Consider the following 243,793-nt stretch of genomic DNA (forward strand, 5'->3'; position numbering starts at 1 on the left):
ACCTCTATAGTTGGAAAACATTTCAAAGAGACAGACAACTTATTATGGCCTTTAAGTTAATTCTGCACGGGGTGGGGTGAAGAAAGAAACCACCCGTTTAAATTTTTTGAGGAGGACATACTGTTAACAGGGAAAACCAGACCATTTTAGATCATATTAAAAGAATGAACCAAAGAGTCCACCAGTGACATAGATGTCATCTCTTCTGTGAGCCTTTTCATTACGCTCTACATCAGGATAGAATTCATGCTCCTATGACCTTCTCTTGCATATTTATATTATCACACATATCTCACTCCACTGTGGTTATTTGTTTATGTATCTGTCTCCCCTACAGGATTGTAACCTATTTAAGGACAGAGACACTTTGCACCATTTGTCCTCTCTGTGTCTGCTCAGGCTTGACCCTGATGAACTAACTATACTAAACTTAACTAAAAAAGGACTCTCTGTGTCCTCCCAGAGACGTTACTGGTACAGGAATACTCTAGGCCAAAGCAAAGAATATGCATGTATTTTATTGACTACAACTCTGATGCCTAAGTAGGAGCAATGTCCAAAACAAAGCCAAGTTTCCTAACAGGACTTTAAATCAAGTGTTCTCTGTTTTTGAGAATCTGTCCCAACCTCTTGCTCCGTCTGTCTAACTCTTGATGATTGCTTAATGCTCTGCAGCTGTTTTCACTTCCAAGATTTTAAGTTTTTCTTTCACTGACCAAAAGGCACTGAACAGCTTATAAGGAAATAGTATTTTGAATGGAATTACTTCTCCTATTTCCCTCCCAATTTTGCTCCCCTGCCACCATCTGCCACAAACATAATCTAGCCTTTCACACACGGTCCATCCAATAGCTACCTGTGAATTCCATCACCTTAAATTCCTGTGCAGAATTCCTTACTTGTGCACCAGCTCAGCACATCCATCTATCCCAAGGCTTGTTGGTGATGTAGTTTCTACTCTGCTTTCCTTCATACATGCTGCACATCATCGGACAATCCATAAACTCAAATTGTCTATGAAAATGCCGCTGAGGAAGCACAGTCCGTAAATCTTTACATGGAAAAACTACTAGAGGAGATGGCCTAAGGATGACTTGGGTCAAGTCCCAATAGCCCAATAGAAAGCATTTCTTTTGCAAGATAGATTGTCTAACTGTCCCGTTAAAATGATGTTCTCTTTGCATATTCTTTGCCTGGGATGTTTAGCCAAGTGCCAAAGCCTAAAGAAAAGAGCAGAGGGCTAGAAGTCCTGAATCCAGGGCTCTAGACTCAGCTTGAAACTAGCTCTGTGATCCTGGCCAAGTTGGCTACTTCTTTCAATTGTCATTGTTGAATTCACCAGGCAAGCGCTTGGGCTAAGGAAAAAAAAGTACTGAACCTGTGATAAAGGTGCTTTTAATAGTGTCAAGAACTGTGAAGGGTCTGAGATTGTCGCTTACTTAAAATATAACAAGTTAGTCTGCCATAATTTTGTGGATGCTGGTAAAAAAAAAAAACAAACTATGAGATTCCTGGATCAGAGACCGAGGACTTTATTATCATGACTTAGCAAGCAGCGTGAGCATCTGCACATTTGCATCAGTTGCCCTTGCTCCCAGGTTGCACAGGTATGACGCAGATGGCCCCAGAAGGAAGCCTGTGTACCACTGATTGGATTTCAGGACAGGGGTCCTGAGTTTATGGATCCTGGGAGTAATGCAGTATTCTAAAGGGCAGTTTCTGCCAGAAGGTGAAACTTGGCTTGCTGTGGATACCACGTCATCAGGAACTAAAGTTTTGTATATTTTTCTGGTATGTCTCTGACAGATCTGAATACAAATCACTGGTATATTGTTTTAAATTTTATTGAAGTATAGTTGATTTACAATGTGTTAATTTCTGCTGTACAGCAAAGTGATTCAGTTATACATATATATATTCTTTTTCATATTCTTTTCTATTATGGTTTATCGCAGGATATTGAATCTAGTTCCCTGTGCTATACAGTAGGACCTTGTTGTTTATCCATCCTAAATCATTGATATTTTATTTAATGATTTCATATGTGCTTTATAAATATAATAGGAGATCTAATTCTAGAGAAATGAGACAAGTATTTTATATTAAATGAAGAACATAGGTAGGAAATAAGAAAAAGTAGAAGTTGCAATATATTTCGGGTTGATGTTTAAAGATTATTTATTGTTCCCTGTCTGAAAATTGCAATATATAATCCATGTGCTTTTCCATTTTGCTATTCAAATCCTGTCTCCTAATTATGAGCCAAACAATGCCTTTCATGCCCTCTACTGGATATTGGAAGTTAAACATCGATAACACTGGAAGGTAACCGAAATAATAACACACATAATCATCAAAACCTTCTTTTATAGCGTTTTAAAATTAAAATTCGGCTACACTGGTTCACGAATGTCAGAATTCCTTTTTCTGTGCCTAAAATGCAAATTTCAGCATCAGCTTTTCCTACTGCATAAAAATGATTGGTTGAGGGGAAGGGAGTGAATACATGTAAGGTTTGTATCACTGCCACCTTTGAGGCATCTCTAGAGTGAGTGTACCGCTGTGATATTTAGGAAGCCTCTATTTTATTGCGGTCCTGGTTCAACAATAATATCTAATGACAGTTGAAGCTTGTATTAGAAGGGCAGCATGGTAGAACAAGCCCATGACTGAAGAACTTCTCCATATTAGTTGCTCCATCGCACAATTAGAATCCATCAGAAGGAGGGCACCGCAGTACTTTACTTGATCACCCGGTCGCCTGTGACCGTCCCTACAGAATACCTTGGGGGTGTCTGGGAAGATATCCCCCAACCTCAATTCAGCTCATCCACTCTCTCCCAAGAGCTGAATATTACTCAACAGAGAGAGCCATACTAGTTATTAAATATTGAAGTATTCCATAACAGTTGGTACACAGACACTGTCCTTGGCTACCACACGCCACTCACCGTATTTTACTTTCAGTCAAGTAATTGAAAGGTCTAGACCTTGTCTACACACTCCAGGAAATTGCCTGATCCAGTCCACCCAGCCGTCTGGAGCCTTCAGGCCCTATGCACCCACTTGGGCGCAGTCCTGTCTGACTTAACTGTGACCTCCAAACATCACTCCCATAATAATATTGCACACCTACAATTCAGCAGGGTCAAGGAAGAAAGCAGGGCTATACTTTTCTCTCTACGTAGCAGAAGTAGGTAAGATTTAGGGAGCACTTACGTGCCAGGCACACTATGCATTATTTCATTCACTCTTTACAACAGCCTTATTTTACAGATGAGTAAACCAGAAACATCTACAGATGGCTCCTGACTTATGATGATTCGACATGATATTTTGACTTTATGTTGATGTGAAAGCGATACCCATTCAGTAGAAACCATACTTTGAATTTCCCAGGCTAACGATGGGCAGTATGATCCTCTTTCTTGATGCTAGGCAACAGCAATGCTGAGCCTCAGCTCCCAGACAGCCACACAATCATGAGAGTAAACAACCCATACACTTACAGCCATTCTGCACCCACACAGCCATTCTGTTTTTCACTTTCAGCACAGTATTCAATACATTACATGAGGTATTCAACACTTCGTTATAAAATAGACTTTGTATTAGATGAATTTGCCCAAATGTAGGCTAATGTAAGTGTTCTGAGCACATTCAAGTTAGGCTAGGAGTAGTAAATGCACTCTTGACTTATGATATTTTCAACTTATGATAGGTTTATCAGTACATAACCCCACTGTAAGTATAGGAAGATCTGTAGTAACTTCCACAAGATCCCTCAGATGGTGCATGGGAGAGCTAGACTATGAAGCAGATCTGACCAATACCAAAGCCAGATAACTAGTGAAATTCACCCAATGCTGCAAACCCAAGGACAGTCAAAAGAATATGCAACTGGCTGTGCAAGTACTTCCAGCAGAGGAGCTTCAGAAATGGTTTACACAGAGGCAGAATCACTAGGAAAAGCATGGAGGCACCCAACATGGAGAGCATATCGAGATGGAGACAGTCTCTTACCTTTGTTTTCATATAGTCTCGGTCACTTTCAGTCACACCCTCTACTCCAAGGAGGGCAAGGGAGCTAAACTTTGGATTACCTGTGGCGCACCTCCACAGGTAAGCAGGAAGGGCCCCAGACTACCCCTCCATTTGTTTCTTAATATTGAGTGTTAAAGGAACTTAAAAACAAAAAAGCACAGTCATAACTCTCATACAAATACAAAACAAATATGTCAAAGCTTCATTTGACTCATTAATTAAATGAGGGAACTGGTAAAATGAGGCCTCAACAGGGAATCCCATTAAATAGATAGAGTACAATTGCTTGGTGGTTGACAGAGTACAGCTCCAACAACAACCAGTTCCAAGGAGAAGCCAAAAGGTAGAGACGTTTATAAGTCAGGAATATTGAAAAGAATTTGCAAATGGAAACAAAAACAAACAAAAAAAACAACTGGTGCTTTTTGCTGGGAGAGGGGAAGAAAGTCAGTCAACTCTCTACTGGACAGAATTTATCTGTATGTTTATTGACATATTTGCATTGCTCTCAGTTTTCTGCAAGTTAACTTTAATCTCTGCAGAATTATAAAACAGCCTAGTCAAAGACAAAGGTGCATATATTTCTATAGGCAAATAATCCCCAGTGGTTATAGCATTCCCTTGAAAAGATACTAATCTTGTGTGCTTATTCCAGTGTCTCCAGTGTTTCCTTATGTGGATCAAGTGGAATAAAAATGAATAGGATTGATCCATGAGTACTTTCCTTCCCTTACGAGGTGCCATCGGGCTTGGATTGGAGAATCAGCAAGAGAGATTAGGAAAATTAACTATTTACTCTTCAGCATCAGAACCAGCAGAGTATTTCAGAGATGAATTATAAAAGCAAAGACATTTTCACATTCATTCATTCAGGCAACTAATTCTTGTTGATACCTACTATATGTCCCGCTCTAGGGAAGCTGTGGGTCCAGGTGAGGTTCCAGGGAACTCACCCCTGGAAGTTACAGTCACAGTTACTCCTGTAACTGAAAATATTTAACCCCGAGTAAGGTGAGCTGCAAGTCTAAAAACACGGTGTGGAGAATCTTGTTCACCTGCTCACCACTTAGGCAGACTGTCTGACCACCTTACTCACCCATGTTTTTTCATGTCTCTACAACTTGTCTATGAATTTTTCACCATACTTTCCCTTCATCCACTCTCATCATCCCCAACCCTAGTGCCAGAACATTCTTGGTCATGTTAAAGGTCTATTAGAATACCCTCAGTAAAGTAGTGGGTCTTAAAACTGACATCACAGTGAGCCTGGGGTAAAATTTTCTTTGATATCAAAATCGAATCCCTCTCCAAGTCAAGGGCCTTATTTCCAGGCCTTTAATATTCATCTCTCTTATCTAAGGTATTATTTACACTTGATTTAAAGTTTGCACAACTTCAAAGCAAATTAAATCTTTACTGACATAAACACAAACTATGAACGGGCGGGAGTGCCATCAGTGGGCTGAAAGAAAGATGACACATATCTACCAGAAGGTGGCAGTGTTGACTCTCCTAACATCTCAGATCAGAAAGGCTCTTGAATGGAAGGACAGAAGCTAGGTGTGGCTATTTCTTGACTCACTTTACATTTAATTCATAGGCATCCTTTACAGAACAGAATGCGACTTAGCTCTACTTCAAAGTTAACCATCACCATAATATTCAAAATATACACAGAGACAAAACACAATAAAGGTATTTTTTTAATTAATTAATTTATTATTTTTGGCTGCGTTCGGTCTTCGTTGCTGCACGTGGGCTTTCTCCAGTTGCAGCGAGCGGGGGCTACTCTTCATTGCGGTGCGCGGGCTTCTCATTGCGGTGGCTTCTCTTGTTGTGGAGCATGGGCTCTAGGCGCACGGGCTTCAGTAGTTGTGGCACGTGGGCTCAGTAGTTGTGGCTAGCGGGCTCTAGAGCACAGGTTCAGTAGTTGTGGCGCACGGGCTTAGCTGCTCCGCGGCATGTGGTATCTTCCTGGACCAGGGCTCAAACCCGTGTCCCCTGCATTGGCAGGTGGATTCTTAACCACTGTGCAACCAGGGAAGTCCTAGGATATTTTTTTAAGTAGCGTATGAGTCCACAGACATGTATTGAACCATTACAATGTGGAAGGTTCCCTGCTGAAAGTTCTATGTGGACGACACAGAAAAGCAAAGGACCTCAACCCTTAAGAAGTTTGGAATATACTTTAGAAGAACTTTATTCATAAAATCATCAGAATTTCTCTTTTAAAATTCTAGCCCCAATCTAACTAGATGCTCCTGGATCTTTTCTCCTCAGAGACACTAAACTTAATGATTCCTGTCTAACTGTAGGGTCTTTCTTTATCCTTAGCCTACCATGGCCATGTTTTCTTCACCGCTTTTACTTGTTTGACTTGAAATATCTCAGCCCCTTACATTTTTGGTGCTGAAAGGCAAAGAAAATAAGTCTTGGCGTGGCCCCTTACCAGTGAAAGTAAGGGGAACTTTTCTCAACACTTCCTCCCAGACAGCCAAACAGCTCCAAACTCTAAGATCCTGGATTATGCCCGACTTGAGTCTTGCAATCCTCCCAAGGCCAACATGATATTTCCCACAGAAACCTCAGCAGCCTACCCACACTTAACAAAAGTTTAGTAGCCAAGAATTAAAAAAAAAAAAAAAAAAAAGGACTTACATTGCTTATATTCCCAAATTTAACCATTTCACGGTCTGCATTTCAGGATATTTACTAGCATGTTATGACAAAGAATAATAATTAACCTGAAGCTCCTCAGCTTGCTTAAACAACAACGGCCATAATAGTAATTAATAGCCTGTTCTAGGTCCTTCTGTGTATCATACTAAGGCTCTTATTTGGTTTCAATGAAATGAAAATCACTGTAGGAGCACTGCATCTGTGTTACTAGGCTCGGACTCCGAAAGCCCATTAATCTCAGTGTCTCTGGCAAAACTGCACAGCTCTAGAATTCCCATAGGTGGGGTAGAAGGAGCAATTAGCTGTGTGTTAGTTTATTTACAGGCAAAAGAAATAATATAGTCAACTTCTATACCATCACTGAACATCTACTGCTCCCTCTTCTCTCCACCACCTCTCAGGTTTGCGATTGTTTTGCTAGTTAAAGCTCCTTGCTGAGAATGCAATGGCTGATGCTACAGAGGGGGAAATGCCAGGTCAGCAACTGAACTGCTAAAGGCATATGCGCCAGCTCCATAAATGCCCATTTTTCATCTTTAGTGGGCTTCAGAGTTTAATAGCTAAGACAGACAATGCAAAGAAAACTATGACCACGGCAAAACACAGAAACTGCACTTTGGCTAAAATTAAGTCTTCATACCAATCATGCATTTTTAATGTGAACGTTTATGGAAATCATCTCAACGTTTAGGCAGTATTTTTCTTCATTGGTTATTTATGATGCTTTGAGCTGGAAACGTGAGCTAAATGGGAAAGGCAGAGAATGGGATTTACTTAACAACCACAACTCTGTCCTAACATAAATAAAAAGAAGAAAGCCCATCATCTCTTCAAGTTGCATCATGATAAATAAACCTAAGAAGAAAAAGCTACCAGGATTCATCACATCATTTTTTTCTTCCCGACGTGGAATTCCCTAATTCATAATATCTGATTGGTTTCTTTTCTCTATTAGGGATTCTCTGCCATGTTGTTTAGTTTAATTGTGCCATGTTATTATTCAGAATGTGAACACAGAAAAAAATTTTAATAAAATTGAAGAGCTTAATAATTAAATGCCTTCAGCCAAATGAAAATAGCTGGGGGTGGGGGTGGGGATGAAGGAGAGTAACATAAAATTAGGTCTGAGAGTAGGAAAAAAGGAAGGACTTGAGAACCTCAGGAGTGAAACTGGCCCCCTGGTCTGTTCAATTCTTTAGTGTTGTTGCCGGGCCTCTCAAATGCAGTCTTTACTTTGGAATGTGAGTGTGAGATTCCCTAGGAGATGATTAAAGTTCTGCAGTGGCTGTAGCCCTGAGATTTAGCTTCTGCAAACAAATTTGCTACTGTAAAACTGAGTAACTGAGCCTACGTGCTGAGGCTCAAGGCTGGACCATCATATATATGTATATCTCTCAAATTTAGACATGTTTCCTAAATAGCCATGCACACAATTCTAGCATCTTCAGAGAAGCTGAGACTGACTCTAGGTTCTGTGTCCTGAAAGAATGCATTAATCCCCAGTTCACTCTGAGAATAATCCCTGGAAATATTGTAAACAGACTTAAAATGCCCGGAGTAAATAGGAAATCTGGGACCCACCAGAGGGAACTTGTGAGGTAGCTTATTTCTGTTTCAGGAGGAGATCCCGTGAGTCACCCGTGACCATTCCCACGTCTAAAGGAGCCTTTTCAACTTCTGTTTTTATGAAGCCAAGAGATTTTTGCACTCCATGGTAAATAAAATGTAACAAACAGGACACAATAACTGCCTTAAGTGGTTTCATCAGCCTGTTAACTGTCAGGAATGATGGTTTCCCTCCAGCCAGACTATGACATGGTTCTAAATTTTCACAGCAGGTTTGCTGATAAAGGTGAACTTCACTTAGCCCAGACCTGGCAGACTATATGGGTCACGCTGATCTCTACCTTTTGTTGAGCTCATTCTTAAAATAGTACCTTCCTGCCTGGATGCCCTCTGAGGTGATACCTAGAGCTGGAAGAGAGCCAGGGAAGAGAGGATGAAGTGGTTAATGGAAATTAGAGGAGCTATCATGCCTGCTGAAATGGCTCCACATGTGAGGATTAGCTAGGTTGGCCCAAGAGGCCAGCTAATTGTCAAGACCGAAACATTTGGATCACTGCAGATCCCCTTGCTGTGTAGACAGAATCTAAGGACTCTGATAACAGGCAAATACATTTCTAGGAGGAATCTATAGTTGGGCACATAGCCTTGGTACTAACCACCAGTGGGTCAACCTATGTGAGCCCAATAAGTGTATTTTAAAATAAAGTCACAGGTATTTCTTACTCTGAGTTTTATTGAGTGTGTTCACTATGTGAAAAATCACGAAGCAGTCCACCTAAAATTGTATATATTTCCACATACTTCAATGAAATGTTTGCTTAAAAAAAAGAGGTGGAGGATTGTTCTGGATACGGGGTCAGCAAACTATGGTCCCTGGACCAAATCCTGCCACCTGCTGTTTTTTTACAAGCTATGAGCTATGAATGGCTTGTATATTTTTAAATGGTTGAAAAAGAACAAAAAAATAATATTTTGTTCATATGAGTTTTACATGAATTTCAAATTTCAGTGTCCATAAATAAGGTTTTATGGAAATAGCCACATCCTTTCCTTTACATATTGCCTATGGCTGTTTTGGTGCTACAAACCAGTTGACTAGCTGGGAGTTGACTAGCTGGGTTGACTAGCTGGGAAAGAAACAGTTGACTGTTGACTAGCTGGGAAAGAAACAGTATGACCTGAGTTGACTAGCTGGGAAAGAAACAGTATGACCTGCAAAGCCTAAAATATTTACATTTATATTATTATTATATTATCATATATTATACGTAAACATTCGTATTTATATACAATCTTTTACAGAAAATGCTGACCCTTGTTCTAGATTTAAGGAGACAAAGGACATCAGACAACCAAATATAATACATTATTCTTGATTGGACCTATATCAGAAAAAAATGCTATAAAGGACATTTTGGAAACAATTTGGAAAATGTGAGTATGTTCTGTGTAATCAGATAAAATTTTTATAACTATGTTAAATTTCCTGGTGTGATCATGGTGCTGTGGTTGTTTATGTGGAAGAATGTCCTTGCTCTGAGGAGGTATATAGGGCTGCAACTTACTTGCAAATAGCTGGGGGAGATGTATACAAAGGGTGCACAAATTTATCACAAATGTGGTAAAGTGTTAGCAATTAGTGAATGTAGGTGAATGATAGCCTACTATTCATTTCAACATTATTTGAAGTTTTCAAATAAAAAGTTGGGGAAAATAATAAATACAAACCTAAAAACAATATTAATTTTAAAAGAAGTCGCTAAGCAGGATACAAATGATCGATCGGTAACATATGCTGAGGGCCGATCAGTTAATACAAGTGGTTTGAGTTTTGCACTTAAACCTCTTCAGCAGTTATGCTGGGGGGGTTGTCATCTATCAGCTAACGGCTCTCATCCTCGTGGCTTTTCTGAATTCTCCTGTCTGTTTTTTCTGAGCCAGTTCCAGACTGCAAGGGGTTTACCAAAGATTTACTTGTTATTCAATCTCTACATTCGAACCAAAAATGATAGTCAGTGTTTATCCTGTCTTTTGAGAAACTAAAAAAGTTACCTCCCACATAAATGTACTTTTTAGTTTTTCCTAGTGGGACATAGAAATCCATCATTAACTGTCACTTTGCCTTTTAGAAATTATTTAATTCCTCGAAGATTTATTATCTGTTTAATCAGAGCAAACTCCTAATGCATCAGTAATGATCAGTAACGTACCAGTAATTATACACCATTTTCAACCTATATTTCATCTGTGTATTTTTATGAAAGTTTTTCTCTAAATTATGCTTTTGTCTGTGGGCAGTAATTTTGAGGTTTAGGAACCAGCTGAGGTATAGATTATCTTGAAAGGTTGCATATGGATCTGCAAGGGCTTGGGAATTCCGTGAAGAAGCACTTGCGGGCAGGGGTCACGAAGCATTTTTGGCTCTGCAGTGCAGTGAATGTGATGGTCACTCTTTAGGACCAGTCCCTTAGCTCCGTGTCAGGTTGACTCATTGGAACATAAAATCTATTAGATCACAATTCATTTTGTCTCAGATTGTCGGCAGAGACTATATAGGTTGTGGCTTCTCAAGGCAACAAAAACAGCATTTGTTTTACTAATAGAGCTGATGGTCTCTTCAAAGCAAAAATCTAAATCAGAAACAAATTGTCCTTGACCCACTGGCTGCGATTTAAAACAACTCCCCAACTGTCACAGAAAGGAACGAGACTGAATTCGATGTAAAATGCATGAACCAGTTTCTAAAAATAAAATTGGAAGCACTTTAGTTGATACAACCTTCATTCCAGGAAAATGAGTTATACGAGTGTCTTATATTGTTTTATGGAAGTTGGAGATTAAAATGATTTTTGGTAGACATCGTGTCGGCTTCCTATTCGAATGAGTCCAGAATGAAGCTGAATAGAATTATAGGGGGGAAAAAAATGAATGACCATTACTGGCAGTGAAACAACCAGGCATTGCCAATAACTTTTTAAGCACATATATACACACTTTACACTCCTTTCAAATTTTTTATTGGTTCTGTCCATGTAGAATGAAGGTTCTATACCAGTGATACCTCTCAAAGCTGATCCCTGATGACTCAAGCTATTTTATGGCTGATCCACTCCAGAGTTTGGAGAAAGGGGATAGTGGTCAGCTCTTTGTAACCCCATGTGTCCCATTCAAGGCCAGCAACTGGTAACGTCATCCTCCCTCTTCCAAGAAGATGAGCCCTGCAAAATGCTTTTACAAAGTGAAGTGTAAAAGTTAAAAAATCAGACGTATGTAGTGAGAGTAATGTTTTTTATCTCTTCTTCTTGGTAATTTCTTTTTATTCTCCAGTCCTTATATCATTTATTCTGAACATTAATGCTGAGGTTTATTGCCCCAGTGAAAAGTAGGCACCAAAAATCTCAGGAAGAACAAAAGAATCAAGTCGTAGGCTCAAACACCTGTACTGAATTTCAAAATAGGTTCTTCAACCTAGGACAGAGGCAGATTCAAAGGGCAAAAATAAAAAACAATGTTTTCTTGAGCTCCAGAAGGAAAAGAACATGAAGTGCTCAGAACATGGTGTTTATATGATAAAGTCCTGTGTTGATTTCCTGAAACACAAAGAAAAAAGAAGAACACTTGAGGGAGAGAACTAGAGAGATGTGGGAGAGTGAAAAGACTTAAAGCGAGTGAGTGTTGAAGGCCTTTGTAAAAGGGCCTCTTAACGCTGTTGCCTCTGGGTCCAAATCCCCAGGAGGGAAAGGGTGATGGAAACCCCCGGAAAGATGTGGGAAGACAAGACAGGAGGGGACTTGTGCCCTGTGTCCTGTCTGGAATGGTGGGAGGAAACGGCCTTCCTGGGTACCCCACACCAAAGTGGAGAAGCCACAGTAGAAGGGGAATGACAGGGCAAGTGCAGGAGAAAAAGCATGTGAGGAAGACCCACATCACACATATGACACCTTAAGTCTCCATTTGTACCTGCAGTGCCTGAGGGAGGGACTTGAGTGAGCACAGAGAGAACTAAAGTATAGGATTGCAGAGGAGGGAGAGGGACTCTCACAGCAGAGGCTGGGGGTGGGCAGCCAGAGTCGGAGATGAAATGGAAAATGTTGCTGAGTTTCAGAAGCTCAACGGACCCCAGCCAGAGCTGAGTCTGGAGCCCTGTCAACAGGGTAGAAGGCCGAACCCAGAAGAGCAATTGCCCTGAGGTGAACCTGTTGAGATAACAGTCTTTGAGTTACATCAACAGTGGATGCCAGCAGAAAAGTGATTGCAGCCAAGGTTTCTCTCTCAATGCCAAGATTATACATAAATTCCCCAGAGCCTCTGACTGCTCCTGGGGAGAGCGAAGGAGAAGGGAGAAGAGATGAAATAGAAAATGATTATGTACCCCTAAATGCCATGGTTCTCGACCAGGAGTTAATTTTGTTCCTTGAGAGACATTTGAAAACGTCTGGAGACGTTTTTTGGTTGCTACAGAGGGGGAGGGGATGTACCTACTGGCATCCAGTTGGCCGAGGCCAGGGATGCTGCTAAACATCCTACACTACAAAGAACAGCTCTCCCAGCAAAGCATTATCCTGCCCCAAATGAGTAGTATTGAGGGTGAGAAACCCTGAGCCAAAGTGACCGAGTTACCCCCATCAATAGAAGTAAAAACATGAGAAATGTTTTTGAAAAGCTGTATTTTTGCACACCTGAGTTTCTGTGACTGAACGGACACACACACACTACAATACCAAGATGGAGACTTGAAGAAAATGGTGAGTGGAACACAAAATGGTAAGGTATATCCCTGAGGACCTTCAACATTTAAAATTAGATAGGAGAAACCAGTAAAGACGATTTCAGGAAGAGGCAGCGAGGTACAGAAGAAGCCAAGAGAGTATGTAGTATCACAGAAGCTAAGGGAAAGAGAAGCTCATGAAGGACACTCCAAGAAGTCAAGGTAACTAGGAAAAAATATGTCAATTGAATTCCGCCTCCTGCCTATTTGGGAAGGGATGAGATCCAGAGGACATGGGAAAGGATTAGCTTTGGGTAGGAGAAGAGATTCTTCCTCCTCTGCAACAGGACAGAGAAAATGAGAATGGGTGCAGATACAGGTAGGTTTGTAAATTTTGTTGCAAATAAATTGTGAATTTCCCACATCAGAGGCAAAATAATCTGCTAAAACTGAGAGAAGAAGAGAAGAGAAGCCAAAGAGTGTGGAAGCTTTGAAATAGTAACCATGGAGAGTAGGTGGGTCAGTCAAGGGCAACTTGGCAGGATGCATGGGCAGGGTTGAGCACCCAGTTGAGGCTGGTGATCATGAAGTTGTAGTGATAATGATCAGCACGTTATGTGATATTTCCCTAGCACTTTACAGCTGCCCGATGCAATCACAGAAAAGACAGATAGCTAGATTAGCTAGCATGGGGTTTGGGTAGGAGCAGTGGTTCTTAATCAGAGTTTGTGTCAGAATCACGCTGAAATTTTTTAGAAGCACCCACATACATGCATAGACTATATCTCAGAGCTCTGGCTCTATAATGCCGATGGTTGGTCTGTACATCCCTCTAGTTTATAGGAAGTCTTCAGTGATGTGTATCCCCCAGTTAGCGAACATTCCTCTACTTGGTGCAACTACAGACAGACTGGCCAGGGAGTTAACAAGAGATGGATTAAAATGATGGGCAGTAAAATCTAAACCAGATTAGAGAAAGAAGTAAAGACACAGAGTCTCACAGATAGGGATAATATGGATCTTCCTCGATTACAATGAGGTTATGTCCCAATAAGCCCATAGTAAGTTGAAAATATAGTAAGTCGAAAATGCCTTTATAATATACCTAAACTACTGAGCATCATAGCGCAGACTTGCCCACCTTAAACGTGCTCAGAACGCTTGAATTAGTCTACAGTTGAGCAAAATCATCTGACACAAAGCCTACTATAAAGTGTTGAATACCTTGTGTAATTTACTGAATACTGCACTGAAAGTGAAACACAGAATGGTTGTAGGTATATGGGTTGTTTACCCCCGTGAGTGCGTGGCTGCCTGGGAGTTGCCTCTTGTTAGCATCAGGCGAGAGAATCGTACTGCATATCACTAGCCTGGGAAAAGACCAAATTTGGAGGACAGTTTCTACTGAATGCATATTGCTTTTGCACTATCACAAAACTGAAAAGTCCCAAGTTGAACCATCATAAGTTGAGGACTGTCTGTAGAGAGATCAATATATAGGAGGTCCCAAAAAAGTCAAATAACATGTCCTATGTAGAAGAGTGCTGATAGCAGGTTCGAATTAAGCAAATTTAGAGTACATTTTCATTCCCACCATAACTTTCTGTAGAGGAGAAAAAAATAACTTGTAATCTCCCAGAAAGCTGCGTTTTTTGTAAGTGAAACGCTCAGAAATGTCCAGAAATGCTCATCATTTCTCTGATGCTAATTAAACACTGAAGTTTCCAAAGAAGGATTATGTCACATGACGCTGCCCATAGGGGTTATAAGCATCTCCCCCCATTCCTCACATGTCTTCCCACAGGAGATGGAGAACAAAGAGGCAACACATTTTAAGCATTGAAAGAGGATGATGAGAAGGCTGTCCCTATACTGATGACTGGACCTGCTGAGGCCCTTCAGTCATTTCACCATGAACCTTCATGGTTTCTTGCCTTCCATACTGTAAGACAGGGACACTAAGAGGAAAAGTTGTGACTTTCTTATGCAATTCATATGTTTCCATTTTATAATTTTCTTTAGAGTAGATAAAGTGATTGCTAAAAAGAGAACATTATTTTAGGATGGAGGCAGAAAGAAGATTTTGGATAATAAGGGCCTTAGGAAATGAATTTAGGAGAATTATTATTCCTGATCCATAAATTATTTATACAGATCATCTCTTTAAGACCAATGAATCTTTAAAGTTGTCTGCTTCTAATTTCAAGAATATGATCACTGATATTCTCATCCCCCAGCAACGCTTCTGCCCAGCTCTGTCAACAGGGGAGATTCTTTGTGGGATGGGTTCCATATCTGACTCAACTGCCACAGGGTGGAACTGAGTTGTCACTGGTCTGGGGGCTGAGCAAAGTCTGTGAAGAGCAGAGAACACCTCCAAATACTGGCCTCCTGGCCTGGCCTCGTGTGACTTGGCCTGACACACTTTCTGGGGTTCTCCCACATTGAAGTTGCGGCCCCTCCGTACAACGTTCTCTCAACAAGTTGTTGTAATTTAGCGGCTCCCCAAGTTTTGCATTTTGTTTTTTATTTTTGCAAGACTGGAGTGGCAGAGGATGCTCTTCATGGTCCAGCCCCCATCTCCTATCACTTTCCACCCTCTCTCTCTGAAGCCCGCACTCCAGCCACACCAAGTGATGGCATTTCTTAGTGATATGGCATTTCTTGCACATCTGGAGACACATTTCCCCAAGCCATCGGGTTAAGAAACAGAGACCCAGCTTTGCCATCAGTCATACAGGGGGCCTCAGCTTCTTCCTTTACAAAATAAGGGGGTTAGGGCTTCCCTGGTGGCGCAGTGGTTGAGAGTCCGCCTGCCGATGCAGGAGACACGGGTTCGTGCCCTGGTCCGGGAAGATCCCACATGCCGCGGAGCGGCTGGGCCCGTGAGCCATGGCCGCTGGGCCTGCGCGTCCGGAGCCTGTGCTCCGCAACGGGAGAGGCCACAACAGTGAGAGGCCTGCGTACCGCAAAATATAACTAAATAACTAACTAAATAAATAAATAAAAATAAGGGGGTTAGAGACATAGCAGTTGCAAAGTTGTGGCCCATGGGTCAATTCTGGCCCCAAATATCCTTTGACAGGTACAGTATGTGTGTGGCGGGGGGGGAGGTGGTGGTGTTTATTCCACTCCCCAGTCCGACCTAGTCCCCACCACTCCCTCTCACACATGCCCAGCAGCACACACACTTACCTTAGTACCTGGCCTGTGAGTGCACGTGAATTGGCCACCAAGAAGCCAGATGATCTGTAAGGTTTCTTCCAGGTCTGATAACATGTGAAATAAATTAACTCTAAAAACACAGGCTCAAGCAGATGGTAAATGTGCAAGAAACACATAAAAGACCTCAGCTTCAGGTACCAGAGCCCCTATCAAATAGTCCTGGACTGACACCAAGACCTTTACAAAACAATCAGATTCCCTTGACTGATCCCATATGGCTAACAAATTTGCTTTCTTTTACCATGTGGCTTAACAGGTATAATCACCATTGCTCCCAGGATGGTCTGTTTTTCTACACAGAACCAAACTGATTTCTCCACAGAACACTTGTTCCTTTTGAACTTGTAACCCAATGATCAATAATCTTTATTTTCCTTCCTGTATAAATAATTTATATGAGAGAAAATAAAGGTCCTAATATTTCTCATTTTAGCACTGACTAGCATCTGTAAGTTTCAGCTGCAGTAGAGGAAATCTGGAGCCCATTTCTCTCTACCACTTGATTTTGACAGGATCATGAACCACTGGAATTCCAGTCCACCCTGGGGAAACTTGTTGTTCAGAGTCTGTGATATATGCTCACCTACTCCCAACATCCATTTCCTTTGACATAAAGAGTATGGCCTTTTCTTTGACCAAACCCATCTCATCTTAAACTAGTTTAAACCCTTTTTACACTAAACTCGTGCTGCTCAGGTGTGACAAAAACAAATAAATCATCCAATTTGCCCCAAAGAGAAAAGGCTATGACAACTGCTAAAGGGCAAAGGGCTAGATCTGATGGTCTCTTAAGACCCCTTCTAGCTCTGCTATTTTATGATTCTAATTTAAGTTCATTGAAAGATTACGCCAGAACTGTGCATGCCTCAGAATATCTTATGAATAAAAAGTACTGAAAAAGAAATGCTGTTGGTCTACATTAAGAAATCTCTCTCCAAAAATGAAAACAAGGGATCATTGAGAATGTACATGTGAAGACACCAACTTCTGAACATCAAAGAAGAGGCCAAAGTAATGCAGGGCCGGAATATGCAGAGTGGCACCCGGAGATCTGAGAATTATATTCAGATGATGATCTGCAGCTCTGGAGAGTCCAGGCCTGGGATACTCGAGATGATTTATGACTACAGAACTATGTGCAAGAAATTTTTTTGGAAGTGGAGTAAAGAAAGATGAGCTAGAGTCTCAATAAGTGCTTACAATCCTCTGAGAAATAGCTAAGCCCTTGGAAAGGTTATAACCAAATATGTGAACATCTCTAATCTTGATCAACCTCTTGGAAGTGAGTACCTATTGTGACTGGAAAGACAGAGCGAGTAATCATGAAAGCAGAATTATTGCCTCTTTCAATTAATTGCATTCATTTGGAAATCATCTTTCACCTCTGCAACTCCTTTGGTTAGGTAGTGCCGAAACTAAAGCTTAGAGATATTGCCCAAGGTCACTCAGATAATAAACTCCTGAACCAAACTATGCCTGACTCCTGAATCTGGCCTCTTAATCATTATGCAACATTAACTTTCTGTTAAAGAAATCCATTGTTCATTTATTCAAACACCTCTATTGACCAGAGAGCCAATGGAAGTTTTAAAGCATGAGTGGCCTTGTTTTTTAGGAAGCTCACTCTGGCGGTGGCGTAGGGAGTGAGCTATGTGGAGGAAGAGGCTAGTGGCAGGGATACAGTTTAGGATGCTACTGCAGTAGGCTGAGCAGGACACGAGGAAGCCTGCTTAATGTAGTAGCAGTGGAAATGGAGAAGAGGAATCAAACTTAAAATATAGTTTTATAATAGAATTATTAACGATGGATGAGAAACTGGATAGTAAGAGGTGAGGGAGAAGGAGTGACTGGGGATGGCTTTGTCTTCTAGCTTGGAGCCTGAGTGATGACCTTGATGAAAGATGGAATATAGGAAGATAAAAAGGCCAAGAAGAAGTTGATGAGGACAGTGGAGATAATGCATTCAATTTGGGTGCCTGAGGCTATTCAATTAGATGTGCAGAGCTAAAGATAGTCATAAGAGTCATAAGGTAAGAGTCATGACTGTATGTATGGAGGCTAAAGTGAAGGGAACAGGTGACATCACTCAGGGAGAGTTTAAAGAGAAAAAGACGAATAGCTGGAAGCCTGTGAAACACCAGCATTTATGGGCAGAAAAGGAGGAACAAGCAGAAGACAGAAGCAGAGTGCTGAGTGGTAAGAGAACTGTAGAGAGTCATATTCAGGAAGCACAGGGAAGGGTTTCAAGAAGCAAATAATACAAGGAAGCCACGCAAAAGAGGTCCAAATATAGATCTATGGATTTAGCCATTAAAAAGCCATTAGTACAGTGGAAATTGAGCAGGGAAGTCATTGTCATTTTGAGTCATCAGAGCCGGTTTGGGATTAGGAATAAACTACTTTCCTGATGGAAGTTGTAGGAGTCTTACTATGGCTTTGAAGACTATAGGCCAGCTATTTGGTGTTTCTGCAAATACAGATGGCATGTCTAACTGGATTCAAAATGCTGAGATTATTTGATCTAATCTTTTATCTAAAGTCAAAACCAAAATGAGAGGCATTCAAGGTAATAAATGCTGATATCCCATAATTGTTTTTATGTGAGGAACAGGACCATGTTTTATGAAGGATGCCCAGAGACTCGATTAATTCAGGGCTCACAATTATTTCAAGACCTGTGTTACTCAGGATGAGTCCTGTTGAGAGAAAGCATGTATTTCTGTTTCCCTAAATGGTTAAAATGAAGTTCTCACGTTCCAGGCAACAGTATCAATAATCCACTGGGCTCACCAGTTTTGAAGTCACGTGATTTGTGATACATTTTTAATTTGGGGACTCTCATCTCAAGTTCTGTGCATTAAAGAAAACTTTATTTTTGTATTTATATTGTGCTATTTAAATGCAGATAATTCAAATTCACACAAAATACACTCACAATGTTTGTATTAAATAATGTTACTTTATACATTAAATACCTAAAAAGGCCTTTTAGAAGTTAATATGTGACACATTTAACTGAGAATATATTTTTACTTTACCATATTACTTCATTAAAAAGTTCTATACAAGTGTAAGGTATATTAGTATTACCTTTAATCAAGTATTAAAGTAGTTTAATAATATCTTACTATTTGAAATACTTCTTTAAGAAGCTGATGGAACTTGTAAGGTATTTGTATCACTTTGAACTAATCTCCACTTTGAGTGGGCCGCCTCCCCCAACCCTGTGTTTTATGTGACGGGCATAAATTATTCTGTTTTACAGCTGAGACGCTGGGTCTCTGAGAAAGTGAAAAAAACAGTTTGAGTTATGAGCAAGTTGGAGATTAAGTCAGACAAAGAATGGACAGATTTCTGTGCTTCTAGGCCTATTCTTTCCTTCTTTGTTACATCACAAATAGGCTGCTTCTATACCCTTACCCAGTTCTACCAATCTGATGGAATCAATTGTGTTGTGTGGATTAAAAAAAAAAAAAATTCCTGGTTTTGTCATTTTCATTTGTAGTAACTGGTGAGGTAACAATCTTACAATATCTAGAAGTATCTGTTACCTCAAAATTACAAATTCCAATAATATATACTAGGTCAATATTAACATGTGAATAAAGTTAACATTGATGTTGCCTGGGAAAGAATGGCTACATAAAATACCTCCAGCTGCAAACACGCTATAGTCACAAAAATAGGAAGGGCTCTTTGAGATCGGAAAGCCATTTAGTCTCAAGGCCCCAGAGAAGACTTCAACAGCAGTTGAGACAAAAGAAAAAAAAAACTTTTTATTCATAATCCAATTCAGCAAAGACTGAATTCTAACTGATTAGCAGGCACGTGACAGGCAAATGGGTCTGAACAATGGGACAGAGTGTGGTGGAGGGATTTAAGTGTGGGTCTAGGAAACGAGTCTAATTTTCTTTAAGGTCTTGCCAATGACTTGCAGCCTGACTTTACCCTAATTATTTATGTCCCCTCTTTCACTCCAATGTTTTCGATCTCTTTGCTTATAGAAAGTGTCATTTGTAGCATGCTTCGTACGATGCATGCCAAAGTAACAAACTATGATAGAGAATTCTGTTCAGTTCTAGCTGGAGATGAGTAGATTGGCTAGACCACGACCCTCCAGAGGCAACTTAGAGCATGGGTAAATTTTTAACAAGCAATTATCTTCTTTCTCTGTTTTACATTTCAGTGTGAAAAATATTGGAAAGTGCAGAAAAATAAAAATAATTGAAATTCACCCATAAATCCAGAAATCATCACTGTTGACATTTGGTGTATTACCTTTTAGTCTTGTGTATGTGTGCTTATGACACACTATTAATACAATTAGTACACACTATTAAAAAGGAAAAATGTTTTCAGTAAATTACAATCATACTACATATAGTGCTTTGTAGCCTGCATTTTTCACTGAATAGATCATTTATTTTTAGTAATCTGTGAGGATTTTGGGTGGCTCCCATATTATTCTATTTAATGCACTTAACATTATTTATTTAATCAACCCCATCTTGTTAGATATTTAGGTTATTTTTAACTTTTTGCTGTTTAAAAACATGCTGCATTAAATATCTTTAAACTGAACCTTGTAGCTAATTGATGATATGATTAAGATAAATTTGGGGCATTAAAATCACTGAGTAAAGGAATATGAACATTTGGGCTCTTGATTATATATTCTCTAATGACTTTCCAGAAAGGTTACAACAAATTGCACTCTGTTCAGTGTTATATGAGAGTGTACAATTTCCTGAATTTTCTTTTTTCTTTCATCTTTACTATTTAATAGGTTTTTTAAAGAGTATTTTACTTGTTTTAATTTCTTTGATTATTAATGAGCCATCTTATTGAAGTAGGTTGAGTATCTGTGCATTTTTAATTGAATCTCTTATTTTTCAACCTAGAAGACAAAATCTACCATCTCATTAAAAGAATGTCTAGAAGTGCAAACTTCCAGCTTACGGTTAGGAAGGAAGTTGAAACTGAAAGCCCCCGGGGATACTCAGTTATCTGCCAATGACCTATTGATAGAACACGGATGGAAAATTTATGCAAATATATGATGCCTTTGTTCTCTCCCCCAACCCCGTTAATTGGCAGACACCCCTAACTGATCATGGCACTCTTCTCATTGAATCTAGATACTCTCAGAATTCTTCTCAACCCCAGCCACTCTCATTCTGAGCTATTATCCCTCTTGGTTTGTGCTTGAAATGAAAGCAGTTTGCCTTTTTGGCTCGGAGTGTAGCCTACAATTACATTAGAAAAGATGAAGGTGGGGAACCTACAATGTTACATGGCTGCTGGATTCTTCCTCTGCTCTAGTCCTCTTGCAAATATATATCATAGAAATGCAGTGTTAGCTACACACAAACGTTCTACTGTACATACTCCATTAATGCATACAACGCACTTGTGGAAGTTATGGCCCCTTTTCTATGTCCTCTTTAGTTCTAGAACAGTACTCCTTGAAGGTACTCAGTAAATAGCTGTTGGCTGTCTAACAATGTGATTGTCAGGATTCTTCCATGGTCTCTTCAACCTCAGTATATATTCTTCCTCCAAAGTTTGCCCTCACTGCATGTGAAGTTTTTAAGACATTTTGAGTTTATTTTTGTGTATGGTGTGAGAAAGTGTTCAAACTTCATTGATTTACATGTGGCTGTCCAGCTTTCTCAACACCACTTGCTGAAGAGACTGTCTTTTCTCCATTGTATATTCTTGCTTCCTTTGTCGAAGATTAATTGGTCATAGATGTGTGGGTTTATTTCTGGGCTCTCTATTCTGTTCCACTGAGCCATATGTCTGTTCCATGATGTTTTGATTACTGTAGCTTTGTAATATTGTTTGAAGTCTGGGAGGGTTATGCCTCCTGCTTTGCTCTTTTTCTCAGTATTGCTTTGGCAATTCTGGGTCTTTTATGGTTCCACATAAATTTTAAGATTATTTGTTCTAGTTCTGTGAAAAATGGCATGGGTAATTTGATAGTGACCACATTAAATCTGTAGATTCCTCTGGGTAGTATTGCCTTTTTAACAATATTTATTCCTCCAATTCAAGAGCATGGGATATCTTTCCATTTCTTTGAAATCATCTTCCACTTCCTTTATTAATGTTTTATTGTTCTCAGCATATAAGTCTTTCACCTCCTTGGTCATGTTTATTCCTAAGTATTTTTTTGATGTAATTTTTAAAAGGATTGTTTTTTTACATTCCTTTTCTGATATTTCACTGTTAGTGTAAAGAAATGCAACTAATTTCTATATGTTAATCTTGTAGCCTACCTTGCTGAATTTGTTTATCAATTACAGTAGTTTTTGTGTTATCACTTTCTATTTTAATGTCCCTTTTTAATGCAACTCTTACCATTCCCTAAATTGACATAATGTTATGGGATCCTGAATGGTCATGTCCATTCAATAAAAATATAAGAGGGTGGCTGCTTTGTGGTGTCTTTAGAGGGTCAGTAAAATCATTCTTATGTAGACCATCCATCTTGGAGAAATGGTACCCTTTTATTTTGCTGCAAAAGAAGGAAGCAGCTGGTGAGGAGCTGATAATGAGAGCTTTACTTTTGATGAGCAGCAGGAAGGACCAGTCCAGAGGAAGTGAGGATGGGATGACTAGTCAGCCTTTCCCAGAATGGAGCTTAGCCTGGTTCCCAGTCTCTGCATCTCTCCTCTTCCAACAGCTTGAGCCACTGACAACCAATCCTGACCTTAGGCAGGAAGGATTTTAAGATGTTCTAGTTCCATTTGAGATTTGATACATCTGGCTCTGACCTTGAGCACAAGAAATAATCATGGATCTTCCCACATATTCAGTCATTTATTCACTTAGTCAACATGTTTGAGTACCTGTTATGTGCCAGGCACAGTACTGAACAAGGTAAGCATGATGCCTGCCAAAGGCAATACAACAAATAGTTTGGGGAGACTTTAGATACCCCATATTCTCTGTTAGCCCCCCACCCCACCCCAAATAAATTCCTAACCCTTCTTATAACCAGATTGCCACTCAAATCCTTTCATCATGGAAGTTCTGAAGCCACCACTGGTCTGGTCCCTGCCCTCATGGAACTTACATTTAGCGGGTCAAACACCAACAAGTAAGAAGTCAGTGACATCCAAGTATCATAAGTGCTCTGATGGGGGCACTAATTGGTGCTGTGGATACCAAGAAGGACATCAAACCCAAGTGTCACAGGGATGACATCCAAGATATGACTTCAAGCATGGTTGTGACTTAGCAAAAGAGTCAGTGGAAAGAGTCCTAAACAGAGCATTCAGTATCTACAATGCCTAAAAGGAAAGAAAATACGACATATTCTCAGAACTAAGTGTTAGTTTTGAGGGTAGAGTGGGCAAAGTGTAAGAGAAACAGAGTAAATAACAAGATATGAGGATGGGGAAGTGGGCAGGGCCAGATGGAAGAAGGCTCTAAGCCATGACGTGAGGTTAGCACTCTATCCTAAAAGAAATGAGAAGCCAATGCATTTGAAGCAAGCAAATGAACTGATAGGTTTGTGTTTAGAAACATTGCTCTGGCCAAGAGTTGAGAATGGAGGGGAGAGAAGCAAATTTGGAGAGGAGGGCTGCATCAGGAAGCTGCTGGAGGCATACAGGCAACAGATGGTCATGTGTCTGGAGCCAGGGGAGGGGTGACGGGGATGGGAAGAAGTGTAGGTTGTATTAACTTTCCAGGGCTGCTGTAACAAAGTACCATAGTACTGGCTGGCTTAAAACAACAGATATTTATTCTCTCACAGTTTGGCGGGGGGCGCTAGCAGTTTGAAATCTGGGTGTTGGCAGGGCCATGCCTCTTCTGACACCTCTAGCAGAGAATCCTCTCTGACTCTTGTAGCTTCTGGCATTTGCCAGCAATCCCGGCTTGCAGACGCACCGTCCCAGTCACATCATCACACCTTCCTCCCTCTGTGAGTTTCTGTCTCTCTGTCCAAATTTTCCCTTTTTATAATACCAGTTATATTGGATTAAAGACCTCATTTTAACATGATTACTTCTGTAAAGACCCTATTTCCAAGAAAGGTCACATTCTGAGGTACTGGGGATTTGGACTTCAACATATCTTTTTTGAGGGGGCCCACTTCAACTCATTACAGAGTTTTTCCCTAAGCCCCAGTCTCCTCCTGATGCCCTGGGTCAGATGGGTGCCTTCTTCCCTTGGTCTGAGCCCCTGTCCTCCAGGATAGAGCACTGCCTTATTCTTAATAGTCCTCCTTCCAAAGGCTAGAGACTGGTCTCAGTTGGGAAATGGAATCTTTGGGACTTTCCTACTACCACTGCTTGCCAGTTCAGCCCTCAGAATATTTTCTGCATCTGAATTCCTCAGCCAAGGCTCTATTCATCTTCCATGACAGCCCACTCCCAGGATGCAATATTCCTGTTGCCAATTACTATCCCTGACTCTCACCTGTTACCCATTTTGCAACCCCCTAGAGCAGTGTTTCTCAAAGTGTGGTCCACAGATCACCTGTAGCAGAATCACTCAGGAGTATTGTTTTAAAATATTATTTATTTTGAGCCACCCTACCCCACTGAATCAGAAGCTCTAGCTCTGAGGTTCAAAATTCCATGTTTATAACAAGCTGTCCTAGTGGTTTTCACAAACACTCATGTTTGAAGACCACTAGACTATGCATTGTGCTTACCTGGATTTCCTGCCAGCCCCTGCTGCAAGGTTTACCTCTCAGTGTTGGCACTATTTCTGGAGGTAGATCTCCTTCTAGGCCCTCCTCCCTTTCCAGTTGGCCCCATGCTATCATGGTTAAACAAGCATTCCAAGCCACCAATTTTTATCTCACAACCAGAGGGAGACGAACATACTGAAATAAACTATTCTTATGAAGAAAAGACCCAAGTGTCAGGATTTCACTTAGCCTAGTGAAGATGTGTAGTTACATACTACTGATGAAAATAATGAGAATAAAACTATTTTTTGAAGGACTCTAAGGATGCCCCCCAAATTAAAATCCTGATAGATAATGTAACTACAGCAGAATAATCTGAATGTTAAATATATTGTATATATTTATGTATGTATGAAATGTACAAATATATATATATTTATAATTGAAAGTAGAGATGGGCTATTCAGAGCACTGATTGCTTCCCTTAAGCCCAAATACTCATCCCCACTCTACTCAAAAAACAAAACAAAACAAGTCATAATCTGAAAGCTCTCAATCAACTGATATTTAGTTTAAAAGAGCAAGTCTACCTTCTTCTTGGTGCTTTTAAGGATTTAGACTTTTGGGATTTGGCTCCAGTGTAAGTGAGTTATACAGTAGATGTAAGTATATAAAAATACTAATTTTTAGAGCTCAGTTCACAAGTGAATTCTTAGAATTTTCTTTGAGGGGTTGAAGTTTCAACTCTATTTAACCACCAGAAGAGAGCAGGCATGGAGCCCAGTGCAGAAACAGCACTCCTGCGTGTACCAAAGAAATATTTGGTGCTTCCCTGGTGGCGCAGTGGTTGAGAGTCAGCCTGCCTATGCAGGGGACACGGGTTCGTGCCCCGGTCCGGGAAGATCCCATGTGACGCGGAGCGGCTGGGCCCGTGAGCCACGGCCGCTGAGCCTGCACATCCGGAGCCTGTGCTCCGCAACAGGAGAGGCCACAACAGTGAGAGGCCCACATACCGCAAAAAAAAAAAAAAAGAAAAGAAATATTTGATGATGTTGATCACATTCTTGCCCAAGGCTGAGAGATTGTCACCAAGAGAGGAATAGATGATCATCCCTCAAGTGGTTCGGTCTTATTTGTACGTAGAACTCATATCAGATTTTTACCTGTTAATAATGTTGTATGCTATAATGATAGAGGAGTTTTCTAAGTACAGATGCCTACCAGGTATTTGTAAGTAAAACCTTCATATGTAGAAGAGGGTTAAGAAACTCCAAAATAATGCATGGGACTGATCTAACAATTAAAGTAGAGGAAGAATTAAAGTAATTATTTAAATAGATTAAGTCTAAATAAACTGATTTAGACCTCAATTATATTTCCTGGATATTTCAGTCAACTTAGGATGTTATTCACTCCGTTTGCTCATTTTATAAAAATGAACCCACCATATTTACACTCAATATTTACATATTTACACTTAAAGGAAAAAATACTTCCATTTAATTTTTTTAAATGCAGTAACCTTGTATTTCTAACATCAACAACAGCCAACCTGTATGTAACCAACATCTGCTATGTCTTGTTCATCTGTCTTTTTTTTAAATTAATTAATTAATTTAATTTATTTATTTTTGGCTGCATTGGGTCTTCGTTGCTGTGCGCAGGCTTTCTCTAGTTGCGGTGTGCGGGGGCTACTCTTCCTTGTGGTGCACGGGCCTCTCAGTACGGTGGCTTCTCTGGTTGTGGAGCACGGGCTCTAGGCATGCAGGCTTCAGTAGTTGTGGCATGCAGGCTCAGTAGTTGTGGCTCACAGGCTCTAGAGCACAGGATCAGTAGTTGTGGTGTATAGGCTTAGTTGCTCCGTGGCATGTGGGATCTTCCCGGACCAGGGCTCAAACCTGTGTCCCCTGCATTGGCAGGCGGATTTTTAACCACTGCGCCACCAGGGAAGCCCTGTTCATCTGTCTTTAATCTTGCTTTCATAATTCAAAAAACAAACACTTTTCATGATTATTTCTCCCCACCTTTTTACAGGTATGTTCTGTAAAGAGCTGATGCTAAGGGTGAAGGTGTTTTATAGTAACAGACAAAGCAGGGGACCTACAATACTAGAGACCTAGAAATCTTACCTGAGTAAGAGGAAGCTTGTCTTTGCTGCCTTTTCTCCTCCTTTTCAACCCTGGGCCTGCCATCTTCACAACACCCTCAATGCTGAGCCTCCCCGAGTTGTCCTCTGTTGTCCTCTGCAAACTCTTATTAAAATCCCTCTTAGGTTTCACAACCCAGCACCATCACCAAGTACCCTGTAAAATAAAAGATATAAAATACTGCCACTCTTATTTTCTTCACTCCATTTCAAAATTCTTCCTTAGCTAGGAATTAAGAAAATGTAGCTACATTAAATTGTAAAAGAGGAACATGTTAGATTAAATGTGGAAAGACAGAGAATGAAATAGGGTTCTCAGTGGCCTTCTCCATGGCTGTCTACTTTTCTGTGATAGGTGACCAGGAGGAACACCTGGGTCCTCCATCTTTGAAAGGATGCCTCTCCATCTTCCTGTTTACTCTATACCTTCCAATCCACTTTTCTCTGAGTGGTTAGTCTTAGCTTTTCAAATATAAATATGACTATGCTTTGATGAGCTTATGTAGACCTCAGAAAGAATTACTCTTTCCCCTACCACCCTCAGAAACCCAAACAGAGTATAAGAAGAAAGCTTTGATTTTTACTTCATTTTGTCTTCTCTTTACAGAAAATAATTTTTCTGTTTTTAGATATTGTTGGTAATTTGGGAATCCCAATCTATGTAAATAACCACACCCTTCTCTAAGTTTCAATTATACATAAATTAAACTACTTCCTTAAAAGACTTTTTGGAGAGCAGAGGCCAGCTTTGAAAATGTGTGTCAGCTTTTTGTTGAACACGATTCAAAACCAGCCCCAGAGTGTGTTGTTAGCATTTGTTTTTAATGTGTATCTATAAAGGAACTTGTTGGGACAAACATAAAGTTGAGTTTTAAAAGGCCAAGGTAGTGGGATTTTTTTTTTTAGTAGTTGCAGATTTTATAAATTTTGAAATTGTGAACTGGTGTTCTTTACACACACAAGATATTTCTTTTCCAATGGGACACATTAGGTTAAGTTCTATTTTTCAGTATATCTGAGCCTATACAGAAGAGATCTAAGCAAATGTCCAGGACACTGGTTCCAGTGAGACTGTAACCTCCAAGACCACACCCATCGAACTGACTGAGCTTTACAGCAAAAAGGACAAAGATCTGGGTGAGATGTGGTAAAGACTTTTTAAATACATCAGTGTGGTAGAAAAAACATGTGATTTGCAGTTTGGCAGAACTATGTTCAAATTTAGTCTTTGCCACTAGCCAACTGTATGATTGGGAGTACATTTTTTAATCTCTCTGAACCTCAGTTTCCCTCTCATATAAAGTGGAAAAATAATGAGTCACTATTGAGGCTGTTGGGAGGAAGCAATGAGATGATGCACGTACTTACCGTAGCACCCGGCTCATAGAAGCGACTGAGTACATGTTGGTTCCCATCCCATTTCCCTTTGTGCGCAAGGTGGGAGGGAAATCTTTCCATTCGCTGACTATTTAAAAAACCCAGTGCAGAAAGCTTTCTAGGATCGGATTACCAGTTATTCTTTTCCTGAAAGGCGAGTCTTAGGTTATACAGTTTTACTTGTAAACATCTCCAAAACACTGCAGGCAGAAAGATCAAGGAGATTTGCAGTTCCTAGAAGGATTCATGATATCCCATGAAAGTTCATATTTCAAGGCTGGCCTGCTGGTTGATGGAATTCTGTCATCAGGAGTTTTCTTTCTCCATGTGGCTTCTTAGAAAATAATCTGCCCTTCACAGTTTATTCCCCACAATTTGTCCCTTTGCACGGATAGTATTTTCTATCCCTTTGGCGTTCAGAGAATATTTCTATTCAGAATTTGCCATATGGGATGGCACTGAACTCTTTCACTAACGAAAATCTCTTTATTTAATCAGAACTTTCAACTCTTCATCATCTCTCCTCTTCCCCCAGTGCTAAAATCCTGCCTGCCTATATTGCCAGGGTAGCAATGACTGTAAAGTTCAAGGTCACTTTCAACAGATAACTATTGGTGTGGTACCCTAGGGAGGTAGGATATGGATCCTTCAGAAGGAATATGCTTTTATGGTGCACATGATCTATAAGTTGCTGGACTTAAAAACATCATTAGACTAATACTAATCAACGAATAATTATGTATTTGTAATTAAGGATGTGTACAAATATTAATTATAAAAATGTTCACCCCCATATTTTTCAGTGTTTCTACTTAATAAAACTTTTCATTAAAAAATTCATTTAAAAGTGGGAAAAAAAACTAAATGCCCAACCCATAAAGTTCACAATTATGGAATTCTATATAATAGAACATTATTTAGCCATTAAAAATGAAGTGGTAGAAGAATATTTCTTAACATATTTATATATTAGCAACCTCCATGTGTAACAAAATTATAAAATTATGTATTATACAATCCTATTTTGCTGAAAATAAGGCTAGATATTTATTATATGTATTATGTGTACACTATGAATATGCCTAGGAAAATGTCTAAAAGGGTAATACGCAAGTGTCTAAAATGCAAGTGATAGAATTACAGTTGATTTTATTTCCTTCTTTTCTCTTGACTATAGTTTCAGTATTTCCATAATGAATGAACATGCATCACTGGCATACATTTTTAAAGTTATCGTTAAGGTAATTATTTTCTGATCACCACACTAGGCTCCACGAGATGTAAGGAAAGTGTAAGGCTTCGTGGTGAAAAGAGAGCTTAGGTGCTAGAAAAGGCAATGAATTAGAAGACCAAGCCTCAGCTGAACAGTAGGGTACTTGAGTCCATAATAAGCTCACCTCTGTGCAACATAGCCTTAGGCGAGCCACATCCCTTTTCTGTACATCACTTTTTCCACATGGAAAAGCACAATGACATTCCACACCTCGATATGATATCACTTAGGTTGGGTGCATACCCCTTACATGCTCTGGGTCACAGGAAAAACCCGCATACTGTTAGCACTCTGGATTTCCATTAGTGATGTGAGCCGTGGGTTTGTTGGTCCATTTATTTAGTATTTCTATTTATTTTGCTATTATTAGATTATGTTCTGGAAACTTTTCCATGCATCATGGAGAGAGGCTTCTCTGTGGGCAATCTTGAATTGATAATCACTTCCATCAGGGGCAGAGAAGCGGTTTTACTTTTTGCTTTTCTGTTAAGTTCGAGGAGATCTTTTATAAGTCTCTGTATTGTTTGGGTTTGCAGTGCAGGCTTTACCAAAGCAGAATTTCGCCTCTGACTGTAAAGCTGGTAATTAGGTGCAAGGGAAAGTAAGAATTTGTAATGACTGTTTAGACAACATGCAGCCCACTGAAGAGAAAATAGATTATAAGACAGAGAAATGCCATAAAGTTGTGCAGGTTGGTCTTCAGCTTTTATAGCGTCTTTATTACTTCTGCGCGAGACTCTGTGGATCATATGCTTGAATCTTTGCAATGTCTAATGATATGGGGAAATGCTCATCTAATCATTTAAGAAGAGCAGAGAGAAGGGGAATTGCTATCAATTGTTTCTACAATTTAAACTTAACAGGATAAATCTGACATTGAGAATTTAAATCAGAATAAAGAACGATATTAATAAGCCTTAAAGTGGGTTTCTGAGACTCTTTTCCTGATTAGCTCTATAACATGCATACTTCTACAGCTGGAAGAAACCTGGAATACTGAAAATCTTACTCTGAGGTTTCAGATGAACAGTGTCAGGTGGCTAATTACAATTCATTTTCTATTCCAATTTAACCATGAGGTAGGTATCCTTGACTTAACAGTCAGTGCAAGTAAAGCTCAAAAAAAAATGTGATACACACTCCTCCTGAAAAGCCACTGACTGTTTCCATTATCTCCTTCCTATCTGTTGCTCGTGGTCGCTATAGTAACTAGCATTTAAGAGGCAAACACACAAAATCAAAGTGCTAGGCTGATGCGACCGTTCTCAAATGGCTTTGTTCCATGTCTAAGATTTCCCTGTCTGCTCTTGCATCATATTTCACCTCCAAAGCCTCAACTGACTAACTTACTGCTTGTGGATGGGCAAGCTAGGGGGGAAAGGGTAGGCTAGAGACAGGCTACATTAGGGCCACCTTCTCTTTCAGAGAAAAAAAAAGTAGATGTCCAGTGCAGTTAGTGAGACTCAGCCCCCTGCTTGCTTTGCTGGGAAAAAAAGAGGCTGGTCTGCGACAGCTGTTGCATTGTTGTGAGCAGTGTTTGCCCAGCCCCTCCAGGGGCACAGATGGGGTCAGGCCATGCGTTGCCCGTCCACAAACTCACCGTAATCTTGCTTGGGCAGGGGGTGGGGTGGGAGCGTGGCTTCCAATTCTACACCAAAAATGAACAGATGATTTTTCAAGTGTTGAGTTCAAAGCAAAGAGGAAAGGAGCAATATAGAAGAAGGAAGCTAAGCTAGAATTAATACTCTGATCATTTATGGTAAACAAATTGGGCCAATGATTTTTATTTGGATTTAAATAAACATTTTGGTTTATTTCATCTATTTTTGTAGCAGACATGGGCAACATGTTTAAACAGAAAAGTGGTAAATAGAAACTCTTCCATTTGGGCATTTATAATTTCAACATAAAGGGACACTGACAATTATATCCAGGACTGGCCTATACGCTAAAACTCACTTTTCTGGCATTCCAGTAATTAAGAAAAATTAGATCACAACCCAAACAGGAGAAATTGCAGACCCCAAAATATCCCTTTTGGAAGACTACACATGACATTACATTACCAGGCACATTAAGCTTGGTTGGAATATTTTTAGACACATAAACCTTTAACTGAGTGATAAACTAATAATTCTCAAACATTTCTTTAAAGGGAGCTTAATATTTTGGTTGGCAAATGTGCCCAGGGGAAGTAATACATTAATAATACTTGCTTTTTACACAGTTCCTTTCTTTATGTAGTCAGAATGCTTTATGGTGGCTCAGATCCACAAATTGAGAAGAGAATGAATACATTTTAGCTTTTATGACTTACTCTGTTGAAAGAATACTCTTAAAAAGCACAAAAATAAGGCCTGGTTGCATGCCTGAGGGAAATAGTAAATGATTAATGGCTTGAAAAACATATTGAAAGTTACAGTATATATAAGGAGATAATCCATTAATCAAATGTGGGAAAAAATACACAATATTGCTTTGCTAATGAAGATTATCACTGTGTCATCTGGCCTTGGACCTACCCAAATTAGGTTGGACCTAAATCCAATGATCTGGAAATAAAAAAATATAAAAAAATGATGACCCATAATACAAATGCCCCATTTCCTCAGCACGCTGGGCTCAGTCACATCTGTTGGGTGAGTTCTCTGACACTACTCAGTGGAGAAATGGCTTGTGGAAAAGAGTTCTAGAACTTTCCTGTGTGTCTTAAGTGCTGCATATGACAGTTAGGCCTGAAAAGCTCATTTATTAGTTTAGTTTCATGGTCAGTGCCCATGTAAGGGGTGGGCAAGGCGAGGAAACTACGAGTCCCATTCTGTTCATCTCATCTGCCTTTTTAGTGCCAAGCCCAAAAGAAAAGCAGCAGCAGTTAAAAAGGTACAGCTGTTGGAAATGCTCTTTTCGTTTCAGTCAATTGGCAGACCAGGGTAATGTGATTTCTTAATGCAAAGGGAGAGATACCATTTAATGCAGCCATTAGCAAAAGAAGGGTATGTCTTATTGATTGCTATAACTAAGAACTATGCTGATAAATACAAAGTTGACATATATAAGGCTTTTTGCCCTGAGCAGTTCAGACATTCACTAGGCTGGACACAGGAAACCAAGGGTTTCAGTTACAAGTGACTTAGTAAGGCTGCTTACCTGACTCTTTTGAAAGCCTCAGTCCAAAAGCACAGCATCCTTCTAAATAAAGAGTATACAGGGGCACTAAGGACAGGCACAGGGAATTGAGTGGGCTGGGACAGGGCTCATCCAATCAATGTACCAAAAGTCCCACCAAAGCCAACACCCTACCTGTCTGGATTCCCCTAGAGACACCCTGGAGCTAGGCTTAGAGGGACCGGAGGGACATGATTTTAAATAATGGATGTGTGATCTTGGGCAAATTATTTAGTCTCTCTGAGCCTCAACTTCTTGTCTATAAATCAATGAATTGTTTTGAGAAATAATTTAAAGTATACAAATGCTTACTTAGCACAGTGCCAGGTACACATTAGGCCTTCCCTCTTCCTTGTCAATCTCATTCCCTCACCGTTTACTTCTCTGCTTTAAACCTACATGGCAATATGAAGGCTGTTCTTTTGCTTGCAGATATGTTCATTTGCTCAACATCTTACCTGTTGTCAGTCTTCTGATTTTTCCACAGTTGAAAAGAACCACGAAAAAAGCAGAATGACACAAAGTTATCACGAGGATAAAAAGAAGTAACGCATATAAAGTGCATGTTGGAGGTGGGATTCGTATGTTCATTCTTTTCACCAGGGCTTGCCGTGTGTGACTGCACCAGGCGCGGAGCCAGATTGTCCCCAATCTGGGTGGGATGGTCTAGGGGTATGGGAAAGTATTGGGGCAGAATGGGGCACAAAACCACTTCCAAAAGAAGGTAGTGCTTGAATCGAATCTTGAAAGAGGGAGGCAGCCAGTCTGGGAACAGGGGAGAGTAGAGAGGGTGTGTTAGAAAGCGGGGAATGCAGAGGGAAGAAGTGCCAGGTAAATACAACACACCTAGAGCTTCCAGGGCATTTTTCAGGTTCCTACCCTCAGACCTGAGCAGCCAGGGAATGCCACTGTCTGGTGAGAGTTCCTAACATGCAAATGAAAGAGTGCACCCCGAAATAAAAAAAAAAAAAAGGTCAATGCTTTGAGGATATAAAAATAAGGCAAGGAGAACTCTTTTTTAAAAAAATTAGTATTAATATCATCATCGAGATTAGGGAAGATATTGGACCCATAAAACAAGAACAAAATACTATAAAAAATTAAAGGGCCAAAAAAATAAAGCTCTTGGAAATGAAAATCTTGAAAGCAGATCAAGGTAATTGAGATGTAGAGAAAAATCTAAAAAGAGAAAAAATAAAATAACCTGACTTTTAAGATGGATGAAGCAGAAGCCTGTTACTATGTCACAGATTTTCATTTCCTCCATGAAAGTCTATACTAGAATTGTTTCTAATACCCAAAACAGCTGACTGTGAGATAGCTGATGACAGGCTAAGGGTGAGGGGGCCACCGAGAAGAATGAAAAGATTTAATTCCTATTCTTCAGTCTAGAGAGGAAGATTGCTGTCTCCCATCCTGTGAGAGCTGTTGGTCACACAATCACCTGGCAAAAAGTGGTGAGACTCTGTTCCTAGTGTCTCATCTGTTAAAGAATTATGTTTACAAGAGAATAAAATAACGACTCTCATACAAATATAAAATAAACACATATGAAAAACTTTATTTAACTCACTAATAGTGAGGGAACCAGTAAGATATTATAATTGGTTCAGAAGAGAACTCAAAGTACCACACATTTATAGCGAGAAAATGAATGCTGGAATGAATTTGAAGGACAAAACTTAGAAACTGTATTTTATTTGCCTTAGTTTTTAATACTTGAGTCTAAAAAAAGCTATGAAGTGTGTTAAAAATCTTAGTAATAATTGCTCAGTTTTGATGGCCTTGCTGTCGTTTTTTTTTAAACTGATTAATGCCTTTGCCTACAACATGAAGGGTCATTCTTTAAGTGTAATCTGCCTAGATAATAAAAATCCTGGGCCTTACCAGAAAAATTTTTGTGCTTCATGTTGACTTTATTATATCCTTTATTATTCAAGGCCAAAAAAAAGGTTCCTTATTTATGATAGAGATATCGTTCTTTTTGTGTTATTTTCTACGTTTATTTTTTAATTTATTTTATTGAAGTATAGCTGATTTACAATACTATGGTAGTTTCAGGTGTATAGCATAGCGATTCAGTATTTTTGCAGATTATACTCCTTATAGGTTATTACAAGATAGTGGGTATAATTCCCTGTGCCATACAGTATATCTGCACTGCTTATATATTTCATATATAGTAGTCTGTATCTGTTAATTCCATACCCCTAATTTGTTCCTCCCCGTTTCCCTCTCCCCTTTGGTAACCACCCAAGATCACTTATTGTATTATTCCATTTACGTGAAATGTCCAGAATAGGAAAAACCATAGAGAAAGAAAGTAGATTAGTGGGCTGAGAGGAATGGGGAGTGACTGCTAATGGGCAGGCACATGGTTTCTTTCAGGGGTGTTGAAATGTTCTAAAATCAGGTTGTGGCAATGGTTGCATAACTCTGGGAAAATCCTAACAGCCACTGAACTCTACACTTTAAATGAGTGAATTTTATGGTATGTAAAGTTTATCTCTCAATATACCTGTGTATATTTTTTAAAGTCTCAGAAACATGGAGTAAGTTTGAATGAGAAGGGAAAAGCTTTATGGAGATTTATGGATTAAAGGATGAAGAGTAGTTTTCCACATAAAGAAAGGTAAAAGGACTTTTCAGGCAGAGGGACAAGCAAGGAATTGTGAACTACATGGTATTTGGTAAATGAGTGGTCAGCGCACGCCTAGAAAGAGGTTAGTGGGAAAGGAGACTGGAAAGTAAAATGAGGGTCTGAATTAGCCAGAGTCTGAGCAGGAAAGAGAAGGAACGATCAAAAGGGGGTAGTTAAGGAGAATGTGACGAAGAGATTGTCCCCAGAAGTGTGTGCAAAGTTAAAGGAACCCAGAAGGGAAGGTGAAACTTCCCTGGGGCCAACTATAGCAGGAGGTCATTAGGATCCCTGGGCCTAACGGTCCAATGGAGGAAAAAATAACCAGAACTCAGCGAGAGCCGCAGCTGTAGGAAAGAACGCAGTCGGTTTGGACTTTAAGTAGAGGAATGCAGCCACTGCCAAACCTTGGAGGAAAGAAGCCCAGGGGGAAAATATTGTGACTTTCTCTTCCCACCCTCCAGTCTCCTGTCCGCTGACACAGAAGGTAGAGAGCACAAAACCTATTGGTGTAGTCCACACAGGTCAGCTCCCTGCGGCAGAGAGCTGGGCCAAGGGTGAAGAGTGAGTCTGGAGAAGCAGCAGCTCAGGGCCAGATCATAAAAGACTCGTGTGCCTTGGGACTTCCCTGGTGGTGCAGTGGTTAAGAATCCGCCTGCCAATGCAGGGGACACGGGTTCGAGCCCTGGTCCCAGAAGATCCCACATGCTGTGGAGCAACGAAGCCCAGGTGCCACAACTACTGTGCCTGTGCTCTAGAGCCCGCGAGCCACAACTACTGAGCCCACGTGCCACAACTGCTGAAGCCCGCATGCCTAGAGCCCGTGCTCCACAACAGGAGAAGCCACCGCAATGAGAAGCCCGCGCACCACAATGAAGAGTAGCCCCCGCTCGTCACAGCTAGAGGAAGCCCACGCGCAGCAACAAAGACCCAACGCAGCCAAAAATAAATTACTTAATTAAAGAAAACAAAACAAAACACAAATTAAAAAAAAAAAAAAAGACATGTGCCTTGCTAAGCGGTCTGAACTTTGTCCTGCAGACAGAAGGAAACCATAAAAGGGGTTTAAGTAGGGAAGTGACGGCAATGTGATGGTTTGGAGAGAGAGAGAGACTAATACTGCTTCTCAAAGTGTGGTCTCCAGAACAGCAGCATCCACATCACCTGGGAACTTGTCGGAAATGCAAATTCTCAGGTCTCCTCACAGACCTACTGAATCAGAAATTGTGCGAGTAGGGTCCAGCCGCCTGTATTTTTTTTTTACAGTTTTTTATTTTTTTTTTTGTGGTACGCGGGCCTCTCACTGTCGTGGCCTCTCCCGTTGGTGAGCACAGGCTCCGGACGCGCAGGCCCAGCGGCCATGGCCCACGGGCCCAGCCGCTCCGCAGCATGTGGGATCTTCCCGGACCGGGGCACGAACCAGTGTCCAGTGTCCCCTGCATCGGCAGGCGGACTCTCAACCACTGCGCCACCAGGGAAGCCTCAGCCGCCTGTATTTTAACAAGCGCCTTAAGGCGATTCTGATGCGTGCTGAAGTTGGAGAACCAGGGGCCTAGAACATTATCCCTGAATCACATGCTCAGCAGGTTTACCGGAAATGTGCAAATCCCACCTGTTTTGATCCCTGGGCCTAATGGTACAATGGCCAAGCCACACCTAAGCAAGGCTACCACTTATGACGGTGCAGGTTGGTTGGCAGTGCACATTTCTAGAGCCACCATTCAGGTAGATGGCTGGGACCCTGCTGAGGAGTTGGAGATGTGGAGGAAGTAAGACATCCCACACATTTACCTTACTGATTAGGATTTCCAGAAGTAAGCCTGAACCTACATTTGCTCAAACCGACTGAGTTCTTTCCTACAGCTTCAGCTCTCGCTGAGTTCTGGTTATTTTTTCCTCCATTGGACCATTAGGGAAGGAAGTGTAATAATCCTATGTAACAGGATAATGTAAATCTTCATTCCTAGAATAAACTGATGCTTGTGGAAAGAGTGTGATTTCTCCCCTTGGAAGGAGACTGTATGAAAGATTGCTTATCCTATGAAGGAATCAGACAGATTCTCTTTTGAAAGTAATCATATTTGGAAACAATCTAAATATTTAAAAATAGAAGATTGGCTAAATAAATGAGTGTATATCCTCAAATGTAATACTTTATACCATTATAATTTATAATTCTTAAGAACATTTAATGTCATTTAAATTTTTTAATTACAATGCTATGTTCTAAATGATTTTTTAAAATTATGTGAACATTTTATAAGCATAGAAATAACTTGGAAGGATATACTTCAAAGTATTAGTAATTCTTATCTCTAGGTGGTAAAATTACATGGGTTTTACTTTCTTCCTTTAATGTACTTGCACTTTAACAATTTCTCATAATGAACATGCATTTTGAGATAAGAAATTAAAGCTATTACTTAAAAGGGAAAGCAGAAAATATAGTGAAAATATGTTAACGTTCAAATACTTAAAATTTTAAAAATATGCGCATGTAACTAAATTACTATAAACAAAGTTAAAAGAGTTGTCTAACTGGGAAGATATTTGCAAAGTATATGACAGTGGGTTAATAAAAAAAAAGAATGCCCAACATAAAAGTTGGCTAAAGTCATAAAGTGTGGTCTATAAAAGAAATATGGATGTACTTTTTAAAAAGAAAAAATATTTAACATTGCCAGTAATCAAAGAAATGAAAAATTAAAACAAGGTACACTTTTTGTTTATCTGATTGGCAAAGATTCAAATGAATAATCAAGTTTTGTGGGAGTGTGGAAAATAGATATTTTATCATGGTTTTGACAGGAATATAAATATTTACAAAAATTTTAGATGGAAATTTCTAAATATGTTTTGAAAGCCTTAAAATACAGTTTTAGACCAGACACAAATTTTTCCTGGGACTATAATAAAATCGTTGTACATAAGTATATGTTTAGCTAATAAACATTGAAAAGATGCTTAACCTTACTACTTATCTGAGAAACTCAAAACAATATGCTATTTTTCATCCATGATACTGAAAAATTTTTAATTTTTCTAGTGTTAAGCATTGTCAAGTTTCTGAAAATACAGATACGTACTGCTGATAGGAAACTAACTTGGCATACCCACTTTGGAAGACAAATTTGACACTATTTTAAAAAATACTACTGTGTGTTTACTCCGTGACCCAATGATTCTAATTTTTGGTGTCTAATCTAGAGAAAAAGATACACATCCACAAAGAGAAACACATAAGGACATGTTCAAAAACTCTTCATAATAGACAGAAAAAAAGAAAGAGGGGGGAAGAGCCTAAATTTCCATACATAGGGAAAAGATAAATAAGAGATGGTGAAGTCATAATATGAAGGACTGAATTAGATTTATGTATAACTACATGGGAACAGATGTCAAAAACATATTGCTGCATGAGAAAAGCCAACTGCAGAACGATATATGTGGAACAATGTTATTTAAGCAAAAAAGCACAACAAGATGTTACTAGATGCTTTTAGATATATGTTATGCATAAAAATGGATTACAATATGCACCAAACTCATCACTGTTATTTCATCTGCAGAGGGTGAAGGGGACCAGATTAGAAGATTACAGCCAAAGGGAATTTTCATTTTACTTGGAACTGTCTCATCTTTTTTTAAAAGAAGAATATTTGCATACTTTTCAGATATTTATACACGTGGAAAGGCTGAGAAATAATGTATTGAAACATTAATAGTGGTTAATTCTGAGAGGTGGAAGATGGGTGTTAGTTACTGCTTTGTATGTTTTCATTTATTAAAAATTAAGCCTTTCTCCCAAAAAGAAGTATATAAAGAATCTTTACCTTAGCTTTGTTAAAAGAAAAAAGGGGAAGAAAAAGAAGAAGAAGAAGTAGAAGAAGAAAAGAAAAAAGAAATCTGAAAGGCTACATAGTGTATGATTCCAATTATATGACATTCTGTAAAAATCAAAACTCTGGAGGCAGTAAAAAAAAATCAGTGATTGCTAAGGACTGGGGGAGGGAGGGATGAATACGAGAGCATAGAGGATTTTTAGGGCAGTGAAACCACTCCGTATGAAACTGTAATAGTATTATACATTTGCTCAAACCTATAGAATATACAACTGCAAGTGTGAACCTGCTGTAAACTATGGACTTTGGGTGATTATTATGTGTCAATGTAGGTTCATCAGTTGTAGCAAATGTACCACTGGGAGGAATGTTGCTAATCCGGCAGGCTTTGCGTGTGTGAGGGCAGGGGGCATATGGGAAGTCTCTGTTCCTTCCTCTGAATTTAGCTGTGAACCTAAAACTGTTCTTAAAAAAATAAGGTCTATTAAAAAAAAAAAAAAGTAAAAGTTCCAACATAGAGGGTTGATGAAATTATGGTATACTGGAGAAGAAACTAACATTAAAAACAATAGTAATATGGATGAAGACATTTTTAAACATAAAATGAATTATAAGGTTAAAATGGAGGGGAAAAAGGCAGATACAACAGAATTTATGTTTTTTTAGGAATCCATTTTGTAAAAAAGAAGCAAACAGTTTTGAATGATGGATCTGTAGGTAACTTTCTTTTCATTTTATCTGTATATTGACACTTATCTAAAGAGAGCCTTACTAATTAAATAATTAAATTGATAAAAGAAGAAACAAAAAAGCCTAACAAGGATAGGGAAGAAAAATAAGTCAGTGTCAAACCTAGTATCACCCTAAGTGATGTTCGATTTTTATTTAGCTTCTATACATCCCTTTTATTTTCTGGAAAAAAAACAACAACAACAGCTGTCCGGCAGCTCCTTTTCCCAAAAGGACACAAAATTTTATGATGCCAGGGAAACCTTCTGATGAGCAAAAAGGATTTGCAACATAATTTCATATGAAAATGCAAGTGATTTACTGTGTTACCACCTGATATGGAACAGCTGAGGACACAAAGCAATGACTTCCATGTATAGGAACCTGGGTTCAAATACCCACTAGTATTTCTAAACTGTAGAGCACCAAGCCACATGACTCAGAATTACTTGCAGTGCTTCTTAAAAATGGAGCTCTGCACAGACCTGACCCTCAGGTCAAAGAGCCCTGGTATCAACAGTAACAAACGTCCTCAAAGCTTCCTATGCACACTAAAATTTGAAAGCCTTTGCCTGAGATTAATCATAAAGTCACTGATTTTTTTCAGAAATGTGGGTTCTTTATCAAAGTGCCAATCCTAAGAAAGGTACATGAGGATAAAACACCATAGCACTCTTGAGATTGCTTTGAAAGATCCAAACACCAGAGAGGTGGGAGCTACTGATATCAGTTACACTCCCTTGGAGACAGAGCCTTGGCATTTTAAAGAGGACCAGAGACAGAAAGAAATGCTTCCAGGGTGAATTATCTTTGGGTAGTCCCAGATAGGAAAGATACTATGGATCAGGGAATTCCTCTCAACCCAAACCACAGAGGAGACTGCGCAAAAAGCCAGCGCCGGGCCTATGGGTGGTGAGCGTGCAGGGACATAAATCAGACTCCCGAGAATGCAGGGAATTCTTCTGATTCATCACAAGGAAAATCTGCTTTTGCCCAAGGACGCTTTTCAGTCCCAAAGTACCTCGGGATGATAACAAGCATTGCTAAACTGCTCCTTGGAAAACTTTAAAAATGATTTGCCCTATTCCTTTCCTCCCTCCAACCAATTTCTGACTGTAGGAAATGGAGACAGAATGAGAAAGTGAAGTGTCCCTTCCTCACTAAATATGAGCTTTAGTTCACATGGAGCACTCTCTGGAGTGGAATGTTCTAGCCCTGCGCTGGCCGGTAGGTAGCCACTGGTCACGTGTGGCTATTGAGCCCTTGAAATGTGGCTAGTCTGAATTGGGGTGTGCTGTCCGTGTAAAATACACACTGATTTTGAAGACTTAGTGTGGAAAACAAGGATGTAAACTATCCAATTAATAATTTTTATTTGATTACATGTTGAAAAGATATTTTCAATGTATTTGGTTAAATATATATTATTAAAATTCAATATTTCTTTGTACTTTTTTTTTTTTTTTTTTTTTTTGCGGTACGCGGGCCTCCCACTGTTGTGGCCTCTCGCGTTGCGGGGCACAGGCTCCGGACGCGCAGGCTCAGCGGCCATGGCTCACGGGCCCAGCCGCTCCGCGGCATGTGGGATCTTCCCGCACCACGGCACGAACCCGTGTCCCCCGCATCAGCAGGCGGACTCTCAACCACCGCGCCACCAGGGAAGCCCCTCTTTGTACTTTTTTAATGTGGGTACTAGAACATCTTGAAGTACATATGTGGCTCATGTAATATTTCTATCAGACAGTCGTGCTCTAGGACAAAAAAGTAAGCAGGTGCGTCCTAGCTGAAAATGTAAGTGACAAGTAGTTACTCTCTTGCCTTTCTACTCAGTCCAAAGAGAAGCACAATTTCCATTTCAAAAACACTTCTGACTGGCTCAAATTGCTGAGGTTTTCCCCCTTTCTCTGGTGAAGTTCCCTGTGGTGAAATGAGAGATGCACTCACTCTTATTTTTTTTATTTCTCAGTTGCTCAAGGCCAGAGGCAATGTTGCTTTGTGTTTTGCATGGCTCCTCACCCACTATAAATGCAAGACAAAGATTTGACCCACAATGATCACCATCTGTGCAAGCTCCCTTCTATCGTTTACACCTGGTAATTGTTTATCAACATTTGCAGTTGTTCATTAGTGTTTAGGTTTATAGATGAATAACTATAGCTAATTGATAAGCATTTATTGTTAATGAGTAATGGCTGAGTGAGAGATGAGAATGGAGAGTTCTGGTTAACTCTGAACAATAGATCAAAAGGCAGTTTAAGCACCAGAGGACACCTGTTTTTTGCAAAGCATAGGGGAGTAAGTATACTTTTAACGAGGAAAAAAGCAGCAATGAGATTATAATTTAAATAGAATATGCACAGTAACCACAGCAGGAGGACCTTGGTCTGAGAAAGGAATAGCTGGACAGAAGGAATTATAGATGTGAGTTTGGATTTTAGAGCTGATTAAGACGTCTCCTAAATTGGGCAAGGCTAGAGTCTGTTGCGTGTTTAATTATATATTGAGCTCTTCTTGCAAAATGATAAATAGCTTGTGTATGCATCCATACATCTGCAACCTACTCCAGCACTCATGTGAGTGCGTGTGTACACACACTCACACTCACACCGTCCCCCTTCTATGGCTGGAAACGTCACAGTTCCATTAAAAAAAAAAACCCTTGTGAGAAATGTGTGAGTTTTTCAAGTATGAAGGTGAAAAAATGTAGAGAATTGTAATGTTTAATCTTGAAACATTTGTTATTCTGCTTGTACCAGTGGGTAATTACCAAAACAAGGATTAGTTCAAATCCAAGTTTGGCCAGTTCAGGAAAATCTGTAGGTCAAAGGGAAGAGTTTGTGAAAATCACAGATTTTAAAGGATTAAGCAACTAGTTTGTAGGGTGCTCTGTGCCCTGTTCCTTCCTGTTCCAACACTCTTCCCCGACTCCTACTCTCTTGGTTTTTTGTAATTTTTGTTTGTTTTTTATATTTCACAATACACTGCCAATTAGAAATAACTTATGTTTGCAAAATCTGTTCCTAAAAATTCAAATGGCTCTGGAAAATTAGGGACTATCAGACATTCACACATATGTGTAAACTTGTCCAATGACACTTGAGAGCAGCTGTGCTAGAAAAATGGATGGATGGGCTATGACTGAGGGTAGGAGAGAGCAAGTACGTTTTGGAACTTGGAGCACTTTAGCAATTCAGACAGACCTTTGAAGGTGCTGTGGTGGAGAATACAGAGTATCGTGAGGGAATGGGAGCCTGGTGAGAAGGATTATCAGATACTAGGAGAGTAAGGCATAAAGTGAGGTGAGGGGGTAGATGAGAACAAACTTTGCTGGTTCAGATTTTCCTATTTCACCATCCATTGGCTCAGGAAAAGGAAAAGCTATGCTTTTTTCTTCTCTTCTGCCCTTCTTGTGCGAAGAGAAGACTACCTCTTATTGCTGCGAAGACTACCTCTTTCCCTACCATTCAGATTTCAGGCTAACAAGATGAATGGTATGACAACTCCCAGAATACTGGGACGTATTTGCTTTTTTTGGTCTAGACCTGGAAACCTGATCACCATTTATAACATTAAATTTTCTTAAGAAAAAGCAAGTATTCTCTAGTGCGAGCAGGGAAAATGGGTACAAAATGGACTTTGGGGACAAAATAATTCATAAGATATAAACTACCTATGTATATATTTTGGATAATAGTTTCATGCTTCTAATAAAATTGTCTTTATTACTCTTGAGATGTTAACCTATGATCCCTGAATAAGGAACAGTCCTCGTATGAAAAAAATTTCATTTCATAAAAACTCTACACATTGTCTTTTTAAGACTATTTTTATCAATATTTTGTAGACTCGTGAAAATGTTTCCAAAGACAGCATGTGGGACTCTGTTCTAAGCTGCTGTGTAGTCATGCAGCCTCAGTGCTGGTGCCGTTATTCTAGAATTCTCTCTGCATTCTCTCTGATACCTACAATAGCCCCAGGCTGACTTCCTTCTCTTCTGGGTTCAAGACAACTACCCCCGCTACTAAACCTATCACCAAGTTCCTCTTTCCTGTTGGAGCAAAAATGCTCAGCTCCCTGAACCCAGTCAGGAACTGGGCTCTTCTCAGCGCAGGATCTGATGCCACACTTCTGCCCAAGTTGACTGTGATGACACATGTACTCCACTTCTAGGACCCAACAGCAGAATGAAGTCAGGAGAGGAGAATACAGGACATTGCATAGCAGTTAGAGAAGGGTTCTTCTCTTCTGCAACAAATGCAGGGGGAGGAAGATGCCAGTAACCCTTCAACAACTGGATCGGTGGGGGAAGCCCTACTTTGTAGCATTTGCAGGTTTCCATGATGTAACTACTCCACCATGACTGATTTCAAGCTACCAATGTGATGTCACTGAATGTGGATTTGGGAAGAGAAGTGCAGCAGTAAACCATGATGTAGTATTTCTGCCATTCAGATTCAGGTGGAACCTCAAGATCGGATAATAGTAAAATGTAGCAATTACTAAGTGATGAGTTCTGAGTATTTGTCACCTTTGTTTTTAATATAATTTATTTGTAATTTATATACTTTAATTTTTAATATTAACTGTGTTTAACAACTGGCTAACAAAATTCCTGAAATTTCACAATGGGTTTTTGTGAGGCAATGTCATGGGCTCCAATGTAGAGCCGCCTTGAGCAGGGGACGCTTCACCTGCACATTTTAAGAAGGGATATGCATAGTGAAAAGGCTTCCTGAAATGATGATTGTGGAGATCTGCATCTAATATTACGGATACAATGAAACTTACTTTAAATCCTGTATTCATCTCTGAGACATCTGGGTTTTCTTTAGAAGTTCCCATCCTAGCATTGACCTTACTCAAAGCTACTCAACTTGCAAAATCTAGTGGGTTTGTAGTCAGAGGTGAATTTCCAATATAGTTAACTTAACATGCATATGAGGAAGATTATACTGTTATTCAGAATTACTGTTACATGACTGAAAAGTAACAGGGTCATATTTTACTTTCTTTAACTATGTTTAGATTTAAATGAATATAATTTTCTAAAACAATAACATAAACCCCAGAGAAGAAAACCTGTCGCTTTCAGGAAAGCAAAGCCAGAATAAAGCATTCCAATATCTCCTTTTCCCCTTTAACTGGGTGGCTAGTCTTCTGACAACCCAAAATATTATCTTAGGAGCTTGAGACACAGGGAGAGGGCATAGACAACCCAAGAGAAAAGGTTACAATCACAGTTTGGTGAAGAGAAAATATTCTCACAAAGATAATGTGCCATGACATATTGTACTGAAGTGTGGCTTTCCATGAGAAATTCCACATCACAAGGTTCTCATGTAATACAGGACTAAAGTCATCCCTAATCTCTAAATCCAGTGCCTAAGTGCTAGCACAACCTGCTGTGATACAAGGCTCTTACATAAATCCTACAAGCTGTAATATTTCAGCTACAAAGGAGAATATATCTGCCAGGATAATTCCCAACGAGGAAAGTTACAAAACCGAAAAAAGTAAACAGAATTCTTTCTCTCCGAGGAACACCCAGGCCATCTTTTACTTATAGACAAGGTTTTGCCACACATGAACTGCCCATTTGAGTGTTTAAGAGCCCATGCAGAGATTTGATGTTTAAAGAGAAAAAGAAAATGAAAATTGTATGACACACTCAGTAGGGGATATTTTGAAAGCTAACTTGGGATGGTTTGTCTAAAATGTATGTATGGCCAGAGAATTTTTACCAGTGGAAAGTCTGTGGAGTCTTCATTTGAGAATTCTTGATCGAGAGTGACAGGACTGGACTTCCCTGGTGGCGCAGTGGTTGAGAGTCCGCCTGCCGATGCAGGGGACATGGGTTCGTGTCCCAGTCCGGGAAGATCCCACATGCGGGGGAGCGGCTGGGCCTGTGAGCCATGGCCGCTGAGCCTGCACGTCCGGAGCCTGTGCTCTGCAACGGGAGAGGCCACAACAGTGAGAGGCCCACGTACTGAAAAAAAAAAAAAAAAAAAAAAAAAGAGTGACAGGACTGTGTACCTGGAGGCAAGACGTCAGCCTTCAAAACTAGAGTCAGAATCAAGGCTTCCGCATATAATGCAGGAAGCACTCTGTATTTCTGTTTCTGTTATTCTTGAGAAGTTTCAATTTGCTGTCTTCGGATTTTTGATCCTGTCTATATCTTCTAATCAGATGTTCAACTGCTTTAAAATTTATGTGAATATAGCATGCTGGTGTATAACACTGGTGCTGAGAACAAGAAAGAGTTTTCTCTTATTTGGTTTTACCTAGTGTTAAGGGTTGAATTGTGTTCTCCCCTCCCCAACAACAAAAAATTCTTGCGTTGAGATCCTAACGCCCAGTACCTTAGAATGTAGTCTTATTTGGAAATAGGGTCTTTACAGAGGTAATCAAACTAAAGAGATGTCATTAGAGTGACCTCATAATCCAGTATGACTGGTGTCTTTATAAAAAGGGGAAATTTGGACACAGGGACAGACACACATAGAGGGAGGATGAAATGAAACATGGGGAGAAGATAGCCATCTACAAGCCAAGGAGAGAGGCCTGAAATGGATCCTTCCCTCACAACTCTCTGAAGGAACCAAATCTGCCCACACCTTGATTTTTAACTTCCAGCCTTTAGAGCTGTGAGATAATAAATTTTTGTTGTTAAAGCCACCCAGTCTGTGGTACCCTATTAGGTATCCCTTACAAATGAATACACCTAGCATATCCTAGAGGCCAGATAACTAGGGACAGCAGGAGTACTTCCCTTTCCCTTGAACATTCATTCTTATGGTAGTTTCCTCAACCAGCCCATTAGCATGATTAGACTTTGTCTCAAACAGTTTAAGTTGCTTTCAGGACATGATTCAGTTCTCTCAGAGAGGTTACCAGACCTACGTGGACTCACAGGAAACATCAACCATAATATCAACAAATAATAAAAACAAGTACCTGGTCAGTTTGGCAATCTGTATCAAAAGCATTAAAAGCCTTTATGTTCTCCTATGCTATATTTGTACTCCTAAAGATACAATCATGAATGGGCACAACTGAACTAGGATGTACATCAGTTATTGATAATATCAAAAAATTGGAAATGACTTATTCTATAATAGATGATTGATTAAAAAATGATTACCTTCACACGATAAAACATCATGCAGCCATTAAATGTAAAAAAATGTAAAAAAAATCAATGACATAGAAAATTCCCAAGGTATATATATATATATATTTTTTTTTTTTTTTTTTTTTTTTATGCGTTACGCGGGCCTCTCACTGTTGTGGCCTCTCCCGTTGCGGAGGACAGGCTCCGGACGCGCAGGCTCAGCGGCCATGGCTCACGGGCCCAGCCGCTCCGCGGCATGTGGGATCCTCCCAGACCGGGGCACGAACCCGTGTCCCCTGCATCGGCAGGCGGACTCTCAACCACTGCGCCACCAGGGAAGCCCCCCAAGGTATATTTTTAAATAAAATAATCCATAAACTGATCCTGAGTGTGAAAGAGAAGGAGGGCAGGAGAAAGAAATGTTAATCTTTCTCACTTGTTTGTAGACTTAAGCAAGATTTTATCACGTTAAGTAGCAAGATTTTCTAAATTCTCTACAAAGAACATGAATTCCTGTTATAATTAGGAAAAAGCAAAAAACCTGGGTACCAGAATTCGTAAAATAATTTCTTATGGGCATGATGTTGAGATAATTTGACCTAGTTTTTAATTGATATAAATATTTTATTTTCATATAATGCACATACATAAAATCACACAAATCACTGTGTACAGCATGATGAATTTTCACAAAGTGAAATACCTGTATAACTCAGATAAAAAATTTGAACAATACCAGCACCCCAGAGACTTTCTTCATGCTCTTTCCTATTACTATCCCCTGAAGGTACTACTATTTTGTCTCTAACACCACCATTAGTTGCACCTGTTTCTGATTTTATGTAATCACACCATAAACACTTTTTCACTCAATGTTATTTTGTGAGGTTCATTCATATTCTTACATGTAGACACGACTCATACATTATCATTGCTGGATAGCCTGTAAAACTATTTCCTACAGGCCAGCTGACTGTTTTTGTAAAGAGAGTTTTATTGAAACGTAGTCCTGCTCATTCATTTACATCTAGGGCTGCTTTCATGCTACAGTGGCAGAGTTGAGTAGTTGTAACAGAGACCATATGGCCCACAAAGCCTAAAGTATTTACTATGTAGCCCTTTACAGAAAAAGTTTGCTGACTCTGGTTATATAGTATTAATTATGTGTCTATTCCACAATCGATTTATGCATTCTACTTTTGATGAACAATTGTGTTGTTTCTAGTTTGAGAGTATAATAGGGTTGCCAGATTTAGCAAATAAAAATACAGAACTCTCCGTTAAATTTGAATTTCAGACAAACAACAAAGAATATTTTTAATATAAGTATATCCCAAATATTGCATGGCAACCATGGGCTGAATAGCATAGCTGCGAACATTCAAATATTTTTCTTTCGGTGAATGTATGTATATACACAATTCTGTTGGATATATTTCTAGGAGTGGATTGCTGGGCTATATAAAGTATGTGAATGTTCGCTCTTAGTGGATACTAACAAAGAGTTTTCCAAAGCAGTTACACAAACTTATACTTTCACTGGCAGTGTAGGATTTAAGTTGCTTCTCATCTTTGCCAATCCTTAATATAGCGAGTCCTTTTAATTTTAACCAATCTGATGAGTGTGTAGTAGCATCCCACTGTGACCTTTATTTATATTTCCCTGAGGGCTAATTCATTTGAGTATCTTTTCATATGTTCATTGACCATTTGGATGTTGGGGGTGGCACAGTTGTGTGTGGTGCCTATTCAAGACTTTTGGCCATTTTTCGGTTTGGCTATATGTTTTTTTTCACGGTGGCTGGTGATTTATAGTATGAATTGCCTTAAAATGGTGAACTGGAACAAACAGATTTTTTTCCCCTCTCTCTCTTTCTCTCTTTCATTCTTTCTTTCTCCCTGGAATTTGACCTGGAAAAGATGGGGGGGGAAAGGGTAGGTTTCAGCATGGTGGGATGAAAGTTCATGAGGTAAAAGTCTAGGGCAGTGGTGTCCAACAAAACTTTCTGAAATGATGAGAATACTCTATTTCTGAGATGTCCAATACGATATCCATTAGCCTTGTGTGGCTTCATTGCTTGAAATGTGGCTGTTGTAACTGAGGAACTGTGCGTTTACATTTTATTTAATTTTAATTAATTTAAACTTAAATAGCCACATGGGGCCATTGGTACAGGATTGAAAAGTGCAGGTCTCGGGACTTCCCTGGTGGCGCAGTGGTTAAGAATCTGCCTGCCAGTGCAGGGGACATGGGTTCGAGCCCTGGTCCGGGAAGATCCCACATGCTGCAGAGCAACTAAGCCCGTGCACCACAACTACTGAGCCTGTGCTCTAGAGCCCGTGAGCCACAACTACTGAGCCTGCGTGCCACAACTACTGAAGCCCGCACGCCTACAGCCCATGCTCCGCAACAAGAGAAGCCCGCACGCGGCAACGAAGACCCAATGCAGCCAAAAATAAATAAATAAATTTATTAAAAGAAATAAAAAGTGTAGGTCTCATAGGCTAAGGGTAAGCCAGTTATACATAAGCTGATACAGGGATTGTAGCTAAGATAATCAAAGAAGAATTTCTGTTTCTAAATTCCCAGAAGCTGTTCAGATGAGACTGGTCTGGAGAGAGTTTTGAGTGGGTGGAGCTATTTTCACAACCCCTGTTACTGTGGCCTGACGGTATTGTTACTGTTCTTAGATTTCTATAAGATTCCATCTCCCTTGTCCTGCCCCAATGCTGGTTTTTCAGCTTTTCTGTGTTCTCAATTAAATACAGTGAAATGAATCTTTTCCAGATGCCTTTGCAGTGACTAAATTGATTTAGTTGGTTCAGAATGCTACAAAGTCTTCTCCCTCAGGAAGAACCAAATTTTACCATTAAGATCCTGACAGATTTACCAGCTTTACCTGACACCTCTTAGGGGTGGCTGCCAAGTTCACAGCACTTCTTCCTCTCTGGGAAGACTCCCAGACACACGGGGATAGGTCCTGAGTGATCATATCTGAGCCACACGATATTGTAATCTCTGCTATAGACAAGTGGTTCAAAAACGTTCATGAGTGTCAGAATAAGCTTGAGGACTTGTCAAAACAAGATTGTGGGACCCAGCCCTAAAGTTTCTTTTCCAGTAGGTCTGTGGGTGGGGCCCCAGCATTTGCATTTCTAATAAGTGCTCAGGTGACATTAATGCTGCTGATCTCGGGCCCATACTTTAAGAATCGCTCCTGTAGGGCTTCCCTGGCAGCGCAGTGGTTAAGAATCCACCTGCCAATGCAGGGGACACGGGTTTGAGCCCTGGTCCAGGAAAATCCCACATGCCGCGGAGCAACTAAGCCTGTGCGCCACAACTACTGAGCCCACGTGCCACAACTACTGAAGCCTGTGCACCTAGAGCCCCTGCTCCGCAACAAGAGAAGCCACCGCAGTGAGAAGCCTGCGCACCGCAACTAAGACCCAACACAGCCAAAAATAAAATATAGATAAATTAATTTTAAAAAGAAGCACTGCTGTAGGTAAATGTTACAGATAGGCCCTCTGAGATGGGGTAATCAGTTTCTCTCAGGAATTTGAAATTTGGAACAAAGAGACACAGAAACTGAAGGCTATTAGAGCAATGCTCTGGAGAGAAGGTCCAAAACCTACCACTGTTTGGGTTCCCAGGGCTGGTCTGGTTCCTGCTCTTAGGTAGAGCCTTGGTTGTTCAGTCCTTTGAATAAATCTTAATACTTTCATTATTTTGCATATACTGGCCATAGAAAGTTTCTGCTGCTTGCCCCTAAAAGAACTTGAACTAAGACATGAGTATATTAGTTAAGTGTTCCACCACAAAAACAAAAACCATTCTAAGTATTTAAAACAGATATAATATAGGACAGGGAATTGGTCACACAGGTGATAGAAGGTCTGAGAAAACAAACATGCGACAAAAGGTTAGCAACAGCAGGAAGCTACCTCCACCTGTAGGCTGGAGGGACAGTCGGAGAAGATGGCATTGACAGAGGCCAGGGTGACCTGGAAGAAGCTGGAACCACGAAGAACCAGTTCAACGGGGAAAATGCTGCTGCTGCCGGAAACATCTCCCAGTGCAATTCTGTGGAGGTAAAGCAACACCCTGGCTTCTCCCTTCCTCCTACCTCCAATCTCCCGGCAGTGCCTTGCCAGGCTGTGAAGCTTGGGGAAGATGACCTGGGATACTGAGGACAGCTTGGGGCTGTAGAAGAGCAAGCCATGGATCAGAAAACAAGCCGAGGACCAGCACTGTTTAATTTGGATTTCTCATTTCTTTTCCTCGAAGAACATTTTGCCAACTTACAAATTATTGAGATAATATGTGCACTGGATAATTTCTAATAATTTCTTAAGAATAAGATTTTTTATTTAACTAGGTTTTTATTAACTTGTTCCATAATTAGGGCTGACATTTCTGAGATAATCTTCAGGGGGAAATTGCAAATAATAACAAGAACTAGCACTTGTACAGTTCTTTTCAATTTGAAAAGGGTTTTTATATGTCTCACCTAATTTAATCCTAAGAAACCTTATGAAGTAGGTTTATTGTTAGCTCCATTTGAAAAATAAGGAAACTGAAGCTCAGAGAAAATAAGCAACATGAAATAAGCAAAGTCATATTGCTTGGAAGTGGGAAAATGTCATGATCCCAAACCTGGGCTCAGCACACAACCTTAATTGTTGCGAAAGACCAAGCAATAGTGTGAAAACACATGCAGGGCTACAAACTTAAAATTCTTTCTCTGTTGATATCTCACTTCCTTCCATATCTAAAACCCAACATCTAGAGTGAAACCTTGTAACCAGAACTGAGAGAGATTATTTTGAAAGATCGGCAAAATATCCCATAGTGCCTTCCCCCCTCCTCCACCTGTAGATGATCAGTTAAATCTATCTTCAGTGGTTCCGTGGGTTCCTAATTAATAGGCAATGATTATGGGAAAAAACAAGGCCTTTCTTCAGATCATTCTAGAACAGCAGCAGTCCTTTAAAAAGAAAAGAAAAAAAGTAACAAAATCCTTTGACTGAGAACATAAATTAAGCTAGACAGAATGGGTGTTTTTGTGGCACATGAGACTACTTAGTCACCTAGAGAGAAATACAAACACACACAATGAGTGTACGTGAGTGTGTGTGTGTGTGTGTGTGAGAGAGAGAGAGAGAGAGAGAGAGAGAGAGAGAGAGAGAGAGAGAGAGTTTCTTTCTGTCTCCATAGAAGTTGTTAAGTTTCCTCTGATCCCAGGTCCATGGACTGCATTTCTGATGCTTGAAGAGCCATCTTTGTTTCCCTTGGTTACCAATGAAATAGTGTGCAGGGATCAGTTCAGATCCATCACGCATAACAAAATGCTTCCAAACACAATGCCTTGCTTTCAATATTTATTATCTAAATTTATATCTATTTAATAGGAAGGGCAGCTCACATGCATACATCCACACATTTCTGTGCTTATAATCTAGTGTGTATGATGTCCTTTACATATAAAAATGAGTATGTAACATGGCACATCCCTATAATATTAATTGCTATAGAGAATGGAATTTCTTCTTCAGGCAGGTTTCATCCTCTCCTTCATTACAGAAGACCCAAGAGAACTTGCTGTAGGGTGATTTATCCTATAGGGTTACTCCTCAGAGTGTACCTCAATATTGTCATATAATTTTATCTGTAGGGCTAAGTCCTGCCTTATAAAGAATCTCCACATCCAATTTGACTCAATAAATTTCGAGCTCACTGATTATATTTCCATCTAAAAGCTTTACACAGTTACAAAACTGGGAGAGCTTTTAGAATCATCCCAGGTCAAGTTTCTTTCTGAATATTTTCTCACAGTGAACTGCAATACATTAAGACTACCCATTAGCTAGAATATCACTGATTGTACTCTTGATCTGTTGGCCAGTGGAACATTTGTATTGTCTAGGTTCCATTTAAGACAATATTTGGAATGGACAGAATGGCTCAGAACAGGAGAGCAACATTCAAAGTTATCTTCAGTAGAGAAAAATATGTTTGGGCTATACAGAATTGGTTTGACAAAAGAAAAGCAGAATTCAGTACTACAATCCCTCTCTCAGCAAAACAAAGCATTTCCCTCTCCCCTGAGATCCTCTAGTTCCATGAATATTTTTCTCTTGAACCCAAGTTATTGTTGCACAAACACGTGAGAAAATAAGAGTGATAAGAAGACTGTCACCAACAATTAGGTGGAGAGTTGTTTGAAATTTTAATTGTGAACTTTCTTTTCACAAGATGTAGTCTTCTAAGATTTTGCTAGTGGAAACGGGGGTGTGAACTGATCCTTATATGTGATTAAAACCTCGAATGCCATTATAATTTACTCTACCTTTACAACTGAAATAACTAGATGTATTGATTTTTTTTTTCGTTTAAAAAGACACCTAGAGATTTGCTCTCAATGTTAATTTTTCATAATATTTGGTACTCATTGACTAATGAAAAGTGCCACGCAAAATTTTTACATATTAAAAATAAAATTTTCCTGAAGGTTCAGAATTCTGCTACACACCTTTTGCTTACCTTTAAACATTTAGGTGTATTACTATCACAGCCCTTCTTGAACAGCACAGTGTTTTTTGGTTTAGGTCATTTAAAAAACTTGAGTGAGAGTGAAGTATGTAAATTGAGAGGAGAGTGTTGTGGATTGAAAAGTACATGTATACATATACGTCATTTATTAAAACTTTAGGCAAGGATGTTGTCTTCCTGGGAGTTGAGAGCCATGAGAGCGGGAAGTCTGCTGCAGGGAAGAACAAAAGCATGGCTGCGCGATAGTATTATCTCTGCAGCAGCAGCTGGATCCCGGACGGAGGGTTGAGGCAACTATCTAGTCTGTTACACTGCATTTTTATTAGTGACACCCTCCGTTATTCGGTCAGCTCAGCCGACTAAGCTATTCTCCGAGTTCTGGTTGGTCACCCTGACTCCATTAAATGGGAGAAGGAAAGAGAAGACAGAAGGGTAATTTGGACCAAGTGGGGCAAAGGGGGATTCCTCTCCTTCGGAGTCGGTGTCCCTCATCCTCCGGGACGTGGGGGAATTCCAGGACCGTATTTAACCCATAAAACCAATGCATCCTATTAATTAGTTGCTACGTGTAGGGAAGCCAGTGAAAGGCTTCATCTTCTCTTTCCAGCTGGGGCCAGCAGAGCCCGGTTGGTCAGAGCTGCCTGGCTGGTGCACACTAGCCCCGGACCCCTCTGGTCCCTCAGAGCCCGCATGGGACCGAGTGGAGGTCAAGTCAAAGGGCATGACCGAAGGGTGCTTGCCCCCACGCCCGCCCGCTGAGTCCGCAGCTCGGTTTTTGAAAGACCAACACTAACACTGCAAGGCTGGAGGGCGGGGAGGGGGCGGGTCGCGGTGGGGGCGGGGCTGGGGCGGGGACGAAGAGGCCCAGGAATGCGTCGGGAAGTGTAGTTTCAATACCCTCAGTAGCGTAGCTACCCAGGCTCTGCTTGTGGAATGTGAACTACAACTCCCAGGAGTATGCGGGTCCTGCCCGGGAGTACATGCGCAGTGAGCGCCGCATTGTATCCTATCAGGCGAGGAGAGGGTGATGTCACCTGCGAGTTGGTAACCTACGAGCGGCTGTGAAGGAAACTGTTTAACCGGATCCCATTGTACCCGGAGCGCAGAGCCGCCTTTTCAGCATGCGGGGGCTGCTCAGGTAAGGGGGACGTTCCGCGTCGCCCGCCGCACTCCTTCATTAAGTGGCACCAGGAGGTGGCGCGGGGGTGGGCGTGCTTCTTCGGGCCCGGTGCTGGGTTAGCGGCGCGCCCTCCCACTGCCTCCCCGGAGCTCCGGGGCCAGTAGGTAAATATTAAACCCGTCCTTCAGGTTGAGTCTGGGTGGGAACAAGACCTAGACAGTTCCCGGCTGCCAAGCAGGGTTTGGGAAAATGGCTGCAAGCGCGGTGCAAAGCAAGGCGAGACCGGGGAAAGGCGCCCCCGGGGACGGGGGTGCCTCCCTTTCTTTCTGAGGTGCTCGGATGCCAAGAGAGCCGGCAGGGTACCACTCGCCGCCTTGCTGCTGACACCCCGGGGCTGGGGCGCTGTGGGTCGTGGCCTTGGCTGAGTGCTGAGGGCACTGCTGCTGTCGGGAGCTGCTGGTCCGGGAGGCTCCGGGAGGGACAATCCCGAGGCAGGCTTGGTAGACTCGGAGGTGTAGACCGAAGAGGAGGGACTCGTTTACTCGTTCGCGTCCCAGCAGAACCCCCACCATCCCGGGCACCCTCACCTCAAGACTCATTCGAAAGGGATGGGGTGACTGTAATTTAGGCAAAGTTGGAAGCTAAAGGTCTCAAACCAGAAAGAGGAGGGAAAGCCGCCTTGCGGAAGGAGTGAGGGGTGTTGGCGGACAGCAGCGAGGGGCGGCTAAGCAGCCTGCGGACCGGGTTCGAGGCGCCAAAGAGCGCTCCCGCCTCCCGTCCCTCTGGGTAGGGCGCATCTTGGTGCCCATTGCACTGATGGCTCCCTCGACGAAGAACACCTGAGCTGGGACAAAGCGTCTGCTCGGAGCGCTGGGCTGGGACGTGGTAAAGCGGTGGGGAGTGTCGAATTATCTAGCGATACGACTCGCAGCGGGGCAGGAGAGCTGGGTAATCGCTTTTCTCAGCTGGTGGTGAAAATCCAACTGCTTGTGATCCGCTTGGAGACGTGCGCGGCGCCCGAGAACCCTATAAAGTCCTCTGGATTTCCTTTCCCTAGCACTCTTATCCTTTCTCTTACTTGTTCATCAAACCCTTGCTAAAGGCTCTGTTCTCAAGTTAATCGCAGCCTGCGATTGGAGTGTTCTGTCTCTTGCGCCCATAAAATATTTTAGGGGACCCAGGAATAGAATACACTTCAACCCCCGTTCCCCACCCCGCCTCCCATCTTCACCCGCAGGAGAGCATCAAGAGTAAATGCCACCCGTGACCGTTTTGCTCCTCTTGAGTTGGTAGTTTCTTGAGACTCGAGAAGGACCTAGTGAATTGAAGTGGGGTTTGCCTGCGAGATGAATCCCGTTGCCATGGCGACTCCTGCCGTCGGAATCTTAACTGCTCCCACTGCTGTTTCAATTCAGTGTGGCTCTGCGGGCAGCTGGGAGGGCGTGGCCAGTAGGTGTGGTTAGATGCTCTCCCTGGGCCCAGCTGTGCTCTCCTAGTCACCGGTTTCACAGCACCGGGCTCTCTCCATTCTCTTGTAAATAGCTTGGACACAATTTTTGGACCCCCTTCCCTGTTGCGTCCCCATACCTGGTCTCTCCACCTCCCTCCCCAGAAAAAGCTGTTAAGAGCCTTTGCACTGAGGCAAACTCTGAAAATTACAATCAAAAGATCTTTCTCCTTTCAGGCTGATCTCTCATTTCAAGAAAATGAAAACATACGTTTTCCTAATAACGTATATTATAGTGCTGTAGGCCGCTTTCTCCAGGAGGGAGTTCTCCTCTTTTATGTGTGAAGAGAGCTTCCTGGCCACCAGTAAAGGTCCTCAATTTGCCCTAGGTGCAATTCACTGGAAGTTTTTAGGGACAAGTAATAACTGAAATTGAATTCTGGAGGTCACGGCTATCCCTTGTGGTTCTCATGAAATCTAAAGACCCGTCTAGAGGATGCAGATCCTTGAGAGGGTTGGGATCTAGGAAGCCTGGGTCCTGCTCTCGCTCTGTCATTACTGGGTTCCCCATTCTGCGGTGAACCCTCTGCCTCTGGGGACCTCAGTCGTTGGTGATGTGGGAAGAGGGGCACAGCAGTTTTCCTAAAGTTGATTTTCGGTATAAAATCTTGTGACTCTAAGAAGGAGTTGTTCATTGTCTTTTATTTTTCTCAAAGAAATCTGAAGATGAGAGTTTAAGCCCAGCTTCTGACACTGTGACATCGGGCTAATATCTCTGAGCCTTACTTGTATGGCAAAATAGCCCGACTTTTCATGGTAATCCCTCAAAGTGGGCAAGGCAGCTGTATTAGTATTTATAATATTAGTTCTACTACTACTATTATCCCAGTATCTGGACTTCTTTTTATCCTTTTATTGTAGAATTGTTTAGATTTTGACTTTTTATAGATTCTTGTTGAATGCAGTTATTTGTAATTTAATTGCATTAAGAGTAATTGAATTATGCAGACATTTTGCCTACCTTCTGCTTTCATTTCATACCAAAGTGGATTATCACAGACATTGCAGTTAAGGGGGGAAGGTATATATCTGCTAGCATCTATGCGTGTACATTCATGTGCAGGTAAATGCTTGGGGTTGCTGTGTGCCAGGTGGTTGACATTCATCATCTTGTTTTAAGTAGGTGGTTACATCCCCACGAGGAAACAGGATCAGAAATTTCACTCACAATTTTTGTCATAGAAGTTAGCACTGACTGAAATCTCCTTCAGTTATCTCCTTACTTCTGACTCCCTTTAATTCTGATAATGATTCCAATGTGTGTGGGTTTTTCCCACTCCGTGAAGGTCTTTGAGAGCAGCCTTTGTCTTGTCTATCCCTGTCTATCCAGCATTTAAAGCAGTGTTTGGCCATTGGTAGGTATTTTATAAATATTTGTTGAATCACTACTGACTAGTAGAACCATGATTGGAGATCCAGGATCTATATTCTTTCCACTGATAGTTTTGTCATCAGTTGTAATGTTCCTCTTAGTTTTCTGTCAAGCAGTTTCATCTCAGCATAAATCAAAACTCCTGTGTAGCATGTGACGTGGTATAAACGGCCTTCCATGTGTTTGAAATAGTCAAACTGTAACTATTTGCTTTTGGAATGTATTCACTCACAGAGACTTTTTCCCCCTATAATTAATTCTTTATACAATTCTTATTACCCCAAACCAGACATTTCTAGATTTCTCTCTGTTGTACTGTCCTTGGCCCAGATAACTTTCCCAGGAGGTAAATGACAGGGGAACAGGGAGAGAGACCAAGGCAAAGATACCTAGAGACTTTTGCCAGGCTGCCAGTGGCCCCAGAGGCACCATGTGGGTAGAAGAGTGGGCAATAGCTCTCTCATTTGGGGTGGGGTTGTTCTATAAACAGGGGTAAGTTGTTCAGGCTGGCTGATGTGAGAGGGGAACAGGGTAAAAGACATTTCTCCAATATTTGTAGCATTCAGTTATCATCCAGTAAGTTGCATTCTGTGGGTTTTCCGAAGTGTAAATTAGTGAGGAGGTGTGATAGTAAAGAGGGTGCAGTGGGTCATGTCCTTGGGTGGTGCTTACAGGAGCTCAGTGAAAAGGTGCCAAGGAATTTGAACCCTGGCTTTCTTGCTTTGTGGACATGCCTCTGGGTGTTAAGAATTTGTGTGTCTGCGTGTGGTTTTATTTGAGCTACTTTGTTTAAAAGGCTGCTTTTAGTGTTGATACTGTGGTCATCAGAACAAATAAGGTGTTTACAAACAAAACATAGTTAAGACTGAAAGTGTTTCACTTTGTAAATATTTGGGGGATAGTATAAAGAGTGGCTTTGGCTTGAGAATCTTGAGGTCTTCTGTTAAATTACTTAAAAACTTACAGCTGTTGGATCAGGAGAAACAAGCTTTTCCAACAAAGTTTGGTACCACTGAGGGCCTTAGGTGTTTGGCTCAGGAAATAATCCCAGAGCCTGTGACTTCTGTGGGGCCCTCCCTGGCTTCGTGTCATGCTCCTGGTATTTCCAAGTGTTAAGTCTATCCTTACATTTCAGGAAACAAAGCAACTTTGCCAACTTAGGTTAGCAAACTAGTTGAATCTTTAGAGGGGGCACCAGTCAAAATGAAAATTCTTCTGTTTTGTGATTTTTCTTCTTTGGACAAGGAATGTGGACTACTGTCACTTCTTTTGGCACCATAATTTCTAACTTGGTAATGGAAGGAATCTTTTAAGTGAATGTATATCTTAAACACTTACCGCATCAGATGATAGTGGTTTCCCTGAGAGCTTGGTTTAGAGGCAACTGCTAGCACAGGTAATATTTCAGAACTTGGTAAGTAGGGCTTTTTCTGTAGATTGGCAGGGCTGGGTCGGGGGGGGCAGGCTGGGGCTGTCCTAGGATACCTCTGTTGAGGATTGTGCTTGGAGTGGCTGAGTGGCTGATAGAGATTGGAATTGAAGGATGGCTCTGAAGTGCCGCTCCTCCCCCTTCCTTCAGGCTACCACTTATTGCCTCCACTGAAAGAGGGACAGATGACGATGAGATGCAAGTTGATTTTGGTGACCTACATTCCACTTGAGCAGACTATTTCCACAGCAAAAAAAAACCATTTACCATTGTATTTTCTGGCATCCTTTCCACTGTTCCAAAAACAGAGAAATGAGCATTTCAGAGTGAGTTTGCATTCATAGTACACATATCTAAAAGTGATTTAAATGTTAAGTCCTAGGAGCATAGCAACAAGCACACAGAGCCTGAGCACCCCCCCTCCCCTGCCCATTAATCCATTAATCTGAGGTTACCAAATATACCCTCAGCCTTGGTGAGCTTATTTTCCCTGCTGATGTTTAAGCACACCTGGTTTTTACCCCTATCTGTGACTTTCTGCAGTAATGGCTCCCCTCATCTGGAATGAACACTCTTCTGAGCATCTGAATTCTCCTTGTGCTCTCAGATCCAGCTTGAGTGCCATAGCTTCTGGGAAGCCTTCCCTGCCTGTCCCTCCGCTTTCGCCACCACGCCCAGCTCCTTGCTCCTTAGCGCCCTCAGCCTGACCACGCAAACAAACACTCATACCTAATGTGATACGAACCGTCAAGGGATGTGAGGTGCTAAACTTGGGTCAGGCCTTTCCTAATACTTTACATGAGCTTAACTATAGACTCCTCCACAGCTGCATGAGGTAGGTACTGTTATCACTATGTTACAGCTGAGGAAACTGAGGCATGAAGAACTTAAGGAACTCACCGAGCTCAGGTCACACAGCTGGTAACTGGCAGACCCTGTTAGGGACCCAGGCTTCCAGTTCTTTACACCCCCCCCACTATTGCCTTGCCTCTGGTTTTCCTATATGTTATTCTTTTCTCTCCATTGAGTTGGGGGAATCACAACTTCCTTTGTGTCTCTTGATTCTGAAACAATGCTAGGTCAACAAGTGCTGGGTTGATTAAGAGTAAAACTGCTTTTTCACTTAATGGTTTCTTAGGGTCTGATTTTCTGGAACAGAAAATGTTGTATGAGATTTAAAATGTTGCATTTGTTTATTTGAATGTTAAGAATTTTTGAACTCCCTCCCTTTTGCTTTGTGAATGATGGGCAAATTATTCGAAAAAGGAAATGCTCTTAAATGCCATCTCTGAATCTATGTGGAGTTTGTCCAGCATTAGACCCTCTTGTTAACTGAGATAACTTTTCAGTAGGTTGAATCCCTTATCTGAAGAAAGCCCTTCTCACCCAGAACAGGGCCACAGAAGCCTGTCTTGAGAGTTAAGACTCCCGTAACTTCTTAGCTTCCCAACTCCCTGTTGTCTTTTAACATAAATTGTGAAAGCTCTTTTGAAAAGAAAATGAAAACTTGAGTAGTAGTCAAACACGTAATCTAATACTGGGTATCCTTACACATTAAAATAAGCTTTTTCCCCCCTCACCTTAGAAGAGAGACTTACTTTTACAGTGGAGCAAATCTACAATTGCAGTTCTTTTAAACCATAGCCACTATTGTGAATTAAATGTGGAAAACTAGGCAAGCAAGTTCAATTTCCAGTGTAGTTGGTGTGATTTCCTGACTCACAATAGATCTTTTACTTTTGGCTTAACACTGGATATTGTGCCACTTTGACAATATTTAATGAAGACAATTGAATAAAACACAAACTGTGTCATTTAGAGAAATAATAGGAAAGTTATGCCCTAACAGCATATTGCCAGGAAAGGAAAATGAAAACAAAAGACTTGTTAGCCCTTAGGCTGCTCAAACGTAATATTCATTTAACAGACATTAGTTTCAGAAGCTTTTTAAAATTCGTCTTGTTACATTTCCTAAGTATGTCATTCACCTTTAGTAATAACCTGAGCTCATTCTGTTCTATAAATTGCACCAGGATCGGAGTTGAAGGTTCCTTGTACTTCTGCCAGGCACACAATTAGGGACACGCATTAAACTGGTCTTTGTCCTCTTCATTTCTGAAAAAAATACCTTCTGTACGATTGGCAAACATTGCCCATCTGATGGACTGTCTGAATTTAGACTTCCAAGTGTAGATAGCCTAGATCTGATCTTTGGGCATTGTCTGGGCAATACAGATGCCCATCTTTTGTTTTTTGAGATGAGTTCTTATATTCTGGCTTATTGGCTAAGCTCAGTTTGTTAGTGACGTACAAACCAGGTCAAGGGCATGGGTTAGCTTTGCCTTGTCTTGGAGGCACCAACTGCACCTGTAATTCTAGTAACTCTTTTTTTTTTTTTTTTTTAACTCATCATGCTCTTGGTCACAAAGGACACTAGACAGTGGAGGATAGACCCTGTGGATATATCAGTGCATAGCCATCATCACTAAGGGCAAAAGATGGTGCCATATTATAAAATGAACTGATGAGGGTCTTAGTTTTTTCAGACCCCATAAGTTAGAGGTAGGGCTTCACCAGCAGTTTGCCTAGGAACTATGTTTATGCTTCTGACAGGTGTCCTCCTGTGAAGAGTGTGGGTCAGGACTAGGGGCAGCTTCCTAAAACATAGCCTTGGTCTTTTCCTTCCCTTTCTTGGGGGTGTGACCACAGTCATTAGTGTGTGTTTTGGTGCCCATTCTGGGCTTCACTCTTCTCCCATAAAATTCTGCAGATTTGCACCCTGGAAGAAGAGTGAAGGATCGTGCCCAACATCATTCACATGTGTCTAGGCTTAAATTTGTATTTCATTCATAGAGATTTGGTAAAACTGAGCAGTGAAATGTCTAGACACGAATTAATTTAGAAACTACAGTTCTGTGACAAGAGGGTTAGGCTAGGGACCCTTCTAAATCCTGAGAATTTACTACAAAACTTATTGTAAAACGTTAAAGGAAATGAAATGGACAAATCAAACCATTTAAAGGTCCTTGCTGCATTCTCTACTCTTGAAAGTTGGTGAAATTTTGAATATAGAAAATGTCATGGTTTTGGCCAAGGTAAATGATTTAGGAATTAAAAAAAAAATGCTGCCACAGTTACCCCATGTTAGCGGTGGCTATTTGAGTTAGGATGATGGTGGCAAAAGAAACAACAATAACATTTCTGTTTGTTTCCCATTCTGTTTGTGTGTGGCAATCTAGTTTGCATTAGAGGTTCTCCTCCCCACACACCGCTCCCTGCTCAGCACTCAATGGTCATTCAGAGTAAAAGTCAGAGAGGGTGTGGAATGAATCTTGCTGGAACTGAAGCTGATAGCTAAGACTTCATTATGTCCTCAGAAGGTTAAATGAAAGGCATGTTATTATATTTTTGTATTTTTAAAATCAAGAATAGAGATTAGATTGGACTAGAAAACTTCTGTGACCCATTTAGGGCTTGACACTCAATGAGTAGGTGACACTTCCAACTACAGTTCCAGGAACCACGGCAAGAGACTGCCTTGTTTCATATTTTATGCTAAGGAAGTGAGTAAAAAAACAATTTTTTTTAAGTATATAAAATTTTTAGTTTGACCCAATTTCTTTTCTTTTCCTGTGACGGAAGGTACCTTTCTTCCATACCCCACCTTTTCCTACTATACTCCTTGGATTGCAATTTGAGTCTGAAGGACCAGTGACCTACTTCCTTGCTAGGAACCTGTCTGTGGGCAAAGGGAGACCGTGGTACCCTGTGGCCAGGTTCCATACCAGGGGAGCCACACTCACCGACCTTACAAATGGTCTTCCCCCTTAACCTCCGACTTAGAATAGGGAGCTTGTGTGGCAGCAGAGAGGGGATGGCTTACATTTTAATTCTCCCAAGCTCAGATTGTTTTTCTGATGGAACAAGTTGGGGGAAGTAGGTGGAAGGGAGGACAGAGGGAGTTATTGGGTTTCACTTATCTTATCATTTGTTTCCCTCTGGATTGCCTTTGTTTATACAGGTCAGGAATTCCTCCAACAGAAAGTATGCATCCACACGGGGATGTTCAGATTGGGGCTTCCTTCTCCTTGTGCTCCAGTTGCTGACTTGGCTTTCCCCTCTCCAGCTTAATCTGAAAGGAGGGCTGGAAATATTTAACCTGCTTTAAATTTTTCTGTTATATGAAAAAGAGATCCTAAAACAATGACTTGGGGCAAATGGATTAATGATTTTTCTGTCAGGGAAAGGGGATGATGCTGAGTAAGTTTAACATCTACGTATAACTTACTTATGTTGGTTGAGAGTTTAGACACGAATGTTTGACACCCTGAATAAAATCCCTTCGCCTTTTGGTTGCTGCTTGGCAATTGTACAGAGGAAAAAGAAACACCATTTGATTTTAGGTTTAGATTTGGGTAATCTTGGCCATTCCTTTAAACTTTCCTGGGCCTCTGTTTCCTCATCTGTGAAACAATGTGAAAATTCTAAAATTTTATGAGAATGGTTTCATCTTAACATAATGACCTCACTTATATGGCGCTGTGTAACGTTGATGTAATGTCCACTGAGTTTCCCTATAATGGAGATCAGTGTGGGGGAACTCTACTTTTTCTCCTTCAGAATTTCCAACATTGGTCTCTGCTCTTAGCGCAAGGTTTCTGAGACCCTGTTCTTGGCTGGAGCTAAACCCTCAAGATCTGATCTCTAATCTGCTTAACTAAACAGCTTCTAGTCACGTTCTCCAGTCCTGGGGCTTAGGAAATTCCGTAGGATATAAGTAAGGGATGAGGCTAGATGGTGTCTTTGCGTGACCATCCAGTTCTCTTTAAATTGATCATCTCCTTTAAACCAGAATTTGATTACCACCATTGCCACACAGGATGGATGTAGCCAACAGTCATGTTTTATTTGACCAACACAGTGTTATTTTTAAAAAGGGAATGGTTTTATCGAGCATTTACACTCTAATTTGTCACTGACCTCACAGCACCCTAGTGCCTCATACACAGCCACTTTGTTTATGTGATATTTCTTTACCTCCTTGGCCCTTGAAGGCATTTGAGTTTTCAATCCCCGTTTTAAACTAAATTAAATTGCAATAAGAGTCTCTTCAAACGTTTATCCAGCACTGGGCTGGCAAATGACCCAATCCAGGGTTTCTCAATCTCAGCATTTTAGGCATTTTAGGTGGGATGGTTCTTTGTTGTTGGGGATTGTGCTGTGCATGTATGATATTCATTAGCATCCTGGGCCTGTACCCTCTAGATGCTAGTAGCAAAGTTTCCCCCAGCTGTGACAACCAAAATGTCTCCAGACATTGCCAAATGTCCCCTGGGGAGCAAAATTGGGCCCATTTGAAAGCCAGGTGACAGATTTTGGATGGCCTGGGAATTTTAAACATTGGACCAGGCTTGGATATTTAGGGGTAAATTGGAATTCATCTGGGAGACCAAGCTATCCTGCTGTTTTTATTTATTTGGGTAGTTGGTTAGAGCAAAGTGAAGGTCAGTGGATTAGACTCTTCAGGGTCACTTCTCCATTTTTCCATGACCACTGCCTGGGAGGCCAGGCATAGTTTAAGGACATGTCCTTGGTCATAACAAGGGACTCTGTGAGACACTGACGCTGGGTCAGGACAAGCCCACCAGCGCTAGCGGGAAAACAACTTTGAAGCCCATAGGCTGTGTTGGTAGGTCAGTAAAGTTATCTGTGGATAAAGAAGATGAGGCTTTGGGGAAAGAAAAGATCATCTCTGTTGTTATTATCAAACACCAAAATGCTTAAAAAAAAAGAAAAAGGCATTTGCCTTTAAAAATGACAGTTTAGGGCTTCCCTGGTGGCGCAGTGGTTGAGAGTCCGCCTGCCAATGCAGGGGACACGGGTTTGTGTCCCGGTCCGGGAAGATCCCACATGCCGCGAAGCGGCTGGGCCCGTGAGCCACGGCTGCTGAGCCTGCGCGTCCGGAGCCTGTGCTCCGCAGCGGAAGAGGCCACAGCAGTGAGAGGCCCGCGTACCGCAAAAAAAAAAACAAAAAAACTGTCATTTTTTTTTTTTTTTTTTTTTATCTCAAATCAGCAGTGAGGGAAGAACTCTGAAAAGGATTAGCAGCAGACTGATGTCCCCCTTTTTTTCTCTCCCTCAAAAAAGAATGTCTGTAAAACTTGACTCAAAAACTTGGGCTTTGGCAGCACTCAAACTTGCCTTGTCACTCAGAGTAAGTTTCCGATCAGACTCATCTCTGGCTTCATAAACATGAGGCAGATTTGTTTGTTGCAAATTTCCTAACTTGGCCTATGCCATGGGCCATCGTGGAGGATTTCAAAGTCTCGTTATAACTACCAAAGGTGGGAAACACAATAAAATGGCTCCGTTTACTTGGATTTTACTTAGAATAATCAGATTAGATCCAAATTTCTATCAAGCATATCAGAGGCAAGTGAATAACTAAGTTAAGGGGAAAATATTACATTGAGCATTTTATGGACTATCTCATAAGCTATGGAAGTGACGCCTTAAAGCATCATTTGTTTATTCACTTGGCAGGTGAAGAATGTTTTGATACTGGGTGTGAGCATATCAGAATGCTGTTTTAAATTCCAGATTTTTCCCTTTGGAATATAGAACTCTTGTTTTACTAAATAAAGCTCAGATTATCCTCTGTTTTCAGCTTCTGAAATAAACAAATTACATTGTGCAATAGGTGAAGACTCTCCCCAGTGAAAGATTCTTTGCTTTTCACTGCAAGTAATTTCATGTTTTGCTTATTTGGATCATGTCCACGTTTTCAAAGGAATGTTCCCAGCATCACTTATAGGAAGCAATGCTCTACAATCCCAAATCAATTGTTCCAATATCTGTTATTCCTGCAGATCAAATCTTTTACCCTCAGCTCTTTTCTCCCCTAAATGCTGATTTTGAGTCTCAGATGGCCAGTGTTTTCTAGTACTAGAGAAAAATTTGTTAGCATGACATGTTGTTAAAGAAAGAATGACAGCTAAAAACAAAAAAAAGCAGAATACGGGTTGTTTTTTTTTTTTAAGGATGATGAAAATGTTCTAAAATTACTTATAATGGTTACCAGTTTGTAAGTACACTAAAACCCCCTAAACTATGCATTTTAAATGAATGAATTTTATGGTGTATGAATTATGTTGAAACAAAGCTGTTATTCCCCCCCAAAAAAAGAAGGCTGAAAAGAATCAGACTAAGTAAAACCTTGGAAACAGAATTTTAGACCTTGGGGATAATATCTTTGACTTACTTTTCTATTTCTTTTCTTCATGTACGTCTCAATGTTTTCTTTAAATAAATAGATGTATAACATGGACAAAGTGTAGTTGTGATAATTCCTCAGGACCACCTGAGCCATGGGAAACTTTGTTATAATGGAATTTTGTTGTAATGGAATCTGGCTCATATTCTTCTCATACCTCCTAATTGTGAGCTAGGGCATTAAAGGATAGAAAGCTTTGCACTGTTTTATACCTGATGTGATGATAAGCTAAGGTTTTGGTGATATGTTTGGCTTAGTCACAATTTGCTTTAAACTTGCTCCATTTGATTATTTTGCAGGATTTTTCTCCTGTAGAAGACTTCACACTGTAAAAAGCACTCAGGTATATAATCTTGCCTGTAAAGCTAACCGTGTGTGTTGGACAAAGAATATTTCATTTATAAGGGATTATGTAGCTCAAGGTTTCTCAAATTTGGATTCATGATCCTTTGAGAAATACTGCATTAAATGTTAAGTTGCTGAATGTTTAGCTACTCACTTGGTGCCACTGGGGTCATAAACTTGTGTAGAGGTAGACTTTGAGGTACTATTTGGGTATAAGGTGCTTTTCCAGACATATTAGTTTTATTGCTGCATAATGAATTACCACAAATTTAGCGGCTTAAAACACCACCAGGTCAGAAGTCTGGGCAGGCTGTGGCTAGGCTCTCTGCTCAGGGTGTCTCCTGGGTAAAACTCACGGGTCAGCCAAGGCTGCAGTTCTCATCTGGGGTTCAGAGGATTCCTCCAAGCTCTCTGGTTGTTGGCAGAATTTATTTCCTTGTGACTATAGGACTGAATACTCCTAGCTGTTGGTCAGAGACTGCTTTTAGCTCCTAGGGGCAACCTACATTTTATGCCACATGGGCCTACACTGGAAGTTCACACGAGGATGTTTGGTTTCTTCTAGGATGTTTGATTTCTTCTAGGTGTCTTCTTCAATCAGCCAGAGAAGTGGGTGATTTTAAGGTCTCACCAGATTTGGTCAGGCCCACCCTTTGACCATATAATATAACATAATCACAAGAGTGATAGCTCATCATATTCATAGGTTCCACTCACCCTTAAAAGGTTATGGGGCATCATTTAAAGTTCTGCCTTTCATACCAGATAACAGAAATTATGCTAATATACTATTGATGATTATTAAGGTGCAAAATCCAAAATCCCAAAATGGATGACACTTCACAAGTATGCTTCAGGACCCCCTCTGTCTTTTTAAGATACCTCCCCCTCAGATTTATTGCTTTCCATTCCTGCTTTTCTTTTTTCAAGTAGAGTGAAAATGAAGATTAAAAAAAAAATTTGTTATTAAAAGTTCCTACACACAAACACAGAATGACTAATATAGCTAATATGAGAATCCTCCATATACCCACAGTTTCACCGGTTATCAGTTCATGACTAATCTTTCATTTCTACTGCCAACTACTTTCCATCAGCTCTGGGCTTATTTTGAAGTAAATTCGAGACATTTTATAATCTCATCTGTAAATATTTTAGTATTTAGTTTATGTCCAAAAAAATCAGGACTCTCTTTAAAAACATAACTGAAATGCTATTATCATACCTAAAATAATTTGTATTATTTCTTTTTTTTACAAGTAATACATTTTATTAGAAGTTGAGTATCTGTTAATTAGCATGCAGCTATATAACTTACTATAAAGCCACTACAATTCAAACATTGTAGCATTACTACATGAATGAACACATACAAATTAAACAGAAAAGAATATCCACAAATAGTTCTAAGTATGTCTGAGAAGTTTGATTGTGATAAAGTGAAGTTATAATCTTTAAAATTGATGCCTAGAAAAATGCACAGCCATTTAAAAATATGGAACGCTTCACGAACTTGCGTGTCATTCTTGCACAGGGGCCATGCTAATCTTCTCTGTATCGTTCCAATTTTAGTATATGTGCTGCCAAAGTGAGCACTGAATTATTTCTTTAAAATTACCAAACATTTCATCAATTTTCAAATTTACTGTTGATTTTTTAAAAAGTGTTCAACTGAGAATTCCAATAAGGTTCATACACTGAATTTTTTTTTTACTGTCCGTTAAGCCTCTTTAAATCCCATGTAGTATTTTTCCTTGCAACTTACTTGTGAAAAGAACTGGATTATTTGTCCTATAACATTTCCTTCACAGTCTGGCCCTCATGGTACAATATCTCTGTTTCCCCTTTTCCCTTTAAATTAGGTAAAATGAAAGTAACTGATGCCGTGGACCAATCTGGTCACTAGAGGTAGAAAAGCTTATTTGGTAAACAGAATGTGTAGCTATAGTTTACTAGATACATGTGTGTATAGATATTTAGAGATATATTTGGGAGTAGAGCAAGTATGTTAGGTTTTTCAGATTCCTGTTACTGAGAGCAGTCTAAGTGTTATATACTTAAAGTGAGTGAATTAGTGCAGTTTAAATTCTTACAAAAAATATACCATATACAGATTCATTAGGTGATACTTGGATTTGTTTAGTCCTTCAGCCTAAGTGTTTTTGTTAAGTAGAGTTTTAGCTTCCATAAAAGGAAAAAAAAATATTTTTTGAGGAGGAAGGTATTTCAGTGTTAGTTTTGGAAAATAACCAGATTTTTATTTTTTTATTATTTTATTTTTTTTACATCTTTATTGGAGTATAATTGCTTTACAATGGTGTGTTAGTTTCTGCTTTATAACAAAGTGAAACAGTTATACATATACATATGTTCCCATATCTCTTCCCTCTTGCATCTCCCTCCCTCACACCCTCCCTATCCCACCCCTCCAGGCTGTCACAAAGCACCGAGCTGATCTCCCTGTGCTATGCGGCTGCTTCCCACTAGCTATCTACCTTACATTTGGTAGTGTATATATGTCCATGCATCTCTCTCACTTTGTCACAGCTTACTTTTCCCCTCCCCATATCCTCAAGTCTTTATTCCTGTCTAACCCCTAGGTTCTTCATGACATTTTTTCCCCTTAAATTCCATATATATGTGTTAGCATATGGTATTTGTCTTTCTGACTTGCTTCACTCTGTATGACAGACTCTAGGTCTATCCACCTCATTACAAATAGCTCAATTTCACTTCTTTTTATGGCTGAGTAATATTCCATTGTATATATGTGCCAAATCTTCTTTATCCATTCATCCAATGATGGACACTTAGGTTGTTTCCATCTCTGGGCTATTGTAAATAGAGCTGCAATGAACATTTTGGTGCATGACTCTTTTTGAATTATGGTTTTCTCAGGATATATGCCCAGTAGTGGGATTGCTGGGTCATATGGTAGTTCTATTTGTAGTTTTTTAAGGAAACTCCATACTGTTCCCCACAGTGGCTGTATCAATTTACATTCCCACCAACAGTGCAAGAGGGTTCCCTTTTCTCCACACCCTCTCCAGCATTTATTGTTTCTAGATTTTTTGATGATGGCCGTTCTGACTGGTGTGAGATGATATCTCATTGTAGTTTTGATTTGCATTTCTCTAATGATTAATGATGTTGAGCATTCTTTCATGTGTTTGTTGACAGTCTGTATATCTTCTTTGGAGAAATGTCTATTGAGGTCTTCTGCCCATTTTTGGATTGGGTTGTTTGTTTTTTTGTTATTGAGCTGCATGAGCTGCTTATAAATTTTGGAGATTAATCCTTTGTCAGTTGCTTCATTTGCAAATATTTTCTCCCATTCTGAGGGTTGTCTTTTGGTCTTGTTTATGGTTTCCTTTGCTGTGCAAAAGCTTTGAAGTTTCATTAGGTCCCATTTGTTTATTTTTGCTTTTATTTCCATTTCTCTTGGAGGTGGGTCAAAAAGGATCATGCTGTGATGTATGTCATAGAGTGTTCTGCCTATGTTTTCCTCTGAGAGTTTGATAGTTTCTGGCCTTACATTTAGGTCTTTAATCCATTTTGAGCTTTTTTTTTTTTTTTTTTTTTTTTCTGTACATGGGCCTCTCACTGTTGTGGCCTCTCCCATTGTGGAGCACAGGCTCCGGACGCACAGGCTCAGCGGCCATGGCTCACGGGCCCAGCCGCTCCGTGGCATGTGGGATCTTCCCGGACCGGGGCACGAACCCGTGTCCCCTGCGTCGGCAGGCGGACTCTCAACCACTGAGCCACCAGGGAAGCCCTGAGCTTATTTTTGTGTATGGTGTTAGAGAGTGATCTAATCTCATACTTTTACATGTACCTGTCCCGTTTTCCCAGCACCACTTATTGAAAAGGCTGTCTTTTCTCCACTGTACATTCCTGCCTCCTTTATCAAAGATAAGGTGACCATATGTGCATGGGTTTATCTCTGGGCTTTCTATCCTGTTCCATTGATCTATCTTTCTGTTTTTGTGCCAGTACCATACTGTCTTCATTACTGTAGCTTTGTAGTATAGTCTGAAGTCAGGGAGCCTGATTCCTCCAGCTCCGTTTTTCATTCTCAAGATTTCTTTGGCTTTTTGGGGTCTTTTGTGTTTCCATACAAATTGTGAAATTTTTTGTTCTAGTTCTGTGAAAAATGCCCGTGGTAGTTTGATAGGGATTGCATTGAATCTGTAGATTTCTTTGGGTAGTAGAGTCATTTTCACAATGTTGATTCTTCCAATCCAAGAACATGGTATATCTCTCCATCTGTTTATATCATCTTTAATTTCTTTCATCAGTATCTTATAATTTTCTGCATACAGGTCTTTTGTCTCCTTAGGTAGGTTTATTCCTAGATATTTTATTCTTCTTGTTGCAGTGGTAAATGGGAGTGTTTTCTTGATTTCACTTTCAGATTTTTCATCATTAGTGTATAGGAATGCCAGAAATTTCTGTGCATTAATTTTGTATCCTGCTACTTTACCAAATTCATTGTTTAGCTCTAGTAGTTTTCTGGTAGCATCTTTAGGATTCTCTATGTATAGTATCATGTCATCTGCAAACAGTGACAGCTTTACTTCTTTTCCAATTTGGATTCCTTTTATTTCCTTTTCTTCTCTGGTTGCTGTGGCTAAAACTTCCAAAACTATGCTGAATAAGAGTGGTGAGAGTGGGCAACCTTGTCTGGTTCCTGATCCTAGTGGAAATGCTTTCAGTTTTTCACCATTGAGGACGACGTTGGCTGTGGGTTTGTCATATATGGCCTTTATTATGTTGAGGAAAGTTCCCTCTATGCCTACTTTCTGCAGGGTTTTTATCATAAATGGGTGTTGAATTTTGTCAAAAGCTTTCTCTGCATCTATTGAGATGATCATATGGTTTTTCTCCTTCAATTTGTTAATATGGTGTATCACGTTGATTGATTTGTGTATATTGAAGAATCCTTGCAATCCTGGAATAAACCCCACTTGATCATGGTGTATAATCCGTTTAATGTGCTGTTGGATTCTGTTTGCTAGTATTTTGTTGAGGATTTTTGCATCTATGTTCATCAGTGATATTGGCCCGTAGTTTTCTTTCTTTGTGACATCCTTGTCTGGTTTTGGTATCAGGGTGATGGTGGCCTTGTAGAATGAGTTTGGGAGTGTTCTCCCTCTGCTATATTTTGGAAGAGTTTGAGAAGGATAGGTGTTAGCGCTTCTCTAAATGTTTGATAGAATTCGCTTGTGAAGCCATGTGGTCCTGGGCTTTTGTTTGTTGGAAGATTTTTAATCACAGTTTCAATTTCAGTGCTTGTGATTGGTTTGTTCATATTTTCTGTTTCTTCCTGATTCAGTCTTGGCAGGTTGTGCATTTCTAAGAATTTGTCCATTTCTTCCAGGTTGTCCATTTTATTGGCATAGAGTTGCTTGTAGTAATCTCTCATGATCTTTTGTATTTCTGCAGTGTCAGTTGTTACTTCTCCTTTTTCAGTTCTAATTCTATTGATTTGAGTCTTCTCCCTTTTTATCTTGATGAGTCTGACTAATGGTTTATCATTTTGTTTATCTTCTCAAAGACCCAGCTTTTAGTTTTATTGATCTTTGCTATCGTTTCCTTCATTTCTTTTTCATTTATTTCTGATCTGATTTTTATGATTTCTTTCCTTCTGCTAACCTTGGGCTTTTTTTGGTCTTCTTCCTGTAATTGCTTGAGGTTCAAGGTTAGGTTGTTTATTCGAGATGTTTCCTGTTTCTTAAGGTAGGACTGTATTGCTATAAACTTCCCTGTTAGAACTGCTTTTGCTGCATCCCATAGATTTTGGGTCGTCGTGTCTCCGTTGTCATCTGTTTCTAGGTATTTTTTTATTTCCTCTGATTTCTTCAGTGATCACTTCGTTATTAAGTAGTGTATTGTTTAGCCTCCATGTGTCTGTATTTTTTACAGATATTTTCCTGTAATTGATATCTGGTCTCATAGCGTTGTGGTCAGAAAAGATACTTGATACAATTTCAATTTTCTTAAATTTACCAAGGCTTGATTTGTGACCCAAGATATGATCTATCCTGGAGAATATTCCATGAGCACTTGAGAAAAATGTGTATTCTGTTATTTTTGGATGGAATGTCCTTTAAATGTATCATTTAAAGCTTGTGTTTCCTTATTTATTTTCATTTTGGATGATCTGTCCATTTGTGCAAGTGGGGTGTTAAAGTCCCCTACTGTGAATCTGTTACTGTCGATTTCCCCTTTTATGGCTGTTAGTATTTGCCTTATGTATTGAGGTGTTCCTATGTTGGGTGCATAGATATTTACAATTGTTATATCTTCTCCTTGGATTGATCCCTTGATCATTATGTAGTGTCCTTCTTTGTCTCTTCTAATAGTCTTTATTTTAAAGTCTATTTTGTCTGATATGAGAATTGCTACTCCAGCTTTCTTTTGATTTCCATTTGCATGAAATATCTTTTTCCATCCCCTTACTTTCAGTCTGTATGTGTCTCTAGGTCTGAAGTGGGTCTCTTGTAGACAGCAAATATATGGGTCTTGTTTTCGTATCCATTCAGCCAATCTGTGTCTTTTGGTGGGAGCATTTAGTCCATTTACATTTAAGGTAATTATCCATATGTATGTTCGTATTCTCATTTTCTCAATTGAATAACCAGATTTTTAAATTGTGAAGATCATGAAATAACTGCTTTTCTTTAATAGGACTTTGCTAGTTATTTCATATCTGTAGGCTCTCAAAAGACAAGTCCTTTGGTCTCAAAGAAGGTGATGTATATTTTAAATCCTAACCATTGGAATATTCTATTTAAAAAAATGTAACAATATTGTTTTAAAGAGAACAATTTTATAAGACTGCCATTGAAGGAAAGTAGAAGAGGCTGTCTAGTTTAAATTTTATATTGGAGGAAATATAGTATTTGGTTGAGAAAAGTAAAAGCTTAATTAAGAGCATAACTTAGAATGGGGCATACAAAATTTTTCTGTAAAGGGCCAGATAGTAAATACTTTAGGCTTTGTAGGCATGCTGACCCTGTCAACTATTCAGCTCTATCATTGTAGGAAAAGCAGCCACAGACAATATGTAAACAAATGGGTGTGGCAAGTTGGGAAGAACTGACATCTTGACAATATTGAGTCTTATCCATGAACATGGAGTATCTCTCCATTTATTTAATTCTTCTCTCATTTCATTCACTACAGTTTTGTAGTTTCCCTATATAGATCTTGTACATTTTTTGTACATGAATACCTCAGTATTTCATTTTTGGGATGCTAATGTAAATAGTGTTGTTTTTAATTTCACTTTCCACTCATTCATTTTTGGTATACAGGAAAGCAATTTACTTTTATTATTAACCTTATATCTTGCAAACTGTTTTTTTGTAGATAGTTTTTACCAAGTTGAGAAAGTTCTCCTATCCCTCGTTCACTGCAAGTTTTTATCATGCATGAGTGTTGAATTTTGTCAAATACTTTTCCTGCATCTGTTAATATTATCCTGTGATTTGCTTACCTGGGGTAAATACCACTTCCTTTTGGTGTATAATTCTTTATACATGTTGTATTCAGTCTGCTAATATTTTGTTGAGGATTTTTGCATTTATGTTCATGAGCAATATTGGTCTGTAGTTATCTTTTTTAAAATATCTTTGGTTTTGCTATTAGTGTAATGCTGGTCTCATAAAAAGAGTTAGGAAGTATTCACTCTGCTTATATCCTCTGAAAGAGATTGTAGAGAATTGGTATAATTTTTGCCTTAAATATTTGGTAGAATTTACCAGTGAACCCATCTGGGCCTGGTGCTTTCTGTTTTAGAAGGTTATTAATTATTAAACTCTCTGGTTTGGTTAGTCTTATGGCCTGTAATGCAGAAACTGTTTGTAGATAGTTAATGTTAAAAGAATAATTTTCAAAGAGTTTAAAAAGTAAGATTCTCACAATTATAAAATGAACATGTCAACAATTTTTTTTTTTTTTTTTTTTTTTGTGGCACGCGGGCCTCTCACTGTTGTGGCCTCTCCCGTTGTGGAGCACAGGCTCCGGACACGCAGGCTCAGCGGACATGGCTCACGGGCCCAGCTGCTCCGCGGCATGTGGGATCTTCCCAGACCGGGGCTCGAACCTGTGTCCCCTGCATTGGCAGGCAGACTCTCAACCACTGCGCCACCAGGGAAGCCCAACAATTTTTATTTAAATTTTTAATTAGTGAAGGAATCAGTAAGCTGTCAAGACCAGTTCAAAGGAGAATTTGAAGAGCATATATATGTCTGTCTGTCTATCTATCAGTCCATCCAAACAGCCACTATCAGAAATGCTGGAATAAATTTGCTAGTGGATACAAAACTGATTAATATCCTAAAGGGCTATACAATGTAATATTTTCTTTTATACATTTACATAAATCAATTTTATCTTTGCCAGACAAAATCCATTTGCTTCCTTATAGATAAAAGCCATTACATTACTGTGTGTTTTTTACAAGTTAATTCCTACCCCTACAGAGTTGTGAAATAGTCTGGCCCAGCACATTCTCAAACTTTTCCATTTCAGGACATTTTGACCCTATTAATAATAATATTGAAGACTCCAGTGAAATTTGTTTAATATACAAATCATATTGGAAATCAGAATTGAAACACTATTTATTTATTACTTCCAACTTTTGGCTATTGTTAATAATGCTGCTATGAACATGGGTGTGAAAATATCACTTTGAGACCATGTTTCAATTTTTTTGGATATATACCCAGAGGTGGGATATACCCAGGGCCTGAATCATATGTTAGTTCTAACTCTCTTCCCTAGCAGCTCTACCATTTTACATTCAAACCAACAAAAGTACACATCCTTGCAATATTTATTTTCTGTTGTTTTTTTTTTGAATCGCCATCCTAATGGGTATGAGTTTATTAAAACTTTCAATAAACTTCTTAGATGACAGCATTTATTTCCATTTTATGTACAGTATAGGGTAATCATTTTCCTAATGTCTTCCCATTAAAAACTATTATGAACATTTTTTTTTCTTTTTTAGATTATTTTCTTAGGATATATTTCTTAGAAATGAAATAAATGGGTCAAAAGATATAATTTTAAAGTTTTTTATTAAGTCCCACCAAATTGTCCTCAAGAAAGGTTTTGCAGGTTGATGCTGAATCAGGATATTAAAGTGTCTTTAATTTCATGTCTATGCTGTGAATATCATTATCTTACAATTATCTGTGATTCAACAACTGACAAATGCTATCATATTGTATTTTAATTTGTAGTTAAAAATTTTGTTAAACAGAACTTCTCTAGGCCATTTGTGTTTTTCCTTTCTCAAATGGTCTATTTGCCCATTTATCTATTTAAATCCCAGTGTTTTGAAGAGATCATAAGAGATTAATTAGCAATGCAAATATGAAGCCACAAGGACTTTACACACATGTATAAATAATCTTGGAACCCCTTAGCAGAAAACTTAAGAGATCTCAAGGCGCATTTTAAAGTGACCTGAAGTATTTCTCTGTGATTAACTGTCTCTGGCTACAGATTTGCATAATTAATTATGTTAACAAGCCCTTTCCTCATTATCTGAAGGGAAACCTTAGGTCAGCTCCTGCCATTTTGTGGCCAATTTGCAGTTCCTGGAGTTTGGCTCAGTGGTTTCTTACTGTAAGTGGTTTTTCTGCTGGTAGTGAGACTAATATAGAAGGCTTTTCTGAAGGCAGAGAGAACAAGGGAGATGATATGTAGTTTTTCCATTGGACTGAAGATGTTTGGAAGAATAGGAGGTAGAACAATGAAATAATCCAAATATTATGAGGAGGGAGGCAGAAGTTTACATTAGAATGGTTTATGCGATTAAAGAAATGTTATACCCAGTTCTTTTTGTTTATATATGGTGTCGCAAAACAGATACTCAGCTGCTTAGCTAAAATATTTAAGGCATTGCCTGTACAGCACCTAATGTTACAATAATGCTGTACTCATCACAGTCTGATTGTCTTCATGTCGATATATCATAAATCAGTATGGTGGGAATGTGGCTTTTCTCCTACATTTAAGCACTTTAGGTTTGTTTTAATTTAAACAGAAAAAAAAAATTCTCTTCCAGGCATTGAGAGAGAGGTTCGTGTTTTGAAACTAATTTTAGATAGTTATGGTAACCCGTGATAGAATATAACGCTGTGTTTCCTAGTACATCCCAGCACATTTTAGAGAAGACCACCTATTCAGAATTATTATGGTTCTGTTGACATATTTTTTCTGGAACTCTGCTTTGAGGCACTGTGGCTGTCCATCTTTGTTCAAGAAGTAACAAACGAACAAAATGCACAACACATTCTATGGAGCTTTCTGGTAAGGCAAGTGTTGGCAGGTAGTCCCTATGTGTTTGTTTGGGAAACATGGTTTGACCCAGTGGTGTAGAGGTTATTATGAAAGGATTCTCTGGAGTAAGGACCAAGATCTAGGGGAGAAGGTCACTTTTGCATTCTCCTCCTTGAAACATCAATTCATGACGTCCTAGCCTAGAAAAGGATATTTCTCCCCAGCTCATTAGTTAGTTCCTAGGCACCATTCAGATCACAAATTGACCGATGGAACAGAATTTCCGAGAGTACCAAAGCCTTTCTAAGTAAAGAATCAGACACTTCACTTGGACGTTCTGTGGACAAATGACACCTCTAATGTAAAATGGACTATGAAATGTTTTGTCTTAATTTTCTATCATGTTTTATTGATTTGCAATGGCAAAATCTTGTGAAATATCTTTAATATGAAACAGAATAGAGTTTATAAAATCTTTTATTCTGTGGCTGATAAAATCCTAGGCTAAAATTATTCAAACATACTTTTCTATCAATAGTTAATGTTTAATAATGTAGGGCTTCCGTGGTGGTGCAGTGGTTAAGAATCCACCTACCAATGCAGGGGACACGGGTTCAAGCCCTGCTCCAGGAAGATCCCACATGCTGCGGAGCAACTAAGCCTGTGCGCCACAACTACTGGCCTGCGCTCTAGAGCCCACGAGCCACAACTACTGAGCCCAAGTGCTACAACTACTGAAACTTGTGCGACTAGAGCCCATGCGCCTAGAGCCCATGCTCTGCAACAAGAGAAGCCACCCAATAAGAGGCCCGTGCACGTCCACGAAGAGTAGCCCCCACTCGCTGCAACTAGAGAAAGCCCATGTGCAGCAACAAAGACCCAACGCAGCCAAAAATAAAAATAAATAAGTAAATAAATTTAGTTTAAAATATATATAAAAGACTGCTCTGTCATTTTCTGATTCAGCCATTCCCTGTTAATTCTTCTTATAAAAGTTTTGGGTGGGGGCTTCCCTGGGGGCGCAGTGGTTGAGAATCTGCCTGCCAATGCAGGGGACACGGGTTCGAACCCTGGTCTGGGAAGATCCCACATGCCGCGGAGCAATTAGGCCCGTGAGCCACGACTACTGAGGCTGTGCGTCTGGAGCCTGTGCTCCGCAACAATAGAGGCCGCGATAGTGAGAGGCCCACGCATCGCGATGAAGAGTGGCCCCCGCTTGCCGCAACTAGAGAAAGCCCTCGCACAGAAACGAAGACCCAACACAGCCAAAAATAAATAATAATTAAAAAAAAAAAGTTTTGGGTGGATTATATGATTGATGGACTCACATTTTGTAACTTTCTTTATGTAGGTTTTATTTTTTAAAGGGACTTGTCCTAAGTGGGTAAAACGTTGACGGTTTGTAAGATATAACATCATTAATTCTCAACTGTTATTTGGTTTGTGTTTATTGAGATTTTCAAATGTATGATTTATCTTGTTCTTTTGAAGAAACAGTTTTAATACCTAGGCTTAAAAGTGACAAAGTATATGTCCATATTATAGCAATAATGCTATAATTTATTTAGTACAATCATCTAGTTGAGAGGCGTGAACTTTTTTGAAGTGAGAATTTTTAAAAGTAATATCAGACAGAAAGCCTTTAAATTATCAATTGTCCCAAGGAGAACTAATACAAGTAATTAAGTCAAAGTTTCAAACCGTATATTATGGCTCTCATTGTAGAAAACTCTCCAGCGGGGAAATGTGGATTCTTTAGCCTGCTATCTACTGTGTCATTTTGGCCCACAGTTTCTTGGGTTTCAATTTCCTCACGTGTGAAATGTGAGGTTTGGATTAGTTCTGTGACAGTTTTGTCTCTAGTGGCTTTTAAAGGGGTGTAACATTCACTGTCTGAGTTGACCCTAAGAGTTCTGCATCAGAAGTCAGGATGACTCCTTTTTAGATCTGGCAAAATTACTGGAACGAGTAATTTGCCTAGTAATAGGTTTAGTGTAATGACAGAATCAGAGTTATAACTCAGGTCTCCACTACCATCACATCCTAGATGATTATCTGACACAGCCCTGGATGTCAGATACACATGTCCCTTCCCCTACCTCCTATCCCTCCACAGTCATGGCAGACAGTGTTTATCTAATGCTTACCTAATGTGACATTTCTTTTCCTACCCAGCCTGGACATGGCTTCAGAATCCATCTCAAAGCAACATTCTAGTAGCCACAGCTAACAGACAAGGAATTCTAACTAGTTTGACATTGTGGATAGTAGAGTCATTAAAATATAAAAGGCCACTCTAAGTTTCTTTTAAGGAAGTTTACTTATATTGTTTAATTCAAATGGAATATTGTTGCCTCCTTTTTAGCAGTGGTTCCCAACGTGATGGTTCCTTTTTAATTAAAAAAAATTATAGATTCCGTATTATAGATGACTGTGAATTCAGTAACACTTTCAATGAATTTCAGTTTTACTAGTCACAGTATATAAATTCATTTGGAGAAGTGGGCATACATACATATGAAACATTTATATGCTTCTGAATGAAAGACTCTTGTAATACTTCCAGCCCCCTCCCCCCTCCCCCACCCCATCCCCAATCCCCAATCCCCAGCCACCGAGTCAAGTATTAGAAATCATTATTCTATATTACTTTGTTTTTTTTTTTCTTGGTTTTAGTTTACGTAGGATTGAATTTTTGTTTTAAGGGACCTCATCAGTGGTTTCCATTCTGTGTGCTGTGGAGTCCCAATTCCAGGAGGTGCCTCAAGGGGAGCCCCCCTTGTCCCACAGCCCTTCCAGCTTTAACCAGCCAGTCTACTTCAAACTCTTCTATATATTGCGGTTCTCCATGAGGTTTCATTTAGATAAAGGGTTTCACAGATTTTTAAAATTGAAAACCACCGATAATCCTACCTGCCCATTTTATACACAGTGTTTTGAGGTTACCCTATTAGTTAACACTGGAGCCAAGATAGGACCACTATTGTGCAAACTTGCAGGCCACTCTTCATGCCCTTACCCGAGCTGCTATTCATGGGACAGTGGAGGACGTAAGCTGATACCACCACCAGCTCTGAGTTCAGCAGATACTTATTTGGAAAGAAAAATTGTTCACATTGTAATACCAGGGAACTCAAATCTATTTCTACCCTTGAATAAAAGGTTATATGGTGTACATATTTGTAAATATTTGTCTTGTTTGGGTGTGGGCTTCTTTTACTGTTTGGGGTGGGTGGAGGGATGGTGAGGTTTTTCTTTTTAACTTAATTTTATTTTAAAACAGTAACAAGTGATGCTTGGGCAGAAGACAGTTTCCTTTCTCTTCTTCCTGTGCAGTGCAGTGCCTTCTCCCCACGCTGTGTTTGTGGCATGCTTTACCTTGTCCTGATTTTAACCATTGTCTAAGCAGAATCTCTGGTCTCTTTCCTAGATTTTGCTGTCTATCAGAGGACAACCTTGGGGCTCATTTCTCTGCATTGGTCACCTATTATCATTATTAAATCAACATGCCTTCAAGATACCAGCCAAATATGATACTTAACATACCTGGTCTGGGCTACCTTTTTTTTTTTTTCGCCTGGGATGTTAGTCTGAAGCCAAATGTCCCTCTAAAGCTCAGTGTGATTTTAGGACTTGCTTACTTGCTTACCTCAGTTTACCTTACACATTTGAGGCTGTAGGTGATCCAGAATAGCTGGAATAAGTGTCTGGTGACAGTTTGCAGAGGGTGCTGTGTTGATCCCAGCACGATGCCTGGGTGTGGGCTGTTAAGTGTTTCCGTTCAGATTCATCTGGGTTGGCTGCTCCCACAGACCCTTGACAGACTGCTTTTGCTTCCTTGCCTTCCTTGGGAAGGTCATCTCCTGAGCAGAGGTGCTTCTCTGGTAACTGTGGCAAAGCCAGCCGTTTCACTTCAGTCAACAGTTTCAACCTGCTCCTTTCCCATATGTTTTAACAGGCCTGATGCTGAGAAACTGAAGTGACTTTCTCTGGACCAGTTCACTTTTTACTTAAAGTAGAAGTGTCCAGAATTAGGAAATAAAAGGAGGAAAGAAAAAAAAACTGTCAGACAGTCTTACTTTGGAAAACTGAAAATATCTGTTGTCTTCTTGTTTTTTAATTTTGGTTTCCGCTCTGATTTTTTAAAATTAATTAATTAATTAATTTTTGGCTGCATTGGGTCTTCATTGCTGCATGTGGGCTTTTCTCTAGTTGCGGTGAGCAGGGGCTACTCTTCATTGCAGTGCGTGGGCTCCTCATTATGGTGGCTTCTCTTGTTGCAGAGCACTGGCTCTAGGCACACGGGCTTCAGTAGTTGTGGCACGCGGGCTGTAGAGTGCAGGCTCAGTAGTTGTGGCTCACGGGCTTGGTTGCTCCGCGGCATGTGGGGTCTTCCCTGACCAGGGCTTGAACCCGTGTCTCCTGCATTGGCAGGCGGATTCTTAACCACTGCACCACCAGGGAAGCCCTATCTGTTGTTTTTAACAGGAGATATTTCCCTTTCATCCGTCAGCCCTTTAACAAGTCTGATTTCTTTCAGAATAAGTTAGGATGGCTTACTGCAAGTTCATTGCCCACCTAAGGGAAGACTGTATGAGAGCTTTAGTTACCATAGCTCATCACCAATGCACTAGAGGCTCACCAGATTCCCTTGTGGGGGGTCGGGGAGAGCGTGGTGAGTAACATGATGAGTTTGAAGGGCCCTCAAAGTATATACAAAGTTAATGTGCTTTGGTGGAAATGGTTCATTAATCGTAACTTCATTTTCTTCTCAAGGCAAATTCGGATCTCGGAGGTGTTAAAATGTCCACCAAGCATATCTGTGTCACTGGAATTATTGATTAATTTGCTGTAATCACATCTAGAGTGACTGCTGTTTCAGGTAAAAAGAGTAGGAATGTAACCTGAAGGATTATTATCCAGAAACTGTTTCTTAAAGGCATCCCTAGAAATCTGAGTAAATCTGTAGTCTAGTTAACTGTAATGTGTCAGTATCAATTTCCTGGGTTTGATAATGTATCATAGTTATGTAAGGTATTACCAATGGGGGAAGCAGGGGACTTTTCTCTCTTTCTTCTTTTTTTGTTTCCAATTTCTTATGCGTCTAAGGTTATGGCAAGATTGAAAAGTTAAAAGAAAAATACCCTGAGAAGAATTACCATTCTGGGTGAGACACTTCACTTCAGATCTGTATCTTTCATTCCTTCCTTCTTCCCTCCCTTCCTCCCTCCCTCCTTCCTTCCTTCCTTCCTTCCTTCCTTCCTTCCTTCCTTCCTTCCTTCCTTCCTTCTTTCCTTCCTTCCTTCCTTCTTTCCTTCCTTCCCTCCTTCCCTTCCTCCCTCCTTCTTTCCTCAGCTTTACTGGGATATATTTCACATATATAAATCACCTATTTTAGAGTACAGTTAATTGTTTTTTTTCACAGTTCATTGTTTATCCACAGAGTTGTGTAACAACCACCACAATCTAATCCTAGGACATTTTCAACTCTCCAGAAAGGAACTCCATAGGCATTAGCAGTCATCTGTGTACCTTTCCTTCCCCCATCCCCATCTTCATCCCAGGCAACCATTAATCTGCTTTCTGTCTCTATGGATTGGCCTCTTCTGGACGTTTAATATAAATGGGGTCATAAAATATGTGGTCTTGTGTGACTGGCTTCTTTCATTTAGTATAATGTTTTCAAGACTTCATCCATGTCGTAGCATATATCAGGCCTTAATTCTTTTTTATTGCCAAATAATATTCCATTTTATGGCTACACCACATTTGTATATTCATGGACATTTAGGCTATTTCCATTCTGTGGTTATTATGAACAATGCTTCTGTCAGCATTCATGTATAAGTTTTTGTGTGAACATGTGTTTTCAGTTCTCTTGGGTAAATACCTAAATATGAAATTGCTAGGTCATACGGAGACTCTATGCTTATTTAACATTTTGAGGAACTGCCAGAATGTTTTCCAAAGGGGCTGTGCCATTTTATAGTCCTACCAGCAGTGAATGAAGGTTCCAGTTTTCCACAGCTCAGGTGTTTCTTAAACACTTTGTTTTTGTTGTGTTTACTAAATGTTTCCTCTTGTCTTGGTGGGTGTAAGAGTAGGGAGCTGAATGGTAACTTTGGAGAAAATGAAACAAATGAAAATGAAATAAATTATTTTCAGATAGGCTGAATGTAGTTCTGGAAGCCTTTCAGCCCCTAGCCTATAAACCTTCCTGTTTGACTGGATATGACATTACCAGGAATTTTACTGTCCTGCTTTTATTCTCCCTGAAGAGAGAAAAGAAATACGTCTTTTCCTCAGCTAGACATGGACGGTTCAAACAAACATAAAGGACCCCTGAGTTATTAACAATTCCATGGGAACATGTACTTGGTCTATGCCCAGACTGGTTTCTCTAAAATCATTCTCTTGGTGCTTCCTCTGTGCTGTTCTCCACCGCGTGTAACACAAGGACTGAATCAAGGTTTCTTGAGTTGGTATTTGGAAAAGAAGCGATGACTGGATGCTGGTCAGCTGGCTCGGGCTGTTGGCAGGCCTACCCCGAACCGGGATTTCTGCAGGCCGCAGCCTCTCAGTTGTTACAGGCCTGCACCAGGCAGTGGTGTTTGCATTTGCCCTGTCCGAGCTAAGGGTAACGAGGCCTTTCATACTCCACCAGGTCAGTGAGCAGGCAAGTCCAGAGATCTTGAAAATGGCCCAGGACACCAGCCAAAGACAAGATCCCAGCTCCTTTGCCCTGTCTGGCCGACTTCGGGAGTAGGCAGGGAAGGGAACAACAAGAAATGTCGTTTCTTAGTTCTGGTATGTAGATCTGCGAACTCCCACTATCTTGGTTACTTTTGGTCGTATATTGGCAGTAAGCAATTTTGGCTGCTGAAACCAAACTGTAACAAAGACTCGCCTCCTATGACCACCTTTCTCAGGTTCCCCCTTTTTTTTTTTTTTTTCCAGAGAAGGTTATATTATTTTTAATTCAAGTAACTGCAAAGCTAGAAGCTAGAGGGGGGCCCCAGGCTGGGACAAATAATGGCTACCCCCTCCCCTGCCGTTTATCTTCTTGCAGAGCAGAACTTTATGAATGATAGTTGCAAAGGGTAGATTCCCTACAGATTTTCATGAACACACTCATTGTGCGCCTCTGTCACTCTCCTTTTGGGTGGGGCTCACGACACACAGGTAGTGTCTAGAAGGTGAGTGTTTGTCCCTAGGGCCTCTCCAGGCCTGTCTCCTCCTTGAGCACTCTCGAGCCATACCTCCTTTGACTTCCCAGAGTCCTTCCCTGAAATGCCTTGCCCAAATCAGGAGAGGACCCCATGTTCCTTTCTCCTCTCCATTAAAAACTGTCCATCTCAGGCACATTCTCCCAACATCCTATATTACCTCTGTCAAATCAATATCTTGCTTCCATTAAAATGATGTTGGGGGTGTGAATGTATATGTGTAAGTGTGGATATGTGGTTTTTGGACAGCTGTCTATCTACTACAACCATGCAAATGTCTACCCATTTTATTAAGCCTATATGTCATAGATTAGGCAAAAAAATTTTTTTAAGTACATCCATTTCAGGGGTCAATTTCACATCTCCATGAAGCATTAGAACACTTTAATGTTAGAGTAACAGTCGATGTATTTTCTGTTGGCTAGCCCATTGTGTAATTTCTGTAGTAATTAATGTATCTGGCTTAATGACTTCAATTGGAGCTATTAAAAATTGAGTTTATATACAATACATATATATTGTTTTGACTTGTTTTTGGCCCAGCCAATGCTTTGACTGGATTCAGAGTTTCTAATGCCTTCCCAAACTCCCCCAGATAGGAGTTTCCAGCAGTTAAAATTTTTTTAAAACAGATCTTTGATATACATTAGTTCATCTGACATTGTGTTTGACTTGGTCTTGGGAGAAAGAGAAGTGTCTAAAAAAAGGCTGCCTCATGCAGGTAGGGGGTGGAAAACTGGCTCTTCCTAATCTGTATATGTGCCTTTTTTGTTACTGACCACAATGGACCCAGAGAGGCAGCCCGTGTGACATGCCAGGCCTCAGGACCAGCTCCCTGGGAATGTGTTTGACCGATTTCTAAGGCAGTAGGGATTGATCAACCATCAGTCACCATAGCTCTTCATACAGCTACCTTCATCTTCAGTAGTGCGAGTGGATTTATCTGCATTACAGCTTATCCACAGAACATCGTCCTTTCATCTCTTTGTGACGTTTTCACCTTTGATGGCCTCCTGACTGTATCAGTGTGGCTTATAACTGTAGTTATGACTGGAAGTCTGAGATCCGATTCTTCTAAATAAACATGTCCTGTGCTGTCCAGTAAAGTAGTGACCAGCTGTATGTGGCTATTGATAAGCAGGTGTGAAACATAACAAAAGAACAGAGAATGAGTGATCCTTCACGAAGGAGAAAATGTAAAGCCACTTCTGTAAGAAGAACTGAAAGAACTTGTCCCAGAAGACAGCATAGAACAAGGACCAGGATGCTCCCACAGCATGCCGGCGGTCTCCCCAGGGGCTTATGCCACGAGCTGGCTAAGTGCTATGGAGTAAGTTTTTCCAGCCTGCAGAAAAGATCATTTAAAAGCAAAAACAACCGAAAACAAAACAAAACAAAACACCAAACGCCCACAACCTCACCTACAAAGTTTCTGAAGATAGGCTGGTGATAGGGGTGGTAGTGGAGTGTGTTAAGTTCCTCTTCAGCATTACACACTTGGCCTAAGTTTGGAGAGGAATTTAGTTATAATTTTGATTTGGGCACCATTGCTACCAAATGCCAACATTAAAAAGAACACAGTTACAGTAGCCACATTTCAGACCCTCGTTAGCCACATGTGGCTAGTGACTACTCTGTTGGACATTGCAGAGATAGAACATATCCATTGTCGCAGAAGGTTGGCTGTTGGCTTCTTTTCAGTCCACAGTAAGTTTGTATGCAGACTATTATATAGTACTCTTTCCTCCAAGAGTAAAACTCAGACTAAAGTCTAGGAAATTGGAATTTCTGCTTGCCAGAACTGGATCTTAGATCTACCTAAGACTTAGTGCCAACGTCTTTTATGTGTTTGTGAACATATAAACATATAAGGTTTGGTTTGACCATGAACTTGGCTGTAATGCATTCTGATTCATCCTGTCCTTACTCGGGCTTCTTGTTCTCAGGATCCTGCCTTTCTAGTATTCCTTTGGTGCCCACTCCTTTGCCTCAGGGACTGTGGTACTGCATTTAGCCATGCCTTTATTCATTCTTAACTATGGTCTAACATCTTGCTCCAAATGTGTACACTTACCTTGTCTGGGTGTTAGCCATAGATTGTGTTTGGACCCAAGAGTGGTTCCTGCTATGGATTTTCCAGAATGGCTTCCATTGTCAATCACTGAACCACAAGGAAAAGTATTGTCTTCACGTAATTTCTTGATTTTAAGCATTTGACCAAAGTTTCAAGGCCTCTCCTCCTGAGATTTTGTTTTACCAGAAGCTTCTGGCAGGAGATAGAATGATCTGAGGAAGAGATTCATGGAAGTCAGAGAATCGGTGTCTCTCTCCTTTGAATGTTATGGAACGTAACTAAATCATAAGCTCTTGAAAGGCAAAAACAATATATTTTACTTTATCACCTATATTTAACCTGAAGTACTTAACCTGTAGTACTTAAACTATAATTGGCTGATTGATTAACTCTAGAGCAGACGTGCTCAATGTGGTTTTTTCTTTGTTTTAATTTTTGTTAACATTTAAAGGTGCTAAAATTGAATGTTCTCTATTGAAAATAAGCTTGCCTAGTTTTGAACGATGAACTAGTTTATTACATGGTTTCCTCTTGAACCACACTCATTCTTGCTTCCAACAATACTTACTATGACTCTGTTAGTGATAATTAATAGCTCTCTTGATGAAGCCAAAAAATGAATGTGGTTAGTGAGGCAACAGTGATGAAACAATGGTTTTTCCTCTAACACAAAATAGGACTCGGGCTCCGTTCTTTGCCTTTGCTTCCTCCCTGCACCTTATTCCACAGATTTGTATAGCCCCATTTATTCCATTAGGCAGTGAGGACCCCTGGAACTAAATAGAATACAGCTCTAGGATTCTGGATGCAGTAGAATGCTGGGTGTGTTGAGCAGACATCTTGATCTGAGCCTATCCTTGGGTCGGCTTTGCCACTACTAGCTCTGAGTCTGGGGAGTTTTGCTCTAATTTCCCTTTTGATAAAATGAGTATTATGATGCCTGGCTTCCCTGTCTACTTAGAGGGGGCTTGTGAAGATCAAAGGAGAAAGAGTACATGGAATCATTTTGCACAGTACTATAAAATGTAAGACCTTGTTACTAAAAGAGTAATACATTACTCATGTGTATCTGTGCATTGATATTTATACTCATTGAACCGTCTTATTTATGTGTCAAGAAACTCAAGCCTTATGACATTGGGGCAGCTAAGAACAGCTGCAAGGAATCTAATGGAATATATGCCAAAATATATTTTTGTTGCCTGAGGATGATTTTTTTTTTTTTTTGCGTTTGAAAGATCAACTTGGTACCTCTTATTATTTTCAAGTAGTTTGAGAATGGAGTGCAGGACATTTTTATTTGGTGGTAGACTATTCCCTGGAACATTCAACTAAGTAGAGGGGGGATTGAACTGATGTCTACTTTCTTGTGTGCTGTTCTCTGGGCTGACTTGGTTTGCACCTCTGTAAGATCATAGAGGAGGCACCAAGTAGCACCAAAGTGGCTATTTCTTTGTTCTTTTTCTTCTAGTTGATGCATCAGAATTATTTTGATTACAAGCAAAAGAAATGAAACTTAAGCCAAAAAAAAAAAAAAAAAGAATTTGCCAGAAGAATATGGGGTAGCCCTAATGAAAGCTGGAAAGCACAGGTGGCTCTGGAGATTTAGAATTCCAGGGAGAAAGTCTACTTGTCCTATTTTAGGTCTTTGCTCAGCACTGGCACATTTTTGGCAGGATTGGAGGGGTGGGGACGAGACACCAAGAGTGTTAAGGAGCAAGGGTGGGTCATTCCCTGTCAAATCGGTGTGCTAGACAGGCAAAAGTAACAGTAGATTTCAGCAGGTTCTCAGTTCTCTGAAATTAGGGTCCAACTTAACATGTTCACTCCATGTATCTGCCAGCCTGGGTTAAACCTCCGTTCCCCTTTTCTTAACAAGAGAAGTAGAAGTTGAGAAAGATTAAAGAGGGAAGGATCTTCACTGCTGGGCACCGCAGTGCACACCCAGGACTATGGAATGGGTGGTCCTTACCTCTCCAAAGGCAGGCACTCTTATATAGTGCAGTGGGATCCTTTGGTACTCCCTAATTTTTTTTTTTCTTTTTTGCTTTACCATTGTAGTTATATAATTTTATATAGTGGGGAGAAAAGAAGTAAGGCTGTTACCTCAACTGGGGGCAGCACGGAGCATAGAACCTGGTTCTAGTAGATACCCTTTAAATATTTTTTGAAGAAGTGCTGGAATTACAGCATATTTTGGCCTTTCTTACCATATTCTTCTTTCTTTTTTTAATCTTAAGGGACGGAAAACACCCTACCAGTGATACTGAAATCTTTAAAATTTGTGGCATGATAGGAAAATGTAATTACAGTGTCGACATTCTGTCATCCTCTATTCATCATTCTTTATGGAAAAAAAAATAATTACAGTGGTTCTCACTGACACAATTCCAAGGAGCTAATGGTTTCCCATGACATAAGTTGGATATTAAGATATTTTACCTAGAGATAATATCAGCCTCTCATAGAATTTAGAAATGACATTCTTGCCCAGCATCGTTCTTTGTCCCCCTCCCTTTCCCCCAACTTGGAAGAGAAAACTAAAGGAAGGAGAAATTGCATTTTTACTGTTGGTTGAAAATGGTTTAGAGCATCACTTGATTTGATGATATCTGGAAATTCACTTAACTCAAACTGTTTTGTTTTCCCACACATTTTGAACGGATGCTAAAAGGGAAATAACGCTGTAGAAGCAGAAGGGTTATTTTTAGATTGCACTCCTATATTTGGGCTTCATTACTCAAATTTTTTTCCCCAGGGCCGGGGTCATATTTATGTGTACTGTGCCTGATGGCTTTTCCTTATTCTTCTGTTTGCCCAGAACCACCTGGAAGCCAGCACGCACTGTACACGTCAGTCTGTAATCTGAATAAGCTGTGTGTCTTCCTTGCCTACCTCTTCCTTCCACGCTTCCCCCAAGTGTTGCAGATCAAAAGGTTACTTGTTTCAGATTTGCCTCTGGTTTCAAGTAATTTATTTCTCCAGTGACCCTCCCTTGGTAGAACAAATGCTCTCCATTTTTTTCCTCCCTGAGTTCTCAAACACCTTAATTTTCAATTGATTTTTTTTTAAGTTATATATTTAGAAAATGTTAGAGAAGCAGTCTAGTGAATTCCTTTTTTATGAGGATTTGACTGAATATATATTTGTAGCTCTGATTAGCCAGCAAGTATTGAAACTAATAAGCTTAGTTTAGTGGGCTGATTTGGAAGATGTCCTCTGTGGGTGTTTCCTCTGTGTGTGTCATTTTGCACAACGTTACACATCAGTGGAAGGTATTGATTTAGCATGTTTGCCAAAGACACTCCTGGTTTTCACTGAGCAGGGGATGCTTTTTGTAGTTTGGTTTCCATTACGTTTGGAGGAGATCTTCCTGACACCAGTATATCACTTAGTGTTTGTTTTTTTGGTTGAGTTTGATTTAGAAATCCACTTCACATGGTTCTTAAAGAGGGATAAAACCAAGATTTAAAATATACAAATAAGATTAAAAGGAAGACCCAGATTTACTTGTAATTTGTCCTGGCCCTTTGTATATTCATTCTGCTCCCAATTTTGAAGTAAATACAATTGAAATATTTCTCCGTTCATGTACTGTGTAACAGGTGGTCAACAGTGTAGTCCTAAGTTCTAACGACTTGGTAAAAGTAAATAGGTTGTATAAAACCTGCTTGATATACTTCTTAGTTGAAATTCAAAGGAATGAGGCTTCCCCCACCCTGTGGGTCGGCTTCTGTTCTTAGCAAGCTGTCAGAGGCTCTTCAGGGAAGCCATGGCTCTAGATGGTGTTTCCATCCTGATGGGTGGCCAGGGCTATTTTCCTGCCTATAAATAGTTCACTGGGTTGCAATGAATGCCAAATAAATTTCTCCCCACAAAACCCGTTTTAAGAGTAGAATGTTTGAAATAATGGAACAGTGATAGCGCTGTCAACTTGCCGGTGTAAACCTTAGTTGATTTTAAATTCAAGGCCTGTCATTAGCTCTCTTTCCCTTCCAACTGGAATTTCAGCTGTGATGCAGATGAAGCAAACCACATGACAAGTCCATTGTTTCTCTATGAAACAGTGGGTATCTGGGTGAGCCTTTTGCAGTTTCCTTACAAATAGGTCCCCACAGGTGGCCATAGTGGAGCTTGACTCACGGAGCCTTTGCCAACTGGAAGTATGACTAGGGTAGCACAGAGACTGGTGTAACTGGAAGCAAACATTGCAGCTGAGCAAGCAGGGCAATGTTGATGGTGGTGGTGTGGTGGACAGGGACACTTAGAGGCGTTTTCTTAAAAACAGGGGTCCCCTTACCCAGGGAGGCAGTAGTGTTCCACAGGATACCATCGGGCCTCTTCCTCGGCCTGGGTTTCTTGCTATCCAAGCAAATTAAACACTTAAAAAACAAAAAAGATATTAATTAAATTGACCATTTGAATTTAAGAAACATTGTTCCATGGCACGTGGGACTCCTCTCGTCATCCTGTTGTCAGAATTAAAAGTTTTCTCTGTTGAACAGCTGTATACTTGCTGTCAGCATGTCTTCTGCTGCTTACAGAGATGTAGAGGTTAAAACGGATTAAATTCAAATGTTTGAGTAGGTGGGTAATGTAACTCAGCATGGGAAGGAAAGCAGTTATTCATTTTGCATATTAAACACACAAGAATATTCATTTCCACTCGTCTCCCATTTTTCTTCAGACATGTGGCACACTGTCGTCTGTTTTCCCATTTTTGATAGAAATGCAAGTGCAGGAATTATTTTACCATCCTCCCAATTAAGTGCAAGTGATAATGATGAAAAACGGCAACTGACTCCTGGCCTTGGTGTTGGAGAAAGAGTAGGGAGTGGTGGGACCTTGGCAAACTTGTGCCTCAAATTGCTGCTGCTTGGGAATGAAAGCCCTGTGTTAATAGAATGCCCAACTCTTTGACAATTAATAAAACCACAGTTTTTAAAATAAATTTATTTAATTTTTGGCTTCATTGGGTCTTCGTTGCTGGGCGCGAGCTTTTCTCTGGTGGTGGCGAGTGGGGGCTACTCTTCGTTGTGGTGCGCGGGCTTCTCATTGCGGTGGCTTCTCTTGTTGCAGAGCACGGGCTCTAGGCGTGCAGGCTTCAGTAGTTGTGGCTCTCGGGCTCTAGAGCGCAAGCTCAGTAGTTGTGGCGCACGAGCTTAGTTGCTCCACAGCATGTGGGATTTTCCCTGACCAGGGCTCGAACCCGTGTCCCCAGCATTGGCAGGCGGATTCTTAACACCTGCGCCACGAGGGAAGCCCCAAACTACATTTAAAAACTTTTTTTTTTTTTTTTTGCGGTACGTGGGCCTCTCACTGTTGCGGCCTCTCCCGTTGAGGAGCACAGGCTCCAGATGCGCAGGCTCAGCGGCCATGGCTCACGGGCCCAGCCGCTCCGTGGCACGTGGGATCTTCCCAGACTGGGGCACGAACCCGTGTCCCCTGCATCGGCAGGCGGACTCTCAACCACTGCGCCACCAGGGAAGCCCCCTGAAAACATTATTTTTTAAGGAGGCTGTTTGGTCTAATGATTAAGAGTGTGGCTCTGGAGCCAGATAGCCAGGGTTCAAATCTCAGCTGTGCCATTTATTAGCTGTGTGACCTTGGACAGTTATACTTAATCCTTGAGCCCCAGATCCTCACTGAAAAACAATGCCAATAATAAAAACCTCGTTATAGGCTTATGGTTAGAACTTGATGAGAAAGTCCATTAGAAGAACTCAGTGCCTGACCTGTATATGGTAGTTAAGTGCTTAACAAACACTAGCTGCTACTATATGATTAGTCAACACTGAGTGGGTCTACGAAAGTGTTTGAATGAACCACCAATATGCAACTTGTGTTTAAGAGCACCGACTTTGGAGCCAGCCAGCTTTGAATCGAGGCGCTCCCATGTACTGGCTGAGTATCTTTGGGCAACTTATGTGACCCTTCTGAGCCTTTGTTTTTAATCAGTTGTAAGTGTGGCACAGTAGTACCAACGTCCGGGCTTAATGAGGGTTCATTGAGGTAAGGCATGGGAAGTAATTGGCTCATTTGATAAATATACTATTTATTGAGCACTTGGTAAAGTCTCCCCCAGCCTGAGGGTTAGTATTGTTTTATCCCCACTTTACAGGGGAGGAAACTGTTTGCAAGTTAATTCCTTTGGGAAGTCGTGCACTGGCTTTTCTCCAGCAGTGCTTCTGGAAGGTTCACGCTCCTGCATACTTTTTCCCATTGTTCTTCCGTAGCCTGTTCAGCTGTGCTCATGAACATCCATACCTGTCACCTCACAGCGTTCAGCATGAAGGAAGCTTGTTCTGCAGATCTGTGCATTGTCACGTCTTAGGAAAGCCAGTTGAATGTCATATCGCTAGAATATTTCATAACTACTCATTCTTCATAAATTTACATTGTTCACTCAGAGTCATGGTTTTATCAGAGCACCTCTGACTTGGCCTTTCTTCTGAATGCTCTTGATTTCTTTTATTCTTGGATCTAAAAGTAGAAAGTTGTCTTTTCAGATTTGTAAATTGTCTGAAAAATTGGAGGGAAAAGGGCATTGACAAAGGAGACTGATTTGGTAGCTGTTCACCAACATATTGAAGCTCTGTCCCCTTGAAACAGCCCTCCATTTAGTTTGGAGGTGGTAGACCAAGCCATATGGTACATCTTTACAGGCTTTCGAGGAATACTGCATTTTGTCCAAACCAGCTAACTGCTTTGAAAGATTTCTCTTGGGACATGTGCACAGCTGGTATGCAGAGGTGATGAGGAAGCAGAACTCACTTCTTCCAATGAACAGCCTGGTAGACTTAGGAAAATAGGCTTAATTATGCTTAATAGTGGGAAATTCCCTTTCTTAAAAAAAAAGTCCCATTTGAAATGACATAAAATGGTCTTTACAAGGAGGAAGGCAGTCAGTTTTTTTGCAGGGAGTGGGTAATCATTTCCTTAGCAGAAACTCTCTAACAAAGTGTTCTTTCTTGAGCTTCTAGGCATTTGAAGCTTCAGGTAATTTTCAGCAGATCGAAAGAAAGAAGTTGCGGCAAAACGGAATTGCCAAAGCAATGCTTTCACTATGATTAGTTTTCTATCTAGTCGTGTTTTTTAGTAGCTAAGGACCTGAAGATGGAAATTTCTTATAATCATGACTGCTCATTACTCATCACACAAAGTCTGGTCCCTGCTGAGCCCTTTGTCCTCGCCTTGTGCCTCTTCCTCTTGTCCATCGTGCTGCAGGCACATCAGCCACCTTTCTGTTTGTCAAGTGGCTTCGCATTTCCTCCCCTCCAGCCTTTGCTGTTCTCCCTGCCTGGGACAGTCTATCTTTAGATTTTGCATGGCTGGCTTCTTCTCATCATTCAAATATCAGTTCCAAAGGCATATTCTCAGCTGTCATCTTCATGACTTTGCATCTTCTAAAGAATCACTGCCTCTTCAGAATCCTTGGCCACTCTCTAAATATCCTGTTTTATCTATATCTGAAATTAGAGTACTTATGTTTGTCTCCTCTCAATAGAATATGATCTCCATGAAGATGAGGGCCACATCTTTCTGGTTCATTGATGGGTCTCGAGCACCTAGAACGGTCTCCAAAGGTGCTCAGTATATGCTTATTAAATGAATGAAGTTATTTTTAATACAAGTGTTTTTGAAAACCTCCCCCAAGTTCTTTTGTTTCATGTGATTAGTATATACCAGAGGTCAGCAAACTTTTTCTGTAAGGTGTTAGTAAATGTTCTAGGTTTGGGGGCCCAAAATGCCTCCCTGGCAACTACTCAGGAAGCAGCCACAGCCAGTCTGTAGACATGGGTGTCGCTGTGATCCAATAAAACTTTACAAAAACTGTTGGGGAGGGGAGGGGTGCCACATTTGACCTCTGGGTCCATCCCTCATGTAGGGTCCATCAGTTTTAATCTACACATTCTGGAATGTATGTGAAAGAGTGTGGGATTTGAAGAATAGCTGTCTTAATCAGAGGTTCAGTTCAGCTGGTTTATAACTAGGAAAGTGTGAATATCTATTCCTGTTACGTTAGAAGGGAACGTGTAGTGAAAATTATCTGTAGCATGATAGGAACATTCCAAAAGAGAGATATCCCATATACATGTGGTGGAATGCACATTAGAGAGTGTTGTGACAGAAAAGTTAACTACTGATCCAGCATTGCGGTGGAAATACCACGAGAAATATTTATAAGAATTAGAAGTTGAAAAAGTTTATTTTGACCACCTCTGGCTCACTTAAGCCAATATAGGATTTAGTTGAGGCCAATGCAGCAAATTTAGGAAATGATTGATCGGAAATTAAGGAGCACTTGATGTACTTTTCTTCTGAAGGTGGAATAAACTCAAGGATACCTAAATGCCATCAAGCATACTTTAGAAAACTTGACTCTATAAAACGTTTTGTACGAGGATTGACACAGGCCCTGTTGTCTCTAATAAGACACTACCACATGGCTGAGCGCTCCTAGAAGCTGAGGAGACTGTTAGTCCCTGGACTTTCTCCCTCCTTCCCACACTGCTCCCCAAGGCAGGAACCAGCTGGTCAGTGGGAAGTGCCTCTGAACTGGCTCATTCAGTTATATGAAGGCTCACAGATTCACAAGTGATATGCCACATAATTTGCCCATGGAGCTGGTTTCTAGTTTTCTTTGACTGAAAGTGTTTAAAAGAATGTAATCAAAGTTGACTTATTCTGCTAAGTAGAGTGTACAAATCTTGATAAAATTTCAAACAATGTTTAAAACATTATCATTATAAACCAGAAACATTCATACAAGTTTTTTGTTTGTTTGTTAGTTTGTTTTTAATTTTGGTAAAAAACACAGTCATACAGGATTTTGAGATTCATTTGCTAGGTCAGGCTGTCTGGTAATCAAGAATCCATTTAGAATCACTCCTTGAGTCTTACTTAATTGCTGTGTCTTAAATTAGTGTGTGGCCTTGAGGAAGTCTTTTAATCTCCCAGAGCCTCAGTATCTGTAAAATGAAGATGATCTCTCAAGCTTCTTTTATAATCTGGGGTGATTTTTAGTTGAGCACATATGCTAGCTCCAGTTTTGCTGGAACTGGGAAAATTAGTGAAGCCCATATATCCCTTTGAAGCTATTAGCATGCTTTTAGGTGATACATTCACAACTTGCTTCTCCTTTAAAACGAAATGGATCTGTTTGGAATGATTTGTGAGGATATAACTGACAATTTTGCAGTAGGATATTCTTTACGTTGTGATCTTTCCATCCGTGGACACGAAGGCTATTTAGAGAGAAATATTGGAAGTACAAATAATTCATATTTTTAACATAATGGCTCAGGTCCTAGTAAGGTGAGTGTCTTGGTTGTCTTTTATCAGTTTTGTCTGTCTGTTTTATGAGATGCCTTTATGACCTTGTGACTGAGAGAAAGCTCAGAGGGGTCCAGCAGGACCCCTGTCCTCAGCTAGATGGCTGTGACAGACCCATATGGAACCCAGAGTTTCTCAGGATGTCTCTCTACAGGGAGCAGGCAGCTGGTGTTTGTAGCCCCTTCCTTCTGTTCTGCTAAGATGTAACAGTTTTCTGAAGGCCCATTCATATTTCATCTGTTTCAAACATTTCTGAGGTCATCATAATTTAGAAGTGCAGTTTATGTCCTCTGAATCCCTATAGTACTTAATACCTCTTTTGTGGCATTTATATCTAGTGCTGTGTGTTTTGCTGTGTTCATCAGTCTCTGTTAGACTGTAAGCTCCTGAATGACTGGAACCAAATGTGATTTCTCTCACTGTCTCCCACCCTATCGAGACAGTCATGGGTATAGTTTTTCCTTCCCCTGTGTTCTCATCGCACATCTGCAGGGCAGCCTCTCCCTTTTATCTACTTGACTTCTAAAAGGCACAGAGGATGGCGTGGTCAATTTTGTATTCCTAATCCTTCACGTATAACCCCTGACAAATAGCTGCTTAATGGAAGAGGGAGTAAAGCTGCAGTTAACCCAATAAAACACTGGAATATCTACATTTGTATAATTTTTGCTGATCTAGACACCTCCTGGAAGTATAATGTATTAGCCTCTAAAACATCGAATGTGTTGGTGACACATAGTAATCATCTATTTCACACATAATTTATATGATGTTTCTTCCATCCGAGCCTTTTCGTGAAAGAGCCTCAGGCTACTTTATGAGATGATTCTAGGATGGGCAGGATGGCAGTGCAGAATACTGGGAAAAGGAGGCCTGAATTCAAGTCCCTGCTTTGTTGCTTTGGAGTATTTTGACCTTGTGGAGGTCACGTTAGTGCTCAAAGAAGTTTCTCATCTGTGAAGTAGAAATAAAGACAATATCTTCCTCTCTCAGGAAAAATTTGTTGGGAAAATCAAATGATACAGCACATACACAAGTACTTAGAAAACCATAAATTAATTTACGAAGGGACTATACTCTTACATATTATAAAGGAGGGTTACACCCTATGGTTTTAACACTTAGATTTTTTGTGATTCTATGAAATAAGTAATCAAACCTATAATTAAATCAGTTGGCTATAGGGTCCTCAAATTCTACCTGTTACACCCAAGTCCTGCAAAAAGGATGGTAATACCCAATTAGTTAAACACAGTCTCCTTATTGCCTTGCTAATTCTTTTTCTAGGTAGAAAAATGAGAGAGATAACTAATGAATTATATGCCCAGTGCAGAACACTAAATTTTACTCACCACCTCTTGCCTTTTCCAGTTTCTCCAGTCTCTTTCTCATCGCCCCCAACGGGTTTGATACCTTTCCCTGTGACACTTTCTTTTGCAGGCTCAATGGTAGACTTTTCAGATTCTTGACACTTTTCTTCAATTTTGCCTTGTTGTATGCTTTTTTTCCCTCCCTGCCCTTGTTATATTCCTTCTCTGCCACACAGCTTCTCTCTCAAACTCTACTGCTGGGAACAGAGTTAGAGATGAATGTCTAAAATCTTGGATTGTGGCCTGTCTTTGAGAAAGAGGAAGACTGGTGGTGATTTCTGAATGCTCCCTGTCTAGCAATGATGATGACTTTTACATTCTAGTAACTCTGTCTTTTTAGCACTGTATATACCAAAACTTCTGTTACTTCCCAGCTTCAAGGAGCAAGTCCCCCATGGGCTTATTTAAGATTCCTGGAAAGTCAGCCTTGTAAAATTTGTTTCCAAAATAGAAATCCTTTGAGAAAAGAGGTGTTAACATTAGTCATACTGATTTGTGAGCAGCAAAATCTTTAGAGCCTTCTCTAAAATGAGACATTTGTGTTTGGATTTGTGGCTTGATTGTTAGATTGGCTATTAGGTTGATTCTTGGAAAATAATAATAGTAGCTTGAAAGAGTTTATGGTTTGAGGGGTGTGGTATGTAGAAAGAGAATGGGCTTTGACGTGAGACAGGCAGGGTTTAAACCCTGGCTGACATCTCCTAGTTCTATGGATGCTGTTCGTATCTTTCTTTATTATAAAACTGTGATACCTGCTTCCCAACATGACTATAAAAATGAGCTGAAATGATACACATTGATGTCCCACATGATCTCTGACACTTGGGAGGCACTCAGTAAGTGGCTGTTTCCATCTCATTTAGTCAAGTGGAGCATGAATCAGTGTTCTTTGCATTGTTTAGGGACAGAAATCCCAGTTACAATGGCCTAAGGGCGGGGGGAACCTTCATTGAATCATGCAATGTGAAGTTCAAAGGATATTTGAGTTGAAGCTCAGCTGGATCTAGTAGTTAAATGATGTCATGAAAGCCTCCCTGTCTCCCTAGCCGCCTTGTCCCATCTCTCATTTCTGCTTTTGTCTATGCTGGCTTCATTCTTGGACAGTTTCCAACACATGGTGGAAAAAGCAGCTATTGTAAATTCCAGGGGTAAATGGTCCTTATATCTCGTGATTCCAGGAAAAAGAGAGCAACCCCCTCATCTGCAGCATCCATCCACATAAAAACCTCTGGTCTTCTTTGTGTTATGTGCCCATCCTAGATCAGTCACTCAGTCCAGGGGGTGGAGTGCCTTGACTGACCAAGATAGTGCCATGTGCCCACCTCTACAGATGGAGAGGCAGGCCCACTTGGTGGATTACTCCATTAGAATCATATGAGAAGGAGATGCAGCAGTTCCCAAAGATGTGCGGGGTAGACAGCTAGGTTAGAGACATGCCCATTAGGGGTAGTGATCGAGTAGATGTCCCAAAGACAGACAAAATGTACTCAAATTTTACTCTGTACCTGTGTGTGCACGCACGCGCATGTGCTTTAAGGACTCCTTCAGTGTGTTTTGGTTGTGTGTTACTTTAAACTAGAGTTCTTGGGCTGAGGCCCATGTGGTGAGCTACAGGGGATCTGGTTCCTGCCTGAAATCATGTACAGCATTTTGTGTATATGAACAAAGAAAATTTTTTACTGTTGCACAACATGTTCTCTCCAGTAAAGTTAATAGGGGTGTTTTACTTTAAAGACTCTGCAAAATCTCTGGCTTGTCGTCTGCAAAATGTTGGGAAAACTTTAAGGAAGGTCCTTTCACAACTGTTCTTGGAAGATCAGCCATAGATTCGTTCTCTTAGGGTTCTGTCATTTCCTATTGCTTCCAGTGGAACCTTTATCTTGTATGACATTTACCAAAAAGGATGACATTGATTTCTGAGACTTTGCTAAAATTATCTGTGCTTTGTAAGGTTTAGAACCAGTTAATTTTGTAGGAGCTTTTATGTTTGTAGTTGATAGCTTACCAATTGTGGTGCATGCTGGTATAAACAGTGGGTAGAAGAAGCTAGCTGTTTACGGATTTCTTCTTGTTTCTCAGGCATAAGGAACTTCTACAGTGTACGACCATGTTTCTTCTCAGTTATAGAATCATAGACAGAAGAGAGACTTCTCTGTTTTATTGGAGACAATTCAAAAATTGGAACCAGAAGGAAGAGTTCCCTACTTCCTCTAATTATAAGATCAAAACAACGGCTCACCCAGCAATGGGTGGAAACAGTGGGGCTATTGCACGTCTTCCCATTTTTAGAGGGATAAATCAGGTAGTCTTGGTTCTTGATTTGGGTTCTTTATGTGTAGACGTTTATATTAATCCTAGATCTAGAGCTTATTTCTTCCAGCTTTCTTAAATCATAAACTTCCCTTCCTCAAAATTAATTGTTTTCTATGTGGGGATTTGACACCCTGAGGATTAAATTGCTCAGAAGACAGGAAAAACATGCGTCTAAAATGGATCCTCTGGTTCACTTCATCGGATGTTAGAACTGGAAGTGATCTTCAAGATTCTCATCCTACCTCTTTAAGGATGAACTAAGCCTCCAACAGGCTAAATAACCAGGGTCACAGAGCAACTTAAGGGGCAGAGCTGGGATTAAGGCTAGGTCTCCCCTCAGACTAGTATCCTTTTTCTCCCTCGGGTATCCTCACAGTTTTCTCAGGCAAAATTTTAACAAATTATCTCCAGAGCATTGTTTTCCTTATGACACAGCTCAAATGTGAACTTGGAGGGCAAGAACCAAATTGGTCCTTTTTATCATCGTATGCCTGGTAGTAGCATTAATTAGTAGCAGTAGTAGTAGTATAATAGTAATAATAATGATACTAAAAAATACATCTATAAGAGCTTACTATGGCCAGACATTATTCTTTGTACTTTACATATAGTTACTTACTTAATCCGAACATCAACCCTGCGGGCTGGCTACTGTTATTATTTTTATTTTTCAGATGAGCAAACTGAGGCCCAGACGTATAGGGCTTAGAAACATGCATAGAAAGCACTCAGTAAATATTTGCTGAATCCTCAAAATTTCCAAAGCACTTTTGTAGTCATTATATAATGTGATGACAGTTCAAGGGAGAGTATCATTCTGAGGGAATAGTAGCCCGGACAGCGTGAGGAGCCTGACTGAGGTTAGGGGGATAGTTAGTAGTAGACTTGGGAACTGCTTTGATCCTGACCTTCTGACCCTGTTGTTGTCATCGGTGGATTTCTACAAAAGCACATCGTACAGGTCAGTGGCTCGGGAAACTCTGAGGTAGCGTCTGGTTTTCTGTTTACCCCCAGGTTGGCTATTTCCAGCATTCTGCATTGCTCTGTGTGGATCCACATTTCTATCTGGTATCAATTTCTTTCTGCCTGAAGGACTTCCTTTAAAGAACGTTGGCCTTTGTTCTGGCCCACAGTTAAGTTCCTTGGGATCATTGAGATCCTTTTGAGGTTGCTTTTAAGCTTTTTCCAGAGCAGCCTGAGTCTAGGACCCTTTTGGAGACTCTCCCTGATGTTTTATGTAGTCTGATCTCTTTCTCATCAGGCTGGTGGGAATGCATGTCATTCCCAGCCCTGTGTGGATCCTAGGTCCATGTGCAAAGCAGTACTCAGCTAAAGATTTGAGGGGACCCCTCTGCAGATTTCCTCAGCCTCCCTGAACTTTATCTCTGACTCTGCAGCTCAGCAAGACCCCTGAACTTGGCTTGGGTTTCCTCTTCTTGCACTACTGCCTGGAGTAAGGTGGGGAGACAGTAGGGCTCACCTCACCTGGAATTTCCTTCTCTCAGTTTCATGTATTTTGTCCATCTTTGTAGTTACCTGTAGTGCAATTCCCATAGCAGTTAATCCTTCATGGACAGAAATGGGAGTCCAGTGTCTTGTTTGAAGTTCCGAATGTTAGCCTCTCAGGGGTAACTCTACATCCCCTGTTTCTCCAGAACACATACATCACCCTCTGCTTCCTTTTCCTTCCTCTCCTGGGTGCTCCATATTCCAGGGGACATGGAAGTTACTAGTAAAAACGAATTGCTATTTGAAGCAGGCAAGATATTTGTTCTTGCCTCTCGAAGATGGGCTGACAAATTGGCCACTCCCTCCACTCACTCACCATCTGTCTTCTCTGAGCCAGGGTCTGGAATGTTGCAATGGCTTGAGCAGCCAGGGCTCAGGTGTGCCTGTGAACCAGCTCTGCAAGGGCAAGGTGCACATCTGCTTTGTTCATGCTTGTATCCCAATGCAGAACAGGGGAGTGGGCACACCCTAGGTCCATGAATGAATGAATAAAAATGATCACACACGCAGAATTGTGAATTGGGGATTGGTGTGTACCTGTGTGGGGAGGGGTGGTCCTTGACTACCTGTGAATTGCCTATGTGGAAAAACCAGTTTGACGTGTGTGTGGGTGTGTGTGTGTGTGTGTGTGTGTGTGTGTGTAGGTTGATTATCTGTGGGCATCTCTGTGCTGGTGGCTTTTCCAGTATGAGCAAGTATGGTTGTTAGCCAGCATGTTTTTCCACAAAGGAGCTGCCTGTTACCTTACACTTGCCATTACCCAGTGAGGTGGGACGGTGGAGGGGGAGTAACCACGGAGGAGCCAGTAGCCAGCTTAGCAAGAACGCTGACCACGGCTCTGGTTACTGCTGATGAATAGGAGGGAGATCTAACAAAAACAGGCAGTCTTGGTTGATTACTTTCATGGAATGGAGAGTGATACCTGTAAGGTAAACGCTGATTTTAGGAGAAAAAAAAGAGACGTGGGGTGCAGGGGAAAGGTGATGGTTTGTGTGTAGCCATCATGAATAAGTAAGGGTTAAGCATTTTTCTGTCATGTCTTCAAGTGGATTGAATGATCCTTTGAAATGCAAAGCCTAACTTTCTGGACTAATTTGAGGTCTCTTTTAATGTTATATTAAATGCCTCTTGTTTTGGCATTAATTTTCTCATCCTTCTTTAAAAAATAGTTACCAATGTTTGCCTTCATCTTTTAGGGATCGGCTGTTATGCTTCCATGGGTGCCCTTTTGTAATTTATTCTTTCCATTACTGTATTCGCCTGCTTATTTAAGGTTGGTTAGAAGCCATGAATGTAACAGGATACACTGTACTGCTCTTTCAATAGCTTTAGAACTGAGCTTTAGGAGGTAGGGTTTTGGATTACTAAGCAAATTCTTTCCTTTTGGATCAAATTTGCCAATAAATACCTAACAAAAAATTCCTTAATTAGACACTTCTAGTTTCTTATGTAATGTTCCTGGACCTGACTTCTGGAGAGTATATGTTCTAAAGATAAAGGTAGCAATATTTACTTCTGTAGCAAAAAATATAGTGGGTTTAAGAAGATTCTGAATTGTACAATTTTGGTGAAAGTGAACGGCTATGCATTCTGTTGCTATGGTGATTAGATGCAACTGCAGTGATATACAGCCTTGTCTTTGGTAGTTTCCCCTTCACTCCCCCCACCATTCTAAATTAATTATAAGTTTAAAGGAAAAAAGTCATTGCTCATATTGGTGTTTTACAGTTGAACAGATTGTTTTCATTTTGAGAACTAACAATTGTAGGGGTGGGTGTGGTGAAATGGAAAAGTGCAGAAATGAAAGCATTCTGTGAACCAGAGCCAGAGCATAGATATTCATTGACAGTGGGCTGCAGTCCCAAAAGGACGAAAAGAGACACTTAAGGACTCATGGCTTATCTCTTTGATTAACCAAGATAATGAATGGATGTAAAGGGAATTGAAAGCGCCTGGCATGTTAAAGAAGATTGATAACAGAGAGTTATTTAATTTTTAAAAAGACGAGTTTACAAACAAATATTGCTAAAACTTTCAGAAACGGCTTGATAGTTAAGGCAAAAAAATGTAGTCCAAGCCCATACTTAAAAAAAAAATACAATAGAGGGAACTAAATGCAAGCAAGATCCCTTCCTTCTCCAATCTCCGTTTTATTCTCCAGAAGGAGCCACTCTTCCTGGGCTTTTGTATCTGCTATTTTGTCACAAGCTCAACGATTTCTCTGCGTATTTAAATAAGTATATCCTTCTTACGTTTATGGTGTACCATGGCTACTATGCAAATTGGACTTTTTATTTAATATACTTTAGACCTCTGAACATCAGAAAAGATGGCTCATTCTTTTTTTTTTTTGCGGTACGCGGGCCTCTCACTGTTGCGGCCTTTCCCGTTGCAGAGCGCAGGCTCCGGACGCGTGGGCTCAGCGGCCACGGCTCACGGGCCCAGCTGCTCCGCGGCATGTGGGATCCTCCCGGATCGGGGCACAAACCCGTGTCCCCTGCATCGGCAGGCGGACTCTCAACCACTGCGCCACCAGGGGAGCCCCGCTGGCTCATTCTTTTTAATGGCTGTATGGTATTTCATTACACAGAAGTACCCTGAATCATTTAACCAGTCTTGTATTGATAGCTTCCCATATTTAGCCACATGATATCTTTTGGCTGTTTAGCAATATTCCTCAGGATATGGAGTCCAAATATTAACCCTAGTCCAACTACTCCATGTGTGGTAAGTAAGTCAAAGTAACAATTTAAAACAGAGCTTTTCTTATCTCATTTAGAACAGATTTTGCAAGACAGGCAGTCTCTTTAGTCTTCTTGAATTACCCAATAAGGCAATTACTGCTCTCACCCAATTATATAGAAAATTACAGAGTTGGGTGGAGTGGGCATATTGGATAGTATCAGCTTTCTTCACACTTTCATTTTGATGATGGTGAAAGGACATTTTTTTTGGCCTGGCTTTAATCAAGAGTATGGTAATCCATGTATAGTAATTAATGATGAAAATTTAGTAAGTATCCTCCCTCACTATTTGTTTGGCTCCTGCAGTTTCAGAAATGTTTATAAGGCTATGTGAATAACTTCCCAAGGATACTTGTCACATGGAGAGAAATCACCAGTGAGAAAACACACTCTTTATTTTGTAGCTGCTGGTAGTTTCTATTTGGGTTGACTGTTAGCTTTGTTTAATGAAAAGAGGTGACATATGTTTATCAATTCACCCACTCAACACATGTGCTCTTTCGTCCTTGGTGTGTGCCCACTTAGCTCTCACAACTTTACCTTTTCCCCCATCCTCAAGGTCTCTTCATTGCTTTGATCGTGTACAGGTTAGGCAGTTTTGAAGTGCGTAGTAAAAGAAAAACACTCTGTTTTCTTGAGAGCACGTGCTTCATCTTTGTACTTCTTCAAGGCTCTACTTTTGTATGAGTTCTGAGCGCCCAGAAATGGCGTCATTATCCAGTTCTCCGCAGGCCAGCTGGGATTTCTGGAAGTGACTTGGAACTCAATTTCCAGAGGAGCTTATTAACAGATAAGTTTCTGGTGTCTTCCATATTTTCCCAAAGCTTGATAGGCATGTCCCATTGATGCTGATTTGTTCAGACCCTGTCATCATTGTCTGTGAGCCGTGCATGCTTATGTTCTAGTGTCTCCTAACAATCTCAGAAAAATCCATTTTACTCTTCCATTTACAATAGGCATTGGCTTCCAAAGTAATGGTAACTTTGTTTCGTTGGGACTGATACCAGTATACTGGTGATCATTTTGCCGTTCTTAGAATCATTGATTTTCTTCCCAGCTGTTTGCAATGAATATTTAGTGATATTTGAAGGAATCAGGTTTCAATGGCATAAATTTTGGGGACGTATGGCCAGGAAATAATTAGCATCTTGTCACATAGGACTGTTGTCAGCATTCAGACCTCAATTTCATAAAATTCCTTGATAAAATCTTAATGTGGTCCTGGAAAGACCGTCTCTTGCCTCATAAATTCATACAATCACCATGTTTTCATTTGGTTTCTACAAGCAGTGTGATTACATTTTTATTGATTGATAAGGAGGACCCCAAACATTTCACCTTTTAAAGATGAAACCTCAGGAACATGTACTTGAGAGAAAATTGCTGGAAAACAACTTTAAAGTTGTTGTAGCCAAACATTCGGCATCCAAGTAAATATGGATTATGCATACCTTTTTTCAAAGTACCTAAAGGTAGAGAAGAATTTTGAAAATTGGACTGAATTTACCTTTATAAAAACACAATTTTAGGGCTTCCCTGGTGGCGCAGTGGTTGAGAGTCCACCTGCCGATGCAGGGGACACGGGTTCGTGCCCCGGTCCGGGAAGATCCCACATGCCGCAGAGCGGCTGGGCCTGTGAGCCATGGCCGCTGAGTCTGCGCGTCCGGAGCCTGTGTCCCGCAACGGGAGGGGTTGCAACAGTGAGAGGCCCGCATACCGCAAAAAAAAAAAAAAAAAAAAAAAACAACAACAAGAAAACCCCACAATTTTAAAGTATATTTGATTGCATCTTAAACACATACCAAGTACTAAATTTTCTTCATGTAAGAGCATCCTGAAATCTCCTGTTCTGGTTATATTTGTGATGCCCTTATGATTTCTGATCCACAATAGAAGTATAATTGAAACAGAGCCAAATAAAAGGAAAAAATAATAGAACTGCCCAGCGTCTCATCTAAGCAGCCCTGTGGCCATCTGAAGAACTTCCAACATAATGGCTTTAGTGAACCAGAAATTCTCCAATAATTGCCTCTTGCAACATGCAGAATTTGTAACAACAAAACGTTCTTTTAAAGTTTGTCATGTTATCCCTATAGCTGGTACCTGCAGCCTTGGGAATATTCTTCCTCTATATGTTCATTAAGGTTGTGTCTAGCATTACAATTGAAGTTTTTAGATTTGTTGGCTGACGTACAACAACTTTGAAATGGGTCATTTTGGTGGGGCGTGGGATTCAAGTATGAAGAAAGCAAGCTGTAATTTTAAATAAAAGAATCAGTATGATTAACGAGTTATTCAGGTATATACTTAGAGTTTTGATGGAGTTTACAGTTTTATTGAGAAGTCTTGCAAAATTTCTAGTTTCAGTAGAAAACTTGCATCTGCGTCACGCACTTATGAGAGTTCATCATCTACGTGAAACTATTCCAATAGGCTCCCCCAAACTTGGGACACACATGGAAGTAATAGCCACCATTTATTGAGAATCTTCCATGTGCCAAGCATTTGGCTAAATACTTTAGCGACTTTACAGTTAATACTTCCAATTCTGGAAGCATTTCTATGCATTCACACATATAGGGGTGTAAGCGTGTGTGCGTGTGTGTGTACTTGTGTGTAGCTACAAATACGGTTTTGTTTGAGTTTTAACATAAATGGTGATAGATATGTATTATGCAACTTGATTTCTTTTTTTCTTTTCTTTTTCCACTCTGAATGTGTTAGATCTTTCCCTATCAGTATCCATGGACCTAGCACATTCTTTGAAACCAGGCATAGGATTCTATAGCACTAGTTCTCAAACTTGCCTGCACATTGGAATCACCTGTGGAATCTGGAAAATTACCCAAGCCTGGGCCCTCAGTACTAGTGAGTCTTATATGATTGGTGTGATGTAAAGCCTGGTTATCAGAGTATGAGAACCAGTGTTTTACACTATGGGTGCCCCAACAGTTTTTAAAAGATTCCCGTTTTGAAGAACACTTAGATATTCTCTATTACAAATAATAAATCCTGTTTTCTTTCTATTACAACGTTGTAGTGCACATTCTTGTTAATATATCTCTGTGCTCATGTGTAAGTATGTTGGTAGGTTAATTCCTAGATATGGAATCTAGGAATTCTTAGATGTGGGTCAATGGGCCAGTGCATTGTAAGCAACAATAGATACTGCCAGGTTGCGATACAATTGATTCCCATCCACTGGTTATTAGATGGCCCATTGTGGGGCAGAGGGTTTTTTGCTGCCTTTTTTTTTTTTTTTAAACTGGTCTTCTGCCTCGCCTGCCTTGTTCCCACCCCGGTTATAAAAAACTTTGTTCAGATTTTGGAGGGTTGTACATCTGAGTGCTTATGGAGGTTTCCAGCATGAAGGGAGATTGGGGAAATCTCACGTCAAAGCTTTATTTCTCTAGGTGTTTTTAGTACTGTGTCTTTGGAAATTAGTTTCATAGGCTGACAGGACAGTCCTGGCTTCACTTCTAATTATTAGAGGAATGTGCATCTCTTGCAGGGCTGGGTGGTTCTGATTTAAAAGCAGCAGCTCGGGCTTCCCTGGTGGCGCAGTGGTTGGGGGTCCGCCTGCCGATGCAGGGGACGCGGGTTCGTGCCCCGGCCTGGGAGGGTCCCACGTGCCGCGGAGCGGCTGGGCCTGTGAGCCATGGCCGCTGGGCCTGCACGTCCGGAGCCTGTGCTCCGCAACGGGAGAGGCCGCGGCGGTGAGAGGCCTGCGTACCGCAAAAAATAAAAAAAAATAAAAAAAAAATAAAAGCAGCAGCTCCCAGAGCCACATGAGTCCTGAACAGGTGGAGGCCAGAGTGCCTCTTTACTGCCTTCTTTCTACAGCTGAACTTGCCTTCAACGGAAGCTTTTACTATCATCTTTCCATAAGCCTCTCTTGAAAAATTATTATGTAAAATTTATAGGTAGAATTTTTATGAAGGGTAGGGTGCCTCTTCCGAAGGGAGTTTCAGCTTTCATAATGTGACTCCATCGTCTGGTCCTAGTTGTTTCTGGGTGGCTGCTCTCTCCGCCTCTTGAGCAGGACTCATTAGGAACAGCCTGAGCATAGGTGTGGTGCTGGCCTTGCCCCAGATGAGCCCCTCAGAGCAGCAGGGGTGTAGAGAGACTAGGCATCTATCTAGCAAACAGCTCACCACTCTGTAATTTGGAACCCAGGATCACCATGTACTTAGCTTTCCATAAACATTTTTCACATCTCCAATGGCAAACCATGGCTGTGTTCACACTTGTTCAGACTGCTCTTTCTGAGGCAAAACTGGGAAAGCCAGTTGGTAAAACCTTGCAGTAGGTTTTCTACCTTGGTGACCAATTCACAATTACTTTCCTGGGCAGACAAGATGCCTTCAGATGTCGAAAGGAGAATAATAAATAGATGAGATCACTGAGGAAAATGTGAAGGGGAATCAGGTCAGTGTTGCAAATGTCAGTGTCGTTGCAGTGGGTGTGCTCTGGTAGTTTTCGTGTAAGTGGTTGGATCGAAATATTAAACCTGTTGAATGCTTCAAAATATACAGGAAGGCTAAGTTTCTTTTTTAATGCCTTTTCCACACTGCCCCAAAACCCTCAGAGAATTTCCCACAATTTGCAGATAAGCTGACTAACCTGCAGAGCCCTTGATTTAGTGGTGACAACTGCCCTATAGAGATTAAACCAGCCTCGTTCCAGGAATTTGTTCTGCTGATACACACAGGAATGTCAGGGAAAGGAATCTGGTTAACATATTTCCACCAAACAGTAGCTAACAAATATAAATCCCCCTTCCAACTTTTTTATGTAGTTCTCACTTCCCTTTGTAACGTCCACTTAAAATGTATCAAACACTTATAGAGGACTTCGGGATGCTGAAGTCTTTTTTAAAGTCACTCACCAAAAAAAAGTGTTTGAGCTGGTATTTGAACCCAGGTCACGACTCCACGGCTGCCTGTCATATTATATCTGCTCATCCGTTTTTCCCTAACTGAAAAGCTACATTTGCCATGAAAAAGATGGGAGTTTCTTAACAGTTATCAGAGAGTGAGGCTGATTTTAACCAAGAACTTTTGTTCTACGTGGTATTTTATTTTATTTTCTCCTGTTGCAATTGTAATAAAGTAATCTTGGCATAAAAGTAGTTAGAAGAACATGAAAAGACGAAGGTAATCAGTGAGTTTTAAAATTTGCATTCAGTAAACATGAAAACATATAAACCCTCTAAGCAAGTTTTTATTTCTTTATTTTCAGTCCAGAGACCTGTAGTTTCCCTACGATACCAGGAGACGGAGACGTTATTTTCCATGGAGGCTTGTGTAGAAATAGAAATTATACCTACTTGGCCTTGATAAAATGTAATTATGCTATCTGAGAAGGAGTAAGATTGAACAGCGTCTGGTTTGGGGCTGTGAGGGTCAGCAGCAGTACTCACGTTTCCAGGGGACCGCGTCTTATGGCCTCACTGGGGAGGTAAGAAAAGAGCACTTGTACATTTTAGGACATCAGCCATCACCTGTAGTCTATATGCTCTGGTCCTCTGCTGATAATATTACTGGGAGGATGCGTCGTGAGTCCTCGGCCTAGAGTGCCCCCCAGTTTGTCTTTTCTAAATCACACTAAATTTTGCTTGAAGATTTGGAAAACATAGTTGTTTAAACCAAGTACAGTTGACCCTCGAACAACACGGGTTTGAACTGTGAAGGTCCACTTGTACCTGGAGTTTCCTCAACGGTAAATACTATAGCGCCACATGATCCGCACTTGGTCGAATCCCCGTTTGCAGAACCGTGGATACAGGAGGAACCGAGTATGCAGTGGGCCAACTGTAAATTACACTCAGATTTTCTACTGTGTGGAGGATCAGTGCCCTTAACCCCCTTGTTGTTCAAGGGTCAACTGTATTTATCTGCTCACCCTCTTTTCTCTCAGAATTTGCCAGAATCATTTCAGTTAGGAGGTTCCAAAAAATGCCTAATACTATGTTTCTTTTTAGACAGTGTCTTTTTAATGTCATTTGCATATTCTCTGTGGATGGCACCAGAGGGTTGGCCGCTTGTTTGGGAAGGTCTGAAACCTTAAGTGCCTCAAGTGTGGTCATTTCGGTGGGGAGACCTTTTAAGACGCAGCACGTTGACCTGAAGTGGTGAAGACTCTGAGCTTTAGGGCTTGTTTCAGTCCGATCACCAGAGGACCAGAGCATATAGACTACAGGTGATTGTAGCTTGTAGATTGGTGGCAGTGTACCCTTTCTGAAAAGGGCTATTAGGTGATTCAGGAAAGTTGCATTCTTTTACATATTCGTTGAAGAACAAAACTTGGCCTCTTGGAAGAGTGAGAGCTTCCAGTGTGACAAAGCTGGCCATTTGAGTGGTAGCTTCTTATGTTTGTATAACCCCCAGTTATAGGGGGTTTGTCTCAATTTGTCTTTAAGGACTCTGAGTGGGTCCCTTAGAGTCAGGGAGGTAGAAAACTCAAAGGGGGAAAATGATTTGCATTTCTTTCAGCGTGGGCTTAAATTCGTTTATTGACTTCCCTCACAGACTAGTAACAGGCCTTCTGGCAAGGTTGCGCTTTGTTTGGTGGGGAGCTCCAGTGACACTTGGTTTGGCTCTTCTCCCAGATGATCTAGACTAGATGTCCTGGCTTCCAGACTGGTTTCTGTCACGTGAACAGCACAAACTTCCTAACTTGAGATCTGTGTTATATTGGCTTTAGGGATTTATGCCCTAAACCCACGGTTAAAGTATTGAGTCATGACAGAATAGTCGTTGCCAGCTTTTCAGGGTAGAGACCTGGACGTCCCCTCCTTTGCTCTTTATGTGAGGAGGGGCTATTCTCTGGCAGGAGTCCATGGCTTGGGCCTGGAACAAGACTGTTGATTATGTGCTGGTTGAGGCTTGGTCTGGCTTGAGGGTGTACATGCACTTCATTTGGGTTCCTTCCTCCCTTATCTCGGGAGGAAGTAGGGAAGGAAGGGGACTGGTTCTGGCTTCCACTTTGCGTGCCCCCCCCTCCCCCACAGTGATGCAGGCAGACCCAGAGGAGGGAGTGTGCTTTGCTTTTGCTGTGCTGCTTACACAGTGGAGCAGGAAGTGTTTTCAGGGTGGCAGAGGCTTATTTGAATGTTTGGATTTTGGTTTCCCTGTCCATGGTGGGATGCCCTCATTGTTTTCCTCTTGTCTCAGAAAAGTCACTGGGTTGAGAGGATTGACTGCTGGGTGAATTTCCAGGAGCCACTCCAAGAAGTGCCCTATTAGAACATCCTTTTGGGACCAAGCGTGTGGGAAGGGCTGTCCCTCCACTGGACTCACTGAGAAACGCCCTTTCCGTTTCCTGATGGAGAGGATGTTGAAACTTACGGGGAAAACACATTCCGTTTCAGACGTTTCTCCTACAGCCTTTAGACTGCAACCCATCATTTTTTAAAGCTCCAAATAGTATTTGGCATCTGGTGTTCTTGAAATGAAACCAGACATGAGGAATGTGAGATGGGAGAGAGATGGCCAAGGAAAGAAGCAAAGCAATTTTTTCCTTTCACATTCTTCTTGATAAGAGAATTTGGGTTAACATTAACATGTTGAAACCCAAGTCGTATGTCAGAGCCCTCTGCAAAATGCGAGGTAAACTGCAGCTCTGAAAACAATAGGTTCGCTAATTAAAACTGAGGGTTCTCTTAACCTTTCTCTTTAAAATTGCACTTGTGACATAATTTTTTTTCTTGCCCCTCTTTTTATGTCTGTGACATTGTTTCAGAAATTCCAGAGACCATTTATAATAAACAATGACAATATTTTAGTGGTAAAATGGTAACTGGAGAATTAAATGCAAAATACTATCTTGATTAAAATAATAGACGTGGAGCTCGACATACATAGTGCCCACTGCGTTTCGTGTGTCCATGCAGAAACTCTCAACTGTTTAACCAAGTTGGTAGCAGGAAGGGACCACCGTCTCCTTCTTTCCCGTCCTTCATCATGTAAGCTTTTGTTTCCCCTGTAACCACTTAGGTTAGAGGAAGACCTTGGTAACTTAGCCAGTGAGTATATCCCTCAGCCATCTTATAAATGTGTGCCATAAGTCCCTGATGAGCCAGCGAGACTGATGTACGTATCAGCGCAAATCTGTTTTGTCAACACGATCTTCCATTTTCCCCCATATGTTAGGTACTGCTCATGTGTAGCTTTGTGGAAAGCAAACTTTCCATATTACGTATGTGTTGTGACTTGGCATTATTAAAGGGGGTTTTCTTGTGGACTGTTTCTGTTCTCTAGTTTTGTTTTGTTTTTTTTTTTTTTTTTTTTACTCATCATAATCGTAAACAACATTCCCGCAAATTTGGTCCTCATTTTTTGACTGTTATCACATTGAGACTCTTGTTTGTTTTGGTAAAGAGAAAGAGCAGTACAAATGACTCTGACTTCGAGCTAGGCCACAGATGGATTACATTTCTGATTCTTTGCTAAGCAAAATGCACCTGCTCCAGAATCTTAAGCGGCTTTTTAATTGCTTCCTTGTGCATGGCATGGCAATAGTCATCTGTAATGCTATAGGTGGATTGCAGTTTGGGTGTCCCAGAAGCACCTTCCTTCTCCCCTCTGCAGCAGGGCCAGAAGCTGAGATGAGATGTGTTCTGGTTGAGGGCCCAGCTGTCCTGGTGGAATTAGTCCTTTCCCTCAGGCCGATCTGATTGAAAAGGGGGCCAAGATGTGGAAACATCGGCTGCTGGTTTCAGTAACTACACATTTCCTCTTCAGTGGCCAAAAGGACCAGCTTCACTGCTCCCTAAATGTCCCCACTAGGTGTGGCTCCCTAATCTGTGAGTTTTCTTCACCTATTTCTCTAGCACCTAGCACTGAGTCTGGCCTATGGAGGCTCCGGTATGATAGCTGAGTAAGTGAATACATCTTGGGCGAAGTGTTCACTGAATGTAAGGAGGGGGGAAAATGTCTAAAAGATTCTATCAGCGGATTTGTTTCCAATGGAGTTTACTTGAGGATGGGTGGAAAAACCAAGTACCAGCCAGTTCGGCCAGAGAGAAATATCTCACTGTAAGGAAGCTGCAGATACCCCCAGGATGAAGTCTGTTTGTGAGGCTACTGTCAGCATCAGAAATCTTGACAAGTGGCTAAAGAGCACTTGGCAATCTGATTGCCTTCAAATGTTTTGGCAGTTGTGAAAAACAGATCTATAGGCAACTGTGGGAAGAACACCGAGTCACACCACCCTGAAGTTCAGAGATGAGACCATCTGTTCACTTAGGCATTTGTGCTTTTGCATTCAACAGACATTTATTGCAAATATACTGTGTGCCAGGCACTGAATGAAACTTGGTCCCCGCCTTTAGGATCTCATAGTTTAGTGGGGGAAACAGACATGAATTTAAAAAAAACCCAAACCAAAAAAAGACTCAACTATGTATATGGTGCCGGGGGTGTGAAAAGAAATGTGTGACCATCTCTGGGACATTGAAGGGTCATAAAAGCAGCAGTATTGGAGTGTGGTCTTGACTGGTAAGTGGAAGATAGTCAGGTAAAGATGGAAAGGAGCACCTAGGCTGAGGGGACTGCAGAGGGATGGGCTCAGAGGTGCAACTACTGCTGCGGGCATGTGTGTATGGGGCGGGCACAGGGGTGCACAGCAGTTAAGGTGTGGGAGAAGAGGGTAGAAAATAAAGGAGGGTCTTTATTTGGTCCAGGCTGGGAAGTTGGACCATATCCAGGAGACACTGCAGAGCCCAGTGACACAGTCGGATTTATGACGTGCTGAGAATAAATCCCAGATTCCTCACTCCGGTGTACAAGGCCCTGGGGTCTGGGCCCCTGCCCCCTACAACCTCATCTCTCTTAACAACACTCCCATTACTCGCTATGCTCCCGCCCCACTAGTCAAATGTGCCGAGGTCCCCACCTGCCCCGGGCTGCTGCACAGACTCCTGCTGCCTGGAGTCCTCTTCCCTGACACTCTGCAGAGCTCGTCCCATTTATGCATCAGTCTTCACTTTAAATGCCCCCTCTCAGATCCCACTATCTAAAGTAGCTGTCCCCTCCCACCAGCACCATCACCAGCATTTTCTTCTTGCATCCCCTGTAACACTAACTAAAATCAGTAATTATGTTATAGTTTACTTGATTCTTTTACCTGCTTTCTTCAAATCAAATAAGCTCCCTAAAGACATATTCTCTTATTTTCAGCCTTTTTTCTTTAGTACCTAGCAGTGTTTGGCACCTGATTGATACTTGATAAACATTGGACGCAATGAATTAAATGGATAAATGTGATGGACTAGGGCAGCTGTTGGCAGCCTTCAGCCCACGGGCCCACGTGGGCACACCACCTATTCTTGTATGTTCCATGAGCTAAGAATGATTTCCACATTTTTAAATGGTTTAAAATAAATATTTGTGACATGAGAAAGTTATATAAAATTCAATTTTAGTGTCCACATATAAAGTTTTATTGGCACACAGGCACACACCCCTGTTCACAGATGTCTGTGGCTGCTTTCATGTTGTGGCAGGTTTGAGCAGTTGTGATAGAGGCTTAATGGCCTACAAAGCCTGAGATATTCACTATCTGGCCCTTTTCAGAAAAGCTTTGTCAACCCCTAGACTGGGGTCAGGAAGAGGAGTTAAGCTGTTGTAGTCATTCACATGAGAGATGAGAGGAGGCTGCACTAAGCAAGCAGGTTCTCTGACCTCTGCAAACCCCACTCCCAACAATTAGGCTGTTCAGAATAAATATCTCTTTGCCTTCACCAGCAAATCAAGTCTCTGGCAAATTACTCTTCCTAATTGCCCCACTCCCTGCCAAGTCTCCTCTTAAATCTCATTTTGTCAATGAGATTGTCAAATGGGGATGATGGAAAGAAGTGATGGGTGTGAATGTGCTTCTAGAATCTTGTACACAGGCAGTTGTTGGGATCACTCGTTAGTGAAGTGCTAGAGCAGTTAAGAGAGCCGGCCAGAAGTGCCTACTGCCACTAAGGGGTCAAGTGAGATGATTACTTTTGCTTCCTGTTTTGGTCTATATCCAGGAAACTAGGCTCTGAACAGTGGAGCTCCAAGCAAGTGCATTAAAAACGGTTGCTTGTTGGAAATCTCAAAGTTCTGCCGTCATCTACAGTTTAAGGATGGGCTTAGTGGAGGACCTTGTATTTGGGGTTCCACGGAGGAGCCAGAAAAAAACTTGGTCTTTGGGATTTACTGAGGCTTTTAAACACAAATCACCTATCAAAGGCAATATTTGTCCATATTAAAATGATGTCAATTAGGTCCTTAAATGTAATAGGCCCTATATCTCATTACCCATCTTAGAAATTAGCCAAGACCCCTTAGTATTCTTCTGTTTATAGAACTGTTGGCATATTTTTAAGACTTGTAAAATGCTTTGGACTGATTTTTCTTAGATCTTAACGTCTCCTCTGCTCCCCTCTTCTATACCGCCAGAACGTAGTATAACTTGTGTTTAAGCAAAACAACTTGTAAAATGCAAAAGTAAAGTAATTACTCTCTTTATTAGTTTCTCAAATACATTGATTACCCTCCTATATGTGTGAGGCACTGTGCAACACGTGCCGTGGGCACTTTTCCCTATGGAGTTGACTCTTCAATGGGGGAAGAAAGACCCAGACCACAGATTACCGTACCTGTTGGCTGTGCATTGTAGAGGGTCTCAAAACGCTAACAGGCCCAGATCATGTTCAGATGGGTGGGTAGGTTAGCAAGACTGTCTGCCAATGAACTTGAAGGCTGAGCATGGACCCTCCATGAGCTGGCCTTCTTCGCCTGTTTTGTTTCCTTGACCTCGTCTCCGAGCAGCCTGAACACTGCCTCCCCTGCCCCCTTCTGCACACATGCGCGTGCAGTCGGACCTTGACAGTAGCCTCTGAACAGTCTCTCTTCAGTTGACGGACCAGCAGTGGTAGGGTATGTGGGACACTTGAGTGGGAGGTGGTTCCTGCCCTGAGGACACACACCGGAGACAAACATGAACAGTTATAGTTTAATGAGATAAGTCTTATCTCCCATCTCCTGTTGTACATCAGTGCCATTGCTGCCTACCTGCTGGTTAACAAAGTGCAAGAATTGTACACTTAGAGAAAGCCTTATAGCAATTTGACATTACTGAGATATTTGTACTGTATTTTACAAAAATATGTTTGTAACAGGTTGGTGGGAAAACCGTCCTTCACTACAGTTTGAGAAGCTGGTGTGTAGATCACCATAACTTAGAAGTTTTTGATAGGAACAGTTCTGCGTACACATTTCCCCCTCCTCTGTCACAGAAACAAATAATCATATAAAGTGTTTTCTAAAAATCTTATCTCGTTTTATTAATTGTGAAAGTAGTATTGTGAGAACAACTTGGAAAGTACAAGAGTTCTGGGGTTTTTTAAAAGTAATCCGTACAGCTGACATGAGCTAAATGCTGCTTACATTTTAGTGTATTTCTCTTGTCCTTCTTTTCTGCCCATGTATCAATATATACATTTTTTTCATACATAAATGGGACATTGTACACCTATTTTTTATTTCATATATCATAAGTATTTGCATGTCATTAAATATTCTTTTTAATTTTTTTATTAAGTTATAGTTGATTTACCATATTATATTAGTTTCAGGTGTATAACATAGTGATTCAAAATTTTTGCAGATTATATTCCATTTATAGTTTTTATAAAATACTGGCTATATTCCCTGTGCTGTACGATATATCCTTGTATTAAATATTCTTTTTCAAAGGATTGCATGGTGGTCTATCATCTAGTTGTACCATAATTTATTTACCTTTTTCATATAGTTCTCTATTACTAACACCTATTTTATGCCCTTGTTTATTTGTTCTTACAGCTTTGTTCTTGAATCCCCTTGTTTCAAAGATCTTATAGCTTTGAAAAATTTTATAAAAACACCTTTGATAGTGTCTCTGAATATATCCATGGAATATATTTCCAGAAGTTGAAATTCTAGGTCAAAATTGTGACTATTTTAAGGCCTTAATAAATTGCCCTTCAGAAATATTGAACCAAATTTCATCTACCACCAGCAGATGAGGCTTACTGCATTGAGTACTCTCAGGACTGGTACTGTCAGGGTGGGGACACTGTTGACAAAGATAAGGGCAGAAGAAATGAGTGGACCACCTGGATGGAAGACGATGGGAGTGCAAGATATTTATGGGACATGGAAAACGGTCTGTTGGCTGAGTGTAGGATACTTTTAAGGAAATAGAAAAGACAGAAACAGTGGGTTGGAATTGGATTTGATAGCACACTGAAAGCCAATTTAGAATGGTGTTGGGGAACCACTGGTAGGTTTTAAGTAGGGAGATGGGACCCTCCAGGGCTCAGCTACGGGAAGATGTTATACAGCACCACCTGTACCGTACCACCCCTCACTCCCCGTGTACTTGCCCCTTCCCAGCTCATGCCTTTGTTTGCACTCGTCCCTCTGCCTAAGTGCCCTGCTTTCTAACATCTGTCAAAATTCCACACAAGCATCAGGGACCAGATTCTTCCCTACATAGTTCCTGCTTGATTACATAGCACTTAACTGTATAACATGTCATTATTACTTTTGTAATAATCATTTGGTGCACTACTCTCTCCCCCCAGATTATAAGCTCCTAGTGACCCACTCCTTTCTGTATCCTTAGGTATCTATTATCACGCCTGGCATATAGTAGATATTAATACACATTTACCGAAGGAATCCTAGGTACTGCATATGTCTCATATGACCTTGCATAAGTACTCCTTAGGTCAGGAGATGTATGCTTCAACAGAATGGGATATTGGTATCTCGGCTAAGTCTTTATCCCAGAGTCAGTTAGGTCATCACAGAGGGCTCCATGACCGATACCTTGCTCTTAACCTCTTTTCTCCCTTCCCAACTCAGGACTTCCAGTTGCTGGCTTTCGGAGGCCACTATCCCTTAAAGTGAGTGGAGAGCTTGTCTCTAGGAGTGTTTGCAAAACATAGTTGTTTATGAGAATTTTTACCCGAGTTTGCATCATTATACAATCAAGAAACTGGTGACAGATTTTGGAATTGGATTCTCTGATTTGGAAGAGATGCTGAAAGTCCATAAGTTGGATTTTACTTATAAAAAACTTAAGGACAAAGTTCAACGAAGACATCCATTTCCTCACTATGCAGAATTAACCATTGTTAAATGTTGACACACTTGCTTCTGGTCTCTCTTCTGTGTGTATACTTCTACTTTTAAATGCATAAATGATGTATGGATACATTGTTCTTTAAAAATTTAAATCGTACGGATAAAGCTTAAAGACCCCTTGACTTTCATCCCCATGCCCCATAGTCTAAAATTTTTTTTGAAGTAAAGTCCTTTGTTTAAATGAGACTTTATGTAAAAGTCTGCTGTTAAATATGTGAGTATCCCATGTACATGTGTCCCATGTACTGTCATGTCCTAGGGGCACAGCAATGAGCAATATATGCGGGGCCCCTGCCCCCATGAAATAATCATAGTGGATAATTTGAAATAGTGGTACTTGCCCTGAAGAACTTCAAACAGGGTAAAGGGATAGAGAGTGACTGAAGCATGGAACAGGACTGGGGTAGATACAGTGGTTGGGGATGGCTTTCTGAGAAAGTGAAATTCGTGCTGAGGCCTTAATGATGAAAAGAACCAGCGTGCACAGATGTGGCCAGAACATGCCAGTCAAGGACATGGCTGATGCAAAGGCCCTGAGGCAGGACCCAGCATGGCCAGTGTAGTTGAAGTGCAGTGACCCATACGAAGAAAGCTACAGGGTGAGGTGGGGAGGCAGGCAGGAGCCAGATTGTGATGCCCTTGGAGGCTGTTGCCTGGCCTTTGCATGTTCTTATAATTGCAGTGAGTAGCCTCAGGACGTTTTTATAAAATAAGATCGATGCCTAATATATCAATATCCAAAAAAGTATAAAAGCAGAGCTGCTGGAATTGAAGCTGGAGTGAGAAGCTCAAGTCAACACTTGCTGAAAATCTCTAATCTGTCTCCCGTCTCGCATCTAAGAGTTGGGGTACCTTACACAGCTTAGGCATTTCTAACAGCTAACCTCAGTCTGAAGACAATGGAGCCAGGGACTCCTCACCTGCATCCTATCCCAATCATAGACATTAGAAAATTCTTCCTTATGTCTCCTTACAGCTTTACCCATTGTTTTGTTTTTTAATAAATTTATTTATTTAATTTATGGCTGCATTGGGTCTTCGTCGCTGCGTGCAGGCTTTCTCTAGTTGCAGAGAGTGGAGGCTACTCTTCGTTGCGGTGCGCGGGCTTCTCATTGCAGTGGCTTCTCTTGTTGCGGAGCACAGGCTCTAGGTGCGCAGGCTTCAGTAGTTGTGGCACGTGGGCTCAGGAGCTGTGGCACGTGGGCTCTAGAGTGCAGGCTCAGTAGTCGTGGCACACGGGCTTAGTTGCTCCGCAGCATGTGGGATCTTCCCGGACCAGGGCTCGAACCCCTGTCCCCTGCATTGGCAGGCAGATTCTTAACCACTGCACTACCAGGGAAGCCCTACCCATTGGTTTTAAATTCATCCTGGGGGGTGACACAGCTCTGACCCTGTTTCTATGGATTCGCCCATAGAAATCAGTTCGAGGATAATTGCGGGCCTCTGCCTCCGCCTCAGGTCTTCTCTTCTGTCTCAGGAAGTGCCTGCTGTAGTGTTAACCCTGTGTCTCAGCACGTGCTGTGTTTGTCAGGACGGGGACATTAATATATTGTCTGATCATCTGTTGTGCACTCTCGTGGTGCTCAGCGGTCACTGTAGCTTCTCCATCAAAGTCATGTGCCCACAGCTCTAAAGAATGAGTAGTCAAGACCCAACCACATCTGCTTTCTCTAATTTTTTTTTTTTTTTAAAGAGAGAAGTGTAGGGGAGGCTTTTAAGTGTGACTGCCAGTTTCTGTGGGATAAATCCAGACTCCTCAGCCTGGGTTGCAGCTTCTCAACACCAGCCCTCCTCTCTACGCTGACTCCCCCTGGCTCCTCCCTGGAATTCACGCCCTTGTTCCTACCATCTTCCTGGCACAGGTGTGGCTCTCCTCCTCTGCCCTTCCAGCTCACCAAGGGCCAATTCATAATCCACCTTTCTTTTTCCTTTCAATCTCATCTCTTTTTAAAAATTGACAATCTAGAGAAGTTATACAGGAATATACTCTCATCATAAAATATATATATATATATATATATATATATATAATAAAAAATGTGTTTCCTTTCTTGCCTTTTCCCCAACCCCTTCCTCTCTCAGAGTTAGGAAATTGCTGTGTATCTTTCTAGGCCTTTTGCTATGCAGTCCCATGGAAATTATTTAGGTTTTTGTATGAGATTGTTTTTAAAAGACATTGTGGCACATGTTATACACATTATTCTTTGAGTTGCTTTTTTCACTTGACAGTATAACTTAGAAATTTTTCTAAGACAATACATGCAGTTGTAACTTAAAAAAAACTATGCAGTCATTAAAAAATGTATTTTTATAGTAAAAATTCAAATTCAAAAGGGTATAAAGTGAAAAGGAGTAGTTCTCCCATCCCCTCTTTTTGGAGGTTACTGCTGATAACACTTCCTGACGTATATTCATAAATGCTTTAAAACATGTAATCCTGTAGTGTATAGTATACATATCACATAGTATCTTGAACATTTTTCCATATCTACATGCACAGATGCCTCGTTCTTTTTAGTGAGTGTGTAATGTTCCATTATGTGAATATACTATCATTTATTTAAACATCTCTCTATCAGTGAATTCATTTGATCTTTTCTGTTTGAAAATCTCAGACCCTTCTAGCTTGTGTTAAGTCACTCCTCCTTTGTTATGAATTTATTCAACACAATTAACATTAACTGAGTGTCTTCTGACTTCCTGGTGCTGTGCGGGGCACTAGGGCCACCAAGTTGCTTGATACACAGCCCCTTCCCCCTGCTTTGAGTTCTGCCAGCCTAATAGGAAGACACATTCCTAAGGAACTTCGACTGTGACATGAGCTGGGATGGATAGATATGTCTTAGCATATATATTATTAATTCTGCTTGGGGAAAGTAAAGGAGAAAATGCAATCGAACCCTAGAGGATAAGTAAGAGATCCTCTAGGTGGCAAGGAAGAGAAGGTCATTCTTGCAGGGGAGTAACAAGAACAATATGGGTTGGCAAGAAAGAGCACACGATGTGCAGAGAACGGCCCGGAGCCCAGTGGGATTGGAGCATATGCCATGGCGTGAGGTGGCTGGAGTGTGACTGCTTGCTCAGCAGTGGGTCATAGGAAACACTGAACAAGTGCCTAGACGGGCATGTGCTCTCTGCCCACGTTGTCCCCTATGCCCTGCAGACGTTGCCTCCAGATGTTGGCTCCACTGACATTGCCTCTGGCTCACCGGGCTCTTTCTTGAATTGGTCTGACTTGAAAACTATATAAATCTTATCCATTTTTGTATTCTTAACATGTCATGTCCTCTTTTCGCAGAGTTTAATCGGTCAAGAAATAGAACAGAATTCAGCTATGGCCCCGAGGAAGAGAGGTGGACGGGGGATTTCATTCATCTTCTGCTGTTTCCGAAATAATGATCACCCAGAAATCACGTATCGGCTGCGAAATGATAGCAACTTTGCGCTTCAGACCATGGAACCAGCATTACCCATGCCCCCTGTGGAGGAGCTGGACGTCATGTTCAGTGAACTTGTGGTGAGTCTCAGACTTCCATCCCAGGGGTAGTCGGGGCTATCCAGGAGGGAGGGGAGAGGATGTGGACAGTTTGGTTAGACACAGGCTTGCCTTTCTTCAGTGAAATGGCCCCCATCCATCCCTTCGATCTGCAACCCCCAACTGTCAGCACTGAGCCTGTGGAGAAGGAGAAAGAAAAGGTAGCATCACTACATCAGAGGGCTTTGCTGGTGCTTTAAGTGGAGGGATTTAGACCTTTAGGTCTTCAGATATGTGGCACGACTGCTTCCTAAATTGCCCTTTCTAGTTCCTCCCCATCCCAACCTGAGCTGCTTGTGTGCACAAATATTTCCTTCATCTGCTTCACACCTGCTGGGATTACCCCATGCTTCCCGCCACTCCCAGTTTGTAGTAATAGTGTCTTTTAAAAAATTAGTCATACTATCCCTCCCGTCCTTGATCCTTGGATGAAAGACATTATTACTTAAGTAGAGTATAATTATTTAGCCTAATGATAGGACTGCAATAATAACTGTTGTGGGAAGCTTTTTATAGATACTATCGTATTTTAGAATCCACTATACTGAAGTGAGGGATGTATCTAGTGTAGGACCCATTCATCAAGAGATGTAGGTGCTCTCTTCAAGTTTCTGAAGCACCTGTGAAGTAGTGTTTCTTTCCATTCTGTGTTCCGGAGGATATTATGGTACTGTTAAGGGCACTGGCACGGGCATTAGGAAGACCTTGGTTCAAATTACTGCTCTGACTTTATTATCTGTATCAGTATGGAAAAAGCATATGACTTTTCCGAGCCTACATTCCGGAAAGCAGAAGAAAAAAAAAAAAAAACCCACCTTCTCCTAGGTTTGATGTAATGTTTAAATGAGAATAATGCAGAGTGGGAATGGCCCAAAGCCTGCCCCTTCTTAGGGGTTCAATAGACGTTACATGAGGACTCTATCCTCCCTTGATCACCACTGGCATTTTGTAACGGAGTTAGTTCTAATCAGACCATTTATATTGTTCAACAGATACTAGACACTGCTATCATTTTACATGAATCTTAGGTCAAAAAAGTAACGTAGGCTGTGTCATGCCCTCAAGGGCTAATAACTGAACTGATTGTCACTCCAGCTTTGATGGACCAGGATTCACCCATAAGCTTCTCTTACGAGATAAGCCAAGAAGAGAGAGTACTATGAAGCTGATGTTGGAGTTCTGGCCTCCTCAGTGGATTAATGGGCTGATGACCAACCAAAATCGGTGGGGAAAAGAGATGACTCCTGGCAGCACGTTTACACTTGATGACGTTGAATATTTTCAGTGTTTCAGGCATCTCTCTCTACCCTCTCCCATTCCCACTGCATGCAGAACTCTGTTCTAGATGCTAGCAAGGAGATTCAAAACGGAAAACTAGAACCTGCTCCCAAAGAGCTGACAGTTTCAGTAGTATAACAAGAGGTATAATGCCACCAAAGGAAGAAGCACACACACCTCTGTGTAAATGTGTTTTGGGGTGTAGGACACAATGATGAGGAGGGTGGTCAGGGAAGGCTTTCTGGAGGAGGTGAGTTGTGAGGAGGGATAGAAAGTGAGAAGAGAAGTGGAGGGGATCAGTGTTCGTGGCCGTCTCGGTCATCTGCAGCTAGTTTATCCTGTGATAGCAAAATCTTAGTGGTTACAACAGCAGAGGCTTATCTCTTGCTGATGCTGCATGTCCAGTGTGAGTCAGCTGTGCTTCTGCTCTGTGCCATATTCTGCTCAAGACCAAGACCCAGGTCTGATGCAATAGGAAAGAGAGACATGGTGAACTGCTAGCAGGCTCTAAGCTTATGCTTGGAAATGACACGTGTCACTTCAGCCCACCTTTCTTTGGCCAATGCAAATCACACAGGGTAAGGACATATCATCCTTCTGTAGAGACTGGCACCACAAGTCACATGGCCAAGCCTGAGGTCATTGGGATGGGTGGAGGACACAGTCCTTTCACAGGGATGGGCAGTGAATCACGTACCAGGATGGCTATCAAGAAAGGCAGTAATGGTGCACTGAGGTGCTTGGTGTTATTGCCCAGTTAAAGTATTTTAAAGCCAAAAGTCAACCTAAGGAGACAGATATTGCTGAGAAATGAAGGCCTCCTCAGTGGTGGAGCTGGTGGGCAGAGCGAGTACCACTCAAAGCATCCACCTCCATTGTCCTTTCAGTTGTATTCTGTCAGCCTCCCAAAATGAGACCCAAGCCAGAGCCTTTGTGGTGGCAGCTCCATGTACATCTTGAAGACAGCTCATTGTTCTGTATTCATAAAGGAGAAAATTCCACTCTCTGCCTTATTGATGTCTTTATTCTGTGTGAAAATTGCCTACAGCTGTTAGTTGCTAAAAAGCCAATGCCAAACCAGAACTTTAAGCCAAAACCATTGGAAAACAAATTATCTTGAGGTTTGTATCTGTCCTGGTGAGTGATGGATAGATTTTTGTCTACTCTTGACTTCAGGGACTTAGACCACGGATCCATCCAACTGCCAAGGGTGTCCTGTGACACAGGAGGTGGGCTCAAAGCCACTGGGAACCTCTGCCCTGGGTTCTCTTGACTAGTCGCGGAGCAGTTCTGCCTGTGCCCATGCATAGGAGAGGGAGGCCACGTGGCCTCTGGAGTCAGAGCACGCTGCAACCTAGGGTAACTTCCTCTGAAATGGTTTCTATTGGAATTTGAGTTTATTTCCTCACCTACAAAATGGGGATAATGCCATCTCTCTGCTAGGGTTGGTGTGAAGATTAAAGAAGACAGCTTCTTTTAAAAGGCTGGCACCTAGTCATGGGTGCTTTATACCCCACATCCTAGTACAACGAGAAGGATAGGAGATAGTTCAGGTATTTTCTGGACCTGGACAACACCCCGGGCAAATATCTCAGGCTTTTCCTTTTCTTGAAAGCTGATCTGCCTGCTGTGAGCACGCCAGTGTGGGTCCTAACTTGCAGACCATTCTGCCTCTATCTGGTGGAAAGCATCTCATCAGAGCCGGTTGTTATAAACTAGTTTCCTTTGTCTCTTCTGATGAGTCGCTCATTTTGATGTATTTTAAAGGGTTACCAAATAGGTTGCTTTCAGAATTACTTACTGCACCCTTATCATAAATCTCATAAATAAAGCAGGCGTGGGTGAGAGGTCAGCCGTGTGAATCTTTAAAGAATGGGAGCCCTGAGCAGTGCCTCATACTCTAACAGTCTCCCTACCACAGGTGGGGCAGTCCGGAGCAGTCCAACCGCAGGATGTAGTGATTTCTGGAGGTCCCAGACCCACACTCTGCCCCATACCACCCCCCACCCCCCACTTTGTTTTCAGTAACAGCTTTGTAGAGGTACAATTCACATACCCTATAATTCACCTGTGTAAAGTGTACAATTCACTGGTTTTTGGTACATTCACAGAGTAGTGCCCCCATCACTACAATACATTTTAGAACATTTTCGTCACCCCCAAAAGCAACTCCCTTACCCATTAGCCACCACTTGCCACCTCTCCTCAACCCTATCATCCCCAGGCAGCCACTAATCTAGTCTCTGTTTTTGTGAGTTTGCCTATTCTGCTCATTTCATATAAATGGAATCATAATATGTGGTCCTTTGTAACTGCCTCCTTTCAGTTAGTGTAATCTTTTCAAGGTTTTTCCAAGTTGTAGTATGTATCAGTACTTCATTTCTTGTTATTGTTGAATAAATTCCGTTGTATGGACACACCACATTTTGTTTATCCACTCATTGCTGATGGACAGTTGGGTTGTTGCCAGTCTTTAGCTATTATGAGTTTTGCTGCTCTAAATGTTCATATACAAGTTTTGTCATGTGGAAATATAGTTTCAGTTCTCATGGGTATATACCTGAGAGTGGGATTTCTGGGTCATATATAACACTGTATATAACTTTTGAGGAACTTCCAGACTGTTTTCCAAAGTGGCTGCGCTGCACCATCTTACATTTCCACCAGCAGTGTATGAGAGTTCCAATTTTTCACATCTTTGCCAACTCTTGTTAGTTTCCACTCCCTACCGGTCGACCAGCTGCTTTTAAAACGGTTCTGTACCTCCTGGAGAACTGAGGATGTGTAAGTTGGGAATGTGGTGTGTGTGTGTGTGTGTGTGTGTGTGTGTGTGAGAGAGAGAGAGAGAGAGAGAGAGAGAGAGAGAGAGTTGCCAAATAGAAATAAAGTCTTCTTGCCAACAATTTTTAAATGATTTGGAATATTTAAAAATAAAATATTGAGCATTATTATGATGTCTGCATATATTTTATGCCTTTGAGCATCAATCCTTTTTCTGTATTACCTCCTCCTCCTCCCCTCTCCACTTCTGCTTTGTCCTTTGCCTCAGCCACAAATCAAGAATGTAACCAGGGCTTCCCTGGTGGCGCAGTGGTTGAGAGTCCGCCTGCCGATGCAGGAGACACGGGTTCGTGCCCCGGTCCGGGAGGATCCCACATGCTGCGGAGAGGCTGGGCCCGTGAGCCATGGCTGCGGAGCCTGCGCGTCTGGAGCCTGTGCTCCACAGCAGGAGAGGCCACAGCAGTGAGAGGCCCGCGTACTGCAAAAAAAAAAAAAAAAAAAGAATGTAACCAATCTGAGATTCAGCATTTTTCCCGGAAAATAAGATTCAGCTGAAGTCTTGTCTTTTCTACACAGTTTTTAGGTCTTAGATTATCCCCACCAACATATTTGAAGAGTGCTGGGGATGATAGCTCTGTGCACTGTCCTCGTTCAAGTAACTTCTTCCATCTTAACGTTAGCAGTGGAAGATTTCCTTGGGGAAAAACAGAAGAGTGTGTTATTAATTGACAGATCGATTCTTTTGATGTATGTGTGTGTGTTAAGTGCCTGCTCTGTGCCAGGCCCTGAGGCAGCTGGTCCTTAATGACTTTGTGGGGCGGAAGGTCTAGCAGGGGAAACAGGCAACAAAACAGGCACTCTTATCCACTGTGACTGAGGGCTGTGAGAGGGGCCGCTCCAGCAGTACGTTTTCCTGGGGAAGAACCTTTATTCCCCTCTTTTTTTCACAAGGTGAGAGTTGATTCCCAAGTTCTATTTCCATCACTCTTAGCTCTCTTGCTGGGAAGTAATATTCTCAGCTTCTCTTCCAACTCCTCTTTGGAATATGCATAGCTTAGTCTCTCTCCCTTTCTCTAATTCTCTGCAAATCAACCTGCCTTCAGAAAGCAGACATTCTGTGACCCTTGGTGCTATAAATTTCATAGGTTTGAACCCCCTTGGGGAGTTTGCAATTGTCCAGCTGTCTCCATGACGGGTGGCTAAGTGTCTAATTCAGCACTGAAATCTCAGCAAGCCCACTTGTCTACAGATGAAAGTTGGGTTCTCTCACCCAGCTTTCAGGAGTGAAAATGAAGGTATTTTGATCTCCATTTGCTTGATTTCTTAACCTAGCTGTCATTTAATTCCATTCTTGTTGGGGAAGGAGGATGCTGCTTACTCACACCTACCCCCAAGCCTCACAGGTACCTAGTGTGGAAGGATCTTGGAAGCCTTCCTGGAGGAAGTGATATTTAATGTAAGACATGAAAAACTAGAAGGAATTATCCAGGCGAAAAGGAGAGAAAAGAGTGTTACAGACAGTGAAAACAGCATGTATGGGATTGGGAGGTGAGAGAGAAAATGTGGAAAGCTCAAGGAACTGAAAGTTCAGTGTGGATGGAGTGTGAAATAGGAGCCTGAGTGGATTGGGGTTCTGAGAGCCAGGAAAAGGGGGTGGGGATGGTTGTGTTGATTTAATTATATATCTCAGATTCTTATTTGAACCAAAGGACAGTACCTCTGCTTTCTTACAGGTTTTCTCAATGAACTAAATATACCAAAGTACGTAAAAATATTTTGCTGTCTGGTTATATTTACAAAAATAACCCTTGCTCATTGCAGTCTCTTACTGACATCTCTTACTGAGGTATCAGTAAGTTTTAGCAAAAAGTGTCATGTCTCCTTGGGTAGATTCTGAGTATGTTTTCCGTTGAGTCCAGTTGTTGAGGTGAGATGCCTTGTTTCAATGCTTACCTCCTCTGCCTACTTTAATTTTGAAATGGAAAGGAAAGAGAATTTACTAAGAGCTCCCTTCCAATTTTCTATCCAAATACATAGACTCCTGAATATGCCAAGAGTTGATGGGCTAAGGGTATCCTGCAGAATATTTCACAGGAACAGCCATATTGGAACTGGTATCTCCTCACAGGTTCCCTCAGTTCTCTTGCCTTGTGAAACATCAGAATGTACAACTGCTTTTCCTGGGTGAGGTTTTAGGTGCAAAACCAGGTTTATGACAAGTATGATCATTATTTTAGAATGGTACTTGGAATCAGTTTCACAGACTGACCAGAGGAAAACTTTCCTTTCGAATATAGTACATTACTGTGAATTTATAGCTAGTTGGGAATAACAGGCAGTGTGGACCCAAGTTTTCCTAAGCCTGCAATGTTACCATTTCCATTTACAGTGTTTCCTGATTAATCTGCCTTCTTTCAAATTCAGTGTTTAGTCTACCATTTATTTGGCCAATGGGTCTAATGTTCTGGGATAATTTGTTATATAGTGCTGTGCCTTCCAGGAAACATAAATTATTTTAAAGAAACTTATTGAGAAATTTATTAATGATCACCTTTTATGCAATTGAGGACTGTCAACAAAAGTTAACATCTCAATGGGGAAGATAGTGATGGTGGATAATGAGAAGATTTGTATGTTCATAAATATAATAACTTAGTATGGGTCGGTTTTATTGTTATTAAGTCCTGAGGACACTCTCAACATTAGTAACCAGAATAGACTTTGAGAAATGAAGAAAGTAGGAATGAGAGGATTTAGTTGATGTATCAGAGTTAGATGAATTCACAGTCAAGGTAAGCTGTGCCAGATGAATTCCCTTGGGAACCTACATCAGTAATCTCTTCATTTTTCATTATGTTCTGAAGTCACTTTGGTATGAAAAGAGCTACAGGAATCAAAGTTAGTCTTATGATTTACTAGTGTTCAGATTTTGTTCTTTTACTAGCCATGTGAATTGGTACCAATCTTCTCAGGCTATCAACATAATTTCTTTTATTACTAGGGCTATTTTAAGCGCTCTTTAATAATAAAATTTTTCCATTATCACCAGAATTGATGAAAAGTTTCAACACTTTTTATCTGTTTATTTTTAAAACTTGCCTTTTATACGAAGACCATGAATAAGAATAGAAAGTTTCTTGCAGGAGCTATTCAGTTCCTTGTCTCCAAGAAAGATGAAAAAATTGGGTAGCAGGAACATTTGGTATTAACCTGATAGAAGAACCAAAAAACTGCTTGTAAGAAGTCATATTTTTAATCTGTTGTTCTTAATTGGAGTGTAAAGGATTGCTTGGTAATTAAGCAGAGGAAATCAGACTGTATAAAGACTTCAAAGATATATCTAGAATAGTCTCAAAATGTTCAGTTGTCTGGAAGCCAAAAATCGTAGTCTAATGAGGGAATTGATATCAAAATTGTTCAATTTCCATGAGGTTAATTTTGTTTTTTCAATTGACAAACCTATAAAAGTCAAAAGAGAAAATCCTGTTTATCTAAAGCACATAGTTAGTTGACAGAGAAGAAAAAAAATACTGAGTAGATATTCCCTTGACACTGTTGCATTTTTGGATAAATCAACTTGATGGGTTCATAGAAAAATGTTTGGAACAGTATGAAAACATGTAATACATCACAAAGGGAAGTGGGAGTGTAGATATGGGCTTAAATGTGTTCAGTGCTAAAATTCCTATGGGGTAGATGTGAACTACTGCCAATATACAGTCAATTTAAAGGTGACACCAAAACAATCCTAAACCCAGAACTTTATAAACAAATTATTTAGGCCCTGAGAACACCTGATGATCTGCCATACAGGGGATGTGGATATAGGTGGTTTCGCTTGCTTTTATCTATTGTACTTTTGAACAGAACTTTGTAAAAAATCCAGGAATCAAGTAGGATTGGCAGTAGATCTTCATCCCAATGGACAGTATACACTTCTTTGTACTGGTTGAGGTCCTGTCTGCTTAGAGACAGTAAGATGGTCAAGATGGTTTTCAAAGTTTTCTTCAATCTTCTGATTCACAAAAACAAATCCAGGAACGCTTAAGATAAAACCACAAAACCATTTTACTCCTTCTAGTCCTAAATTTATATCTTATCTCATCAAGACCATTCCAAATGTCCTTTTCTCCATTGACATTTTTTACTTCATGTTAGATAGTTTGTTATCAGTCCCTTTATTTCTGGGTGCTTCTTAATTTAGATTAGGGACTGAAATGGGGGTGGGGACGCGGGGAGAGATGGAGGAAAGAAACATGAAACCTTTATTTATTTATTTATTTATTTTAATACAAATACTGTAAAACCATCTCTGAACTGATAATGTTATTGAGAAAATGGTTATGAGTCCCCTTGGCCTTGATGATTTTCATTATTAGGAGTCCTAAAGAGACGCTGAGCGGTATGTATCTACTTAGCTTTTGGCTACAACTTAAAATCTGATTGTTTAACTTAATCCTCAGGCTACCATGTGCGAGTTACACAAAGTCAGCAAACTGCGCTACTTGCCAACTCTTTACGTGTCCCCATACAAACCAATATAGGTTTTAAAGACTGGGAGGATAATTTGATCTCCATAAGTAGTGTGGTTTAGGTAAGCTTTCAAGTGTAATTTTGAAAATGTGTTTCAGTAATGGCTAGTTTGTACAAATAACTGCACTTGAGAATATCTATCGATGCACTGAGAATCACTTAAACACCACTTGCCTCTCACAAAACATATGTCACATGGCCTGCGGGAGGTGAATGCCCAATACATGGATCGTGTATTTCAGTTGTAAACTGTCCTCAACTCTTTTTTTATCTGCTGTGATTGGAATCCCCTATCCTCTACCTTCAATTCCTAGAATTCCTCTGGAATTTCAAACTGTTTCTTGATTCGTGTTGTAGGAGCTCAGTACCAGCTACATCTTTTAGTTATGATTTTCTGGCTCATGGATGAAGGAAAAAAAATATATATATGTAATATATATAATACATATTTTTAAAAACGAGATTCCTAAAAAAGGAATTTCCCCCCTCTTGTCCAATTTTAAATGAATCTACTGGAAACATCCTACAGCTGCTAGATGTTTATTTCATTACACAATATAATATTTAAGAACTAAACTGAACCAAATGACTGGAAGCTCACTTAGAATATATGCATGGGTTGTTTTCAGAAAAGATGGGTATTTCTCAGATATAGAAGAAAAAGCAAGTCCTTTGCCATCTTTTAAACAATTGGTTTGAGTTTATTCACATATGGACACTCATTATGTTAAATCCACTGTGGACATGCCTCTTTGCATTCAGAGAGCAGAATGGTACAGGCATCCTATCTGGCTTTTTCACTCTCAGGATCCCCAGAGCAGTACCTGGCCCAGAATCAATGCTCAGTAAATGCTTGTGGCCTGGATGAGTAACTTACTACTGAAGGATTGCACATGAGATGCTCAGGATGTATTTGAGTGAATGTATGCATGTGTGTGTGCAGGAATTAATGACGGCTGAATCATCCAGCAATTGGGTTCCTATTTTGAATTATTCTTGAAGTAGTCGTGATAGATTTGGGCTGATTGCTGCACTCTTCCTACATCCCTACCCACCCATTGTCATTCTGTTTACTCATCTTCATTTGGTTGTCAGTTACTGTGTGAGCACCAGAGTGGCTGGCATGAAGGATAGTAGATTACAAGGCTAAGGGTGATAATGTCTAAGAAATATTTTCTGTCCTGAACAGTCTCTCTACCTTATATTACATGGTAAAATAAATAAATAGCTGCAGTGTGGGAAGAGACTCATTGTGCTAGATATCTTTTGACCCAATTAAAACTTAAAAGTGTCAGCTGAGCTGCCCAACAAGTCTCTGGAGGACATGCTGAGCTGGTGGGGAGGGGTCTGGGCGATAGCAGTGCTGGTGTCACTGAGGGAGGGGGACGTGTATGGAACTTGGCTTCACAGTTGTCCACGGGGCCTTAGGGTGCCTCTCTCATCTGTCACTCTATAAGCTGATTCTGTGTCTCAGGAGACAAAGTCCCTCCATTCACTTAGGAAAACACTGCTTAGAAATTCTCTCAATTAAGCCTTGTCAACAGAAGTTGTATTAGATTATAAATATAAAAATTGGAAATTTGGGTGGCTGGATGGGTATTGGGAGATGATTTTAACGTATGTTTAGAACAGAGTTATTTATTTTAGATTACTGGAAAGCTGCTGGTGATGCAGACTAATTAAAAATTAAAGTTACTCTAATAAGTTTCTAGTTGAAATAACGCAAGGAAGCCAAATAAGAAGGCTACAGGTTTAGCAGCAGACTTCATCTAGCAAACTGGATAGTTTGCATTGCCTACTATTAAAAGTAGGAAAGGAAATAGTATAAAACAATTAACCATGGATAGTGAGGTACTAAAAATTATTTCTATTAGTCACCCTTTGCTTGTGGGATTTCTCACTTCTTTTTTTTTAATATATCGAATGAAAACACTTCTATCAGACACAGAGAACCTTGTTGTGTAGGTGGTGGTGAGTCACATTGTGGTATTTTGTGTAATGACAGAAATCGTACAGGCTGAAAACCTTCAAGGTTTGTTCTCTGTGTGTACACATCCCTTTTGGGACTTAACACTCTCCGTTGTTTTCCATTTATGTCTTTCCTGACTGGTTAGGAATAGGTAATAATTCACTGAATGCACCTCTGTTTAAACAAACAAAAGTCGTATCTAACTTTCAGGTTTCCAAACCACTTCTATGAAAATAAAATACTGTTCTCAGGGTCATCGTGGTTAAAGTTTAAGAGCTGTGATGTCAATTCATGACTCCTTGATGCGAAGGTCATTTGCTGTGGTAAGGCTGGATGTTCATAAATTTAATGATTTAGTACAGCTGAATAATACCTTTTCGCCATCCGTTTATAAAAGGGTAATCTTTTTGTTGCCACAGTGTCACCCTTCAGCCCTCCACGGCCTTGTCTGGCCTTTTCCCCGTGATGTGGTACTTCTCACCGTGTCATGTGACTTCAGGCCTGTTCACTCGTCCCTCTGAGAGGGTTTGACTTATATCTGGTGGTGTTGAGTTGTGGGATGGGAGGCGAGGGTGGACGAGGGAGAGGGCTAAATCCAGGGAAGGCACTGCTGGTGTTGGGTGTATGTGAGGTGAACCCCAGGGGGCTGCTGCTTGCTGGGCATGTGGGAAACCTTTGGTGGGTGGGGTTAGGATGGGTGACTTGGGCCCATTTGCTGTGGGTAAATACCTGGTGTATTTAATTTGAAGGAGAAAAGTTAGCCTTGTGTGAATAATAAAATGTTGAAAATTCTGTGAGCTCTACACAGTGAGTCAGATGGATGATTACCTTGTCAGGGACTGTTTAAAAACCAAAACCAAAACCAAACAAAGCAAGCCAAAACAAGAAACCCAAACAACCCAAAACAGAAACACATACAAAACAATGAGTTGATTGGCAGGGTGACCCCAAGGACCTGTCTTAGCTTCTCCCTCTCCTCTTTTTTTTTTTTTTTTTTGATACGCGGGCCTCTCACTGTTGTGGCCTCTCTCGTTGCGGAGCACAGGCTCCGGACGCGCAGGCTCAGCGGCCATGGCTCCCGGGAGCAGCCGCTCCGCGGCATGTGGGATCTTCCCGGACCGGGGCACGAACCTGTGTCCCCTGCATCGGCAGGCGAACTCTCAACCACTGCGCCACCCGGGAAGCCTTCTCCTCATTTTTTTAATCTCCATTTCTCCCAGCGTTCATCATATGTCTTCCTACTTCTGTGTGAATATAGAGTTAGCTTAACTCATTAGAAATAGAAATCCTGAGTTCCTTTATTAGAGATTTCTCTTGTTAGCTGGAAACTCACTTGTTGTTGGCTTACTGAAATCTATTGACGTGGTAGATTTTCAAAGAATAAATATTAAATATTGGACTGAAGGTGTTATAAATAATCCCATATTTCAGTTTAGCTCACATCTCTGACAAGAGCTTTTCAACTCATTCAAGACCCTTATTGTATATTATCTCAAAATTCCTTCCCTTGCTTTTTTTAGCAAATCAATCCATTTCCTTAGATTTGTACTGTGCCAATTGTTTTCTGATTTAAATAGATTTCTCTATAGAGCTGCCTGCTTACTCTAGAGTGTAGGACTGGTGGGGTTTCTTTGTACAGAATCTTTTAGAAGTGGGGCTTGATAATATGCTTTGTTAGGGATGAAACCTAGAATTTTAGTTCCTGCAGCTGGGCTTCCTTCAGAGTTTTTTCTTCTTAATAAAAAAATGTCTAATTATTACCTTTTCTCCAAGATATTATAACTATATGAAATATTTTATAAAGTTATGAAAAACATAATTGATATCTTCCCCAAGAAGAAAAGCCTTTAGGGTTTTATTCGTTGCTTTCAGTTTTTAAGAAACTTGAGCTTTCTGTGGAGAGGAGTGATGCTTGGTGCTGATGTTTCTTTTTCTTTCATTTGCTAAATCATTTTCCTTTAACTTTTAAAACTCTGTCCAAGAAAGAATAATATGAAAAAAAAAATTCTTTGGCCGATGAAAGGAGCTAGGCCATCCCAGTCTTAGGTATAGTAGCAGGAACTAAATTTATGCTATTCATCTTTGCATTAATTGCCAATCCCCAAAACAATATCTGACATAGCTGGATTGCAAAAAGAAAAAAAAAAAAAGTAAGGTGAGAGGTAAAAAGTAAAAGTAAGGTGATCTAAAAGCAACTGGGATGGAGGTTGGGCTAATAACTACATTTGTTTGTTAATCTTAGTGAAAAACTTGGCTATTGACCGGCAGAGGAGCCAATAGTCTTCTCTAGTCCACCACTTAGGAAAAACAAAAAACACTGAAAATGTTCTTCAGGACTTCAATCATTAATATTAACCTATCACCTAATTTAATGTTAAGGGACATTGGGGGAAACATTGCCTATCTCTTGGCCTACGTGGAATGCATACTAATAGAATCTATGTAATTTCCAAGGAAAGGACAGGAATATTTCATGGAAGTGATCACGGTTTCAAACAATAATTGTATCTGAAGTTGTCCCATTTCCCAAGTTGAACTACTTACACTAAAGAGCTCTGCTTTTTCCCTTTCCCTCCTCTTCATACATTTGTTTTCAATCAGTTTCTCTTCTAAAGCAATTCCTCGGTTTATCTAATGTTCAACCAGAATTTTCTTTCCTTACTGTGTACACAAGGCTCTATTTTCTCTACTCTGAATTCTTTGTTTTCCTGGGGCTCCAACAACCAGGCTTGATTTTTTTTTTTTTTTTTAGAACTTTATTGAGATATAATTTACAAGCCGTAGAATGGACCCATTGTAAGTGTACGGTTCAGTGCATTTTTCTAAATTTATACAGTTTTGCAACCATCACCACAATCCAGTTCTAGAACAGTTCCATCACCTCATCTCCTCTTGTGTCCATTTGCAGTCTGTCTCTGCTCCTGCCTGTGGCCCCAGGCAACCACTGATCTTCTTTCTGTCTCTATAGATTGACTTTTTTTCCTTAAAAAATTCATGTAAAGAGATACTATCTGAGGTACAGTGATCCTAATTGTTTTGTTTTCCATGATTGCCTCTTTCAGTATTTGAGTTAATTATCAAAATGAAAAATTCTTTTGTAATATTACATTGAAGTAATTTCATAGCTTTGAAGAAACTAATGTGTGAGATGATTTCAAATTAGTTTGTACTCTGTTATTTTTCCTCCTTGCATTAATTGTGCTTCCATTCCCCAACTTGCCCAGCAGTGTATCTAAATGAGTGCAAGTATCTGGAAAAGAAAGAAGGCAAAAGCAATCCATCCATTTTGTAACCAGAGAATGACCCCAAGAGTGGTGTCTGTGAGATGGGGTGTAGCTTCAAACACAGAAGGTAAAACTAAAGCTAGCAGCTTCCATAAGAAACCATAGAATATTTTTTTTGATCTGCAACTTGCAAAGATTTCTTGCAGAAGACAAAAAGCACTAACTCTAAAAGAAATAATAAGTTATATTTTATAAAAAAACACTTAGTGATCAAAATAGACTGTTAACAAAATGAAAAGACACAGGTGAGGCAAAATACTCTTCAGTACATACCTCTGACAAAGGACATGTTTTGCAACAATAAGACAGACAACTCAGAAATGAGCAAAAGATTTGAGTAGATACCTCATAAAAGAATGCATATGAACGGCATGTGAACTTGTGAAAAGGTATATTCAGCATCAGTTGTCATCAGGAAAATGCAAATTAAAACTGAATTTAGACACCACATAAACTAGGATGGCTAAAATTAGAAAGATGCAGCACCAAATGTTTGTGCGAATGTGGAGTAACTGGAACTGCCATATATTGCCCGTGGGAGAAGCAGTTGTACAATGGCACAAGCAGTTTCAGACACGTAAAGTGCAAAAACCACTTCAGTGTAAAGCTTTGCCAAACTTGAAAACTGTATACTTAGGAGTGTACATTTACTGTACGTACATCTTACTGCAAAAAAGAGAAAAGAATGGGTTTTAATCTTCGAAACTCATTGATCTTCACTATGTCCCACAGTAATCCCCTCTCCTTCCTTCCCAGCTGCCCCACCTTCCCTAACCTTACTTTTTTCTTTGCAATCCAGCTACGTCAGATATTGTCTTGGGGACTGGCAATTAATGCGAAAATGAACAGAACAAATTTCATTCCTGCCCCCTGGGGATGAGTCTAGAAAGGGAGTCATACATGCTGATCACATAACTGCAGCAATGTGATAAATGCCATAAGGTTAGGAGAGCAGAGAGGGGCTGCCCACCCCAGGAAAGTCAGGGTAGAGTTCCTGGGGGGATTAGCAGATCCCTTGAAAAAGCTTAGATAAACAGGATTGATTCTTAGACATGGTGGGAAGGGCTCTCTAGGAAAAGGGAACAGCATGTGCAAAAGATTCAAAAATGGGCAACTTGTGATCCCACGTGCTGAAAGGTGGCTGCTGGTGGTGGGGGAGGGGAGGGGAGGGGGGGGAGGTGACAGCCTGGGCAGCAAGGTGGGGCAAGTCAGCAAAGGCCATACCATGAAGGGCCCTACCTACCAGCTAAGGAATTTGGACTTTATCCTAAGGAGAGGAGCTGTCGAAGCCTTCTGTCCTCTTGTCTTCCTAACTAGAACCTGAATTCCATGAGATCCAGGTCTGTTATTCATCTTTGCATCCTTTGTAATGTCTGGACACGGTCCTGGAATGGGTAGGACATCGAGTAGGTGTTGATTGATCTCTAAGGCTGTGTGATAGTCTCTTAGAATCTTGCATGCTTGTTTCAGCCATATTATTAAAACGGAATGAGTCAGAGCAGAGATACTTTTGGAATGGAGAGATGGGGGTCTCATTACACTCTGGGCATTGTGCCTAGGCACTCCCAATTATTATTTAATCTGTGTCACTCTCCTTGCTCAGATCTACCAGTGACCTCTGATTGCTCTCAAGATAAAGACCAAAGCTCACAGTGGCCTGCAAGGTTGCTGTTCATTCACTGTCTGCAGTGCTTTTTACCTATTTAATTCCTATTCATTTCTCAGGTCTACCTTCAGTCCACTCACAGCCTTCACCGCCCCACCTCTCCCCACAGTAAGTGGGTTCTCACAGCTCAGCTCCGTGTGACCGTCCCTCGGACTGTGTGATTATTTGATTCCCCTTCTGCCGCCTCGAGCACATGAGCTCTGTGATACCTTTCTACCCCCTGCATCTACAATGCCTAACATTTAGTAGACACTCAAAAAATGTTTTGGTTGCATGAATTTGGTTGCTTGAGAGAAGGCTATCAGATATATATTATTCTCATGTTTGAGGTGAAGAAATTGAAGTTCAGAGGTTAAGTCACCTGTTGAAGGTTACATAATCCGTAAGAGCCAGACCTGGAACTCAGGGATGTCTGACAACAAAATCCTCCTCTTCGTGCGAACAGACAGTCAGCAGGCCCAGCAGGCCGTGAGTGCAGCTCATGGATGCATTTTCCTATTAGCATCAGTGTCATGGCTCTACCCACCTGTTGAATGATTGATAGAATAATAGGCTAGTGGTTAAGCACATGGCTCTGGACCCAGACAGTCTAGCCTCAAGTTCCTCCTCCACCATTTACTAGCTTGTTACCTTGAGCAGGCTGTTTAATCTCTCTGATTTAATCTCTCAGCTTCCTGGAAAGTGGGGTAATATTACCCACTTTATAGGATTATTGTGAGGAAAAAACTAGATTAATCCATATAAAACGCTACTATTAAGCGCACAGAAAGTGCTCAAAAATTGTTAGCTATTACTATTATCACTACCTGTGTATTCCTTCCCATTTTCTTACTATAATCCCAAATTATATCCAGAGGACCTATAGCAGTTTTTAATTTTTTTATTTTATGGAAATTCTCTCCTTGCCTGGAGCCATCTGCCCTTAAGTCCTAGTTCAACTGAGTCCTCTCAATTCAAGCTTGGTCATTTCTGTGTCTCAGCAGAAGCAGAAGGTCTCTAATAGCAAAATATGGTAATATTAATCCTCTTTGCCGTGAGTTTCTAGGTTTTTAGGATTTACACATTTCTTCGCACCTCTGTTCAGTGAGGAAAAACACAGTGCTGAAGTGTAGTAAAGGAAGCAGTATTAATAGCACTGTTCTCTCTCACAAGTCACAATCCTTTCCCCCAGATTAAGCACCGTATCATCAAGCTCTTTGAATAACTGACCTGACCCCTGCTCCCAGAAAACCCTAATTGTTGGGAAGTGATTTATGTCACCATTTTCCCCCCATTCATTAATACGTGAGAGCAGGTGTAACTTACAGGAAATTAAAAAAGGAAGAAAGGAAGAAAAATAATTAGTTCACATATATAATGGTTGCACACCAAAATTTTAACATTTTTAACATGTTCCCTTATAATGCAATTTTCTGTAAATATTTTTCATTCCTTCCCTGGTTTTCCATTGTTGAAATTCTTAACTAATTTCTTGTGGTTAGGGTGTAATAGTGTGTGGGTGTGTGTTTTAATGACTTAACTGTTGACCTTGCTCTTAAAAGAAAATAGCCCCTGATTTGTATTTAAAGGATGAGAGAACTAACTGCAGTAAGGTTGCCCCTGCCTGTGCCAGGCATTGCTGCCTGCTGAGTTGATGTTGCAAATCTTCATCCAGCCCTGCCAGAGAAATGACACGCCCATCCTGGAGGTGAGGAAGCAGAGGCTTAATGAGATGAAGAATTTCCCCTGGCAGCCAGCATGTGTCAGACCTTGCGTGGCTAGGCTCTGGAGGTGCAGGTGTTAACAGGATAGGGCATAAGGGGATAACCAGAAGCAAGCCTGGTAAATTAAGTTGGGGTTATAAATAGAAGACCTCAAAAGACAGGCTGAGGGATATATAATTAATTTTGCAGGCAGTGTGGAACTAATGACATTTTGCACTTGCTCCCCCCTGCTCAGTCCTCAACGCTAGGCGATCAGTGATGGAAGGAGCCTTCCAGGTGATTCTGTTGCTCACTCAAGTCTGAGAACCGCTGCTGTAATGTATCTGTGGCCATGCTGTGGGAAGGGTGGAAAGGGCAAGGCGGAACTGTGGGAAGGCTGGTGCCAGAGCCAAAGGAGAGGTGATTAGGGCATAAGTTTGGGTAGTTTCATTGGAAACAAAACAAAGGGAAAAACTGTGAGATTTTTCAAGGAAGAAATGATAGGACTTGATGACCCAGTGAAGGTAGGGGTATAAGATGGGAGGCCATTGTTCACGAGTGGCAGAGCTGCAGATACACCCCAAAGGCATTATACGCCTCAGATATTTGAACCTCATTATTGTGCCTTAATTTATAGCAATTTAAAATATGTCTCACACCCATCAATCTGCTGCCCTTAACTAGATTTAACTTTCCCTATAGGGATAAAAATGTACCAGACGCTCAATACCAATAATAATGTTGACCATGGATTGAGTTATCAAATGCCAAGAACTATTCTCTATGCACTTTACAGTCATTATCCCATTGTTGTTCATTAGTTATGGATGCTCATAAATTGCTTTCTGTTAGTGTCCAATCTAAGCTGCACACCACTATAATATTAATGTTCCAGACCCTGACCTGAGAGGCTGAGTCTGGGCTCTGGAGTCCGGTGGCTCCAGGCCGAAACCTCAGCCCCATCATTTACCAGGTGTGTGGTCTTTGAGGAGTTTACTTACCCAACCTTCTGCCATAATTTCCCCCAGCTGTATTACAACAGGTATTATTACTACAACGAGGATGTAATCATGAGTGGAATTCTTAGGGTTGTTGTGAGAGCTTAAATGAGAAAATGCCTGCACAAGGCTTGACACTTAAAGTACTTAATAAATATTGATGATGCTTTTGGTGATGCTTATGGGGATGCAGATGTCACTCCCTTGCTCAGAACCTTCAGTGGCTCTTCTTGGTCAAGAAAATAAGCTCCTTAATCTGGCATTTAAGATTTTCCACCAACAAGTCACTCCTTACCTCTCAAACCTTTCACCTGATGATTCTTTGCATAAACCCAGTGCTTCAGCTAAGCTGGTCAGTGTCCCCCGCAAACACTCCAATCCATTACCATATCCCAGCCTTTGGTTCTGTTCCTCCACCCCTCTCATCATGTCCCTCAGGGCCCATCCTGCTAGTCACTGTTTGTGGAGCCATCCTTACCAAACCCTCATCTGCAATACGATTAAATCCTTCCAAGCTCTGGAGTTTTAAAGGCCTTTAATGTTCGATGGACCCTCTGGAGCTTTAAAGGCCTTTAATGCTCGATGGACCCTCTGCAGCAGTACAAGGTGGCCCAGAACAGTTCTGCCTGTGTTCAGCCCCCTTTCCCTACCCTTCAGTAAATGTAGGGCTGTGCCTGTCCCTCTTACTGTGCTTGGTGCCTAGCCCCAGGCCAAGGACCTGCTTTCTTCGTGCTGGTAACATACACCTATACTTAGCTTCTTGGTTCTTCCCAAGTTCATTTAAATATGTGTTGGTGTTGTTTTCTCACCCTGATAATGCCAATAACTTCCCTTATAGGAATAATTTAATCTGTGAAATAATTATTATTATTTTTCTTCTCAGGATGAACTTGACCTCACAGACAAACACAGGGAAGCCATGTTTGCACTTCCAGCAGAGAAAAAATGGCAAATATACTGTAGCAAGAAAAAGGTAAGCTATTCATTATGATTATGGTTAACTGGAAAATGATCATTTTGGATGCCCTTTGCTCTCCCATTTCACCACCAGAATTCAGGCAGCTCTCTATAAGGTAAAAACCAGATTGAATGTGTCCTGTTGTGGCCTCGGTGCTACATGCAGTAAAGGGCCAGCTCCTTGGATGTTGTTTTTATCAACACTTCATTGCACCCCGCACCTCACACCATTATTCATAACGCTGTGTAAATGAGACCCAAAATAACATCAGCTTACAGAAGACTGAAGTGTTTTTCCCTTGTCCTTTACATGAAAGTTTGTGTGTAGGTAGGTGAGAACTAACACTGTGGTTTCACAATTGTGGTTTCACAATTGTGGTTTTCACAGCCCTCTGTGACTCCCTTCTAACAACTTTCCATTTCGCCATCTCTAAGGTGCTGTGGGGTGGCTCTCCAGCCATTTCACATTCCAGACTAGGGGTGGAGGAAAGGGGGAGGCACAGGCTCCCCACGCCCCTACTCCTAGGGCCACATCCGGGAGTTACAGACCTAAATTCCCCTCACGTCGCACTGTTAGCTACGTGGCCACGCTCCCCTGCCAGGAATGCAGTCTTATTCTGGGCAGTCATCCACACATAAAAGCAGGGGGTTCTAGTACCTTTGGAGGAGGAGAGAAAGGGTATCGGGAGCAGCAAAAAAACCGAACTATTCCCTAGCCTAGCACTAGGCATCACCCTATGGACTGTATCTCCTTCAGTAATGCTCACTCTGCCATCTTTTAAACCCCTGTGGCAAATTCTTAGACTGTTCTCTCACCCATTTTTGGAACCAGTGCTGTTCATGGCCACCTTTTGCCACTTTTCCTTCTGTTCTAGGAGAGACTTAAATCAAGACGGGGAAGTGGGAAAGGTAGGGCTAGCACCTAAGAAAAATGTTACCTCTCCAACAGGAGTGGGCACTCAATTACTAACCTCTGGAAGCAGGGAAACAGGAACAAAATATAACAATCCAGTATCTTGTCAAAACACGGTGTCAGCCAGGGAAACCTTTTCGTAGGGGACTAGGATGCATTTGGGGACCTCCATTTACCCCCATGGCTGCCCCCCACCCTTTGCCGCCTTGTGTAATTGGCATGCCCCCCTCCCGGGAGCATCTCTCCAGCAGTGAGCCTGCGTGTGCCCCTTTCCCGCCAGGTTTTATAACCTTTGTAACGCCAGCATCTGATCCTTGGAAGCAAAGGTAGGATGAATGAACCACTGAATTGTCATGAGTGTTATACTGGACTCTCAAACAATCTAAAGCACATTTAATTTTCCACATTGATAAAACCATGTGTGGGGTTTGGTTCCCCGGGCCTTTGCTGAGAGACGTGTCCAGCTCTAGCCTTTCAAGATGATTTCTGAGCCATTATCAGATCAGATCAGTTGGAGCATTAAGGGTTCCTAACCCCGTGGTAACCAGTAAGATGTGTTTGTGAAAGAGTATATCCTCTTCTCCTCTTTCTCTCTGTGCACATCTTACCACCTAGAAAACCTCTCTTCTGTGGAACTGATGGTCAGTGGCTCAGGAAACAGATTTTAAAATGAAATAATTTTAAAATGAAAATAAAAATGTGTCACGTCGTGTTCTGAAAGTGATGGTAGTGTATGGTCTTGAAAACAAGAGAACTTCCCCTGCAGCTGTCTTCAAGACCTGACCCCTAGAACTGAGAAAGAAAAGTCCTTAAGTGCCTGAATACACACAGGACATTGTCTATTTTGGCTCATCCGAGCGCAGATTTTTTTCTCAAAATTAGGAAACAACATGAAGCGGGGATTGAGAATATGCACTAGAGGAAAGGAAAGGGCAGGAAAATGGGAGCAGCTTACTGAAGGGAAAGTTTTCTTCTTTCCCAGATTTTATTACACCCTTGACGGCAATTGAAAGTTAATCATGGAAACTACTGGCCCTTAGATTAGAAAAGGCAAACCCTGGAGGATAGTAATGACCTCAGGCTCACAGCTGCTGCTCATTTTTCAATTTCCAGGCCTATCGAATCCCCTTGCAAACCTTGTCTCCTGTGTGCGTGGCGGGTTGGCTTTTTGTAGGAGGATGGATATGGTTGTGGCCACTGGCCTCAAATTCCCATTTCCTGACGGATGGGCTCTTCCTACGAGTACCTGGCCGGTTTGCACAGATCTTTGGAAATGCAGTTCTCCTGCTAGCTTCATCTCCAGCAGCTTGGATTCCTTTTATGACTTAGCAGTGGTGTGGCTGAGTGGGAAAGCCATCTTAACTCTTTGGCGAATCCCATGGGTTTATAGATCTGCCTCACATTAAAATGGCTTGACTAAGGATTTTCTTGATTAGAGCTTCTCAGACTGTTAAAACTATGCTGTGCCTTTGGTCTGAAACTGACCTTTTGGGGCCCCGTAATAAATCGGGAAATGGCACAATGAATAAGAGAACACACAACCCTCAGCACGAAAAGGGCGCGATGTTTGTCTCTCTTCCGAGAAGGTGATCTCCTTCAGGACAGGTTGCCCATTCTCCGAAGGAAACCCGTGGTGGCCGTCCTTAACGCTGAGAACAGATTGTTTTCCTTGGACCATCTCTTGAGTAACCTTTTCAAATCAGACGTGTCACCAGCAAGCCTGACCACATCTATTTCTCAGGCCGAGGCGAGGGAAAGCTACACCCCTATGGCTCCTTCAGACTTTCCATCTTTCAAGATTAGAACCCAAGGCATCGGAGATGTTCTCACACATAGTGAAGCCATAGAGTAAGGGCCCACAAACGCCAACAGAAACAGAGTTGGTGAAAAGCAGGCTTTCTGTGTAAAAGTGCACAGCAGTTGTGGAGACAAACGGGGCTGGGAACTGAAGATGGGGCCAGGCCTTCCTTGGCCAAGTGGCTCTTTTCCATCCAGTAGAGACTTGAGTCCCAGCAGTGGCTATCTGCTTATCAAGTTCTGTGTTCATTTCTCAAACGGCTCTATCTGAGTCCTCTGGTTGAAAACCCATTTCCAGAGCCAAAATGAAAACTGCAAAAGTATTTCTGGGGCTAAAAGAATTGGAAAGAAATTAATTGGAATTTTGCCTAATTGAGTAATCCGGGGGAGAGCAGGAGATGGATGTCGCAGCCTTGAAAGTCCAAACAAATCTGTAAAAATGACTGAGCCAGTTGGTCAGCCGTGGTTCGTCCTATGCCGCCATCCACTGTCAATTTTTTCAACTTTTACGAAAGGTCCAAAAAAATGTTCTGTTGGTGGGGCTGGGGGTATTTTCAAATAGGAAATGTTTGTGGTTCTTATCTTTAAAGGTAATTCCCTTTTTAGTTCCAATCACAACATGCTCTTTTGTTTAAGTGAGGTTTTTCCCAGTCTTGAGCCAGAAACTGCATCTGTTAACAATCTTTTGGATTTTAAACTGAAGCCTTTTAAACAATGAACCATCTGACCACGAAAGGCATCTGGCCATGCTGTATTTGCTTATTGTTAACATGATTTTTAAACCCTGGGAAAAGTAAGGAGTAGGTCTTCAGAGAGGAGAAACTAAGATAGCGTACGAGCTATATTATGGCAACAGCAATCTTATCAGTAGAGGCAGAAAGGTTCTTTAATCACACTTCTTCACAGGAGCTGCAATAGTTGTGTCACTTAACCAGTCCTTGTAAGTGTCCAGAAAATTCTTGTTCCCCCTCCATGAGCTTCAGGGTTCACAAAGTCAGTGAATGGGGTTAGAAGCTGTTAGCTGTAGTAGCATCAGATATTTGAGGCAAAGATCAGAATTTGATGACTGTACCTAATTTTTCTTCCTTCCATTTCTGATCCCTAAGCCAAGGCTTAAGTAAATGACTCTAGATTCTCCATATTACATTTCTGTATCTTTATATATATACATACATATATATATATATATATATATATATATATTTGGTTGCATCAGGTCTAGTTGTGGCTCACAGGCGCCTTAGTTGCAGCACGTGGGCTCCTTAGTTGTGGCAGGCGGGCTCCTTAGTTGTGGCCTGCCAACTCTTAGTTGTGGCATACATGTGGGATCTAGTTCCCAGACCAGCAATCGAACCCGGATCCCCTGCATTGGGAGCACGGAGTCTTAACCACTCTGCCACCAGGGAAGTCCCCATTTCTGTATCTTTTGAGGTCTGCTTTGGAGAAGGTGAGTTTTTAATCTACTGCTGAGTTTGACTCTAGTTTAATTAAATCACTCTAGAATCTTGTCTAACCTGGCTGCAGTTGAGCCGTTAAGCTTTGTGGGAAGTGCTGATCTGGTGATAGGCATGTTCTGAAGACATCTAGGAAAAGTGGCTGAAAATTCTCCTGATACCTTTCATTCACTCCCTTTATTTGGTTCACATATCCTAATTGGATCACCTCCCCACTCCTCTCCACAAGAAGGAATTCTCCTTCACCACAAACACAAAAAGATGTATGGTGAATGGTCATCAAGATCTTTTAGATCCTGGAGAGTCGAGGCCCTCCTGTGTTGGGATCATGGGGAGGAAGCGGTTTGATCAAAACAGGGATTTAAAGGAACATATGCTAAAGTAGTGGAATTAGAGACAAAAGGAACCATCGGTCTTCTACACGACTGTCAAACAAACCAGCTGGACAACAAGGAAGTGGGATGTTGATACATTAATCCTCTGGTTGTTCAGAGTCTCCTAATGGGAAGGGAAGAGGGAGGAGAAGTTAGGTCTCCTCTTCCTTCGTTACTGTAGTTGTTTGAATATGCAGTAGAGTGAGCGTTAGGTTTTCAGGTGCCCACTTTGCTAGATGTCAAGATTTGGGAGAGGGAGCCAGTAAAAGGGAGGAAACTAGATATCCGTAACTGTATTTCTAGACTTCTTTAGAAGTACCTGGTTTGATCTCCTGTCATTGAGTTTTCACCCTGATAATGGATTCCAGTTGGCCTTTGTGCTCCTAAGTGCTAAGGGGTTACAGAATGTGGCAGACATAAAAAAGATTAGAAATGAGATCGGGCCGTCTTTCCCCTTCTACTTCTCTGAAGAACAGATGAGGGAAGCACAGTAGCTGGAGGATAATGGATATTTCCAGGCTCTGAAACTCGCTGCCTTGTCTGCATGTTCCCTGGCTGTGAGAGATGAGGATGTCTGTTTAATCCCAGATTGAAGCAGTAAAAAAACAACAAGCTTTACGGATCTGGTGCTTCAGTCAATGAAGCAATGCAGTTGGTAAAGGACTAGTTGGTGTGTGATTCACCCCGACGCGTACTGAGTACCTTCTCTGGGGCAGACTATTGGCTAGATTCTGAGGATGATTAAACAAGTAAGTCAGATTTCCTGGAGTGGATGATCCAGGTAGAGGAAGCAGATAAAATCAAATAACTGACAAGTCTTTCCATGAGCTCCATACTAGGCTAAGCAGACAGGCTCTGGGGCACAGAGGAAGGAGCCTCCAAGCTTTGGGGTGTGTGTGTGTGTTGGAGACAGCAGTTCGTTCCTTCACCACTTTGACCCCTCCCAGGGTTATGCCAGCGAGGGACCTGTTGCTGTCGTCATGCTTGCATCCCATCATCTAGAAATGGGCTCCTTTTCCATCATCTAGAAATGGGCTCCTTTTCCAGCAGCTGAGCTATGTTCACATATGCTGTACACTTTCCCTCTTGATTTGTACTTTGTTCTTTTTCCTTTTTGCCAATGCTTAAAAGGTCAAGTTAAGACTGTTGGGTAATCTGATCTTTACTAAACACAATTTCTAGGGCTTGTTAGGAAATCTGTAGAGAGGCTTAAACTTTTGAAACATGAAGACACTGAGGGGAAGACTGAAATAACTGAGGTTTGTTCAGCCCAGAGAAGAGAAGTCAGGTGAAAACACCAACTCAGTCTGTTCACTGGGTGTGCATACCCCAGTGAAACTGTGGTATCTGTCAAAATATTGCCAATTCCAGTGGTAAAGAGCAGTTGCCTCAAGCCCTCCCAATAAAAACTGCCCTGACAATCTGACCTTTCCCCCAAGGGCCCACCAGTCTTCCTTCATGATTCAGGGACTCAAGGGTTAACTCCTGGCATGACAAGCAGGGGATGCCAGGACCCTGTTCCCATATTGCATCATTAGTTCTGATTCATTGATGCCCATGTTACACTGTTGATAAATATTTTGAACATTGGCCTAAGTATGAGATGCTGATGGACCTAAAGATGGTGGCCAAAACCATTTGATAATACGTACCCAGAGCCTGAAACATGCGTCTTCCAGGAGTTGATCCCATGGAAATGATAAAAGATGCAGGCAAAGAACTATGTGTGAGGTGTTCTTTGCAGTGTTGTCTGTGAAAACCAGTGATGGTAAACAATTTAAAGGGGGATGGTTGTATTATCGTACACAACCATAACAGTATCTTGCTCCCACTGAAAAGTCATGCTTTCAAAGAAATTTTGATGACATGGGAAACTGCTCAGCATGTAATGATAAGGTTTAGAAAAAGATGTAAAACTGTATAATCAGTACGATCAAAAGTTTGCAAAGAGTAGATATAGAAGTAGGCAGACAGAAACCATTGTTTGGTGGGATTGTGGGTGGTTTACATTTTCTTCTTTATACAAATATTTCCCAAATTTTCCACAGTGCATTGTTCTCCATCCTACCTTGGGATAAGGTTGTTTTGTTTTTTTCTGATTACAAAAATAAAATTGCTCTTTTAAAAAAAATGTGTAGAGTATATTTTATATCTGTCAGTTTCAGTCAGAAAAGCAGGACTACTGGGGGAAACACACACACAAAGCAAAGAGATTAACCCTTATATAATCATGCAAGCTAGCTAAGCACTCCCCCTAAAGCTGCTGTCTTTGCTTCATGTCCCTGGAGTAGGCAGTTGGGAAGGAGGGTGGATGTAAAGTGGGGATGGAGCAAGGACAGGCTGGAGCCCACAGGGACAGACTGAAGCCTGTGGTAGTTCTCACTGCCTGTCCTGCAGAAGCGTGAGGATTAAAACAAAGGTGAATCTGTAAACCACCCAGAGTTTTTCAATACCATTGATCTCTTTAAGCAGTAACTGTGAAAACTTGGTGATTCTTGGACCTGATGAGATGGCCTCAGCTTTCTGCCCAGAAATCCACTAAAGGCATGTTTCTCATGGCCCTTTCCCCGTTAAGTAGCATAATCTCATAGCCAGTGACCCATTTTCTGTCTTTATTTTCTTTTTGTTACAAAAGCCAGTGCTATCAAAATGAGCACCAGATTTTAGAATTGGAGTACAAAATTTGAGGATTCTCTGCCTCTGGCAGCCCTTAAACCACAGTTGTACCCCAATAAAGGGCAGTTGGAGGCTTCCCTGTTGGCGCAGTGGTTAAGAATCTGCCTGCCAATGCAGGGGTCACGGGTTCGAGCCCTGGTCCGGGAAGACCCCACATGCTGCAGAGCAGCTAAGCCCGTGAGCCACAACTACTGAGCCTGCGCTCTAGAGCCCATGCTCCACAACAAGAGAAGCCACTGCAATAAGAAACCCACGCACCGCAACGAAGAGTAGCCCCCACTCGCCGCAACTAGAGAAAGCCTGCGTGCAGCAACGAAGACCCAATGCAGCCAAAGATAAATAAGTAAAATAAATTTATTTTTTTAGAAAAAGGGAGCAGTTGGTTCATGAATATTTATTTGCCTCCTCTTCCTATAATCCCTTTGTTTAATAATACCAGTTTGGGGGCATTTTTTTCCTCCAGTGTTACCAATTCTATCATTCCAGCTGTGCCTACTGCCACCCCTGCCATGGAGTGTCCAGGTGGTCATGAACTCACAGTTTGTGTTTTCATTAATGTTGACTCAGCTTCATTAATGAAGAAGCAGTGAGCAAAATTGCCCATAGAATGAACCAAAACATATCTACCTTTCTTCTTTGGTGCTTGGTGAAGTGAGCAGACATCTTCTGGATTCTTCTGTTGGGGTGTTATACTCCGGTTCTGTAGAGTTCTCTGTTTTTCAGGCTTGAGATACTGCCAGTGAGAGAACCTCCCCTTGAGGTGGATTGTCTCCAAATGTCTTTCCATTAATGGATCTGCCTGCAGGTTTCCTAAATTATGTTTGTCCCTGACAGTTGTTCTAAAGTATAGCGTAATGTGTCTGACACTATTTTTTCTGAGATAAATAGAAGCCAAGTAATAGCTATGAGAAAGACTTTGCATAGTCAAAGGCCATCCAAAGGGTAAGCTGAGAAGGCAGGATACCCCATTGATTCTCTAGCTGTGTGACCTGGGACGTATTTCTTAACCCCTCTCATTTCTCTCTTCTCGTCTGTACAATGAGGTCAATTTCGTAAGCTTGTTGTGAAAACTGAGAAAATATGATTTTGAGGTTGTCAGAGAACTTGGGACATGTCAGTGTTAGCTGTGATCACTGGCAATGTCAGTGATGGTGACAATAAATGAAACAGTGGTATGGACTGACTTTCTGCTTGTTCACATTCATGCTAGCCTGGGATTCAGCTCCATATTGGTAAATAATGATACCTGGTTTTCTCAGAACAGTAGTGAGTATTTCAAAAGCACCTCTCCCTTAGTTGTTCACAGGATATTTCAGAGGTGGAAATAGTAAGACGGGAGGATACATTGTGTAGAATAAGGGAAGAAACCAAGAACGTCTTTATTATGAGCATCAGAAATTGGTAAAAAGGGGCCCCATTTAATTCAACAGTTTCTAGGGCAATGGTAGTCAACGGCAGTCCCTTAACTTCTGGGTAGAGCTCTGAATCTGATTTCAGGAGCGCCCTTAATTTACGTCTTGGACAAGGGAGGCCAAGAGGAAGTCAGACTCCAGTCCACTTCTTTCTTCCTTTCACCCACGTGCCACCGCAGCACTCAGTCCCTGCTTCCCACGGCAGCCCGTGGAGATGCTCACTTCATTGGGTTTGCAAACAACATTACAATTCCTTCTTTGTGGCCTAGGAAACGTAAGTGGTTGATAAATATCTTCAGTTTTCAAAATAAGACAATTAAAGAATATTTTTAGACCAACACCAAGAGGTTCCATTAAACAAGTCAATTTTCACAAATGAGTAACTTACTAGGTCAAAATGAACCGCGTTTACAGGTTCTCTTCTCAGCAACAAAACTTGTTCAAAGTTGCAGCATTGTAATCCAATAGTGCATTCTAGCTGTATGATTTCTGAAACTAAGCTAAAAAAACAAAATGTCAGTGTTGAAGAAATAGTAAAAGAACGTTTCAACACAGTTGCAGATACTGTTATTGTTAGGAGTCTTTTTATTGAAGTATATTTGATGTACGATACTACAGAAGTTACAGGTGTAATATAGTGATTCAAAAATTTTAAAGATTATACTCCATTTATAGTTATTATAAAATATTGGCTATATTCCCTGTGTTGCACAATATATCCTTGTAGCTTATTTTATACCTAGTAGTTTGTACCTCTTACTCCCCTGCCCCATCTGTCCCCTCTCCCCACTGGTAACCACTAATTTGTTCTCTTTATCTGTGAGTCTGCTGCTTTTTTGTTATATTCACTAGTTTGTTGTATTTTTTAGATTCCATGTATAAGTGATATCATACAGTATTTGTCTTCTCTGTCTGACTTATTTCACTTAGCATAATGCCCTCCAAGTCCATTCATGTTGCTGCAAATGGCAAAATTTCATTCTTTTTTATGGCTGAGTAGTATTCCATTGTGTATATGTACCATATCTTCTTTATCCATTCATCTGTTGAAGGACACTTGGGTTGCTTCCATATCTTAGCAATTGTAAATAATGTGGCTATGAACATTGGGGTACAAGTATCTTTTCAAATTAGTGTTTTTGGTTTTTTGGATATATACCCAGGAGTGGAATTGCTGGGTCATATGTTAGTTCTTTCTTTAGTTTTTTGAGAAGCCTCCATGCTGTTTTTCACAGTGGCTGCTCTTGTTAGGAGTCTTAAACCTAATTGCCAGAGTGGACATTCTGGGTTCCAATAAACTGGCATTCTCTAAAATTTCTAATAAAGAAAACTAACAAACTTCTGATAACTTTCTACTCAATCATGCAATAAACTAGTATTTCCTGGTTGATTATTTTTTCTGTGTGTGGAGTTTTTATGTACACAAAAAAGTACAGAATGTAAGAAACACCCACATTTAACAAATGCTAACATTTTATCATACTCACCATGGATTTTTAAGAAATAAAACATTATAAATATAGTTGAAGCCGAAAGGTGACCTCTATTCTGAAAGTGATATGTGTTTTTTTTCTTTGTCCATATATATATTATCTTACTCTGAATGTGTATATTCATAGACAATATATGGTATCTTTTCATTTTAACTATGATATAATGTTCCATTATATGAACATGCCACAGTTTAATTATTTTTATCCCCCCTTTGGATAATGTCTATTTCCAAGTTTTCATTATTTTAAAAACATTGCAGTGAACATCCTTGTGTATGTGTTCAAGAATTTCTCTAGGATAGGCACCTAGACATGTAATTACTGGGTCATTTGGTTTGAACATTTTTACCTTTAATTGCTCTCCAAAGCAATTGTTGTAATAGCTTATACCTGCAGTGAATTAGTTGCCAACCATCTGAGGGCTTGGTATTGTCTGAGGGGATGGAACTAGTGTCTGGTTGCCCTCATCAGTCATTTTATGTAAGTTTGAATGTTTCAGGTACAGGACACTGTCATTAAAGTTCTTCAGTTTTCTCCCATATACCTTAGCCCATCAAATTAAAGTAAAAATTCCTGGAATAGGAAGTAAACATTTCATTTAAAAAAGAAAAACCCAAGGTTTAGAAAATGAAAGCGTTCCATTCAAATATCTTTAAAGCTGGACCAAAGTACAAAATGTTACAAGTACCTAAAAACGGACAATTCACTCAGCATTATGTTTATTTGGTTTGACTACAAAGGAAACTGCTCTGTGTGTGGTTCGCTCTTCCTCTCCTCTAGACCTCTTTGCACCCTCAGGTCCAGACCCAGGCTAACTGTGTTTCCATCTTTAGCCAGCTTTTGACTGATATATGCCATCACCAAACACAGGAAGTTCCTCTGAGGTATCCGCCACCTCCCTGGTGGGTGACTAAAGTGCTGGTGCAGAATCGGCACGTCTGCACAAACAGGCATGTTGGCGGTGGCTGGAAAAGCACACAATTGGTCTCTTTCTTCTCCTCTAACCAGAGCACCTTTATCTCAGTCATCTCTTTATACAAATTATGAAAGCCTCTCCCCTTTCTTGTACTCCTTGATTGCTTCAGATATTGAGTAACTGAGATGGGTAACTCACTGTCTGTCCATCCTCCATGAATCTGCTTTGTGGATGCCACCTCTCTTTTTTTTTTTTTTTTGCAGTACGCGGGCCTCTCAGTGTTGTGGCCTCTCCTGTTGCGGAGCACAGGCTCCGGACGCGCAGGCTCAGCGGCCATGGCTCACGGGCCCAGCCGCTCCGCGGCATGCGGGATCTTCCCGGACCGGGGCACGAACCCGCGTCCCCTGCATCGGCAGGCAGACTCTCAACCACTGCGCCACCAGGGAAGCCCCCCCTCTAATTAGGGAACATCAGGGTGGAAGAGGGTGGAAGAGAGTGACCCTGTGCTTTACGTTCACTTATAGTCTTTCAAAGAACAATAAAAATAAATAAGCAATATATAGCTGAGACAAAGAAAGTTATCTTAGTTGGACAAACCAATTAATACGGAGTCATGGAGAGTATGGGGGTTGTGTGTCCCGTGGAGCTCTATTTTCCCCTCTGGAATGGAGGCTAGAGAAGCAGACACCACAGCTTTCACACCACAGCTGTCACTCATGCCTGCATCGGTGCCCCACTGTGGGGAGAACACTCCTGCTTCGGCTCCAGTCACTGGAAGAGACTTGGAGCTGTGGGTTTGAATGGAGGCCCTGGGAGGGCAGTCGTTCTCAGCTACTGCAGAGCGGGCTATCTTTGGCTTCCAAATCTTAATTCTTAAGCAGATTCGTTTTGACAGCTCGGCTACAGGACAGATTCCATCAGGTGTTGATTGCAGAGTTTGGAGTACATGACAATCTTGGAGCTCTCAGTCTTTGCCATAGAGTACTTGTCAACAGTGCTCTTGTGGACCAAGGTTCCAAATGCAACTATGTGAGGCCCTTTGAGCCCCTTGCCTGTGTGTTGAAGCCCATAGGCACAGCTCCATTGCATTTCCAAAATTCTGCAATCTGCAGGTGTAGAATTGCACATTAAATGAGTGTTCTCAGCTATCACTATATCTCTGGAAAGGGGTATCACTGTGGCTCACATATGAGAATTCAGGACTGGCTGCCTGTTCCAGTTATCACCAGCCCAGGGATATGTAGCTCATGAGACACTCCAGACCAACACACATCCTTTGTTTCAGTTTTCCTTTGGACTGTGGCTTCCTTCCCTGATTAACTGAGTGCACTATGAATAACTCCAAGCAGAGATGGCAAAAAGATTTATCTTGATTACTAACTCTAAACAGCTAGGGGTTGAAGCCTGGAGCACTGAGAAGCATTTGGAGGTTATGAAGGATCTCAGTACAAATAGCGTGGTAATTGAATAGCACTGTCTGCCCTGACACATGGTGGGAGAACGTGGCATTTGTAGCAGATATTTACCCTCCTTTGCCCTTGAAGGCTACCCTTGCGCCTAGATTATGGTTGTACATAAGTATCACTTTCCATGCTTCTTGCCTTTGCATCTCTCCCCGGTTCTCTCAGATTCTCTAGATGCTATGGCACTTACTTTCATAAAAAGACCACCCAAAGCCTGCCTGACTTCACCGTCTCCAGGAGATAGGTTTATGAAAGATATCAGTAGAAGGAAGTATCCACTTTGTAAGAGAGATCAAAGAAGTAAAAAAGCCACTTTTCCTGAGTTTTTTCTATATATATTCATTTCATTCTTTTCACTAATAGCTCTAGCACACCTAATGTTATTGAATCCACATTACGGTTGTTGCATTTCAGAGCCTCTCCCTTTTGGGAAGTAGGAAGAAGCTTTGAGCTTCCAGTGTAAGTTAGAATGTGCCACTAATAACTTCTATGCAGAATTCTCCAGATTCCTTACACTCTGGGAACCAAGTAATGTGTGGAACTAGAAACGGGTTACAGTAGAAAGTCTTCCAAAGAATACCAACTTTAAATTAGTGTCTTAAATTCTCTTGTTATTCTTTAGTGCTCTGTGGAACAGCATTTGACTGGAGCAGTCTTAAGATGGCATCCTTTCATCTGTCCCCGTATGTCAGGAAAAGCAGTTTATATCTCCTCAGTTTCTAAGATGTACTCCCCCACATTCTCACATTTAGACATTTCTAAGACAGTGACATCTTCCAACTGATGCTTTTCTTTTTTCTTTCTTTTGCCAAAAATGCTGTCATTAATTCAGTAGTATTCTGTAGAGCCAACGATGGCTTAAAATCAGAAATATGGTTATGACTCTCCTTCTAGGGGACAGTTAACCCTGCCATAGCATTTTTCACAGGCATCCTGAGAATGCTTCCTGAATGGAATATGCCTTTACGGGCTCACTGTTTCCCCTGATTCTCTTCATAGTTTAATTACTATTTTCCAAAGTCCTCTCTTTATGGCCTCGTGTTAAGCATTATATTGCAAATCATAAACACACTTTGATTGTTTTCCCAAGAGCAGGTTACAGAACATCAAAACCCGCTTTACAACGTTCTGAAAGGCTGGTCTGGTAGCAAATCTGGTAGCAAGATGTGAGGCAACAAAGGCCATTGACACCACTGATTGGATTTCCACACTGTGTGAGGGTTTAGTGATGTGTGTCCAAACATGTTAATTTACCAACCAGCTGGACTAAATTGTACCTGGGTCTGTAGCACTCCCAGATGACACATGGGTCAAAGACTTGACTCTTAACAAGCTACATAGAAGTAATTTGTTTTATGTCATTACACACCTTTGTGTCATAGGCAACAGGGGGATGTGGGCTTGTATCATTTCTGAAAATAATAATTGGGGCCTGTTTCTTTTTCTTTGCCATGAAAATGAAGGGAAATTGTCATCTAAAATTGGCTTCAGATGTTGGAGTTACACTGATTGAGATGTTTAGGCTCCAGTCATATTCCATGCCGTGAAATGCTTTGCCAAAGAAGTGACTTATTAAAATAAATAAAATAAATGTCTCGTAGTTTGGAAAGTGGACTGTAAAGTCTCAGCTTTTAGTTCTAGGTAAGGATTGTGGCTATTTTCTTAACTATATTAGCACATGAAATGCATTTTCCCCCAGGATCCTGTAGCATATGACTTTTAAGATTTCAATTCTGTAAAGTCAGCCAAGGCTTTTTCAGGAAAGAAGAGGGTGTTGAAACAGGCTGGGCCTCTGAGCTGTTTAAGAAATGTAGCTGGCTTCTTTACTCTCAGAGTCACATTGTTACTCTTTGTTTCACTGCTGGGATTCCCACAGAGAGACTAGATGTCTTTAAAGTGGCACTCTTTTCTTGCTTTTCTGATGTAGGTGATTTTGGGGAGAACAAAAATGATAGCTGGCCGAGAAGTAGCACAAGCCTGATTTTTTTTTTTTTTTAAGGGAACAGTGGTCAAGTGTAGTTTTCTTTCTGGCTGGGGGTGGGGTTAGGGGAGGTGGGGAGGGTCTAAACTCACTGAGTGAGTTCACTGCTTTTTTTGGTGAGCAGTACAAGAAGTCTCTTAGAAGTACTCCAGCTATTTGCCCAGCAAATTTCTGGGGAGGATAGACGACCAGGTACATCTGTGGGTATAAGGGGGATAGAGTAGAATAGTCTCAGTGGATGCACAAATAGAAACCATGCCACACAGACTAGACAAGGCAACAGAAACAGGTAGAATTGAGGTGAAGTGGTCAGGATAGGGTAGGTGTTCTTCAGCAGAAGCTTTGGGCAAGCCTGAGCATTTGTGTAATTTAGGTGTGAGAGTCTGGTGCAAGGTGTTAGTCATACAGCTTGGCTTCCACCTTAACACCTTTGTAGACTACGTCCTCTTCAACCAGGCAGGACTTCAACCAGTCATACAACCAGTCATACATATTTTATTTTGCTAAACTGTAGTTATATTGAAATGCCAGAAAAAAATTGCTGAATGTCCTGTCTATAGCACTCTTCAGAGTGATCTCCACTTTTCACTATCTTTGAGCTATTTAACAAATCGGCAAATCGTTTAAAAAAAAACTGATAGCAACGCAAATGATTCTTGTCCATTGAAGTAACTTGCGTCTGATGCAATTGATGATTGCCGTATTGACCAGTTTTGCATCTATTTGTAAACCAATGTTCATACATATCTTTGCTCTTTGGATTTTCTTTTGAACCTGTTGTAACATCTTACTGGTTCTCTCTCATTTATTAATGAGTTCAACAAAATCTTGGACCTGAGTTCATGCCATGATTTTACCTTAAAAAAAAATTATCCTTTATCAGTACAGAATTTTAGCTCAGGGAGAACGGATAGAGGGGCTACCTTATTTTAAGTAATCTGAGATCTTCTATCAAATTTTAAACGAGTACATCGTATGATAGTGGGAAGCCCTCTATGAGAAAACATGCATTGTATATCAGTTTTACTGAACTTTGTATCTGCATCCACCAGAGAAGGGGAAGAAGCAGAGCTCAGGAGGTCAGAAGAGGTGTCAGGCTTCATACATGGAAGAAGCTCCTATGATGTTTGAAGAGATGCACGTACAGGCGGGGAACAGGGACGGCAGATGTATAATCCAGAGACCTGAAAAACAGTGCCCTAAAGGAGCCTAAACTTCCCTAAAGTTTCTTGGCGGCTAGTGAGCCTAGGTTCTATTTCATTTCTGTTAACTTATATTTATGTTTTAGAGATAAAGTGTCCTCAGTCTTATAGTAAGAAACCCAATTTTACTATTGAGTTTATGTCTAACTTTTTAAAAATATGTATGCTTGATAAAATAAGGGCTATCCATGTTGACCTCTGTTTCATGTATCTTTTATTCTAAATCATAAATGTTATTTTTTGTGGACCATCAGGAAAGCAAGAACTTGTTCTGTTTCCCCTTGGAGAGACATTCTGGTCGGATATCTTCCCAGTGCCCTTTCAGTAGAGACCATGTAGAGTTGAACATCACCGACAAGCATGTGAGAAGAGCCCTTTCATAGCAATTCAGATGGATGTATTGGGGTTATTTTTTTCAAGTAGTAGACATGTGGGTGTGATGACCTTATGGAAAATTTGAGATTTATTTATGAATTGAGGAAGATAAACATTTGCTATTCAGTCAGTGGAGAATTTTTGGCCTGGTTAGGAGATGACTTTGGGAGGACATCATAGCTTTATTCAAATCATTTCTATATTTGCTGGGTTATTGTTCATAGGAGAAATTAGACTTATTCCATGTAGTTCCCAAGGGCAAAACTAAGGCCAACAAGTGCTTGAAGTTACAAGAAGACATCTGTCAATTCAGTTATGAGGTGAATTTTCTGACAGTCGGTGAGAGTGCTGGTTCCAAACAATTGTGGACCTTTGAAGCCTTCTTTCAGAGAACATATGATCGATCACCTGCCGGTGACCTTCTATAAGGGATCCCTGTGAGGAGAAACTCAAACTAGGGTGTCTCTAGGGTCAAAGACCTAGCTATGTAATTCCATGATGGCTTGCCTTAAAAACATACAGATGTTTTGTAGCATTAGGAAAAATGGGGAAGGAAGTTTGCTCTTCTTCTGTGATTCTAAATGCTAAATGTGAAAGCCATTGTTATTGCGAGTCACCCTCCAGTCTTTCCAGAAAATGACTGACATTCTAGGCTTAGGAGGAGGTGTTGGATTTCCTGGCAGATGCAGAAGATGCTGTTCTGTAATCAGGCCTTGTGTGGGCCCAACCAGATTTGGGCAGCAGATGCATTTGATGTGTAATTGTGGCAGTGGCCAAAAAATGCAACCAGGCTTGGCAGTCCCAGGAACCACATGACTGTCTTGAAATGTGACAACATAGGGAGTAGTTTTTGAAACCAACCGCCTGCCTTTGGCAAACTTCGGTTATAGAATATAGTTTCAGCCCACTGCCAGGGGTCAGAGGTAAGTGCTGGAAGGCCTGAGTAAAGCTACTGTCTCAGGAGTTCAGGTTTGTGGACCCTACAAGGTTTTCTCTTCCCGATGAATGAAGAACAAGAGGGAAAGAGTTGGAGGCAAATATCAGGATTTAAAGGACCTAATGATTCTGTGCTGTTTTTAAAAGTGAGATTTCAGGAAGCAGCGAGCTTGGTAAGAAGGTACACTTTTCAGGCATGGCCGGTCCTGCTCCTTCTCTTGCAGAAATGCACATTACTGGGCAAGTTCCACACACTTACGTGCTCATCCTAACTTTTTTTTTTTGTTTGTTTTTTTTTTTTTTTTTTTTTTTTTTTTTTTTTGCGCTATGCGGGCCTCTCACTGCTGTGGCCTCTCCCGTTGCGGAGCACAGGCTCCGGACGCGCAGGCTCAGCAGCCATGGGTCACGGGCCAGCCACTCCGCGGCATGTGGGATCTTCCCGGACTGGGGCACGAACCCGCGTCCCCTGCATCGGCAGGCGGACTCTCAACCACTGCGCCACCAGGGAAGCCCTCATCCTAACTTTTAATTGGGACTGTTGGACATAGAGTGGCTTCGAGGAGAGGAGAAAGCATGGAAAATAGTTGGTGACCAACTAAGAATTTTGATGTACTCCCGCTCTCTTGAGAGCCAAGCTTAATATAGCACAGCGTTTGGCAAACTATGGCTCGTGGGTCAAATCTGGCCAATAACCTGTTTTTGTAAATAAAGTGTTACTGAAACATGGCAGGGCTCACTCTTTAAGTGTTATCTATAGCTGCTTTCACGCTGTACAAGGGCAGAGTTGAACTTGAGTAGTTGCAACAGACTGTGGTCTACAAAGCCGAAAATACGTATGATCAGGCCCTTTACAGAAGAAGCTGGCTGTACCATACTTCATCATGGCCATCTTTCAAGAAGATGCTAATTATACTACTATTGAGCTAGAAGGGAAAATTAGCAGAAGTCATTAGCAAGGCCTTCTGCAAAATATTTTTCCATCTTCCATCCTACCTGCTCTTCCTTCCCTGTTCCTTGGACCTGGTCTCACCCACATTGTCATCTGTTTCCTATCATTCACTCGAATTTATTAGATGCCACACACATCATGGAGACATACCTAACAGAATAAAATATTTTGACCTGTCTGGCCCTTTCTGCCTAGTATTCTATAAAAATTCTAGGTATAGAGTGAATTTATTTAACATCTGTGGTGTTCATTAGTATATGGGGCTGAACCCATGAAATCCAGAATATGAATGACAGTTTAATGCAACAGGTGACTCTTTTGATCATTAACAAGGTGTAGCATTTCTTGAGCCTATATGATCATAGTTAACATGTTTTCTAAGAGAATCTTCTTTAAAAAGGGAACAGGTTTTTATTAGTGTTTAGCTGCCTTTGTCCTGTAATGAACATTATCAGAATGAAGTTTACTTTGTATCATACTGAAATAGTACCTTTCTGCTGTTGAAATTCATTTAGTTAAACCTTAGTTTGTCTCTACTGTTTTTGAGTTAATGGTACTATTATATATCGCTATAGAAGATTTTTAGCCAATCTAGACGGTTAAATAGTGTGTCTTTATTTCCTAACAAGTATTATCTAAAAACCTCATGGGTTTGTAACTGAATGGATATTTATGGCCTTTGCTGGCCAAGTGCATGTTGCTTCTGCCTGTGATTTGTGGTCTAGTGAACAACCACCGAACGTGTCCTTTACAATTGATTGACCTTTGCACAGCCTATTTTGGACCTTCTAAGAGCATCTTAAACTAAAGAAAAACTGTACCAGGTCTTACATACTATTACTTGATCCTATTGGAAATTTTCCCTGTGGTAATTTCAAAAGAAGTATTCTTTACATTAAGACTTCATGTTTAAACTGCACTTTGAGACCTACTTATGTCACTGAGAGACTTCAGCTGCTACCAAGAAACTGTTTGCAACACAAATATGTAAGTGTGGAAATTTTAGAAAGTGTTAGCCTGCTTTGGGTACATACACCTTAGCCCAGATCATTCAGTATCTTTGTCTGCATAAACAGCTGATATTAGGGTTAATAGTCTGTTTTAGAAATAGAAAATCCAGTAAGAGGAGATAATTAGAGAAATGTTTTAAAATAATTTGCTGTAGGGAGCAGAGGGGTGCCCCAGGGATAGAGAACAGAAACACCGCAAATGTTGCAGAGTCTCGACCTGATGTTGCTCATGTCACACAGAACATTAGAAAAAGCAGAGCTCTTGTCCTAACAGGACACGTAATGCTTTCAAACTTACTTCTATTTTAATTGTGAAAATAGTGCATGTTCTTAGTAAAATGACAGTTTGAATCATACAGAAGTTTATAAGTAAAAGACTTTTCCTACTGCTACCCAGGGGGTAGCCATTGTTAAATTTTATTATATCTATTTCCAGAAATGTTTGTCTGTAGTGTACATATTTTTTCTATAGATGGAAAATAATATTTTAAAGCATTTTTTCCCCTTCATAATATACTTGGTCATTTTTAATATCATTACACAACTCTACTTCATTCTTTGCTACTGCTACAAAGTAGTTTATTCAACCATTCCCCTTTCCATATACTTGTTAACTTTATTATATGCTAATTCAAACAGCACTGCAGTGAAACAAATCTTTGTAATATGTAACTGTGCAAGTGTTATCACGGGCTAAATTCCTGAAAGTAGACTGACAAAGGCCGTGTGTGTTTTAAATGTGAACAATTACTGACAAAATTTACCTCCAAACTGCTCCAATTTTTTCAGTCCTAGCAACAAGGACTTAGAATAGCCATAGCTGGAGATCCTTAAAGAGTATCATTATCATCCTAGCTAACATTTATTGAGCACTTCTGTGTGTACTGTTCCCAGATCTTTATTTACTTGTATTAGCTTATTAAATCCTCACAATGACCCTATGAGGTAGGCACCCCTTTTACAGAAAAGGAAACTAAAACTGAGTCACATGCAGAGGTTACTTACCTCGCCTGCCTAGAAGTCACTTAAGGTAGCGAGTGGCTGAGGAGTCAAATGCCTGTCTGTTGATGGTGGTAGAAGAAGTGGGATACAGTCAGCTTGGATTGAAAGAGAGAGGATAGTGAAGCGAGAGACAGGAGTCTGGGATATAGCTGTGAATGCTTACTTCAGAAAGAGTGCAGACAAATGAATAATGCAAAATTTATTCTTATGGGCAGACTGATGCTGAGAAAAACAAATGTACTGTCGAACATTTAAAGAGAATGAGGGAGGATCTCTTGGATTTTTTTTTAGTAGCCACTGAACAGAGATATGGAGTGAATAATGTGTCAGTCGGAAATGAAGTGAGGTTAGAAATAGACTATGTATTTCTTTACCTTCTAAATGAGTTGGTTGATTAGAGCCTGATTTTAAAAGACAAAAACAAAAAAAAAAAAATCAATGTTCTTGAAGGTCCTTTGCACTGTACAAGTTCCCTTTACTAGCAAAGAGTTTTTTTGTTTTGTTGTTTTTTCAGAGTTTGAGATTGTAGGAGCAAAGTGGAAAACCAAGAAAAGAGGTTAAAGCTGCAGTCAGTGCAGGTTGAAAGCAAAGGCAGTGTCAAAGTACCCATCCAGCAGGAAATTTTGTCCATGAGTACTCTCTTATTGATGACTGTCAAGCTACTAAGAAAACAGGATGAGTTGGATTAGACAAATAATAAAATAATTAATGTTGAGGAGTTTTTTCCCCCTCTAATTACCTTGTAAAGGAATTAGCTGTTGAAAGTTAAGGGTTTTGTAAGTTAGTCACTGAACAACATAATTTTTTTTTAAATTACTGATTTTAAAAATTGGGCCCTCAAACTAAATATAGTAACAAACTGTGTTTTCCATGGCATCTCACTATTAGAGGCATGTAGACTCTTAGAGCTTGTAGGGACTTTAGAAACGGTCTAGTCTCACCTCTTATTTTGAACAGAAGAAAAACAAGGCCCAAAGATATTCAAGCTTAGCAAGAGATGCAGATTGAATAAACCAACAGGTAAGTTCTGGAACCTCATCTTTGCATGGCCTATCTGGTCATTTTTCCATCATACCATCTCTCTGAATATAAGTGATGTTTGCACATATTCTCAAAAACCAGTTATCAGTGGAGAATTTAATAACATAAAATGTTTATATCAATTCAATTCTAATTAATCTAATAGATCCTCTAAAGATAGGCATATATCTTAAATGCTTATTACATTTCAAGAAGAAACAAAACTAGATATTAATATGAATTATCCATACTGTAGGTAGAACGAAAAGAGCATTTAATGTGATTGCTAGAACTTGTATTCCCATAGGACAACCTCCTCTACGTGTCTTTAAGGGTTACCTACAATCTGTTTTAAAAGAGAGGGGGGAAAAGCAACTTTTTAAAAGAACAGAATGAAGGCAGTATTCTTGCTTATCAGAGAAAAGTTCTAATGGAATCACTGAAATAGGTAGCCAAAAGTAGGGTTAGAGGTGTATGGTTTAGGGAGGGTTTTGTTTACAATTTCAGTGTCCACAGCTGGTCAGTGCTATGGGCTCATCTTCAGGGGCTCTTGAGAAATCCCCATGAAGACAGCCGATAACATGAGGTGTATAACAGAACGGGAGAACAGGTTAGGGAAAAGCTTCTTAAGTGCTGTCTGCATGCACACATTACAACGATAGATGAGGTGTTGATAGAGGGGCAGAAGAGTTCCCACAGAAAGTCTAGAGAGAGGGTTCAGAGGTAGCCCGGGTAAGACATCAGGCCTTAGAATAATATTCAGAAATGTTGAATGTAGCACTAAGGGTTTAGGGAGAGGTGAACTCATTTTTGGCCGCTAACCATGTTTGAGTCTCTTATAGTGAAGTGGTGAAGAGTGAAAAGCCAGCTTTGCACTCAATGTGTATTGCTTGTGGTTAACCTGAGGTCTAATCTTAGGAAAGAGGTTGCCATGATACTTTCTCACTGCCTCTGAATTTCCAGCAGGATGACCTTTAGCAACACATCTGTCCTCCCTTTACTTCTGTTTCCTCTTCGGTAAGATGAGTATAATGACAGCATCTACCTCACAGGGTAGATTCAATGAAGAGCGCAGTGAGTAGAACAGCGTTTGATGCATGGTAAGCTCTGTATGTGCTGGATATTACAGTTGCTTCTATTACAACTACAGTAGTACAGTTTATACAAGCTTGTGTATTTTCCCACTTGTTTCTCTAGAACAAGTAAATAGAACCAAGACAGATGACTCAAAGAATAATATGTGTTTGAGGTTAGTAATACAGAGGACCCGCCCTTCCAGGAATATTATACATGTTACCCTTCCATCAGTGATCTCTTTCATGGACTTTTTAGGAGAAAGCCTCGCCCTTGGCAAGTCTCTGTGTCCAGTGCTCTTTCGGGGACCTCGGAGAACAATTGCGTTCAGATCCTTCTGGCCTGTGTCTGTGTATCACTGCAGACTCCAGAAGCCACACAAAGGAGGGGGAGATTTGGTTCACAGGGATGAGCTTCTCTTGGCTACTGTAGCACACATCTGTATAGAAGGACCAGGGAAATGCACTGCTAAAATGAAGAACTCTGAGGATTACCTCCCGTCCTCAGGGATGTAGTGATAACACTTAGTATTTTTATGAGAAGCTTTCACGTATGTCAGCTCATTTGATTTTCTCAGCACTGGGGGCATGTAAAATAAAAATGAAGCTTTCTTCCCCTTATTTTGACTGCAGTATCTAGATCTACTCTTAATCTGTTTACATTATTTTAAAAGCATTTTCAGAGCGTAGAGATTTCTCTCTGTATACTAATCTTAAGCTTCTAAAATGATCTCTTTTCAGTAACCAGGACTTAATAGCTTACAGCAGGCTCTCATGGGACCCCAGACATGGGATGTGATTTTGTCGTAATTTTGGAAATTTGCCCTAGATTGAGGGACTAGAAAGATCTGGCACCTTCTATTTCATTTTATAGGTTCAAATACCATTGAATATCACTGTGGGTTTTGGCTTGCTGAAAACATTGGTAACAATGGGGTTTTGCAAACTTTAATACTCCATTTTAATAGGAGAGAAGTGTTCAGCGTTTACGCTACCATTGTAGCTATTTTATTAACATGTTAAATAATAATCAGGGGCTGTTCTAAAAACTCATCAGATTTCCTCAGCTTTTTAAAGCCATGGAAGTGTAATCCAGTCCAACTTCAAAGCTGCTGCTCTAGCCTTTGTCCCCATCATCTGGGATGTTCAGTCTCCAGATGAAATTCATGCAACTCCCTGAGTTCAGATATCAGTTACTGCCAGCTTTCAAGGCACTGTAAGCAACAGTTACTTTGCCCCCTTTTCCTGGCTACTTAAAGAATAGTTTTGAAATTGTTTCTTTTATCTCGCTAGAGTAGACCTGCCTAGAAAGATTTGTTTAGAGAAAGTTTGTTTCTCTTCTTTTAGGTAAAGTGTAGGACTGAAATTAATAGCCCTACCTTGAAGCCGGTATCCCAAGGATGGGGATCCTGACACAGTAAATAGGTAGTAACTACTTCATTGTCCGGTAGCAGCTCTGTGTACCTGGCCCAGCTCTTCTCCAGGGGGACAGGAGATGCCGATTATACTAAGGTGTTCTCTGAATGTGAAGCTAGAGAAGAGCTGAAATTTTCCCCTTCAAGTTTGTTTGGTCACACAAATGACTTGGAGCCACACAGGTTTGCAGACATGCATGGAAATCTCCCACCACAATGCCATCTTCAAGTGGACTCAGTGCTCCAATGGAGCACAGGCCACAGCCACCTGATTTGAGGGGGAGGTGTGAGCTCAGGCTGGCACAGGGTGCCCATCCACAGAAGCCCTGGGGGCTCTGGTGCTGGCTTCAGGTCACCCTGGTTTGTAAGATGCAGGATTGACTGGAGCGGTTTAGGAATGGGTCCCTGAATTCCTTGGGTTTCAGTTCTCTTCAGTTCAGATATATTACATTTTCTCAAACTCACAAGCTGTCATGGCATGAGGGCTGGACTTGGGACTAATGTGTGTTCATTCTGTTACCTTCCATCCAATGTCGGGCTTTATTTTACCTCCTCATCTGAAGAAGTATCATTTACTTTTGGTCACATCAAATGAGACCTTTCTTCAAAATTTTTACTGTCTGCTGGAGTCTGAACAAACTAATGGAAAAAAGTCCAGTTAACAATTGGCCAAGTCCAGTGGTCATTTTTTAATTTATTTTATTTATTTATTTTTGGCTGCATTGGGTCCTCGTTGGTGTGCACGGGCTTTCTCTAGTTGTGGCAAGCGGGGGCAACTCTTCGTTGTGGTCCCCAGGCTTCTCATTGCGGTGGCTTCTCTTGTTGCGGAGCACAGGCTCTAGGCACGCGGGCTTCAGTAGTTATAGCACGCTGGCTCAGTAGTTGTGGCTCGTGGGCTCTAGAGTGCAGGCTCAGTAGTTGTGGCACACGGGCTTAGTTGCTCTGCGGCATGTGGGATCTTCCCGGACCAGGGCTCGAACCCGTGTCCCCTGCATTGGTGGGCGGATTCTTAACCACTGTGCCGCCAGGGAATCCCCCTGTGGTCATGGTTAAAGGCAGCTTTTCCTCTTTTGTGGACTTCATCCAGACGTGTAGTGCCGCAGTACCATCCTCAGTGCGACACAGGACCTAGAGATCCTTTGTCCTTGCAACAAACACAGAGCCCTTCCCAGTGTTATTGCGCCCCTGAAGGAAAACAGTATCATACCATGTGCGGCTAAGTTCCCGTGTCAACTCTCCTTGAACGCTGGTTCAGAAAATGTCCCCTTTGTCACACCTAATCCTGACTTCAGCGCTCTCTGTGGAAATTGGATCGGGAAGACCACCCTGATCAAGGGGACAGTCTGATGATTTAAAGCTAACGTTAAAAGACAAATATCTTGTATCTCAGTGTCTTCTAATGGTTTGTGTGGGCCATCGTCTAGAGGCTCTGGGAGTCAGATGTGCTTGTGGCTGTTGTGTATATACATCTGGTGGTATATCACTTTTTTTTTTTTTTCTTTCTCTTTAGGACCAGGAAGAAAACAAGGGAGCAACAAGTTGGCCTGAATTCTACATTGATCAGCTCAATTCCATGGCTGCTGTAGGTATCCTTTCTGTTCTTCAACTCACAGTTTAAAATGCAAGTTTAGTACAAAGCGCACAGTTGCACAATAAGTATTCACTTGAGTAAGAACTACCAAATGTAATTATCTTTCCAAACTCTATTCCAAACGCTCAGTGTTGGGGAGAAAGGGGAGGCAGGAGTGGTATTTGGCAAAATGATTTTTTTCCAGTATGTTTTAAATAAAATCACATACTAAAATATAAGTGAGTTATTATTGTTATTAGAGGAAATGTAATCATAAATCTGGCCTCTGTTCAACTTTAACTTGCAATTGTTCCTACCAATCATTTGGAACTTTGATAGGGCAGCACCATTCTAAAAGTTAATACCATTTAAGAATAGTACAATGAAACTATCCCTTCACTGTTCTCATCCTTCTTTTTTTTTTTTTTAAACGGAGGACTTAGTTCCTGGGTTCTTGATCTTACAGGGTATGAAGGTACTCTTTTACTCATACAAATAAGAAAAAATTTCATGGAATACGTGGTTTAATGGAAAGGCGTAATAATGATAATGCTGAGATATCCTTGGGAAATCTTCAGTATGTGGATTTTTGGTTCAGTAATTGATGAAAATGCATTCTCAGTGTCTAAAATAATGCATTCTGATCACATAGATGTCTCTGTGATGTCAGAGTTTTGAGCTGCTTAGGGGCGTCTGTCGATCCAGCAAAAATACACAGCAGAAAACGTGTCATCAACATTTGAGCCTTAATAGCCTAAATCTTGTTCACGTTGATAAAACTTGGAGGCTGCTCACAGGAGAGCAGTCTTTGCCTTCGTGGACACACTTACGATTTTAAGAGTTAATCTGTTAGGCTCAACTTTGAGTTTATTATAGTCAAACAGATGATAGCTTCCATAATACTTTCTCTACCTCTCCTTTTCCTGCCATCCACAGAGCCCTTGTGGAGAATTCATTTCTTATCACTTAGAACGAACTTTCTAGATTGTCTAATATTTTGCTGCTGCTGCAACAGTTAAAAACTGACTACGATATGTGAATCATTCACACTTTTGCTAAATTTTCAGAGGCCTTGACTTTTAGTAACTTCCTCTTTTCTAGCTTTTTCTTTGAAGATGCTTCTTCTGCTGTCCCATGATGAATAATAAGCACCATGGTAAACAGGGCTGTATAAATTATAGAAGAAACTGCATAAGTTTTTGCCCCAAGGGTTTCTCTAAAAGCACAGCAGAAAAGAACAGAAAATAACCACCAAGTCCTTATAACAAGCATTCTACACAATAGCAAAGATGAGAAAAGAGTGATCTCAGCATTTGTATGAATATGTTATCAGAACATGAGTCTTGTGATAACCATCAGGGATTTTTCTACATCCGCCGAAGCAATTATAATATAGAGTCATTTACAATTCCTGCACATAAAGGTTATTTTCTGAATTTAAAAAAAAAATTTATTTATTTTTGGCTGTGTTGGGTCTTCATTGCTGCGCGCCGGCTTTCTCTAGTTGTGGTGAGCGGGGGCTACTCTTCGTTGTGGTGCGTGGGCTTCTCGTTGCGGTGGCTTCTCTTGTTGCAGAGCATGGGCTCTAGGCACGCGGGCTTCAGTAGTTGTGGCTCACGGGCTCTAGAGCGCAGGCTCAATAGTTGTGGCGCCCAGGCTTAGTTACTCCACGGCACGTGGGATCTTCCCAGACCAGGGATCAAACCCATGTCCCCTGCATTGGCAGGTGGATTCTTAAACCTCTGCGCCACCGGGGAAGTCCCTATTTTCTGAATTCTTGTTCTTGGCTGTTAGGGTAAAAACAAGCGGTCAGGCAGGCTGTCTCTCTTTCTAATTAAGTCAGCCTTACTTGATGTCTAACAAGGGAAGTTGCTCCTTTGTTAATGAATTCACTTCTATCAATGGAGAAGTACTAAATAATATGGATTTTTCCTTTCTTCAAATTTTGGGACAGTTAGGTTAATTTGTCCTTTAGTGACTTACTCCATGCCTTTTCCAGAGTCAGCCTGACTCATTTCCTGCACTAGAGGGTGCGTGATGTGCTGCTATGTGTCACTTCTTCAAGAGCCTCCCTTCTCTTTCATCTAGCTCCTTGGACAACCTTTTGCTACATTCATGAGTCATCTACATTTTAATTAAATTTGCTTCCTAATCGAAAGCCCTCTCTAAGAGTATCATTTCCAGGCTCTTAAATTGTCACTTTGCTCTTCTTTATGGGTTAAACACCTCACAAAGCTTTCTAATGCTCCTTGAAGGACAGAGCCAGCATCGTTCCAGTGTTAAGGGTAGAAGCCATTACAACAGGTGATGAAATAATGAGGCCTCACCAGTCCTGCATCTGTAAAGGAGCAAGGAGGCCTGATGAGACCAGAAACTCTGTGCTGAGTTTTCTGGTTTTTTCACCCTCTCTGTGGCCACCACATCCTCCCGTAGTTCTAGCCAGTCTCTCTGGAGAATTCCTGACAGCACACAGCAGAAATCCTAAGACATTATCCCTGGGGACTGGAAAGGCACATGATTCCTCCACATCCTTTCCTGGCCTGGCAGCTAAGCTCTTTGGCTGTCTGCTTTGGGAATTGTCGAAGGGGGGTTTATCCACATTTTCCTCATCCACTGTCTTCAGCATCAGTAGCGGCTACTGCTGTTGAGTGCGCCTCATGTAACAGGCACGTTACATGCTGTTTCAAATCCTTACAAGCACCCTATCCTCTAAGTGCTATTTATAGATAAGGACACTGAGACTCAGAGAAAGGTTACCTTGCCCAAGGTCATCTCATTGGAAGTGGTAGAGCTGGAATTTAAACCTATCAGTCTAAGCTCAAAGACTCCTTTCCAGTTTGCCTCTCACTAACTCAGTTTTTTTAAATCCTTTGGCACGTGAAAGAGGCCTGGTAATCCCACCCCCCCACCCCCGCCTCCACCCCCAGCTTTTCTGAGGTGGGACAAGCATCTGGAGAGTCTGATAAGCAGTCCAGGCTGAGAACCGCAGCGCTTACTGGTCTGTGAAGCCCTTTGTGGAACAAGTTCAGTTACTTTATGGAAGCGTCGTAACAAGAATGCTTTGTTCTTTAAAGGACCCCTGAGTGATCTGCTGGCTTTTAACGAGTGAAAAACAATATAATAAAAGAGTGCGTGTTCCAGAGGGACCTGGGCTTTCTTGGTGTGTGGCTTCTGCGTGCAGTCTCAGGGAGCAAGGATGTGAGGTGAAGTTCAGTGTGCTTAGCGGGTTGGCTTATTGATTTCACACCAATGAGATATTTCAAACAGGAGCTTGGTTCCAGACTCCATACCAGGAATGATTTCTGTGCCTGGTTTGCGCATCTCTCTCGGCCCTGCATGTTCCAGTGTAAACCTTAGCAGCTTTGACTGGAAGATTCGCTGCTAGGATGCACTTCATCCTTTGCCCACTCCTCATGTGAACAGGGATTTAGTAAGTGCATAGAGCACCCAAGGAGGCCGCCACAAGCCAGTCCAGTGTATGGCAAGGTGCATACTGGATGTTTGGCCTAGCAGCCATCTTCAGAAATGTAGGCAGATCCCCTTTTCTGTCGAAAAGCTGCAAATTTAGACTTCTCCATAAATGTGAAGCTTGAAAACTTGAGACTCCACATAAATTATTCTATTTCGAAAAGTCACATTAGAATGTCAGGTTCATCTCCGTAACCTCGACTTTCTCAATAAAATAAACAATCTTAGATTCAATTCTCATTGTACTACACACAGAAAAGAGTATACTGTCTTCTGTTTTGAGAGGAAAGTAATAGTCCTTATATTGGGGAAGGAAATTCCAATTTAAATTTCTTGACTTTTCATAAATCTCCTAACTCTGCTAGGAAGAATCGTAATGTAGTCTGCCTTTATTTGGAGGTTACACCCTCTCCAAGATTGTTAAAAGGATAAATATATGCATCTTTATTTAGTATTAATGAACCACAATAAGAAACGTGTGTAGTTTTAATTTGGGAGGTTTGGGTGACTAAGCTTAGGAACAAGAAGTGATGTTCATAAAAGTCTTGATTCTGGGCTACAGAGTCAAAGTGATTGCTTAAGAGTCTGAACAAGTTCAGCTGTGCCACAGGAGATTAAATGTACTTGGCTGGATTTGTGCTCAATTTTCCAGGATATGGGTCTCACGGAGCTGTGAAGAAATTCATTGGCTATTTCTGCATGCAGCCTCTTCCCCTACCATCCTCTGGTGACAGCTGTCCGGGCGCATCACCAGCAAGAGGGCAGCTTTATCAGAAACAATTCAAGTTTACAAAACAAGACTTTACTGATTTTTATTTCACTTGCCATAAATGATACTGATATATGTTTGCTTTGGGCTTCACCATCCTAAGTGTGAAGTCAAATTTAGGTTTTAGTTAGCATTTAGTTACTTAATGCTTGTACTGTTAACTTGAAAAAAATTAAGTAAAGTCACCCCTTGATGATGTGTGGACCTGAAAGAAAGGGAGAGACTGGACCATTGAGACACGTGGATAAGAGCCAGATGTTTTTTTCTGTACCCCAATCTGTCTCCCAACCATGCATTTTGTCAGAATGGGTAACAAGTAAAAAGACTGAGACCGGACAAGCACATGTTAAGAGTAGGAGGAAGGCAAGGGACCTGTGGTTCCGTGGGGTAGAAGCACCTGGGGCCATAAGACTTGGCGATACTTTTAGTACATTTAGGTGATCATGGCATAAAAGGAGTGGAAAAGACTTTTTAACAAGTCTGTGAACCTTAATCATTTCTAAAACGTAAGCAATTACTCCAAAGGAATTGTCTATCTTTGTATCAGGTCCAATTTAATCGTTCCTCTTAAAAAATAATTGGATGTAACAAAAAATGTAAAAACTTACACTTTTTTTTTTAAGATTACACTTTTTGACTGAGAAATGGAAGAGATAGCATGGAAAGATTGCTGCCTGCCTCTCTTTGATAGTGTGATAATGTTAACTTTAATTGTCAGATTGTTATGTTTAGCTATAGGTCTAATCTTCCCTTTTCTATCAAATAAATAGTAATATCTTCATCAGAATGTAGTTATAGAATAGTTACACAAGTGTTTGGACAACTTAATCTCTACTAAGATTTCTCAACATTTTCTTAAAACTTTATTTAAATTCAGAAGAAGTAACTTGTAGTACAGAGAATGAATTTGTGGAATTCTTGGTGCTTTTGGTCTACATTTTGGCTTGTAGTAAATCTTGGTCATATTATTATTGATTATTTGTATTAAAAGTGATAGCATGTAATCTGTGGGCTTGCCTTACTTGTACTATAATTAAAACAAAAATTGAAGAAGTAACTTTAGTTTTCTTTGCATAGAGAAAATCTCTGCTGGCTTTAGAGAAAGAAGAGGAAGAAGAGAGAAGTAAAACTATAGAGAGTTTGAAGACAGCATTAAGGACGAAACCAATGAGGTAATTTTTATACTGGGTAGCGTGTACTACTTGTCTCTTTTCTTTTTCTGCTTTTCTACTTTCTTCTCCCCTTGCTTTTTCCCTTCCTTTCTTCTTTATTTTTCTGCAATAGCCAAACTCTTGAGGAAGTCTTAAATTAAAAACATGTAATTGAACCGTGGATGAAATACTCTAATCATTGAACATTCAATAAATTGTTTTTCTTCGGTTAAAAGATATGCAGACATCCATGAAGGTGGCTAAAATACAAAAAGGCAGAAACTAATAAGTGTTGGTGCAGATATGGAGAGATTGTAACCCTCATTCATTGCTGGGGGGAATGTAAAATGGTGCAACCATTTTGGAAAATAGTTGGACATTTCCGCAGAATATTAAACATAGTGTTGCCATATGAGCCAACAATTCTACTTCTCGATATGTAGCCCAAGGGAAATGAAAACATGTCCCTAAAACCTTGTGTGCGAATATTAGCATTATTTATAAGAGCCAGAAATTGGAAACACCTAAATTCTATCAACTGATCAATTGATAAATAAAATGTGACATATCCATAAAACAGAATATTTTTCAACCCTAAAACGGAATGGAGTACTGATACATGCTACAACATGGATGAGCCTTGAAAATATTTATGCAAAGCGAAAGAAGCCAGACACAAGGGACCATGTATTGTATGATTCCATTTATATGAAATATCGAGAAAAGGCCAATCCATAGAGACAGAAAGATAAATGGTTGCCTGGGGTTAGGGAGAGAGGAAAATGGTCTTTTGGGGATAATTAAAGTGTTCTAAAATCAGATAGTGACCATGGTTGTACAACTCTGTGAATATATTAAAAATCACTGAATTACACATTTGAAAGTATGAATTTTATGGCATGTGAGTTATATCTCAATAAAACGGTTGTAAAAGAAATGGATGAGCAATCAGCTTCTACTGTGTGCCTCCCACACGTTCATTTTCCATTAATCCTCTAAGGTTTGGTGGGATATGGGGGTGCTTACAGGTGCATTTCATCAGCACTAGTGCTACGAATGAAGCTTGGCTAGGTCTGGGTGATGTGGTTGGATGAAATAGCTGAGAAATAAAATTCCCTATATTTGACTATAAAATGCTAGGAAAAAATGTACTGATTCCTCAAAAATCATATACAGTAGTATATCAAAAGTTTTCTAGTCTATCCTAACAAGATCAGTGTTTCCCTCTCTATGTGCGTTCTGCATTCTCAGATGTTAATGGTTATCCAAGGCTAAATAAGTTTGGAAATTTCTGGAGTAGTCACATCAACAGGTTATGTTACTTTTGAACTTTTCAGAGGCTTAACCTACAGATGTGTATTGTGAATTATTCTCATTGATTGACTTTACAGTTAAATAAGTGTGCTATAAATATCCAAAAATTAATGTACAAAGTATTGCTTTTATTTGCTTTATATATTGGGATTCCATATAGCATGCCATACAAAAGAAGGTTTTTGCTATAAAACTAAGTAGATAGATTATCATTTGTTTGGCAAGTAAATATCCTGGAGTTTAAGGATGGTCTTTGACTTTTCATTGGTATGGGGCGTGCCTGGGTCAGTGGTCAACACTTAAACATTCATGAGGACTGGATGCTATCATAACACAGAATCAGCAGATGACTTTAACCTAAGGTGAATATTCTGAATGTCTTCTTGTTCCTGGTTTTCTGTGGTTATACGATCTGTTCATTGGTTATTCATATCGGTTAAGATCTTTTTAACTCAATTGGAGATTTTTTTCACACTTCTGGTTAGACCTGACCATTGGGTCTGGGCCAAGGAGGAGGCCTCCAATTAAGAAGACTTCATGTAAGCCTTTGGGTACTTTAGGAACTACATCTTCTTACTTTCTCCTGCCCACCAGCCCCCTAAACTTTTCTGTTAAGGGCTATTAAAATATTCCAAAAAGACTTAAGTCTGATACATTTTAACCTTCTCCTCGTGACAGGTTTGTAACCCGATTCATTGACTTGGACGGCCTGTCATGTATTCTCAACTTTCTAAAGACCATGGACTACGAGACCTCAGAGTCTCGAATACATACCTCTCTCATTGGATGTATAAAGGCGCTAATGAACAACTCTCAAGGTCGGGCTCACGTCCTGGCTCATTCTGAGAGTATTAATGTAATTGCTCAGAGTCTGAGCACAGAGAACATTAAGACGAAGGTGGCTGTGCTGGAAATCTTGGGCGCTGTGTGCCTGGTTCCCGGGGGCCACAAGAAGGTTCTGCAGGCCATGCTGCACTACCAGAAGTACGCCAGCGAGAGAACCCGCTTTCAGGTAGGTGCTTCCTCGCCACTTCTTCATTCCTGCCTTAAGACCAGTGCCTTTTCTGGCCCCGAAGGGGGAATGTTAAGTTGAGATTTTCCCCTGTGGTGAGCATTCACGATGGGACTTCAAGCATTTCCTTCTTCTTAGGTAGAGAGTAGAATGTTCTTTCTGTAGTTGATCAATCTGAGGTTGTGGATTTACAGTAGTCCCCCTCTTAACTGCAGTTTTGCTTTCCACAGTGCTAATTACCTGAGGTCAACTGCGGTTAAAAAATATTAAATGGAAAATTCCAGAAATAAACAATTCATAAGCTTTAAATTGTGCAGCTGTTCTGAGTAACATGATGAAATCTTGTGCCATCCTGCTCAGTACTTCCCAGGATGTGAATCATCCCTTTCTCTAGATACCCACACTGTATACAACACCCAGCCATTAATGTAGGAAAAACATAGTCTATACAGGAATATATATAGGGTTCAGTACTATCCATGGTTTCAGGCATCCACTGGGGATGTTGGAACATATCCCCTCTGAATAAGGGGAGACTACTGTACTGAACTTAAAAATGTAGCCCTGCTTCCTACACATTATATAAAACACTTTTTGATCCACTAAATGGGTGTTCCCTGAAAATTTTATGTGTTGCCAGTCTTGATGTAGTATCAATATAAACAGTGAGATTATGTCACCACATTGTTTATACTCAAATATAAAAAGTAAGCAGAGTTAACGAAGCACAGTCTTTTGTACTTTGTATACATGTATATGTAAACATATATGATGTAAGAATTTTGAAAGTAGAGTTTTTAGGACTAATCTTAAGGAAAAAAAGTTAGCTTTCTGTGGATCAATGTAATTCTGACTAAACACAAGCTTTTAAAAATTAACTTCAGAGTATTAAAAAATTAATAAAATGAGCGTACGGTTAGTAACTATTCGGTCCTTTGTTTTTACATCTATATCCTTGGTAGACATTAATTAATGACTTGGATAAAAGCACGGGGCGGTATCGAGATGAAGTGAGTCTCAAGACTGCCATCATGTCCTTCATCAATGCAGTGCTAAGCCAAGGCGCAGGAGTGGTAAGAGCCTTCTGTACCACAATTTAAAACATATATTATTAAAGAATAATCTTTAAAAAAAGATTACCAACTGTGTAGTCTAAAGAGCTTAAAAATGTATTCCATCACCCTTTTGCTTTCAGGAAAGTTTGGACTTTAGACTTCATCTTCGCTATGAATTTCTGATGTTGGGAATTCAACCTGTAATAGATAAATTAAGGGAACATGAAAATTCAACATTAGATAGGTAAGTCACACTATTATGAGATAGTTCATGTGTTTTCCTTGTGTATAGTGCCAGTCTATGAACTACTTGTGACCTAAGGAACTTGTACCAAAATGTTAGACCAGGTAATGATGTTTTTATAGTAAGACTTTCTCGAAGAAAGAAGCAGCACTTGTGTAGAGAACTTAGTGTAGGTTTTGGCATTAGGCTTGAATCCATATCCCAGTCCTGCCGCTTACCTGCTGTGTGTTCTGGTCAAGTTACTCAATTTTTCTGAACCTCACTGGGTTTTTTGGGGTTTTTTTGGTTTTTTTTTTTTGCGGTACGCGGGCCTCTCACTGTTGTGGCCTCTCCCGTTGCGGAGCACAGGCTCCGGACGTGCAGGCTCAGCGGCCATGGCTCACGGGCCCAGCCGCTCCGCGGCATGTGGGATCTTCCCGGACCGGGGCACGAACCCGCGTCCCCTGCATCGGCAGGCGGACTCTCAACCACTGCGCCACCGGGGAAGCCCCCTTACTGTTTTTATATGTAAAGAAATAGTGACGATGATGATAACACTATTCTGCAGAACTGTTATGAAAGCTGACTATAAAACATGTGGAATCACATGGCACCTTTGATAGACATTCTATGAATGTTAATTTCCACTTTCCTGTTCATTTGCTCTTGTCTGCAGTCATTTTACGATTTCTAACATATCCTACCAGCTTTCAAATCTTTCCTTCTACCACGCTTCTCCCTCATTCACACACTCCACCATGCTTTTTTCCTTGATAGTCTATGAACATGTCAAAATACACTTGCCTCAGGGCCTTTGCGCATGCTATTTCCTCAGCATTAAAAGATCTTCTCACAGATGTCCAAATCGCTTTTTCCCTTTTTCCCATGCAGAGACCTTTTCCAGCCACTGTGTTCATATTCTTCACCTCACCTCACCTCCCATCATTCTCTACCCCCTTTATGCTGTTGGATTTGTCTTCACAGAACTTATCATTCCCCAGTCAATAATAGGGGCTCAATAAGTATTTGAATGAATAAGTGAAAGGCATGAACATTTCTTTTGTAATCTTTAATTCAGTGGTCAGTCAAGTTAGTTATATGGGCTTGTTTTTCCATAAAGAGATTCCATGAGTAGAATCTGGATTTGATAAACTTTCATGAATTGTCTTCTATGTGCTGCGCATCCTAGGCTTTCAGATTTGTCTCTTGTAGTGATCTCATTTCAGTCAGATGATGTCTTTTTTCCTTAGAACATAGTTAAGAGAAGGCATTCAAATTTTGTTGTCGTACTTCTTTTAGAGATATCTCTGAAATTTTAGGAAAGGCCTTAGTATTTATGTCCTGATTCCTATGTGCCTGTGTTTGTAGGATGTTCAACTTTTAATAGCTTTTCTTTAATTGTCTTTCAGGCATTTAGATTTTTTTGAAATGCTCCGAAATGAAGATGAACTAGAATTTGCCAAAAGATTTGAACTGGTACATGTGCTTACAATTATTCTAATTTGACTCAGCAGCTCACAAATGTCCCTGTTGTAATGTGTGTCATAGAGATGACATGTAACCTAAGAGCAAAGTCAGATTTCTGTTTTGCTATCCAAGTGGCAGGATTAGCTTCTATTTGCCTTGTAATTGCTTACCTTACCTTGCAGGAATTGAAGAACTTGGATGTTTGACTTAGATTTCTTTTTCATATGAAACAGGTTCACATAGACACAAAAAGTGCTACTCAGATGTTTGAGCTGACCAGGAAGAGGCTGACCCACAGTGAAGCTTACCCTCACTTCATGTCCATCCTGCACCACTGCCTCCAAATGCCTTGTGAGTGTGTTTGTGACTTAACGCATGTGTTTGTGAGTGTTTGGACATCATCCAAAGGGCTCTGTCTTCTGAACAGTGTGGCTTAGGTTGGGTGCACACCAGGGATTCCAAACCTTAGTTTTGTGACAGCCCAGTGTGTCTCTGCACAGCTTAAGGGGTGTTGTGAAGTTCTCAAGATGAAATGAATTATAACTCGCTTTGATTTTAAAAATAAATATATGCCTTACAACACATTTAGAAGGGGGCAGCAAGTGCCTCTCAGTCACGTAAATGATCATCGTGTGTCAGAATTCCAGAAACGTTGGGAAGGGTTGTAAACATCTGTCTGGTTTTGTGGCTCTGGCGGGTGACCTCTGTTGAAAAATATTCGTTCAAGTTTTGAAACCAGTTGAAGTATCTCCACTGTTCTTTTCTTTTTTAGACAAGAGAAGTGGCAACACCGTTCAGTACTGGCTACTCCTAGATAGAATTATACAGCAAATAGTTATTCAGAATGACAAAGGTCAGGACCCTGACTCCACGCCCTTGGAAAACTTTAATATTAAAAATGTCGTACGGATGTAAGTTTCTTCTTATTTTGCTACCCTTGAGATAATAGCACCAGTATAAGACATTTGTATTATCCTACTTCAAAATAGCAGCTGGGAGAACTGAAATGTTCTAGAGGTCAGATACGAGTTCCTATATGTATACATGTAATATATATATATATATATGTGTATGTAACATCTGGGTTTAAAATGGGTTTCAAGCATGCTGAGGACTTTCTCTGCATTAAACAGTTTTTCTACCTAGAGCGCAAGCATTTAACAGTGGGCCTTTTACGCTTTTTGTAATGAATGCTCCTTTAACTATCATACAGGTTGGTTAATGAAAATGAAGTTAAGCAGTGGAAAGAACAAGCAGAAAAAATGAGAAAAGGTAAATGATGAGGTCCTGACAAGAGAAGAGGTCATGTTACTGGTTATTGGACAACTCTCCTTACTGTATATTTTAGAAATTTGCATTGATGCTTCTCATTGACTTTGGTGTATAAACAGCCTTTCCCCTCCCCCATGCTTTCAGGGCATTTTGCCTGGTTTTTCTTGAATCAGACTATCTTAGTTGTCATGTTGGTTCCCAAATATTTTATCATTTCATTATAATCATTTTTTGAAGCATTCACTGTTCAATGTTCACTAATTCAAATTTTCTAAACCACCGTTCATTTTTGGAAGCATTTTTGAAGCATTTACTGTTCAATATTCATTCATTCAGATTTTCTTAACTACCGTTCATCCCAGCCTTCCCCATAACTGCTCTTTAAAGCACACTAGATTTTAAGAACTATAATCAGGGACACCAGGGATTACCCAGAATTTTGAAAGAGAAGCAGAGGCAACTTGGTTCCAGCATCCCATTTCTCCACGTGACCTTAATTTGGCACCAGTTATAAAAGAGAAATCATGCAGAAAATCACTGACCATTAGAGATGTACATGTTGTGAAACATTAACAGACCAGCCATTGGTGAGTATCTCAGTATGTCTTTGATATCAACTCTCAGCATCAAATGACTTGGGGGGGGCGGTCATTTGTGCCTGTCACCATGCCAAACCACTCACAGAATAAGTATAACTCTTCCCCTCCTTCAAAATATTAGCAAATTAAAGTTGGACCCTTTGAGAAAACAGTCATACTCCCGGCCACTACTCTTTCACTATGCTGGTTAACTGACTTCCTTTTCCCTGTCCAAGTGACTCATTCACAGCCAGTGACATACAGTAGCACTCACCATAGTATTCAGTGTGTTGAAAATATGGTCCAAGAGATGCTGAAGCATTTCCTTTCCTCTCATCACGTTTTGTCCATTGAGCAGAAAAGCAGGCTCACCACTGATATCGGAAAATACCGAATATGAAGTTCTGTTATATTGTGGGTTCCTCGTATGAATTCAGATAGGTCTCAGATAAGTGAGGTTGCACATACATTTTTATAAATTAATTCCAGAAACTGCTATAGAAAGAATAGAGACGCTGACAACAAGTTAGGGTAAAGAGAGAATTATACCCGAGAAGATGGTCAATGAGTGGTACTTTAGGGATATACTCTAGAGCATGGAGACTCAGATGTGCAAGTTGAAGAGAGTACTTACTTAGGACATAAGCTTTGGAGTCATTTCAGTCCTTCATGCAGTGGGTATGTACTGAATGGCTGCATGGGGCAGGCACGGTGCTGGGCTCTGGGTCTGGGTCTCAGCTCTGCCCCTGACTGACTGTGTGGGTAGGCTAAGTCATGTCCTTTACCCCTCCAGTCTTTGCCTCTGCAAAGTGAAGATTAACATCTAACTCACAGGGTTGTTGTGAAGAGTAAATGACAAATATTAGGACTTTAGCATAGTACCTGGCATTTATTAGCTGCCTAGTAAATGGTAGAAAGTTTTGTAGCATTTAGGCAGTCGAGGGGTACAAGAGGAAATGGCCGAGATCAGCTGGAGGAATAGGATGGTTTAAAGTGAGGTCATGCATAGAGTGCAAAAAAGGAGATATTGTCAGTAAAATTCATTCTTCTCTGGAAGTGTCAAGTAGCAAAGTTCTATTAAATAGGGTACCTGTTGATGAATTTCTCAGAGGGTGGAGGCTGTGAGGAGACAGGAAGTACTATGGACCTGAAAGGTGGAGAATATCTGGGGAGAATTCTCTGTAGTGCCGGATACCCAGTAAGTACTGAATAAAAGCTTAGCAAATGGAGAACGATTTGTGGAGATAATCCTTTAGGCTGGAGCTTCCCATACCGGGCACTTTATCAGAATCCTCTAAGGAGCATTTGAAAACCACAGGTTCCTAAGCCCTGCCCCTGATCTATAGAACAGACTCCCTGGAATGTGGTCTGTGAGTCCTGAAATGTCAAAATCTCTCAGGTGGTTCTGAGGCTTGGCCAGATTTGTCAAGGGCTAATGACCGATAATAGGAAGTCAGGTCTTACATTGTCAAAGAGGAATGAAACAGAGATAGAAGAAGGAAAGTGGGATGCAGTGGGGTAGTTTTTAGATGTTGCTGAAGAAGTCAGGGAAGCATCCACAGAGTGGTAGAAGCGGGTTGATGGTTATCCTAACTCCAAGGCTGGTAAGCTCCAAGCCTGGTAAAATCCAAGGATTTTAGTGACTTGAACCCTTCTCTGCAAACTCTGATTTTAGAGAACTAAGAAGAGAGAAAGTAAAAGACAGAGAAAGCAAGAATTTAAATGTTATCAAATTCAGAAATAGAGACCAGCTCTGTATAGCTCTGCCCCAGTAGGTTCTGTCTCTAGTAGGTTTATTGGTATAAAAAGACTAGGGATGGGGGCCAAGTATTTGAAATGAAAATCTGCAGGCTAAACTTCATTAGTCCTCTTTTCCAAAGAGTATTACTCCTGTAAGTGCTAGAGTCAGGAGGTGTGTTGGCAACATAAGTAAGCATTATGCTAAATGGGATGCCTTGTTCCGTTATAGCGGGATTGGGGGGGTGAGTGCAACTACAGCTGAGAGCTAATATTTTTCTCCGCGTATTATCGTGATTCTCATGCTCAGCAGGTACTACTTAACTTAAAACCCTTAAGGTGTTTAATGATGAGATAATAACATCTGCTTTCACAAGTTTTAAGAATTGTTTGCCAGCGCATAAAACACTTCAAGTCCAAGGGGCCCTCTGAGGGCAGTGGGAGCAATGACTCCACACTGGGACAAACCCTGGGTCCGGCAGCAGCACTTCCTCCCAGGGCAGGATCCTCCCTTTCAGCCCCTCTGCTAGTGGGACCTGAGCCAGCAAACCCAGCTAATGAACACTGGACTTGTCTAGTTCTCATTTCTAACTTGTGAAAAGAGGCCCTGTTAATAGTCATTTTCCCTAGTGTGACTAAAGGGCCATTTCTAGGACAGGATTCTAAATTAAATACCAAGCAGGCGCCATTCACCTCCACAAATAGTTGCTCACGCCTGTGTTCCATCTTTGGAACTGGGACCGGAGGGCCTCTTCAGCCTTTTACAGAATGTAGTTGATAAAGTTGTTCAACTGAGGCCCCCTCCAAGCACGAGCACCATTGAGCCCATGAGTTGCTCCCTTTGATGGAGAAGAGGAATGATTTTATAAATCATAATAAAGAGCCTCACAATCACCCTCAATCGATCTTCTGTTTAGAGAAAATGCTTCAGCTTTGAAGAGTTCACCGTTTTCATGTCCAGTTGTTTTCATGTATAGAGCACAATGAGTTACAACAGAAACTGGAAAAGAAAGAGCGAGAATGCGATGCCAAGGCCCAGGAGAAGGAAGAGATGATGCAGACCTTGAATAAAATGAAAGAGAAACTTGAAAAGGAGACCACTGAGCACAAGCAAGTGAAGCAGCAGGTGGCGGACCTCACGGCCCAGCTCCACGAGCTCAGCAGGGTGAGCTCACGGGCCCCAGGCTGGGTCTCCCATTGCCGGGCAGCTGCTGAGGCCTCCTTATCCCGGAGCCCCCATCCTTAAGTAGACAGCTCTGCTGGGGGCAATAGAGCCTGAACCGTCTCCTGACCCATCACGGTGGTTGTGCAACCTGCTCCCTCTGCATACCGTGCACGTTAGCAGAGGTGGTCGGAGGTGTGCATTTGTTCTCCAATACAGATACTCTCACAAGAGCAAGGAAATCACATTAGCTTCTTAACATGAAAACTGATTTCATGAAAACCAAACTGGAGGATGGTACCAGAAGTGAGAGACACGTGAGCCCTTTGCAAACGAGCCCTAGAGTGTCACACACGAGGCCGCTCAACTTACTGCGCCTTTAAGCCCACATTCTCAGATGTGTGAATTTCTCCATAATACACACGTTAGGCAAAGTTTCAGACCCTAAAAATCATCCAGTGAATTTACTTCTTCTGTTCATCTCCTCTTTTCCTATTTTTATTTTTCAGAGGGCCGTCTGCGCTTCACTCCCCGGTGGAGCATCGCCTGGAGCCCCCGGGGGGCCCTTTCCTTCCTCTGTGCCCGGACCCCTCCTCCCTCCCCCCCCACCCCCGCCTCTGCCTGGTGGAGCGCTTCCTCCTCCACCCCCTCCCCTCCCCCCAGGGGGCCCTCCCCCTCCCCCAGGGCCTCCTCCCTTGGGGGGAGTCATGCCACCTCCTGGTGCCCCCCTGGGTCTGGCACTCAAGAAGAAGAACATTCCTCAGCCCACAAACGCCCTGAAATCCTTCAACTGGTCTAAGCTGCCTGAGGTGAGCCATTTGTTCCGACTTTCCCTCTAGCGGATAGCACTAGCAGTGCACTGTGTTGTCTCTGATCGGGCCACCCTGGCTGTCCAGTGATTTCATTTCCTGGTGTGGATTCAGGATCCTCACTAGCTCAGATATTCAAGTGATAAAGCTTCTGAAACAAGGGACCCGATTTCTGAAGCCAGCTCATTCTGAGCATCGGTAGAGTGAAAAATTTGGGATAGCAGCACTTTGTAAAAAAAATAACTACATCTATTCTTTTTGTGTCTAACTATAAACCCCAGCGCTTCTTAACTTGATGTTTGCAGAACAAACTGGAAGGAACAGTGTGGACCGAAATTGATGATACAAAAGTCTTCAAAGTTCTAGATCTTGAAGACCTAGAAAGAACTTTCTCTGCTTACCAAAGACAGCAGGTAAGAGCATGTACCCTCCAGATGCTAAAATAATTAAGGAGTCATGTCCTTGTGTATGATCCCTGGCCATCTGCCGTAACCATGATATGTTAGGCATCTTAATTCTAGGCTGTTTGGTCTAGCCTATTATGTTCCTGCAAATAGCATGGTGTGTGGGTCTGCATGTGTGTTCAGGTTCCTGTCCGTTTATGTGTGTGTGTGTGTGTGTGTGTGTGTGTGTGTGCGCGCGCACGCATGTGTGTGTACGTGTTGAAGGTATACAAGCTCCTTGTCAGGGAGCTTCATGCTCTGGTGTCTTTCCACAACACCGTCTCCGTTGGTGGAAGGAGCTCTGTGTCTTATTGTCACTTGTGCTTAGTCAAAGGGGCCACCAGGGGAAAATAGTAGGAGAGTTACCTAACTTGTAGTGTCACCCCACAGTGTTTGTTTCTGAAGCTATTTTAGTTATAATATTTATATCTCAAATGGTTATTATCAGAAGTGGGCTGCTTATTTGAAATAAATGGAACCTTTTGAAGTATGGGGGTTGGTAAATGACTATAAGTTGGCAGCTAGATAGAACCTAGAAAGAAGTTTCTGCTCTGTCCTGAACATGACCGACTCAGAAGTGGGGCTGTGAAGGCTGAGCAAGTGTGAGGATGGCAGTGGAACAAATAGGACCCGAGGAGCTTCTGAAAAGTGAGCAACATGGTAGTATGAGAACATGCAGTTTGATTTGGTGCTTACTAACCTGGCCAAGTAGTCAGCGTCACTTAGTGAGCTTGGTCACATCTGTGCGGTACCTCTCACCCCCTCGAGAGGGCATCTTAGTAGAATTCACAGCAAAGTGGCTTGGTACACAGAGTCTCAGAAGTACAAGCAAGAGGTGGATTGAGGTCTTCAACAGTCAATCGGAAGTCTGGGAGGGAAAAAGTGAGTCTCAGAGTGTAAGGAGAAAAGTTCAAAGGGTGACTGAGGGAGAGAAATGATGAGAGCAGAGGGTGTCTTAAGGAACAGGAACAGGCAGATGCCAGGCATCTGCGTAGGGGCTTTCCTTGGGTTTTGCTGGGAGGCCGTTAACTCCCGTGTGAATCATTCCCAGGGTGGAGCACCCTCAGACAAGCAGCAGACTTCCTAGTCTGCTTAGGCTTGGCTTGGTTCCCAAGAAAGAGTGTCTCAGAACAGAACTGCCAAGCACCAAGGGAGAAGATGGACTGAGGCTGGGGAGAAAAAACAGCTGAGGGTTTTCTTTTTCAAAATGGCCTTTGATGCAACTAAAATTGAAAAGAAAAAGTAGTACATCTTTTAGCCAGAATATTTTCCCTTAAGTGAGAGAATATCTCTCTGCAGTGCCCTTAATGCTATTTTAATAAAGTACAGAAATGCAGGTGGTTGCCTGCCATGGCAGAATGACTGTAAGATAGGAGCACTCAGCTGGGACCCCTCCCAAAAGTATGACAGCAAACTTGTACAATATCATAAATGCCAAATAAAGGAAAATGAAGAAAAAGGAGATAGGACGTTGTCCAGTTGAAAGCAAGATACCTTATCTTTCAGGGGACAAACAAAAGATGTGTTGAGAGCTCTTGTATGGCAGGTACTTGGACCAGATTCATTCCTGAATGGCCACAACAGGCCTCCTCTCTCTCCCGTCCCACGATAGTTTCCTCTGGGCCTTAACATGAAGTAGGACATTAGGACATAGCCAGTTTCCTGGTAGATTCAAATAATCTTCTGACCTAATTACACGTCCTGCTGATTTCCTACTTCAGTTTCAGTCACTAATACTGGTCCATTCTAGTTGCCTAAGATGAAGGTTTGGGGACTTAGAGAAGTAAATAAAAGGAAGAGAAAAACAGCAGTTATTCCAAATGATGCTATTCAAGTCTGAGCTCTTGGGTTACATTTATTATGAAGGCAGATGGTTGAAAGACCCAAGTTTACAAGACTCATAATTAACTGGCTTTCAGCAGAAGGTGTAGAAGGATGCTGCCAAAATGCTCTGGGACGAATATGTGGACAGTTCTCAAGAGCTCCAGGAGACAGGGTTGCAGAAAGCCTAGCAATTGGGTAATTGTCTCCTAGCAACCAGTTGCTGTTTAAATAATCAGTAGTCATGCCAGTCAGGATAAACCAGAACATTTCGGTTGCACTTAACACTGTGTAGTAGACTGGTTAAGTAGAATCATTTGTGACATTTGCAGTAGTACTTCCCGGAGAAAAATTTCAGCACACCCACTCAGCTTGACTCAAGTAGGTCTCCCCTCTTGGTGTAAGAACATGAGCTGAGAATTTCTAAACCATAAAGGTGTTTCCCAAATGAAGGTAATTTGAGCCATTCCACTGAATTTATTGAATGTTGAGAGGCAGAAAATCGAAAGATGAAGACAGACTAGTAGGAACACACAGGATAGACTAAAGGAAACGGGGTGCCTGTCATTGTGTCCCCATGTCTCATAACTAATGGCAACGTCAAGACCTATGCATTTTCATTTTAGTCTTGGCAATGCTCTATATAATTATTGTTACACTTGAATTGCTCTCTTTTCTACTCCCAAATGAATACCAGGAACCCTTTTTTTCAATGATTTCTCCTCTTTCTTCCCTCCAGAGTTATAAAACGCTGGTCAAACTCTCTGGATTTCAGCCAGTTGTGTGGCCAAGTAAATTTCTCAGAGAGACAAAGAACCCATGAATACCATTGTCTGTGTGTATGCAACAGGAACACTACACAGAGTAAGATTTTGAAAAAAATTTCAAGCTTCAGATTAGTATAATTTAGGTGAACACTGATTAATGACATGTAGGAGAGATTTGATATAAGTAAATGTACACACACACACACAAGATGTGCCCTGTTGATATGAGAAATATTGAATCATTAAAAACAACAGATATTTTTATTGTCTGCTTTGCATATAAAGTATGTCAAAGGACACAAATGTGTTAAACTATTGCACACGTCTGTAATGCAGCTTATACTATAAAAGCAGAGATGAGGAAAATCTGTAAATAACCAGAATATAGACTAAAAGATGATAACCAATATTAAGTATCCATTACATTTTTGGTGCTGAATATAATATATACAGCCCCAATCTCATCAACCCTAATTTTTAGTTCTCAAGGAACTGATACTTATTTGTTCATTTAATCTTCACACCAACTCTTTGAGGTGAGTATTATTCCTATGTCACAGATAATAAAAATATGGCTCAGTATGTATTCAGTGTCCAGACAGGTGTACAAGTGGCATAATTCTCAGTTTCACTTTGTTCTTCTTGATGGCTTTATTGATTATGAAGGTTAGACTTTGTAAAGGATTTTCTTTAACTCCAGTTTTAAGAACAAGAGCATTTCTGTTCAGGATTCTTTTTTTTTTTCCAGTGTGGATATCAAAGGTGTGAGCCGATTATGTAAGCTTATGTGCCGCACGAAATGGGATTTAATAGCATACAGTTACTCCCCTGCTCACATTACAGAAGTTCATTTGAAAGTCAATGTCTTGAATCTCAGAACCTCTCTTCCTCATTGAAACTGTACTATACATGATCTCTAGGCCAGCCACAAGAGACTTATTTTAATACATAATGTAGCACATTGCATAGTAGTACTATCTCAGTTACAATTAAACAACATTCATATTTGTTTTGTGGGAAATTTTCATCTCAAGATGTTATAAATTCATTCTTCCTACACATGCAATTTGGACAGAGAGAAAATGAACTAAAGGTACTACATTTACCTAAAGGCACACATATCTCTGGAGCAACAAATGAACAGCTGGTTATCTCCATTCCTCTTCCCCACTCTTTGCCTGGGGACACCCCTTCTTTATAGGTCCTATTATCAGAACGTGATATAACATTTCAAAGCCTCTCTGCTTTGAATAGTTACAAAGGATAACTATCCTAGGCTCCAGAATCCAACTCTCCACTAACATGTCAGATACAAGTCATTCTTGGGGTCCCATTTGGTATAGTCAGTGAATGGTATCTTCTGAATTTTTATGAATGGCCAAAGAAATTTCTTTTTTTATTTTCTTTATGTTTTTTGTTATTCTGTATATCTAGTTTTTACATTGAAAAATTATGTGATTTAGGACATGGATTTCAACAAGCTTCGTCCTTAGTCATGGCATATGAAGACAGGAGATAAAATTTGTAAATAGTGGTTTTTCTTAGTACCAAAGTATAAGGTACAGGTTCTATATAGCTGGACAGCATGGTAATAGTTAATCAAATACAGGGTTTTATATAAATATTAGTGTGTGCATTTCTCTGGAGAGGGATCTCCAGCTTTTATCAGATTTACAATGGGATCTCAACCTCAAAAAGATTAAGAACCATCCATATAAAGGTTGTCATTGCCTATGAAATGTCGAGTCATTATTTCATGGTGAAACCCTATTTATAGGAATTTATCAGCACTGGCTCCTGAAAATGCAAGCCCCAACTTCCTACTTATTTTCCAAACCCTAAGCCCTACACCAAAAATCAACTGGAAAAATCAGACATCCTGTTAGGTGGAGCCAAATGTAGGCAATTCTATCATGTTTGGCCCAAGCCAATTAGTGAATAATTTAAAGTTTCAAAAAGAATGTTAACTTATTTGAAATAGTCCTGGGAGCATCAGTATTTTTAACATTCCCCGTCTAATAAGCTTTGTGATTTTGTTTAAAATGTGATGATTAAAGGACTCTTAAAATAGGGGATTCTCAAGATCTCCAATTAACCTAACTCTCACATGGCATTCTTCATCCTCACCTCTCAAAAGATAAGATACATTACTTAGCTATTAACTGTTACACTTAGTGCTGCTGCTGGTTACAAGTGGGAGATCTTGACCAGCTGTGCTTCAACTCAACTGAAAAGTAGGGCAATAGGCAAAAAAATGGACTTGATCATTGGCTTGAAAGATAGAATAATTGTAGTGTGTGATAGCTTCCAAGTATGGAGCTCTTAAATATGTGACAGGTACTGTACAAAATGCTTTACATGCATATCACATTTAATACAATAAATATCCAGTTGTTTACTTCATTTTACAGATAGCGAAACTGAGCCCCAAGTCACATCCTTAATAAATGCTTGTGGCCTGGTTCCATAGACCACTACAGTAGAGATTAATTTCCAGACAGTGGGAACTTAGGGAGAATGAGTTGCCAGACACCTTCATACAAGTTTCTTCCTTGAAGGCCAGACAGGGAGAGCAGGGTCTAAATTCAACTTGCAACTTGTCTCTTTAAGAGAGAAAAGTAGGATAAGATGACCTCATGGAGTTCACTTCACCAGTTTTTTCTGCCCTTGAAAGGAGAAACTGCTGTTACAGGGAAAGAGTGCTAAGGATTTTCAGTGTAAAAAACTTGACAGTTACAACAGGGACAAAAGAAAAGTGTGACATCAGAGGAAAGAAAAGTTTCATGTGGTTATCACTTTATTTTTTAAACGCCATTCCAGAAAAGTAATCCCCCCTTGTATGGGTGGAGCAAGGGGAGGATACATTTTGTTTCCCATTCGAAGAATGAGGTGAAACAGCTCATCTGTGTAAAATTGGCCTTGGCAGTGCTGCCGGGACCAGTGAGGCCTTAAGGAATCTGCTAAGTAAACGCTGATTGTGTAAGTAGTTGGCCCAAAAACTGGGGTGTGTTTTGCACACCGAAGCTTTATTCATGCCCTCATGGCAAAAATATGCAAAGAAAGCTGTGACTTTCTCATAACGTGTCAATTACTGCTTCCTCTTTCCCTTCTTCACTCCAGGTCTTTTCTATGAACTATTTTCAACAGAGACTGTTGACCTTATACGCATGAACAGCCCCAAGGCAGTGTGGACAGGACCACCAATGGCTGCACAGCACATGAATCACTTATTGTCTCTTAATTGCAAGTTCTGTCTTTTTCCGCATACCTACCCAGAGCGCCCACAGACATTGTTTGGACTCTTGGGGAGTACTGAGTGTTGGTTTTACTGACCTATATTGCTGAACTTGTCTTTTTTCTTTTCTTAATCCTTCCTAGTGACACAAGAAGATAGGAGATTATTCCATCCCCTCAAAAAAGCATATTTTGCTGGTAGCACATGACAATGGGAGTAGTTCCCTCAGGTTGATAGAGTTGATTGATATTTTCTGCTTCAAGGGAAAACCGTGAAATCTGCTTCATGTTGAATACATGGAGCCCAGTGGTCCTTTCAAAGAGGATTTGTTCCTTCACCACTTTGAGTCTTTTGGGGGTGTTTTAAAGCCCTTTCGTTTCTGAATTTGATTTGCCACCATTGAAAATTGTGTACAGCACATGCCATCTTCTCTCTCTACCCTGAACGCTTAGTGCCCTGCTCTTCAATGTATCTTCAGCCAGACTCTCACCTTCATCAACCCTCATTGCTGCTCCTGGGAGCATAAAATCATCTCTTACCCTGTCACTGATTTCTTGACCTTCCCCCATTGGTTGCTGTGATTTCTGAACTGCATGTATCTGATTTGCCTTTTCCATGCCTCTGCCATGGCTGTAGGATTTCTTTGTGAACAGTAACTCCAAGCAGGTAAGTGAGCTAAAACCCACACTTTGCTTAATGTAACTCCTTGGCTTACTATAAGCTCAAAATGTCTTGGTTTTCCTAGGGTTTTTTTTTTTTTTTTTGATGGTGTAATACAATGCCTACTTAATTTCACATTGGGTTTCAACTCTTAACTGAATATTGAGAGGTATGCCTGAAATCTTAGCACAATACGAAACAGTTAAAATTTGGTCACATGGTGCCTCTTATTATAAACTCCATGTTGTCTTTGTTTCCTAAACTGTTATCCAGTTCTAGAACTCTTTGGTTTCCTTACTTTTTTTTTTTTTTGGCCAGAGTTCCCTATTTTTTAATCTTTTTTATTTTTTAAATTGGGGTATAGTTACTTTACAATGTTGTGTTAGTTTCTGCTGTATAACGAAGTGAATTAGCTATACATATACATATATCCCCATATCCCCCCTTTTGGACCTGCCTTCCACCACCACCCCCCACCCCCGCGACCCCATCCTGCCCATCTAGGTCACCACAGGGCACCGAGCTGAGCTCCCTGCGCTATACAGAAGGTTCTCACTAGCTATTTGTTTTATACATGGCAGTGCACTTATGTCAATCCCAATCTTGCACGTCCATTCTCTATGTCTGCTTTCACTTCTTTCATTTTTTAATGGCGTGATCTGTTTGTTAAATTGATCCTGACCTTTAACAAAATCAAACTTGCTATTTATCAAGTCAATCTATGTTTTCACCTTGATGCCCAGTTTACTCAAACTGGTATTTTATGTATAATTGTTTTATGCCTCTTCCACCATAAATTATGACTGGCCCTCATTGCTTACAGCTCTCTGTACAGCAGTAGAGTGTGTAAGTAGTGTTTTATTGTTAATCGAGGTAAATCGAACCAATGCCTTGAACTGCGCCCTCCCTGTTGTCCTTCAGGCTCCAGGGTAATGAAAGGTACCATCTGGGCTTGGGAGCTTCCTGTTGCACATGAAGACGTTTGGGAGGTTTTATTGTTCAGCTTTCTGAGTGTTCAGGATGCAAATGGTTCTGGGGTGAATGGGCCCTGTAAATGGCTGGACCAGCAGTGGCATGTTTCAGCTGAGCTTGATTCATAGTGACAGTCCTTCTGTCTGCTATCCATCGGGATTTGGGGGACAAAAGGAGGGTACCATTCATTAATAATTTATGCATCTTCAACTTAGAAGCACTTTGTTCTTCCAAATAATGCTTTTTCAAATGTGGGTGGTCAGCTTTTCTTATTTTCCTTTGTCAACTACATTTTAGCCTTTGTTTCAATTCCACCACCTGCATACATTCCCCTGCTTACCGTCTCGGCTTTGCGTGTGTGCGTGTGTGTGTGTGTGTGTGTGTGTGTGTGTGTGTGTGTGTGTGTGTGTGTGTGTACAGCAAATATAAAGGAAAACTGTGTATCTGAAGTCGGAATGTCCCTGTTTGACTTTGATGGATTTCTTTCATGCTCTTTATAGAAAGAAGCAGATGCCATTGATGACACACTGGGCTCCAAACTTAAAGTCAGAGAGCTTTCGGTGATTGATGGTCGGAGAGCTCAGAATTGCAACATCCTTCTATCGAGGTATTGTTGATGTTGTCTAAACGTTTCTGGTAGGACCAACTTTCTTTTTTTTTTTTTAATTTAATTTAATTTAATTTTTTTATACAGCAGGTTCTTATTAGTTGTCTGTTTTAAACATATTAGTGTATATATGTCAATCCCAATCTCCCAATTCATCTTACCACCCCCCACCCCCGCTTTCCCCCCTTGGTGTCTATACGTTTGTTCTCTACATCTGTGTCTCTATTTCTGCCTTGCAAACCAGTTCATCTGTACCATTTTTCTAGATTCCACATATATGTGTTAATATATGATATTTGTTTTTCTCTTTCTGACTTACTTCACTCTGTATGAGTGAAGTTTCTAGGTCCATCTGCGTCTCTACAAATGACCCAATTTTGTTCCTTTCTATGGCTGAGTAATATTCCATTGTACATATGTACCACATCTTCTTTATCCATTCATCTGTTGTTGGGTATTGAGGTTGCTTCCATGACCTGGCTATTGTAAATAGTGCTGCAATGAACATTGGAGTGCATGTGTCTTTTTGTGTGTGTTTTTTTTTAATAAATTTTATTTATTTATATTTTTTTATTTTTGGCTGTGTTGGGTCTTCACTGCTGCACGTGGGCTTTCTCTAGTTGTGGTGAGCAGGGGCTACTCTTCATTGTGGTGCATGGGCTTCTCATTGCAGTGGCTTTTCTTGTTGCAGAGCACAGGCTCTAGGCACATGGGCTTCAGTAGTTGTGGCTCATGGGCTCTAGAGTGCAGGCTGAATAGTTGTGGCACATGGGCTTAGTTGCTCTGTGGCACATGGGATCTTCCCAGACCAGGGCGTGAACCTGTGTCCCCTGTATTGGCAGGTGGATTCTTAACCACTGTGCCACTAGGGAAGTACGGTGTGTGTCTTTTTGAATTATGGTTTTCTCTGGGTATATGCCCAGTAGTGGGATTGCTGGATCATATGGTAATTCTATTTTTAGTTTTTTAAGGAACCTCCATACTGTTCTCCATAGTGGCTGTATCAATTTACATTCCCACCAGCAGTGCAAGAGGGTTCCCTTTTCTCCACCCCATCTCCAGCATTTGTTGTTTGTAGATTTTCTGATGATGCCCATTCTAACCAGTGTGAGGTGATACCTCATTGTAGTTTTGATTTGCATTTCTCTAATAATTAGTGATGTTGAGCAGCTTTTCATGTGCTTCTTGGCCGTCTGTATGTCTTCTTTGGAGAAATGTCTATTTAGGTCTTCTGCCCTTTTTTTTTTTTTTTTTTTTTTTGCGGTACATGGGCCTCTCACTGTTGCGGCCTCTCCCATTGCGGAGCACAGGCTCCGGATGCACAGGCTCAGTGGCCGTGGGCCACGGGCCCAGCCACTCCACGGCATGTGGGATCCTTCCAGACCAGGTCACAAACCCGTGTCCCCTGCATCGGCAGGCGGAGTCTCAACCACTGCGCCACCAGGGAAGCCCTTCTGCCCATATTCTGATTGGGTTGTTTGTTTTTTTAATATTGAGCTGCATGAGCTGTTTATATATTTTGGAGATGAATCCTTTGTCCATTGATTCATTTGCCAATATTTTCTCCCATTCTGAGGGTTGTCCTTTCATCTTGTTTATAGTTTCCTTTGCTGTGCAAAAGCTTTTAAGTTTCATTAGGTCCCACTTGTTTATTTTTGTTTTTATTTCCATTACTCTAGGAGGTGGGTCAAAAAAGTTCTTGCTGTGATTTATGTCAAAGCATGTTCTTCGTGTTTTCCTCTAAGAGTTTTATAGTATCTTGTCTTACACTTAGGTCTTTAATCCATTTTGAGTTTATTTTTGTGTATGGTGCTAGGGAGTGTTCTAATTTCATTCTTTTACATGTAGCTGTCCAGTTTTCCCAGCACTCTCATTGAAGAGGCTGTGTTTTCTCCATTGCATATCCTTGCCTCCTTTGTCATAGATTAGCTGACCAGGTATTTGGGTTTATCTCTGGGTTTTCTATCCTGTTCCATTGATCTGTATTTCTGTTTTCGTGCCAGTACAATATTGTCTTGTTTACTGTAGCTTTGTAGTATAGTCTGAAGTCAGGGATCCTGATTTCCTCCAACTCCATTTTTTTCCCTCAAGATTGCTTTAGCTATTTGGGGTCTTTTGTGTCTCCTTACAAATTTTAAGATTGCTTTGTTCTAGTTCTGTGAAAAATGCCATTGCTAATTTGATAGGGATTGCACTGAATCTGTAGATTGCTTTGGGTAGTCTAGCCATTTTCACAATATTGATTCTTCTAATCCAAGAACATGGTATATCTCTCCATCTGTTTGTGTCATCTTTCATTTCTTTCATCAGTTGTCTTATAGCTTTCTGGGTACAGGTCTTTTGTCTCCTTAGGTAGGTTTATTCCTAGGTATTTTATTCTTTTTGTTGCAATGGTGAATGGGATTGTTTCCTTAATTTCTCTTTCTGATCTTTCATTGTTAGTGTATAGGAATGCAAGAGATGTCTGTTCATTAATTTTGTATCCTGCAGCTTTACCAAATTCATTGATTAGCTCTAGTAGTTTTCCAGTGGCATCTTTAGAATTATCTATGTACAGTAATCTGCAAACAGTGACAGTTTTACTTCTTCTTTTCCAATTTGTATTCCTTTTATTTCTTTTTCTTCTCTGATTGCTGTGGCTAGGACTTCCAAAACTATGTTGAATAATAGTGGCGAGAGTGGACACCCTTGTCTTGTTCCTGATCTTAGAGGAAATGCTTTCAGTTTTTCACCATTGAGAATGATGTTTGCTGTGAGGTTTGTTGTATATGGCCTTTATTATGTTGAGGTAGGTTCCCTCTATGCTCACTTTCTGGAGGTTTTTATCATAAATGGGTGTTGAATTTTGGCAAAAGCTTTTTCTGCATCTATTGAAATGGTCATATGGTTTTTATCCTTCAATTTGTTATTATCGTGTATCACATTGATTGATTTGCCTATTTTGAAGAATCCTTGCATCCCTGGGTTAAATTCCACTTGATCATGGTGTATGATCCTTTTAATGTGTTGTTGGATTCTGTTTGCCAGTGTTTTGTTGAGGATTTTTGCATCTATTTTCATCAGTAATTTTGGGTCTGTAATTTTCTTTTTTTGTAGTATCTTTGTCTGGTTTTAGTATCAGGGTAATGGTGGCCTCGTAGAATGAGTTTGGGTGTGTTCCTTCCTCTGATATTTTTTGGAAGAGTTTGAGAAGGATGGGTGTTAGCTTTTCTCTAAATGTTTGATAAAATTCACCTGTGAAGCCATCCGGTCCTGAACTTTGGTTTGTTGGAAGATTTTTTTAATATATATATTTCTTTTTTTTTTTTTTTTTTTTTGCGGTACGTGGGCCTCTCACCACTGCGGCCCCTCCCCCTCCCGCTGTGGATCACAGGCTCTGGACGCGCAGGCCCAGTGACCATGGCACACGGGCCCAGCTGCTCCGCGGCATGCGGGATACTCCCGGACCGGGGCACAAACCCACGTCCCCCGCATCGGCAGGCAGACTCCCAACCACTGCGCCACCAGGGAAGCCCCTGTTGGAAGATTTTTAATCACAGTTTCAATCTCATTACTTGTGATTCGTCTGTTCATGTGTTCTATTTCTTCCTGGTTCAGTCTTGGAAGGTTATACCTTTCTAAGAATTTGTCCATTTCTTCCAGGTTGTCCATTTTATTGGCATAGAGTTGCTTGTAGTAGTCTCTTACGATGCTTTGTATTTCTGCAGTGTCCGTTATAACTTCTCCTTTTTCAGTTCTAATTTTATTGATTTGAGTCCTCTCCCTCTTGTTCTTGATGAGTCTGGCTAAAGGTTTACCAATTTTGTTTATCTTCTCAAAGAACCAGCTTTTAGTTTTATTGATCTTTGCTCTCTTTTTCTTTGTTTCTATTTCATTTATTTCTGCTCTGATCTTTATGATTTCTTTCCTTCTACCTACTTTGCATTTTGTTTGTTTTTCTTTCTCTAGTTCCTTTAGGTGTAAGGTTAGAATGTTTATTTGAGATTTTTCTTGTTTCTTGAGGTGGGATTGTATTGATATAAACTTCCCTCTTAGAACTGCTTTTGCTGCATCCCATAGGTTTTGAGTCATCGTGTTTTCATTGTCATTTTTCTCTAGGTATTTTTTGATTTCCTCTTTGGTTTCTTCAGTGATCTCTTGGTTATTTAGTAACGTACTGTTTAACCTCCATGTGTTTGTGTTTTTTACATTTTCTTCTCTGTAATTGATTTCTGATCTCATAGCATTGTGATCGGAAAAGATGCTTGATATGATTTCAATTTTCTTAAATTTACCATTTGTGACCCTAGATGTGATCTATCCTGGAGAATGTTCCATGTGCACTTGAGAAGAAAGTGTAATCTGATGTTTTCGGATGGAATGTCCTATAAATATCAATTAAATCTGTCTAGTGTATTGTGTCATTTAAAGCTTCTGTTTCCTTATTAATTTTCTGTCTGGATGATCTGTCCATTGGTGTAAGTGAGGTGTTAAAGTCCCCCACTATTATTCTGTTACTGTCGATTTCCTCTTTTATAGCTGTTAGCATTTGCCTTATGTATTGAGGTGTTCCTATGTTGGGTGCATATATATTTATAATTGTTATATCTTCTTCTTGGATTGACCCCTTGAACATTATGTAGTGTCCTTCCTTGTCTCTTATAACATTCTTTATTTTAAAGTCTATTTTGTCTGATATGAGTATTGCTACTCCAGCTTTCTTTGGATTTCCATTTGCATGGAATATCTTTTTCCATCCCCTCACTTTCAGTCTGTATGTGTCCCTGGGTCTGAAGTGAGTCTCTTGTAGACAGCACGTATATGGGTCTTGTTTTTATCCCCATTCAGCGAGCCTGTGTCTTTTGGTTGGAGCATTTAATCCATTCACATTTAAGGTAATTATCGACATGTATGTTCCTATTACTATTTTCTTTAAAAAATTACTTTTATTTTTATTTTATTTATCTTTGGCTGTGTTGGGTCTTTGTTACTGCACATGGGCTTTCTCTAATTGCACCGAGTGGGGGCCACTCTTTGTTGCTGTGCCCAGGCTTCTCACTGCAGTGGCCTCTCTTGCTGCAGAGCACGGGCTCTAGATGCATGGGCTTCAGTAGTTGTGGCGCGCAGGCTCAGTAGTTGCTCCGCAGCATGTGGGATCCTTCCGGACCAGGGATCAAACCCGTGTCCCCTGCATTGGCAGGCAGATTCCTATCCACTGCGCCACCAGGAAAGCCCCCTATTACCATTTTCTTAATTGTTTTGGGTTTGTTTTTGTAGGTCCTTTTCTTCTCTTGTGTTTCCTGCCTAAAGAAGTTCCTTTACCATTTGTTGTAGAGCTGTTTTGGTGGTGCTGAATTATCTTAGCTTTTACTTGTCTGTAAAGCTTTTAATTTCTCTGTCAAATCTGAATGAGATCCTTGCCAGGTAGAGTAATCTTAGTTGTAGGTTCTTCCCTTTCATCACTTTAAATATATCATGCCACTCCCTTCTAGCTTGTAGAGTTTCTGCTGAGAAATAAGCTGTTAACATTATAGGAGCTCCCTTGTATGTTATTTGTCTTTTTTCCCTTGTTGCTTTTAGTAATTTTTCTTTGTCTTTAATTTTTGTCAATTTGATTACTATGTGTCTCAGCATGTTTCTCCTTGGGCTTATTCTGCCTGGGACTCTCTGCGCTTCCTGGACTTGGGTGGCTAATTCCTTTCCCACATTAGGGAAGTTTTCGACTATAATCTCTTCAAATATTTTCTCAAGTCCTTTCTCTCTTCTCCTTCTGGCACCCCTATAATGTGAATGTTGTTGCATTTAATGTTGTCCCGGAGGTCTCTTAGGCTGTCTTCATTTCTTTTCATTCTTTTTTCATTATTCTGTTCCATGGCAGTGAATTCCACCATTCTGTCTTCCAGGTCACTTATCTGTTCTTCCACCTCAGTTATTCTGCTATTGATTCCTTCTAGTGTATTTTTTAATTTCAGTTATTGTATTGTTCATCTCTGTTTGTTTGTTCTTTAATTCTTCTAGGTCTTTTTAAAACATTTCTTGTATCTTCTCAATGTTTGCCTCCATTCTTTTTCTGAGGTCCTGGATCATCTTCACTATCATTATTCTGAATTCTTTTTCTGGAAGGTTGCCTATCTCCACTTCATTTAATTGTTTTTCTGGGGTTTCATCTTGTTCCTTCATCTGGTACATAGCCCTCTGCCTTTTCATTTTGTCTGTCTTTCTGTGAACATGGTTTTCGTTCCGCAGGCTGCAGAATTGTAGTTCTTCTTGCTTCTGCTGTCTGCCCTCTGATGGATGAGGCTATCAGGACGAACTTATCCATTATGTGGCTCCAAACCACATGTTTGGACTCATCCTTTTACCTGGACTCTGCTGAGGGTCAGTTCTCTGAGTTTCTTCTGTCTGACATGAAGAGGACCGTTAGTGCCTCCTTTCCCTCGTGGAGTATGTCACAGCTGGATGCCTACTTTCTTGCAGTTTAATTTCCAGACTCCTAAATCTTAAAGAGCAGAACATCTCAAATCAATGTTTTGTTTTGTTTTTCCAGAGAGCCTATAAAATGTACTTTACTGTTATTTATACCTCTTGGCTTTAGAGATTCTTTAGACATTGAAGTAACACTGTCACAGAGTCAGCGTCCACGATGAAGGCATGAAGGCTCTTTGTTTCATTTTGCTTTCTGAAGTCACCTTTTTATACTTCAGGATTATATTATTTCATGCTCTTTGTGAACATTTTTATGACTAAAAAAATATGTAAAACTCAAACCTCAGTGAAATGCTAATTCATCCAGTTCAGCCCTTTCAGAAGTATTTCTCATAATTAGTGAAACATCATGGCCTTGGAGCTTGAAAAGAAGAAAGGAAATTCGGGAACCTGGAATCTGATTATAGCTTCAGGCAATGTGTCAGGTTGTCCTGGGCATTTCAAGTAGTTTTTCTGAATCTAGTTTCTTCTTTCTCTAAACGGGACTTTCACATTAGACAGAGATACCAAGTGCTGATGAAGGGAAGGAAAATATAAAGAACCCTGAACTTTGAGGCATTATGTATAAGTCACATTGGTTACATTCTGGAAAGAATGTTATATATGTATCGAGGCTGGCATAAGGTGACTTTCAGGGAGAGTAAAGACGGAAAGTAGTAGTAGTTCTTATTTTTCACATGGTCTTAGAGTAAGTTTCTTTTAACACACAGCACCGCTGCTTGGTTTGCAGCATAGAAGTTTGATTGATAGCCAGACATATATTATTTTGTGGAGCAAATGTTTCTTTTAGTGAAAGAGAAATTGAAGTTTGGTAAGACCCCTGAATTTTAATACAACTTAGTAAGGTAACATGAACCATCCTGTTAGCATTTAATTTCTGCCTCTGGCTGGAAGCTGTGTAAGTGGCCAGGCCCTGTGTTTATCCCCACCTTTGTTCAGGAAGACACCACTGAAAATAGTTTTGAAGGGCTACATATTTTTTTCCTATGGTCTATACAATTTGTTTTGTTAAAACTTCTTTTTACAAATGTTTTTACTTAATAGCAAAATTAAATGAAAAATTTGGCGAAGTTTTTCTTTTAAAACCCTAGAATTTCCCCCTCTCTTTTGCAGTCTAGAGGAGCACTTTAAAAACAGCTTGGCAAAGGGAGCTATCACTCTGAATTTCTATAGTATTTTAAGTGCTCTAGCTGTGACCCAGTTTCTCATAGACAGATTATTCTCAGTACAAGATGCCACCGAGGGTAATTACACTAGTTATAGATAAGGTTACAACTCCTTCTGGCAAATTTCCCATCCCATTATTGGAGGAATTGTTTCATATTGTGGTATATCATTCCCTCATTACATCAAAAGTGTCAAAGGCTAAGGTGACTTAGAATGTGAATGTGTCTGAACTCTGTAGAAGATAATTTTAAGAACTTGCCTCGTATCTGTTAAATTATCTATTAATATCCAATTTAATGGATAAGTATTACAATGAGCATAATTTTAAAATGTATTATGCATAACAAGGTGATTTTGAGATGCAGTTAACCTTATGGTAATTGGGCCTTATTGATCAGGGTCTAAAACCTTCTCTGCCACAGAGGATTCAGTCCCACATGCTTGTCTGCTCAGTGGTCAGTGGTTTTACTCTCTCATCAGGAAAGCACAGGGCTAAAGGTAAAAGAAATTAAGCAGAACTAATTTGTTTTTATTTAGTTGTTTAACCAGTCAGCAGTTGGTTTACCTTGCTTTCACTCTCCCCTTTTCGTTGGCAATGCATGAGTACACACAAAAGGAGCCAGGGGCTTAAAGGAGGGGAGAGCTGTGATACTTTGCTTTGATACTTTTTGCTTAGAGTTATCACTTTGGAGTGTTTATTTGCCTGGCACTGTGCTGGGTGCCATAGGATGTCCCAAGACTTAAGGTAGCACTGTTGCCTTTGGCAGTGCATGGCTAATTGGAGAACAGTGACACAGGCAAGATGACCTGTGAACAATTCAGGCCTTAGACTGGTCTGGATGGAAGGAGACGGGGAGCCCAGCCAAGGTGAGGCAAGGGGGCAGCAGCAGGGTTTCCCTGAGAAAGTGGGCCTCGAGGGCCATTAACAGTTACACAGGCAGGGGAGCGGAGGCAGTTCCAAGGGTGCAGCAGGAGCAAAGGCACCAGAGCGGGTACAGGCCGGGCTATAGAGAGAGCCCTGTAATTGCAGCAGACGATTGTCACTTGGATTAAATGAGACCAGGCAGGAGGGCCTGAGATCCAGACCTGGTACCTTTGTCAGGGCCCGAGTCAGCCCAGGGTCAGTTTATAAAATGGAGGTAATGGAAGCAGTGGGCTTGTAAGAATGAGACCCGGCGTGTGAGAAGCACTGACAGAGTGCCTGTATGTGGCAGCTGCTCAGTTAATGGCCCGTTTGTGTACCTGGGGGATCCGGAATTGGTGCCATTTGTTCCAGAGAACAGCACTGTTTTAATGAGGTTTTGAGTCTGATCTCTGACGGGTTTGCAGGATAGGCTGGAGGGGTCAGAGCTGGAGGCACAGTCTGCTCTCAGATAGGGAGCTCTTTCTATTGCCCAGCTCAGACCTGATGAGGGACAGACTGGAGAGAGACAAAACCTGTCACTAGCATTTAGAGACTGATTTTCTGCCTGGGGACAATAAGTAGGAATGTTTCCAAGTTGAAGTCAAGATTTCCTACCTTTCCACACTTAGTGTCTTTCTTCTTTTCTGCTTATTTCATTCCCAAAGACTGGCGACCCTCTCTGTGTCTTACCTTGCTGACTAGGAATTTAATTACCAGCCATGCAGTCATTACACCAGATTCCACCGCGGTGAAAGCCCGTGGCATGTTCCATGGGCAGTATTGTGATGCACACGTGTCTGCAGCACTTGGTTATCTTTAAAAGCTCTTCTTACCCCCATACTGCGAAAGTTCGCGGACCCTTTGGCCAGGGGCACCTGCCACAGCCTTGCCTGGAGCCGAGAAGGCAGCGGGAAGGAAAGGCCTTCTCATCCCAGGGGCCGAGCAGGGGAGGAAGTACAGGCCCTTTTTATGTGCTCACAGCATGAGAGTCCAGCGTCCCTCACAGCGCCCAGAAAGAGGCTGTCTGGAAGGTGTGACGCTCCAAGCCACCAGGGACCCTGCCTTTTACAGACTTGAGAAGTGAGTAGAATGGACACGATGTACCCGAGAATGAGACCTGTTCATCAGGCCCCTGGAAGAGCCAGCAACAACTTCTCTGCTGTGTGTATGTAGGCGACATGGGGCAACTTAAGATTCACTCTGCTTTATTCCCTAAAACAGACCTCTCCCTTCTGTTAAAAAAAAAAAAAGAAGAAAGAAAGAAACTTGGAAGCTGGCTTATATTGCAAAATGAACCCACCTAAAAGACACTTTTATGAAGTGTTCTGCCATTCTTTTTTTCCAGATGCTCACTTAACATGACAGCCAGGGTGTAGTAAACCACAAAAGGCTACTTTAAAGGAGAGGGGTTTGGCTTAAATCCACTGAAGCAGAGCTAAAGTTGATCTAGCCATCCATCCTTAACTTAGTTTAATTATGCCTGGATGTTCCAGTTCTCTGGGCAAATTTTTGAAATACCTGAGTAGAGCAAGGTGGAGTTAAATACTGGTTTTAAATGGCTGGTTTGTTTCCTGCTTTGCAAAGAAAGTCGAAGTGGATGTCTCACAAGTTGCCACCCTCCTGCACACCAGAACACTGCCAAGCTTTAAAAGCAATTAAAAGGTTAGGATTGGTAGGGTCCTTAAATTACAGAGATTAGCGACTCAATCTGTGGATGACAGATGATACTAAGAACTCTTTGGCAACCTATAGAAGCCTCCCAGAGGGCCGTGTACCCTTCTCCTCTTTCCCCAAAGGTACAGCTTTTTTGTCTGCTCCCACAGACCACATGCAAGGCAGGATGTTGACAGGTAGATTTTCTTAAGTACTAGCCATTAAAGTCTCAAGTCTCTTTGTGGGCCACATGAAGAGAAACCAAAATTGTTATGAATTAGAGCTAGTGTTTGGTCCAGACAGCCTCTGGGGATTGAGCAGCATAAATATATACAATTTCAAAAGCAAGAAGTTCTGCACTCCATATGGGGAGCTAATGAAATGCAAATCTGATACTTCAAGTATTGTTCTCACTCTGATGTTCAACTCCTTTTCTCTTAAATGCAAAACAGAAGGACTCAGCAGAAAGACACCATAAAGTGGTTTCTTCAACTCCGTGTGAAAAGGACACAGAACTAATCTTTTTTTTTAAATAAGTGGAGCTTTTCTCGTGGTAACTAGACATTTCCACAGCCAGCTGGTTTTCATCAGTGGCAGTTTCAACCTTGCTTAATGTCCCACTTCTTTGGCCTTGCATGGCTACACCATGGTGTTTGCCCTTACTTGACTCAAGAGCCTTTAGTGTCCTGGAATCTAGGGCTACCCAGGGCCCATGTGGTAGAGACCCTGATGCCGGGATACAGTTTTTCCCGTCATATGTTTTACCCATGCCAACTTGGCTAAATTGTTCCATTTAAGTTTGGGAGTTTTCCATTATGATGTTCTAATGAACATATTCATGGGAAATGACTGACTCCAGAATGACTAAATCAATCTAGAGACGTCTGCCCAGATCCAGAGTCACTGTCCACAGCCCAGGAGTTATTATGGTGCTACAACTTGGACTAGGGAAGAGAATGGGTCTTATTCTAGAACATGGACAATTTGGCATGTTGCCTAGGTGCTCTATTTGGGTTTGAAAGCATGAAATAGAAGAGAATGATATTTGTACAATAGGATTCCCAAATCTGTTCCTTCCGTGGCCTACTTATTAGTACATGAAACAACATTCAGTTTCAATGGCAGGATGGATGGTTTTAACAAGATCATGTCAAAATCTGGAGAAATAGGACAAGCCAGAGGTGTCCAGAGTGGTTTCTTTCCTCCTTCGTGGGCTTTATGGCCACCCCTGCACTGATCCAACCCTCTCGTTTACCTGGGAGAGCACAGCTGACCATGTATGCTTCATGTACCCTTGTGTGGAGTGTTTCAGCTTATCATTAGATTCTCTCAAACATTATAACCACCTTTAAAATAAGCACCATGTCTTCTAATTATTTTTTAATTCTCCCAGGTCTAATGGGTGCTCTATACAGAGAGGAAACTCTGATGAAACAATGGGTATGAGAGCACTTTGGGAAGTTTCATGGTAACCCTACTAAGCGCTGTTTATTTATCAAATAGCTGTCCTTAAATATTAATGTTACATAAGTACTGCTGCTTTCTTTTTTTCTGGGTGGAAAAGTCTGCCTTGCAGAGTATACGTATAGTTTATTGAGCCCTTTCTATGGCCAGACACTATGCTAAACATGTCTCATGCATTATTTCACTTTATACACAGACAAAAATCCTTTTTTTTTTTTACATAGGTTATCATTATCTCTATTTTATAGTTGAAGAAACTGAGGCTGAAGAAAAAAAATTTTCCAATTTTTCTGACACTGACCAAGAAGTGTCAGAGCCAGGCACAGCCTGTCTGATGCCAAAGTCCCTTCCTTCAAATGTTACACATGAAGGCTATATGCCTTGCTCTGTATTTGTGTGTTCATGGCTTTATTCCCAGTCCTAAATGTCATTCTTCTCGAAGATCATAAACTAGAAGAACTGATCGAATAATTGTACTATAACATGTTAGTGGTAGCTTATAAGGAAATAAGATGTTTTAAATAAGTCTGGGTCTGATGCTTACAAGTAGAACAAAAGAATGACCCTATTGTTACAGCTAATAATCTGATTAAGATTTTTTTCCCTGGTTAAGACTTTTGGTTGTATGTAATAAAAACATATTTTTACAAGTACGTTTTAATTTCAACTCTTTTCACAGTCAGTACTTTGTTGTCCTGCCAGAATCAAGACATAAATCCTTAATATAAATTAGTAAATCATATGAATTAATGGTAGACAGAAAAACAGAAAATAGATTTGGGTTTTTGCTTAAATCCTTCCCTATGAGATATTAACTAGATAAGCATTATTTGTAAAAAGAATTTGGGATTAGCAATCAAAAGTCTTGGGTTTGTGTTAGATACTGCCCCTCTGTATATGTTTGACCTTGAGCAAATCACTTAGCCATTCTGAGCCTCATTTTCTCCCTCAATTAAAAAAAAAAAAATCATCACGGTTAACTTGAATGCCAAATGAAATAATACATATGAAAACTCCTCAGCTATACATTTTATTTTATATATCAACTATTCAGTTTTTTAACAATAACATAGATCCTGCTAATCTTCTCAAAATCCATTTTTAATATGAGAGAGAACTTTAAACACTCCTGACACATAAGTTAAAAAGTTAGTTTTCACCTTCAATTTGTGGATACTATATATTAAAGAAAACAGGTATGTGTGTGGGGGGGTGTTTTCCCTATTTCTCATCCTCCAATCCCTCGTTTAAGGAAACTAAATGGTAGAACATAACAGCTTTGTTCTCTGTGTCAGCAGAGCATTAGAAAGCCCTGGAAGAATGTTAAAGCCATTTCAAAAGACTATTTTTAGGGGCAACATTGTCAGGAAAGAAGCTTTCACTGAGAGATTTGGAGAAAAACTGGCACTTGAAGATCAACAGCTGGGATAGCAAAATGCGTTACCTTGTATTAAATGTTTACGGCTCAAGCCGATATCGTTAACAACAAGTAAAATATTCTTTCTCCAGGTTGAAATTATCCAACGATGAAATCAAACGGGCAATTCTAACCATGGACGAGCAGGAAGATCTGCCCAAGGACATGTTGGAACAGGTGAGCTGCCGGGCAACGCTCAGAGCACGGGTGACACCGGACTCTCAGCAGGGAGGGCGTACTGAGGAAAGGAATCTGGTTGTTGCTGGTAGATGATTTCCTCATCTCTGAATTGAGGAGGTTGAACCAAAGTTCCACACAGCTCTGTCAGAAGCCTCTAGGACTTGATTCTTCCCTTGTTTCCAAAATGATGGGTGAGAAGGATGGTCCAGACTTCGTCAAATGCCTGGGACCCTCGATGCTGGAATCTGTCTCTCATGCTGCCTGCCATCAAGTTGTTACTCCTTAGCAGGTCATAGAAATCTACTAGCTTTAGTAGAAAATGTCTGTTTAACTGGAATGTTGAGAATCTCAGCACTGAGGTCACAGGCTGCACTGCATAAACTGAGTCATTGCTTAATCCCTGACACAATTTGTGTCATGGTCTTGGCTCCCTGTTCCCACAACCACAGGAGCCACTGTTTACCCCCTAGCACTGTCATCTTCATCAAAACTCTCGAATGTGTCATAAGGTGGGGTGTAAACTTCTTGGGGCTGGGCCTTGTCTCCGTAAGTTGTATAGCACCCTTCTTGCATTGTAAATGGCAGGAAATTCAAATGCTGGGGGTAGTAAGTATGGTGTAGATTTATACACAATCAGTATACATCCTTGTCCGTGGTATTTGAAGATAATTTGTATTTTTTATGTCCAGGCAACAAGTTGGATGTGGTGCCCTAGCCTCTCGTCATGCAGTGTTTCCATAACATGCTCCATGCAGCCACTCCAGCTGTGTTGTGTGTTGTCAGCAGCTTGGTTCAGTTATTTCCCACATGATACTGTACTAGCAGATGCCCCAGGGATTGTTACCTATCTCTCAGTCTGGCCCTAACTTTTTCTGTGCATTGTGGGGACAGTCTCTGAATGCTCTAAGCCTGTTCTGTCTCCTTGTCCCTGCAACAGAATCATATTTTGAGAGATTTTGGTCAGGAGGCCTCCATTTGTTAGAGCCAGGACCACTTAAGGTCAACAGTGGACACAGGTGATCATGATTTCAGGCTGAACTTAAGGGATCACCTGTAGGCAGGCTGAGCTCCCAGGAGAAGAGGAAATGGGTACTTTGCTCCACTAACAGGGACTCCAGTGGAGTGCCTGTATGCATGTGCATTTTCCACGGTTCTCACTGATTTCCCAGAAGGCCTCAGATACCAGGCAGGGAGGAGTGATGTGTGTGGTATCACCACACCTCCATGGACCCGCCCCTCCCTGAAACCTCTGCAGCTGCAGTCATCCTGGGTGAAAACCGTCACACTTAGCAGTGGAGAAACTTTTCTTGCTGTCCTTTTAAGTTTTGATTTAGTTCCCAAAATAGCTAATGACTATGTTTCCAAGTCTGTTCGGATGCTCTGGGTATAAATAGTTTAAACGTATTCCTTTTTTCGAGCATTTTTAGCTCCTCTGCCCACTCTTCCCTCCCTCGCGGAATACCAGTCAAAACAGAGCCTCTGCCCCAAGAGAGTGGAGCCCAGCTGCCCTCTGTCCCTCCCTGGCCCCCAAGTGACCCTGCGCTCCAAATGCCTGCATCAAAAATTGCTTCACCCAGAGTGAAGAACTAAGCAGAAAACTGCTTTAGTCCTTAGGTCTTCAGCCTCTATCGATAAGGTCGTATGCTTAAAATTCCACAAGATCTGTTTACTGTGAAATTGCAACCAGCAAAATTCCTCCTTGAGGGAAAGGATTTCAGAATCTTGCCAAAAGGGCTTGTAGTGCAAATAGAACGTACTTCAAATAAATACAAGTAAGAAAATCGGTCTACTGAAGCAGAATCTGGCCAAGTGGATACTTTTGACCTGGCCTCTGCTGATAGCTGTGGGTGTCTTGCTCACTGCTCATCTCCCAGGCTCTTTCTTTTCCTCCTTATTCTACCCCCCTTCCTCTGCTTCCTTTGCCTTCACACAGCATCCTTTACTACTCGATATGATCTGCATTTGAGCCACATTCCACCCCTCCTCTCCTGCTGCTTTTAGCCACCGAGATCAGATCTCAGATGAGATCCACACACTCCCCTTTCTTGGGATGCACACCTTTCTCCTTATCTCCAGGTGTTTGTCTGGCTCTTCATTCCTCTCAAAACTGTCCAAACACAGTCTGTTCTTGACTCTGACTTGAGACGGCCTGAGCCTTTAGCCTGTGCCTCTCACTGTGCTCTTGTGAGTAACAAGAGACAGATGGTGTCTGTGTTATCCTGAACAGGGGCCTGTAGGCTCAGCAGGGCAGGTATGGGGGGACCCCTGAAACTAGAACTGAATTTCCTTGTCCAGAAGGAAAAAATCCAAACTCAGGGGAAAAAATAAGCCTTGTCCTCTCTCTTCTTCCTTCCTTCCCTTGCCCTACTACCTTCCCTCCAGCACTGAGGAAGAACAAGAAGACATTTGTCCAGTGTTACCATATGAACATGGGAACATCCATGCCTAGAAGCTCTCAGGCCACCAGACCTGTGAATTCCCTGGCATCTACTTCCGTCTTTCCTCCGTCCACCCCATTAGGAGAGAGGGGTGTCCCTGGCTTCTGCTCTGGCCCATCCTTTCCTTCTGCTCAGGGACCTCGCCCAGAGGGCCCTGCCCCTCTCCTCAAGGTCTTCCACCTTGCCCTCTCAACATGTAACTTGTTCAGGTCCCAGCCCTTCCCACACGCACCTCTTAAGACCGCACATCCCCATCAGCTACTGTCCTCTCTCTCTCTCTTTTTTTTTTTTTTTTTGTGGTACGCGGGCCTCTCACTGTTGTGGTCTCTCCCGCTGCGGAGCACAGGCTCCGGACGCGCAGGCTCAGCGGCCATGGCTCACGGGCCCAGCCGCTCCACGGCATGTGGGATCTTCCCGGACCAGGGCACGAACCTGTGTCCCCTGCATCGGCAGGCGGACTCTCAACCACTGCGCCACCAAGGAAGCCCCTCCTCTCTCTTTTTTGACACAGCCAGTTCTTGAAAGCTTGTTCACTCTTCCTCACCTCACTGCAGTCCGTCCCCCTCACATCCCTTAAGCTGTTCTCACTAAGGATACGAACTTTCTTGTTGACAAAGCCAGGGAGTACTTTGCAGTCCTTATCTTCCTTGACGTATTGGTGGTGTGTGACACCAATGACCACTTGCCCCATGGTGAAACACCTCTTCCCTTGGCCCTGTGATTCCACATAGGCCCCTCCACTGCCTTCTAGGAAGGTTCCTCTTCTTATTCTCATCACATCAATGCTGGCTTCTCTCCAGCCCTGCTTTTTTCTCTTGATGGGCCCCCTGGTTACCTTACTCACATCCATGCATGTTGTAACCCACACCAAAGCTTTGTCTTCCAGATTTCTTTGGGATTTCAGACCCATTTGTCCACCTGCCTACTAGAAATCACGACTTGTTTCCCTTGCCAGTATTTCAAACACTAAATTCACCTTCTCCTCACCCACCTTCCTCCAACCTTCTCCTCCTGTGTTCCCTGTTACACTCTGTGTACATCATTGCCCAAGCCGGAAATCTGGACCTCATCCTTTTGACCCTTATCTACCACAGTCGACAAGTCAGGCCAGTTCAAACCCCGTAAATATCTCTAGAACCTGTCCACTACCCATTCCAGGCCACCACCGTCTCTCACCTGGATTACTGCACCAACAATCTAATCACAACCCCCAATACTTTTGATCCTTTCTAGTTCTTTCTCCATTCTGCAGGCAGAGTGTTCTTTTTAAAGTGCAAACTCATTCCCCTACTTGAGATTTTAAGTTACATCCCATGCCCTCAAAATAAAGACTGAATTTTTTGCAAGGCCCTTGCTCCTCCCTGACCTTGCCCACTGCTGCGGTGGCCACTCTTCCTCCTGTGTAAGTGCTGCACTGCCCCTTCCAGGACCCAGCATGATAAGCACTCTGCCTGGAATATATCTCCAACCTCAAACCGTTCATCTCCTTCCCTGTAGTTCCAATTCTCTTTCTCTGCTGGTGGTACCCAGACTGACTGCCTTTTCTGAGATCCCTTAATTAAATCCAATGAACATTTGAAAACCTGCTAAATGGACCACGCAATGCCAGCATCAAGTTTATGGGGAGGATCTCAGGGTCCAGAGGCTCAGTGTAATTTTTTTTTTTAAAGTCCAAGAATATTTGATCTAGAAAATAGCACACAAACACAGCCCTGGGCATACACATACACGTTTGTGCCTTTAAAGAAAATTAGACACATACAGAAGTGCTTTTTCTACTTTAAGTATTATTGCTATCTCTTCCACATTCCATGCTCATTTCTTCATCCAAAATAAAATATGGAATCAAAAACTTCACATCCCATTGTGTTCCTCTCACCTAACTCTACATGGAGCAAAAAATGAGATGGAATTAGATAAGCCAAAGAAATAAGCAAATTGATTAGAAAATACACATAAAATTACTCATTTCAGCATGATGTAATAGGAAAAAAACATAGAGCTGGAAGTCGAGACCCAGGTTCTATTTCTGAAGATCACACACACTTGCTTTATAATCCTGGGTGAGTGACCTAATCTCTCTGGACCTCAGTTGTAGCATCTTCTCATGAGAAGGTTGAATCTCCAAGGCCCCTTTCTAATGGACTATGTAAAGTGGGTCCTAGTAAAGAACTTCCCAATTCTGATTTGAGGGGCACTATAGAACACATAGATACCAGAAATGAATCTTACACTGGTTTAACTACTTTCAAGTAAAAGTAGAAAGGTTTTTTTCCCATTTTATTGAAATGTAATTGACATACATCACTATAAATTTAAGGTGTGTGGCAGAATGGTTTGACTTACAAATGTGAAATGATTTCCACAAGAGGTTTAGTTAGCATCCATCATCTCATATAGATAAAAGTTTTTTAAAGGCAAAAAACCAGAACAACCTTTTTTTCCCTTTCTGATGAGAACTCTTAGGATTTACTGTCTTAATAACTTTCATTATATATCAAGCAGCAGTGTTAATTATAACCATGATGTTGTACACTACATCCCCGTTACCGATTTATCTTGTAACTGGAAGTTTGTACCTTTTGGCCACCTAAATGGAAAGATTTAATCACTTCATTGTATCTGAACAGTCACCTGTGAGGAGAGCTTATAAATTAAATGTTAAAATTTCATCTTGGGACAATTTAACTGAAAGCGTGAAAAATTAGGGCAAGAATTTAAATTATAAACTTCAGTTTTAATATTTGCATGTACTTTTTAGCTCTTGAAATTTGTTCCTGAAAAGAGTGACATTGATCTGTTGGAGGAACATAAACATGAACTGGATCGGATGGCCAAGGCTGATAGATTCCTTTTCGAGATGAGCAGGTGAGTTTGAAAATGTTTAAAAAGCAAAGATGGGGCTTCCCTGGTGGCGCAGTGGTTGAGAGTCCGCCTGCCGATGCAGGGGACACAGGTTCGTGCCCCGGTCCGGGAAGATCCCACATGCCGTGGAGCGGCTGGGCCCGTGAGCCATGGCCGCTGAGCCTGCGCATCCGGAGCCTGTACTCCGCAACAGGAGAGGCCGCAACAGTGAGAGGCCCGCTTACAGGAAAAAAAAAAAAAAAAGCAAAGATGCCCCTGGCCTTTCTAAGGAAGTGAATCTTTTGATTCCTGTTGAATTATCTGGGCCAGTTAACCTGCCTTAACTTGAAGCCTTTTTAAATTTTTTTTTTTTTTTTTTTTTTTTTTATTTATTTTTGGCTGTGTTGGCTCTTCGTTTCTCTGCGAGGGCTTTCCCTAATTGCGGCAAGTGGGGGCCACTCCTCATCGCAGTGCTCGGGCCTCTCACTATCGTGGCCTCTCCCATTGCGGAGCACAGGCTCCAGACGCGCAGGCTCAGTAATTGTGACTCACGGGGCTGGTTGCTCTGCGGCATGTGGGATCTTCCCAGACCAGGGCTCGAACCCGTGTCCTCTGCATTGGCAGGCGGATTCTTAACCACTGCGCCACCAGGGAAGCCCTGAAGCCTTTTTAAATCCCCAAATCTCCTCAAGTCTGAGTTGTGTGGAACTTGATTGTTTTGTTTATGTGAGTTCTCACCCATGGGTGAGCCAGGGTCAGAGTTTCTTCAGAGTTATCTCTATTTCTGGGCCTCTTTGGCTCATGTACTTTGACCTAATCAAGTCATAACTTTTCTGGGTTCTAGTCAGTGTCATTCTCCTCAGCACTTTGATCCCTTGGGATTCTAGCCCACTCCTCCTTATACCTCAACATCTCAAGGTTGTTGTAAAATAGGAAACAATGGGCAGACTCAGAGGTATCAACGTAGAGCCCACATCACTAAATAGCCAGGGTCTGGATGTCAAATCATGACACACGCAGACATCACTAATCGATCGTGGCACTCTTCCCACGGAACCTTGGCAAGCTTTCTCAACCCTTCTCCAGAAAGCCCCGCAGCAGCTGCTGCTCCGTAATTGAGTTTGGCGTGTGAGCTGAGTTGCTTTTCCATCCCAGGCCTAGCGAATTGATTCTGCATTGGACAAGGACCAGTGATCCTGAAACTCTCAGTCAACCCCAGGGCAGAGCTCCTCCCCTGAGTGCCAGTGGCCTACATGGTGGCCAAGGTGAACATGCCACTCTGCATTTCTGCCATATCTGGACTTATTTTTGTTGTTTCACCTCAACTTGCCATTTTGTATACTACTGTAGAACAAAGGCTGGTTTTGAAATTTTGACACGTATGCCCAGCAACACTTCATGTGGACAAATACATGGCCACCTGCAATAACTGCGCCTTAGTAACTGTCTAGATCTTTGCATGCATCTTAATCCTGCTGTCAGCCCTGCCAGGAAGGCTGTCAGGCAGGGAGGTATTCTCTGCCAGCAACTGGAGGAGTTAAGGTTCCTGCCCAAGGTCACCTAATAAGAGCAGAACCTGGCCTGCATCTGTCTGATTATATGGTATAGTTTTGGATGAGGGCTGATCGCTAGTCCTACTGGACTGAAGTTTCCACCAGACAGCAGGTTAGGCAGCGATTTCAGAAGGCCTGGGCAGGTATGCCCACCCTCACCCGCTCAGAAACACCAAGCAGCCTGTCTTGGTGGTGATCACAGGCCAGTGGCCTGTTATCTCTAGTCGCTAGTCGCTATCCTGGAAGGCAGAGCTTTCCAGCCCCGAGGGGTACAGCTAGGGACCTAACTGTGAAGAAAGAGGAAGGTTTGGGGATGTGAGTGGGGAGAGGAGTTTTAGCCTACAGTTAGCCAAGTTTAGTTTAGCCGAGTTTTAGCCTACAGTTCTGCAAGGCACACTTTGTGGCAAGTGAAGCACCATGGCAGGAGTGCAGGCAACTGCCCTTCATTTGCAGCAGAAGCGGGGAGTCTTTACATTTTCATTCCTTTTTATCGCTTTTCTGTTCTCAAGAGCTACTAGGACTCTGGGGAAATGAAGGGGGCTTTAGTCAACGGCAGTTAGCTCTCACTTTCTTTTAGCAATTGCATAAGCTGGTTGGAGCTAAGGCCCTGCTGCACTTGCCCGAACACTCCCCGTAGGGCACTGGGAAATGGGCTCTCCAGGTGCAGTTGGCCTCAGGCCCTGTGCTCCTGTCCAGGAGAGGAACTCTGTGTGTGTGTGTGCATGTTGGGGTGGGAGTGCTCTAAGGTACCATCACCTCCATATTCATTGAGTGAACATACGTGTATTAAGTACATGTTCATTAGTTGATGCTTGCTCTTACAGAATCAATCATTATCAGCAAAGACTGCAGTCGCTGTACTTCAAAAAGAAGTTTGCAGAGCGTGTGGCAGAAGTGAAACCCAAAGTAGAAGGTAAAGTCAAGCTGCCCAGACTGGCAATGATGTTCATCTCAAGTACCCATTTACAAGTGCAATGCAAGTGCATATAGTAAACTGGATCTCTTTGGTGATTTTTTTTTTTTTTTGCTTGAAAGCTGTTGGAATTCTGGCAGATAATTACTTAAGGTCTGTCCTTGGCTTGATGGCCTAGCCTGGGTTCTGGAACTCACAGCACACTCCCTGGACTCCTCTGCAGAACTGGGCTTTTGCTATCTGGGTATTGGTGAGGAATTTATTTGATCGTTACTGGCATTAAACCTACAGTTAGCTTTCTTGTAACGGGGCCTTACTGGATTTTTCTGAGGGAAGATTTGAGGCTGATACATGGTTTGATTTTGAGGCTGTTAAATTTTTAGGTGCTTGAAATGTGGGCAACTGAAGAGCACAGCCACAGAGTGCAGGCTGACTTTGGGGTCCTGATGACACCTGCCAGCTGTGACATGTCACACGTTTGCCCAGTTTTTCTATCAGTGGAATTGATCAACTGTCCTGTGATCTGACTCACACCAGGCAAGAAAGGGTTTGCAAAGGAATGTGGAAAATGCAGTAGCTGCTCTATGTATTCCTAACTGCTTATGGTCGGTGAGTCAGCCAAGAAAAAGACTGAGAAAGGCTAGGATTGTGCACCTGTCTCTGGGTCTCTTGAACAACTTGAGCTGGCTCTCCTTGCCCCCTTGCTCTTGGCTTCTGGTAAAGGTGTTCGGAAAGTGCCCCCTGGTAGTCTAACAGCCCCATGTTACATCTCCAGTATCTGTTATCAGGTGTGTAGATTTAGGATGGGTATCATTGAAAAGTCTTGTTGTAATAGTTTTATGTATTTTGTTTTGAAGCAATTCGTTCTGGTTCAGAAGAGGTGTTTAGGAGCAGTGCCCTGAAGCAGTTGCTGGAAGTGGTTTTGGCATTTGGAAATTACATGAATAAAGGCCAAAGAGGCAATGCATATGGATTCAAGATATCCAGCCTAAATAAGATTGCTGACACAAAATCCAGTATCGATAAGTAAGTATGGAAGATCTGGGGGCTCAGGTCGGGGCTCAGCTTTGTACCCTCTGGTCCTCCTGGGCCTCTTCATCCCAAAGTGTCTGGTCTGCACTTCTCCTTCTCCTGCTCTTTCCTTCTCCACTGACTCCTCCCTTCCTGTCTCATGACCACACATATCCCCAAGTTCCTACTGGGCCAGTTATCCTTCATTTTCATTCCACAAGGATATCATCTAGTCCAAGTTTTTTGCGTTTGGGGTTTTCTCGGGTAAACTCATTACAGTGTAATACACGAAAGACAGGTTCACTCACCGTAAAGGTACAGCTTGATGACTTTCCACAAATTGAACACATCTGTATAACTAGTGCCCAGTTCAAGAAACAGAACCTTACCAGCACCCTAGTAGCCCCCTCACGGCCTCTCCTAATTGCTACTCCTCCAGAGAGATAAAAAACTGACAGCTGATGACAGAATGTGAAGTATGTTGGCTTTTTAGGTTATGGTTTCCTTGGTACCTGCAAGCTAGCAGCTACCTTAAAAAATGACAATGTATAAATGCATTTTGGCTGTTGGTATTCAGCTGCTCATCCCAAGACTCATTAAAATGCTTCCTAGAAAGTGTGTTTTAGGTGAACAGATTCCTGTTAGAGACACCAGAAGGTGAAAATGTGCTAGTGTCATTTCCAGGTAAGGGCGTTAGGCATATTAACTCTAGCTTCCCTGAGAGCTGTGTTTCCCACTGACTTGGAAGGAATTTGTTTCTAAGGTAAACTTCTCTGTAACCCGAATTATTTTTAGAAGTATAAGCTGTTCACCCTAATTATTCCCAACCAGTGAGACTTTTTATTCTATATTTTCTATAGGGCCAGTGAAGCATAGCATTATGGCAACCCTGAATCCATCGTATAAGAAACAAGCAGTATGTTCAGTTGGGGTTAAAACCTTATTTTTGCATCGTGTAGAAATAGATTAACAAAGCACAGCTGATATGTTCTATCAACACCACCTTATTTTTCTTTGAATTTTATTATTTTTTATACAGCAGGTTCCTATTAGTTATCTATTTTATACACATCAGTGTATATATGTCAATCCCAATCGCCCAATTCATCACACCACCACCCCCACACCCCCACTTTCCCCCCTTAGTGTCCATACATTTGTTCTCTACATCTGTGTCTCACTTTCTGCCCTGCAAATCAGTTCACCTGTACCATTTTTTAGATTTCACATATATGTGTTAATATATGATATTTGTTTTTCTCTTTCTTACTTCACCCTGTATGACAGTCCCTGGGTCTATCTGCGTCTCCACAAATGACCCAATTTCGTTCCTTTTTATGGCCGAGTAATATTCCATTGTATATATGTACACATCTTCTTTATCCATTCATCTGTCGATGGGCATTTAGGTTGCTTCCATGACCTGGCTGTTGTAAATAGTGCTGCAGTGAACATTGGGGTGCATGTGTCTTTTTGAATTATGGTTTTCTCTGAACACCACCTTATTTTTAATGTAAGCACTTGATCCTTGCAGAGCCCGTTCACATTTGATTGTCACAACAACCTGTGAAGTTCCCAGGCCAAGTGTTGTATCACCTGTTGTCAGATAAAGAAACCGAGGCAGGGTCAGGTGGCTCATTTAGCTTGTCTGAGGTCACAACCAGCAAGGTGTTTGGCCTTACAGGTATTTGACAGTTGTTCTAGTGGTCTGCCCACAGCTGTCCTCTACCAACAGACCGATTTTATTTGGAGGTTGCAGTAAGTAACTACAGCATCTTACTTGCATATAAAGAGCAGCCATCTTTTAAGGAACGGCATTCTCTTCAACTGGGCTTGCAGGTTGGGGAGGAAGGAAATCCTCACCACCAGTCAGTCCTATTCTCTCTCCCTCCCTCTCCCCTCACTCATACACACACACTCACACACACACATTTGCCCCCCACCTTCCAACTTACTGATAAGCTGGTACTTACTACATGGTTATCTGCTAGTTAATGACATAAAATTTATCCAATACACAATAAGCCTTTTCAGAATAATAAATTAAAAACATTTCTGATCTTCTTCTTTTCCCTGTTCACTCTGCATTAAAGCCTTGTTTCTGGTAATGACCAGAGAGTAGTCAAATGTGAGGCTGTTTAGTTGTTGTTTTTATTATTCAGGAATTTATATTCACTCATATGAGGTGTTATTTGGATAGCAAACAAATGTGGTTTGCTATCCAAATGTGATCTGGTTTTAAGTGTTTCTACACTAAAAAAGGCATATATAGTTAATGAAATAAATTTCTCTAACAAAGCATTTCTCTGAAATAATGAAGGAAAATGGCATTACTCTTTCTCGTGATGGTTGCTGGGATTTTGCCTCTCATGCAGCCAGCACATGGCAGACACATAGATTCTGTGAAAGGCAAAACTGAAGTGGAACAATACAGCTGAACACCTGCAAAATGAGTGGCCAGGACTATTAGCCACTGTTTTACTTTGCTGAGCGATGGTTTTCTAATTATTAGCGCAAGAAAAATAAGGGGAAATTATTTTCCCTGTGGGCCAGTTGACTCAGGGATAGGATTGCATTGACCTCTAGGAAGCTGCAAGGATAACCCGAAATGGTTTGCATGGCTATGGGGAAAAAATAGTTTGGCAGCTCTGCTTTACTTTTGTTGGGAGGGCTGGGTACTTAGCCTTGTGAATTAGCAAACTGCCTAAAAATTATGGAAATGTTTTTAAAGAAATGCATTTTTGTCCTCCTGATTATGCTAACTTTCAATAGCATAAGTGGTTCTTGATCTTGGCTGTTAGTCTCAGTGGGGAGTTTTAAAAAATATCCACATCTGGTCCCACCTCATTCCAATGACTGAATCTCAGGTTGGCCCAGGCATCTGGGGTCCAGGTGATTGTAATCTGCATCAGAGTCGGGGACCAGGGGACCAGACTACCACAGCGTGGCCTCATAGATAGTGTTATCAGATGCCCGCCTTTTCAACCCAGGTCAGTCAGGGTTCAGCCCTGTCACCACCAAAGAGGGAGCTGGTTGTGCAGTTAGGAGCTGAAGTGTTGCTAAAATTAGGCTGCGAGGGTATCATATCCATGATGGCACAGTCCTGGCCCATTTCCAGGTCCTGCCCTGCAATAGGGGGCATTCTAACTTTCAGAAAGGAAAAATGTTATCACCCAGTTGAAAGAAACCCTTAAATGAGAATTGTCAGTGATTTTCATCAGTGAGTTGCTGCTCTGTACTTTCAGACTTGAAAATTAGCTGTCCTCTCTAGTGGATTAAACATCCCTCACTCCCCACCCCACCCTGCTTGTTAGGAACTTGCAGGGCAGGCCTCATCTGTGGGTGGATGCACTGTGAAGGGATGTCCCTTTTGGCAATGGTTCAGACTCATTTCCATCACCCGTCGCATTACACAGATTTTGAAGGATCCCCATTATGGGCCAAAAACGTAATTCTTACCCCTGCCCTTCCCTTTCAGAAGATGTGTGCTTCTTTTGACATATATTTTTGTAAATCCCATGAAGGCTCTCCTCTTCTCCCTTTCTCTTAAGAATGCCTGCCTTTCAGGAACCTACACATTTTGAAAGTAATGCAGGGATGTAGCATTCTTGTGGAAGTAATCACTTGAATATACAAATCATATGCAGATATTAACCATGTTTAATACTCTCTCCTTCTGTAACTGTAGGAACATTACACTTTTGCACTATCTCATAACTATTGTGGAAAATAAATACCCCAAGGTTCTCAATCTAAATGAGGAGCTGCGGGACATTCCTCAAGCAGCAAAAGTAAAGTAAGTACTCAGAGTGAATTGTTTCAGTTTTTTAAGTCCGTTGAACTGTGGTTTAGCCATTGAGATAGTTAGCGTTGCATGAAGAGGGTCCTTCTGTTTGCTTTCCCCTGAACAGTGTATGAAATAAAGTTTGAATAGTATCCATGTCACTCAGATGTTTTACATGAGTTTGAATATACGGTTGACTCTTGAACGGTGGGGTTAAGGGTGCCGACACCCCCGAGTCCCCACTGCACAGCTGAAAATCCAACATATAACTTCATAGCTGACCCTTCCTGTGCGGGGTTCCTCAATACCCATGGTCCCACATCTGAGGATTCAGTCAGCCACAGATCATGTAGTACATAATTATTGAAAAAAAATCTGCGTATAAGTGGACCCGCACAGTTAACACCTGTGTTGTTCAAGGGTCACTGTATACTTGTTCTAGCTGTTTCAGAATATTCCTAGATGCAGTTTCTAACTTCTACAAAACCTAATTTTCTGAGTTATGAAGAGTCTAGGGAAGCAGTGTGGTTTCACTAGTAGTTGGAAAGGGTGGTTCTCTTAAAATACAGGTGGGAGCACACTTAGTTAAATGAGGATATGAGGATACATGTTTAAGCAAATGGAAGTCCTGCAGGTCAGGGTGTTGCTAGTAATTTTCCCATGTGTACACACTCCCAGAAACCAAGCAACCTTTTAATGGAAAGCAGTCTTTATGCAAATGAAGGAACTAAAAATAAAGTGGAAAATCACTAAACTTTCCCCACAAACTTCACACCACTTTTCAGAGACCTCATGAGGGGTAGGCACTTTTCCTTGCTGTTCTTCCTGCTTCCTTTTGCCCCCACCCCGCCTTTTTAAAAATTTTTTTTTTTTTTTTCACTGCATTGGGTCTTGGTTGTCCCGCACGGGCTTTCTCTAGTTGTGGCAATGGGGGAATACCCTTCGTTGTGGTGCATGGGCTTCTCATTGCGGTGGCGGAGCACGGGCTCCAGGCGCGTGGGCTCAGTAGTTGTGGCTTGCGGGCTTCTAGAGCACAGGCTCAGTAGTTGTGGCGCACGGGCTTAGTTGCTCCGCGGCATGTGGGATCTTCCCAGACCAGGGCTCGAACCCGTGTCCCCTGCATTGGCAGGCGGATTCTTAACCACTGTGCCACCAGGGTAATACCCCACTCCCCTTTTTTTAAAAACATATTTAAACTGCATCTTTTTGCAGTGATTTTAAAAAGCCTGATGAGCAGGCTAATTTTTTCCCTCTGTAGAGTTTGGTAGAAGTGTACCATGTAAGACATGAAATTAAAATGTTGAAATAAATGAAGTGTCAATGAATTTGTTTACATGTGAATTCTCTGTGAGAATTAAGTTGTAATCTCTCATGTTTAAAAGCTGTCAAATAAAAAGCATTATGGGAGAAGCCCAGGAAACTTTCTCTGTTTAAAAAAAAAAAAAGGTCAATGAAAATGAAAACTAATTAGTAAAACTTTAAGAAAAATCATTGTTGATTGAAATTTAGGCCATCACCTTGTAATATTCATACTACCAGAGCATTCATGAAAAGCAATATAATAATAATGAAGAGCACAACACACATGATTGTGGATCAACGTTTCTTTTCCTTGTCCAAAGGGAGCCACACATGGCAAGAAATTTATTTCCACATACAGTAATTTGCTTAAGTGAGATTTTTGTGAGATTGAAACATGACATATTTCTATTCTGCCCTTTTTAACCTATAAATATTATACCTGCTGGCTGTGGAAAACAAAAAAAAAACATAATTCCATACCTAAATTTCATAAGTTTAAAATGTTGCTGTCTTTCTGTGCGATCTGAACACTGAAGGGAATTTTAAACATTTAAAATGAAGTAGTGTGGACTTCCAAGCATGAAATATTTAAACTCATCATATATTTAATACAATGAGTGTAAGTCCCATGTTGGTTACTAAAATGTTGCCATTTACAACAGCATGACTGAGCTGGACAAAGAAATAAGCACCTTGAGAAGTGGCCTGAAAGCAGTAGAGACGGTGAGTATGTTTCTCGTTCTAATTCCCAGTCCCTTCACTCTCCCTGGTGCTGGTGATGGTATCCAGCAGAGGAGTTGCTGGTTGCCTTGGCATGCAGGATAAACATTTATTGTTTAAAAAAAAGAAAAAAAAATGCAACAACGAAGAAGCAAAGGCAGGCTGTGTTTAGTCTGGTGATGCAGTGGCAGGCGGCAGGATGTCATGGGGGCATCACGGGAACAGGAACTGGGAAATTGGACCCAGCGTTCCACCACTTTCCTACCTGTGAGGCAGGACTCATGAAAGTGGATTGGCTAGAGGGTCTTCAAGGTCTTCTCAGTGTTTCTGTTTATAAATGAGGTTTACTCTCAGAGCAATGGAACTTCTCTGTTGTCTTTGAGCCGGTCCCTTGGGGAGTATTTTTTGAGCTCTTTGGGGGTACAGTCCATTCTCAAGGTGAGGGGATCACGATGACTCAGAATCCTTACCCTCCAGGTGTTACAGTGGCCAGGAGCAGTCAGTCCAGTTCACCTCCTAAGTGATGACAAAGGTGCCTTGAGGAGGATCGGGGATTTAAGTTAGCCCGAGGCTTCGGGAATGGCTGGCGTGTGTGAGAGGAAGCTTCTCCTCTGGACGAGATGAACTTTGAGCTGTGGCTTAGAAGGAGGGTAGGGTGAACTTAAGTACAGAGGAGGGAGGCTGTCTCAGTTATACGAGATGACCTGGGCCCGGGCTCCATGGAAGGAAAGCAGGTCAGGGTGCCGGAGGCAGTGGAGCCGGTGGAACTAACCCAGACTGTGAGGGCGCAGTGCCCCGTGGGTACTGCACGAGGGCTGCTGACACGGCGGGGGCGGGTCAGGGTGAGAAGCCTCGCGTGGGAGAGCAGAGCTCTGGCCTGGCACTCGGTGAAGGAGGCTGGTCTGCAGGCAGCTCGGGAAGGTGCCCCACAGATCATTTATTAGTAACGCCAGGAGGACCCTCCTCCTTTTTAAAAAATAAATTTATCTATTTTTTATTTTGTCTGCATTGGGTCTTCGTTGCCGCTTGCCGGCTTTCTCTAGTTGAGGCGTGCAGGCTTCTCAGCGCGGTGGCTTCTCGTTGCGGAGCACGGGCTCTAAGTGCATGGGCTTCAGTAGTTGCGGCACCCGGGCTTCAGTGGTTGCGGCACGCGGGCTTCAGTAGTTGTGGCTCGTGGGCTTAGCTGCTCCACGACATGTGGGATCTTCCTGGACCAGGGCTCGAACCCGTGTCCCCTGCATTGGCAGGTGGATTCTTAACCACTGCGCCGCCAGGGAGGTCCCACCTCCTCCTTCTTATAATCATAAAACTGTGCCATAGAAAGTAGTTGACCTCATTAAAGAAACAGCTCTAATAAAAATTAGAGTCACAGTGTCTAACCTTTTCTATTTTTAATAAATTAAGGAGCATGTAAGGTTTTCTTTTTTTCCTTATTTTGGGGGAGGGGGTAGGGGTGGGTCGCTGTTTAAAAAGAGCAGTAGATACTCTTTTTTCCAGCCCCTGTGGGCTGAGAGACTGTGAGTGCGCGTGGAGGACAGTCCTCGGCTTTCAGAGGCCAAACTGGATAAGGGCAGTTTGGGACAAGGCTTGTGTTACAGTCTTCACTCTGCGGCCATTTCCTCCCAGTGGAAAGCTTTCTTGAGACTAGCATAGCAGTGACTGACAGTCCTAAAGCCTGACAATGGAGGCTCTGACCCCTGCATATGAGCTAGTTCAGAGCAAGGCATGAGAGAGGGGTCCCAAGGAAGTTATGTGTTTGGGGGGTTTATTAAATGTTGTTTTGCTGAAATCTCTCTAGCCCCTGGGTCATGTACAATGTAACACACTCTTCACAGAAAAGGGGCTACAGAGGCCTCCCCCTTCTTCTGGAAGCTTAAATGGAAATATTGGGAGGCAGACTTTAATCCGTCGAAACATTCATGTGTCCCAGTTGTTCTTTTCACAAATTGATTACATTGCTTGAAGGTATCAAAGACAGAATTCTTATGGAATTATACATTCATGAAACACTTTAAAATTGCTTTCACATCTCTGCACCTCACACACATACATACACTCCATTTCCAGGTCAAAGAACTAGGATTGTGGCAATTTCTTTTAATCAGAGCAAGTTTCATGATTTATAAGGGTTTCTGCTTCTTTTCTTGCATTTGATTCCCATGATGATGTGTATATTACCCTCCTTTATTTATTTTTAAACATCTTTATTGGACTATAATTGCTTTACAATGGTGTGTTAGTTTCTGCTTTATAAAAAAGTGAATCAGTTATACATATACAAATGTTCCCATATCTCTTCCCTCTTGCATCTCCCTCCCTCCCACCCTCCCTATCCCACCCCTCTAGGTGGTCACAGAGCACCAAGCTGATCACCCTGTGCTATGCGGCAGCTTCCCACTAGCTATCGATTTTACGTTTGGTAGTGTATATATGTCCGTGCCACTCTCTCACTTTGTCACACCTTACCCTTCCCCCTCCCCATATCCTTAAGTCCATTCTCTAGTAAGTCTGTGTCTTTATTCCCGTCTTGCCCCTAGGCTCTTCATGACTTTTTTTTTTTTCCTTAGATTCCATATATATGCGTTAGCACACGGTATTTGTTTTTCTCTTTCTGACTTACTTCACTCTGTATGACAGACTCTAGGTCCATCCACCTCACTACAAATAAGTCAATTTCGTTGCTTTTTATAGCTGAGGATTATTCCATTGTATATATGTGCCACATCTTCTTTACCCATTCATCTGTTCATGGACACTTAGGTTGCTTCCATGTCCTCGCTATTGTAAACAGAGCTTTAATGAACATTTCAGTACATGACTCTTTTTGAATTATGGTTTTCTCACGGTATACGCCCAGTAGTGGGATTGCTGGCTCTTATGGTCATTCTATTTTTAGTTTTTTAAGGAACCTCCATACTGTTCTCCATAGTGGCTGTATCAATTTACATTCCCACCAACAGTGCAAGAGTGTTGCCTTTTCTCCACACCCTCTCCAGCATTTACTGTTTGTAGATTTTTTGAAGATGGCCATTCTGCCCGGTGTGAGATGATATCTCATTGTAGTTTTGATTTGCAGTTCTCTAATGATTAATGATGAGCATTCTTTCATGTGTTTGCTAGCAATCTGTATATCTTCTTTGGAGAAATGTCTCTTTAGGTCTTCTGCCCATTTTTGGATTGGGTTGTTTTTTTGATATTGAGCTGCATGAGCTGCTTGTAAATTTTGGAGATTGATCCTTTGTCAGTTGCTTCATTTGCAAATATTTTCTCCCATTCTGAGGGTTGTCTTTTCATCTTGCTGATGGTTTCCTTTGCTGTGCAAAAGCTTTTAAGTTTCATGAGGTCCCATTTGTTTATTTTTGTTTTTATTTCCATTTCTCTAGGAAGTGGATCAAAAAGGATCTTGCTGCGATTTATGTCATAGAGTGTTCTGCCTATGTTTTCCTCTGAGAGTTTGATAGTTTCTGGCCTTACATTTAGGTCTTTAATCCATTTTGAGTTTATTTTTGTTTATGGTGTTAGGGAGTGATCTAATTTCATACTTTTACATGTACCTGTCCAGATTTCCCAGCACCACTTATTGAAGAGGCTGTCCTTTCTCCACTGTACATTCCTGCCTCCTTTATCAAAGATAAGGTGACCATATGTGCGTGGGTTTATCTCTGGGCTTTCTATCCTGTTCCATTTATCTATATTTCTGTTTTTGTGCCAGTACCATACTGTCTTCATTACTGTAGCTTTGTAGTATAGTCTGAAGTCGGGGTGCCTGATTCCTCCAGCTCCGTTTTTCATTCTCAAGATTGCTTTGGCTATTCGGGGCCTTTTGTGTTTCCATGCAAATTGTGCAATTTTTTGTTCTAGTTCTGTGAACAATGCCAGTGGTAGTAGTTTGATAGGATTGCATTGAACCTGTAGATTGCTTTGGATAGTAGAGTCATTTTCACAATGTTGATTCTTCCAATCCAAGAACATGGTATATCTCTCCATCTATTTGTACCATCTTTAATTTCTTTCATCAGTGTCTTATAATTTGCTGCAAACAGGTCTTTTGTCTCCTTAGGTAGGTTTATTCCTAGATATTTTATTCTTTTTGTTGCAATCGTAAATGGGAGTGTTTTCTTAATTTCACTTTCAGATTTTTCATCATTAGTGTATAGGAATGCTAGAGATTTCTGTGCATTAATTTTGTATCCTGCTACTCTACCAAATTCATTGATGAGCTCTAGTAGTTTTCTGGTAGCATCTTTAGGATTCCCTATGTATAGTATCATGTCATCTGCAAACAGTGACAGCTTTACTTCTTCTTTTCTGATTTGGATTACTTTTATTTCTTTTTCTTCTCTGACTGCTGTGGCTAAAACTTCCAAAACAATGTTGAATAAGAGTGGTGAGAGTGGGCAACCTTGTCTTGTTCCTGATCTTAGTGGAAATGGTTTCAGTTTTTCACCATTGAGGATGATGTTGGCTGTGGGTTTGTCATATATGCCCTTTATTATGTTGAAGAAAGTTCCCTCTATGCCTACTTTCTGCAGGGTTTTTATCATAAATGGGTGTTGAATTTTGTCGAAAGCTTTCTCTGAATCGATGGAGATGATCATATGGTTTTTATTCTTCAATTTGTTACTATGGTGTATCACATTGATTGTTTTGTGTATATTGAAGAATCCTTGCATTCCTGGGATAAACCCCACTTGATCATGGTGTACGATCCTTTTACTGTGGTGTTGGATTCTGTTTGCTAGTATTTTGTTGAGGATTTTTGCATCTATGTTCATCAGTGATATTGGCCTGTAGTTTTCTTTTTTGTGACATTTTTCTCTGGTTTTGGTATCCTGGTGATGGTGACCTCGTAGAATGAGTTCGGGAGTGTTCCTCCCTCTGCTATATTTTGAAGAGTTTGAGGAGGATAGGTGTTAGCTCCTCTCTAAATGTTTGATAGCATTCACCTCTGAAGCCATCTGGTCCTGGGCTTTCGTTTGTTGGAAGATATTTAATCACAGTTGTAATTTCAGTGCTTGTGATTGGTCTGTTCATATTTTCTATTTCTTCCTGGTTCAGTCTCGGAAGGTTGTGCTTTTCTAAGAACTTGTCCATTTCTTCCAGTTGTCCATTTCTTCTTCCTTATTGGCATAGAGTTGCTTGTAGTAATCTCTCATGATCTTTTGTATTTCTGCAGGGTCAGTTGTTACTTCTCCTTTTTCATTTCTAATTCCATTGATTTGAGTCTTCTCCCTTTTTTTCTTGATGAGTCTGGCTAATGGTTTATCAATTTTGTTTATCTTCTCAAAGAACCAGCTTTTAGTTTTATTGATCTTTGCTATTGTTTCTTTCATTTCTATTTCATTTATTTCTGATCTGATTTTTATGATTTCTTTCGTCCTGCTAACTTCGGTGTTCTTTTGTTCTTCCTTCTCTAATTGCTTTAGGTGTAAGTTTAGGTTGTTTATTTGAGATGTTTCTTAAGGTAGGATAGTATTGCTATAAACTTCCCTCTTAGAACTGCTTTTGCTGCATCCCATAGGTTTTGGGTCATCGTGTTTTCATTGTCATTTGTTTCTAGGTATTTTTTGATTTCCTCTTTGATTTCTTCAGTGATCTCTTGGTTACTTAGTGTATTGTTTAGCCTCCATCTGCTTGTATGTTTTACAGATTTTTTCCTCTAATTGATTGCTAGTCTCATTGCATTGTGGTTGGAATAGATACTTGATATGATTTCAATTTTCTTAAATTTACCAAGGCTTGGTTTGTGACTCAAGTTATGATCTATCCTGGAGAATGTTCCATGAGGACTTGAGAAAAATGTGTATTCTGTCGTTTTTGGATGGAATGTCCTATAAATATCAATTAAGTCCATCTTGTTTAATGTATCATTTAAAGCTTGTGTTTCCTTATTTATTTTCATTTTGGATGATCTGTCCATAAAGTCCCCTACTATGATTGTGTTATTGTCGATTTCCCCTTTTATGGCTGTTAGTATTTGCTTTAGGTATTGAGGTGCTCCTATGTTGGGTGCATAAATATTTACCATTGTTATATCTTCTTGGATTGATCCCTTGATCATCATGTAGTGTCCTTCTTTGTCTCTTGTAAGAGTCTTTATTTTAAAGTCTATTTTGTCTGATATGAGAATGCTACTCCAGCTTTCTTTTGATTTCCATTTGCATGGAATATCTTTTTCCATCCCCTCACTTTCAGTCTGTATGTGTCCCTAGGTCTGAAGTGGGTCTCTTGTAGACAGCATATATACACGTCTTGTTTTTGTATCCATTCAGCCAGTCTATGTCTTTTGGTTGGAGCATTTAATCCATTTACATTTAAGGTAGTTATCAATATGTATGTTCCTATTCCCAGTTTCTTAATTGTTTTGGGTTTGTTATTGTACGTCTTTTCTTTCTCTTGTGTTTCCTGCCTAGAGAATTCCCTTTAGCTTTTGTTGTAAAGCTGGTTTGGTGGTGCTGAATTCTCTTAGCTTTTGTTTTTCTGTAAAGGTTTTAATTTCTCCTTCAAATCTGAATGAGATCCTTGCTGGGTAGAGTAATCTTGGTTGTAGGTTTTTCTCCTTCATCACTTTAAATATGTCCTGCCACTCCCTTCTGGCTTGCAGAGTTTCTGCTGAAAGATCAGCTGTTAAACTTATGGGGATTCCCTTGTGTGTTATTTGTTGTTTCTCCCTTGCTGCTTTTAATATATTTTCTTTGTATTTAATTTTTGATAGTTTGATTAATATGTGTCTTGGCGTGTTTCTCCTTGGATTTATCCTGTATGGGATTCTCTGTGCTTCCTGGACTTGATTAACTATTTCCTTGCCCATATTAGGGAAGTTTTCAACTATAATCTTTTCAAATATTTTCTCAGTCCGTTTCTTTTTCTCTTCTTCTTCTGGGACCCCTATAATTCGAATGTTGGTGCCTTTAATGTTGTCCCAGAGGTCTCTGAGACTGTCCTCAATTCTTTTTGTTCTTTTTTGTTTATTCTGCTGTGCAGTATTTATTTCCACTATTTTATCTTCCAGGTGACTTATCCATTCTTTTGCCTCAGTTATTCTGCTATTGATTCCTTCTAGAGAATTTTTAATTTCACTTATTGTGTTGTTTATCATTGTTTGTTTCCTCTTTAGTTCTTCTAGGTCCTTGTTAAACGTTTCTTGTATTTTCTCGATTCTGTTTCCAAGATTTTGGATCATCTTTACTATCATTACTCTGAATTCTTTTTCAGGTAGGCTGCCTATTTCCTCTTCATTTGTTAGATCTGGTGGGTTTTTATCTTGCTCCTTCATCTGCTGCGTGTTTCTCTGTCTTCTCATTTTGCTTAACTTACTGTGTTTGGGGTCTCCTTTTCGCAGGCTGCAGGTTCGTAGCTCCTGTTGTTTTTGGTGTCTGCCCCTAGTGGCTAAGGTTGATTCAGTGGGTTGTGTAGGTTTCCTGGTGGAGCAGACTAGTGCCTGTGTTCTGGTGGGTGGGGCTGGGTCTTGTCTCTCTGGTGGGCACATCCATGTCTCATGGGGTGTTTGGGGTGTCTGTGGCCTTATTACGATTTTAGGCAGCCTCTCTGCTAATGGATGGCGTCGTGTTCCTTTCTTTCTGGTTGTTTGGCATAGGTTGTCCAGCACTGTAGCTTGCTGGTCGTTGAGTGTAGCTGGGTCTTGGCGTTGAGATGGAGATCTCTGGGAGATTTTCGCTGTTTGATATTACATGGAGCTGGGAGATCTCTTGTGGACCAGTGTCCTGACATTGGCTCTCCCACCTTAGAGGCACAGCACTGACTCCTAGATGGAGCACCACGAGCCTTTCATCCACATGGCTCAGAATAAAAGCGAGAAAAAGGGAGGGAAGGAAGGAAGGAAGGAACGAAGGATGGAAGGAAGGGGAAGGAGATAAAATTTATTAAAATAAAAAATAATTAAGAAATAAATTTTAAAACGTTAAAAAAAATACAGATGGACAGAACACACAAAAAGAGAAAAAGGGAAAATATATATATATATATCTTTTGCTCCCAAAGTCCACCTCTTCAATTTGGGATGATTCATTTTCTTATTCAGGTATTCCACAGATGCAGGGTACATCAAGTTGATTGTGGAGATTTAATCCACTGCTCCTGAGGCTGCTGGGAGAGATTTCCCTTTCTCTTCTCTGTTCGCACAGCTCCCGGGGTTCAGCTTTGGATTTGGACCCGCCTCTGCATGTAGGTCGCCTGAGGGCGTCTGTTCTTCGCTCAGACAGGATGTGGTTAAAGGAGCCGCTGATTCGGGGGCTCTGGCTCACTCAGGCCGGCGGGGAGGCAAGGGTACGGAGTGCGAGGCGAGCCTGCAGCAGCAGAGGCCAGCATGACTTTGCACCAGCCTGAGGCGCGCCGTGCGTTCTCCCAGGGAAGTTGTCCCTGGATCACAGGACCCTGGCAGTGGCGGGCTGCACAGGCTCCTGGGAGGGGAGGTGTGGAGAGTCACCTGTGCTCGCACACAGGCTTCTTGGTGGCTGCAGCAGCAGCCTGAGCGTCTCATGCCCGTCTCTGGGGTCTGCGCTGATAGCCGCAGCTCGTGCCTGTCTCTGGAGCTCCTTTAAGCAGCGCTCTTAATCCCCTTTCCTCGCGCACCAGGAAACAAAGAGGCAAGAAAATGTCTCTCGGCTCTTCGGCAGCTCCAGACATTTTCCCGGACTCCCTCCCGGCTAGCCGTGGTGCACTAACCCCTGCAGGCTGTGTTCACACAGCCAACCCCAGTCCTCTCCCTGGGACCCGACCTCCGAAGCCCGAGCCTCAGCTGCCAGCCCCTGCCCGCCCCGGCAGGTGAGCAGACAAGCCTCTCGGGCTGGTGACTGCCGGTCGGCACCAATCCTCTGTGCGGGAATCTCTCCACTGTGCCCTCCGCACCCCTGTTGCTGCGCTCTCCTCCGTGGTCCCGAAGCATCCCCCCTCTGCCACCCGCAGTCTCCACCCGCGAAGGGGCTTCCTAGTGTGTGGAAACCTTTCCTCCTTCACAGCTCCCTCCCACTGGTGCAGGTCCTGTCCCTATTCTTTTGTCTCTCTATTTTCTTTTGCCCTACCCAGGCACGTGGGGAATTTCTTGCCTTTTGGGAGGTCTTAGGTCTTCTGCCAGAGTTCAGTAGGTGTTCTATAGGAGCTGTTCCACGTGTAGATGTATTTCTGATGTATTTGTGGGGAGGAAGGTGATCTCTGCGTCTTACTCTTCCGCCATCTTGAAGCTTCCTGCCCTCCTTTTATGAGTGAAGAAACTAAGGCCCAGGCTACTTGCCATGGATAATTACCAAATCAGTGGTAGAACTGAATCAGAACCTCTAGCCTGTGACCTCTACTGTCCTGCTTGTTAGAATCTCTGCCAAAGCAGGTATGGAAGGAAACAGAGATCCAGATTAGGTCAGTAGGTACACAGAATTGTTGTCACTGAGACCCTGGAGTCAGGTAGACGTGAGTTCAAATTTTGATTCTATCACTTATCAGCCACTTGACTTTGAGCAAAGAATTTAATCCCTCTGAACCTCAATTTATGTGTCTGTACAATTGGGATAATAATGCCTCACTTATAGAGGTTTTGTGGGATGAAATAAGAAAATGCATCTGGCAATGGTTGAAATTATTATTGAAATTGATTTGAATAATCTGTGTTCATCACCATGGTAATGGAGAATACGGATGATTAATGAGACACTAATACTCCTACCTGTCTGCTCACAAAATCCAAATGGTATGGATGAGAAGAAAAATGGCCTTATGGTGCCAAACGCTGCAGCTGAAATTCTACTGACCTAGATATCACAGTTCAGGAAATAAGTAGACTTGGCAGAGATGGAGAGAAGGAAAAAATAAAAAGTACCAGAGATCTGAGCACAGAATATCAACAATCAAATTCTCTTGCTTTCAGTCACACACCTTTTGAATCCAGTTTGCTCTCCATTATTTGTTTAACTTGTGTTAATTTTATCCAAATGCTAATCTCCTTACATTCTAAAGCCAGTATACAAAATCACACCAATAAAGTACTCAGATGACTGGTTAAATTGCATTTTGCAACTGTGTGTGGGCACATGGGCTTGGCTCTGTCAGGGTTGGTGGAAGGGCAGGGGGAACTGGACTATCATAAAATGTTTTACACTAGTTTTGATGGGTTTGCCATTCTGACTTACTAAATTTGAGGCATAAGGAAAATGAGACAAAGGGGTGTCTGTGTTTGAAGCCTACATTGACATTATCCATTTCCTGTGTTTAAGGAGCTGGAATATCAGAAGTCTCAGCCTTCACGGCCTGGAGATAAGTTTGTGTCTGTTGTCAGCCAGTTCATCACGGTAGCCAGTTTCAGCTTCTCTGACGTTGAAGATCTTCTAGCAGAAGCTAAAGACCTGGTAAATTTCCCCTTGCGCACTGAGTGTTGCTTGACAGAGCTGGTACTTTCAGATATTATAAGTATACTTTCATTTCTAGGGCTGTGATCAGTTGAAACACATGCTTTCTATCTAACTGGCCTTTAGGTTAGTAAGACCTTGAAGTATCTGAATGGTGTAAAACAAGTAAATACTTTGACAGTTTTAAATATTTTGATAATTATAATAACAATCAAGAGAAAAACTATCTCTGGGAAACAGAAAAGAGTGGATTATGAAAACCAAGGGCAGGATGAAATGTGACATCAAGGTATGACTGAGGCCTTGTGCTTCAGAAACTTGTAAGATTCTCACCTGAGATAGAGACTTAGGAGGGCAGGATATTCCCTCTTTAAATCTCTAGGAGAACTTACTAAATGATAGGCACTTTAATTCAGAGCCTCATCGCAGAAGACTTTTTTTTTTTTTTTTTTTTTTCCTTTGCGGTACGCGGGCCTCTCACTGTTGTGGCCTCTCCCGTTGCGGAGCACAGGCTCCGGACGCGCAGGCTCAGCGGCCATGGCTCACGGGGCCCAGCCGCTCTGCAGCATGTGGGATCTTCCCAGACCGGGGCACGAACCCGTGTCCCCTGCATCGGCAGGCGGACTCTCAACCCCTGCGCCACCAGGGAACCCCAAAAGGCATATTTTTAATAAGACTTTTTTAAAAAATGAATCTTGCTCTTACAAAATCTTGTTTTCCTGTAAGGTAAGAGTTTTCATTGGCAAATACCCAACACCTTAAAATCCCCCTGCCCCATCTCTCTGTCTCTGTCTCTCTCTGGTTATTTCTTCTTCTAAAATTTATACACATTCATAAACATGTGCACATTCTCTTGTCCCCTTCTCATTGTTAACAAATGTCATTAAGCTGCTATCCACCCTACTGAGTTCCTCCACACTGCCCATCTCTCAGTTGTGACAACACTCTTTTGCTTTAACTTGAATCTTTCCTTTGAAACTTGAGTAATGAATCTCATTTTTCTGTGGTCCCCTGTTCAGTTGTAGATATGGATGATTGTATACGTAAGTGTACACACATACTCATTAAAGTTCAGAAGTAGACTATGTTAAGATACACTAGCTAATCTCAACATTGAAACCCCACCTCCAATGTTATTAAATAAATGCAAGACAAGATATGTTTGAACGACTGTTGTTAGAGGTCCAGCCCCTGGTACCCCTGATTGAAATCAGTGAACTGATGTCAGCAGCCTCCCCTGTGATGGCCCCCACCTCAATCTAGGCAATACAGTACCTACTTCATCACGGGCTCAAACATTTTTCTAAGAATCAACTGAATAGTTAATTTTTGATTTATACACACTCTACTTTTTTTTTTTTTTTCAATTTTAGTGTGGGAACTTTAGTCTGGGACTAGTTTTGTTCAGATTTCTAAGACTAAAATATACATGACTTCATCATCACTAGAATTCCTAGATAAAAAGATCATTCAGGATGGCTTTGACGTGCCTGAACTTCAATGTTTTAGAAACTCAATTGTAGTCTATCTGTTGCTGTTTTGTTCATACCAGAACTTTTAGAAATTAGCTTATAAAACCATGCAGTAACTGAAGCGCTGCATGTGGTGTATGAAGAATGTCGTATTTTCCCCTAAAGAGCTTAGTTTCTAATAAAATATTTCCAAATAAGTAAAAGGTTGAGCATGCCTCGATGAAGAGAAAAATGGTAAAAAAAGCATTATTATAAATTTAAAGATATGAAATATAAAAATTGAAAATTGTCTTATTTAAGAATAAATGTTGAAAATATTTCCTTTACAGAGATAGGATTGCCAAAATGTCAGGAAAACTTAACAATATACTAAAGACAAGTAGTACAAGAAAAATAAAAGCAATTAGACCATGAAGTATTTATGCAGTCCTCCCCAACCTAAGAGTTTCAAACTGTGAAGAAAATGAAAGATCTGGAAATTTTTAAGTAGTTGATTAGGCATAGGGAGTAAGAATTTGTTTGACCTTGAAGTTAGAAACACTGTCCGTTGTAGTTTAGATGTAATAGCATTAGATCCTTACAGAAGGAGATACAGTTCTAAAAAACAACTTGACTGGCATTGAACAGTATTTGGATGGTCATAATAATGCTAAGACACTTGAAAGCATACTATCTCGAGTTGTGAAGATAACAACCAGAAGAACTAAAAACAGAAATGTTAAAACTAAAAAGACTGGCTGTGCTATTTTGTTAGCCTGTATATTTTTTAATTTAATTTTTAAAAATTCGCCCTTAATATTTTGCATTTTATCTGTTTTTAAAAGATTTGCCTTGAAAGGGTTCTAAAACAAAGGATTTAGAATAAAATTGTATTCTCAGTTATGAATTTTGAGTTGCCTTAATGATTCCATAATCAGTGAGTATTTTCTAATTGAGGCCCAGGAAGTACAGTAATACCAATATTATTTATGATTAGTAAAAGCAGCTAAGAAACACTGTATCCTATTTGCTTTTGATACTAACCACATGGCACCAATAAATGATACTAAACTACTTCAAAGAAAAGTTAAAAGTACAAGTTTCCTTACCCCTGCTGAGTTTGCTCTTAGTTTTATATCCTGAGTGCTCTGCCCTGTGATATTCTGCTTTCTTGTTTTTACTACTGTTTAGTTAATAAAGAGTCATAGGATGTAATCATAGATGTTAAGCTGAAATGAGGTGGACAAGGATAAATGGTTTCACAAGTCGTGGAGTATGACATTTTTTCATTTAGAAGCGATTGATAGACATGTTCAGCAGCCAAAGATAAATCCAGCGAGTTATATTTGACTCAATTTGACCTTTAGACCCTTGAGAGAGATTGATATTTATGTGATCACGGCATTCTCTTGGAAGACTGAACTTCTTAAAACCTTCTTTTTTCCAGTTTACTAAAGCAGTGAAACACTTTGGGGAAGAGGCTGGCAAAATACAGCCAGATGAGTTCTTTGGCATTTTTGATCAGTTTCTTCAGGCTGTGTCAGAAGCCAAACAAGAGAATGAAAACATGAGAAAGAAGAAGGAGGAAGAAGAGCGCCGAGCTCGAATGGAGGCTCAGGTAAGTGGGTGGCCAGTTCCACCCCCAGAAAGTTCTGTTGCTGCATCTCCTTGGTGTTTAGGAAGCGCTCTGCCATGCTGGCAAGAAGGAGGGCATCAATGTCCTATCTAGAAGGCTGCTGGGAGTTTCAATTGGTAGAAAGTTTCTCTTGGGCAATGTGGCAGTCTATATCCAAAGCCTAAAAATATATATCCCCTTCCTTTGATCTGGAGTTCCACTTCTTAGAAATCATTCTAAAGAAGTAATCATACATGTGCACAAAGAGAGCAGCAGTCTTTATGATAAGCCCTAACCTGGAACAACCTACACGTTTACTGACTGGGCATTAGTTCTAAATGATGTAATAGCTACATAGTGGACTGTTTACGCAGTCCTTAAAAGTCATGTCTTTAAAGAATATTTAATGATGTGAGAAAGCTTAGATAACAATGGTTATCTCTTGATAAACAAAAGGGGAAAACTTATCCTTAATTCTTTAAGGATATCTAAATTTTCTATAATGTGTGTGTATTATTTGGCTCTTAATAATAGTAACTCTTGCATAGCAGGTTCCAGGCGTCCACAGTAGATACAGGCTTAGCCTTTGATGTCAGGAACGTGGCCTAATGAGCATTTGCTTTAGTGTCTCTATACCATCAAAGAAACCAATATTTGGGGTCTATTTAATAGTGATAACTTTCTTATTCCATCATAGAAATATGAGTAGCCTTAATTGCGCTCTTTTTAACTAGAATATCATGGGGTTTACCCAGATTCTAGACGGCAAGAGTCTAATCACAAAGTGGTGGTCAGTTTTTTCATTGTTCCTTGCTTCTCTGATGAGCCCTCATGTCCCAGTCATCCTCTCTCATGACATCCAAGGGGGCTGGCAGCTATCAACAAATGTGGCTCAGTGGACTGAAGCACCGTCGTGTTCCACAGACTTCACCTCCACTCAACACAAAACACAATATTATTTCCACACTTCTCTAAGAGGTCACTTTCCATTTGCAGCTCAAGGAACAACGTGAGAGGGAACGGAAAATGAGGAAAGCAAAAGAGAACAGTGAAGAAGGCGGAGAGTTTGATGACCTGGTTTCCGCTTTGCGCTCAGGAGAAGTGTTTGACAAAGACCTTTCTAAACTGAAACGGAATCGCAAGCGCATTACCAACCAGATGACGGACAGCAGCCGGGAGAGACCGGTCACAAAACTTAATTTCTAATTTCCCTTGAATACTTTTTTAGAAAGCTCATTAGCGGCCCTTTGAAGTGACTAGAACTTTTCATTACACTGCCTTGCAACCCAAACAGTGGCAATTTCTCCTTTCATCTGCGAGTGAATGCGTGAATGTGTGTGTATGTACATGTATGTGTGTGTATATATGAAGAAATGTATATAGAAATCTGAGAGTTGTCTGGAGACCTGTATGTTTGGTTAAAAAAAAAAAAATCTATGTTTATGTATGTGCTCAGAACCCATTTGTGGATATGCATTCACATCGAGTGTGGCTCATCTTCTTCCCCTGAACACCATGACTGTTCAGAAGCACAAAACTATCTCCTCAAAGAGAGACAGAGACATTCCCTAGAGTAAAAAGAAAAAAAATAAAGCTTGAGAAATATTTTATGGTTTCCAAGCTTGATATACTTTGAAATTATTTTCACTGGTGAAACTGGTGTTGGAAAAATATAGATTAAAATGGTTTTTGATAGTTGACAGTATGAGGCTGGTGCATCGCATCGGTAGTTGATAGGACCAGCTTAGAATGTCTGACATTGATGTGGGGATGCAGTCTGTAAATGTTTACTGAGAACATTTGGCACAAAATCTGAATTATGTAGAATGTCAATCAGAGTTCTTTTATATGTTTAAAACTTGGACATCAATTTTTTCCCCCCTAATTTCATCGAGTTCTCTGCCAAGCACTCTTGATGATTTCTTTACATTGCTTTTGGAAAGAACACTATCTAAATGCAGTCCATGCTCTTGTTAAAGAACAAAATTACCATAATGTGCTTGTTTTCCTAACAATATAGACCTATAAACTTTAAAAATAAAATTTCCCACCCAAGACTTACAAGGAGGAATTCTCTGAAAGGATAAAAATTATTTTTAAAAAAATTTTATGGGGTGCATTTTTTTTTTTTTTTTTTTTTTTTGGTATTTTCTGTTTTGTAGGACAAGCTGCATCTTCTGTAAATATAGGTCTGGACTAAAGGACATTTAGTGAATGCACAAAATGTCAACACCACCAACAGAGATGCCAAGAGCTATTTATCTCTAAGTATGTTTGATGTGATTTGCTGTTTATATGTTGTCATTTTAAGTTGTGTGTCAGTAACGCTACCTGTAAAATTTCAGTCCAAAAGATAAAGCTCTCAGGGAGAAATGAATAAAAACAATGAACATTAGAAAATAAAATATAGATGCTTACCATTAACCTACCAACTCTTAATATCCTTAAATTATATGATATATAAAGAGGACTGTTACTTTTTTTTTTTGCTTTGCTTTATTTATTAGTAGTGGGGGAGGGGAGCTAAGGTTCTCTGTTTTCTTTCCATCAATCCTGTTGTGGTTGGGTTTCCTGTGGAGAGAGTAGTTTGTCCTATTGCACTAGAACATTATTTACTCACTAAATTGAGTTTTTCAGTCAATTAACGAATATTTATTGAAACACCTACTATGTGCCAGGCATAGTAGGGCTACAGTGGTAAGCAAGACAGAGCCCCTGCCCCCAAGGAGCTTATGCTCTAATGGGGACAGTTAAGGGGCAAACAGAATACCGATGCGTGCGCTGTACAGGAATCGTGCTATTTAAAAATAATTTGTATAAACTATAATGCCTAGCGCAGATGGCAAGGTCTCTGCGCTACATGAAAGCTGTGAAATAGCGCTCTAAGAGTTGGCAAGAGCCGTGGTTTTACGTTTTTCCCCCCTCACTGCAAACTTAGCAACTTTCTACACATTATATGGATGACTCTAGCAAATAAAACAGTCACAAATACACAGCAGACATCACGCTCCCCCAGCTCCTATGTACCAAGGTCTGCAAGTACACCACATTAAAGGTGCAGACGAGACTTTGCTCAAAAAAGCTTGGAGGTGAGAAGGAGTGGGATGTGCTATGTCTGTTCCTTAACTAAAGTGCCTCTATATATATTCTTTTCTATTTAGAGCAGGAGAAATTTGATCTGGCTCAAGTTTGGAACTGTCTTTTGAAAATGGCTTTGTTTTACAGTTTAAGGAATGGACAAGTGGAGGGAGAATCACATAAAGGAGCAAGTTTGTGTAGCATGTTCCTCTCGCCCTTTTTCATCATCCTCATTTTGATATGGCCATCCTGGTAGGCCTTCTTTGCCATTTCCATTTTTCGTTTCTTTCCCCAAAAGCTGTGTGCAGGTAATTCCATGTGCCATTGTTGATTAAAAAAAACCTACTTTTTAGATTGGTGCTGGTGTAAGTAGCCACTTTTTCCTCTCTTGGGTGTGTATTTTAAAAGTTTTTTGTTTGTTTGTTTTTTTAAATTAATGCCAAAAAGAAAAAGCATTATAATTTGTAAACTTAATTGTATGTCTTGTATCTTATTAGCTTAGTAGTTGGAACCACTTAGTCTTTAGGCGCGAGACTGTTGTTATAGTACCAAGAAAAAATGCTGTGTTATGAGACTGTAAATTTTTTTTTAAATAGCAACATGCAATAAAGAGATGAATTCATTAGGTGTTATGTATATGCTTTCTATGAGTTATTAAAACAGCATTATCAAACTTCTTTGCACTTTCCACCATTAAATTGAAATATTTCAAGTTGTTTACTAAATTAGAAATGATACATTTTTTAAACCTGTACATACTGGGCCTAGAGAAGTATAGTTTTCTGCTATGGCAGTGTTCAGGATGTCCACAGACTACCATATACTACCTCCTTCTGTAACATGTTTTTGGTATAACTCTGTATGTGTTGAACAGTTTCATGGTGGAGCTACTGGTGAAATTATTCAACTGGGGATATAGAAAAGGGTCTCTAATCTCTACAGTCAAAATCTTTTTCATTTTGAAGCATTTCCTTTTAAAAAATTAATTTATGATATAGGTTAGTATGGGAAGCATCACCATATGGAAGAAGGAGTGCATATTCTGTTCTCTGAAAATTGGGACTCTCTCTCAGCCCCACATCACTTCGGTTTCCTGGCCATCCTCTCTACCCAATTCGAAGTCAAGCTGAAAACAAATTATCCTAGTGGTTGCTAGAGAATCCAAGCACTTCTGATCTTGAGAGTGGACTCATAATGTTCTTATAATTGCTAACATCTTGGTTTTTTCTACCTAGTCCCTGGATACTGCATAGTATCCAAAGACTACTTTGTTCTTTTACACTGGCATCCAGACAGGAGAGATCCTGCTGCATGGTCAGCAAATTTTATATTCCTCCCTACGATCATGGGGACCTACATACAGAACCATCTAGACCCTTAGCAGCCCTTGGTGTATTGATAGAAACAGGGAAAAACCTGAAACTTGCAGATCATTATGCTTATTTGTATGTCTTCAGTTTTCCCCAGAAAATCATCACTGGGGAAAATGTGCTTCTGTCGGGCAGTGAAGCTGTTCAAACCCTCCAGGATTCTGCCCCTTTCCTATACTTAACACAGATTGGTCAGGCAAAAGGATAATCTTTAATAAACTAGTTTGGACACAATTCTTTAAAAGGTCAAGTTCTGAAAGGGGGGAATTTTCTGTGACTTTTTTTTAAACAACAAACACCACCTATTCCCTAATCATATAGAAAACCTAAGTTAAGACCCCCCAAGGTTCGGAGGAGCTTCAAGATGGCAGAAGACTAAGACGTGGAGATCACCTTCCTCCCCACAAATACGTCAGAAATACATCTACATGTGGAACAACCCCTAAAGAACACCTACTGAATGCCAGCAGAAGACCTCATACCTCCCCAAAGGCAAGAAACTCCCCACGTACCTGGGTAGGGCAAAAGAAAAAACAGAGACAAAAGAATAGGGACAGGACCTGCACCAGGGGGAGAGAGCTGTGAAGGAGGAAAGGTTTCCACACACTAGGAAGCCCCTTCGTGGGTGGAGACCGCGGGTGGCGGAGGGGGGAAGCTTCAGAGCCACGGAGGAGAGCGCAGCCACCGGGGTTCAGAGAGTAAAGCAAAGAGATTCCAGCACAGAGGATCAGTGCCGACCGGCACTCACCAGCCCAAGAGGCTTGTTTGCTCACCCAACAGGGCGGGCAGGGGCTGGGAGCTGAGGCTCGGGCTTCAGAGGTCAGATCCCAGGGAGAAGACTGGGGTTGGCTGCATGAACACAGCCTGCAGGGGGTTAGTGCGCCACGGCTAGCCGGGAGGGAGTCCGGGGAAAAGTCTGGAGCTGCCGAAGAGGCAAGAGACTTTTTCTTGTCTCTTGGTTTCCTGGTGCACGAGGAGAAGGGATTAAGAGCACTGCTTAAAGGAGCTCCAGAGACGGGCGCAAGCTGCGGCTATCAGCGCAGACCCCAGAGACGCTGCCGCCACCAAGAAGCCTGTGTGCGAGCACAGGTCACTATCCACACCCCCCTTCCAGGGAGCCTGTGCAGCCCACCACTGCCAGGGTCCCGTGATCAGGGACAGCTTCCCCGGGAGAACGCACGGCACACCTCAGGCTGGTGAAACGTCACGCTGGCCTCTGCCGCCGCAGGCTTGCCTCACACTCTGTACCCCTCCCTCCCTGCCAGCCTGAGTGAGCCAGAGGCCCTGAATCAGTGGCTCTTTTAACCCTGTCCTGTCTGAGCAAAGAAAACACGGCCTCCGGTGACCTACTCAAATGTAGGGCCAAATCCAAAGCTGAACCCCGGGAGCTGTGCGAACAAAGAAGAGAATGGGAAATGTCTCCCAGCAGCCTCAGGAGCAGCGGATTAAATCTCCACAATCAACTTGATGTACCCTGCATCTGTGGAATACCTGAATAAGAAAACGAATCATCCCAAATTGAAGATGTGGACTTTGGGAGCAAAATATTTTTTTTTCCCTTTTTCTCTTTTTGTGAGTGCGTTCTGTCTGTCTGTATTTTTTTTAACGTTTTAAAATTTATTTCTTAATAATTATTTATTATTTTAATAACTTTATTTTATCTCCTTTCCTTCCTTCCTTCCCCTTCCTTCCTTCCTTCCTTCCCTTTTTCTCGCTTTTATTCTGAGCCATGTGGATGAAAGGCTCTTGGTGCTCCAGCCAGGAGTCAGTGCTGTGCCTCTGAGGTGGGACAGCCAACTTCAGGACACTGGTCCACAAGAGACTTCCCAGCTCCACGTAATATCAAATGGCGAAAATCTCCCAGAGATCTCCATCTCAACGCCAAGACCCAGCTACACTGAATGACAAGCAAGCTACAGTGCTGGACAACCTATGCCAAACAACCAGTAAGACAGGAACACAATGCCATCCATTAGCAGAGAGGCTGCCCAAAATCATAATAAGGCCACAGACACCCCAAACACCCCACAAGATATGGATGTGCCCACCAGAGAGACAAGACCCAGCCCCACCCACCAGAACACAGGCACTAGTCCGCTCCACCAGGAAGCCTACACAACCCACTGAATCAACCTTAGCCACTAGGGGCAGACACCAAAAACAACGGGAGCTACGAACCTGCAGCCTGCAAAAAGGAGACCCCAAACACAGTAAGTTAAGCAAAATGAGAAGACAGAGAAATACACAGCAGATAAAGGAGCAAGATAAAAACCCACCAGACCAAACAAATGAAGAGGAAATAGGCGGTCTACCTGAAAAATAATTCAGAGTATGATGGTAAAGATGATCCAAAATCTTGGAAACAAATTGGAGAAAATACAAGAAACGTTTAACAAGGACCTAGAAGAACTAAAGAGCAAACAAACAATGATAAACAACACAATAAATGATATTTAAAATTCTCTAGAAGGAATCAATAGCAGAATAACTGAGGCAGAAGAACGGATAAGTGACCTGGAAGATAAAATATTGGAAATAAATACTGCACAGCAGAATAAACAAAAAAAGACAAAAAGAATTGAGGACAGTCTCAGAGACCTTTGGGACAACATTAAAGGCATCAACATGCGAATTATAGGGGTCACAGAAGAAGAGAAAAAGAAACAGACTGAGAAAATATTTGAAAAGATTGTAGTTGAAAACTTCCCTAATATGGGAAAGGAAATAGTCAATCAAGTCCAGGAAGCACAGAGTCCCATACAGGATAAATCCAAGAAGAAACATGCCAAGACACATATTAATCAAACTATCAAAAATTAAATACAAAGAAAAAATATTAAAAGCAGCAAGGGAAAAATAACACACAAGGGAATCCCCATAAGTTTAACATCTGATCTTTCAACAGAAACTCTGCAAGCCAGAAGGGGGTGGCAGGACATATTTAAAGTGATGAAGGAGAAAAACCTACAACCAAGATTACTCTACCCAGCAAAGAACTCATTCAGATTCAATAGAGAAATTAAAACCTTTACAGACAAGCAAAAGCTAAGAGAATTCAGCACCAGCAAACCAGCTTTACAACAAAAGCTAAAGGGAATTCTCTAGGCAAGAAGCACAAGAGAAGGAAAAGACCTACAATTACAAACCCAAAACAATTAAGAAACTGGGAATAGGAACATACATATCGATAACTACCTTAAATGTAAATGGATTAAATGCTCCAACCAAAAGACATAGACTGGCTGAATGGATACAAAAACAAGAGTGGTATATATGCTGTCTACAAGAGACCTACTTCAGACCTAGGGACACATACAGACTGAAAGTGAGGGGATGGAAAAAGATATTCCATGCAAATGGAAATCAGAAGAAAGCTGGAGTAGCAATTCTCCTATCAGACAAAATAGACTTTAAAATAAAGACTCTTACAAGAGACAAAGAAGGACACTACATAATGATCAAGGGATCGATCCAAGAAGAAGATATAACAATTGTAAATATTTATGCACCCAACATAGGAGCACCTCAATACATAAGGCAAATACTAACAGCCATAAAAGGGGAAATCGACAGTAACACAATCATAGTAGGGGACTTTAACACCCCACTTTCACAAATGGACAGATCATCCAAAATGAAAATAAAAGAGGAAACACAAGCTTTAAATGATACATTAAACAAGATGGACTTAATTGATATTTATAGGACATTCCATCCAAAAACAACAGAATACACTTTCTTCTCAAGTGCTCATGGAACATTCTCCAGAATAGATCACATCTAGAGTCATAAATCAATCCTTGGTAAATTTAAGAAAATTGAAATCATATCACATATCCTTTCCAACCACAACGCTATGAGACTAGATATCAATTACAGGAAAAAATCTGTAAAAAAATACAAACACATGGAAGCTAAACGATATACTATTTCATAACCGAGAGATGACTGAAGAAATCAAAGAGGAAAACAAAAAATACCTAGAAACAAATGACAATGAAAACACAATGACCCAAAACTTATGGGATGCAGCAAGTGCAGTTCTAAGAGGGAAGATCATAGCAATACAGTCCTACCTCAAGAAACAAGAAACATCTCAAATAAACAACCTAACCTTACACCTAAAGCAATTAGAGAAAGAAGAACAAAAAACCCCCAAAGTTAGCAAAAGGAAAGAAATCATAAAATCAGATCCGAAATAAATGAAAAAGAAATGAAGGAAACGATACCAAAGATCAATAAAACTAAAAGCTGGTTCTTTGAGAAGATAAAGAAAATTGATAAACCATTAGCCAGATCCATCAAGAAAAAAAGGGAGACTTTAATCAATAGAATTAGAAATGAAAAAGGAGAAGTAACAACTGACACTGCAGAAATACAAAGGATCATGAGAGATAACTACAACAACTATATGCCAATAAAATAGAAAACGTGGAAGAAATGGACAAATTCTTAGAAAAGCACAACCTTCTGAGACTGAACCAGAAAGAAATAGAAAATATGAACAGACCAATCACAAGCACTGAAATTGAAACTGTGATTAAAAATCTTCCAACAGGTCTTCCCTGGTGGCACAGTGGTTGAGAGTCCACCTGCCAATGCAGGGGACACCGGTTCGTGCCCCGGTCTGGGAAGATCCCACATGCCACGGAGCGGCTAGGCCTTTGAGCCATGGCCGCTGAGCCTGAGCATCTGGAGCCTGTGCCCCACAACAGGAGAGGCCACAACAGTGAGAGGCCCGCGTACCACAAAAAAAAAAAAAAAAAAAAAAATCTTCCAACAAACCAAAGCCCAGGACCAGATGGCTTCACAGGCGAATTCTACCAAACATTTAGAGAAGAGCTAACACCTATGCTTCTCAAACTCTTCCAAAATATAGCAGAGGGAGGAACACTCCCAGACTCTTTTTACAAGGCCAAGATCACCCTGCTACCAAAACCAGTCAAAGATGTCACAAAGAAAGAAAACTACAGGCCAATATCACTGATGAACATAGATACAAAAATCCACAGCAAAATATTAGCAAACAGAATCCAACAGCACAGTAAAAAAATCATACACGATGATCAAGTGGGGTTTATCCCAGGAATGCAAGGATTCCTCAATATACGAAAATCAATCAGTGTGATACACCATATTAACAAATTGAAGAATAAAAACCATATGATCATCTCCATCAATTCAGAGAAAGCTTTTGACGAAATTCAACACCCATTTATGATAAAAACCCTGCAGAAAGTAGACATAGAGGAAATTTAACATAATAAAGGCCATATGTGAAAAACCCACAGCCAACATTGTCCTCAATGGTGAAGAACTGAAACCATTTCCACTAAGATCAGGAACAAGACAAGGTTGTCCACTCTCACCACTATTATTCAACATAGTTTTGGAAGTTTTAGCCGCAGCAATCAGAGAAGAAAAAGAAATAAAAGGAATCCAAATCAGAAAAGAAGTAAAGCTGTCACTGTTTGCAGATGACATGATACTATACATAGAGAATCCTAAAGATGCTACCAGAAAACTACTAGAGCTAATCAATGAATTTGGTAAAGTAGCAGGATACAAAATTAATGCAGAGAAATCTCCTATACACTAATGATGAAAAATCTGAAAGTGAAATTAAGAAAACACTCCCATTTACCATTGCAACAAAAAGAATAAAATGCCTAGGAATAAACCTACCTAAGGAGACAAAGACCTGTGTGCAGAAAACTATAAGACACTGATGAAAGGAATTAAGGATGATACAAACAGATGGAGAGATATACCATGTTTTTGGATTGGAAAATTCAACATTGTGAAAATGACTATACTACCCAAAGCAATCTACAGATTCAATGCAATCCCTAGCAAACTACCAATGGCATTTTTCACAGAACTAGAACAAAACATTTCACAATTTCTATGGAAACTTAAAAGATCCCGAATAGCCAAAGCAATCTTGAGAAAGAAAAACGAAGCTGGAGGAATCAGGCTCCCAGACTTCAGACTATACTACAAAGCTACAGTAATCAAGACAGTATGGTACTGGCAGAAGAACAGAAATATAGATCAATGGAACAGGATAGAAAGCTCAGAAATAAACCCATGCACATATGGTCACCTTATCTTTGATAAAGGAGGCAAGAATATACAATGGAGAAAAGACAGCCTCTTCAATAAGTGGTGTTGAGAAAACTGGAGAGCTACATGTAAAAGAATTAAATTAGAATACTCCCTAACATCATACACAAAAATAAACTCAAAATGGATTAAAGTCCTAAACGTAAGGCCATACACTATCAACCTCTTAGAGGAAAACACAGGCAGAACACTCTATGACAAATCACAGCAAGATCCTTTTTGACCCACCTCCTATAGAAATGAAAATAAAAATAAACAAATGGGACCTAATGAAACTTAAAAGCTTTTGCACAGCAAAGGAAACCATAAGCAAGATGAAAAGACATCCCTCAGAATGGGAGAAAATATTTGCAAATGAAGCAACGGACCAAGGATTAACCTCCAAAATTTACAAGCAGCTTATGCAGCTCAGTATCAAAGAAAAAAACAACCCAATCCAAAACTGGGCACAAGACCTAAATAGACATTTCTCCAAAGAAGATATACAGATTGCCAACAAACACATGAAAGAATGCTCAACGTCATTAATCATTAGAGAAATGCAAATCAAAACTACAATGAGACATCATCTCACACCGGTCAGAATGGCCATCATCAAAAATCTACAAACAATAAATGCTGGAGAGGGTATGGAGAAAACGGAACCCTCTTGCACTGCTGGTGGGAGTATTAATTGATACAGCCACTATGGAGAACAGTATGGAGCTTCCTTAAAAAATTAAAACTAGAAGTACCATATGACCCAGCAATTCCACTACTGGGCATATACCCTGAGAAAACCATAATTCAAAAAGAGTCATGTACCACAATGTTCATTGCACCACTATTTACAATAGGCGGGACATGGAAGCAACCTAAGTGTCCATCGACAGCGAAAGGATAAAGAAGATGTGGCACATATATAAAATGGAATATTACTCAGCCATAAAAAGAAACAAAATTGAGTTATTTGTAGTGAGGTGGATGGACCTAGAGTCTGTCATACGAGTGAAGTAAGTCAGAAAAATAAATACCATATGCTAACACATATGTATGGAATCTAAAGAAAAAAAAATGTGGTCATGAAGAACCTAGGGGCATGATGGGAATAAAGACACAGACCTACTAGAGAATGGACTTGAGGACACAGGGAGCGGGAAGGGTAAGCTGGGACAAAGTGAGAGAGTGGCATGGACATATATACACTACCAAATATAAAACCAATAGCTAGTGGGAAGCAGCCGCATAGCACAGGGATATCAGCTTGGTGCTTTGTGACCACCTAGGGGGTGGGATAGGGAGCGTGAGAGGCAGGGAGATGCAAGAGGGAGGGGATATGGGGATGTATGTATATGTATAGCTGATTCACTTTGTTATAAAGCAGAAACTAACACACCATTGTAAAGCAATTATACTCCAATAAAGATGTTAAAAAAAAAAAAGACCTCCCAATGTTTAACAGCTACTTGATACCATTCAGTTCCATAAGCACTAGCTTCTAGAACCATTGAACTTTGTATGGAGAGATTTAAAGTCAGGTTTCTTCTTGTATTGGGGTCATTCATGGACCATCGCTATGTTGAGTTAGGTGCTCATTTTCTCCATGTGGTCTGTATATTGGCTTACATCTCTATATCCCTGTTCCCTCTATTAATAGGAACTCTACTGAAGTCTAAAAACTTTTGAGTCCATTATTGAGAAATGGCTTAAAATCTATAAATTATTTATCTTGGAGAAAGCTTGGTACCCCTGGAGGAAGGAAATTTATAAGGATTTCATGTTTTCCATAGCGAAGACCAGTCAATTACTTTTCATTCAACTTGTCAGGAAAAGATCAGATCTAACCTTTTGGCCTCTTCCCTGACATGCTTTTGTCCCCTGCAATCAACTATGTGTTTCCATGGTATCAAACGAACAACACGAACACGAGATTGCACGCTAGGGGGTTTTGACAATGGAGATCATTACTTTAAT

At 41.0% G+C, this 243,793-nt stretch overlaps 1 protein-coding gene and 1 non-coding gene across 3 annotated transcripts; one reads left to right on the forward strand and one right to left on the reverse strand.

Moving 5' to 3' along the window:
- The first annotated feature begins 54,732 nt into the window (after nucleotides 1–54,732).
- Nucleotides 54,733–234,974, forward strand: DAAM1 (dishevelled associated activator of morphogenesis 1). Of its 2 annotated transcripts, none has more exons than XM_032623414.1 (25): nucleotides 54,733–54,841; nucleotides 121,093–121,311; nucleotides 140,404–140,493; nucleotides 165,449–165,520; nucleotides 170,823–170,917; nucleotides 172,889–173,222; nucleotides 174,185–174,295; nucleotides 174,418–174,521; nucleotides 175,910–175,976; nucleotides 176,201–176,318; nucleotides 176,740–176,878; nucleotides 177,181–177,239; nucleotides 180,532–180,719; nucleotides 181,226–181,525; nucleotides 181,831–181,938; nucleotides 189,924–190,030; nucleotides 203,193–203,277; nucleotides 208,480–208,586; nucleotides 210,940–211,028; nucleotides 211,886–212,054; nucleotides 215,728–215,835; nucleotides 217,788–217,848; nucleotides 228,069–228,200; nucleotides 231,099–231,269; nucleotides 232,263–234,974. In XM_032623414.1, the coding sequence occupies exons 2-25, from the start codon at nucleotides 121,129–121,131 to the stop codon at nucleotides 232,470–232,472; spliced, it is 3,207 nt and encodes a 1,068-aa protein (XP_032479305.1). In that variant the 5' UTR covers nucleotides 54,733–54,841; nucleotides 121,093–121,128; the 3' UTR covers nucleotides 232,473–234,974. The 2 variants fall into 2 exon arrangements, with proteins under 2 accessions (XP_032479305.1, XP_032479306.1); XM_032623415.1 differs by lacking the exon at nucleotides 54,733–54,841 and adding an exon at nucleotides 54,892–54,987.
- On the reverse strand, nucleotides 68,239–68,345 carry LOC116750295. Its single transcript, XR_004348991.1, has one exon. It is a non-coding gene; the product is annotated as a U6 spliceosomal RNA (small nuclear RNA).
- Nucleotides 234,975–243,793: the final 8,819 nt, after the last annotated feature.

This window comes from Phocoena sinus, chromosome 2 (assembly GCF_008692025.1).
Source record: "Phocoena sinus isolate mPhoSin1 chromosome 2, mPhoSin1.pri, whole genome shotgun sequence".
NCBI lineage: Eukaryota > Metazoa > Chordata > Mammalia > Artiodactyla > Phocoenidae > Phocoena > Phocoena sinus.

Coding starts and splice junctions, on each gene's coding strand:
- DAAM1 (XM_032623414.1), top strand. CDS start 121,129: ATGGCCCCGAGGAAGAGAGGTGGACGGGGGATTTCATTCATCTTCTGC. Junction 173,223..174,184: donor GCGAGAGAACCCGCTTTCAG/GTAGGTGCTTCC, acceptor TATCCTTGGTAG/ACATTAATTAATGACTTGGA. Junction 211,029..211,885: donor AGTGAAACCCAAAGTAGAAG/GTAAAGTCAAGC, acceptor TTTGTTTTGAAG/CAATTCGTTCTGGTTCAGAA.